We start from the raw sequence: 288358 nt of genomic DNA, 5'->3' as shown, positions 1-288358 counted from the left end.
TTACATAAATAGCCCTCATCACACCTCTGAAAATTATGCCGGTATTTGCTGTTTCTGTACATTATTAAATTCAGTGGTCTTCGTTTAGAGCTGTTTTGCAGTATTTGAATTGCATATCCCGTTTTATTTCCGAACAGGTGTACATCATCCTTGCCAAACCAGAGCGAAACGTGCGCAGTGCCTTTACCACTAGCACAGTGGTGCGCATGCACGTGGGCGACGGCAAATCGTCCTCAGCCGCCAGCCGGTCTTCTAGTCTGGTTAACCTGTGGAAACGCAGAGGTTCTACTGGAGAGACTCTGAGGTACGTGTGTGTGTGTGTGTGTGTGTGTGTGTGTGTGTGTGTGTGTGTGCGTGCGTGCGTGTGCAAGCTTGCGTACACTTGAGGCTCATTGGCCAGGTTAATGCCAGGTTAGTCCTCAGTTACAGTCCAAGGCACCATTTCTGTAATGGCCCCACTCTCGAGACTATTTATGGTGTGTGTGCTGGAGCTCTTGGAGAGATTGATTCTCTGAGCTCTCCTGAGTCTGCTTGACTGTTCCTTTGACCCTAACATGAACTGCAGACAATTGCCTAATGGAGACATGGCGAAAAAAAAGTGAGAGAAGTGAGCTGAGGAAGGGAGGTAAGGAGAAAAATGGAAAGAGAAATGTGAATACAGAGGGAAGATAGGGGGCGATGGACAGAGAGATTCAAAGCAGGAGTCATGGTGAGGAAACAAGGAAAATGCTCAAGGAATAGTACGGAAAGGTGAGACTTAATAGCTTTCGCGCCCGCCTTCAGGCCATCCACGAGCCATCTACTCTGACAGGAAACCGATCAAAGGACACAAAAGGAGTGACGCACAGCCACTTGCCCAGAATGAAAAGGGGGGAGAAAGACAAGAACACATTTTCATTTGTCAGCACGTTACTCCAGCTCACCCCGCTTGGCAAGCAAGATTTCAATCGCGCTCTTATGAGAAATGTCAGGAGTGCTTCCATCTTGGTTCCTTTTCTATTCCTCCCTTTCCCTCTCCATCTCTTTTGGTCCTATCTTCCCCTGTGGGTGGTGGTAATTGGCAGGGCTGTCTATCTCCTCAGTGCAGGGCTGGAAGCCGTTGCCTTCGAGATGCTGTCATAGTGCAGTCTGAAAAGACAGATAGATACATGAAACCACCAGACCGGGGGGAGGGGCGGGAGAGACGCAATATAAAAGAAAAACTGAAAAGAAGAAATATTGACTGATGTTCGTACCAAATGTTTGAAGAGTGCATGGTATACCGTCACCAGACATTACAGACCTGGATGTGACGTAAGATCAATCCAGCACTCCTTTAGTATGTGCAACATGTGTTTCTGCAAGTGGCAGGTCCGGCACACCTTGCTCCAAAGCTTTCTGTCAGAGACTCCTCCTATGGGATCAAATTATCTCAGCACCGTGTAGGTACATGGCAGCATGTGCAGCATATGCATGTGTGTGTGTGTGTGTCACAGTCTACATATGCATGTGTGTGGGTGGCTGTGTCACAGTCTACATATGCATGTGTGTGGGTGGCTGTGTCCCCGGGGAGATTTGGAGTTCTTTTCACCCCCCCTCAGCCACAGTGGTGTGAGCTTTAATCAGAAGTTCCACTATAGATTAATCACACTAATTAACCTGACAAAAGGATGAGAGGAAGAAAAGGGGGGAGGGGGGGGGGGGGGGGGGGGGGGGGGTTAGGGGGACAGTGCGGTGACTGATGTGAAGCAGAGAAAAGTGGAGAAAATTGTAAGATAGGGGGGAAACAGAGAGAGGAAGAGAGAAACTGACAAAGACAAATGAAGAACATACTGTGTGGGGAAAAAAATAGAACAGGAAATTAATTGTAATGGAATTACTCTGTGGTTGAGTCAAAGCTCCAGTTGTTTATATCTATTAAATTACACGACTCGTGGAGGATAATAAATAGGAACTAATATAGAGCAATGACAGTTTATGTTATGTATCATATGTTTTTTACCCTTATCTAATTGTACCACCAACTGTGTTTTGACTCCTAATGCTAATTGATTACTAACGGTCGCGTTTAGGTTTGCTATCAAGATCAACCTGAACTGATAAAGAATAACACAATAATTTAACATTTAGTCATCACTTTGCTGTAGTGAGAAATATCACATCTACATTTGGGGTGTCATAGGATGTGATACAAAAACAAGTCCTGAGTAGATTATTAAAGAGAAAACACTGTATATTTTATCTGAAAGGAAGGGTAAATAATGTTCAGTGAGTTTATCATACCCACATTCAGCTGCCAGTCATATGAATTGTAGGGAATATTTGGAATATAGACATGACGTCAAATTAAAGTCTGGACATTTTCTATTATCTAACAGAAAAGTAGTTTGTTTAAAAAACTGACAAAAACATGAACCGAAGGTGGTAAAACAACCTCTCCAAACTATAAACAACCCCCTCTTTCTTTTCTCTCTTTCCCTTCCACTCCCTTCATGCTCTCCAGCTCCAACGGTAAATCAGTGTCTTGGGCGCAGACGGAGCGCAGCGGCTCACGTGGCAACCACCTGTGGCAACGGCTGTCCTTCCACATCAAGAGGAAGGAGAACAATCAGACGGCCGTCATCAAGCCCTTCTCCAAAACGTCGGAGGAGCGCTACTGTGGAGGGGGGGACCTGCCCCCACATCTCCCTCTGCCCTCTCTCCCCTCCATGTCCTCCCTGTCCATTCACCCCGACTCTGGCACGGACAAGACCCTGTATGAGCTCTCGGAAGCGGAGGAGCGCTACTCCATCACGTACCGGCCGCAGACGCCGTCGCCAATCAGCACGGTCAGCCAGAGGCTGGGGGCAGGTGTAGGGGAGGAGCCCGCCATGGCTGGTATACCAAACTACCCCAGCAGCATTTGCAGTGGCGGCAGCGGTGCCAGCGGTGCCAGCGGGAGCAGCTGCGGCCCTGCCAGCAGCGGCTCTCTGGTGGTGGGGAGCGATGGGCGTTTGGTCATTGTGGATGATCACCCAGTGAAGGGCCAGAGTTCACTGATGGATCAGATCAGCTGCGTGGTTAACCGCTTCACTGCCAACATCACCGAGCTGAACAGCATGATGCTGTCCCCCTCCCCGACGCACACGAACAAACACACGCCTCCTTCTCCTCACCCCGCCGACCCGTACCTGTTACCCCGTGAAGTCCAGATGGTGCCGACCGTCACTACCTACGCCGACGTCCAGCCCCTCCCACCTGTCGAGTCCAGCATGGGGGCCCGGAGTGGGTGTCTTGCCCACCCTATTCCTCTTTCACCTTACCCGTTGCCGCCCCCTCATGCCCAGACCTCCCCCTCCCTCTCCCCCTCCATGCGAGGAGGCCTGATCACCTGCCTCACCAGCTCCCCTCTGAGGAGGGGAGAGTTGGAAGAGGAGCTTATTGCTTTGACTCCGCCGTCGCCTTTCCGCGACTCCCTGGCGTCTAGTAGTGGCTCACCCGTCTCGGAGACAGGTCTGTGTCTCCCCCCGGTCCCCTCCCATCCTCCCCCCTCCCCCCCTTCGCCAAGGTACAGCAGACTGACACTCAGAAACTACAGCCAGAGTTCATCCTCACTGTGAGGCAGAGATGACACTTAAAGAAAACGAAGAAGTGAAGAGAAGCGCTCAGAAACAACACGGTGGATGTGAGTGAAGGAGGATGGGAGGATGGAAATCCATTCCGAACCCTTCGTGGAGTAAAAACCTGAAGTGAAGGAGTCACGGAGGGCTGGTTGGTGACGACACCAAGCTGTGATAGTCTGCTGTGTTTGTGTTTACATGTTGCAGTGAGATGCAAGTATAAGAAGCTTGCCCACGCTGTATTTTCCTAGTGCAGTTTCTCTCAAGTGGGGCGTACAGAACTGCACAGAGGGCCACTATGACTTGGCAGTGGTTTGTCGCAAATCGTTCTCGAAGGTCTAGAGCTACGTATCACTGAGAGTTGGGTAGTGGCCTTAAGGTAACATGGCTGTCAACTAATTAGAGATTGTGTGTGCGTGTGTGTGTGTGTGTGCATGAGTATGTTTTTGCTGTATCTTAGTTAATGTGATGTAATGGCAACATAACATTGAAGAGTATTGTTGTTCTCTATGGACAACAGAGGCTATCAAGGGCACACACACACACACACATATATATACACACACGTAGGAGTGAGCACACACAAACAACAAATAAATAAATAAATACAATGTAAGGGAAGAACACTGTAAATATATGAGCGGTTATGGATTTTTCTTTGGTGATAAAATCCAACATGCTTCTGACTAAAGTGCATTGTGTTAACATACCGGACTGTATGTGACTCCGAAGAGCATCTTTTCTTTCCTTCCGCTCTCCAATCTGTCCCCTCTACATAGCTTTCTTTTCTCCCGTCCCACTACGTCTCGCTGCTTTCTTTCATCATGTCAGTATTTCAGTATTTTCTACTCTTCCAGTTTGTTTTTCTTCAGAAGTTTGAATGTATATTTTCTACATGATTCCTGAAGCAGTTGGGACCAAACCTTTTGTACCTCGCTGTCTGTGATGAGGGAGAGGGAGAAGGAGAGAGGGGGGGGGGGGGATGTCAAGACCAGGCCTTGTTTTACTACGAGCATCCTAGTCATTAAATCTTGTTCAGGGGTGTTTGACATTTGACCAAGCATAAACTAAGACTCAGCTGAATCCCAGGCATGGCATTTTCTCTGTGTTACTCTGTTCTTTGAATGGGAATCACCTCTTTATGTTAGTGGCCACTGATTGATACATTCAAGTTTCTACCAGGGTCATCTGTCGCACAGGCCTTTTTTTTATCTTCTCCACTCATTTCAGACAAAGAGGGGCAGAACAACAAAAGAAGTTCATATTGAACTGACACACAGGAGACTGGCAATATTGATCTTCTTGTCTCGCGCTCAGAAAGGGAGCAAATCAGTCAATTGCTGAAATGTCAATTTGTTGCCTTGTTGTTGAACTAAGGTCTGGCCTCGTGGGACTAATCCCAAATGTCATTCTTCCTGGATTGGAAAAAATGTTGTGGTTGAACGCAGTCAAAGCGGTAATCACATATTCTATCAAACATATTTAGCAATACTAGTTTAAACATCATTACCAATTGCAAATTTTGAATTCGGTCATTACTGTCTGTGTAGATGGGTAAACAAACCTGATAAAAAACTGAAAATTGGATTTGTAAGCTTAATGCCTTTAAATGTGTATTGTACTTGCCGACATTGAATTTGTGAGTATCCAGAGTAGTCCTGGGATATGAATTGTGCCGATGAATGGATTCTCTAAGATGCTTGTGAGAAATGGGGCCCTGGCTTTGTGACAGCTCCCTCCACAGAGGAAAAACCCTCAGCAAAGTCAAGACAGAAGGTTGTGATACACAACAAAAACCATTTGTAGACATTTTATACGAGGATTGTTATCGACAACAAAGAGGTGGATTCGTTTATCCGACTTAAGTCAAGATAATTGGACTGATGATCAAAAGAAAAATCAGTACTTCATTATGTTTCCTTTGTATTATTGTTCTTCATGATCTCTCTGTTTTCTGCTTACTGATGCAGATGCAGTCCATGGTCTGATTTCTCCTCGTGAGTATATAGTATCTCTGCTCTACAGTAGCCAGCAAGAACAAACTCAGACAAAAGGGATTCTGTAAATAATAAGGGCATGCACAGGCAGTTTGGTTTTGTTTCCAATGAAAGTACATTTATTTACATATCAACAAATGTGAACAAAAAAGAAAAAAAAAGAGATGTTTTTGAACTATGTTATAACATCATACAGTACCAATATGTGTTACGACTACAAAAACTGTGTTGCTACTTTGAATGTGAGTGACCATTCCTATTCAAATGTCTTGTAATTCTACAATATAATAATAATTAATATGAATATGATTATTGTGCCAAAGGGGTTAGGGAGGGTCTGGCTTACTAGTTGTGGGTAAATAAGTGGTTTCATAAAAAAAAAGAAGAAAAAAAGTAAATGTAAAACTGTTTCTATTGTTTTGAATATTTTCTATATAAATATTCCACATTTTCCAGTGTAAAAGCAATATTATCCATACGTTTACAAGGTGCACATCTGAAGGGTTTCTGAAATCATGAACATTGTTTTAGATTGTAGCTCTTTTTCACCCTGCTATAATCACTGATTGACAATTCAGCAAGGAAGATGGCACTTTTCTCCATGTAATGAGAGGAACACATTTGACTCATTTCTAGTAACAAAGAAGGTGCGATTCCCTATTTTTTGAGTGTTATCTTCTCACTTTGGGCCTGTAGTTCCATGGTTTTTCCCACTGTGTCCGCAGTGTGTTCAGTGTCTGATCTAAACTTTTGGTTAGTTGGAGTCCAGTCTGCTGATGACACAGCTGCTGTGTGAGATAGTTAAGAAGATGACTTGTGTGTGCCATAGTTGCAACTCTTTTGAAAGAGTTTTAAAGAAATGTGCCAGTTAATTAAGATGGTCTGGGCTCCTCAAAGGAGCTACAGTATGTTGCTACAACTCAAAACTATAAATGTCTTCTTGAATACCAAATGGAGAAAAAGACAAAGCAGAGTACGCAGAGTCAACATCTGAGAGGGTACCAAAACAGAAAATAGCATGAAACGAGAACCGCCGGTCATAATTGTTGACCTAATTGTTTCCTGTCTGCGCATCATTACCTCTGCATCTACTCGCCTAATTTTAATAACCGGGGGCCCCGACCTGTTGTCAGAAAACAACGCAGCGCTGTTGCGGCGATGGAATCGGAGGAGGAGTTGTTTTGTGTTGCTGCCGTCACTGAGCGCATTTAAAACATGCTGAGAGTGTAACAGGGAGCTTGGGCTGTGTGTTATCAGCCCCCATGGGTGAGGCTCCACAGTCGTGTGCTACCTCTGCGGGATCGGTGCCGTCTTATTCTCTTTAAGGGCTCAGTTCTCTGACGTCATCTTATATCACCATCGGGTTGTCATTAAAAAGAGATAAAGGTTTGGGGGCGGGTTGTATTGCAGGTATTGACATAAACTCACAGGGAGATAGAGATGAATCTGTCACATAGCATTTTGACAAAAATTCAATTTCAGGCCCTGTTGCATTCGAATCCAATCTCTTTAGCTTTCTGGGGGATTTTTTTTTTACACCCTGTGAACTTCCTGACATGTTTCATGACAAATGGGTCGTAATTGTCCCTGCATGGAAATGAAAGAAGGACTTTTTTGCTTTCTGTGCTAATACCATCGCATCGCATTTTACCTCAAGGGTAAAAAAAAAAGAGAAAAGCTACCACTCATATTAAGCTGGGGAGATCTCAGTTATAGTCATATTCTAGCCAAAACACGGTGGTGATGACGATGAGTACAATCTTATGCTCACCAGGAAGATGATCTCCTGATGATGTCCACCCGAATGCCATTATTTTGTAAATGCACTCTAAAGAATTGGATTGATAATCCCTGCGCTCAAAAATACTTTTAATCCAGACATGCTCATCTGCTGATCAGGGAGGGAAAAAAGACACAAGGTCATTTGTTATATACTTTGTGAATGAAAATCTAAAACCAGTCGTAGCTCAGAGCCAGATGTACGTTATCATGGGGCTGCTTCACTTGTTTCCGCCAGGTTTGAACTGCATTTTTTCTTTAGCAAGCCTTAGTTTCAGGGTGGAATATGTCATTTATCTTCGGGTTATGGAAATAAGTATGCGTCGGCAGATTGGTGATGTAGCGATGAGAGATGCTGTGGTGATGAAGCGGTCTCTCCCACTGCCCTGTGTGTCTACGTTTACTGTGTAAACGTCGGGGCAGGCTGGGTGAAGTTTGTTTCATCAGTCCACTGACACAAGCCCTCTTGTAATCGTTATACATGACGCGGCATGATGAACAAATCACTTCTTACCTTTTTAAGAGGTAGGGAGAAATGAGTGAGATGCTTATGTGAAAGAACAAATGTGCTGCTGTAAACGACACTCTGGGAGGGGCCGACTAGGGCCGGGGATTGAAGTTCATGCATACTTTGAAGCTGAGATCAACCAGCCTTCCCTTTATTTACCAAGCAGTAAGTCCCTTCACAATCATATTCATTCTTGCACACTAATCAAAAGAAATCGACGACTATAGCGATAAAATCCTAATAATCCACATCCCTTTGATTTAGAGCTTCATGCTATAAAGAAATGTTTTTTTTTCAGAGTGAGGAATATTTTGTGATGGCAAAAGAAAACCCCCAGTAAAGCCAGGAAACTTTGATTCAGAAAGCGATATGGATGATTGTGAAATGTTACACCGCCCTGCTGTTGAGATTGTCTTCTGGGGCTGACGGCTAGTTGTCTTAAAAATCACCAACAGTATTTTTGTATGTTTGTCCGAAGCTGTTGATTTGAATGTTGCTTTTTATAAATGATTAAAGGGACATGTGTGTTTTAATACGTGGTTGTTTCCTCAGCCAATAGAGTCAAATGATTTAAGGAAGTCGGTGTCGGTTATATAGTAGAGAGAAGGTTGTTTGATAAGACATTCGGTTTGTGTTTATATTGATTAGAAGTAAAGGAGGAGTTTGTGTATGTATTTATTTGGCTTCAGAATTTTTGAGAAATAACTTATAAAGCAGTGTGTGTGTGTGTGTGTGCGTCTCTAGGCCATTATAGTTTTGCATACAGAGCAGGCAGAATTTACAGTATTGTGTATTGGTGGTTTGTGAGATATATTTAATTATAGGCAGATGTTTCTATTTATAAGAGAATTAAACCAAACGGAGCTGTGATATTACACCATGTAACACAGAGGTATCCTTGCAGGGCGCGATGGGGGAAACACTGATGTGGGTGATTTATTTGAAAAGTCAAAGAAGCTGCGTACTTTTTGTATTCTTCATAGATCATCCTGTTCGGGTTACTGCTGTGGACACAAACAAAGATCCTCATTTCCACCCCCTGCTTTAAATTCTGAGGAGATTCTATTTTCAGTAGAGCGTCAGAGATATCAATAAGGAGATGAATGTTTCCTAGAAGTGATGTTTACATTCCCACTGCTTACTTGAGGTAAACAAGATGATAATGTTTCATTACCGACTTCAGTTCGTGTGACATTTTAGGAGCTTGTAATCAAACGTGCATGTTTTGTGTTTTCCAGGAACACCGAGGTGAACGATCTTAGCTGAGAACAAATTTCCCTTATTCTCTGCAGCTCATCTGCATATCAATTAGAGCGCTGTGTTGTGTTTCAATCTATTTGCAACGCAGGTTTATCGAAACCGTAATTCAAGCGAGCTCACTGGAGCCTCTAGTCCGGGCTTCATTCCGATAAAAAAGAAAACAGTGATGGGTTACCGTAAACACAATTAAAGGGAAATGCAATTAGCCGGATTCCCTATAATGAGTATGTAGAATGCAATACTTTTTTTGTCTACATTAATTTAAATGTATTCAAGCGCTCCAGGCAGAAAATCACTATTGCTTTAATGAAATTTCTGATTGATGTATACTCGTTATTTATTTAGAAATAACCACAAAGTCGTGTTTGAATTGCAGCGTATCCCCACTCCAGTGCTCTTTTTATCCTGGCATTGTTAACACAAGCTCCTCCACTCGATGCCAACTTCCTCTTGTCTTTTTTATTTCAAGTGCTTCTGCAGATTTAGCTCGGGGTGGATAAACACTACAGAATGTGATTAAACTGGAGTTGCGTCTACACGACCTTCTGCAGTGAAAAGTTCCAATTCAAGATGCTATATAAGCTGTTTAACATTTAGTAATTGTAATAAAGCTCAAATTCATTATCTGCTAAAGGAAGGCGTGTAGTGCATATCCACCCTCCGGGACATTTGATAGCAAATCACTTTGAATGAACATTACTTTTTTTAAGCTTTGTTTGTTTTTGTTGCTGTTTTCCCCTCTCTGATGTTCAGAACTGTAGAATGTAATTGGATGCTTTGTATTGGTGTTATAATGGAAAACGGTTTTATATTTGGCTATTTGATTGTCTATTTAATATTTTCACTCAGCTTTGTGAACTGTGAGAATATACTGTATGGTTTCTAGGTGTTTGGAAAATACAGTATGTTTCTAAGGGGGGTTGATGATGGGGTGACGCCCGCTTCTGGCAGAATTTACGTTCGATCGCGGCCTTTAACCATAAATTAGCTTTAGATTAGCCTCGGCCATTACAAAGGGACATGTTTTCACTCCGACGACGGTTTGATGCCGAAATTAATTGCTTCAGATCATGCTGGGATCCAAACTGGATACCACATTTGTTTTGACACCGGGCCTCATTTGCAGGCTTTTTAGAGGCTCCCAACAGACCTGGCAGCGAGAACAAGAGCGGCGCTGGCCAGAGTTCTTCTCATCTCCCAATTAATGAATCTTTATCTCCTCGCTCCAAATTGGCCCTCGGCGCCGCCTGTGAAGGCATCTCTCTGGGCTCGTCTGTGACCATTGGGAACCGTCGAGAGAATGCAGAGTGGGCAGTGTTAGCGAGACGCTTTTGTTTAGGACACCTGAAAATTTGTAGTAGGGAGCATTTTAGACTAAACATAGAATAAGCAATAAATAGCACATTTATCATTGTACGATTAAAGTATTCGCCAATGATTCCCCTTAACCTTCAACTCTGGAACAATTGTAGGTTCAGCATGTTAGCATTGCCAGGCTGGGAGTGCAGATGCATCATTGGGATCTGAGAAGAACCAAAAGCATCCACATACCAGGATGTAACTCTGTGATTCTGTAACCGTGTTGGCTAAGGGAAGACAAAGAAACGCCGCGCTACCACAGCACTTCGGCATTTTTCAACGTTTTCCATAGTTTGACTCATTGCAGCCGAACGCCCACGCGCTGAGCACCAAGAAAGAGCGAGAGTAGCCTTCTTTAAATGGAAAAAAGGTCACAGGGCATTCATTAACTCTGACTTTCTTGCTTTTTATGATATATGGTTCTCTTCATGTTTTTTCTCTTTTCTTTTTCTTACTGTCGGCGTGACCACCATGCAGCAGTGCTGTGGAGTCAGACAGGAGATGGGATTATGGTGGGGGGGGTATACAGACAAGGACAGGGTTTTTCTTTTTGATTATTTTTTTTTATTTTTGCCGTTGATAAATCATTGTGTAAGTGTACTTAAAAGTACCTTTGAATCATTATTGAAATCATTATTAAAAAAACTATAATTGACCTACTTGTGTTTTTCAGTCTTTTTAGTCAATCGTTATAAGAAAATAACAAAAAAATGTATAGCAACCTTGTGAAGATGCAGTATACAGAACCACCAGTCAAATCATCTTTGATCCTGGGACAAAACATCTGGCCAGGTAATCTATACACATCATAACTAAACCACACTGTATATAAATATATGTACCAAACAGGATTGTTGAATAGGAATTAATTAAAAGAGTCAATGCAACATGAATACTGCAATTCATACTGCATTCATCATATTTATTAGTTATTAGAGATGCACAGATTTTGACTGTCAAATTATTTATCAATAATTATTATCACATCATCATGTGTGTGTGTGTGTGTGTGTGTGTGTGTGTGTGTGTGTATATATATATATATATATTTATAGAGAGAGAGAGAGAGAGGTCATACATTCCCTGTGCCCCATTGGCTTTAATTTCATTCTGCACCTGTTTTATTGACCAGGATAAATGAACTCAGCAGACTGTGAGTCTCCGGCCTGCACGTCCAGTCAGTGGGAGCTGCGCTGCTCGACCGCACCATGACAGCTCCTGTGATAATCGCTTCCTCCTCCTCCCATCTTCTTCCGTATAGCAGTGACACAGCAGCCAGCATGACTATAAACGACCCCAAAAGCATTTCATTTAACTGAAGCCATGCAGGTCGAAGACAATGAAATTACCCTGCCCTTTTTCTTTTATTGTGTCTCCCCATCTCCTCGTTGTCCCCCTCTTTTATTTCCCTCTGTCACCAACCTTTTCTTTCTCTTTCTCTCACTCTCAGTTCGGAAAAATGGCTCTGTCCAAAATGAAATCTTCAAATTGTTGCAAATGACCCGCAATTCAAGTAAATGGAAAGGATGAGGCAACGAGTAAACGGCTGGAATACAAAAAAACAAAAGAGGAAAAAATCCAAGGCGAGAAGGTAGAATTTATTTATTTTTATTACAATTTAGGCAATGCATGTTCACACATATTCATCAGCCCCACTCAGTCATTGATGGGTTTATTCAAGTATTGCATCAATACTTAATTCGGTCATCTCCTGTGGGATGCTCACGTGTGTGTGTGTGTGTGTGTGTTATTCTCTCGAGGAATACGTATTGATTTAATGCTCAATGATAACCAGAGTCGCCTCTGTGTCTATAAATACCCAGTTTCAATGTTTTAATTGCGACAACCTCTAAACATTTCATAGGTAGCATCATTAATTACTAAAATAAAGTGCATCTAAAGTAAAAGCACTTTTACCCTTTCTGTACTGCTGTTCCCAGTTCACACTGACAAGTTAATTAGGTTGTGTATCGTTAAACTAACTTCTTGGGAACTAATCAATAATATTGACGCTGCACTTAAAACAAGAGAGGAAATCAGTGAAAGACTATAAACGATCCTGGTAGAAATAAAAAATCCGCTTTGCAATATTCCCTTGTCGTGGAAAGATGTTAAAACATTCCAATAACAGTAAAAGATCAATTTTGATTAACTTATTTCAGTATTGAACATTTTACTACAATCAATGATTTGCATAAATGAAATGCTTCAGCTGGCATGTTTTCAAAATGTGTTAAACTCTCATTGTGCCTGATTCTAAAATAAACATTAAGACCCAGAGGTTTAAATTCTGATGCATTAAAACACATCTGTCAGATATGATATTACACCAGAGCCCCTAAATCAATAAAATCAGAAAATCAGTGAGTCCTTCCTATTGCTACATTTGTAGCAGGATATTTTGCATGGCGTTAAAAAAAATAAATAAAAGAAAACAACCATGTAGTCGAGTGAGTAAACCTCATACAGCAGCATACATGCAGTCACTGTAATCATCAGTGTTATTTCTTCCTGTGTTCATGGCGTGTTGTGGGCTCAGCCTGGTCGGTGGGCCCTATATAAAGTGTGTGTGTGGGCAAGGTGTCGTGGCAGCATGTGGTTAACAGTGAGAGTCAGACGGTGCATGCATGTGCGTGCACTTATATATATATATTTGCTGTGCATATATATATAGCAATCATGTGTGGGCACGTACATCCTGTATGTACGAAGAAGGTGAAAGCGTTTCATTCCACAGCACCGGCGCTGTGCTGTGTAGGTGTTTGCGTATGGCTGAGGTAACTCACCGTGAAGTCACTCCAGAGGAGCTAATTTATATGTGAAGGATGTAACATTAACACCAAGGGCCCGAGTGACCAACCCCACTCTGTGATGAAGTGGCTCCACCCACACTTCCCGACTTCAATGTGGGCAACAGAGCACAATAAAAAGGGAACGGAAACATGATTGAACGGCTAAAAAAAAGACATGATTAGTTGTCATGCAACTTTATGCAAAAGTACTGAATATTCTGTAGTTTAAGCCTTTCAGCTGTTTTGCCGTCTTTTGTTACTGTCTCATCGATGTGTTTGTGACAATTTTTCGATGAGGAGGAATTGTTGGAGGCTGTGATATATATATATATATATTTTTTTATTTTTTTTTAATTTTTTTTACATTTTTATGACATTTTATCGACCAAATGGAAAATCAATGAATCAAGGAAAATAATTGAATAGGCGTGTAAACAGGACATGCTGTGACGACACAAGTCTGAATTGTGGAGAGGAGAGAAACCAAAAGGGCATGACAGAAGAAGAGAGCATGTGATGGAGAGAGAGAGAGAGAGAGAGAGAGAGAGAGAGAGAGAGAGAGAGAGAGAGAGAGAGAGAGAGAGAGAGAGAGACGTGCAGGCAGTGAAGAAATCTGCGGGTGCCAATAACGCAGAACTGAAAGTCACTTGAGTTTTAATTTCCTGCCAGTGGAAGCGAGAACAATATCAAGATTTAAACACGAGTTTCAATGAGTCACTCTTAGAGGGAGCTCAGTGGGCTCAGGCTGTTAACATTCATAACATCATCCCTCCGTCTCCCTGCTCCTCTATTTTGTGTTATCGCAGAGGCACACACAGTCACGTAAAGGCAACGGCATACACATAGTGCCCACACTAATGCACACACACACACACACACACACACACACACACACACACACACACACACACACACACACACACACACACACACACACACACACACACACACACAGTGTAATAGCACTAATGAAACTGCATGACTAATACCTCTTCAGTCCCTTCTTCAGATGAGTGCTTATTATGGTCTGTCAAGGAGATGAGTCAGTCTATGTCATGGTTACTATGGTGATCAAAGCCTCCGGCACTTTTCTTAAGTGCCCGCTGGCAAAAATACAGCTCTTTAACCCCTTTAACTACGACCTATCAGGATGCAGTGACATACACGCTCACACACACACACACACGCTCACACACACTCCCTGATGTCCCTCAGGAAACACGTTAAAAGCAAATTCCTGCACAGAGATCATTAGAATAACATTAGATTATAAAGTAGCAAAAAAAATGGAACAAAGAAAAGCGTACAAACAAGATGCCATTGTCCTATTGACACCAACTAATGGAGACAGTCACTTTCCAGGCTCAATCTGTTCATACACTCAGCCTCAGGTCACCTCTGTGTGAGCCGCTCCATGTGCAGGGCAATTTGCACCGCCGCCAGCAACCGACGCAATGTCATTAGTCTTTCTGGCTCATCACACAAAGCATCGCATGTGGATGTTTGGTCCATGGCTTTGTTACCAATACAGATGTTTTTAACCAAACTTTTAAAAACTAAACTGTGGAGTCAAACAACTTGATTTTCACAAACCCTGCCATGCCTGTGTGCCATCATAAAACAGCCGATTATGAAGTGGTGTGAATAGCTAAAATAACAAATAATATTGTCATTAGTGAAAGGTGTGTTGTCGCTGTAATTTAATTGACCAAACAGCAGTTATACAGTTACATTTGGGGGGAAAGGGCTCTGCTGTTTGAGGGAGCCCTCAAAGATTCTGAGGATTATGGTTTAGAGAGCTAATCCCACTTCGTAAACACATACATCTAAAGTAAAATCAACTATACCAAATATAGGCGACAGTAAGGAGGAGGTTGGGTGGTCGAGAATGCTGTGGCAGCGTTGGCATGAGCGTACGCATCAGGGGTCTCATTTATAAAACTTGCGTATTCACGAAACGGGGCTGGAAACGTGTGTACGCCACTTTTCACGCAAAGGTTGTGATCTATAAAAAACAAATTGATGGGAAAGTCTGCGTACCTGTAAGCAAACTGAGCCATGCGTACGCATAGACGGAGTGGGGAACTGAATCGGATTGTAGAAAGTAAATATGGGAAGAACTATTATAGTTTTGATGACGCTGTGTTTTTTGCTTTTTTTCTGGCCCGTCACCATGATTCACCGCACCGAGAAATATTGCATGCCGGCTCATGAATATACGGATCAGCATGCATGAGGTGCTTTGCGTTGGCCATTATGGTTAAAATGGGCGTGTACAGGGTGGGACAAGAGGTGGATTCAGGTTCGCACACTTGTAGGTGATCTGAGATTTATAAAAGGAACATTGCGTACAGAGGTGTGTGTTCGCACAATTTTATAAATCAGATTTTTTTTTTTTTTGGCTTTTGGGCGAACGTAGTAAGGATCCTACCACAGTTTTATAAATGATACCCCAGAGTAACAGTGATAAATCAAGATTATTAAAAAAAAAGGCTACATACTACTTATTTTTTTATGCTATGACAAATGCATGTTTTTGCTAATACCCTATTCTACCTAAATACAATCATAATTAGCTGAAAAAAGAAAGAAAAAACATGCTGAGATGTGCTGTGATTGAATTACACAAACGTTTTTCCCACTCATTTTCTTCCGTATCTACTGCGCATGCTCCAAACTGGCGGGTCATATGACAAGGAAAACGAAACCAAAAAGTGAAGGACAGACACAGGGCGAGAGCTATGCTTGTGTGTGTTTCCTTGTTTGACCGGAAGACTGTCGAAATCACGATAAGCGTCATTTAGCGAGCTGAGAGATACAGCACATTATTTGAATATACTATATTTGAATAATACACTTACTTAGGCTGAGTGTTGAAATTACTTTTAAGGAAGCAACGTAAAGTCTAGAACATTAGCTAGCCAGCTAGCGTTATACAGCTGGCTACCTGTGCGCATGCGCGTTGTGCTGTGTTGTTACTGTCGGGCTTTTCAGCTACTTATCTTGACCGTAGAAGTGTGTCTTTGTAAAAGTTTGCATAAAAAACAGCTAGTGGAATGTGTTAACGGAGACGTTACACGGGACAGGTGGTGCGGGAAGAGCAGCAGGGCCACACGTTTCCCTTAGACGCAGATTCGGCTGCGTAGTTTTGAGATTGTGCGTGTGGTCGTGTGTTTAAGCAGCGAAGCGAAGCCGTGCGTGAAGATGAGACTGGGCGGCGTGCTAGCGTGTGTGTTCCTGCTGTGGGTCGAAGGTTCCCGGGGCGACACACCGGCCAACTGCACCTACGAGGACCTGCAGGGGACATGGGTGTTCCAGGTGTCCAAAGGGGGACACGACAAAACCGTCAACTGCTCGGCCGAAGGTAAAGCCCCCCTCCTCGGCATTAAACTGCTCACACAAAGGGGACAAGTAGCGGTTTCGCAATATTGAAAATCAGGTGACAAGTTGGTGCATGTGGAACCTTCCCTTCCTCTTTGTGTAACGTTTACTTTGCTTCGTGTACAAACTTGTTTTTTTTTTAGCTAAGATTGTGATTGATAAATAAAAGTTATAAAAAAAAGATTGAGGTGATTGTGAATTAAACTAACACCTAGTATGTGGTATGTTGTTCCTCCTCAGCTACAGGCGAGAGCACGGTGACCGTGACCCTGGAGAGACTGTCTGTAGCCACAGATGAGCTGGGGAACACCGGCTTCTTCACCCTCATCTACAACCAGGGCTTCGAAGTGGTCATAAATGGCTACAAATGGTTTGCCTTCTTCAAGGTAAAAGCTGCAGCATCGGGTGGTCATTTAAGCGTTTAATCACCGTAATCCTGCAAAAACAGGACTCATTTCCTATGTGGTCATGTTTTCTCTGTGACTCTTAATATCCTTATTTTATTATTGCTTCCTTGACTGACCCCAGCTGATTGGAAACTTAATGTCCTCAAAGTTCAACACTCCCTGACATTTAAGGTTTAGTTTCACTGTCACTCAATTTCCTGTCCCCATATCTGGTTTGACGCTATCTGGAAAATATGCATATCTGCGGTATGCCTAACACGGGCTGAAGTCGGTTGGATGTACGCACCATTTCAAAGCCGCTTTATGACTTTAAGATCAATCTTTGAGTCATGTGATTATTCTCGTCACTCACATGACACTGAGTTGAGAGAAGAGTCATAGCCCATCTGACTTCAAACTGGTTCAGCTTCCCCATTTTCTAAATGAGACTCTCAAACGTATAACTCACTGTCTGTCTGAATACGGTCCTGGACATAGCTTGCCTTGTGTGAAACAAGTGTTCTGGTATTTATAACATGACTAAATTGTGTTTTGATGATTCTCACCACACTTGCAGTACACTGAAGAAGGCCAGGAGGTGACCAGCTACTGTGACCAGACCATGCCAGGGTGGGTCCACGATGTCCTGGGACACAACTGGGCCTGCTTTGTGGGGAAGAAGGTGAAATCGGTACCTGCCCAAATCAATTACAAACCAGTACTCAGCAGCAGGTGTGTGTGTTTTTTGTTTTTTTTATGGCTCAAACTGCAAAGTGGAGAAACCACAAGCTAATGAGCGTGACATCAGTGGCACATGGGGAGAGTCTGTCTGTCTTGGTGGTGTTAATGATCCTCCCCCTCAGTGCACTGTGCAGTTCTGACTTATCTGCTTTAATCTGCACTTTTATTTCCTCCTTCCTGGAGTGTCTCTCTCTCTCTCTCTCTCTCTCTCTCTCTCTCTCTCTCTCTCTCTCTCTCTCTCTCTCTCTCTCTCCCCTTCCAGTGTGAAATGTGAATGAATATATATTCATTTATGTATCAGTAACTTTATTAGCAGAGTTAAACTAACAGAAGTTGTAATGCAGAACTTATTGCAGCACTACAGTTTAGGTGAGGTGTGTGCAGTTTTGTAACAACACCCTCTTGTGTCCGTATTCACCCTCCAGGCTGCTCCAGAAGCCCTACAAACACAACATGGACTTCATCGATTCCATCAACGCTGTTCAGAAATTGTGGAAGGCCGCACCCTACCCGGCCCATGAGATGTACACTCTGAAAGAGCTGCACTTCCGCGCAGGGGGGCCCGCCTCCCGTATCCCCGTGTGAGTTTTAATTGCCTTCCCATACTATACCGCGGAGGAAGAGCATTTGTGAATTGAGGTATTTTCGGTTTTGCAATAAAATTGATTGTAATTTCTGAATTGGCTTTGTCGGAGCTTTAGAGGAGCACTTGAACGCAGCATGTGTTCACGGGTTTTTGTGCATCAGCGAATGCCACTCAAATTTGTTGTCTGACCCTAAAGCTAATTCTACTCCTATGTTGAAATTCCCTCATGATTCACATGTTCTTTATTTTGACTTTAGACGTGTTCCCCCTACGCCTATGACAGCCAGTGTAGCCAAGATGGCGGCAGCTCTACCCGAGCACTGGGACTGGAGGAACGTGGACGGCGTCAACTTCCTCAGCCCCGTACGAAACCAAGGTGACCTTCCATTCCTGTCCTGCAGAACCCTTGAAGCTTAGTATTTTGTATTGAATGCCGACTCATTCAAGAGATGACGCAGGTGTGTTATACCCACACACCATACACAGACGACGGCGTACATTACACAGCTGTCGGTAAGGGCACACACTGAACAGCAGGTCGCCAGCTACGTCGCTTCAACTCTTGGCCGGGTCTTCTTTCTGCTCTCCTCCTGTGTTTCTGCACAGCCTAGTGTGTGTGAGTGGAAAGATTACGTGTGCTGAGTAGTTTGAGTGTCTGAGAGGGCCTTTGTGGGGCTGGGTTTAATGATCTGGAGAGGGCTGGAGAGTTTCAATAGAAGCCCTCTAAGCCACTGTAAAGTGCTGCGCAGCTTATTTTCTGCCGAAATGTTTCCAAGTCAATTCCGTAGGTTGCATTTCGGTTGAAAATGATTTTGATTAAGCATAAATTGCTCTGCCCTCTCCTTCACATGAATAAGCTTTAATTTGACACAATGCCACCTGCATCTCGCCTCGAAAGTCCCCGCTGGGTGGGGAAGCTCTAAACGTTCGTGAGCTGTGGGTCAAACATGGCGAACCTTTCATCTCTCATCTCGGTAACTCCCCACGTCATGTAGTGTAAAATCCACATCCAGCACAGTGTTCCCTCTAGCGCAGGATCTGTAATTTAAATAGCTGTAACACCTTATTAGTCTGAAGAGACTTAAGTCTTGGACCCAAATGAAATCTGTTCTCACCGCCACCCTGACTTGAGTCATTATCACAATTAAACCTCCCTGTAAATCCCCGCGGCCTCCGTTCTCGACACTCATTTGTTTCTGCAGAGTGTTTCATTAAGAACCCGGTGTCTCACACTATTGATGGTAGCGAGCGGCTTTAATCAGCGTATCCGTCTCTGCGCCTCGCCCCGCTATGATGCAATGCAACTAATGCGGATCAGCTGATGGGGCAGGAGCACAGTTAGTGCTGACGGGTGCAATGCATTCTCCAACAAATGTAAATCTCTGCTGTTTGGTTTCAGAGTCGTGTGGAAGCTGCTACTCCTTCGCTACCATGGGGATGCTGGAAGCTCGCGTTCGAATCCTCACCAACAACACGGAGACTCCCATCTTCAGCCCGCAACAAGTGGTCTCCTGTTCTAAATACTCTCAAGGTAAAAGCAACTCTTAATCCTTAATCAGTTAGGAAATGTACACGTGTGTTGAGTTGGAATACTCGTATTGTGATACATGATGTTCATGGGAAAGTGTAGCACTGTCCTACCTTCTAAGTGCCCTGATTGGTGCACTAATTATTTTCTGAGACTTCTGCTGAAAGCCTAATAATATGTTTGTCTTGGACCATAAAAGAAAATGTCACCCAGTAAGAAAGTCAAGAAAACGTCTTGAGATATTTCCTCCCTTTTCTAGGTTGTGATGGTGGGTTCCCGTACCTGATTGGGAAGTACATACAGGATTTCGGGATCGTGGACGAGTCGTGCTTTCCGTATGTCGGAACGGACACCCCATGTGGCATTCCTCAAAACTGCGGCCGCGTTTACACGGCGGACTACAACTACGTCGGCGGGTTTTACGGCGGCTGCAGTGAGATGGCCATGATGTTGGAACTGGTGAAGAACGGCCCCGTGGGAGTGGCCTTCGAGGTACACTCCGTGTTTCCTGACAGCTATTCCAGCTATATCCATGCAGTATATGTTTGATAAAACAACACAATGTTCTCTGCAGGATTCCACTTTCACTCGAGGCCACTTCTTTCACACGTTCACATCGTGTTGTTAAAGCAACACCAAGGAAAATATTTTAATATTCATGCCTTCTATTGTGTGGATAATAAAACCGTTGGCTTCTACTTCACACTGGGTAACTTACAACTAACTTTTGGGCTAAAAATGTTTCTCCGATGTTGGTGGACTATAAAACACTGCTGTGCAGTTTATCTGTTCAAGATATCATTCGGCGGCTACTTTTTTGTAAAACTTTTAAGCTTTGCTTATTTGTCTTACTTGTCTTGGAAACGTAGTAGTTTCAGTAGTAGTCACTCAATTCCCCATTTCTAGTAGTATATTGTAGTAATATGCTAATACTCTGGTACAGGTTTAACTTCTCTTATGCCAAACTACAGATGAGCGACCAAAATACAAAGCGTTTTCCTGTTCATTTTGTGATTTAGTGGAAAAATCTGTCCGTAAATGTAACCTTCTTTTGCTTTTAACAACATGTTTTCTTCATTTCTACCTTTCTAAGTCTCTGCAGACCCTCCTGCTTCATAGGTATGGATGGTTTTATACAAAGTGGAAAAATAAATAATCCCTATCCTTCCACAGGTCTACCCTGACTTCATGCACTACAAGGAAGGCATCTACCACCACACAGGCCTCGGAGACCCCTTCAATCCCTTCGAGCTCACCAACCACGCCGTGCTGTTGGTGGGGTACGGCCGCTGCCACAAGACCGGACAGAAGTACTGGATCGTCAAGAACAGCTGGAGCGACAGTTGGGGCGAGGGCGGCTTCTTCCGAATCCGCCGCGGCAGCAACGAGTGTGCCATCGAGAGCATCGCGGTCGAGGCCACCCCCATCCCCAAACTGTAGACGCTGAAACCAAAGTATTGACAGTGTTTGTTGCTTTAATTTTTAAAAATGCCTCTTGATTTCAATGGTCACCGATTAGCTGCCAATGAACGCTTTCATATCGAGCTGTAACTGCCAATACAAACTACCGAAGTGTATCGGTGTATACTGTGACAAATCTATGATTTGTAGGGAACTGTGTGTGTTTGCTTGCCAGGTGCAGGGCCGTGATTCGTTCTCTCAGGGAAGCAACAGTGAGGACTTGTGATACATAACGTCCTTGCATCAAATTGAAACCTTGACTGCCATGCTCGTCTCTCCGTTTGAGCGAGTCCCCCTGCGGAGCATTTTAAAGGGATTTCATACTCTAAGAAAAGGGATGCGACCGACTTGAATGCCTTTTATTCTGATTTGCACTGTTTGTTACATTTTACATTTGACAGAATAAAAGCATATTGAAATGGCTTTGTTTTAGTGTGATTTAGTGGGTATAAAAAATAAACATAATTTGAAATCCTTCTTTCTGGGATGATTGTTTTAGTTGGAGCAAAAAGTCAGGACTCAAAACGATACAAACACAAATGCACAATGAGGTTACAACAAATTTAAGGAGGTCAAAATCATGACTTAACTGCTTCATTTTTACACTTGGGATAAATTTGCCTTCAAGGCTTCCTGCCAGAAATCTACTTTGGGTTTATGCAACAAACCTTTGTTTGGTTTGGGAACAAGATCATGGTTTGGATTAAGATAAACCCTTTCTGGCAAACTTCACCCAAGTGTGTCATTCAATCCACTTCATGTGGGACTAAGTACATTTATTAGGCACTTGTACAGTTTCCATTTAATTCTTATGCTTCCCTTAAGTGATGTAAAAATAAATAAAAAAACTTTCATTGTTAACTTGTAGTTTATAAAAGAGTGTATCCACTACATTGGTTGTTTCAAATCCACTCCCAGGCATCTCCCCTGCGTGCGTCACGAGGTCCAGACGTCTGTTCCATGTCCCTCTGTGGTCCAGGGCGTTCTCTCTCTCTCTCTCTCTCTCTCTCTCTCTCTCTCTCTCTCTCTCTCTCTCTCTCTCTCTCTCTCTCTCTCTCTCTCTGCCGCTCCACTCATTCCCAGCTCCTCAGCTCTCCGCGCGCCGTCCCGTGCGTCTCCCCCTTTCATCCCGCGGGCCTCTCCATTCCGGTGGATTCATGCTCAGCTCTCGCCCTCCTCGGTCGCCATGCAGAACAACCACAACAAGGAGCATCTCTACAAGATCCTCGTCATAGGGGACCTCGGGGTCGGCAAGACCAGCATCATCAAGCGGTATGTCCACCACAACTTCAGCCCCAACTACCGAGCCACCATCGGGGTGGACTTCGCGCTCAAAGTCCTCAACTGGGACCAGGAGACGGTGCGTCTGCAGCTGTGGGACATCGCAGGTACGGACCAACTTTTACGCACACATGAACAAAAAGTTATTATGGAAAATTATTTCTGTGACTTTATTTCCTTTTACTAAAAGTTTTTGTAAATGAGCCAAAGCCAAGGAAAATGGTTGATTTCATTATTTATGTATTTATTTTATGGGACACACTGGTCAATAATCGATGGATATTAGTATATAAGTTAATACACTTTAAAAAAGAAAAAAAAAGTAGTTGAAAATGGAATATGCTTGGGTAACAATTAAATTAGCTTCAGGCTACATTTGAAAATTCACAGTGGCAAGCTGTAGTCATGGGGGAATTATGTTCATAATTATTATGTGTGGCTGTTTTTCTTTCTTTCTTTGTCCAGTGTCACATGATTGAATGAATCTGTTTCACAATCAATGTGGCGGAAAATCACTTTTTCCATCCTTAATGTTTGTAAATTTTAAGTTAGAGAGCAAACTTTCCAAACAATATTGATAATTTATCAGAGGTCTGCTGCTCGAATGGGAAATATAGATTTAGGAAAGGCAACGAGTCGTTTCAAGTCAAGTATGGAGGCCGGAGAGAAAATGACAATTTTAGACAGTTTGAGGTTGGTGATAAAAAGAATGTGCATGAGACCATTTGGTCCCAGTGGTTATTGAATCATTTCGGTAGGAGGATGATCAGGTTATCTGGGGTTAATTTTCCTCATGTGCACCAGCTGACCAGTTGCCATTACTCACTTCAAATCACAACGCATTTCTGTAATTACATGTTACTCTTATTTACACTCACGAGCAACACACACAAACCCGGAGAAGTTAGACAACAGAATCTTTCCCTGAAACCGAGATCACGATTATTACATATATTTTATTGATATTAAACCAACAAAATATTTGTAACCTTCAATCTCTCATGAACAAATTAAAGCTGCTTCATTCTGTGATTTAGTGTCCTGGTGGCATCTAAGAAGTCTTACCATTCACTCAGTATGGAACAGTAAATCTGTCTTGCCACTGGTGGCAACTCTCGTCTGCACTCTGCTGAATTGTGTCATCAAGAATACTTAGTGTACGTTATTGTTTTTTACTCTATATTGTGTGTTTTTATTTGCATTCAGATATGACTCGCCCACGCAGACCTGGAGACTCCTGCACTCCTTTGGAGAATAAAATAGAGAGTATTTGCTGTGAAATATCTTTTTTTTCTCAGTCAGTATTTAAATGCTTTGATCGCCCTGGGCGACCACGGATGCATTAAAGCCATACAGACCTAAAGGCTACTGCAGTCTCATCTCACATGAGTGTCGGCTGAGGTTTCAGAAGAATCCTCTGACCTGCTGCTCTCTCCCCTCCTGTGCGCCCTCTCCAGTAAGCAGTCATGTGTCTCCGACTCATGTGAGGGAGATTTGAGGCCCAATCGCTTGTATACAGAAAGCTTTTATTGTGAACTATTAGAGAGGGTAGCAAACTGCTATAGGTCCATATACAGTATGCTCCTCACGCTCACTTTGAAGTCATGGGAGCCGTGAGGTGGGGGTCGATTGTCGGTTATATTTTTGGATCATCAGGGACACCATTGTGTAAAATAAACACACTGGTTTCAAAGCAAAATACAAAAGATCAAATGTCCTAAAATAAGTTTGCACATTTTACTTCACCCAGCAGTGCTGGGTGTGTTTGGGGATTTGATGATGGAATGAAGTTTTCTCATGCCACAGATGTAATAAATCACATGCTTTCCCCCCAAGACAAATAACAACTTCAACCGTTCTATTTTTGACTTCCATTCATTTTTCTGTGACCAGAGCTGACGGGGTTGACATGGCCGGTTGCACGGGCATATAGCATGAAGTCGTGAGGCTGATTTATGAGCTTTTTTTTAATGCTCGGCTCATTTGAAGGCCGTCATAAACTGTTGAAATAACGTAGATATGCATATTGAGCTGTGTAATGATATGATGCAAGGTTGTGATATAGTTGGGAGACACACCCTCCTCTGCAGGGGAGCAGGTGAATAGCAATGTTCCTACAGGGGCCTCGACACAGCAGCATAGAAATGAAGTGGTTTCTTAAGGATGAGCTGAGGTCTGTGGTTCAGCCCACAGTGGGAACTTTTCTGTTATTAGTGATCTATCCAGACGTTGGATGGGAAAAGTCACTGTGGATTCAGCATTCTTACAGAGCTTATCAAATTAATTTTACCCTCAGGAATTTCTTCACAGTCTACAGGAAGGTGCACACACACACACACACACACACACACACACACACACACACACACACACACACACACACACACACACACACACACACACATAAAAGAAGACTCCTCTCCCATCCTGCCTCTACGTCTACAACTTATCTCTCTTTCTGCAGATCTTTTAACAGGAGAAAAGCATGCATGTCACTTTGTGTGTGTGTGTGTGTTTTGTCAGGAATGCTTGCATGGTAGCACATATGAGACAGGAGTGTGATCAAATGAATCAATCGGATGATTCATGCCACTGTGTCTTTTTGCTACCGAGGTGACACGCCATCATTCACAGCTTTGTTTTTTCACGTAGCTGATCTCCATATAATCAAGAAAGTACGACATGTTTTTTTTACACTATCTGATAACCGTGCTGTGTGTGTGTGTGTGTGTGTGTGTGTGTGTGTGTGTGTGTCCTTGCCTGCGTGTGTCTTCTAGGCCAGGAGAGGTTTGGCAACATGACCCGCGTCTACTACCGCGAGGCCATGGGCGCCTTCATCGTGTTCGACGTCACGAGGCCCGCCTCCTTCGAGGCCATCACCAAATGGAAGGAGGACTTGGATTCCAAACTGACACTTGCCAACGGGAAACATGTAGCCACTGTGCTGTTGGCTAATAAATGTGACCAGGGCCGGGACGCGCTGACCAATAACGGAATAAAGATGGAGCAGTTCTGCCAGGAGAACGGCTTTGTGGGATGGTTCGAGACGTCCGCGAAGGTGAGAAAGACGGGACGCATAAATGCAAAAGTGTTGGTGTCCTTCCACAGCATTGTGTTGCTGTGGATACAAAGAGTACCCTTCAACAGCAGCTTGAAATCCTTTCAAAGTGCTGAGTTTCACACACTCTCAGTCCTCTCAGTATTCGCGTCAGCCGATGAGCGGTGCTGAGCCTCACAGAAACCAGTTATTTCAGGTCAGCTTCACTCGCACTTAGCTTTTCCCATCACGTAGACAGGAAGCCCAGAACAGTCGAGGGAATATATCAGTCCGCTGACAGAGACGTTAAAGGTCTAGTTCAGCATTTCTTTGGGAAATACACTTATTCTCTTCCTTGGCCAGTCAGATGAGAAGATTGATATCACCCTCATGTCTGTTTGTTGAAGCTGGAGCCAGGAGACGGTTAGCTTAGCGTAGCATTGAGAGTGAAACTTCATGCCTTCATCCAAAGGTTAAAAAATAATAATACCAGCACCGCATTACATGAAACCCATACACAGATGAACACAACAGATATAAACATTTGAAGCTTTTGACTAAACTAAAGGAGACTTATTAATGCAGACAGGAATGGAAGAATGTGGAGAGTGAGGATTCACCCTCCTACACACTCACTCACTAACACCAGCAGCTAAATTGGAGCAGGAATCTCAAGGCTGAGTGGCAGGAAACACGAGCAACAAGTCGTTATCTGTACACGTTACAACATTACAGTTGAATTTGACCAGAATGGAAACACTCTGATTTTACTCACGCTGATGGAGGTGCACAAACAGACGATGGAAAGTGCTCTGAGAGAGCCCTTTTATTTGATTAATTATTACTTTGTTTTAAAAAATTAAATTCAAATATGTTAAAAATCCTTTTGGACCACAAACTACCCACTTGTTCCTTGGGTGGTAAACACTTCACACCCTTGAGATGTCCTTCTAAATATCAAACACAGAGGAAATATCAATACCAATAACTACTGCTGTGAAAGAACAACACAGGGGGGGCGGAGATAAATTGAGCTTGATGGTCACACAGTGTGAGCTGGATTGTAAAAACAACTCTACTTAAGTTGCAGAAATGCAGCTCTTTAAATGTTTAAATGAAATTAAATGCAGTAGCCCATGAATATTGAGCGGCGTGCATCTTGACGCCTCAAGTGTCGAGCTGAAGGAGTTCATAGAGTCTGGGATATATATCAGGCTGATAGCTGACCACCTGCCAGAAGAATCGTTTCAAACATTTATCTTAAGCAACGCTGTTCTGCCTGCATCACATATTAATAAGACAGTGTGTATTCTCTGGTCTTCTCCTTGTGTGAACCCTGCTTTACCTCCCAGGGCCATTTATCTAGTTTACTCAGCCTTCAGTTGTGGTCCACGTGGCTCTAACCCTTTGGCGAGGTCTTATGGAGAATGGGTCGCTTTGTGTTTTATTTTGATGGGTATAGGTTTCTGATCACAGACAGGACAGGTTTCCCAGGATTTTCTCCGAGCTCTATAACGTTGGCTGCGATCATTTCATAAATGGGGATCCTGGGGGCCACGTTGTGTAAGAAGCATGATTGCAATTATTCCAGACCGTTGTTGCATGTCGTGTCCTTCTCTGAAGCCTGGTTCCTATCTGGGTCCAATTAAGACCGAATTCATTCATAATAAGTTTCCACCGGGGCAAAAAGCAACAAACTCATAAAGATGGTACGGCAAATTTACAACATGCAGCGAATAGAATAGACCGAGCAGCAGTTCAGGCATTTATTTCTGTCAGGCAAAAAAAAAAAAAGAGTTGTTGTTGTTTAAAAACATTACATCATTTTTATTTTGTTGACACAGCTTTCATTCTCTCTCAAATCAAAGATACTCAGCTCTCACAGAAAACACAGCCTTTAACATTATTCAGGCCCTTAAGTTGATTTTAATGAGGCACCGACCATTGATTAATGTATCATTATATTTAATGTGGGTTTGACTATGAACCTCTATTATATGTGTTATTGTCTGCAAGTGCATGTAAGGTGCTATATGTCATTTTGGATACCTTCTGTATTTCTTACACAATAATGGCCCATCCATCCCCTCAGTTTAGTGGCGGTCCATTTGGGTCTCACACGTCTTTTTCTTGTTTTATTCCATTCGTTAAGATGTTTGTACTCATCGATTTCTCTCTCTTCTTCCCCACCTTTTAAACTCCCATCTCACCTTCTATGTGGTCTGTCAACCTTCTCCCTCTCTTTTCAGGAAAACATCAACATCGATGAAGCGGCTAACTGCTTGGTGAAACACATCATTGCCAGTGAGAATGATTTGCTCCAATCAGAAGTCCCGGACACCATCACCCCCCAGTTAGAGAACGACAAAGGCGGGACATGCTCCTCCTGCTTCAGGTCCCAGTAACAGCCCCCCCCCCCCCCCCCCCCCCCGACTGGGTTAGACTGTGGGATGTCCTGTTTATGTTTTATGTTTTTAAGGGAGAAGTACCTGCTGGCTGTTTTTAGGAAGCATATATGGGTGCCAAGTCTTTTCCTGTCTGGTTTCTCAGGTGGGGATGGGGACGGTGTGTGTGTGTGTATATGTGTGTGTGTGTGTGTGTGTGTGTGTGGGGGGGGGGGGGGGGGGGGGGGTAGTGGATGACAGACAGGCAGCTGGCTCAAAAACATGGAGACAGAAAGAGAGAAATAGACATGGATGCAGCTGTGTGCGCTTGTCAAAGGCAAGGTCACGCTCTGGGCGACTTCAAGTCTTGACACTTTGGTTACCATGGAGACACATTTAATGAACCCATGCACAGAAAGATTGCAGCAAATCACAGTATTGTGTGTAAAGATCCGTGGAGGTGATCTCTTCAGCTTCTCTCTCTTTCTCCCTCCTTCCCTTTCCATCTCTGGCTTCGAGTTTGTCTCTTCTTTCTCCTCTTTTTCCATCATTATCCTCCCGATATCCAAAGTAATTCAGTCCCCCACTAACGCCACAACCACATTACTCACTGTGGTTCCTTTACATCTCATCTTCATGAGCTCATTTTTCACGGCACCGCCTTTCCTTGCTTTCCATCATCTGCCGGCGCCAATAATGTATAGCAGTTTATATTGATGTAATTAAAGTGCCTTTTCTAAACCATTTTATTTAATGTCTTCAATAGGTATATTCACTACAATAAAGTCTATTAAATTAAATAAAGTCTAATATTTGTAATATTTGTAATTATGGAATATGGAATATATATATATATATATATATATACACACAGTATAATGAGTATCCAGTTTTCAACTTGCTCTCATGAATAAACCATTGCTTTACTGACCTCTTTCTGGATGTGATTTACATTATAATTTGGACACCCAGGTGATTTCAATACCTCTGGCTGATTGGACCAGCAGTTGTAAAGGTGCTACTAGTCCCGCCCCTACAGGTGCAACACATTCTTAACAGGAGAGTGCAGGAGGTGTGAGTTAAACCCAGTTTGTACACGCTCACACGGCCCAGAGACGAGTTGTATGCAGGCAACGGAGAGGAAGACGAGCTTATTTTCTCAGTAAATGGAAATGTTTTGCAACCGGGAGCTCCACAGCCAATAAGATCAGATGAGATCTATTTACATCATTACTGCTGGACATGATATAAAACAATTATACAAGGCGGTTGACACGTCGTTTAAAATTCACATAAGAAATTCAAATTCGTCTTCTGGCACTGAACCCCATAATTTATTTCTCTTATTAGGACATCTAAAGCTTGTGGACAAACATGCATTCATTCCTCCTGGAAGAGGATTATGTTTTCTCACAGTATGTGTTACCGGTCACTCTCTGCAAAAATGCTGAAAATCCGATTTCACCGAGAAAAAGTTCAGATTCCAGTATAATGGTTTCTTTCTGTGACCTGCCTGTGACCTTTCCATGTGACGGCAGCCAGCCAGCACTAACGCTTCACTTTCATAATAGATACGGCTAAACATCCATTGTAGTGTATCTGGAAACGCATATCAAACCATGACATACGCTATCTACTTCCTTTATGTTGATGCCTACTCTGCCACGCTGTCACGGGTTTAAGTAAGGTGTCACTGGATGTATGCCGTACCAACACATCATTGTCTTGTCCCCAAAGCTTTTCCAGTCGTTTGCCTCCACCGCTCCTCTCCCTTCTGCCTCAGACAGACAGTCCGTCCAATTAACGCCCTCAGAAGATAACATGTTGGGCCTCGTTTAACGCGGCGGTTTCATCTCCTCCTAGCGAGAGGAGGCACAATCTATTGTTTAGCAGAGTGTGTATCGGATATCGGTTCAGAGGTGAGGGCATGCCCTGGAGAAAGACGGCGCCGCGCTCTGATTTGTAATAATTGGATCTGATTTTCAGCATTGATGTAATAATCTGTGGGAGAAAAAAACGCGGGGCAGAGGGAGCAAGGGAGAGCCGCGATGTAGGAATGTGATCCTCTGCTGCCGACCCCATTTCTCTCTGTACGCCCACACAGGCACCCTCCTCACACACAGACACACACATTCATGTACACAGATGATCAGAAGATATCACAGATTCATCTCTGGCTCGTTGCTGGTCTCTAAGGCAACGAGCTGCCGAGAGTGATGGTGTCGTTTCTCTTTGCTTACAGGCCTTGCAGTGCTTTTGGATTTCTAACAGGGAAATAAGGAAAAAAAGGGTGGAGAGAGACAGAAAGAGAGACAGATAGAGCAGCCATAACAAGGGACTATAATCACAAGACTTCTCAGTCATACAGGATAAGAGGGAAATAAGCTGCACGTGATTTTAGGATGACTGGAAAGCCTCCCTCTCTCTCTCTCTCTCTTTCTCAGACACACACTGACTCAATCACACCATTTTACACGTTACACACCAACGCATTATGCACACAGCTTCACCTACTATTGGTGAATTGTGTTAAATGTGTGCAGTTTGCCTTCAGCTGGAGTTTGCAAGGATTTCTTTGCCTGAACAAACTTTGCAAGAACAAATCCTTTGGATGTCAAAAAAAAAAAAAAAAAATTGCACCCGCTGTAAATTCACCTGCTTGTGTTCAAATGAAAAATGACCCATAACGGATATTCACTTAGCAGCATTGATACATAAATAAAAAAAAGAAGAAAATGTTACGAGGACAGCCATAAAACAGCCACAGTGAAAATACAGCAGCAGCTACTATGTAGTCGATAAACACGGAGAGTGGTGTTGGAAGTGGAGGCTGTGGCAGGCTGTGAATTAAACACCTGGTAAAATGGGATCGATGGCGGGAGCCGGGGGAGGCTCCAGATGAATGAGAAACAGCGGCTGCAACTCACAACTTTGGTCAATAAGTGCGAGGGTTTTGTCTGCCCGCCTGCGTCTCCGTGTGTTTGTGACCTCGCAACAGCAGTGAGCTTGAAATGGAGCGGCGTGTGGAATATCAAAGGCCTACTTTGGGATGACTCATCGCTCACAACCAGCTCGGACCGGGAGAGAGAGAGGGAATCCACTTCAGAACCAGACCGAGGCCTCACACACACACACACACACACACACACACACACACACACACACACACACACACACACACACAATGTACTATCGATTACACTCTGTTTACAACTTGCAGCAGTGCCAGCCTTTTGCATTTTTAGATTTGATGACGATTACATGCCTGTTGCATAAATGGAGTGTTTTGCTTGTTTTTCATAAGGTCATTAAAATGTTAAGGCAAATTCGTAGCCATTCCCTTAGAACATGTCACACAAACCTCCTCAACAAAAACAGAAACTATGCACATAATCACCACCGGCGTTACGTCAGGTCGTGGTCTCGGGTTTGGTTGAGTCTGTTTCCTGTCATATTTTGAAGTTCCCGGCCTCTTGTGCTCGTTTCCCTCCCTTTTCCCTGTGTGTCACCTGTGTTGTATTAGTCCCATCAGCCTGGATCTGCCCCCATGATTTCTAGTTAGCCGTTAGCCTCCTCTCATCCCTCCCCATGCCTCTGATTAGTTCTTATTCACTGGTCTTTTCAGTGTCGATTGCTGGTTCGTCTTTCATCCTTCCCTGTTTTTGGACAATGATATGTAAGTTTATTCTTCATTACATCATTCAACCATCTCTATTCCGTGTCTTTTCAAACGTCTGATGGAGTTAACATCCAGAAGCAAAGGCTGTTAAAGCCGTGATGTGCTGCCAGCGGTCCTAAAACACTCCGATCAGCGCCTGACTGAGTGGAAAGGTTGCTCAGACAGAAAAGGACTGCCCACCACAAACTGCCCGGAGCACTAAAGAGGGCAGAGGGATGTCTCTGTCTGTGGCGGACAGTGCTCCCACACTGGAACAGTACTAAACACCCAACGAGCCAAAGAACAGGAAGTCGATTCTTTGAGAAGCTACTGCACAAAGGTAGAGATGGAGAACAACACAGGCTCCATTTCTTATGGGCTTTATTTATACCAGGATTTATTCTTTATTCACAATATATTGCTGACGACAAGCGGCGTAGTCGTTGTTTCACCTGATTAATATTACTGTCAGACAAATCACTGGAGACACACAGTTTTTTGTGTGAGAAAAACTCAGCTCTTTGATCTTAATGCCGTTCCTCACAACAACAACAACGGCCTCCTTGTATTTTAACAGGACACGTGATGAAAGGAAAGGGAGATGAATACCATCACATACTGTTAAAATACAATCCTGAAAAGTCCCCAAACAGCTCAGCTGATTGTTGGTGTATATTTTTCCTTTCAAGTCATGTTAAAATTTGACTATTCTTTATTTTCAGTAAATGATTTTCAGCAAACTGGCTGCTATTATTCTATATAGGTTCACACGGTAAGAGACAACAAACAAACACCAGTTTAACAGACAGCAGGAGTAGGTAGTTGGATCACTGCCTGGTTTTGAAAACTTGGCATTGAACCACAAAGTCGCAAAATTCGTTTTTTTTTTCAACTTTTTTTTTTTTTTACTACAGACGGAGCCTGCTTTCTGTTTGAACTGTCTGTGTACGAGGTGACAATGTCAACTCATGGCAAAAAGAAAAACTCACACACAAATTGCATTGTGTTTCATGCAGATTGCCTTTTGTAGTTTCCTCCAAAGCCCCACAGACATCAAAGTCAGGTGGAAGACTGTAGTCGGCCTACAGGTATGTGTAGAAGTGACCTTGGCGGGGAGTTCCTCTAGTGCATGCTGGGAAAGGCTCCCGTCATGCAGAAAACAAGAAGAATGTGAGAGGAAACAAAGACGTCTGAGCATTAAAAGACACTCGTTTCTCATCCTAAAGTGAATCTAGCGGAGTGATAAAGCATGTGATGTATCTTGTGCCGCCGGGTGAACTATTTATGCATTTATATAAGTAATAGTCTGATTTATACTAAAATGAATTACAACTCAGATACTGACTGTGCACATAAAGAGGCGGTGTGGATGTGTCAAATGAACAGTTTCTTCGGTTCAACAGACTTTACTGCCCAGATTGCTGTCAGGATATTGGTAGCTCTGCTTCCCTGTGGCGTGTTCAGCACCTTGGACAGCGAGTGTGACCCGCTTTTGTGAAGAACGTAAAACAGCGGGGACTTGCGTGATAGACCTCATTGTCCTGTTAATTGCTGTTTTTCCACGTACTGACTCCATGTTTTAATTTGCATGAGGCAACAATGTCCTCGGCAGAAACAATCGGGTTATATTTGTGTCACATTACCATACAATTACACCCAATATGACCCTCTTTCTATTGTGGCAAGAGGAGGCAGGAAATGTGAGCACAATTTCTCCGTATGGATTTAATGGCTCCCACTTTATAACAAGTGTCCCTCCGCTCAGGAAGTTGATTGCTACTGCATCATGTTTGTCCCCGGGCTGCTTTTGGCCGCTCTGCGCGTGTGCTTGTGTGTAGCGGCAGCATGTTTGCTGGCGTTCTTTGCCTTGGCAGGGAAAAGGCTAGGTGGGATATTGGTCAGCAGTGTCGTTCCCCTCTGTGCCAACTGTCTCTCCTCTAGTGGATGTGTACAGAACAGCATGTGTGCAGTGTTTCCCCGTCAATGTGACCTTCTGCTCAGTGTGTGCTCTCTTTTAACATCGCATTGATTTGTGCTCTGGAGTCTCTGTGGTGCCTGGCGGGGCTATCTAGCAGCACATGTGGCGCGTACACATCCATGTTAAACTGATGAATTAAAAATACAATATTATGAACCAGAGTGCTAAGACTGTGACACCTACAACTTTTGTACATCTGCTTAAGTTTAGACACACAGCTTGTCTCTGATGACTCAAAAGAAAAATCCCCCAAAGGAAGGAAATGACTGTCTGGCTATATTTAATGGCGGCAGACAAAGAAGCATGGATGTTGATTGTGTTGGGAGGTAGACTGGATGGATGGATGGATGGATGGATGGATGGATGGAGAGTGGGAGGATGGAGGTGGGCGGATGAGAGGTAAGTTGCCAGGCAGCATGGGAGTTTGAGGGCATGTTTGAGAGTTGTGTGTGTGTGTGTGTGTGTGTGCGTGTGCGTGCCCGTGCCTGCTCTCTGTGGGCGAGCGAGCATGGAACCGAGTGATTGCTCACATGGAGGCAGTTGTCATGGCAACGGAGGATGTCGTTTCGTTCCGCAAGATCTCGGCTGTCCCAGAATCCAGACCTCCTCTCTCGTCTCATCTGTCTGTTTTCTTTGTACCAAAACACTTGCTCCTCTTTCTACCTCCCCCCTCCTCTCTTTTCAACCCCTCTCTCTCTCTCCCACTATCTCTCTCTACCTCTTGCCCCATTTCCCTGCATTCTCCAATCCCCAGTCCACCTCCTCCTCCTCCTCTCTCTCACGCCTCCTCTCCTCAGCGGCTTTAATAGTTATAAATAGAGGTAATAAATTGCAGCGAGGCTGCCAGGACGTATATTTATGTGCGAATGTGTGTTTGGATTTTCGCTCTAATGACCTGCATAGACTGGTGGGATATCCCTACAAAGGCAGCCGTGATTCACCATACCCCTCCCTCTGCTTTATAAGGAACATGCACGGCACATTATTTTGACACCAAGGAATTTTTAGGATCTCACCTATTCTAGAGTTTGTACCAAAGCTACATCAAACACAAGCAAACATTGGCAACTTTGTACAAAGCAATAAAGTGAGGAAACAATGTAGTAAATGATGATGATGAATTTATTTTAGAAGGTATCAGTCATATGTTTTTTAAAATCAGATTTTCATGAGTGAACGGTGTTATTGGTGGTGACGATCCCACAGAAAATCATCACACGACTCTGTCGTTTCTCTCTCTTTTAGTGTCTCACTTCACTGTTTTGGTTCAGTCATTTTCAGCGACTAAAGAGCCAGATAAATCCCTCTGGAGTTGGAGTTGTTGATTTTACAGCCAAGTCATTGAATGCTGTTTTAATTCCACGTATAAATAATGCTTATAGAAACCTCCTCGCCTGCGAGCCATGCAGCTAGTGTCTGTGGTTGGGTGATTGTGGGTGCATGTGATGTGTTGAATAAAAGCAGTGTGTAACCCTGAGCCTCTGCTCCTGGTCACAGCAACACCAGCAGCACGGAGAGCCGATTAGAGCATTATAATATCAATATTACACATCACATGCAAGGTCCAGGAATGTGACCTCTTTCTGCCTGGCGCCATGTTTACATTTACATCCAGTCAGCTGACTCTCTTATCCAGATCACACTGCGGTGAAAGTTATAGGACCCTCATAGGAGTGCAGCTATAATGTTTTATGGTATAATGCTGGTTGTTGTCACAGAATGAAACACTGAAGGAGCTCATCTCGCAAAAGCAGGTTGATAAACTGTATATTATTAATTATACCTGGTCATTGTCATGTAATGGTGACAGCATCTCAGGTTCATTATATATTAGCCTTATTTATAACAGAGGAACTAAACAGACTGGATGATTATTAATCAGTGTATGAATGAAGACTGATTCATGTTAGATGGTAAGTCAAAAAGCTGGACTATATTATGATCTATGGATCACGTTCTCAGCATTTCAAAATAGCAGATCTTGCTGGATTGTGGTAGAAAGTACTCTAAAGAAGTAAAGCTTGCAGTGCAGTCAAAATATTCAAATTGTCTCAACAATGAAGCTCAGACTAATTAAATACTCTCTGAATATCTAAATGTGTCACAAAGTCACCAATTACATCTGAAAATCTCATGAACGTAACATGTCTGTTTGTCTCACCTTTACCATTCCTCTGTGCCTCTCTCTCTCTCTCTCTCTCTCTCTCTCTCTCTCTCTCTCTCTCTCTCTCTCTCTCTCTCTCACACACACACACACACACACACACACCATGCAATGTGATTTATAGCTGTATTAGCAACACGCTCTCTCCCTGGGAGAGGGAATCAGGGAAAACCTGGACAAACACATGAGACCACCTGAGACCTGACACCTCACTCGTTTGTCCACATTTCCAAAAAGAGAAGGAAAGACAGACGAGATAAATGTAGAATATGTGAAAATGAAATAATGTATGAGGTCTACATGTTCTCCAAGATGACCAAAGGAAGCACTATGTTTCTTCATCACAAAATACAATAGTCGTGATGTTAACTGGCTCCGTACATAAACCACAAACATGAGAGTATGTTGCTTTTCCTTATCTAACTCTTGGCAAGAAACCAAATGAGCATATTTTCCAAAATGTCTAGAAACATCCCCAAATAAAGAAATTAGAATTTTCACATAAGATTTGACACATTGTGGATTTAAAAAAAAAAAATAGTTGGCCATGGAAATGCGTGTATATTCCCAGCATTCATCGTGTATCTCTATTGTTTTTTCATCAGGGATCATGAGTCAAATTTAGAGAAAAGATGGACACAAATTGCAAACATTAAGGCACAAACAATAATTCAATAATGGCCATAATGTAGGGAAAGTGAGCGAGTGGCGTCGGCGAGATCAGATGAGCAACTGGAGGAGGCGTGAAAGTGATGCGTGATGAGGAGATGAAGAAGAAGACGTGATGATGGTGGAGAAGAGAGAACATCATGAGAGAGAGAGGTTGGATGAGAGCTCTGAGAGTCGCAGTGCGGCCTCTCCACACATCTGTCTGCTCGTCCCACCGGGGGAGGGGGGGTGAGGGGGGGTCGCAATAGCAGATGCAACAGGGCTGCTCACCTCTCCCCTCCACACAGAAACATCTGTCTCCTCACACGAGCCATATGCCTTAACACAAGCCGTCTTCATCCCCCCGTCTCGCTTTCATGTCTTCTTCTCGTTCTGTCCCCCGTCTTGTTGTCTTTGATGGAGTGCCAGGGCTGGCAGACGCTCCCGCTGCATGGCATCATGGGTACACTGTCTGCTGCTGCAACGGTCCTTTCCCCCCCGAACCCCCCACTTCCACACACCGAGGAGAGGTCGGACACGCCGTTTATTATCCGCTATATCGTCTATATGTGCATGCACTACTACTGGTCATTGAGTTGTAGGCCAGCGTCTCTTTACCAGAAGCATGATGCTCATCAATCCTAAAGGGGCAAAAAAAAATCCATGTTATGACAATCGCTTCCAAAAACGATTTACTCTGCATCTCAGGGCCGGCTGCTCTTTTATTATTGGCTGTTGCTGTCATTCATGTGGATAAGTGCCTAAATGTAGATGACATCAAATCCATTTTTCTCAGCACAGTTAGAAAAAGGGTTTGACAGCGGAGCCCTTCTCATCAATCTAAAACATCAATGTGAAATTTAAAAGTCCCTTAGACTTCAGGATCTATTGCTTCCTTTTGGACTCATTATTTAAAACCACGTGGGAAGAAAGTAACACAACAGTTATACGCGGATACCCAGTTTAACATCATAAAGACAATCAGTGAATGAGGCGCTAATATTTGACATTTACACCATGTGGTTTGTTTATATTCTGTCTTTGCTCTGTCTGCTTCATTTATTCTGTGAGCCTTGAAAGACAAATGCACAGGCTGTCGACGAAAAAGCTCCTCAAGTATAAAGTTCCTAAATAGTGGCAGATGGAGGGAAGAGTAAACGGAATGGTTTTCTGAACAGAACAAAATACACACGGCATTGCACAACATCGCCCTGATTATGGATGACATCGTTAGTGGAACAGTATTACACCTTGGCAAAGGTGAAAAGGTTGCACCTTAACACTGATGTAACTCATACCTACAACGTCTGTGTTGCCAGATTTGGCTGTTGTCCACCCAATAGGAATAATGGCCTCGGGCCGGTATAGATGACATTTGGGCTGCTTTTGACAACATTTGGCAGTTTCATAAATATTGTGAAAACAATATCACCAAACAAGCTGTCATGTTATGGTAGAAAAACACTGCAGACAGACAATGAAGTAAACTCTGTGTCCACCCACCCATATTATTGGAGCCTATTCATCCAACATTTATCTTTAGTTATAGGATGCAGATATGAAGCTTTGCATGCTCATGCTGTGCATGTTTGGGTTTCTTGCAAGGTTATGATTTTAAATTGCTCGGGGCCAGAATCAGACCTGGCAACACTGTGCGCAGCAAAAAAAAGCAAAAAAAAAGCACAAAAAAAACGCACAACCAGGTGCATGCTGGGTGTGTTGACACTCTTTACGTGGTGGGCCCTCCAAGCGGGGAGCTTTCATATGTTTTTCAGTAATAGCTCTAAATGTTAAGCTAATTACTTAACGTGCGAAATCAAACGAAGCAGCGCATGAGCGCCGGTTAGATGACCCGGACGCGTGAGCGCCGGTTAGATGACCCGGATGCTGTGAGGATGAACGGGGGCGCGTGGTGGATGACGCTCAAACAGGTGAGTGCGGATGAACACACTCGAGACTCGCAAGCTTCACGTGTCTGTGGAGCCGCATCACTGTGTGTGTGTGTGTGTGTGTGTGTGTGTGTGTGTGGATTGTGTTGGAAATGCCAGCTGATTAGATTTACGCTGAACCCTCCGTGGTGTCGATGGTCTGATTTTATTCGCTTTTGGCCATTTTTGTGAAACTGCATGGTTTGATCCTCTTCTCTGTTTTGTATAGCTTTAGGCTTTTTCTGATGAACATAGTATCATAATTAGAAAATGAATGGAAGTTTCTGCCTGGATATAAGGGGCTGGTACAGTCATACGGTACGTTTGTAAAACATTCCTAGAATACCTTCTTCCATGGTTTTGAAGTAATTGCACCATAAACAGCCAAGACTCGGAGCAACAAATGGATGAATGTGTGCAGATGGACGTGGAGAATGAGGCACGGTTGTGCTTGAGCACACGCATGTCTGAGATATCTGCAGGAATCGATCTGAGCCGCGTACCTGTCCAGAAGGGCATCTAGACAGGGAGCCTGCAACCGATGGGACACATCCGCTCACACGCACTTAACCTGTCTGTTTCTTCCCCCGTTCCACATTCATGCATAATGCATGGGACTCTTTCGCGGTTATTGGCAAGACAGAGTGTGTGTGTGTGTGTGTGTGTGTGTGTGTGTGTGTGTGCCTTTTTGACAGAAACATGGAGCCTAACAAGAAGAGAGATTTAACTTTAAATGAGGGCCAGAGATATTTTCCTATATTCAGACGCGCTTCCATCTCTTGTCTTGTCTCTCTCTCTCACACACACACACACACACACACACAGGTCACAGCCACCTGTCTCCCGCTGTCGTTTCCCTGTGGACCCAATCAGCAATGAGCGCCTGCAAGACTGATTACGTCCTTAAGCGACACTCGATGGTAGTAGAGGGATGGAAAGGACGTCCGGGAGTGAGGCTAAGGTGGAAGGAGAGAAGATGAGCACATGCGGGGATTACAGATGTGGAGAGAGGTTGTGGGGAAACGGGAGGTGATGGGAGAGATGGGCCTATAGAGGAGGTGGGAAAACATTAAAGAGCAAACTGAGGCAGAGGAGGGAAGAGTAGAGGTAGAAGACGGAGAACGGTTTTATTATGCCAGTATTATGTCTGAAAATGTGAAATTTGACACCTGAGGGTGACCCTTTACCACCCAAATTAAAAGGCTTAGGAATTTGAACATTCTCTGCAAATCTGCCAATTAGACTCTAAATGATCTTTTGTCTTTTTAGACCTGAGGGTGAAACTACAGCAACGCTCAAAGAGCAATGTTGATCTTCCAAGTGTGCTACAAAACAATACATTGAGAAAATAGTCATCGGAATAATTAATGATGAAGATAATCTTTGTCTGCTTGAGGCATGTAAGAGAGAGACAGGAAGCGAAAAGAGCCCCATGCCTACGCAGAAACCATGACTCATGCTTTCACTGCATGTCAGCAACTTATTGAACATTTCTTCAGAGAATAACTTGTCTGCCATTCCAAAGTTTAACTTCTCCAGTTGCATCAGTTGCCATTTTGTATCACCCAGTTCAGGTGTGAATGGCGGTGCCATAGCCAGGATTGTCAAAATATTGAGGTCAAGGTTTTCCCCCATTTTTGATATTAATTGAAGTGTTTCCCCTTCATAACTGCCTATTCGCTCCCAACGGAGCCAGGAATGTTATTCTGGAAGACAAACGTCAAATTCCTTTGTCCATTTGTTTTTGTCCTAGAACAGCCAGATCTAACTATTTGTATCCCAGGATTAGACGTAACAAATGTATTGGCTTCACCAGCCCAAGTGACTCTATTCAACCCCTTCCAGCACATCGACTGTGGCTATGAGTAAAATAGAACTATGAAGAAGTCTTGGAGTGTATACATTTACATTTACATTTAGCAGACGCTTTTGTCCAAAGCGACTTACAATAAGTACATTTGTCAAAAGAAAAACCACAACTTATCATTGCCGATAAAGTAAGAGCTAAAAAATAGAAACAAGTGTTCGGTCCTCATCTGAGTAAAGTAGTATCTGTTCAGCAAGTATCCCTTAAGAACAACAGTGCTATGATCAAAGTGCTATAGGTAAGAACATAGAAGTGTTTTTTTGTTTTTTGTGTGTTAGTGGGTCATGCTATGTAGAGTCGAGGTGAAGTCTGAATAGGTGAGTCTTGAGCCTTTTTCAGAAGATGGCAAGTGACTCTGCTGTCCTGACATTAGTCGGGAGTTCGTTCCACCACTGAGGACCAGAACAGAGAAGAGTCTGGAGTTTGCTGAGCGACATTTGTTTGATTTCAGCGATGGTGGTACCAGCCGGCCAGCTGAAGTAGAGGAGCCAAGTGCTCGTTTCGCGGCATTAGGTTTGACCAGTGTTTGAAGGTAGGCAGGTGCCGTTCCATTGATGGCCCTGAAGGCCAGTGCCATCGTCTTGAATTGGATGCGTGCTGCAACAGGGAGCCAGTGGAGGTCACGGAGGAGGGGGGTCACATGGGAGAATTGGGGTAGATTGAAGATAAGGCCAGGAAAGAGTTGCAGTAGTCAAGGCGGGAGATGACCAGTGCTTGGACCAGGAGTTGCGTTGCATCCTTTGTGATGAAAGGTCAGAATCCTGCGGACATTGTAGAGGGCAAATCTGCAGGATCGGGCCACAGCAGTGATGTTGGGGGTGCAGGATAGATATGGTTGACTGTGTTGAATGCAGCAGATAGGTCGAGGAGAATGAGAACGGAGGAGTGGGATGAGGCTCTGGCGTCTCGCAGGGACACTGTGAGGAGGGCCATCTCAATGGAGTGAGCAGTCCTGAATCCTGATTGATTAGGGTCTAGGAGGTTGTTCTGCGAGAGATAGGATGACAGTTGGTTGTAGGCGGCACGTTCCAAGGTTTTAGAGAGGAATGAAAGAAGAGATACAGGTCTGTAGCTTTGGATGTCAGTAGGGTCTAGGGTGGGTTTTTTTGGAGAGGCTTCACTGTAGCTGTCTTAAAAGCCGCTGGAATGACACCTGAGGTGAGGGAGGAGTTGATCAGGGTGGTGAGGAATGGCAAGATGTCGTGTGAGATGTCTTGGAGAAGAGAGGAGGGAATCGGGTCAAGGGAGCAGGTGGTTGGCATGGTTAGATGTAACAAGTGCGTGAACGTCTTCAGAGGTGAGGGGGCTAAAGCTGGTAAGGCCATCAGAGTTCAGAGTTGGGGGAGATGTTTTCTGGGAGGGAATAGGCGTGAATGAGGAGCTGATGTCATTTACTTTCTTGGTAAAGTAAGTTGCAAAGTCATCGGCAGTAAGGAAGGAAGGAGGGGGAGGAGAACATGGAGAAGAGTTTCCTGGGGTTGGAGGCAGAAGAGTTGATCTTTGACAGGTAGAAGGCAGATTTAGCTGCCGAAACAGTTGAGGTGAAGTCAGAGAGGAGGTGGTGGTAGTGAGTAAGGTCCTTGTGCTGGCCCGATTTCTTCCATTTTCTCTCTGCCGCTCGCAACAATGATCTGTTGGTTCGTAGAGATTCGGACAGCCAGGTCGCACTGGTCGTGAGGTGAGGGGACAGAGAGTGTCCAATAAATAATGTGTGTACCCTTTATTTTTCTTTTGCCAAAGTAATGTTGACAGATTACAAATTCCACAGTTACTATTAGAACTGTTTGTTTTCGATAACAGTAGCAGTACGACTATATAAGAGCTTTATATTGTATGAGTTGTATGAGGAGGTTACAGTCCTGCCAAATATATAACGTTTTCCTTGTGAATGCGGTGAGAGATGGATTTGTTTTTCAGTATCGTACACTATGATGTCACGTTGCCTCGGCAGCTCTGTTTCGGCTGAAAAATGTCATGGTCTTGATGATCTTGGCTCCAGCATTATTCTCCGGTTCCCTCCCAGGGAGACTATGAGTTGTCGCAGCAGGGATTTCTTTCTAGGACAGACTATTCAATCGTTTTTGTGATAGTGGTATTGGAGCCTGAAACGCCCTCCTCCTCTGGCAGCTCCATGGTTGCATCAGTGAAGGATGACGGTGCACCGAAGCGCTCACCTGCACTGTGATGTTCCCCTGCAGTCACCGGGGGAGTCTGTTGTCAGAACCTGAACCTGTGGCTTTCTGGGCTCCAACACATGCTGCTGTGGAAGGAAGGAAGTGTTCCAACGTCCTGCACACCATTATTTATATCTGCCAAAGCATATTTTAATCGATATATAATATCCTGACAATGGTTATTAGAGCTGAAATAACTGGTCTTTCAATGAATGATGAGTTGTTTTTGATAATCAATGAGTCATTTTCAAGCAAAGTTGCCTCAAACTGACTTTTCCCAATAAAAGGTGAATATTTTCTGTTTTACTGATCTCTATGACAGAAAACTGAACCTGCTGGTCGAGCAAAACAAGATGTTGATTGATTAATTGGTTAATTAAGAAAATCATTGGCAGATACTAATTGGTAGTTGCAGCCCTAAAGGTTATAACAATAATACAGTAAATATTTGCTGGTTGTCAGTCTGTGAGGAGCATTCCTGCTGGAGGAATTCAGTTCACGTGCGATGCAGATGCCTGAGTTTCATATCTGCAGCAGCATCTGTCACTCTGTATGTGGCGTTTCCCCTCGCGGCCCGCTCCTCCACGTGTGGATTCGGCTCGTTGGTCGTTCTTCCACTCCTCGAACAGAACTGTTTAATTTGTGGTGGACAGGAAAACTGCAGGTATGCGTCCGTGTCGATGGTGCTGTGGTATTTAGTGTCTCCATTAGAGCCTGAGATGATGGATGATTGGTTTGTGCCGTTCCAACATTGAACGACTGCTGCTGCACATGCCTTCTAACGGTAACTTAATTTGGGTTCAGTTTGTGCACAACCCCCCTCCGCTGACCTCTTCATCTTTTACAGCTGTAGGTCTGCAACTCAATACAAACATGGCGGTCTCCTTCCTTCGTGTTTTTCGCTCAGTGCAAATCCATTATTCTTCCATTTGCTGCTGAATTGTGACCATACCGAAGCATTATCGCCGCTGACGGGAACAGAAAAGATTAGCCATCGCATGGCCACAGTGGCCCAGCTGGTATCTGGCTGAATGCACCATCTTTTTGGGCATTTCTCTAATAAGAATGTTGCCAGCTGTGATATTTGCAGAAAAGCTACCCTCTACAGCCGTTGTAGAAGAAATTTGATAAAACTTGCACTGTGAACATAGGGGGAGCGAGAAGCCCCGGTATTACTCAGACACATCTCATAATGAATGTTCTGAGAAAGGAAGGAATATATCCAAGGATTTACTGTCATCACGATTCACTGTTTCAGTGACAACACTATTATTATTATTATTATTATCATTATTATTATTATTATTATTATTATTATTATTATTATTATTATTATTATTATTATTATTATTATTATTATTATTATTATTATTATCATTATTATAGAAGCAGTGATACCCACGTTTGTGAAATCACTCATGAATAGTAGAAAATAACCGTTGGTCTTGATTCAGGCTTTGCAACTAAAATAGTGTTATCATCATCATCATCATCATCATCATCATCATCATCATCATCATCATCATCATCATCATCATCATCATCATCATCATCATCATCATCATCAATATCCTGTGAGCAAACAATTTTCTCATTATGTGTGATGTACTGTAAACACATTAAAGTGTAACTTTATGCTACCTCAGGCCAAAGCTGAATGGGTACTTGAGAAAAAACACACTATCCATTACCATTCTAATGGTGTGTGTGTGTGTGTGTGTGTGTGTGTGTGTGTGTGTGTGTGTGTGTGTGTGTGTGTGTGTGTGTGTGTGTGTGTGCTTCTGGAGGCAGATTTTGTGACATACTTCTGAAATATGGCCTCTTGGATGTGTGCCACAGGTTAAAAATAAGTCTCACACACGTCCCCAATCCTAAACCTATCATTTGGTGTTCACATGGGGTTAGTAATTATGCATGTGCATCGAGAGGATTTCATTTTTCAATTCTTCATCAATCCCTTTACTAATCTCCGCTTGAAAACATTTGTTTTTTAAATAGTCATTTGTCTCCTAACTAGTTGAATATAAATTGTCCACTTTAACCCATTAGGGATTATAATCACACTGCAAGTTCTCATATGGGTTGTATTAGTTTATCTCAGCACATTGCATTGTTGTGGCCTGTTTACAACAAATTAGATAAAGTTCCTTGATATAGTTGTATGTAGGTTATAGGAGGTCATAGGTTTATTAGTCATATTTGATTTTTCATATTGCTAGTTTAAGACTCTTTTTCCCACTTGTCAAAGTTGCATCTACGTTTCTCCCGACTGGTCCCCGGCATTTTAGCCTCTTCTGGGAAATTCACAAGCTGATGTCATCTGAGGCGGGATGAAGGCACGCGGCTCTCCTTTCGTTACACAAACAAACGGAGCAGAAAATCCAGTTGCATGTGATTGAGTTTCTGGATTAACTATTATAGAAAAGAAAGCTGGAGGATTAAAGACAGGATATGTATACATGCTATATGTGTCATATCATGAATAGAAATGCACGAGGCCTCATGGTTGGGTGGACGGCAGGAAGTTGGGCGCAGCGATGAGATCGACTGACTTCTTTCAGTTTTCAAACCACAAATCAGCAGAACATGGAGAAAAGATGACATCAGCAAACTGACCCACCAGCAGCAGGTCCTCCTGTGCTCTCTGAGCACAGATGCTCGGCACCGACTAATAGGAAACTAACCCAGACAGGCTCTTGGAGATAGATAATGTTAGCGTGAGTCATTTCCAGTCATTTGGCTTTCTGATTGAGGGAAAACAATGGAATCATTTGTGTTCCGCTTGTTAGACTTTCCCCCCTCCATCTTCATCTCTGACTTTTCTCCACACATCGCCACTCTCATTTTCCTTCTCATTTCTCTCCCCCTTGCCCTTCCCTTTCCTTTACCTCCCCCATTCCCTCAGCCTCCCCCTTCGTTTTTGAAATCCGTTTTTCGGTCTCTACATCCCAGAGAGAGATAAACTGCCTTTTTTGGGCCTGTTGACATTTCTTAAGTTGACAAATGTCCTGGTGAAATATCATGCAGTAAGTCAGCCTTCCTCCCACATGGCACTGCATTTATTTATTCTAACACGTTAGCTTCACCTCAAACAGTGCAGCCTATAAACTGCACCCAACATTTTACGAGACAGATGAAGACGTATTACTTTATATTTGGTATATAACAAATGTAAAGCCCCTGCACACCCATAGTCCACACACACACACACACACACACACACACACACACACACACACACACACACACACACACACACACACACACACACACACACACACACACACACACCTACCTGTGTTTTCACCTATGTTACCTTATTGGACCACTTCTCAGGTGTGTGTGGGCGTGCACAAACTGTGCACGGTTGACATTCTCTCAGTACATGGAGTTAGTGCCATTAATTACCAGCATAGCTCCATCTATCAGCACTTGACTATATGCTACACTCCAAATTCTAAATAAAGATTTTCTTTTATTTGAAATACATTCTCTCTTGTTGAGATGAGCTCAAAAACAGTATTGTGACGACGGTCATCAGCTATATATATATATATTTATCACAGATGTATTTATTTGTTTTTATAAAAAAGGCATCCTAGTTACGTGTTGGATGTATGTGAGTGAGGTCTGTGGTCAATTAATATTTCTCAGATTCATTCATCTTAGAGTACTCGGATGAACATGCAGGCGTGGTCTGGACAAAGAGTGACATCTAGTGTTGACAAAGGGATAATGCACTGTTATATTGTGGCGTAACCCTGATGGCAGATGCACAGTTCTCAATTAACGTCAATGTATCATGTGCAAAGAGCAGGTTTTATGAGTATTTTCCCCACTAAACAGACTACTATTAGGGCTTATGTTCTTTTCTATACACCACGAACAAACAAACAAACAGACAGACTTAACATGATGCGCTCCAGGCAGGAACATGTACAGATTTTTATTTGACATTACAATGATATGCACCATAAACATGCAGTACATCTGTCTGCCATAAAATAAATCCAGTCCTTCACACCCCCCGCCATGTGGAAAGAGCTCTCTGTTCCAGCCTGACAGTGAATTATCCTCCGATCTCGCTCTTGGCCGGACTTTTGGATTTCAGTCTCAACTCGTTAGCTTGTTTGGCCAGAAAACCACGATTTACAAATCCTTCTTGGACCAAATTGGCTGTCGGGGCCAAGGCGACTACGTCACCCAGAATCCCTAGTGGCGGCCATTACTCAGAACTATTCATGCAGCGTCGACGCTGAGCAGAATGGGAAAACGATTTGGGCATTGCTGAGAGGGAACAGCTGCAGCGTTCTGCTTTTTGGAGGATGACAGATTTCCAGACTCTTTCTCACTATCTATTCGGATCTCTTTCTCCCCTTTACACACCAACGCACACACACCTCTCTGCACACACAAGGGAGCCCAGCACTGGAAACGCATTCCCAGGAATATTAGTCCAAGGAATTTTAATAGCCTCCTTTCACATTTCTTTGTTCCATTCTGGTTATGAACAGCATGTTAGTATGATGATTATTTTTACAAAATGTGTGTGTGTGTCCAAGTATCCCCAAAAGAGTGGCTATCCAGCAGTTATATGTGAAATCTGTGATTTATGGGAAATAATTAAAGTGAGATTTGTTTTCTTTAGGGTTGGGAAATCAGCTTTTAGCTGTTGAAGATTTGTACGTGTCAGAAGTTTAAGAAAACAAATGGGTGCTAACAAATCTGCTGCCTAGAAGGAGAAGCATGGAGATAAAATGACCTGTCGCATTCAGTTGTTTGCTTTGATAAGCAGAAACCACCATTTAGGGTTTTTAGAGCAATGAACTCCCTTTAACTCCTCCTCCTGTGTGTGTGTGTGTGTGTGTGTGTGTGTGTGTGTGTGTGTGTGTGTTAGTAGATCCACATCTGGAAACAATAGAGCAGTCGATGCTGTCGCTTTCCCTTTAGCTCATGCTTTTGAGTGAGTTCTTAAACAAACACTCAATTCGCTCACAGTAAATTACAGGAAGGCAATCTGAGCTGCAGACTTGGATATTTGGACTCTCTCTCTCTCTCTCTCTCTCTCTCTCTGCCCAGAATGAATCCATTTCTCCAGATGCAATTTTACCCCTGCCTTGGTAAATTACAGCCTGGCTGCCTTAAGTGTAATTGTAAAAAAACAAATTTCAACACATTTTGTGTGAGATTGTGTGTTTCACATTTGAGTGTGATTGATGGCACAGTACGGTTTACACGGTATAATAATAATAATGTTTCCATTGCCGATTTAAAACAAACTTAGTGGTTATGGAACATTTCTCATCCCAACTCAGAGTAACTTTTTAAAAAATGGAACAAGAGATGAAGAAGGCCGCGTCGCTGCTGTGTAGATGTGTGGAGTTGCTGCCTGACGATTAATGTATCTCATCAGACAAGAGGTGGCAGCATTGTTCAACACATTGTGTGAACACAGCTGAGAGGGAAGGACCCAGTACAGAATTATACGACTAATGGTGTCTTTTTGATGGTCTACATGACACACGGTAGCAGTATTATGCATTAACCTCTTCTCTTTGATGCCTGCTCTCCATTCAGGATACTGGAGATTCATTCTATCTAGAGCTGAAGCAATGAGTTGATCTGTTTTTTTATCAGAATCTATTTTGATAATCTATCAATCGTTTTACGAGCAAAGATGCGAAGCAATCAACTAAATACCTTTTGGTTTTCAACTGTCTGATAAAACAAGACATTATGTCACCCTGGGCTGTAGGAAATTGGAACTGGCATTTTCTTTTTTATTGTCCCAAAAGATTAATCAGCAGATTAATTTATAATAAACAATCAATAGTTGAAATCCTATTTCTATTGCACATATTTGAACCACACAAACACACAAATGCGTCTTGCATATTGGAAACCAAAAAGTTTTTATTCATCATCTTCTGATACAAAAGCGTTTTTAAATAACAAACAAGTTTTTACATTTTTTTGTCACTTTTCTTTTACAATGATAAATTAGCAATTTCTCTATAATACATCGGTGACATCGTCACCTTTTCTGCACAGCGGAACAGTCTAGACCTTTAAAGGCGACCATCAGCGTCGGCGACCTGACCCCCGGGCCGTCGATGCATATCTGGGCTTCTCAATCTTCATTAGGGCCGTGACACACACACACACACACACACACACACACACACACACACACACACACACACACACACACACACACACACACACACACACACACACACACACACACACACACACACACACACACACACACACACACACACACACACCATTCGTTCAGTGATTGTTTTGGAAATGTCACCTGAAGCTCAGCGTGGCCAAACGTAGACTGCCAAAACATTAATGCCGTTTCAGAGCAAACTGCATTAACTGGGAAGCGAGGTGGTCAGAGGTTAATTTAATTCACTTTAACTCGATGTAATGTTCGCTTGACTTTGGAAATCCAATACGTGTGCCATGGATGCCAGGTTGAGGGTTCTTGGGTTTTTAGAAAAAGGCCACCAGAAGTATCTTTTCAATGCAAAAAAGGCATCCCACACTTAGAAGTGACTTTCTGTCCCATTCTGAACATTATGTTAAAGATACCTGTGACGGGCCGGTGTGAGGCACTATCTGGTTTCAAATGGCACACGGGGGGGGGGCAAAGCTCCAAATCATACAAGCCCTATTACATGAAACAGCCCAGAATCCAATTTTCTCGACTCTACTTAAATGTAGAAGGCGTAACGTGATACACGACCCACATAGTATACATTCAAAGACTCACTGAAACGCAAGAGCTTCGCTAGATAGATTGTCAGGCAAATATATGCGGTGCACGGGAGCGGCTGGAAGAACAGAACAGATCACTTATAGAGAGACTCCGGGATTGAAACGTTGGAAGACGCCCGTTATCAACCGATGCGCTGCTAGAGACGCTGAATAGAAAGATCTCCTCCATCGTCCATGAGATTCCAGGACTTGATTGTCTGGGAGAGGAGCCACGGCGTCCTAGAAGACGAGGTTAAAGAGGAACGGGAAGGCAGCGGGCCAGTGAGAGCATCAGACGGACAGACACAGACGCTTCTGTGCCTCGTTGAACTGATGGGAGTTAGAAAGGAACCCAACGGATGGAAAGGAAACCGACTAAATGTGGTCTCTCCCCGTTGTTGTTGCGATTCTGAAAGTGAACTTCGTGGGAACTAACTGCTATGTGTGCACGTGCATGTGTCCGCGACGGCTCTTTTTTTATTGCATAATGTGTCTTTTGGCTTGTGATTGTCTAACAACCTCTGATTCTTCAACGTGCCTCCAGGTACACTGTTTGGAAAAGGAGGGCAGAGGGAATTAATTTTAATTTCCCGGATTTCATGGTAACTCAAGAGCATGTGTAGTACGGGGTTTCCACAAAGACTGCACACATCATTGGAAGGTAGCTGAGTTTTCATAGACTGCTGAGGTAAAAAAAAAAAAAAGCACAGGCCTACATTTCCCAGACGCCTTACCGCCTCTACATTTTATGGGTCAATAAAAAGGCACAGCTGGGGTATTCCCAGGATTCATTGCGGTGTGACTTTATAGCTACCACAGACTTTACCTTAGTGAAGAAGTCGCATTAAAAAAAAATCTCTTTATGTTTCCCTGTCTGCTCTTGCTTTAACAAGACATTGTGAATTTAACCACATTAGGGTTTTTTTTCCTGCGATGTTCACAATGAAAACTGACCAAACTGTTAAAAGGCTCTCCTAACTGCCGTCCCTGGTAATGCACTTCACATCCTGTATGGAACTATAGTGCATCAATACAGCTTAGAGCTGGTTTCACCCCCTAAAAAATCTGAGCAATAAAATCACCTGCTCTTTTTATAGTGTACAAAATAAAAGTCCTATTTTACAAAAATTATTCAAATGTAAACATCATTAAAGGCCATATTTAATATGTTTTTATCAGATTTTTAAAAACGTTTGGTCTGGTGTTTCATTTAGATTTTTCCCATGTGGAAATAAAAAATGCCAGATGCTTTTGGGAAAACGTCAACCTACATCTGTACCGGGACCCTCCAGTGTAAAATATATATATTTTAAAAGACCCTAAAAAGACACAACGGTATGAGGGTTACTGTCTCCAGCAGGTTCAGTCTCTTCTGCTGAGGGCTTTGGAGAAAAGAGAGGCAGAGAGGTAGACATGGTGCTACACAGCTTATTGTATGTCTTGTCTGCATATTCATGCTTCTCTTCTGCCCTTTCCGTCTCTCTTTCGCCTTCGATTTCTCCATCAGGACAAAGGGAGTCTGACAGAGGTAGAGAGGCTACTGTTGCTACTGTGTGTTCAACCCAATCCTCCACTTCTCTCCGCCTTTACGCCTGTTGGAGGCAGCTAGGAGCGCGAGGCACGATTGCAGACATTCGGCAAGCTTTTCGGATGCCATTACATCCAGCGGCTTCCTCGAGAGTCCCCAAGATCACTTTCCTGTTCTCTCCACCTTTTTGTTGGGCTCTGTGAGAGACTGGTGAAGCGGGTAGAAGTCCATTCCCCCTCGCTCTTCCTCGTCACACCACCGTCTCGTTGCCTTTCCCCGGTTTGATCCAGCCCTCGCCCGGCGCCCTCTTGCCCGCCCGGCTCGCCCTGCTGTCCCGGAGCAGGCGGGCCGAGCAGCGCTGCCAGGTGTGCAGGGTCTTCGCCGACCAGATCCACATGCCCGACGTGATGCCGACGAGCAGCGACATGAAGATCCGCAGCATCTCCGACGCCACGTACGAGTCCCGGGTGCTGGCCCTGAACTCTCCCCAGTGGGAGAGCTGGTAGAGGTAACAGCCGATGACGGTGGACGCCGGGACGGTGTAGAGGACGGAGAACACGCCGATCTTCACCATTAAACGCTCCAGCTTGTCCGTTTTGGCACCGTCCTTCTGCAGATTGGAGCGGATCTTGAAGAGAGCCACCAGGCCGGCACAGATGAACAGAGTGCCTGAGGTTCAGAGAAGAAAACGGGAGTCATATAACAAAATAAGGTTTAAGGATTCACTCTATATCTTACTAGAAATGGGTATATTTGCATACAAATGGATGCCCTTATGTTGTCGTTACCTATTAGAAGGTATGTGGCCAGTGGTGCCACCACAAAGCCCGTGAGCGCCTCCTGCTGCTGGTTGCCAACGTAGCAGAGTCCCGTCAGATCGTCGGCATCCACCAGTCGCATTATGAGGATGACGATGGTTTTCACGGCCGGGATGGCCCACGCCGCTATGTGGAAGTAGGAGCTGTGCATTTCAATGGCCTCGTGGCCCCACTTCAGTCCAGCGGCCAAGAACCAAGTGAGGGTCAGGATCACCCACCTGAAAGAGAGCGAGGAGAGTAAGAGAAGAGGCAAAATGCTGCTCACGGGTGTGGCTACCAGAGCTGGTGTTCATTTTGGTGGTGGATAACCTTCGTGTTTCCTGGAAACGAGATGCTGAGGCAAACAGGAAAACAGGGGCAAAGTGCAAAGGAAGGGAAAGAGCTGCGACAGCAACTGTAGTGCAGCATGCACTCAAAAAGGCTGCTTTTGTAGGTAGAAATGAATCCATCTAGTACAGAGGTTATGTTGACAGGACAGATGGGATTAAAAAAAAGTGTGTTTTGTACTAACCAGAGTGAGGAAGCCATGCCAAAGAAGTAGAGCAGGAGGAAGACGATGGCACAGCCCGTGCTCTTTAACCCTTCTTGGACTAGAATGGGAACGGCGGTGGCATCGAGGTCACAAGAAACTCGCTCCCTCCCCAGAGTCAAGCGTACCTGCAGGAAATGACACAGTGGAAAGAACGTTTTAGGGGGATGTCCCAATTAATCCATCCAATTCTTCTGTCCTTTTTATTAATTTATTGGAAAAAATGCATTAAAAGTAGAATAAATATAAATATAATGCCGACTCACCAGGTAGGCCACGCTGTACAGATTACAGCACATAGACAGGAAGATGATGGGCCTTTCTGGGTAGGAGAAGCGCTGCGAATCCAACAGGAAGGTCAGCACGGTGAGAGTGGTGGACAGGAAGCACAGCACGGCCCACACCGCCATCCACGCGTCCGTGAAGACTTTGGGCCCTCGCCGGTAGAGCCCGCTGTCGTAGCCGCACTGCAGGGTGCAGCTCTCGGTCTGTTTCAACCAGGTGTACTGGTCCGGTAGCGATCCCAGTGCCTGACACTCCTCCTGCTGGGGGGGGTCGCGGGGGGGCTGGTAGGGCGAGTCCTCGTCCCCCGGACCCTCCATGCACATGTGGTTGTGGTCGTTTTGAGGCGGGAAGAGGCTGCAGTTGAGCACCTGGAGAAGACACGATGGGGAAAGTCTACTATAAGACGTCGGTTGCATACATCCCATTTCCCACGCGACAAAGTTGTATCTTTTTAGATGTTCGCTCGGTGTTCCTGTGATGCTGCGACTCACCTCAGGCCATATGAAGCCAAACTCGTGGAGCACCGGGAGGCATTTCCTCTTGACGGACAGACACATGCTCCCACACGGACCAATGGGGAAGGGGACCTTGTCTGTGCACATTGGCACATAGACCGAGCACAGGAAGAACTGGAGGAAAACAGACACACAAGGATTCAGTATAAACTGTGGAGCAAAAGTCATTAAATTATTATTATTAAACAAATGATGTCTGTGTGTGCATGTATTTTCAAATAAGGCCTATTCTATTTTTTTGTGGAGAGTAAAATCAAGACTAATTTCAACTGTGCAACAGCTGTCCAACATGATATTACGACGCACTGCTTTGCAGGCTTTGTGTCCCAGTGACTCCGAAAGGTAAAACGTGTCTGTGATGCAGCGATTGTTAAAGAAGTGGAAACAGTCCTGCGAGCACCCTGCGGGCAAATCTTTCTACATATTACAACAGGATTACAGCTGGTAGATGGCTACACCTCACACTCCCACACGTGGGTCCCCCATCTACTTGCATGTACCACCCGTTATCCTGCTGTGTTCTCTGCTTTCCCTTTCGACACATTGCATCACCTCTTCCAGAGGTGGGCCTCTATTTTCACTTCTAATAAGAAGCTCCGCGGCGGCCAACACAAACCTGCTCCAAGGTTACACACACACACACACACAACTCTACTCTTTTAAAAACAATCTGTGGACTTGACAACACTGAGGGCATGTGCCATATAACGCCCCGTAATCCCCCCTAATCCAAGGCTCGGTTTTCTCTGTCCCATGGCAATGGTTTTGAAATAGATATCTAAGTCAGGGTTATAAAGATAGGGAGCGGTCTGGAGTCACATTGGACTCTTTGAGGTGGTAGTGGTGTGATGATGGAGTAAGCGCTCTGGGGTTAGTAAAGGTTGCAATTTTGGGGCGATTTCCTGCCTTTTGCAATGATTTGAGTTTGAAGCCGGAGTGTAAAATTGAAGATATGAAAATACACAGAAGCAGAAAGTCCATCTCGCTTCTACCTTCCTGTAAAGTAAAGGAACGTTAGCTCCAGTACAGGCGACTCGGAGAGAAGGGTTTGCTACCACTCTTTAATTTGGGGAGTACCAAAATATTTAACGGGACATAATGGGAACAAACTGTTTTGTGCGTGCGGTCTTGACCCAGTGATAGAGTCCAGTCAGCGCTTGAACGGAGCCCAAATTAAACATGAATCCTACAAGTGTGTCAAGGTTGGGAAATAAACACACACAGAAACATTATACAGCTTCCCTTCGAGACTATGCTTTTGCTAAGCAAACATGAACAAATGTGCATCTGTTAACCTCAGCCCAAAAACAAATGATTTGGTTTGGATTATGAGTGTAAACCGCGATAAAATAACTCCTTTACTGCGTTACGGACTGCGGTGAAGTATGCAATGTCAAAATCAGTTATCTGAGTCAGAGGGACTTCCTCTAAACTCAATTCGTCACACTGCTCTCTGATCAGTATCTGGGTTGTAGCAGCGTTATCTCTGCAAATAGAGCAGGCTGGCTGCTCCGAAGATGGTATTAAGTTCCTTTCCCCAAACAGAACCACACGCTTCCTGCTGTCCTGTGTAATCGTTTGTTCATTAACCTTTTTTTTTTAAAGTTTTTTTTAATCAAAGTGTGAGTGTGAGTGGAGGTTTTTGCCTGTGTGATCGAGCGTGATTCAAATTCACTTTAAAAAGTTCTCATTGATATGAAATGAGATGTAATGCCACTGGCTGATATTTTCCCACAGTGAATTACACCAGCGACACTAATGTAACACATTGTGGGTGTTTCCCCCAACCGTTGGTAACCCGAGTGCCGTCACTTCACTGCTAAAAGCTGCTCCGGTTACTTGTCAGGAAGCCTCCCATTAGAGCAAATGTTAGGGGATACGGTTTCCCTTTCCCCTTTCCTCCCTCTTTAGTGTGTGTGTGTGTGTGTGTGTGTGTGTGTGGAGAAGGGAAGGGGGGGGGCATGACGGCTAATCTTACAGGACAATTTTCAGCTGGAGGACAGTTTGGCTTTATGTTACAGTCGCTCCTCGTTCTGTCTGGCTCTCTCTCTCCCAAGCGCTGTATATATTTTGCATTCTGAATGATGAATATTATTTTACCCCGATTTCCAAACACCTGTGTGCACAACGGGTCCACGAAAAGGCAATAAAGTACTAAAAGCATGAAGAGGAACTGCATCTCCAGACACACGACACAGCGGGCATTTCCTTGAGATAACGACACAATCATCTGGGGGAATGTTTGTTCTCGTGTTGGTGCATTTAGACGTCTAATGCATGATTGTGTGTGAGGCATCTCTAAATAAACATGCCATACAGAAGGGGGTTAAAACTCCATCCATCAATGATTTCATCTCTGACTGTGAGTCTAGACTTTCCGCTTCTAATCTAGAATTGATGAGGAGGAAGAGGGCCGATCGGGAACACATTTCAGACATGGTGCATGAGGCTAACAAGCAGCATTTGTCTTAAGACACTGAAGGCACCATTGTTGACAAGTACAGTATGGGCCTATAGCACTGGAGACTCAGCTGTTGCTGTGTGGGGCACGAACTGAGAATGTCAACAGACAGAGGGGGCATTTTCATTGAAATTAGCATGACAGCCTGGCACCCCAGGAGGGAGGGGAGGCAGGCAGGGACCCCTCTCCACTTAGTCCAACTCTCTGGGGGCCAACATGCTCCTCATTACCACTGGCACCATCAGTCTGAACAGTTTACTATTGCTGGTCCCTGTCATGTGCTCTGGGACCCCCTCCCTCTCCCCCCCCCTCTGTCTCCCCACACACACAAATATAGCCATGCCGTTTTTAAAGTGCAGGATCAGTGTCCCGAAATGTGCGCATCTATTCTAACCCCATCACTCCCGGTACCTTGAGTTGACTGGAGCAGCCGTACTGGATGAGCGGCGTGAACGTGGTCAGCTGCAGCTCCGCGTCGGACTGCAGCACGTTCCCGACCAGGTTGGGCATCTTGGTGACGTTGTAGCCGAGACCCTGGCACATGCTGATCCGGATCGGGTCGCAGGTCATTTCCTCCGCCTCGTCGCCGAACGAGTGCACCGCGCACAGCGGAGCGAGCAGGACGAGCAGCGCTGCCCCGCCGAACGACACCATCATCCCGCGGACACGGTCCCCTCCGCGCGCCCGGATATCCCTCCTCGGTCCGCGAGGAGAAGTTAGGTCGGGTCGCCCCTGGAAACCGCAGCGCGTGTTGTCGGGGCTGCAGGAGCGGAGCGCGTGTAGTCCGTGCTTTCTTTCTTCTTCTTTTCGTGGAGGCTATAGTATCCAACTCCCAGCCATTCGGGAGATTAAAATATCCAGAAAGCCGCGGTGAATCATTGCGGGATCCGTGCGGGATCAAATGCGTTCGGTTCAAATAAATCCGCGCAGTCCTTCCCCGGCGGGGTTCCCCGTTCCTGACTCCCGTGTGGAGACGCGCAGCGACGGTCTCTGGGTTTTTTTTTTGCGCCTACTGGCTGCGAGCGTCCAGCTCTAAACTTTTATTGTGTCTGCGAACAGAGAGTGTGCTGCCCGTCCGCAGGAGGGACGACCAATCCGGTGCGCGGGAGTTGGGTTTCCCTGACCAACCCCTGACCAGGAGGGCGGGATCCGGGAGGCAAAATAGAGGAGCGAGTCTCATTTCATCCCCTCTCTCTCCCCCCTCTTCTCTCCCTTTTTCCTTCAGCGTTGTATTCTCGTTTCATTCCTCTCTTTTCTCTCCTCCTGCAAAGAAAGTCAGCAAGCGTCCCCCAGACTAATTCTGACAACATCCACAACCTGTAGTTATACTGGCAGATGTGAGCTCACATGTGTTTTTATTGGCCCTGTTTTTTTTTTTTTAGAAAATAAGCATTTGAAAAAGTTTATTTTTTTCGTCTCAAGTGTGTTTTTATTTTATATTTAAAGTCCCTAATGGTCTTTTAAGCCCGTCTGGGGCTTCACCGCAGGTTCCACTCTCCCTCTCTAAAGGCCTGTCAGCTCTAAGTGCTCGTGACATTGTAATTGAAAGTAGGGCCTTAAGTGATGCTGAACCATTGGGAATCTGTTTTGCATTGCAATGAATGCACATACTGGACAGGTTTTGTTTGCTCGTGGCACCCACGTTAGAAGACCCCTCTCTCTCTCTTTACAGCATGAAACTAGCAGTGAAGAGTGTTGTTTTGGCTCTTCTGTGGCCTACGAGTGGACTCGGGTGAGAAAGTGTTTGGATTCGTTGCAAATATTTCTGGAGGAGGAAAAGCTCAAGGAATACTTGATTTCTGTTTTCATCCAAGATTTACAATTCTGCGGCTGCCAGGTGTAATCAAACTCAACTCCAAAGCTCCGCGGTCGTTTTTTTTTGTTTTTGAAATACCACAAATACCTGAAACCGTGTTCAAATGTCACTCTGCCCAGAGTTTTAAACGGAACAAGATTTAAAGAAGAAGTGCTTTATTTTATTTCGACCTGCGTGCGTCGCTGAGACGGAGATCTCTCTTCTGTCTGAAAGACACAAAGCAGAGAAACGCGATGAGCCAACACAGAAGGAATCGGAGGCGGACGAGAAAAAATGAGCAGGGGTCGCAGATTGATGAATGAATTCTTCCTACGCTGCTAATCCTTCCTTCGTGACAAGAAATAATCCAGAAGGAGAACCGTGGTTGAGAGCGAGATGTTTTCTCGTAGCACTTTAAAATACAAAGGCAATGCAAAGATGCAAATTGCTCATGTAGTGGTCTGTGATCACCCAGAGCTCTACGACAGACCCTTACGAAGGCTCTTGTTTCTACGCCTGGCATGTTTGGTGCCAGGTATTTCTAGGGAGTTGCTTCTGATAAGACTCACACATAAATGCTTAAAGCGTGAACACATCGGCAGCAGCTCTGGTCGGCCGGTCTCGCCCTCCTGGATTATACTGCGACGTTTGGGGCGAATGTGGTGTGATAATTGATTGGCAGCAGCAGTGACCTCTCCAACCAGCCAACCCCCAACACACACTTCTCCCTGCTCACACACACACACACATGCGCATACACACCATCCCCCCCTCTGCTTCTCTTTGGCTGAAACTAGGGTCAAGACCTAAAGTAATTAGCACCGAGCTGAAACAATACAGTGTCCCCTGGAGCTGATGGTTATCAGGGGCGTGGTGTGTGTGTGTGTGTGTGTGTGTGTGAGAGAGAAAGAAGTGAACATCAAGTACCCAAACTTTATCCACTTTTACACACCGAGTCAAGTGAATAAAGGCCAGTTTACCGGTGGACGTGGAGAAGGAGGGTCGAGGCCAGCGGAGAGATAAAGGGAGGGTGAGGTAATGAGATGCAGCAGCACATTATCAGCTGGAGCCACCAGCACACTCCGTCCCCTCTTGTTTACCCTCACAGTGGAGTGTGAATAGCAGACAACGTGTTGAAATTGACTAATGACCATCACACTGAGTGGATAATGACCACAGTTACCCTTTAAGCCATAAAACCACCGAGTTGATAATCAAACAGGCTTCCCCCATTAAAAAGGACATTTGGCTGGTAAACAGAAGAAGAGCGCTACGGGGTTTAGAAGCCGCTTGAAGGCACGTTTAAGGTTGTCTTGGAATATGGGAATAAAGCTGATACAGGCTGTTCACGATGGCTTATTTTAGTGCTTTGGTGGTGCTTGACATGAATCCACATGGAGAGTATTTTCTGGCCCACAACTGGCTTTCTGACCAAACCAGCAATCAGCTGCAGGAGGAAGCCAGGCTGCCAATATTGGGGTTATTGCGAGCATAACGTAAACATTTCTGCTGCCTGGTTCATTGCTGGTATGGAAAACGGTGTCTTCGGGCTGCGGAGGTGGGCCCTTGACACGGTAAATATCCAATCAAGATGTATTAGGACCATGATGTGGGTCAGGGGAGAGGGTGGGAGGGTGAGGAATTTCAGCTGTGCATGTCAGCGATGGGACCAAATACACTGACGTCGCTACGTGCAGGATTAAAAAACACACAATTTAATGCATCTATAGCTCAGTGGGTCGACTCTTAGACATTATGAAACCAGACAGGGAGATCTAACACAGCCCATTCACTGTGACGTCTGTGTGAGAGTTTTTCTTCTCAGTGGAGTAAGGCTGATTTCCATTGCTGTAGGCCAAGCTAAAAAAAATAGTCAGGGCTTTCTAATTATCTATGCCACACAGTTTCCTCCAACACAACATTCATGTGATGATTTTATCGTGGTGATGCCAACAGAACGGGCTCAATGGCGTGTTTTTTTCCTTCCTCAAATCACCCACCATTGCAAACATTTTGATGGTTTAATGCTTAAGTGCCCTGCCTTTGGAAGGCATTTGCCCTGGCTGGCTCGGGATCAACCCCCCCCCCCCCCCCCCACACAATCTTCACTTCTATCATCCATACTCTTCATCGCTACACGCAGCTTTAGTTTTTGGGGATGAGATGCTCGTTAAAGAGAAAGTAAGGTCTTCATAAATGCCGTCAGTCGGTCCTGAAATCCGACCGTGCTGGAATGTGGATGCATTGATTTCTGATTCCTAATGATGTAGTCTTACTTGAGTCGAACAGCTGTGATGCTCGGTGATGCTAAAATCAGCTACTGCACTGATATGGGCAGGGACTGCATCTGTCCTTAATGATTTCATACCAGCTGTTCAAAATGAATTTTACATTTCTTCCTCCTTTTTTTTGTGTGGCATTGCTATGAATGTTTAACATCACATATTAATTTTGTCAGAGTCGTTTCTTTCATGAAATCGAAACAAATGTAAGTGTTGCGTTAACATTCAGCACAGTGTTTTGAAGGGTGACGTATCTATGGAGTACAGTTTATATGAATACATGGACACGTCGGGTCGACCACAGCCCTGTTCAGGGCAACGTGGTCTGATTGTGGGAATGTAACCAGTCTAACCTTTCAGCTTGGCAGGCGGAGTGAAAGGCAGTACCCCGAGGACAGAAAGAGAGACACAAGTGTGTATCAGTCACCAGATAGCATCTTATGGCTCGATGCCCGATCCCTGGGTCCTTGAAGTGTGGTATTAATAGGCCTGCCAACTCCTTGGAATGGTGTCAGTGTGCATAACTGCAAATATTCTGCATCAGCTTGGAGCTGTGTGGCTTTACTTCCAAGAATATTTGGTACTTTTAAGCCTGTGTGCATGAGAATGAATGTGTTTTTGACGAGCTGGGGGGACAGCATGTGTGGGAGTGGGTGGTTATCCCATTATGGGGGTTGGTAGAAAAGAGTTGGGGGGGGGGGGGGGGTCTACAGGTGATCTGTCCCCTGTGGGACCAGAGGCTCACATTACCCTGCTGTGGGGTATCACACACAACCGCACACACACTCTTTCTTTAACATCACTCTCCCGCTCTTACTCCATCTCTCTCGTCTCTCACCGCCACTCCCCCTCACCTTTTCTCTTTCTTTCTAACTGTAGTCGTGCTGCTTAGAGTCGTGAGTTTTAAACATTTTGCTACGAGCCATTCTGGGGGCTTTATTTTCATTCATTCAGGCACAAACATGTTGACAAGACTATATTTTTTTTGCACTTGTTGCATCCATTTATTTTCCCCTTAATGTACAAACACAAATTAAAAATGAAAAGCAATTAAATAAGAATTGTTAAGGTCAAAAAGTGATGCCTTACTCTACAAAGCCTGTTCATTTATTCTCATACAGTGTTTTTTTACCATATCTTATGAATCTAATCTAATATCCAGCAACAGGCAACAGAACTACTTGGTTTAGAATAATACTTTTGATACATCACTCAGTCAAGTACGTGACAAACACAAAGGGAAATAAGTTGACTTCTGCATTTGTACGGCACACAAACTGTAGTTTCCTGGGTTCAAGTCCTGTGTTTGTTCTATGACTTTCTTGGAGGCAGCCGTGCTCATCCTGGCTCAAGATTACGTGGCTTATATAGACGTAGTGCGTTACTTCTCGTAGCTACGAACAGTGAAGGAGAACAGCCTGACTCAAGTATATCTTTTTATTGTGATCCATACCGGCATGAATGCAGATGTATGCATTTCTCCTACTTTAAACAGACAACTGGTAGTTCCACTACTTTACCCTCATTTCATGAACTTCTGCTATTAATACTCTTATTTCTGCTTTTTTTTTTATCTTAGTGACCATTTTATCAGCACAATGTATCATCAGTTTTTTTTTTTTAACCAGAAATAAGCTCCACTAACAACGATGGAATTTCATGTGAATTTTCATAGTCACTCTAGTGTCTCTGTGGGAGTTTCCTAAGAATATCTATTAGACTGTTCTCAGAATCTCAGTGCTCAAGAGTGCTAACCAGCTAAGACTGAATAATATAAGCTACTATAATTGTTGTCGTTTCCATGAAAAGACCCGTAACACTCTCACAGCATGAAGTACAGGAACCATGTTCATAGTGATGAAGTAATATGTCATATGATAACAATATGACACTCTAGTTTTAATTCCTAGAAACCTCACATTGAGGCCACATGCTCCAGGAATACCACAGAGAAACAGAAGGAAAGGCCTTCCTGTTTAGTTTAGGCCTGGCTGTGATTGTGCTTTTGCTCTTGTCTCTCACTCTCTCTCTCTTCTCCACCACAAACATTGGATAGTTCATCATGTGCACTACATACTGGATAAGTAGATAATAAAAATCATCTGGACTACTCGTTTTTATTTTATTTGCTCATTTGCTTGTGGTTTTACACCACTTACGCACAATAAAAGCATATTTATGATTGCTCTCATACGGAGGTTTTAAGGAATATCTTGATCTCAAAATGATCTGTGGGATAAAACATAAAAATGTCTTTGAATAACTTCTGCATGATGAGATGAGCAACACCACGGGATACCACCACGCACCAGGAAGTGTCTGGTCTATGAATTTTTTATTCTATGAGGCACTGTTTTTATATGTTTTGTGAGCGGTGACTTTGGCCCAAGGCCGCTCGGTCTGGCCTGTTTGGTGACAAGCAACAGAGTGCTGATAGATGGTTCCTGTCCGTGGCTGTAAATCGGCCTCTTGTTGGAGAGTTAACCCCTGTCACCCCGCTCTTCTGTAACGGCAGACTCCCCTCTCACAGCCTAGGGCAGCTGATGAGCTTTTCCCAGAAATCTAATGAGCAGGTGCTAGCGGTCCAGTTGGGAAGCGGACGGACTCGCTCGCCTCGAATCATTGCCCCCCCCTCAAATTGCTATATATGGCTGCGTGGGCGAGGGGGGTTTGGCCCACGGAAAAAAAATTAAGTCATCTCCCGTCCATCGAACATCTGCTCCGCCAGCTGAAGGCAGCTTCCTGTGATTATAGAAATCAGTCAGCATAGCAGAAAAACATATCGGAGCATAGCTTAGCAGCACAAAGGTCAACTAAGTAGACTGGGCAACATAAAAAGGTAGCTGTTGGAGCTGCTGAATGTGTTCTTTGTGCTTTTTGTAGTCCCAGAAGGGGAAATATACATCATGTAAAAGCTCAGTCGTGATAACGCTTGCATGCACATTCATACCCGCGGAGCATTAGGGAGTAGTTGTCCTCCTCCTCCTGGCCTTCTGCACACACACAGCTGTTTCTGCTCTCCTCCGACTGGTGACTGGGGCCAGTTTTTTTTATTCATGTGCTGAAACCTCATAATATGGATCTCTGCAGCCCTGCTGGCAGACTGATTTATCAACCCGCTCACAGTGTTTTGCGTGTGGGTGGATGTACTGTGCATCCATTCACGGTGTCTCCGAACTGCGTCTCCCATGTGAATACATGCCTTTTGTATGCACTAATGCAGTGTGGATGTGTTTCTCTAGTGAATTATTGTGCGGCCTTCAGTGTTTTGCCTGAGAGGAATTTGGGAAAATACCCCAACAAACATACGTTTGTTTGACGGAGGGAGGAACGGACAAGATTTCCAGACACCCGATCTGTGCTTCTGATGCTGTTTTTAGCGTGGGAGCGATGCGAACGTAGACATGCTATTTTTATTATTTGACCAACGAACGGCTTCATTAATGGCCGAGTGTGAACATTTAAATAACTGGGTTGTCACAATCCATATTTATCGCTGCACACCAATGTACTGAACCTGTTGGTGAAAGCCTGTATAACTAACTAGCGGGACGGAGAACTTGATGGAGAACCTCTGGGAACCACTTCTGCATGAGTGTTGGTTTTTTTGTACATGGACGACCACAGAGAAAGCATCAGATGAGACTTTATCACTTGCACATGCATGCACGTTACATGTTATTAGGTGTGTGTGTGTGTGCATATGTTGGAAATTACATACACTGTTTAACCATCTTGTTTTCTGACAATGAAGTGGGAATGTCCAACATGCAGCTGTGCTTCAATAGAGAGAAATATGTAGTGAGAAAAGAGGGAGTCAACTCTTTAGAGATGTAACGTTGGAAAGAGATTAAAAAAAAGGAGAAAGCAAAGACGATCTTCATCCAATTTGCTTGACTGATAGAGTAACTGTAACCTCCATGAAGTCCAAAGTGAATGGTTGCTTTCCTGGTTGAGCTTTCTACGCGCCATCATCCGCGTATCCTTCAGTTTGTTATTCATAGACCTCTGTGCTGACTTCCTTGGCACCTGTCTCTTCCCCGTCTTGTTCCTCCACTCCCTGAAATAGAACTCATGTCTCCAGAGGAAAAGTAAACAGTGGCCCTGCCATGGGATTACAGACCGACACTCACAACACACACACACACACACACACACACACACACACACACACACACACACACAAACACAAGGTTATCTCTATAGTAATATCCTCGCAGTTCATTTCTGACCACGCAGACAGCAAGTCTGTCAGCTCTCCGCGGCTCATGTTTTGAATATCATGCTTTTACGATGGTTGATATTGAGATATGCTGTGGAATTTTATGAGAACGGCTCTTTATAATTCCAGCTTGTAAAAAAAGATTAAAATCAACACAAAGCATGCTCATGCCCCCATGTGACAAATCTCGTGGTGCAGGAGGTTAAAGATGAAAATTCTTCGATGGAGCCTTCGTCTCAAGTTTTCATTTTAACGGCCGTGATACTGCAAAATGACGTTTGTGGAATTACTTGACCTACTGTGGCATTGTTGTTGAGATGTGTCACTCCTCAGAGCCAAAAGGAAGAAAGAAGTTTACTTGGAGGCCCAAAGCAGTCAATGCAGCTTAGAATGGAAGACGCACCGTCTCGGCTGCAATGACAGGACAAGGCCATCACTGAATACGGTTGAAACGGTTTAATTCATGTTGGTGTGTATGCTTAGGTGGGAAGACGCCGCCAACATCTGTCCCCACCAGAACAATGATTGCACCTCATTCACATGTCATACAGGCGATGGAGGGTCTCCTAGCTCAGGTAATGTTCTCTATTAGACGCAGCATGATGCATGACTCTATTTGTTTACAAAGTAGAATTACATGAATATTTGTGGGGAAGCACATGTGATTCTGAAAAACAAATACGAGCAGGGATTAAACAAAACACATTATTGTAATTTATGAAATATTAAAGGGGTTGGAGTTCACATTCAGTCCCTCAGGTCACACCAGGCAAGTGTAGTCCATCGAGGCCGGTAGCACGAGCTGTTCAGGGCTCCTGAGAACTGGCAGCCTGCATGGTGTCCTGTGACTTAATCATTGTGTGTGTGTGTGTGTGTGTGTGTGTGTGTGTGTTTGAGAGAGACATACTGTCGTGTAGAAACATAAAACCACAGGAGCGAGCAGTCCAAATATTTAAAGTGGGTGTTAAAATCAAGTTTTCCATCAGGGTGATTGTTTATATTCAGCAGATAACCTTTGTACTTATTTGAAGTGTGTGTGTGTGTGTGTGTGTGTGTGTGTGTGTGTGTGTGTGTGTGTGTGTGTATGTACAGTTTCATACAACTGTTAAAATAAGGTGTACACAAGGAGTGCAGGGAGTGGGTGTTTGGCTTTACACACATGACAGAAATCAAACTAAACACGCATACACAACTAGGGGTGTAGCGGTACACGGATGATTAAATATGATGCGGGTTTGAGACAGCGGGGCGGGCGCAGACAGTAGTGTGAGGTAGCATTTTGCAAGTTATTTGACTATTCGTATTCTAAAAACATTTCAACCGTTTCTGTGTAACGCTGTACATACACAGAACAAATACTTACCCATAAGGCAGTGAGTCTCTCTCTCTCTCTCTCACACACACACACACACACACACACACACACACACACACACACACACACACACACACACACACACACACACACACACACACACACACACAAACTCTCTTGATATGTGGTCTGTCTTGGTGGAATCAGCCCCCCCTAACCCAAACACTTTTCATTCAACAGTCAGATTCCTGTTTTCTTGCCGCTCATTCAGGGAGTCTGGACAATAATAACCTTGAAACAATGCACACGCATTACACACACAAACACACACAAACACACGCACACACACACACACACACACACACACACACACACACACACAGAAAAAATCCCTGGATTTATGATTAAATCTCTGAAGATTTAGTTGTACCTTCGAGCGTTATTTGAGTTTATTTCACATTTAGAGGATACACTTCTTCTTCTTCTTACAATATTTTATTTTATATATATTTTTACAATAGCTTTTCAGAGTTGTGTTTGTTTATGGTTTATAAGCCTGTCTGAGCATTTAATGTCAGTGTGTACAGTATCAGCTTGTATGCGTGTTTATGTATGTATTGGTTCCCAGTCATACGTCATCCAGCATATGGTGTGTCTTTGTGTGTGTGTGTGTGTGTCTGTCTCTGTGTGTGTGTGTGTGTGTGTGTGTGTGTGTGTCTGTGTGTGTGTGTCTGTGTGTGTGTGTGTGTGTGTGTGTGTGTGTGTCTGTCTGTCTCTGTGTGTGTGTCTGTCTCTGTGTGTGTCTCTGTGTGTGTGTGTGTGTGTGTGTGTGTGTGTCTGGCAGTCTGTCTGTCTCTGTGTGTGTGTGTGTCTGTCTGTCTGTGTGTGTGTGTGTGTGTGTGTGTGTGTGTGTGTGTGTGTGTGTGTCTGGCAGTCTGTCTGTGTGTGTGTGTGTGTCTGGCAGTCTGTCTGTGTGTGTGTGTGTGTGTGTGTGTGTGTGTGTTTGTGTTTGTGTGTGTGTGTCTGGCAGTCTGTCTGTGTCTGTGTGTGTCTGTGTGTGTGTGTGTGTGTGTGTGTGTGTGTGTGTGTGTGTCTGTGTGTGTGTCTGTCTGTGTGCGTGTGTGTGTGTTTGTGCGTGAGCGTGTGAAAATGCTTCATACAAATGGCTTATTCACGTTGGCTGCAGCAGTGGGCGCCCGCCGTAGCATTCTCACCATACCAGGTCCACTCGGCCCGCTGTGGGTTGACTTGTGCTCATGTGTCCATGTGTCCCATCTCTCTCTCTCACACACAGACACACACACACACACACACACACACACACACACACACACACACACACACACACACACACACACACAAAAGCACATGCCCAGACGAGAAGACAAATGGACCTCGCTGACACACAGGCGGAGATGTGGACAAGCTGCTTTTCCGTTTGAATGCTCAGCCAAACCGCAAGCCACAATTACACTTGTCCCTGTCTGTTTGACTGCAGCGCCGATGGAGCGCCCGGCTATTCACCGTGCTGCGGAGGCTGCAGGACGATGATGATGTGAGACCGCAGGGGTGTGACACCGTCGGGTTGTATTTGCACGCTATTCTTTAAAACCCGTTGGTAATATGGGGAAACGGTTAGCGGGAGGTTCGTGTTGTTGTAACTGTAACTAAGATCCTGCTTCCACGTGAAAGGTCTGTGTGCCTTCTCCAAGGTGGACATATTTTATTGATGCCATCACTTCTTTGGTACAAGATACAGTTCTATAGAGACCAAAGTTATATAATGAAACCTGGAATCTTATGAAATGAAATGCTCCCCCCATGCTCGACACAGTGAGGAGGCTCTGTGGAATGAGTTATGTGACATTTTCTTGTCACACATGGTTTATAGTGTTGTTTTCTCCCGCTGGTTGTTTCCTGCAGTTGATTGCAAACATCAGGTGTAAAGGAGTTTTGGATAGTTGGACCAAAATGTACAGAACAACACACCCAAACAGGGTGCAATAGTTCAAGCTGGATTTAGAAAGATACCAGCGTTTTCATCTGGGAAATGAGTTCATCCTCAAACCCATCGTCTTTAACATACCATTTTAGGAAGCAGCATCGCTTTTTCCAAAAATATGCACTCTCTGATCGTCCAAAGATGACAAGGACACTTGTTATTATGATGAAGATTTGTGTGTCTGTTGAGATGTGTGCCAGCGTGTTTCTATAATAAATAGCTTTGATTCCGACTTAACGATAACTAATATTCCCTCGAGTTTATTAAAACCCCCCTTTTTTTTTTACAGTTTACAGATTGCAAAAGATGTTATTTTGTCTGGAAAAGTCAGGAATTCTTCTTCTCCCATCAGCCCTCCCTTTATGTCTTTTTTTTCTCTTGCTATTTTTCTCAGGGCGTGCGACCTTTGACCCCAATGAGGTCACTTGTGGCAAGTCATCATCGTGTTTTCCTGGCTGCTGTCAACAGCCCCCCCTGAATTTATGTTTTTCCACATCACTCCTCTTCCTTCCAAGGGGGAAAAAAAGGTTTTCAACGATGTGAATTTCAGGATGTAAAGTTTTCAGTTTAAAAACTCTCAGTAGACATTCAAGGATGAATCTTTGTGTGTGTGTGTGTGTGTGTGTGTGTGTGTGTGTGTGTGTGTGTGTGTGTGTGTGTGTGTGTGTGTGTGTGTGTGTGTGTGTGTGAACGTCCAGAGGGGATTTTTGGCCACAGATGTAAAAGTAATTCCTGTGCCGTTTCACTGCTAATAATTGACTGCTTATTGCCATTTTCTTTAGCGTTTGTCCATCCTCTCCCCTTCTTATTCTTCCCATTTTACTCTCCCTTTGCTCCTTGTCTGCTTTTCTGTGCATATTTTACATTTTCACCGCTCACATTTCCATTACCAATTTGCTTATTTCTCACTTTCCCCTTATTATTTACAGTCTCCCGTTTTGTCTTTTCCCCCATTCTTTCCTTTTGTCTCCCTATGGCCCACTTTCTCCCTCCATCTCTTTTTTCTCTCTTTCTTCTCCATGCTTTGCTCTCCAAGGTCTAATATAAGTGTATGTACCTGGCAGAGTTTTTTATTGCGCTGTCAGGGGGGTGGGGGACGACTAATTTCACCCATAAAAGCAGCTCGGAACAAGAAAAAAGGGGCGGCAGATGGGGTTTGGGGGCACATTTATTGGAAAAGTTAGTTTTTTTTTAAACTGTGAACAGCTATTATTTTCCCTCTCGCCTTTCTCTTTTCTTTCCATCCTGGCAGCAGAATATAGTTTTGGCTCTGTTGCTTATGTCGGAACACACTCACACTTCTGCGTACACACAGAAACATTTACACACGCTTATGTGCATTAATCCTGTAGAAGTAGGAAGCTACGTGAATACATACGTGGATGCAAACGCTTGGTTAAGTATCCCACACCCTCTTTGAGGTGGTTGTGGGCTGGTGTGTTTGTTGGTCTGACGGAGTGCTACCACTACCACAGACCACAGTGTATTTAGGAAGGCTGTAGCCATTTTGTCAGACTGCAATTTGGCAGACGGCCTACAATTCTCAACTCGACATGAGGAGATGTATGCGTTGTGTGTGTGTGTGTGTGTGTGTGTGTGTGTGTGTGTAGCCTGGTTCCCATAACGTAGACCAGCCATAGGCTGAGCTTTTGAAGGAACTCCACACCCAAAAAACAAGCTGATTAAATGGAACAAGGTATTGTTAATTGTAAGAATGCATCCGATACGCCATGTTTTGATTCATATATGTGTCAGTTCAGCCTCATGAATCTGTCTCTATTCAAGGCTGCTACTGCTGCCAACTCCCTTCTTGTTTGCTTTCTTTCTGCCACACACTTGATTTAGTACTACAGCGTGTGAATAAACTGATGATTAAATAATAATTATAACTGAGTGAGATAGACATCCAATATACTAAAGGGCTAAAACTGAGCTGGAGGACACTCAACTATTAAGTGATCTATGTGGCCAGAAATCAAGGCAGATGTGCAACAGCATCTTGACACCCATCATTTCTACCATCATATGGATGCAGCTATTGCGAGCGAGATAAAAAAAAAAGAGTTGATGCTATCTCATCTGTTAATACCATCACTACTGCTAATGCTACTACTACAATAGGCTACTACTACCAGCACCAAATGCAGTTGGAACCCAAGGGCGTGGCTGCATGAGATTTCTGCCTAAAAGCCTATTAAGGCAGTCTTTTCTCGCCACTGTCACTGTAATGTTTGCTCCTGATGTTGGGACTTTGACATTTTATTGACTCTGAAAAATGTTGAGCGTATTCTAGTCCTGCTCAATGTGTTAAGTGTCCTGAGATGACTTCTGTTGTGATATGACACTATAAATAAAATTGAAATTAAACAATAAAATCTGATCTCAGGCTCCTATTGGCAGGACGACATACTTTGTGTCTTCTGGATCTGTTACGGCTCACATTTGCTGATGTCAATCAGTTATGACTTAAATGACTTGGCTATCTAACCGCCTGACCTCCTCCGTGTGCAATAACAACGCTCACTGTTTCTACTCAATGGACAAGAGTCAGAATGCCTACGTCACTCGACTGTAAGCATCAAATATGATTTTACAATCATTGTTTTTCTTGTGAGGAAAATCTCCGAGTTTTGGGCGGTGCAATCGCATGGCACAGAGGAGTCGAGGAGGATGCAAATCATTCAGGGAAAGAAAAAGAAAGGAAATCCTGCACTCACAAAAGCGTCGCCTCCTTCAGCGTGATGCTATCGCTGTTGGCAACCAGGAATACTTTTTGGGCCAAACCGGTTTACATCAAGCATTCTATAATATCATTCCAAGACAATTTTTTAAGAGAGTTAAAAAAAGCAAAAACAAACATGACTAACACATGCATGGGTTGTTGTTTTTGTATCCTAAAGAATGAGTTTATCCGAATGGTAAAAATGTGTTCCAGCATGCCTGCTGCATGAGTAATGAAAACAATGCCAGCCAACCATTATACTACTTTCTACGGCTGTTTCTCTTGACCCAAAGGCCTCATTTGCAGAAACGTGGCTCTGAGCACCACCTTCTATTTGTAACCATAAAAATCAAATTCTGCAGCCACCCAGAAGCAGCAGTGCTGCTCTCAATGAGTGTGCATGCAGGAATGAGTGTGTGTTTGGGTGGCCAAGCGGCTGGTTCAGGAGAAATACATTCTTTGATTTCTAGGCGTGTAAACAAGCACATTCACTCACTTTTAGTTTTTTGGCTTTTGTGTTGCTGATTATCTAACTTCATGATGGTTTATGGGAAAGCTCTCTGACTGCTATGTATCATGGACTGTGTGCAAATGAATGACTGTACTCAAGAGGTGTTTGTTTACCTTCATGTTTTTCATGTGTTTTTTTTCCTCAGCGTTCAGCTTCCAAATATTTATTCAGACTCATTTGGTTCCTTCTGGAGCGTCCAGCGGGGTTCCCTCGGTGCTAGTATTGTAGGAACAGTCCAGTCTGTTCTCTGATTACATTTTGAACCTTTCATTTTCACTTTTATTGTTCTCTCTCAAACTCTGGCCATAAAAGACTTTAAGAAACAAACACCACCTTTGTCTGCTTATGGAAACCCTCTCAGAGCACAATAACGCATTTTCTCTACTTATACACTAATTCTTTGAAGAATTGAAAGTAAAGCTTTACTTTATCCTACGGCAAATGACTTTGAAGCCTGCGAGGGCTAAGCCTACATTTTCTGAGTGTTGGGGGGGGGGGGGGGGGGTGAAAGGGGATATCTTTTTGCTGTGTAGAGGTTTCAGGAAATGCTGCTATAGGAGCTTGATGTAGCTGTAGGGTTTTACTGAGTGTGTACACACACACACACACACACACACACACACACACACACACACACACACACACACACACACACACACACACACTTTGACAGGCCAGTGTTTTATGGTCACCAGTTGGCTCAACTTCTTTTTCCTTTACATGCGCCACTTGCATGTGTGTGTGTGTGTGTGTGTGTGTGTGTGTGTGTGTGTGTGTGTGTGTGTGTGTGTGTGTGCGTTGGCACTATGAGGTCATTAGGAGCAATTAGCCGTGGCACTGCATAGCTAGTTAGGGGCCTGCTGATGGATTGGAAACATCCAGGCAAACACACTTCCTCAGATACGTCTTCCTCTCTGTAACAGTCACCTGCTGTACTCACGTACACGTTTGAGTGTGTGTGTCTGCGAGTTCGCCTCGTACCGTGCGTCTTTGTATGGCTGCTGGTGTGTGTGTGTGTGTGTGTGCGTGCTTTTGTGTGGTCATAAGTGGATTTGATTTCAAAGGTATGTCTTAGGCCCATTTGAATCATTAAGTGTGATTAGTGGAGGCCTCCTACCGTCTCTTTACCCACAGAGAGAAAATGTACTGTACCACCAGCTGTGCCTTGGCCAAAAAATGAAAACCTCTCTCTCTCTCTCTCTCTCTCTCTCTCTCTCTCTCTCATTTGGACTTTCTGTCTCTTGTTTCTGTCTTTGTCTCTTTCAGTATTTCATGGTGTCTCCGCTAACGCAGACATGTGAATTATATTTCTGTGGACTTCATGAGTATTTCATTTCAATCACATGAGTATTTCATGCAGAAACAAAGACATTATGACAACACCTCTGCAATGTATGATTGCCTGTATTCAAAGACAATTACACTAAAGAGGCAGGAGCAAAAGCACTTCATTGTGCTGCAAACGTTAATCAGGTCATCCATGTTTTTTTAAACCAGAGCAGTTACAAAAAGATTGAAAAGTTGTCAAAAATACAACTTTTGAGTGAACGCAAGGCCAATAAATAATGTTCGAAAAGTAATTAAGAACTATGTTTCCAATGTCAGGCCTGTAAGAGTGGGTACATAGGTCTATGTTGAGGTATGTTAACTCATTTTGTTAAGCTTATTAACACCTAAGACACGACGGTATCCATGGCAGCCATGTTGGAAAATCTGGTCAAGATGGAGACACGCATATATTTTTGTGAAGTTGCAACTGAAGTGACTTTTTTACACATCATATTAATTTCTGAAACCTATCTTAGTGTATTTGATACACAGTGCAGCAGAAGTAGCAACCCCTCGATTCTCCGTCCTTGCCTGAAGCTCCCCTCTAAAATCTATACTCTCTCTCTGCGGTTGACAAACCTCACTTGTTGCATATCCACCCAAGATGGATGGGATGGGGTTATTTTTTATTATCAAACTAGTAGTAATGGTGCATGTATTCACTCCCCACTCTCTCCTCTCAGCCTCACCTCAGTGGGCTACCATCAATCTGCAGGCTGGGAAGTTGTCCAGCTGGCTGGAACTTCGTCTCTAGATGGAATTATTTGTTTTATAATGAGACCTGCTTCTCTGTCTCTCTTTATCTTTGTCTCTTTGTCACTCGTTAAGACTCTCTCACTGATAACCACGTCCTCTCCTTTGTCTGCAGCTGCATTACACACACATAAACACACAAACGCCACTATAAGCACCGCCGGCTCTCTAACGGGAGATCAATTACATGCAACATTGTTTAAAGTGGAAAAGAATCACAATAAGAGGAATGTTAACATGACCACTAGCCCTGCTGCCATCCCACCATCTGCTCCTACAGATTCACCGTTTACACGTGTACTTGTGTCAGGTTCCTGTGGGTTTCTTGTTCTCACCTAAGGAGCCAAAGGGAGAATTTCAGGGCCCCTCAAAGCCGACAAGTCTTTGGCTGCGAGCCCCATCTCTCTAATTTATTCAAGACTCTTTAAGTTTAGTAGATTCCAGGTTGTCATAATCCTTGTTTGAGCTTTGTTGTCACTGTTCTTGCTTTTCAACTTGCATCCGTGCCCTTAAAATGTGCCTCCTAGGGGGTTAAAAAAACCTATCTTTCTGTCATCACATTTAAACTTAAACATACGTTGCAATACGTTGAGTCCAAGTCTGAACGTTATTGTGAAATCTGAGTTTTGCTTCTAAATTTGGATCAGCCTTCACAAAAGCGAGTGTGGTGAGTTGTGAGTTATGTGGTCCATTAAACAATAATGATAGGACAGGACTTCCTTTCCTCAGAAAGCGCTTTTTTCGAAGGACCTTAAAGACCAAACCGTCTATTTCTGTGTCACAAAAGACGGGGTTGGAATAAGAAGGAGCTTATAACCTAATGTGCTCCTTGTTATTTTTCCTCCTCTTCCCTCTTGCCTATTCCCTCCTGTGTGTTGTCTCACTGTCTGGTGTTTGTTTTGGTTAACAGTCATCGCTTCTCAGCACTTATCCCGCACCGCACACCCGAAGTAATGGTTGTTTTAAGATGTTATCTGGGTGCACTCAGGCCTGCATGGTTTTTTCTGTGTGCATATATGTTTTTTTTTCTGTTGTGGAAATGTGTGTTTATGTGTCAACAGCCGCAGCATCGCACTCCCAAAACTCGTCTGTGGTTTGTCACAGCTTTGGAAAATAGCTTTCTTAAACAGTTGAAAGATGTGGTGAAAAAGTGTGTGTGTGTGTGTGTGTGTGTGTGTGTGTGTTTGCCTGTTAGCCTTCTATGTTAACTTGATCCTAAGCCTGTGCAAAACTGTGAACGCTGAGAAATCAGGCAAGCAATGAGGTCATACTGTGCTTTGGGCCAAATTCTCCTATCAATTACACACACACACACACACACACACACACGCACACACACACACACACACACACACACACACACACACACACACACACACACACACACACACACACACACACACACACACACACACTCAGTCTTTCTCTCTTTCCCTGCTCTCATCTCTCTCTATGTTCTGTTCGTTTCATCTTGTTTTATCTTCAAGGTTTTTTTTAATCTTTTTTGTAAAAGAACAATTTGTTTATTGTTTATTTTTAATATATTTTAACTAGTTTTGTCCCATGCATTCACACTCTCTTTGTTTGTGCACGCTGCATGAAGGCAGTGTTGGGGAGAAACAAAAATGAGCATGCTAAATATGCACCAGTCCCTCAAATAAATAAAGAAAGAAGAATAAAGAAATTATGTTCTTCTTCTCTTACTGATAGATTGAACAGATTTCCACATGTTTTTTAATATTCAAGGTAGAAGATATTAGTACTTATTATATATATGTAAAACAAGGCTCTCAAGTCTCACGCATTGGGAAAATCGCCGCGACGTGAAGGCATTGCACGGCTTCTTATAGACAATGAATGGGAAGCGTGAAAATAACGCTGCCTGTGGACACGTACCTTCAGCCAAAATGTCACTCTCATCCAGGACTACATCTATATGCTACTCCTGTCATCCTGTGAATAAGTGTGACATTGATTGAGAATCTGTCAATAGGAGTTGTTTACTCGTAAAGAGGGGAAAAAGGAGGGGAGGGTTGAGTGGAAAAAACAAAGAGTTTTATTGCATGTTAACCAGGCCCGAACAGATTTCTGCACTTTTACAGGCCTGTAATGAAGGAGCAGTGCTGCTGCTCCTGCTGTGTGACTTGTTTCTGTGTGTGCATGAGAGAAAAACAGGGATTGGAGAGCAATGGTGCTGTTACAGATCTAGATGAAACAGGGGATTAAGGAGTGTGTGTGTGTGTGTGTGTGTGTGTGTGTGTGTGTGTGTGTGTGTGTGTGTGTGTGTGTGTGTGTGTGTGTGTGTGTGTGTGTGTGCGTGTGCGAACATGTGTTTCAGCAGTATCTCATGGCTCGTTCATCTGGTCTTGATTTGGCTACAAATGTTTGGCTGCTTCTGTATTTGACTGTCTGTGTATGTGAGTGAGTGTTTGTATAAGACAAAGAAAGAAAATAATATGAGTGCAATTTTTGCTCAAGGGAATATTTCTTACGAAACACAGTGAGGGACGTTGCAGCTGGCTAACCTCTACCTTCTCTAAACAGGGCGTGAGTGAGTGGCTGTATAGATGTATCGTCTCCTTCCTCTATGTTTTGTCAATTTATTCGGGACCATCAAGGCCTTGCAACGTTTAGTTGGGGAAGCCTCGTGTGTTTGTATCCCCTTATTCTTGCCAGGTAGGCTGCTCTTCTCACTCTGTCCGGCCAAACGTCAGCAAGGAAGTTCTCCCTCCACGCCACCTTCGGTAACGGCAGAGTTGTCTCCTGAGTCTTGTGTGGAATGCCGTTTGGTCCTGGAGATGATTTTTCATCCAACCTTCTTGAGAGAGTAGTTTTTTGTTTTTTTCATCAGCTTAGTTCATCTGCTCCGAAGAAGATAGTTAGTTCAGCTGGTTTGAGTTTCTCCATCTCCTCCAGCCTGTCCTCCCTTCTGGGATCACTTTGGACTTGATGGAGGTGCTCCTCCACCTCCTCCTTTGCTGCGCCCAACTCCCCTGAATCTCCCAGTTTCAACAGATATTCCAATAGGCTCTTTATGAAGGCCAGTTCACTGCCTGTCTCCAAGCATCTCCTGTGTCTGCATGTGTCCTTTCCTGCCCCTCCTGGTTCGTCACATGGCTGGAGGTTCTGGGGATTGTGGTTTGACACCGCCAGTGGTCTGTCCTGCTGGTTTGTCATTCTCCCCCATTCTTCCGGATATACCTTTCATAATATATCTTTCCATTGCAATTAATTATGGGTTCAAACAACAACTATGAACTTGTGTTAAGGCCAGCGTTTGAATCCTAGAGGTGGACCTGGACTTGGATGTTAAAAAAAAGCATCACTGTGAGCCAGGATATGAATGTAGATTTAGATCTGGTAGCCTTGGGCATGCTCACAAACTGTCTGTTATGATGGACAGGCTTGCCAAAAAAACAAAGAGCTGGACAGCTGGCAAACTTTAGTTCCATCTCCGCTTCGACAGGTTGCCCGGCTATGTGGCGGAGGCTGTGTTCCCGTACCCATCCGGACTGAAGAATGCACATTTGAATTCCATTTGCTGGAATGCAATTGGTAGATTTCAATACGAGTGAATGATTTTGAAATGTGTGTGAATATTTCATGGTGTGTGCCAGAAGTTTGAGCGTGCTCATTCCTATTTCACCTTTACACAGATGCCCCCCCCCCCCCCCCCCCCCACACACACACACACAGTCACACACACACTTGCTGAACAGAGGACTGGTTCTCAGGCTCTGTAGTAATTTGGGGTCAGAGTTTGGGTCCGTCGTCAATCAGCAGGTCATTAGAGCTCTTTAATGACCCCCCTCCTTCTCCTCTCCTCCTTCATTCTTCTCCTCCCCCACCTCTTCCCATCTCTCCTTCCTTCGCTGCATGATATCCTCCCAACCTTCTCGTCTTCCACCCGTCATATTCTTTGTCTCAAATGGTCCATTTGATTAATCTCATATCTTAATCTCCATCTTCTCTCTAAGACTTTCTCCACATATATTTTCTCCCACATTACCCTCGGCTCTCCTTTCCTCTCTACTTATTTTTCCTCCTCCCCCTGTTCCCATATGTCCTCCAGGGGAAGTGATCTGGCTCGGGGTGTAGGTCTGCACTATTTCACATGTCCAGCCATTCGATTCTCTGCATTCCCTCGCATAACAAAAAAACCCCCAAGAGTCTTTTTATCCCTCTTAGCTGTTATTCTTCCATCCTTCTGACTTCCCCTCTCTTCTTCTTCCCCTCTCTCTTTCACAACCTCTCCCTCGTTCTCTTCCTCTATGCCTCACTCAGCCATTTCTCTTTGACACTGAATGATGTGTCAGCCGGTCAGATCCATCCATTATGTGTGTGTGTGTGTGTGTGTGTGTGTGTGTGTCAAACTAAGAGGTCTTTATCATTTGTCAAATGACATCACAGACACCAAGTGACCTCCAACCCCCCACAAATGTTCAGTTTGACACCAATTTGTAATGTGCACACTCAACAATCAGATTTTGTTCTGTTTCATTTTCTTGATCTGTTTTAATTATCGTAAACATATACATGACACAACCTTAAGAACATTCTGGTGCATGGAAAACATTTTGCCTGAACTTGATTTCTTCAAATTACCTACTTTCTTAAGTGCATTTGTGCATTTTTTGTCCAGCTTTTCATGCTGCTGCTGGTGATCTAAAACTCTTCTATCTCTCGGTCAAACTTTAGACTTCATTCAGACTCTTTTTATTGTTCCTGCTGACCAGCTCAGTATCCCGGGGATTTAAGTTGCTATTGAAAATTTTTGAACCTCAGAAATGATGTCCAGTGTCAGTGCAGCTGTCGGAGAGGGAGTAGAGTGGGTCGTCCTTTAATCACAGGGTTTGCGGTTGAATCCCGGCTCCTCCTCTCCACATGTCGAAGAGTCCTTGAGGAGGACACTGAACCCAAGTCGCAGCAGCCCAATGCTCCTAATTAGAATGGGTTTAATTCAGAGGTCAAATATAATTTATTACGTATTTGACAATAACAATAAAGTTTTTTTTTAAATGCTTAGTGCCAGTGCAGGATGTAGCGTTCCCTTTTTATGTAGCAAGACAGAAAATAAGGTTTGAAGATCAGTGTGGATGGACATGCATCGCCTCCAACTTTCATTAGAGAGAGATCAGAGAATCAGGTCTATATTTATTAGTCAGAGCACTCAAGTAAGAATGTCACACCATCAGAGTACCAGATATCGCTATTGTTGACTGTCTGTGGATTGCTACAGTTTTGGAACTAGGACTGATCATTCTATTTACACCAAAATACTCTACTTCCATGATTCTGAAACTACAGCTAAGCGGAATAAAAGGGTCTATTTGTGCCCTGGTCTTTTCCTTCCAGGCGGTATTTGTAGGATTAGAGCTGTAGCTGAAGAAGACAGGATCGACTTGGAAGCCAAGAGAAATGCCTGTTGGGGAATTGCATTTCAGGGTAAATTTAGCACATAATGTACTTCGGTTAACAGCAATAGTTTGAGCAATTGAGTGCCAAGTTTCTCAACGGGAATCGCAAGTAAGCTCATCTGAACATCGCATGACCTTTTTATGATGTCTGCTGAATTCTTAATTCACAGAACATTTTCAGATACCAACTGTGTATCCGTTCTTTAAAACATTAATCGTGTTATAAACACCGAAGGGTGTACATGCTGGTTTATATATCAACGTTATAAAAAGATAAAAAAAAAATACAAATAAAGACCAGCAGTGGGCATCTATATGTGTGCTGAATAAGCACTGCTTGTATTCTGAAGGCCCCCCTCCCGTCGCCGCGGCATGTGGAAGTAATATCAGCCCAAATGTGTTCCTCATTAAAGCGGCAGCAGCAGCACGTATGAACATGGTCAGGATACACAGACAAATTAGCCCATTTCCTCCCAACACACACGTGCACACTTTCATGCGTGCGTATACACATTCATGCATGAACACCAAAACACATGTTGGCACGTTCATGTTTTTATGATGCCCCCTAATACACACACGCTGCAAACGGGGGGAAAAAAGAAGGAAAAAAGCGAAATGATCACCACTTTAGCGCTGCTTTGCTTAGTATCCGTGTGGCAAATGAACGACGTTGTTCTGCAGAAATGTGTGTGACTGGATGTGTAGGACGGCTCTGCATATGATGTTGTTTGTGTATGCATGTTGTGTTGGTGTGATTTATGTGGATGAATGGGGGTCGTGCAGAGCCAGGCGCTGAGGATTTGGTGTAGGAAAGATCAGGAGAATCACACTGCTTCAGCTCTACTTATTTCCCCTGCAGTGTGTGTGTGCATGAGTGTGTGTGTGTGTGTGTGTGTGTGTGTGTGTGTGTGCGTGCGTGTTGAAACGGAAGGGTTTGGCTTCCGGCGTCCTGATTGGACAAAGTCTCAGGAAAAAAAACCCTCTAGTCTCATTCACTGTTGTCACACTTTTTTTTATAAAACTGCTAATACAAATAACATGACTTGTGTGTTATATATGTGTGTGTGTTTGTGTGTGTGTGTGTGTGTGAGAGAGAGATGTCTATGGCAAGATTTATAACCTTTGTTAACTGTTTATAAAGGCTGGAATCTGCATGACATTTGTTAAACAGTCAGTGGCACGGTGATGTTTTATGGTTTTCTCATAAAATGTAGATATTTCAGGCAGATTCGCCAAGACAGTCGTGCACATACCCATATATGTGCTTTCATACCATTAAACCTGGCACCAGGTCAAACACGCAGACATACTCACTGTTGGTCCTGTCACATTCACTGTTGATTCTGGGTCTGAAAGTCTCAGTGTGGGGGATGCTTGTTTGACATTTGGTGAATAATAGTGATCGACCTAAGCTTGGGTGGACTGTGTGTGTGTGTGTGTGTGTGTGTGTGTGTGTGTGTGTGTGTGTGTGTGTGTGTGTGTGTGTGTGTGTGTGTGTGTGTGTGTGTGTGAGTACATTTGTGATGGTTGAGATGCAATCTTGGCCAGAGCTGCTAAAACAGAAAGACATAAAACATCAATGTCTCACTAAATGTCCATTTAAGGTATTGTGTCTTTGGAGGGGGTGAGACGGCGAGAACTGTGAAAATGAAGAATAATGGCATCACGAGGAACGCATACTTTTTGATATCGGCTCACATTTTCAGAGTCTCTCCTGGAAGTCATTCATAGTGAGTCGGTGGTTCACATGAAAAATGACAGATACTTCACCTCCACACAGATGGCCAATCACAGCTGGATTGTCGGTTTCGGAAAATTGATAGAAATGATTGGACACTGCCCCCCCCCCCCCCCCCAATGTGAAATCTGAACGGGTGTTGGGAGAAGAGCTTTCCCGAAGCTTTTCAATCATTTGACAAGCAGTTCTGAAGGAGTATTCTTCTCCTTTCATGGGACTCGACAAACTACACAACAAAATGACCAATTGGTAGATATAAACATCTGCACACGAAATGACATCAAACTTGGCATTCTTATTACATATAAACGGGGACACAACAACAACATCATCAATGAAAGAAAATAACTGTGTGAAGATCAACTCTTGGATCTGGCCCAGAGCAGGGCAACAGCTGTGATTAGAACTGATACACAAGTGCTGATTGGCACGTCGTTGTTGTTCAGTGAAGCTTACATAGTTACAGAGAATGAGATGTGTGTGGAAGAACCAGAGATAATTAGAGAACCACTGAGACCAAAAGAGAGAAAACTGCAAGAAAGATGAACCTGGATGACCAATGACTAACATGGAAAAGTCTACTGTCAGAAAGTATTTTACTAACAAAGAGGAAGCTGTAACATTAGACAAATACAAGGGGTTCAGAGTGTGTTGCAATCTTTTACACGGCATGGAGTAACAAGAGAGAGCAGTTGCATTATGGGAAATGAAGGAGAGTTCCTTGATTCCTCAACTGAGCGTCTTCCCTTTGCATTATCGTCCTCCACAGCCGTGTTCCACAGACCTAAAACGTCTACAGAGTTGAGTGGAAAAACTGCGGACTCATTTCCACTGAGTTGACTTCAGTGTGCGAACGTAGAATCAATGCATGGAAGATGATCAGGAAAGCATATGTGAGTATTGATCTAAATTGGATTTGGTTCTAGAGATGGGATATGTATTGCAGACACAGTAAAGGGGTTTGGGGAACGAGAGCACTATATTGCTCCTCTGAGAGTGCTCTGCCCCGTATAGACAAACCTACACAGAGAGAGAGAGTTAGTAGGGGGTTAATGGTGAGAGCAGGAGCTCTGGGGTCTACATCCAGTCTGCCCGGTTTCCTACATTTAATCACATTTGGGAAACAGGCCCAAATCCCTCTTTCCTTCCTCTATATCTCAGTCTCTCTGTATCCTGCCCTCCTTCCTACATACCTTCCCTCTGATTTCGCTGATACTGTATTCATTACCTGTAAAAGCTGGTTAAAATCTCGATTTTCGCTCTTCTCTCGGCCTTAACGCGCCCCTTTTCCTTTCCACCTTTGCACCAATGTCCTTCCTCGCCTTTATTCTTCTTCTTTCCGTTTGTGTTCGTCTGTGTGTAATGTACAACCATCTAAAGGAGCACATCTCCTCCCTGTTGGACAGTCTGTTATATTAAACACAATGCTAAACTCATGGCAGTGATACCCTACCCTGCCTTCTCCTATATCCTTCCTGTGTCTGTATAGAGGCAGGGGCGTGGATGGTGTGTGTGGTTTCTTTTTTTTTTCTCCGTGTGTGAACAGAAACCAGGAGCTGATATGAATTGTAAACCTTATTGTCACCGTTGGAGAAGACCGACTAGATAGACGAGTTCAAGGGACTGGCGGACACGGCGGGGCTCAATAATTGTGAATGAGTACACAAAAAGGAGAGGAGGGGTGACAGGTTTTATAGCCACGTCTGGCTAACGGAGTTAATGATCAAACGGACTCCCTCACTCTCAGTCGCCCCTGTCTATCTAACGAGACAGGGGCACTCAGCCCAGACTAATGCCGCCTTTCTCCTTCCCCTTTTGTCTTCCCCTTCTTATTTTACGAGCCTGTTAGCTGTTTAATTAGTGGCTAAAGAGAGGGAGCGTTTGAGGGAGGGAGGACAAGGGGAAAAAGGGTAACGGAGCGAGAGATCACTGTGATCATTAACCGACAGACCAGAGCTATTAAACTTGTCGCTGCGCCACCCTTTCCTTTCCTGCCCCCCTTCTCTCCGCCATCTTTTTTTCTTGCATGTTCTTCCTGTGCTTCCCTGTTGCATTTGTTGTGTTTGTATCCACACAAGCGACCGGGTCTCTGGACAAACCCACTCTGACATGCAGCTGCTCCGCAATATCCCACCGTGTCCCGTTACATGTTTTAAGCGAAACCGGCACAAGTTATAAACACGCCACTGCAGGCCGGTTCGCTGTGGCGTCGGCTTCGTTTTGGTCATGTTGTGTTTATAGTCGCACAGCTGCTACAAATAATGATCCGATCAAATGCGTTCCCCCGTCTGAAGACTTTGTCACGCACGTGCTCTCTCGTATAAACCTATTTGGACCGCCGAATAATACGTACAGAGGCAACGCATCAGGTTTCTACAGCCAATAATGTAGCCGTGTCGCCTGAAAGAGCTTTCAGAAGTAGCCAATAATCTATTCACTGAAGTGCACAGTTTGTCCCTTCTTGAGCGTCAAACATGAAGAAATCATGTTATGATGCAAGACTTGTAGATGCATAAAACCCTAAATTACTCCCATTCATGTAACTTAATAATGAATAGCTGAAGTCATTAAAGAATGCTCGACTGTATTTTGGCACCGGAGGATGAAATGTAAGCCATGCTTTGGCTCATGTGTGCCTTCCAGATCCAGGGTAGGGATCGGGAAAGTGGAATTGGAGAAATGCGGGTTGAGAATTGTTTCAGGTTAGCAACATTAATTTTGTATTTTTTTTTATTTTTTTTGCGTTGGGTGCGGTCTTGGCATTTCAAATCTGATCAGTGTACGGGGTGGGGACTCGGGCGTGTCATTCATCACAAGCTAGCTCGTGAGTAGGAAACTGTGGCACTGAAACAAAAGTGCGTTTTTCCACATATGTTGTGTTCTTGCAGGCTACAGGTCTGCATCGGTGCTGACTACTGGATGTACTTAATGAGCCAAACGGAGACGTTTGAGAACCTGGACGACAGGCCCGTGCATAAAAGTGAATTAAGAGTAAATTATTATGGGAGGACTGTGCTCTAATGATCCAGTCTGTTCCATTCACTCCTTCTCCATCCTTCATCCTCTCATCTCTTTCTCCCCCTACTTTTCCGCTCTGCAGGGCACCAATTGGCCAGACCACCTGTTGCTGTTGGCGACGGGGCCCTGACAGGAGAATGTGATTGGACGGCAGGGTCGTTAACCTCCTCATACAGAACGTGGTGAACCCTGGCAGGAGGGACGTGAGGACACACACACCGTCTTAATGGACACACACACACACGCAGTCGCAAATACCCCCACCGTCCGAAATTATCCACACCCCACGGACGCACAGACAAACACCGATTTAAAGGCACTCTCCCCTTCTCCCTCCCCCTCCCGTCCCCCTCCCCTCCTCCTCTGAAGGAACGTTTAGTAAAACAGCGATCAGCTCTATTGAGGACCAGTCCCTTTTCTCCTCTTCTCTTTGTCCGCAGCTGATTGGCAATTTGTCTGGAGATGAATTAGTTTGCTGGTTTCACAGGGGGGGCTGAATGGAATAAAGGCCTAAAAGCCAAAGAATTACAGAGCTAGTTAAGAGCGGCGGGGGGAGGGCCGAACGAAGAGGGGGAATTACAGAAATGGGTGAGGCACAGAGTGAACGAGGGGAACGGTGAAAAGAGAGTGTGCTGATTGAAATGGTGGATATGGCGGTCTGATGTTCAGAGCATGAAGGAGTGCTTCAGGCAATTAAAGCGGCTCACTGCTCCTCTGCTCCTATTGTCATGGGTGGAGGGCTTCTCGCCTTCCTCGAAGCTCTAACGATTTTTTTTCTCTGACTCCATCGGGCTCACTTTCATGGTAGCTTTCCATCTAAAAGCGCCGCAGCAAATTCTGTCTCATGTCAGAGCCAAGATACATATCGGCCGGCCTTAAACTATGTTCATAACTTCAGCTGCAACAGCTGAGAAAATAATAAAACCGTGTAATATTTAGTGGAATGAAACCTTGTGTCTTAACAAAGTCAACACTGTAGCACTCTAACTTTCTTATTTCTCTGGCTGTGTACTCCCCCGTTATATTTTGATTTCATGATTGTCCATCATTTAATACGGTAAAGGGTTATTGCAGGACGATAAAAGCCACGTTGCTATGCATTCATTCTTTATTGCCGGTGAACAAGACATTTCAGTGGGTCACTAATGGGACAATAACTTCACGCAGTAGTAAAATATGTATTTATAACTTAAGCTCCCGTCTTTTAACCATCTACAAATCACTCTGTGACGGGGACGTTGAATTATAAGTCTATGGCGCAACGCAGCTAATAAGCTGGGATTGCTTCCTCCAAATCCAAACACAACAGAAAATGCACAGATTTACCGCACTGCGACACCATCAACCATCCAATGTGCTACGTTTGCAATCTTTATTCACATTCATGTTGCTAATTATACAAGCATGTGATTCTACTGTCACACTAAGCTGCCTACGCACAAGCACGCGCACACACACACACACACACACACACACACACACACACACACACACACACACACACACACACACACACACACACACACTTCCGTTGGGATGTCCCGTTCTGTTATTTTGGCACAGCTGACAATATAAACCTCCCTGACAGACAATGGCTCTTCTTGAAAGGCTGTATATGATATCCTCTGTCTCTGTTTCACTCCCATACACTCTCATACACACACACACACACACACACACACACACACACACACACACACACACACACTTCCGCTGGATGCAGTCTTTTCCTTTTGTTTTGTGTCAGTTGACACTACAAACCTTCCTCAAATCGCTTAAAGGCTGGACTTCATGTCATGACACACAAACACACACACAGTTCCACACACAGGCAGATAATGTGACAACGTACAGTCCATCAGCGTACAAGCAGCGCTCTTTTGTGAGATTTTGTTCACCTTTACCAACCACGTACATGCAACTAAAAACACATGCAGTCAGATTCGGGGGGGGATCAGTCAATCGTCATACCACCCAAGTGTATGTGTAACTCTTACTTGTGGAAGCATGTGTGTGTGTGTGTGAAGCGCAGGTATATGTTACACTGTCTGTGCCGGGGCTGACTTTTAGAGCTCCTAAGTGTTAAGTGTTGAAACTTTAAATACATGTTTCTCCGTCATGGAATTTGAATTTCTTTTCTCTCTCTCTCTCCGTTGCCGCGTTGTGTTTCTGTGTCTACATAGGAGTAATTGCACAGGTACATTTTTGAGATGTCTGCCAATGGACCACCTCGTTGGGGCTGTCAACACATACACGTGAAAGGCCTGAAAATGTACAGCGAGACAGAGAAAGAGAGGACGGGGATAAGCAAGAGGAGAGGGAAATTAGATGGGTACAGGGCGAGGGGAGGTAGTATGGAGGGAACCGGGACGGGGAAAGATGGAGAGGTGTGATTGATGGCTGAGTAAGCTGGTAAAGGGAGAAGGCAAGAAAGAAGAGAGACAAAGAGGGCAGGGTAGTTTAATGGAAAAGCATTTCTGTCATCAAGGCTAAAGCTCAAGAATTATCATACACATCCCTTATTGTCTGTGGATTAAGCACACACACACACGGCCCACACACATGCACATGCTTTAACACACACACACGTGTCTACGCCCGCAATTACGCACAAAATAGCTCAGCAACCCAAACAGTCAAGTGTACACTGTAGCAGAGATAGAAACGTTCTCATGGTCAAATTACGATGGTATGTCCCTATTTTAGCCAACCTCTGCCCCCTCTCCCCCTCTGTGGCATGTTTCCCCAAAAGTTCCCAGGTCAACTCAGCCCACGGAGTTATAGCACACGAGAAAATCTGAAATTGTATAATCTTAACCAATCAGTATTTGTGACTCATCTGATGCAGTGAGATGCATTAGATTTTGCGGCCCAATACACTGAACTGAAGTGTTTAACAGTCAGTCAAAACACAGTCAGGCAGAACCGTTGGGCAAGCACCCAGAATCCCACAGAAACAGACCGACCAGGACCCTGATCTCAAGGTGATCTATCAGTGCGGGGGGACTCAGAAGACATCCTTAAACCTCTGAAGACATCCTTTAGTAACTACACTGTAAACCAAGTGAGAGACAGCATTTCGCCAATGTATTCAAATCCAAAAAACCCCACACACAGGGCAGGAGGGAGAAGAGGTGGTCGAGCCGAACAAACACAAGACTTGAACCAAGAGAACCCGTGTGTCGTTGAGTTATGATGTAATCTTTATCTGCAACTGTGCAGAAATACTGCATTTTAGAGGTGCAGGTAGATGGGGTTTCTTACCTTTTTGGCTAGTTGTTTCCACTCTTTATGCTAAGCTAAGCTAGCTGACTGGAGTTCCCCACAGACGTGAGAGTGGTAACAATCTTCTCGTCTAACTAAGGAAACGTGGAAGCACATTGCTGTGCAGTGGGATCAGCAGGCTAGCCTGCCAAACACCTACTTAGCTTCTTTTTTTTTTTTTTGCATGATTGTGGCACCATTGAACATCACAGATAATATCTTTTTCAATAATACTGTGTTTAACGTCCCCTGGATCTTACAGTTGGTTTGACAAAATGTGATTTGGTTTATATCCCAAAACAAGCTCCAAAAGTCGGTCCCAAATGTGAGGAATGTGGTTTGTGTCATGAAAATAAGGCTGATGCATCCTGGTGCTCATGCAACATGCTGACTAGAAATTGGCTTCTCACCTCCTCTTGGCTGTAATTGAGCAACAGTTAAAGTAAGGCAAAGTGTTGCTGGACAAAGGGGAAGCAAAGGCCAGAGAGCCTGCAAGTGTTTTCCTGTTTGGCCTGTGTGTGCGTGTTTTTGTGTGTGTGTTTTTGTGTGTGTGTTTTTGTGTGTGTGTCCACTGCGTCTTTGCTGCGCGGAGAGCGGTCAGATCAGATAATCTCTTTCACTGGCTCCTCTCCTGTTTCTCACATTATCATCCATTATCCCTCCATCTCTCCTCTCCTCCTTTCAGTCCCTTTGTCATCTCTGGCCGACTAACCGCCCCCCCCCCCCCCCCCCCCCCCCCCCCAGTCTGCCCGTCTGACAGGGTCTAAGAAAAACTCTTGCATTCTGCTGCACAATAATATCTCCCATGTGCACTCCTTATTTCTCCTTTATATGCCCACCTATTTACTACCTCGCTTTGTTTCTGTATCTCTCTCACACACACACACACACACACACACACACACACACACACACACACACACACACACACACACACACACACACACACGGACTCCTCTCTCCGTCTTGCTTCTCTGTAGGAAACAATGCACAGGAATGGGTGTGCAGGGCGTGGAGGGAGGTAAAGTTGCTTTTCAGAGATGTCGGGGACATCCTGTTACACACACACACACACACACACACACACACACACACACACACACACACACACACAGATACACACAAAGAGGATGTTGGCTGGACAATGGATAGGTCTCAGGAGTGTTAGTGTGGAAAGGGGCCCTTCCATACCTAGCTTTCCACTCGCTACACATTATTCTTTGCCCAGTATTTGAAAGTATTTCTTTGCTGCTATATGGTACTTCAAGTATTACAGCACATGTAGTATTTAGATCACACCTACTCCACTATATCGTATATTTACAAGACTGTAAAAAAAATGCCTTAAGGTCCGTCTGACCTCAATTGAAGTAATATGTGCGGGTGTGTGTCTGAAAACAGGGCAGGTGTATGAGTGTGTGAATGAGTCTTTGTGTGCTCCTGCATGGGGAAGCAGAGACAAGAGTCCAACCACGGGGTGAAGAGTTCAGAGAGAGAGAGAGGGAGAGAGACAGCCAGGTGGGAAAGAAAGGGAAAAAATATGGAGAAATAAAATAAATGCTTTAGAATATTTCGAGTAAACTAGTTTGTACAATGCATTTTCCTGCGATGTCGGACACTTGGGACGTGACTTTTAGGAACTGGAAAGTCCAAAGTGCAGGCAGAAGGTGGTCACTGGAGAAAGGGATGCCATTATTAAATGGGAAAGCGTTGCTATCAAGGGAACAGTGAGCTCTTATCTGAAGAGCCCAATGAGGCAGTCAAAAGTAAATTCATCGAATTCATCATGGAATACATGTATTAAGACAAAAAGCCAAACGTTTACAGCTTCTCATTTTGGGGTCAAATGAGATGTGCATTTTTTGACATTTCATAGACCAAACAATTAATTGATTAATTATGTTAATCAACAGCAGATTATTTCAAATAATTGTTAGCCCCTAATTTGCATAGCTGAACCTCAAACAACAAAGGTGGTGGAAACAGCTGAGTAAACGCAACAGTCAACAATATGGAATTAGCATACCTCAATTCGCTTTTTAACACCTGGCTTGTGCGTGTAGACTTAAGTGTTTGTGAGTTTTGGAAATAAATGTTTTGCTCCCTCGCCACACTGCCACCACAATGCTCCACATGCACTGTTTTTCCCCCCATGGTTCACAGTCCAAAACACATGATTATGAGGTTTTGTTGGCTTTATTTTAAAAAAAAAACTTCCGCCCGGTGCAAGGGCGCACGCATGGGGGTAACCGGGGGGGACGGAGAGCATAAGATGAGGAGAAAAGGAGGGGGAGGGGCGATGGAGAGGGAGAGAAGGAGCAGTGCCAGGTGCTATTGTCCTGTCTGTCAGTCGCTGGAGGGGAGGCACAAAGAAAACTGGTGGGCTGTGGCGTATCACATGTCTGTCTCACTCTCTCTGACTCTGCTCTGTTATTCACTCACACACTCGGTGCATTCACTCTTGGAAGATGTGTGACTCCTTTTGCATTTCTTCTTCTTTCATTCTCGAACTTTTACCCCAGTAATCGCCCCCTCTCCTCTCTTGTTTACCCCCCATCAGATCCAGATCCAAACGGCCTCCTGAGAAGCAGGTGGAAGGCCGGGCCTATAGGTGCAGGAAGAAAAGAATGGCAGGAAGAGGGAGGGAGACCCCCGACTACCCCCCAGGTAAGGAGGTCACTGCAAGGCCAGAGCACCACACACCTGTCCCTTTGCGCCAGGGAGGGGTGTATAGAGAGGAACGGGGGGGAGCGACACACCTGTCCCCTGGAGAACTCAACGTTGGAGGGATGAGGGACGAGCTGAAAAGAGGAGGGGGTGGACGCTGGAGAAACACACTTTTCCCCTGACCTTTAAGGAGATGGGGATGGGGATGTCTCTTTTTTGTAATTGTGGAGACAAAGAAAAGAAGAGCGTAGCAAATGTGGTAGACCACCAAAATTGATGCGCCGTGGGAAATTGCTTGCAAGATGTCGCTGCGAGCAATTTTTCATGTGAAAATATTCTGACGACTCCTGAGGGGGAACATCATCTTTATGCCTGTGTTGTTCCACTGGCCATCCTTCTGCCACTCCACCCTCCAATAGCTACTTGATATAATGAAGATGAAATGTTGAACCACCACTGTGGTAACGAAGCAGCGCTCCAAGAGTCATAACTGGACTTCTGCTCATTTCCAAGCTGTCACTATAAAAAACGCCCTATGCTGAGGCCTTATTTCAACAAAAGTGGGTTTGGCACCGCAAATGGCTACTCATACAAAGGTCAGAGGTCGTCCCTTCTCCTTCTCGGTTTCTCCTCTTCTCTTTTTATTCCGCGCTTCAGTCTGTAAAAAATCTTTGTGGGAGAATTTTCCCCTGTAAATTTAAGGGAACATTTGTTGCTTCCAGAAGCGGTCCAATAAAAACAGACCTCTGTCTCGCTCTCGGTCCTCTCTTGCTTTCACTCTCTCGCTTACTTTCTCTCCGGTTCTCTCCCTCTCTCTCTCTCTCTTGATTTCTGCCCCTCTATTGCTCCTTTCAGCTTGTCATCACTTTTAACAAGGCTGACCGTTCTGCCTCTTATTCCACAATGCAGAGATCCAATGTCGGCGCAAAAATGTAGACTCTGTTACAAAGATGATAAAATGAACCAAATCCAGCCAGCATCACGTAAGTGCATGTTGCGTACAGCATGACCTCTGAGAGTGTGGAGGCTGTGAGCAATATTTTTTGGATGTGTTTATGTAATCAAATATCATTTGGGGGATTTCAAAGTTTTGTCAATTCATAGTGTGCAGTTTTAGATTCCTGTGTGTGTGTGTGTAGTATTTTAAGCTCCATGGGTAAGTAAGTGACACAATCACAAACTCAATCATAATGACAGAGCGGCAAAAAACAGCAGTGAATAATGATTTACACATAATTATGCTCTGAATGTATTTCTTGCCATGCATACATGAATTATTTAATCCTTTGTTTTGCTGCTTCATGTTTCACCTGCATCACATGTTCTGCATGGACATATTTGATGGATATCTGGCCCTGGAAAGAGTTTAACATTAGCCACTTAGATAACACTGCCACAACTTCAGTAATATCCCTGTGAAAGCTATAAAACAACAACAACAACAAATAAAATGGCTGGACATTTTTAGTACCTAGAAAACGATGTCATCTTCAATATGAGAGATAAAAAGTGCCCTCATTTGAACCCAAAGTTGCAGGCACATGGATAACACAAATGTAACATCTCTGTGGTCGCCTGGTTTAATGTGAGCTGTTTGAGGATTACTACTTTCCTATCTGGTCTTTCTTTGAGGATCAGAGGACGTCTTTGTCATGTTAATCCAGTGATTCCTGGCACTCTATTAGTGGGCCTGGATCAGACCGATTACACAGGGACACCTACCTCCGAGTTGATTCGTCGGGCCTCTTGTTCAGCTGGCATTACATGTGTTTGATGAGGAAAGCTTTGTAGCATTGGAGAAGGGCATAGTGTGTGTGTGTGTGTGTGTGTGTGTGTGTGTGTGTGTCTACTATCTGTGACAGACACAGAGCCCTCTTGTGGTCTATCTTTGTCATTCTCTCCTTTCTCCAGCCTCCACTTCTTTCTGTCGTGTCACCCCCCCCCCCCCGATGACACCGCATAAACAAATGTCATAAAACCTACAAGTCGCACACACACTGTTACGTAATCTACTCGTTGTTTTTCACCGGTGAGATGAATGGAAGGCGGATCTCATTACAGACGTAATCAAAGCCTTTAAAACGACACAGTACACCGTGTGCGACGGATATAAAGACATTTCTGTTTTTGTCCCTTTTTTAAGTGCATAGTCTAAACAAAACCTGTGAACAACATGGAATACTTAAACAAAAAACAAACTTTTTATAATCCTATCATATTGCTTTAAAGTGCAGGGTTTTTTATTGTATAAGAGACGGAGAGCTCTACATAGAAGACAATACAATACAATACAACGGAATGGTTATTCTAAACGGGCTGCAAACCTGTTTGATGGGCAGATAACATCCACCTCCGCTATTTGTTGACAGGATGCACTTTGGTTTTAACCTTTGACCTCGCCACTAGCCATTTAAAACCTTTTGACCTCATGCTTTGTTTTTTCTTTTGTTTGTTTTTTTGCTTCCCTTCCGTTCTCGCTCCCTGTTTTGCTACAGAGCGGACAGTGTGTGAGACATTTCCCAGATGGCAAATCAAGAATATACTGTGCGTATTTTCTTCCTCGGCTACATACCATATGTCCATGTTGGCAAAGAAAGTCTTTTTCCCTCTTGTTGCTCTGTTTCTGTTTTCTGTTTCGAGCTCTTCATCAAATCCTGGTGTAATTGTGGAAGCCTGGGCCTCACTCAGTGGTCGTTCTGTCCAAGAAGATGACAGCTGCTTGACACTGATGTCTTGTAATGGTGTCAACTACCGTAAAACATTCAGAAGTTTCCTCACACCATGTTTGACCACCATATGGTTGTGCTTTATGATCCTGTATGAGTGTTTCTCATACTTATCCAAGTTCGCTTAGCTTCTCGCCTCAGGTTAAAGCCTCTCATTTACCCACAATCACATCGCCTCTCCTGAAAATAACATGATTTGTGGGCCAAGATTATGTGTACGCGTGTTTTATATAAGACTCAGACTCCTTCTCTGTTACCTTTTATTAAGTACATGCATGAGCACATGTGTGTTTGTATATGTAATTCAGCTCATTGGACACCTTAGAGCTGAACTTTGGCCTTATGACGGATTATTCTGCCAGTTTTTGGGTGGTGCCCCCACCAGTGCAGACGAGCTCCTTTTCACGAAAAAACACACTGTGCTTACTATGTTGTTTTAAGTCTACACAGGGTGCGTTCAGGCACAGCATTGAGTGTAGGTCGGCTGCGATTTGGCAGTGTTTGGAGCCAAAATACACAGTAAGTGTAGTTATGAATCTATATTTGAAGACAATTGGGAAGAAAAAAACGCGGTGTAGAAGCACCATTAAATTAGAACAAATGATTTGCTTCAGCCCTGACCACGACATCAGTTGACATTTTAAAAAAAAGAAATTGAATTTCTTGAAAAAGGTTGAAAAGTTCACTTGAGATTGTCAAAGAAATATGATGGAAAAATATACATGTTCTCACCTCCCCTCCCCTCCCCTCCAACTGATAAATTCTCCCAAGTGTACAGGGTCAATCTGTCTTGAGCCAATTTATACTATGTGTGAGTAAGTATTACTATGTGAGTCTGCGGAGGTCGTGTCAAGAATTTGCTGCATGAATGTGGGAGTATATGTTCTAATGAAAAACATTAAATTACAGAGAGGGAGAGAGGGAGAGAGAGAGAGAGAGAGAGAGAAAGAGAGAGAGAGAGAGAGAGAGAGAGAGAGAGAGAGAGAGAGAGAGAGAGAGAGAGAGAGAGAGAGAGTCTGTATTAGTGTTCCAATTATTTCTGCTGGGAATGATTAGGCTTCTAGTGGGACTACAGGAATCCAGGGATCATAGGTTACCCCTCCATACTCCCTGTCCTACACATACACACACACACACACACGCACACGCACGCACACACACACACACACACACACACACACACACACACACACACACACACACACACACACACACACACACACACACACACACACACACACTTGTGCAAGCATTCCTGTTCCCCAATAACTCAAAGTTTTCATCTCGCGAACTACAAAGTTAAATAGTCGCTGCTACTCTCAAGATCTAAGAAAAACAAAAGCAGAAGGACAAGAGTGGCTACTATTTCCATAGCAACTAATCCTCTGGCCTCACCATGGCAACATACAAGAGGGGGGGGTGATGATCAGCAGAGGGGTCAGGGGGCAGGTCAGCAGGTCCTGGTCCTGTTTAGGGTGAGGGTTTGGGAGAAAATGATTGAAAGGTTGACATGGAGGAAATTAAAGCAGAAGGGGAAAGACGGGAGTTTCAATTTAATGTGTCTCACTGTACAAAATACTTTCTTTGGGTTTACCGTCACCCTGAGCTGATTAATTATTGACCTCCATCTTTATGTCTTTCCATCTACAATGTTTCCAAATTGTTTTCTGTCATGTTTTGTGCTTTGTGTTTATTTGTCTTTATCCAGGCCAGGAGCTTGGTTGGCAAAGTTGATCCGCTCTAATGCAGGTAGCACTGATCAATGCCAGCTATTAAGGGGTCATGGTGAGATGAAGTCAGTGGATGAGATACAGAAAGAAGGGTTTGTATGAGTACTGGTGTCTTTCATTTTGAACTACACATACAAGCCTAGTGTAAGTACCCCCCCCCCCCAAAAAACACAAAAAAAACAGGGGAAGTCATGGTTGTCATGACTGATGTCACGGTTGCTCTGGGAGCGGTGTTGAGTTTGCCTGCTGATGTTGGAAAGCGCTTTTAAAAGAGTTTTGTCCTCTAATCTCAGGGCTATCAGGAACAATTCACGACCACAAAGAAATGACCTCGGCTCCTATGGAGACGAGTAAAAAAATAAAATAAATAACAATAAATTCTAAGCAGCGGCGGCATCATTCTTACGCCATGTTCAACATCTTTCCCACTTTAAAGAGAATGATCGCATAACTCACGTCTGTCAAAATGCTCAGTCGGCCTGTTAACCTCAAGGTTTACATCAGGAACAGTGTATGAAGATGAAACTGGCATTCATGTTTGGTTATTTTAAGGAGAAAATCTGACTCGAAAGTTGTGCAGATGCATCCGTTTAGGCCGTGTTCCTTTATCTCAATATTTAATTGGAGATGTTACTCCTTTGGTCGTATGATCCAGTTTGAGTGTCTCGACAGTCAAAATACGACAGGGCGCGTCATATCAGGATCACGACTGTGTCTTTTGCTTTAAATCAACTTTTTTCGGCGTCCGGTTTTGAAGTGAAAGCTTGGATCTGAGACCCGCGTTGCCATTCCAAATATTTAGCGTGTTGCATCTCCCTGTAACTTTTGGACGAGATTCCAGGGTTAAGTCATGATGATGTGATGGTGGAGGGAGAGAAGTGTGAACATGTCCAGTCACACACACACACACACACACACACACACACACACACACACACACACACACACACACACACACACACACAGAGAGCTCAGATTAAAAGACATCGGGTTATAAAATAACAACTCGGGGTTTGTTTAGCACGCGAAACAGCCGTTGCTATGATGAACATGCACACACACAGACGGAGCAGTGAGACACAGAGTTGAGTGACATTGTAAACTGTCATAAACACTCTTAAGATATTAATAACTGTGGTAAGTATTTGTGTATGTGGTTGCGTGAAAGGAGAAATGTGTGTGCCGGCTGGAAAAAAAAGAAAGGACAAATTGACAAACATGTTTTTAGTATCGAATACTCACCGAATCTATTTGAAAAAACCCCCCCCACTATGCAGTTAGATATCAGTCACTTCAGCTAACAGCAGCATTTATGCATGATGTTCATTGCAAAATGCAGAGAAATGGATGATACCACATGAGTCATTTGAGAAGTCTCGGTGAAGGATGAAGCCAGCGGTTATTTCACAGCCAGATTATTACTTTAGTTTCAGAGGTACTTTTTGCTCAAGGGCACTTTTTTTCTTTTTTTACTCATGTTCCTCTTTCCTTTTCTTTCTTTCTTCCCCTCCCTGTCCTGCTACTTTGTGTCTCTTTTATTTGGTCTCTGCCTCTGCTTTGTCTCTAAATGGTTTTGTCTCTCTAGAGAAACAAAACACCAAACCATGTATGATAGTCCAGAGACGCCTAGAAAATTTTTTAATGTGCTTATTTTTGAATTAACTATTTGGAATGAATGAATTCCGTATCGAGTCAGAAAGAAAACAGGAATTACCTGATAATTAATGAGTATTTCCTCTGATTCGATGACTAGATAATGATTGAATGAATGAAGGATTGGCGGAGTCTGTTGGGATTCCACCTGGTGATTGGTTGAGGCCGGAGGCTCACCTGGCCGAGGTGTCTGGGAGGTGAAAGATGAGAGGCTTACGTCAGTCATTATCAACAGAGATAAAACAGAATGCTATATAAACAGATTTAGAGCCTCCAACACTACTACCCTGCAGTATCCCCGCCCCCACCCACCCACTCTGCCTTGTGGCTGTGATCAGTTGTCCCACTGCCCATCTTATTAGAAAGGAAGACAAAGTGGATGAGTAATATAATACATGAAAGTTAATACAGGGGTAGGTCAGGGTAGTTTATCATGTGTCTGTCATCCTGAAGGGCTGCTGAAGACAAAAAATGCTGCAAAAGTCCAATTTTGATGTTTTTGAAACCCTTCCAGTATGAGTGTATAATTGAGCCTCCTTTATTGAATATAATAATGTAGAATTGTGAAATTGCGTTTTTAAGCTGGGGCCATTTTTCAATAAATATAATACTGTGCTCAAAAGTAATGAGGCAAAACAGAACAAATGTAATAAATAAGTGAAGAGAAGACTGATAGTAGACAGACATGCTGAAACTGAGCAGAATATTCATATTGATATAGTTATTGAACATGAATGAATGAGTCAATGAAGGAATGTGTGAACAGTTTTTGGTACATGGAGTCTCCTGGGTGAAGGGCGTGAACAATTTTACTGTCGGCTTTGACGTGTTTGGCTAATCAGGTGGACGGTTTAAAACCTGTATGATCTAGATCCGTCCGACTTTACAGATCCGGTGACGGTGGGTGATTCTCCAAACGGATCGCATTATGTACCAGGAGTCGTCTCACGGGTCAGATGTATTGCTACTCTTGCCGCGCGGTGACCCAATACCGCCTGTGTTAAATATGACATCTGGACTCGATGTTGAAGGAAAGGTTACAAAGGTTCGAAACCAAGAGAGACAAAAAGAAACAGACGGAGGGACTTCAATAGTCGGCTACTTGTTTGATCATCTGAGTGAACGGTGATTCGAAAGTGAGGCGGGTGTGTTTGGGATAAAAGCAGAGAGGGGGGGAAGTGAAGGAGGGAAAAAGAAAGGAAAACTGATGGAGGTAGGGAAAGGTGAGAGGAGTGGAGAGTCATCAGTGGTTCCCATGGTCCAGAGAATGAGCCGCTTGTGCTCACGTGTGTATACGTGCACAGTAATGTGAGTGTGTGTGTGTGTGTGTGTGTGTGTCATTAGAGTCCCCCAGAGCGCTGAGACCAAAGGGGTCTCACTGTGACACCTATTATCCCCCCGAAACATGACACACCACCAGGGAGAGGGACAGAAAGAGAGAAGGGGGGGTAGCCCACATTTCACTTGTTTCTCTCTCCATTATAGCGACTGTTTGCCTCTGTGTGTGCATATATGTGTGTGAATGTATGTTTGTGTGTGTGTGTGCATATATGTGTTTGTGTGTGTGAATGTTTCTAAGTTTAACAGCATCTGCTGTGTGTGTGTGTGTATGTGTGTGTATGTGTGTGTGCGTGTGTGTGTGTGTGTGTGTGTGAGAAACTGAGACTGCACTGTAGTGTGAGTTAATGTCCGTGCGTATGAACTCCCGGTGTGCATATTTCTGTGGTAGAAGGTGAAATGTAGCAGATCGCTGCGCTGTGCCAGGTGTTTGCCTTGGCTTCACTTCTGAGGCCCTGACACACATTTTACAGAGTCCACGGGGAAATAGTGTAAGAGTTTTTGGGGGGTTGACTGTTTTGTATGAGGAGTGAGAACAGTTTAAAACGAAAGGAATGGGTTATTAACTTTTTTTCCCCTTTACTTTTCAGTCTCACATGATTGTCTTAAAGTCATGAAACTATGTGCTAAGGATTTGTGCACCCCTTTTGCATTATGATTTAATTAATCCAGGAGCTGGATTTGATCCTTAGCAATGAAAAACAGTCCCATTGGAATCGTTCAATAATGCCCATGTGTCTCCAGAAATAGTGTCATTGTTTTCCTTTCATTGGAACTACATTTTTACTGAATTAATAGTTGCTATGACGATTTGTTGACAGTGTGCAGCATAACCGTCCGCTATGACATCCGTGTAATGAATGCTTCTTCTTATCACACACAAATTGATGAATTGTTCCGCTGCTTCTTCTGCTTTCCATCCGATTGACACCGTGCCCTTCTGTGACACACGCAATCCCAACACCAGTAACCAGATCACACTGTGGGCACGACACGCACCAATCAAAACATCGACACGTCACCCGGCTGGCTTAATCAAGTTATTCCTACTGTCATTACTACCATAACACAAGTAGAGGGAATCTGGTTAAGGTGTTTACATGACATGAATTGGTTACAATAAGCAGAGTATTGCCTGTATGTAACTTTAATCCACTTTGGATAAGAGTTTCAACTAAATACCCAAATGTAGATGTTACATAAAAGAGAGGGAGAGCAGACTGTGAGGTGGGTGGGAGAGGATGTTGAGAATGGAAATGTTACTTTAATAGCATTCCGGGATGCATATGCAGAGTATGTGGGCTGGAGTCCCGGAGGTGGGTTGGAAAACACCCCGTGCAATTGCGTCAGGAAGTGGAGGTGGAGGGTGCTCAGGGTGTCATAACGCTGATTGGGGGGGGATGTTTGGGTGGGGTGGGTGTACGCTTGATATAAGTGGGGGCTGTTCGGAGGGGTCCACTTGAAACATTTTAAACCCTGGCTCCTCCCTTTCTAGAGGCCTTATCAGGTTCCCTAAAGGCTGCCAGCAACAAAGCAACACAGAGCCAAAAAGTCGGAGGGGCGTAGAGTGGTTGCAGGGGCAAGCGTTAAGGGGGGTAAAGTGGGTCTTGAGGGAGAGGAAGGGGGAATGAAAGAAAAAGGCACAGGGGGGTAAGAGGGGGTGAGAGCGGGATGGTGCAGGGGAAATAATTGAGGAGGGAGGAACTCTAAATAGAAGGAGGAAAAAGTGGATGAACAGGAGATAAATGGAGGAAGTACGGTGACGAAGGCGAGGATGAAGAACAGAAGAAGAAAGACGGAGATATATAAAAAAGAAAAAATTGGGGCCCATGTCTGGAAGTCAAAGTAGCCGCCGTCTCTGTCTCTTTGTCTCTCTCTTTCTTTCTCTGGGAGCCGTCAAAATAATGGATTGTCACGCTAAATGGCCGGATACAAGAGGGCAAAGGGGGTTGCCTGGGCGGGGGAGCCGGGAAGGAGGGGGGTAATTGTTGGAGGCGGGGGGAGGAGGGCAGTTTGGATAGACAAGGGGGCGGACAGACTAAGGAGTTGGGTATGCTCCCAAGTCAATTTATTCCTTATTATTAAGGAGCAGCGCCAAAAACAACATGAAAAAGTGTTTGTCATTCTGAGATCGGGCTTTTATCAGCTTCGCTCTGCTCTGAGCTCCTTTTGGTTTGGAGAAAAATGACTTAGGAAAACAGCAGAAACCCACATAAACCCATGCATTCACTTTTAAGGGTTTTGGGGAAAACCGGTCAGTTTCGATCGACGATGAATATTTTTGCTGTTTGATTATACATTTTCAGTGGTTTGGCTGAGCCTCCAGGTCCTGTAACGTCCTCATTATCCCAGTGTTACAGTTTAAAAATGGCATAAATGTAGGCACAAGGTTTTTTTGGAAAAGACCAAGACGGCCTTTGGTTTCTATCAAAATCCTGGAAGGGCACTTTTTTTCTCATGACTGTAATTTGGCAGGCTTCTTTAATATTTTTAACATGTAAAAATGTGTCTTGGCTGTTGCAGTATTTTGAGCAGATTTTTTCCAGGCCCAGCGTACTGCTTGGTTGGTCATTCTGTGGATTTATAAAGCTTCTGGGTAAGATCGAGTTTGAGTGTATAATTGGGACTACACAACAGTGTTCTCCCCATCACTAGCAAATTCATGTCTGTGTTTAATATCAAATCATATTCTGTCCATTCTGTGCACATTTTAAGGATTTGCTTTACATTGTCCCTATCTGTTGGCATTGACTTTGCCAGTTAGTTCACATTCTGGCTCTTTGGGCACTTGTCTTTGCCAAACAGAGCATCCCTGCCAACAAGAGCATTTTTTTTAACAAAGCACTCCTCCAGGAATGCTAGCCAGATCACTAAGACAACATATCACAACAATAGCACCACGGCAAAGACCTAGGATTTTGCATGAAAATATTTCTCAGGTAATTTATACATTTCTTTGTGAATAAAGTTTTCATTTATCACTGACACTCTGGCTGTTTTGCTGGACGCTGTGTATGGATCATGCTACAAAAAAAACTCACTTGTTTATTTCTTTTTTTCTCTCTCAATCTTTCCTTGCAAGTCTTGGAATCAATGAGGCCCTTTGATGTATATTTGATGTATCTCTGCATCCAAATGTCAAGAAGTCTCTATTGTTATTCCTTCTGACGATACAGGATCAATAACTGACAACAAATTGATGGCCTCAAGGAGAGGTGTTTCTAGTGTGTGTGTGTGTGTGTGTGTGTGTGTGTGTGTGTGTGTGTGTGTGTGGGGAAATTCACAAACAAAAGACATTCATACGATATAGTAGATGACAGCTAAAATCTAGACTACATCAAAGAATGAAAACAAAGGGGGCATGTTGAGGAAAGGAGGGAAATTATAGTAACATTATACAGATAACGTAGTAAAAGGGTACATATTTTAAAAAATCTAACAGGCAATATGAGTTTGAACAGAATATATTGGATACATTCACTGCAGTGGGCCCTTACACTGGGCTACGAAGAGCAGAGCAAAGCTTTTGATGCCATAACCTCCAGACACGACGACTGACCTTAAAAATGTGAAGTTTGTGTTCGTAAGACAATGACGGCCACTGTTTGTCCATTACATATTTGTAATATGAATCCATGAATTGAAAAGCCAGCAGTCCGTTTTCTTCTCAATGTCCCACGCAGCCCATATTACTAGTCTAACTAGTCTAACAACTGCACTTCTTGGTAAATCCCATCCAAATACATTAACTGAAATCTAAAGAAGTCACGTTGGAAATGCAGTTTCTCTCTTTCTTTCTGTTTCCACAGATGTGGATGGAAAAGATCTCACAGGATCAAACCACAAAAAAAATCCGATTTTAGAAGAGAAGACACAAATTGTAGATATTCCCCACTCTCTCGTTATAAATTCTCTGTATCGCAATCTTCCTCCCCGTCCTCAGGGCTTCTGATTTCCCCTGGTCTGTTTGCATACAACATGCTTTTTGATTTACACCCAGTCCCTTGTGAGCGCGATTGTGTGTCTGCCTGTTCAGTGTTGTTTTTTTCCCCTGCAGCCTCAGAGTGAATGTCTACATGTTCGGGGTGCGTTTGTCTCTGCGAATGTACGTCTTTTTCGCAGCTATTTTTCGGGGTTGTGAAACAGGAAGGTGAGGCCGAGCCGCGTCCCACGGTGATGCACTTTAACGATGTCTATTCTGCTTCCAGAGATTCGTCTCACTGGAACTGTTGGGAGGGTCGGGCCAAGCCCCCTTGATGCTCTGTTCTGCTTTGAGAAAGATGAGATGCTGCAATACCTTTAGCATGGATTGATGGCGCCTGTGGGCCCCTCTCAGCGTTTTTGAAATGCAACCAAACATGGTCTCAGTGCAAAGTTTCAAACAGATACTCCTTTTTTTTCTGGGCATTTATTCAAGCATGAACTTTTTTATCTGTGCAACTGCTCCAAAGAAGACTGAAGTCCTCATGAGGCCAAGGTTAGCTCTGACAAAGACCATGTTTGGTTGAAACCAGAACAACACACAGAGGAAGCATCAATCTAAATCTTATTATTCTCTTTCCCATTGCCTTGGACCTCATATCTGGTCTAACACCTGGTGAGTTGTTGCCGTGCACAATTTACTGCTGCTTCGCACAGATTAATAACCAGCCCAACGGCGTCATTGTGAGCAGGGATTGCCAGCACTAGAAAAGATTCCCTTAAAAGCGCTTTGAGCACATGTCTGTATACGCATGGAGGGCTGCACGAAGGCTTTGTCTTTCTGTTTGAACCAACATTTTTATATACTTTTCTCAGGAAATCATTTTGAATATTTTCCATGACAGCTGCAATGGTGTTAGATGACTGGAAGGCGAGTCGTGTTCGGGAAGGGGAGATAAAAAGACAGCATGGGGGCAGCTATAGGGTAATTAGGGTGTAACAGGATGGGTGGGGTAAGGAAGTTGCCCTCATCCACAATGCCTTGTCAGCCCTTCTCTGTCTCCCTTTCTCTCAAATCACACTATATCAGCAAGACTAGCCGCACTAGCAGCTAGTGAGACTGTAATGCTCATGTCTGAGTCTGATGCTACAGGGCAGATTGAGCGTCTACCTCAGCAGCCAATGAAGTCACTTTTTTGATGCAGATATGAAGCTCTGTATGATTGTGAAGTTTTATTGCACATGTAATGGTTTTATGCAGGTTTATGGCGAGGTTATGATTTGAGCTGTTTAGTTTTTTATTGAATTGGGCAGGTTTTAAGATGCGATTGGGCTGGAAACTGGCAATCTGATCTGGCAACACTGCAGCAATCACCTTGTTGAGAGCCGCGTGGAGGCAATCAATATTCCTGATTTGAAAATATAGCGGAAACAAAATGAAAAGGAAGTGTTTTTTTAGGACAACTTACACTCAGCGTTTTGTTATAATACTTACCTTTTTAGTATTTTCAATTGTGAATAAACCATCATAATAGAATTTTTTCAATTGTTATTGGTCACGCCAATGTTTCCACTCAACTTAATTCTCTTGTGGGTGCTAGCTGCTTTTCTGAAAGGGAGAGACTAATCACTTTTGGCCTGCTGGGTGGTTTTCATTCCCCGTGGTTGGTGCCCTGCCGGGCGAGTCATTTCCCATACATGTGCTCTGCTTTATGGGCAAATGAAATACTAAAAGGCCTTCTTCGAACCCTGCATTGGATATATCCTTGCCTTACAAGGTTTGCTGAAGTCATAATTCAATAAACCAAACCCAGAGCAGGGCATCTCTTTCCACGGCATCAACTCCTGCTCCTTGTAAACTTGTTCTCCTCGCAAACTTGTTAAAATACCACTGCCCACACGAACCAAAAGCCATGGTTAGTGTGATGGAAATTGATGAACGGATTTATGTTATGTCCTGCTCCTTTTGAGGTAACTACAACAGTTATTACTTCAGATATAATTAAGCCATACTTGCCAAAAGTCAGATTACATGCTCCTGGTGCTGCATTACTTATAGATGCTGTGCCATGCTCCGAAGTAATGATGTGTAAGGAATGCGAGCAAACTAAGAATTATTGGTATTATTCTGATTATTCTGAACTCATTTCACATCTGGGGCATCCAGGAAGGTAATCATACACTCACGAAAGCCTTTTCCTTGATCTCTGTCTCCCTGAACCCATACACATTGTATCACTTTGGGGCTCCAACCTGCTGTTTGGTTGCTTAGTGTGTGTGTGTTCGCCAATGTGCATGTACACTGTGAGTAATAATGTCTGGAGTAGGTCAGCTCTCAAATTGATTGTTTTGACAACTTAAAACTGCATTTCAAGAGTAGCTAGCTTCCGTACCTTGACATATATGTGAGTGAAACGACAGGCAGGACATAACGTTGGAAGGGTTTGATCATAGAAAAGGTGAGCTGACCGCCTTCTCTAGCTCTGTGCAGCGCCGAGGATAGATAAATATTATGATATTATTGGTTGAAATGGGTTGGTACTATCTGACATGCATTATATTTTGGATCTAAAAATGTGAAGGAATTTATCTTTTGTATTTTTTTTTCAGCATATATTGTTCAATAGGTGCACAATATGCCCTGAGATGTGATCTCATTCCAGCTTGACTTTAAGAATTCAAACCACATTCACACCTCTAAACATTCACGAGTGCACACAACACACACACACACACACACACACACACACACGCACACACACACACACACACACACACACACACACACACACACACACACACACACACACACACACACATTTGCATGCACGTGTATGGCCACATTCACCCTGCAAATGCAAGCAGCACCACACAAAGGTATGAGTGCAAATGCATTAGTGCAGTCATGCAAACAGGCTTGTGCACTGCAAACAAGTGCATATTCTCTGTCAGGCTGGTGGGCCAGCACTCTCCCTTGGAAACACACACATACACACACACACACACACACACACACACACACACACACACACACACACACACACACACACATAAAGAGGAGCGTTTGTACCCGTTCTGTCTTCGCTGGTCTATTTCTGAGGCGACGAGAAAATGATCAAAGCTATGTGATCAGGCTCCAGGAACGACCTTCTGACTGTCTCAGGTGTCTCTTATTACACACGCAAATACACACATGCATATGCACGCACCTTAATTTTTCTCTTCCATATGCTCTGATAAAATCTGTGGGAAAACTCACTCAAAACATTCTTTATTTGTCTCTGTATTTCAGGCACATTAGCGTCTGTGCACCCTGTCCCTCTTCCAGTCCCTAACCATGTCTGGGGGTGGAGATATATTTAAGGTTGCCGTAGAGAACTATTGGTGTCGAGTATCTCCAGCTTGCACAGCATGTTTTGACATTTTTCTTCATGTCTTTTCCCAGTTTCACTTGTGGCCCATTCAACTACAACTTTGAGCACCCACCATAACTTTAAATTTTCACATTTTCCCATCTCCACACTTCTTTCTTCTCACAACAACTGATAAGCAAAAGATATTAGTAAATACTTTGATAAATGTCACACTGCTGTTGCAACAGCCATTGGCAGACTTCAAATTAATTGACGAACATGGATGCACACACTTAGCAAACAACTTAATCATCTTTCAGTGTCACAACTTACATATTCTTAGTATTTTCTGGCTAGGATGCATATCTGATAACAAACAGTATTAGTAACATTGAAACATTATTATGTCTTGGCTCTGATTTACTGGAGGAAGGAACCACCCAGACATTAGCCATGTTTTAGTCATGGCCCCCGCTGGATTATTCATATCTTTCATTATCATTGCCCTGTCACCAACCAACTAAACCACACTGCCTCTTTAATCTACATTGTGCGTGAAGAAAAAAGGCAACCAAGCCAAGACTTTCTGGCTGTTCAGTGGCTTGCAGTGTGACAGAAAATGTCACAGCAACCAAATAAGTTCACCATAGTGGAATCCTTCATAGTGGAATCCTGGAAGTAGCAGGCTGTGAAATGGAAATGTCCACCCCGGCTTATCGCGTAGTAGAAAAGAACTGTGGAACAACAAGTAGCTAGGCATATAATGTTGTAGTAAGGACGACATGATGTCACTAGTCTTTCACAACACGCTTCTGACGGTCTTTGATGTTCAGTCTCTGCAGAAACATGAGGCTGCCATCCTTCTGCAGCCAACTGGGCATCTAAGTCAATCTCTCATGGTGGTCCGGTCTTCTCATTGGCTCCCCTCATATGATCCTCTCACGGGACAGTGGGCTTCAGCGTGATCACCTGTCTGAGAACAATGTCTACTGTACAGTTACACACACGCACAGTCACAGTATGGAAAGTGAAGGTGTTCTCTGAGTGTTTGTGCGTGTGTGTGTGCGTGTGTGTGTGTGTGTGTGTGTGAGAGAGGGCGTGTGTGTGTGTGTGTGTGTGTGTGTGTGTGTGTGTGTGTGTGAGAGGGTGTGCAAAAGTAAAGGTCACATCTTAAGCAGTTCTATAAATATTCAAAGGAGATGTGACTCCAGTCAATGCACACACACTAACACACACACACACACACACACACACACACACACACACACACACACACACACACACACACACACACACACTAACACACACACACACACACACACACACACTAACACACACACACACACACACACACACACACACACACACACACACACACACACACACACACACACACACACACACACACACACACACTTTAGGTATTGGGTCATGGCCTAGTTGAAAAAGCCTTGGCCAAAAACGCCTTCGGTGTATCACCATTACAGAGAGGTGTTAATAGTTCTATTGGGCGCTGAGCCAGCAAACATCTCTCTCTCTCTCTCTCTCTCTCTCTCTCTCTCTCTCTCTCTCTCTCTCTCTCTCTATCTCTATCTATCTTTCTCTCTTTCAAGTCTCTGCTGATGGTTTTTGGCTCAACCGAAAGCAGGACCACACATATACAGCGGCGTTGTCTCATCTTCTGACCAAGAGAAATATTGCCATTGATGCACATTCACAAAGTCCACAGTGGTTTCCAACAGTTTCATAAACCCGCCATTATGACTGTAAAGTAAAGAAAGCAATTCTTCTACCAGAAATATGCAAATTCCTCTCTATCTAATCTAAAGTTATAATAATACTATGTTTCTTTCTTTATCTCCTCTTCTTCTCTCCGGTGTGTTCGTGTTCTCTCCCCTATCTCAGGCCTCAGGTCATGGGTCAGAAAGCACAGAGGTGATAAATGCTTCCAGGTCACCACGTCTCTGAAGGTCAGGGAGAGGGTTTCTGCAGTGACAGCAACAACATGATCACTCAGCTGAAGCACCAGAGCTGAACCTCCTGACCCGCTCGGTCCCTCGCTGTCTCCGTTCCGTCTGCCTCATTCTGATTTCTTCCGACTTCCCCGCGTGTACAAAAGGTATCAGCGAGAGAGTTTACACAAGAAGGGGCGCCGCTAAACGTCAAATCACGAGGCGAAACATTCAAGAAGGTCTTGTAAAATGTGGACAAATAGATTAAAGTTATTAGTGTCTTCTCATACTTTCAAAATGAAATATATTTTGCACACATACATCCACTTTTCAGGTTCAGAGACGGTGAAATGCCCGGTGTTATTTTGAGAACTTCAGCCAATCTCCCTCATGGTGATCAGCTCCGCTCTCCTGCTTTGAATCAATGCCTTGGGCTCCAGCCCCCACACACACACACACACTAATCTAGTTGACTTTCATAACTAGTATAATCTGATTATAAATCCCCTGGTATGGACGCCACACAGCACAGTGTTGCAGAGGTCACATGCCGCTCGCTGAGAAATGCCACAGAACAATCTACGCACGCTCGCCCGGTTTACAGTGATGCAGCGATTACACACTCCGCTGCATCACTGTAAACCGGGCGAGCGTGCGTAGATTGTTCCTAATTATTAGATCTACTTTCTCCGCCTTGACCCATAATGTGTTAAATACTTTCATTCTAGCGTGCTTAATTCCATCAAATACCGGTGTTTCTGTCTCTAAAACGTGCATTTTCCATTACACAAGGTTAGTTCACAGTTTTATCAACAAAATTCACATACAAATTGAAATCCAAGGTATTTTTCACAGTAAGTTGTATTAAATGCCTTTGTTTCAAATAAAAGTTAAGGTTATTAACTTGTTTCTTGAACAAATAAATGGAAACAGAGCTTTTTAAATTGTTTTTCTATGCCGTCCATTGGTATTAGTCTTTCTTTTTGTTACAGTTGTCCCATTCCAAAACATAGATTTTTGTATAATGTACACAAACAATTCTCTGCTCTGATTTAGTGTATATTCAGTGGTAAGTTTTAGCGTTAAGATTTCCAAATAGTAGCTCTATCGCATGTTGAACCTAAGCGCCTCGTATCCTTTTCCAGTACCTCAAATTGACTAATGTTTATGTTTAAACCGAGTCTGACATGTGGTGTGTTTCTCCCACAGCCACCGCAGAGGAAAGTCCTCCCCGGTTTGTTTGGGTTAGACAGCGGAGGAATGAGGGAGGGAGGACAGAGAGATGGGGAGGGGAGTGGGGAGGTGAGGGGATGATGACAGGCGAATGGGGGGTGTGAGTGAGTTTGGACAATGCTCTCTGCATTTGAAAGAGGGGATAGGGGAAGAAAAGCCAGGGAGAAGGGGAGCGAAGGAGAGAAAGCGTGGGTGAGAGGAGAGGAGAGAGAGGTGGCAGAAGGAGAGGAGGGGAGCTCATGGGGGGTAATTAGAGGGAGGAGAGGAGTAGAAGGGAAATGATGGACGAAGGAACGTGAGGAGAAGGGGAAGGAGTGAATTTGTGTAACGAGGGAATGAAATGATGAAGGGAAAGAAAAATATGGGGAGGATAGATGTGGGGGGGGGGGGGGGGGTGCAGAGACCTTGGGGGTTACATTCCTGAAGTGCAACCAGCCTGGTGCTGCTCTGCTGCCCAATGTAAACACGGGGCAGAGAGGAGGACTGACAGCCTGTCACTGTGACTCATGAGACAGAGAGAACGCGAGCGATGAAGAGGAATGCTGTGATAAAAAGTGCAAAGAAGGTGAAGGAGACTGGGTGCAAGAGACAGAGATGTATATACAGAAGGACAGTTTATTGCAATGTGTACATCTATAATGTTAGACAGGACATCCCCTTGTCTCCTCTCTCGTAGACTCAATTCATTCATATGAGCACCTCTTCTCCTCCCTTCTTTGATGTTGTCTACAATCCTCTCCCCTTTCCTGCTCTTGTTTCTCATCCTTCTCCTTGCACATATTGAGGTCAGAAAGTCCTAATTTATCCCTGATAAAAAAAAGAGGGATTGTGCTTAATTGCTGTAAATTCCCCTTAGTATCGTTTCATTCTCCAAGTCAGATAATGCGGTACATTAATATTAGAGACTTCAGATGTTTAACACACAACACCAGCCATGACAGCAGCAGGAGATCCGTCTTGACTCTGTGGTGCTTGTGTGACATCTAGTGGCCAGTTTTAAAACGGTTTAATCTGTTGCAGCAGTTCAAACACAATATTCTGAACATATAATGAAAGTGTGAAAGTAATTCTCCTACAGTACAATAAAAAAAAAAAAAAATACACAAGTGTAATATATGTTATATTTAAGTAAGTAAAACGTTTCACAGACACAAGTCACAAAGTGCTTAACAAGGCAAATTTGAACATATTATATTTGAGTTCAAAATAATGAAAATTAGATTTATTTATAAATTATGTGAAACACAAACAACATAACATGGCCTGATAAGTGCTTTTTTACAGATAAAAAAAAACAAACAAAAAACAAAGCAGCCCTTTGAGATTATTTGATAATTCTGACTCAGAATAATTAATTTGGGGTATTATACATCCTTTCTCAGCGAGGAAGGATGAATAATACATACAATTGTGTAAACAGGTTAAATTATATTGAGAAAGAAAAAATAAAGAAAAAATAAATAATAGTTCATATGAGAACAGTCACCTGAGGGAAAAAATGTCAGAATTGCAAAGTTTAAAAAAATCTAAATCCTACGGGTAATATCAATTCCACACACAGTATGTAATTTATTTGTTTGCCTTTTCATATTCAATATTGCACCTTACCTAGAATACTGGAATCTATTGCTTGCAGAACACTTCCTGTACTGTAGTGAACAAATTTACTAAAACAGTATTGTAAACCTAATTAGAGCGTAACACTAAAGTAAAAAAACCAACTAAAACCAGTAAAAATCTGGATAAATTTAGGGATCAACAGTACCTTTCAATTATTTCAAAAATAATAAGTGGACACTAATAATGTTGACTGTTCTACAATGGCCATTAAATTAATACAATTTTAAAGTGCAACAACAAAATGACAGTCCAAAAGTGAAACTTGCAACATGTGTCACAGATCCCACTTCTGCATAGAGTCACTGTAACAATAATATAAACAAATAAAACAAGTAAAATAAAAGTTTTTTTTTTGTTGGGGGGGAGGGGGGGGCTTTTGCTTTCACCGCTCACAGAGCAGGAAAGTGTTTCCCCGAGAGACTGATTTCCCGGCGACAGCAACAATCTCACCACAAATGATTGGGAAAGTCCTTTTTGTTTTTGATCATTCCCCGTAAAAGTTCACTGATAAGGAGTACTTCCTTAAACACTTAAGTCAAGTGTTTTGGTGAAACGGTGACAGCGTGTGGTCGCCAGACTGCTGTAGTCTTTGGTCGTTCCTGGCTCGTACGCAGTCGGTCAGTACAGTCAAATGTAACATACATTTCAGTGATACTGTTTTAGTTCTAGATATGGCTCAATTAAAAAACAAGCACGCCTTCCTCTTCACCGACTTAACAGTCAGGGCGCCTCTTTCCCTTCTTTGTTTTCATTGAGGATCACTAGCTCCCTGGAAAAAAAACAAAAGAATCTGTGGTTACAAGATTTCGATTTTTGATGTGATGAAGTTACAAAGATTTTTTTGGGCAACTAGGAATTCATGAATTAATTTCTTGATGGCAGTTCATGGAATTCCTTATCGGTGCCATTTTGACATTACTGACAAATGTAAAAAGTATCCCAAGGATAAATTGTAAACATCCACTTACTCATGATCATGCTGTCCTCCAGTTACTTGACTTGTAGTTACTGCCACTGCTCCTGTAAGCCAACATAGAAATGGCTATGAGTTTTTTGTCTATTATACTGAGTCATTCACACTTGCATCGTTGTATTTTTGCAAACAGACATGCAGATGTGTGTAGAACACCTGTATTGTGACGATCCTAATATCTGTTCTTACCTCTCTGTGGTTTCCTGCACTTCCACCATAGAAGTGCCCCCACAATACTCAAGACCAACAGTGCTGCTATGAGAGCGATGGCTACTGCTGTCATATAAGGATTTTGAGGATCTGGTTGCTCTATGGGTGTACCTTCAGATGAGAACAACGTTTATCAGTATCAAAAACAAATAAGTATTTTCCTCATTTTCAACACATCTCATTAAAAAAAGAAAATGACAATGCGTTAGTGCTCTCAATGTTTTCTCCACCCTGGTGTGGGTGTCAGCCTCAAACCCATTTGTTCCTGCCGAAGATATAAAGCAGCACATCACAATCGTTTAGTTTCGCTTTTAGAAGTGTTAACAATTAACTAAAAGAGCTAGGCACTGCAGTTTCCAGCAATTATTACCCTGCCATGAGTAAATTGTATCGTGAGTATTGAGAGCATATATATAAGTGTACAGAGCAACTGAATAGTTCTTGGGCAATAACTCAATTTGAACCGGACTGATTGACAGAACGTGCATGGTCCCCAGAGGATGTACTTTTGTGTCTTTTCCTCCTCTAGTGCCATCATCTGGTCAAAATCTAAGTCGGTCAAATACCTGCTTCACTAATGATATCCCCACCAGCCTCAGCTGTACTTTGTTTGTTGTAAGCAAATGCTAACATGCTAAACTAAGTCATTTTACCTGCTAAACGCCATGTTACCAACGTGTAGCAGGTATGATGTTACCATGTTACAGATGTTGGAATTTAAAGTCAAAGCACAGCTGTGTCTACTACCATCCTCACACTTCCAAAAACCTTCCCAGGGTTTAAAAGCACAAAATAGATTTTGGCGGAGAAACCATTGGGACTGGTCTTTTTGAGTTTAGTGAGCTACTCACAGACTGAGAACTTGTCTGAGGTGACGTTGCCCACAGAGCACCAGATGGACGTCAGCTCTCCACCAGAGCAGTTGCATTCTGCGGTGCTTGATCGGTTGACCATCATGGTGACCCGATCGATGGCTTTGCTGTTGTTCAAGACCGTGCAACTCTCCGGTATTTGCCACTTCACCTCCACGTCCGGGTAGCCGCCATGTGAGGTGCACGTGACGAGGCAACTGGAATTGTGCTTTTCACTGCTGCGTTGCACCACCAGTGCAGGTTTGCTGTAGTTGGCTGGAAGGAAGAAAGGGTGATCAGTGAGTTGGTGTCCAGTTAAAGTGCCATTCAACTTTTAAATGAGGATGCAAAGGGTTTTCATGGAGCCTCCCTAAGGCCAAGGTCACAGGTTGGACAAATAACCTTTGAATGAGTGAGAATGAATGAGAGTCCTGTTTATTCAGCTGGCCAGAACAAATACTCATACTTCTGTGTTCAAATTAGATCAAATACAAGGACTTGACTTGTCCTGTGTTATTCCAATTGTTAATATAGGGAATATTATATCCCCACCAGATATAAGTGGTGATGCAGATAATGATAGTCTAAGCAATCAATATATTTTTCACCTACGACGAGGGCCTATCTCTGAATTCTCTATGTATATACATTGGTATTCCCTCATTGTAAAGGGTTGAAAATCAAACAATCAAATGTATTTTTAAATGTTAACACATACCTGTGACAGTGAGGTTAATTCCTATTACAGTTACAACATTGTCATTGTCGCGGTACCGGATAGCGCACTTGTAGGCACCATTGTGTGAGACGTTCAAACTGTCCATGTGTATAGTCCAGTCCTCATCCAGTATGGTGTTCTGCCATTTTCCTGTTAGGTTCTGTGATTCGTGGTAGCCATTTATAAAGACGTCCTCCCCCGTCTGAAAGTACAAAAACGCCAATGACCTTTGTTTGTCAACGGGGCAGTGAAAGGCCACTTTTCCACCGACCTCCCCTCTCAGCTGAATCGGAGCATGACTTTCTGGAAAAGAGAAGTCAAAGAGTTAAGGATTATAGCATGCTGGGAAACCTTCCATGGAACAGAAGTTATCTTGGAGAAATGTTTTAAAGATAAAATCAAGAAGAGGACAAATGTCTTATTGATAGTATTACTGAATCAAGCCAAAACCATTAACAACCATTTATGATTCGACCTGAAATAAACCTATATGATGAGTAAAGAGTTATTTCAACACTCTTCATTTATTTGCTGCCCATTCATGACGTATTAGACTAAGCTCAGTTCCTCTTTCAGCCTGTGTGTCCCTTCATGATTTGCATGATAAAGGTCAAAGTATCGAAAGTGACGTAACAATGAGCAATAAAAGGTCACATTGTGTGTAGGTGTTTTTGGCCACTCCAACATGTCTGTCTTTGACTTCTTATAGCTTTATTCACCAGCCAGTTTGTCTGTCTGTCTGGGGTGTCTGGACAGGTATCTCATGTTTAATCTCATATCTCATTTTCTATCTCATATTTCATTCATGGGCCTTAAAGTGAAACAAGCGTCTTTATCTTCTGTACAGTGATGTATTTCCCAGTCAAATGGAATATTTCAGTGGTGTAAAGTAAAAAGAGGAATTTAAATCGCCAGTAAAAATGTTGACGTAGTTATTTGAATGTTAAGAAGCTTCAAAGCGGCTGTTTTGTATTACATAATATGTTTGGTGTTTACTCCGTGTGCAACGAAGCATGGCATTGTGATATGACTCGTGCCCATTTAAATGATTTAGATCAACAACGGCTTCCCCTGTAAGACGAGTATAACAGTGTGTTGTTGAGGCGATGATACGACGAAACTGCTCACCTGTGACGGAAGAGTGCCACGTCAAAACCAATGCCAGTAACCAGAGGGAAAGCCTTGGGTTTCTTGGAAGACAGGAGGAAAGTTCATTTTTATTTCACGTGGTTACTCCGGTTATGCTGTGGCATAGATACTTAATAATAGGTAATAATGTGGTAACTCCCCTAGCCCTGGGCCCACAGATACAGTGATTTAGTGGTTCAGTGTGTCACTATGAACCAGATTTTCTCTTCTTGACTGAACTTGCCCTCCTCTGTCCATTTGAGATGACTGTGCCACCTCTAATAAACAAGTACACACTCAAAGGTTTGATTAATGTGAAGCCTGACACACAGTTCTGAGGTAGTAATATGTTACTTTATGCATAAAGAGATACTTCATATCAATACCCCCCCCCCCCCCCCCCCCCCTCAGAGAGTGAGGAGGGTTATTGATGGAAACATTGTTGGCCATGTATGACCATGTCATACATTTTTGTGTTGTTGCTTCTGTACTTTTCTCTACATTCTCTACACGTTTTCAGGCATCATCATTTTTAATGTATTCCTTGTTCCAGCCCTAGTTCTCTAGCGCCACATAGTGGGCACAGGGCACACCACGCACTCCACGTGAAATGATGTCTGTGTTTAAGCGCATAGCACCGCTTTCAGCTTTAATATTATTGTTAGGTTTACAGCTCTACGTTGGAATGATGTTGTCAACAGCTGGATTACTTCAGTAGAAGTGTAATTTAAGACTTTATTACCAGACTAGGAAAAGAGTCTATTAATTCATGGAAGAATGAACTATCTGTGCCAGAGAGAAGGCATTGGATTAAGATGCAGTGTCACAAACGTGGACTATAGACTTTGAGTGAGTCACAGCATTGGAATGTCTACTACTGACTTTTCAGAAGCATGAGGTAACAGACAACGGCAGTACTTACAGAGAATGTGATCTGCAACGTGAAGCCTGTTGAAAAGACAAAAACAAAACGTGAATCACTGTGATAGGATTGATTATCACTTTCAATTCGTTCATAGTAGCAGTAATCAGGCTGGAATCTTTGGCCTGTGGGTCATTTTCAGGTTTAAGTCTAGAATCTAAGTCTCTGTAATGTCTCTAAGTCCTCTCAGACTTTGTGCAACCTACGTTCATACAGTAAACCCAAACAAAACGCAATCTCATCTGAAATATCTGATTGGCCCGTCAGTCGTGCGATGGAAAATTATTTTTGTTACCCAAAGGAAAGCCCATCCAAACAGTGTTTTCAACAGACACCAAAATAGAGGAAAGACCCAGTGAGTCAGAGAAAGCCTGTTTCTTCGATGTGTAAGGTGTATTATCTTCCCTGTCCTTGTATTTCCCTGTTACACTGCAGCCTTCAACTAACACAATTCAAATACTGCCTGAGATTTACGGTCTAGTGGGCTACAAGCTTATAAAACATTTATGTCTTTAAGGATATTGTTACACACTCGCGAAAAAAATAACATACACAGACTGCTTTTACCAGAAAAGCTCCTTGTATTGCATTTAAAGCACAAATACACAGAATCGACTGGTAGGGGAAACACCACAAGAGCAGAACAGCTCAACAGAAACCACATCAGAGGGAATTCCCAATGGCCATATAATGGTGTTTAGTTTCAGCGAAAGAGATATGAAAGTCATATTATATATAGCAGTTATCTGATTTAATACAAAAACTTTGCATAAAGTGCTGCCTTCATGAGAGCTTTTCTTCTGCTGAGACTGTCAGAGAGGTGCTGAGTATATGTGATCATGACACCAACGTTTACAGGAGCAATCAAACAGTTGCACACTCAGGCTTTATGGGAATTCCCTCATGACGCCACATGATTTACACAGCAGAAGCCAGCCGTATTGTTTCGATTCAAACGCCTGCCCGCCCTTTTTTTTCCAAATAGTAAAGCAGTGAAACCACGTGCCAGCACACATTCGTTTTATCTTATCTCACCTCGAGTCCGTTTTTGTTGAGTGAAACCGATTAAATCGAGGTGAGTTTTGTGGCAGGAGTGGTTGGTTTGTCTCGATTGCTACACAGCTGAAAGTGTTTTTCTCAAGAAGAGAAGAGACAATGCACCAACTTTCTATTTCCTTTCTCTTTTTTAGAGTCTGCTCTACGCTGGATAATGGCTTCATTATCAATTCCCATCCCCGTAATGTCCTCAACACTATTGTCACTTAAACCAGTCCCGTATGAAATCAGTATTTACACTAACATGGGATATCTTTCCCTCGCTCTCACAAATATACACAGCAAGCCGTGGAAATGATTATTATTTTTTTATATGAACTCTGCATAGGCTACTTGCAGATATTATTCCTATTGGAATATAGTCAAATGTTGCAGTACTAGAGTACTAGAGTTTTGTATTTAACTACTTCTGCTGCATTCTACGATCTAGTTCTGGAAAACGAGTTCTTCCTGTGAAGATTTTGAGAACACAAGTTCACATGTTTACTTATCCATACACTACATTCATGGGCTCCTTTTCCACATTTCAAGTACTTCTTCCCTACAGACAACTATGTAAATGCATGAGACAGTCTTCCTTTATGACATCATCGTGACAGAAAACAATAGCCTTATTCACAACGACAAAATGAATTGTTTTCTAAAGAGACGAGATAAAGAGGAGAGGACAAAAGTGAGCTCTTACCATCTTGCTGTGCGGCCGCTGAAGGTCTGGCAGACTGAGAGAACGGACTTCCTGTTCACACTCACACAAGGAGGGTGGAGTTGAATGAGTCATTAGTTTTCTAAGAACCTTTTCTTTTTTTTTTAAATCACAGTCAGCAAATGAAAAAGCCTTCCTGACTTGTCATATAAAAGACAGGTGCTATTACATTTAATAACACTCAAGTTTCCCAGTCAGCCACGGCAGCGACAGTGAGCCATAAGTCATGATGTCTTTCTTATAAAAGGCCTGTGGTAAAAAAAAAAAAAAAAAAAAAAAATTAAATATGGTAAGTTGTTTTGCTGAGATTCAACTGTTAAGCAGCATAGAGTTCCACAGAATTGTGTGGCTATGTGTGTGTGTAGGCAGATGTTACGGAGACGTCAGAGGAAATTAGGAACTTCATGCACTTCCCTGTCTGATCACCAGCTCAGCATCACCTGACCATGACCTATGAATTCTTTGTAAGACCATTTAACGTGGCAGTAATCAGCAGTGGTGCATAACATTATCTTGCTGTGTCTTTAAATCATGTGTTTCGGAATACGTTACAACTGAATGACAATGAATGTTCAGTGAGGAAGAAGAGGAACTTAAGATCTTCACCGTAGTTTCATGACAGGCAGCCATTATTATTGACTTTAACTTTGGGCAGGAGGGGGAGAAGTGGAAGCAATTACTTTCTTTATGTAGACAAACCTTTTATCAGTTTGGATTAGTGTTTTCTGACTGGAATGTAGTAAAAATAATCCTATATTGTGAAAGCAGAGAAAGCAATCGCACACATGTCATCTAATCCGATTTAGAGTAATAATTCAATACATAATATGTATGTATTTCTCCTTTTTGAGCTGCAAATGTAGCCATTTGGCCCTGTAAGAATAATTAGGCACAGCCAATATCTCTATCCTGCCATCTCCCACTTTGATTGGTCTCATGGAGAGTGCTACAATTTGTGCACAAATTACCGCATGTCACAATATCTCAGATGCAGCTCATCAGATTCTCACAAAATGTTTCTTAGATACAGGCGGTGTGTTTTTTCGCCCCCTGCATAACATCCAGTATACTCCCACAGGTTGTTTGCCCGTTACACCTCTGCAGCTACGTGTTTCACATTCACTTTTTGTCCTTTGTTCTGCTGTCACGTCTTTTCACTTCTGTTTTCAGATCGCTTTGCTATAGCACTTTGTTTAATGCACAATATTCAAATAAGTATACTGTCATACATACCCATAATCATTACCCACTTATCTCCTATTAATCACCATTCAAAAAGTGGGGGTAAATATTTATGAAGTGGTTCTTACCTCACCCACTGTTACCACTGTGCGACAACCACCATGTTCTTTTTTTTTTTTGTCTTTTCATAGCTCCTTGTTAATTCTCCTTTGCTGCTTTGATTGATCTTGTGATATTTTTTCCAATGAAGTCATGGGAAATTGATGAGAATAAAAACCTGTAGGTTTCATTATTAAACACCCATAGCATGAATGAGACCACACACACACCCATGAACAAGTCTGTTGGTCATGATATGCCCTTGAACTGTAGTGTGTATCCCTGAACATTTTAACAAAATTACCCAGAAAGAACAGACTCCTCCTCATTTGCCCGTGACTCACCGTTATTATTTCTATTTAGGCCGTCACAACACAGATTTTGAGTGTGTGTATGAATTATTGTCAAAATGCACATTATCACTCATGCTATCACATTTGCATGTCTTTATTTACATATTAACCAATAACTTGCATTTGTATTAAAAGAACGATGAAAAGGCATTGTAGAAAATCTTCATATGACCTCTAGAAGAACACCCACAGGGTGCCTTACAGGAATTTGTTGGGCAGTGTGTGTGGGAGGAAAGGCTCTATCCTAACCAAAATGTCCAAACGAGTTAAACAGATCAGTTCTCATTATTCTGGGGGATTTTTAAACTCAAAAACAATCTCACATTTACTACAACCAGCATCTTTTTACAGTGACTTCCTGTCTGAAAACTGCTCCCTGAAACATGATATCAAGACAATAAAAAGCACTGCAGTACTGTCTATCAGCTACCTGCTTGTCTATCTGCACTATACATTTGTTTGTGTTCCACTAAGTGTTGCACCTCTTTTTAGCGACTGTTATGAAGCAAAGGTTTGTCAGTGAATCTCTCTGGCCTAGTACAGATAGGAGAACTGATGATTCAAGAGGCAATAGCAAGGAATTGTTTAGAGACTGTTTTGAGAAATTGAATGTAGGTGCAAATATGGTATATCAGTGATTATTAAACAATAAATATATCACCCATCATACTGATTTCCCAAAGCTTTAATTTAGTGCAGTCGGGTAAATGAGCAGTTGGATGTGAGGACGCCAACAGCATCCTTTCTATCTACTGTATGTAAGTCAGTGACAGAAATGAAAACTAGTTACATTTCAAGGGATACTCTCTCTCTCTCTCTCTCTCTCTCTCTCTCTCTCTCTCTCTCTCTCTCTCTCTCTCTCTCTCTCTCTCTCTCTCTCTCTCTCTCTGTGTGTGTGTGTGTTTCTTAAATCAGGTCCTTCTTTATTATCTAATATTGAAGCCCTGTCTTGAAGTGGGCATATGTCAAATTCTAGTTTTAAGACCATTATTTTATTATTTGTTCAAATCAAATCAAATCAATTTATTTGTAAAGCACATTTAAAAACAAACAAAGTTGACCAAAGTGCTGTACAGTTCAGTGAACACAAAATTACAAACAAAAATGACACACACATTGAGACCACACTTGAGACCATCAGGGACATTTAAAGGCCTGGGCAAACAAAAAGGTTTTTAGATTTGCCTTAAAGGCAGCTGCAGAGGAGGAGCACCTAATTGAAGTGGGTAGGCTGTTCCATAGTCTTGGGGCTGCAATGGCAAAGGCACGATCGCCCTTTCCTCGTAGCCTAGACCAGGGAACGGTCAGGAGCTGTTGATTCGAGGATCTAAGAATCCTTGGGTTGGAAAGGGGGGAGAGTAGGTCACAAATGTATTGGGGGGCCAGGCCATGTAGTGCTTGAAAAACAAATAAAAGAACTTTAAACTCTGTCCTGTACTTGATGGGGAGCCAATGAAGGGATGCTAGTATGGGTGTTATGTGTTCTTGCCTCAATCTGGCAGCAGAATTCTGAACCAACTGTAAGCGCCGCGGGATAGTGATGACTGGCTAATACCTAAATAAAGTGAGTTGCAATAGTCCAGCCTAGAGGTAATCAAGGCGTTGGTAACTGTATTAAGGTCAGAGAGGGAGAGAATTGATTTAAGTTTTGAAATGTTTCGTAGTTGGAAAAAACAACTTTTCACCACAGAGTTTATTTGTTTGTCAAATAAAGGAAAAGGAAACAGGTGTGTATCTCTTTCTCAGTCGACTTCCGTGGGTGCTGAAGATGAGCACATTTCACAACCCACAACGACACTAATAATAACAATATGAATACCACGAGCTTCTCAAAAGGACCTAATGTGCTTGGCTGCGGTGCAGATGTTCTACGTAAATTACGTAAGTGTATTGCGTAGTCCCGTTGTGTCATGTGGTACAAAAGAACGTAGTTGCTGCCTGGTAACCACGCAAGCATAATCTTGGAGACACGAGTATTATATTGCCAAAGCTTACCGTCATGAATTGACCCACCAAAAGCTCCCTAAGTCGAACTTCTGGTGTAACAACGGTATGAAACCAAGGTTTCTATTAGTTTGCTGTCAAGCCAGCTAGCTAACATGCTTAACTGTAATTCTGGGGGTTTGCGAGCTAACGTTAGCTAAGTAGCCGGTGTTCTTATTTACCATTGCTTACTTGTAGATAATTCTGCACCATTACTTTGAATGTTATCATTTAAGCCCTTCCCATGTAACGTTAAAGAGACGAAAGGGCTTTAAATAAAGAGAATTGGCTGGACGCTGATGTTAACGTCTTTCAGCGCTAGCACATTTAAAGCTAGTATTGTGAGCTAACTGTTGAGCAGAGATGTTATAGCGCTTGTAACGTTAGCACTCCGATACACTAATTTACATGTTATCGTACTCAACAATCTTTCGGTTAAAGTAACGAGTTAGTTGCATAGCTAGTGAACCTGAAATATTGAACGGCCATGTAGTTTGACGGAGCCTAATGTTACTTCTTTATTCTTGTATAGAATACAAAGTTAGTTGCGTAACCGACGCTCGTTTTAGCTGAAGTGAAAGCTTTGTATGCATGTATGTATGTTTATTTATTGATGCAGCAGTATATCCTGGATATAAGATTTCAACACGTATCAAAATGAGGAAGTTATGAAAACAGAAAATCTCCAAAAAAACTGAAAAAGGACTTGTACTATACCAAACTGTGGTCACACTGGTTTCTGTTCATCTGTCTCAGCATTAGTCACTGCAGCTGAAAGATGCCCAACTGTTCAGATGATGCTCGCAAAAACTTTATCCTGACCACAGCTGGAAACTTCTATGAGATAAAGCCTTCGTGGTCTCTGGCTGACAGCCCAGAGCTCAATAACTTCTTGGACGACGGAAATGAATTTGTCCTGTCCATCAGCAAACATGACAATGACCTTCGCTTGTCAAACAAGGTAACACAAATGTTAAAAGCATGTGACAATGTTAAAGAAAATCCTTGTCCACGAGTGAAAGAATTTGACTCAGGCCTCCTAAGGTAAACATCCAAACCTTAAACCAGTTGACTTGTTTTGTAAACAGATTGACGCATTGGGGAACAGTAGAGAGAAGGTGTTGGTGTTCTTCAAGCTGCATCCTACGGTGATCACAGAAGACAATATTCACCAGAGCCTCCTTGTGTCATCCATGCTGGAGTCTCCCATCAACACCCTCTACCAGGCTGTAAGACAAGTCTTTGCACCTGTACTGCTGAAGGTGAGTCTGTCTCTGCGTATTAAATCATTTCATAGATGCTTTTGAAAGTTGTAAGCGTAGGTAGGTACATCAAGCAGGGTTAACGCTTCTGCTAGACTACACCATCAACAAAAAAATCACAGCAAATATCAGTATGTAACAGGTCTGAAACTGCCATGTGGGACATATTTCAAGTTGGAATTAGGCAAAACATTTCCTGTATATGTAGTCTTTGACTATTAAAATAAACTTGACATAATAATAAAAAAATATACTGTACATAATTAGTGGGTTTTCTGCTGTAACTTTTTATGAAGGGATTTATAACACCGCAGCTGAGAGTGTGACTATGTAGTCTAAAACTAGAAAAAGTGTCTCTCTCTTTCACTTCTCTCGAGGATGAGCACTGGCGTTCAGCATTTGACCCTAAGCTGGCAGGCCTGCTGAGTGAGCTGGAGCTTGGCCTGGGCTCAGTGGTCCGCCAGTCTGGAGCACAACCCTCTGCCAAGAGGGGCCGCACAGACGAAGATGTCCTCGGTATGCATACTTATATAAAAGGAAAATTGATGCACAGCGCTGGGAACTTTTAATATATGTGCATAATGGCAGTACACCTTTCACAAAGAGTTATTAATTACATGTCTAAACAGGATTCCCATTTGTTTGATGCTCCATGCAGGCATCTTGACTCCCAGTGATGAGTTCCAGTACTGGGATGATCTCTCTGAGTCTGCGGAGAAGAACAGTGTGAGAGAAAGGGCTACCTACTTCATTGAGCAATTTAAACTCATACAAAAGGTATGCAAGAAAAACCCTTATGTGTCAAGACTACATAAAAAAATAAGTTATTGCATTTACTAGATGTTGTTTTTACATGTATACTGGGTGGTTGCTAAGTGAATTACAATTACTGAGATGAAGATGCAATCTGTAACTGTACCAAGTAATGATTCTGCAGATGGGTTGGTTAAACAAAGTCATTATATCTCAGTACATTTTGTTATTTTCAAGTAATTGTGAGTCTTGGCATTTACATTATTTTACACACAGTTTTTAATTTTGAAGCTGATACTTGACATGGCAGGGATCTAAGTGGGAACTAACTGTGTGTCTCTTTGTGTTTCCAACAGGAGTATGGTGGTCTTGATGGCTTGTCTATGCCTGATGTCGTTGATCTGGTGGAACAGAGCAGAGACACTCTGGATGATGTTTGGAGGCAGACCGATTTTGAGCCTTACCCAGAAACACGCATGGCCCGACTCATGGATGTAATTGGTATGACGCTCTCACACAGAAGCAAACCACAACCAGGAAATGAAAACAAATATTTGCGTCAAGTGTACTGTTTTGCAAATATAATTTAACTACTACGTCTGTAAAGATTCTTAGTCATCCAGGTCATAGTAATCTTTGAGAGCAAGCCCAGATGCCTACGCTTTCAAAGTATAGCTACTGATGTGGTTTATGAACTGCACATCCCTCAACATTGTTTTCCGAGGAACTCTCCTGTAAACAGGAACTACTGTATTCAGAACATGGCTTGTTACTAACAGAGATCCTACATAACAAACATTGCATTGCCTTTAACTAAAGTAGTTTGGCAATTGTGGAGTAACTCTGTGCAGATGGGTACTTTCCCTGTGTTTGTATGTTGTTGTATGACGGTGTCTGGGTGCTTTTTTTCTTCTTATCTTTTCTTTTTGTGTGTGTTTGTGTACAAGGTGGAGCACTGGGAAGATATGTTCAGAGGAAGCTGAGCGGTCTTAAAATCTTTGAGGTTCCATTTGTATCTGTGAGGGGGAACCTGAGAATGGGCGTTGCCGTCTGTGAACAGTGGGTTGTCATGTGTGAGCACCTGACTGGACAGGTATGGAAAATTGAAAAATGGGGAAATAGTATGCATAAAAAAAATAAAAAAAAATCAGCTGGAAAGAATGGATTTAAACGTAGATGGTGATTTGAAAATCTATCTTATGAAATAATAAAGAAGAAGACCATCAGTTCGATTGTGGTAAACACTGAAAAACATTTAATTGCCTCGTCTTTCTCAGGTGTGGAAGAGACATGCTCCACATCCTTGGAAGGGAAACAAGCACTGCCCGCAAACCCTTCATTGCCTTGCAAAACGTTTGGATGAGGTAGGACTCAAATGAACAAATCTAGGTTTAAAAGAAACACTTTCTGTAGAGCCCCACTAACAATCCCCCCCCCCCCCCCCCCCCCACCAAAAAAAACAAACACTTCTATGTTCTTCCCTATAGCAGGGTATCGTAGTTTTCTCAGACGACGACCTAACACTTGTCTCTATTTTTTAGCTCTTACTTTATCGGCAATGATAAGTTGTGGTTTCTTTGTTTCTTTCTTTCGACAAATGTACTTATTGTAAGTTGCTTTGGACAAAAGCGTCTGCTAAATGCCCTAAATGTAAATGTAGAGGAGTAAACATTGTTCAATAGTGTCTATTTCTCCTTTTCACATGACATTGTGGTGCACTGCTTGCATCACATTCAGTGCTTAAAATCCAGTATATCAGCAAGTATACATTTAGTTGTCCCCTCCTTGTTTCTGCTTGTCTGTGAGTTAATGTCACATTTTTTTTTGTCACAATTTTCTCTGTTTATTTTGAAACCAGAACAAGGAAGGAGAAATGACCCATACATGGATTGATACAGACACTCCTTAAGCAACGTATTGACATGAAGGAGACAGGCCCTGAATTGGGACATGATGTTTGATACACTACCTGCCTCTAGTGGCTGTGTGTGTACATACCGTTTGTACATACATACATACATATGCCTCATTCTTTTTACAGTTAATTGTATAATTTCCCTTGCGAATGGAATGAAAAATATGGGGACTATCTGCCTTGTTTTTTTTTTTTTGTGACAATGGCATTTGTCAGTTTAGTACACTCACGCCCTTTTTGTTTTGGGTATGTCTCCCATACTCCTAGACACATAATCTTTGAATTAGTTGTGAATTGTTTTCATTTTCATGTTTTTGACTCCCTTCAGTCTGATAACCAAAGACATAAATAAAACGCTTGACATAGATAACTCTCTCCCTGTTTATGTCTACCAGGTGGTGACTCTGCGCACGGTTCATGAGAAACTGCTGCGTCTGCTGCCAGGAGGAAAGCAGCAGGCTCTGACTTCAGATCATGTGTTTGAACCCTTCTCTGGACTCAACCCGCTGCATTACAACCCCTACACTGAGGTCAGTTGTTGGAAACGGTGAATGCGCATGTGTATGTGAGGCTTCTCCATGACCTTGTTTTTACCTCATGTCTGTACTTTTGTTAATCTCAGTGCCACCCTGCACGCACGATATGGTAGTATGTTTTTTTATGTTTTTTTTTGTAGCCACTGTGGAGAGCAGCAGTGGCTCAGTTTGAGCGCCTAATGGCTCCCTCAGAGCAGGAGGTTGCTGGCAGACTGAAGAGCTACATTGCTGATGTACAGGACAGCCCACAGCAGGTAGGGAAACACTTCGGCTCTGGTTGTAAAATACTTTTTATGGGTGTGTGTTGATGTGGGAACTTGCTGTGTGCAACTGTGAAATGTGTGTTTGTTGTCTAGCTGTTGCAGGTGTTTCAAAAGCACAAGGAGTTGATCAGACGTCCCACCATCAGCAAAGAGCTGCAGTCCGAGAGAGAGACCCTCCTGGCCAGACTACTGGACTACAACAAAGGTACACAGTTCTGCCTCAAAGCACATGTCTGTTTCTGTGTCAGAGATGGTTGCAACATGTATAAAATGAAAATGACCCAGCTCATGCTCTGTGTCCATGGACTTCTCTCAACTCCCCCACTGCAGCTGCTAGCCTCTCTCTCCGGCTGCCAAATCCAAACTGTAAAAGATTGTTGTCCATAACATCCTTTGCATTCATATCTTGGGATGCCCTTTTCACTGTTGGAAACAAGGATGCTCTTGCCCCCCACGGCTACCAAAGCTGAGAGGAGCACTCAGTAGTTCTCTCTGTAGCATCCCAGATGAGGAAGAACAACAGATGTAGTAGCTGGGCCCCAGAGACACAGAGAACATCAGTAACCACCACAGGCATTTTTCACACTATATTCCTAACTCGGATAGATGGATACAAGGTCTGCAATCAGCGACTTTTCCTTTTAAGTTTAATGGAGTTGTAAGATGTCCTAGTGGTAAACAGAGTGTGTGTCTGTGTCCACAGAGTAAAGTCCTGTTACAGAAAGGCTCCGCCCCTAAAAAAGCAATATATATATTTAGCTGAATCACTACCTGCTCACTCACGGCAAGTGAATTCAAGCTGAAAGTGAAATGTAAAAATGATGTTGTGACGTGTTGTTATTCCTCATCTTTGACCTAAATTATTGATTTTCATAGGCCTGAAGACTGACTTTGAGAGTCGATGCCATGGAGGCCCTGGAGACAAGTCTGGGCCACTCTGTGGCAGGAACCTCCCAGAGGTGGTCAATAAAATTGTCTGGGTCAGACAGCTCATACACAAGGTAACTGAATGTGAATGACTGTGCATGTTTCACATATCCTGAATGTGACTGACCACCGAATAGTTTTACACATGGAGAATGAGTAAGAGAATGAGTTTGAATCACTCTCTCTTATCATTGTTCTCCGTGTGTAAGATAATGAGTTTGAATCTGATGATTAAACAGATGGTGATCATCCAGCCACAGCTTTTTTACAACTGCAAATAATGACTGCATTTTTACTTTCATATTCCTGCCCTTGCATTCTTCCATTAGGTTGAGGACTCTGTTCGCATAGCCGAGGCCCTGCTCTCAGACCTGTCTGGGTTCAAGGGGTTCCTGCATTACTGTGATGACCTGCTGGAAGTTCTGAGGGCGTATGAACAGGAACAATTTGAGGATTGGTCAAGAGATATACTGTCCGGACTGGCTGACCCAAAGTCAGGAATCAGGTTGGGAAAACTGCAGTTCAAACAAGACTGCATTTCATTTTAATTGCCACTAGAAAGCATTCAGGTCAGGTTGCTTGAGTGGATCTAATTAGAATTCTCTCCCTCTGTATAGTCTCCAGGCCAGTAACCGTGTGATGGAGCTGGACCACGTGGACGGCAGGCTAAAGATCCAGTATTCAGACAGACTGGTCAGTCTGCTCAGGGAGGTCAGGCAGCTCTCAGCCCTGGGCTTTCCCATTCCAGCCAAGATACAACAGGCTTCTAATACTGCAGACAAGTTCTACAGACAAGCCATTGTCCTAAAACAGGTCGGAGTGGAATTCAAGACAAATATAAATCTATACATTCTGTTTTAACTTGTCACAAGCTCACATTGAAACAACGTGTGACTGCGTTGTAGGTGGCCCATTTCTACAACACCATTGACCAGCAGATGATTCCCTCTCAGAGACCCATGATGCTTGGTCTTGCCCTGGCCTTTGAACAGGTCATCAAGGTACTGCGCAGAGCTGGAAATGATTGTTTTTGCCTTCTATGTCTTAGATGTTAAATGTTGTAAAAATCTAGCGATAGTTACTTTGAGTTTTGTAAAAGTAATGTTAAGAAAACGGAATTTGAAGAAGATAACTTGCCAGTGCAAAATTTTTATTTTGGGCATGAAATTAATAGGAACTTTGGAAATTCCTTTAACACAACAAGGTATTTTAAACAAGAAGCTCACTTGTCACGTATGAAATGTGACTGGTTTTATATTTTGGACTTTGTTTCTCAGAATCCTCGTTCTCAGTCAAAGGAAGCAGGTGGTAAACTGCAGATCACCTGGGACAACCCCAAAGAACTGGAAGTTTACATTGCCAAGCTGAAGTCTGCTGCTGAGAAACTCTCCACAGAGAACAGGAAGTTACACAAATGGCACACCGACTTCATTGACAAGGTTGTAGCATGCTGTTATATTTTGACTTTGGTTATTTGACTAAATAATACACATAGGCAGGTAACACTTGAATCGTTTTTTGCAAGCACATTCCTTTGGAATCATAACCGGAGATTGGTGACTCTACGTTTCTTAGGTGGTGACACTGATGAATGTGGACCTACTGAGACACCAGCAGCGGTGGAAGGATGCCCTTCAGGACCTCCGTACTGGCTTTGCCACTCTGGAGGCTCAGGTATGGATTACAGTAAGAAGTGATAAGTGTCTTTGCTCGTCACAGCACAGGACATTTTTGTCATGTTTAGCATGAATATCCGACGTAACAATATATATGTCAGAAACTAAGGGAAAGCATAATAGAGCTGCTTTAAGCTTTTCCTGGGACATACGCAACCTGTGCAACAAATGTTATTCTCTCCTTGGAAAATAAATGCATGTATGTGTGTGCGTTTAGGGGTTCCGGTCTGATGACATGCGGGCATGGCGTCAGCACTGGAACCATCAGTTGTACAAGGCTCTTGAACACCAGTACCAGACCGGTCTGGAAGCTCTGAACAAGAACCTGCCTGAAATACACATAGACCTCACTTTCAAGTCAGTATTCTCTACCTCCAATTCCAATCTTTTATAATTAAACTGCACATTTATGAATAAACATTATAATTTACTCTCATTCTTGTGACTAGGCAGGGCCGCTTGCAGTTCCGTCCTCCATTTGAGGAAGTGCGAGCTCGCTATTTCAGGGAGATGAAACGGTTCATCTCAATCCCAAACCAGTTCAAAGGGGTCAGTGCCCAGGGGGAGGAGCTTATCTTCAGCATCATGATTGATCGAAATGCTTCTGGGTTCCTCACCATTTTCAGCAAGGCCGAGGACCTCTTCTGCCGCCTGCAGGCTATACAACACAAGTTTGAGGTGCCTGAACAACAGATTCTTTAGACATTGATACTGATTATGACTATTTTTTTATTAGACAACTTCAAAAGTATCTCTAACATTTAAGAGAAGTGTAACAGGGATTTTATTTATCGGGTAATTATCACTATACAAAATATAACTATTTATCAATGAATGCATTGCATTCTGTGGCAAGCGTTTGTCACTAAATAGATTTTAGCCTGGCTTCAGTGGTCTAAGTATTTTACATGAATGTTAATCTTTTTTCCACCTTTTGCTCAGTGGAGTTATATCTTTGAAATAATGCAACTTGAATTAGTCATACTTCTCTATTTATATACTGAAGCTCTGTTTTCATTCTCAGCCACTTCCCCTATAAGACTACCCTAAAAGCACAAGCAAATTACATTGTTTTCCCTTCTATCTGCAGCCATGCATAGTTAAATTCTAGGGGAAAGCCCTTCAACACCAGACGTTTCTTTTATCTCCCCTTTTTATTAGTTCACTTTTTGTATAGTCATCTATGTCTTGGGGAGTCATCTATGTTGTGTATGTTTTGGTTGACACAGAAACGTTTAAAATGTAAAAATATGCACTGCAGCCAGTGTGATTCTGTCTGCATTTGTGTTGTAGGAGTGGGTGGTGCTGGGCCAGGTTGATATAGACAAGTTAGTGGAGAAGCACCTGAACTCCATGCAAGACTGGGAGAGAAACTTAAAGGCTCTGAAAGCCAGAGGGAAGGAGTCAGAACGTCTGCCCAGGTACTATATATTAATATATATATATATATTTATCACATAATTAACACATGTAAATATAATCAAGTTATCAAGTTAGTTAGCAGTTTGTAGCTGTAGCCGGTATTGTTCCCCCTACCAGGATTAAATTTACTGCAGTCACAGTGCCTGACCTTCGTCCTTCCTTCCCACCAGTCAGCAGAAGGTAGACTGTATTACCGTAAACTGTGAGCCAGTAAAAGCTGTCATTGATGACCTCATCCAGAAGCTGTTTGACAATCTGCTCTCATCACTCAAGAAGTCTATAAATGGTAAAAACAGACTCACATTGTCTTTTACTTTCTTTTTCCACCCACTTTGTTTTCATTCCTTTACAGCGTCAGAATTTCAATATTTAATGTAATCTTATCATTGCAATTTATACCAATCTCAAGCCAAATCTAATTATTTTATGTCTATGGTCTTTTTTATTTCAATTCTGTTTCTTTTTGTGCCTTAAATGTTGTTTTTTTGCTTTCAGGGCACATCCAGGCTATAGACGGTTTTATTTCAGAGTCAATGGAGGCCTTGTCTGCTAGACCAGAGAGCATGGAGGAGATTGGTGTGGCCAGTGGCAAATATAGCCAGATATTAGCCAGCAAACCAAAAGTAAGACAAACACACTTCTGACTGGGAACATTCGTGAAAATGACACATTTTTGAGGTTTGTGCAAATAGTTTCATAGTCTCATACTCCTTGCTGACTTCCTGCTGAATTTTCACATCAGTTTGCCAGTCATTATGGCCGCTAATGTCAATGTCAATAACATGAAACGCATGGATCCTTTAATGTATGGGCACTTATGCTGTATGTCATTTTATATATTTTGTCTATTAAAGTGGCAGTCCGTAAGATTCGTTTTTCCTCATTCACGGTCACTTTGCTTCTTGATTACTTGCCCTTCTTCACTTCCATTAGTTTTTTGGTTCTTTTTGGAAGTTGAGATCCTATTTCTGGGCCAAGCAGCAAGTACATGCGCGTGGATCATATGCTCAATCGCCATTGTTTTAACTCACTCTTTAATAGACGCAGTAGTAACTTAAAAGACAATTATAAAAATGAAAATGTTACGGACTGCCACTTCAAATTCCATGTGAGATGGGCCAAATGTTTGACATGCCATTGAAATAAGTGAGCTTACACACCATATCCTGCATGTATGTCTATAGATTCAACCTCAGTTCCAGTGTGCAGAGGAGAAGAACCGCTTGCTGCGAGCGGTGGCCGGAGGCGGCCTCGACTCCCTGTCCTCACTGAGGGCAAAGTGGGACAAACTGGAGCTTGTCATGGAGAGCCACCAGCTCATGATTAAAGATCAGGTGTGACAGAAACTCATAAATGCACACATGTTGGATCATGGCTTCAAATCTGTTCTGTAACAGCAGCTTTTTGCGACTGCTTATTTATATAAAGTCTCTTCTTTCTCGGTTTATCTTTCTTTCCCTGTCCTTTCTATTTATCTTAGGTGGAGGTGATGCGCAGTAATGCTGCTGGTCGTATCGACGCCTACAGGGCCGATCTAGAGAGGTTTAAGGCCCGCTGGAACCAGCTGAAGCCTAAAGATGAGATGCTTGAGACTGGCGATCATGCTGCCCTTCTCGCATGCCTCCAGGTCATCAGGGACAAGCAGGAAGAGTTCCAGGAGCTGGAGCTTGTGCGCAATAAACTGCTGTAAGTTTATTGCGCACACGTTTTTTTTGCCTTCCTCTTTTTAGAAGATGCTGTTGTTGGACAAAACGTGGATTATACTGTAGCCAGAAAATAACTTAATAATAATAATGATAAAAATAATGTTACTCTTTTTTTTATATTGGTGGAATTTTTACAAACTAAATCTAATAATAATTCAGATTCACTATAAAAGTTTGTGACTCAAGAGGAAAGGTTGTGTTATCTGTATGTTTTTCTATTTGAAGCAGCTCAATATTATCACTGATACACACCTAACCAGAAAGTATGAGAAATACTATATTATTCATGGCAGCGTCCCAATGACACTACAGCCCAGGGCACCGAGCAGAGTAGCTGCTCCCCAGACCTGAACTTCATCTACTAGTGAAGTCTCATTTTTTACCTACAAGATACGTTTTGTGCTTTTCAGAGGGTCGCGTCTCGATACAATCATAGAAATAATAAAAATGTGTGCTCTCTTAGTTCGATAATAACACAACTCAATGATAAGTGCCTCTTGGATCTGATGCATCTGTTGGACAAAGTGGCAATTAGATTCCTCTCCTCTCCTGTCCTCAGGGAAGACTGTACCTATTTTGACCTGGGTTCTCCAGATTTCTCTCTGGCAGAAGAGACAAAAAGAGACATGGAGGAGTACAGCCAGATGTGGGGTCTGTATGAGGAGTGGCAGCAAGGCTTCACAGAAAAGGCCCAGGAGGATTGGATCACATTCAGGTGGGGGGTTAAGTTTAGACTTGTGGTACATGCATCTAAATCTGCTTAATTTGGATTCTTAATCTGAACTGCTCATGTTTTTATTTGTCACTACTCACTATATACGTTTCTGTTTTACAGGAGTAAGACGTATCTGTTTGAGGAATTTCTGTTCACGTGGCAGGACAGGCTTAGAAAGCTGGAGCAGCCTACTGCCATGTCTATTAAACTGCAAGGAGAAGTGGACAAATACAAGGTAGACAGTAGGGTACAGCTGGTGGAATAACATATCTTCATCTTCTTTTCAGTCCGAGTGTAGTTATTATACAGTAACAAGACTAAAAATATCAAGCAAGACCCTCACACAGACCTCAGAGGCTACATTGATTATTTCACTCAACAATGCGTTTTGGACAATATACTGACATGGAACCACTAATTATTACACATCTTTGTATTTTTTTGGGGACTTTGATTTTGACACTTTTCAATCTTCATATCTAGAACGTGGTGCCAGTGCTGAAGTATGTGCGTGGGGAGCACCTCTCCCAAGACCATTGGTTGGACATGTTCCGCATGCTTGACCTCCCAAGAGGGACGACTTTAGAGAGGCTCACCTTTAATGACCTCCTCGGTGTGGCAAAGGTCATCATAGAAAAGGCCTTGGAGCTCAAGGTACGTGCGCACACACTCATTCATACCAGGTTGAAGCCTACACTTCTATAGGGACACACACTTAGTGAAATTACTCTTATTTTGTTTGGTCTTTTTAATTATGGAACTACAATTGATAAAAACGGTTATACAAATCAACATTACTGCAATACGAGACTAAGGCCATTAGGGGGCAGCAGCGAGTCATACATTGCACATATGTATTAGTGTTAAAAAGAAGCTAATTGTGTGTTTTAACAAGTGTGTGTGCGTGTGTGTGTGTGTGTGTGTGTGTGTGTGTGTGTGTGTGTGTGTGTGTGTGTGTGTGTGTGTGTGTGTGTGTGTGTGTGTGTGTGTGTGTGTGTGTGTGTGTGTGTGTGTGTGTGTGCATTCAGGACCTGAACAGTCGTGCTCAGGCAGAGGTGACGATCAGAGAAGCACTGAGGGAGCTTGACTTGTGGGGAGCTGCAGCTACCTTCAACCTTACGGAGTACACAGACAGCAGCAGACGCACTCTCACCCTCATCAAGGACTGGAAGGATATAGTCAACCAGGTAGACACATACGCAACCAAAACTCACTTGGTGCATAATGTCCCAATGAGTCAGGCTTAGTCATAGGCACTGAAGCTCAATACGCACAGTGAATTACAGCCCTTGGTAGCTGGTTCTAGTTTTATCAGCCACACACTTTGACCGCAGCCCACTTGTACAAAGCAGATGGCAACCACCCAAATGAGAAAGGTGTTTTTATTAATTCTCCACCCCCACTAACTGCTCTAAGCCTGCATGACAATGCCTGTTGCCAAGGGATTCCTCTGCCACTGCCTCCTGTTATAAGTAATTGCCAACGATCCTTTAGCTTTTTTCACCATCGCTACTTTATAAACTCCTGTCATCTGAAGTAACTGTTGCCATGATTACCTTTCTGCACACTGCCCTCTGCAGTAATAAATCAGCCTGATTCTGATTTGGTCTACCGTCGTTAATTATTTGAATTATATTCTCTCTCATAATTTTATTGTTTTAAATAAAACGGACTCTTTCTTGTTTACCGGATCGGGCTGGCCCAGAGATATATATTGGAGGTATCCTGGGACATTGTGACCCAGGATGTGACTCTGCTTTAGACTTAGAATGCAGGCTGGAGAGACTCATTCAAATGTTAACAATGCTTCACTAAAATATTTACTAAGCTGTTTAACAAGCTGTTTGATGTACAACTCACAACACACCACCTCTGCTCTCTTGACATTCTACCAGCCACAGAATTTGAGGAAGTTGCACAAACAGTTTCTGTTCTGGCTAAATTTAAACATGTTGTTTTTGATTCCCCATCTTGAAGAATCCCTTGATCCAAAAGTACAGATTTTTTTTACACACACACACACACACTCACACACTCACACACACACACACACACACACACACACACACACACACACACACACACACACACACACACACACACACACACGCGCACTGGTCAATTAAAGTGGCCAATTGGTAGATAGACTTGAAAGGCACGAAAATGCCTTCAAGAAAATGCAGGCATATCTCCCGGCACCATTAAATGAAATGTTAAGGATTAGCAAACATTGGCTTTATCACCACTCTGTGCCCATCCAGGTGGGAGATAACCGCTGTCTGCTGCAGTCTCTGAAAGACTCTCCCTACTACCGCAGCTTCCAAGACAAGGTCAGGTCAAAGAATCTATGAATACACAGTCATGAACTTCGTTTTTAGTATTGGGAAAAATAAATCCCCCCAAACTTTCTGTATATTAAAGATACAAGAAATGAATTGTTGTCGTGTATCGTTGCATGTTTCTTGTTATTTGTTGTTCATCCTTGTATCAAGGTTTACAGATCCTTAATGAAGCAGCACTAACTGAGGTTACATGTTTCTTTATGTCCAGGTCAGTCTGTGGGAGGTTCGTCTATCAGACTTAGACGAGTACCTGCTGAGTCTGAATGCCATCCAGAGGCGTTGGGTTTATCTGGAGCCCATCTTTGGACGAGGAGCCTTGCCTCGGGAGGAGGCCCGCTTCAAACGTGTTGATGAAGACTTCAGGTACTGTGTGTGTGTGTGTGTGTGTGCGTGTGTGTGTGTGTGTGTGTGTGTGTGTGTGTGTGTGTGTGTGTGTGTGTGTGTGTGTGTGTGTGTGTGTGTGTGCTTGTGTTTGTGCTTGTGTTTGTGCATATGTGTGTAACTTTATCGAAAGCTATATTGTAAATTGGTTGTCAGCTATAAAGATATATAAGTCAGTTAAATTTGAGCCAGGCTATCACCCGCTCCCAGAAATGTCCAGTCTGAAGTAAGGCACTATCGATCGTATGTGGATGTAAACACCCTCACATTCAGGCTTCTTTGTTTAATTGCACATCCACAGCCGTTCCTATATTGTTACGCATAACGTTTTTTTGGCAGAGTAGGATGGTGTTCCTTTTTCTCTGGGATACATGGACAAATATAATTTGTATTACAGGTGGAATGTGTTTTATGCACATTCAGTAACACAATACTTTTAATAACGTCATTCTTTCTTGTAACAGGTCTATAATGTCAGACATCCAGAGAGACAACAGAGTTGTTTCTCTGAGCTCAAGGGCCGGCATCAGAAACTCCCTGGTCACCATATTGGATCAGCTGCAGCGCTGCCAGAAGTCACTCAATGAGTTCCTGGAGGTACACACACACACACACACACACACACACACACACACACACACACACACACACACACACACACACATGCTTTTATGTATGAAAAGTCTATTTACAGTCCAGTACAGTACAGTATAACATTGAGTTGTAAACATCACGTTTTGTTTTTATTTGTGTGTGTGTTTTGCAGGAGAAACGGTCTGCCTTCCCACGCTTCTATTTCATTGGAGATGATGACCTGTTAGAGATTCTCGGTCAGGCAACCAACCCCACTGTCATCCAGTCACATCTCAAGAAACTCTTTGCAGGTCGGAAAACTTTTGTTCTCTTCTGTTTTCTTATACTCTGCTCCTTTCATGTCTTTCTCTTTTGCGCTGCTCTCCCCTCATTCTTGTATCGCTTTGTGTCATAGCATATTAAGTCGGACAGTGAAGGTAATCTGTGTGTGCATACTATCCGTGCAGGCATCCACAGTGTTGTGTTTGATGAGCAGTGCCAGCACATTGTCGCCATGTGTTCTTTGGAAGGAGAAATTGTGGCACTCAGAAACCTCATCCGCATCTCCAGCCTTGTGGAGGTACAGGGTTTTGTATGCATGTTAATACTGTATGTTCTGCATTAGAGTATTATTGGCTGGACACTGTACATTGCATGTAGCCTTCAGTATCTGTTACAGTGTGATTCAATTGAGCATGTTTCTAGGTGTGGCTCAGTGAGCTGTCCCTGGAAATGAAGGAGACCCTGAAGCACCTGCTCTATGAATGTTTGTCAGCAGGGACCAAAGGGGAGGTTGACCCCTCACGTTACCCATCACAGGTACACAAACACACACACGTATAAATACCTGCGTTTGTCACTAATTTGTGAACCAGGTTGTGTGAAAAAAAACATCTTACTCTGATGTAACTGAACTTTCTTCATTTTGGTTTAGATTCTGTGTCTGGCTGAGCAAATACAGTTTACTGAAGATGTGGAAAGAGCTTTGAAAGAGCAAACTTTGCAGCAGCTGGAGCTGGAGCTCAATGCCAAATTAGAGCACTACACTACGGTGGACACCAGCTCTGACGATCACGCTAACGCAGGTAGTTCTGTCTTTTTGTGTCCATGTTAGCAGCCTTTTATTTCAAAACAATTGCTTAAGCAAAATAAATAACGTTCAAACACGGCAACTCAACCAAAAACCTACCAGCAGAAGAATGATGGGCGAGCCAAAATAAACAAAAAGAAGGGAGACACCCACCCCAACCCAGAATCAGTCGTAGGATCTGGGCTCTTCCCTCTAACCTAAACCAATGGAAAACTAAACCAAACAGACATATAGCCACAAAAACATCACTACCAGACCCATAAAAAAAAACAAACAAGGATCTCAAAGAAACAAAAATCTGAACCATGCCAAAGCACAATACTGCTGCTCCTGCTGCTCCTACAGCTTGTTTTTAAGTCATTCTGACCTCTCATGGCCAAAGTCATTAATGTATTTTTAAACATTGGCCCTGGACACATTTCATGCGTGTTTAATACAAAAAAAGCTAAATGTTTTACAGGGATGGTATAAAGGAAATGTTGTAAGCCCGGATTCTGATTGCTATTAGCTCTGTTTTATGTCAAGAGGTCATTAAATGTTTAGACATATTGACAGCATGCCCAGATGCTCAGGATGTCCTGCTCTTTAACCTAATTTCTTTCACTTTTTCGTGGTTGCTGATCACATTCCTGATGTAATTAACCTTCCCAAATATCCTCCGCTATGAACACATTTTGTCCCACTATCTGACTTAGGCCTGAGAGATTAATGCTGAATGATGTGCTCTTGTGTGAATCTCTTGATAGCCAGTCGGACACAAGAGCCTACAGAAGGGCAGTACCCTTTCAAGCTGCAGATGCACTCACTGGCAGGCTAATTTAATGTCTGGGGGCTGAATATATAGCTACATAAAACATGACAGCTGAGGTCTTTTCACAGAACTTGAATTTGTAAAAAGGACTTTAAAATTTAAATCAACGTTTCTTATTCATGCGTGAGATGAAAAGCTCTTCCATAACCCTGGTTGTGGCATCATTTCACGGTACATTGCTGCCAAATTCCAAATTTCTGTGTCATGAAAATGTATCTATGAAAACAGTGCGCCTTTCACTCGCACCAAGTGCTACTGGAGCCAATTTTCCTCACCATTTGCTTAGATTTTTATTTTAAACACATTTTTGACGTAATTGTAAGACAGAGGTTTATTTGCAGATAATATGGTTCATTTCGGGACTGTCTTGGATTCCAAATTCTGCCATCAACACATGCTTGAAATGGAACCCATTTCCATGATAAGATCTCATTAAATTCCTGGCTCCCTTAAAACAACCAGGTAGATTGAAGAGGCTTCGGAGTGGGGGTACTGATTAAAGGAGCTAAAGTAATGGCAAGAAAGATAATCTAATTAGCCAGTTTACATTACTGGGCCATAAACCCAGGTGAGGAGTGGGAGTGATCTCCCCCTTGGCACAGAGACACGACAAGATGGTGTTCGCTTGGCATTGTTTGTTTCTTCTATTATTATTCTGCCAAATAATAAGCTTAATGTATTATTCACAGGTAATTAATTAAGGTTTTCAAAGTAAATGTTATTAAGAATCGTACAGATTTAATGTAATTCATCACAGAAATGGAGGTAGAGAAAATTAAATTACAGAGTTTAAAGTTTGAACCAACAGGGATAGATGTATGCATCACAGTGTATAATATTTGGTGTATCTCATTTATCTCGTCTCTTATCATTTTATTTAACTACTAAATAAGTTTGAAAAATGTACAAGAATGACACAAATCTATAATCAAGTTAGTTCTTTGCATTATCTTTTTAACCAATATTCATGCGTCCCCTACAGAATCCAGTGTTCTGCAGCTGAAGCTGAAGGCCTTGATCCTGGATATTATTCACAACATCAGTGTGGTGAAGGAACTTAACAAGACAGGAGTGATCAGCCCTGATGCCTGGGCCTGGAAGAAGCAGCTTCGCTTCTACATGGGAACCGACAAATGCTGCCTCATACGTATGGTTGATGCACAATTCAGCTATACATATGAATACCAGGTGTGTTGGCATTTAGAAGTTGAGTATTAGGAGAAACTCGTGTCAATCATTCATGGTCTCACAAAACATATTCCAGCAATATGTTCCAGAAGTAGTTATTTTTTACCTTTAGGGGGCACTGTTAATGCAGAAATGAGATACCTTGCTTTATTTCCTGCAGTTCCCCTAAAATAACACAAGCTAGACTCAGGCTCATTTACATTTTCCTACCCGTTCTTAATTTTTATTTTTTGTATTTCTTCCTCTCTTAATCCACCATCTCTTTGCCTTTATCTCCACCCCGTTTTGCCCTCACCTGCCATGTCTTGTGTCTGGCTATCTCACTGTGTTTCTGTCACATTCTGTCCCTCTTTATCGCTCACTTTCTTTTCCACCCTACCTTTCCCGTCTCCTAGGGGAATGCAGCTAAGCTGGTGCACACTCCACTGACTGATAAGTGTTACCTGACTCTGACCCAGGCCATGCAGATGGGACTTGGGGGGAACCCTTATGGGCCTGCTGGCACAGGCAAGACTGAGTCGGTCAAAGCCCTAGGGGGGCTTTTCGGACGGCAAGTGCTGGTGTTCAACTGTGATGAGGTATAAAGATGCTCATAGCAACACAAAATCGCAAAACCAAAAGCACAGACCACAACCAAAACTGGTTTGCATCCTTTCGTTTTTCAGGGTATCGATGTGAAGTCGATGGGGCGTATCTTTGTGGGCTTGGTAAAGTGTGGAGCATGGGGCTGCTTTGACGAGTTTAACCGCTTGGAGGAAGCAGTGCTGTCTGCAGTTTCCATGCAGATTCAGGCCATTCAAGACTCCCTTAAACATCACAAGAACTCATGTGAACTGCTGGGGAAGGAGGTCAGAAAATAAGCAAAAAAATGCAGACAAATACATTCATGTTGCCAAGTACTGATGCACACCTACTTAAACACACAAAGTGCTATTTTCCCTTGCATTTCTGTCAAATTAGTCTGTCAAAATCTATTTTATTATGTTATTAATTTATCTATGGTGGAAGAGTTAGTCGAGACATTAAGCATAAAGCAATCAAGGAAACAGTATTAATGCTACTGTAATATAAAACATATTATTAATGAGAATATCTTTTCCTTCTTCTTTTCTATTCTGTATCTTCAGGTGAACTTGGACCCTAACTCCGGAGTGTTCATCACATTAAACCCGGCAGGAAAAGGCTATGGAGGCAGGCAGAAGCTTCCAGACAACCTAAAGCAGCTGTTCAGGCCTGTGGCCATGAGCCGGCCAGACAATGAGCTCATTGCTGAGGTCATCCTCTACTCCGAGGGCTTCAAAAACGGAGAAATGCTGGGACGCAAACTGGTTGCAATCTTCAACCTGGCCAGGTACGCTTTGTTTGGTTAAGTCTTTTTCTTTTTGGTTTGGGATGATGATGGGTGGATAGGAATATTGTCCATAAGCATACTAATTATACAATCTGTATGTGACCTGTGTCAGCGATCTGGTCTTTATGGCTGTGTGAGCTTCTAAATTGTGTTTTTTGTGTTCCCAACCACATCATGCTGTGGGCGCATTCAAAATGCCTTACTCTGCCATGACAGTCTATGCACTATATTGATTTTGTGGATAAATTATCCTCTGCCTCCCTTCCCTTAGCACTACAAACACTACTCCAGTCAATTCAGAGTGTGTGAAAATGTGTCTTTATGTGTGTGTGCAGGGAGCTGTTGACTCCCCAGCAGCACTATGACTGGGGTTTGCGGGCTCTGAAGACGGTGCTGAAGGCCTGTGGCAGTCTCCTGCAGCAACAGAGGAGGAGTCACGACAAGGACAAGAGTAAGACCCCCTATGGCTGTTTTGTTTAAGTTAGGTGAAAGAGGTACACATCTTAAATTGATTTTTATTTAGATTATATGTAATGGACCCACATAAAAAAAATGAACGTTGGTGAAGTGAAACATAATTAATTAAATTAAGTTTGCCTGTGTAAAGTAAGTGTCATATGATCTAACAGAGCGCCATTGAATCTTTTATTAAAAAGTGGACACAATATTGCATCATAACAAACCTGCCAAAAGAGGACAAATAGGAGGACATTAATTAGTGACCCAGTATACCCCTGAAGGAGCTGGAGAGCTTCACAGTGGAGATTAAAGTATCCGTCCATAGAACCACTTTAAGCCATACACTCCAGAGAGCTGGGCTTTATGGAAGAATGGCCAGAAAAACACTGTTGCTCAAAGAAAAAAGAAAAGAAAACACTTTTGGAGTTCACTAAAAGGCATGTGAGAGGCTCCAAATGTGTTTTCTTATTTTTTTTCTTTTGTGTAGGTCCATTACATAAATTTCAAATAAAAATCAATTTTAATTTCTGTAAATCAACAGGATGGGGAAAATGCCAAGGGGCGTAAATACTTTTGCAAGGCACTGGACAAAGAATATTTAGATTCTCACTGTTATTTGAAATAGAGATATAGAACTTTGCTGTGATATGGTTTCAACTGTTGGAAAAAATAATATAGTTATAAAGTCACAAAGAACAGCCATTGTTCATGCAGCGATGGTTCAAATCAAACGATCTCTGAGTCTAAGCTTGGGAAGGCTAATGCATATGATATTGTCATTTTGTCTTATCTCACTGTAATACTTGTGCCATAATTTATGGTAAACATCAGATATCGGTCACCGTGATGTGCTAACCCCCCAGTGATGACTAAAGCCAATCAAATAATAGAATCAGTCATGGCATTGAACTAATGTGATTGTCAGACACCTGATTCTTCTTTCTTGTAATCGACTGCTCAACTGATCAGAATTAAATGGCAGAATAATCATTACTATACTGTCAAGTAACATAGCACGCTGCAGACAGCCAAAACCTAATTGAACTATTTCAACATAACTGCATTTATCTTAGATTAACATTTTCAGTCAAACTGACTGTGCTACAGTACATTTACATAGCGTATAGTATCCCTGAAGTGTATTGGTTTAAGTAATATGCTCCATGAAATTATTATTTTTATTCATAGAATGTCACTAATCTAAAAGAATACTTTTTGGTCATTTGGTTAAGTGTCTATATGTCTATAATGTGAGAAGTACTATTGCACTGATAGTAAGCTAGAAAGCTGTTGGCCGTCTAAATGGATTCGAGGATAAGGTGATAGTAAATATTTGGCTGGTTTGGAGATGCTTATCACAACGGGGTCACACTGGGAAATATTTTGATAATCTGCTGTCTCTACTTGTGGATATGCAGTTTGAGAAGCACTATGCACGACGGTACTTGAAAATGAAAAACGCCTCTATTGGCCGGCACGTTCTCTGCCCGCCTGCTGTTGTCCTCGCCCTCTAAATTCAGTGCAGAAAACGCCATCAACTGACATTTAGTCCAAATGCACCCTTCAAACTTTTCCTCCCTTGGGCTTTTCGCTTGTCTTTGTTTTTGTCCCCGTTCCTCTCATTGTTTGCCTTCACTACTTCTTTCCTCGCCTCCTTAGACCTCCTTCTGACCTCTTGTTAGCACTCTCTCTCTGATACCTGGTTGTCAATACTGTTCACCTCCCACTCGTTCTCACTCGCTGCCCTCTGTTTCTCACCCCCATCTCCACTTCACGTGTCTGCTTTTCAATACGTCCCCCCATCTCCCACTTCATTTTCCTCTGCCTTTTCATGAACCCATTCTCTCTCTTTTGAATACTTTTGTTACACCTACACACCTTCAGTCGTACACACACACACACACACACACACACACACACACACACACACACACACACACACACATATGCACCTCCTATCTGTCGATGAGTCCCCAAGGTTCTCTTGTGTTTGTCTCTGTGTAGTCTGGCCATGTGTTCCTGTCTGCTGTAAAAAAACAAAACACATCAACACTCAAATTGTGCCTGCAGGGAAGGCCAGCATCTTTGGAGAAGAGAACACAAGTATTGACGAACTCTCAAATCCTCATAGGGTTTGGTAATTAGCACTCTCATAACAAGGGGCATGTGAAACAGCAAAATAATAATGACCGGGCACGTTATTAGTCATAACCTTGTGTTTTTCCTCCCTCAAGCCTGTATTATTTCTCTCCTTCCTTTTTGCATGTAGTCTTCAAAAACCTACCGTGTTTCGGATACGAATGAAACATAAATGAATCTTTTTCATCTACGTGCAGTTCAGGAGAGCAGTCTGGTAGTACAGGCACTGAGACTGAACACTATGTCCAAGCTGACGTTTGCTGATAGCTCCCGGTTCGATGCCCTGGTCAGAGATGTCTTCTCTGGGGTTAATTTCACTGACGTGGAGGACCAGATTCTAATGCAAGCACTGGAGCAAGTCTACAAGGAGGCACGACTTGAACTAATACCCAGCCAGGTGCGTGTGTATGAAGATATCTATGTATTAGCCAAATATACACATATTATCGTCATGATAAATGATGTGAACTGGTATTCAGCCTGCATTTGGGATCACTCTTTTCTGCAAAAAAAAAAGCATTAACATAACACTGAGACACAGAAATGTTTCGGAGGATAATTGGAAAATCATAGATTCATTGCTGATTTTTTTTTTCCCATCTCTGCGTAGCTGAAGAAGGCGTTGGAGCTGAATGAACAGCTGAGACAACGCATGGGCGTAGTCGTCGTAGGGCCAAGCGGAGCAGGAAAGTCTACACTCTGGAGGATGCTCCGGGCTGCACTCAGCAAGACAGGAAAAGTGGTGAGTCAGAGACAAACCGCCCACCCAGATATTCATCCGCTGACACATACTGTACATAACACCTGATTTAATATGAAATTAGTAAAACAAATATATGTATATATATGTAAAATGTTGTACATTTACATTTTGTAAGGCTTTAGATTCAATATAATTGAGCATGAAAATAACTTATTCCAGAGTTTATAGTTGTGTGCCATCTTTAACTAATGTTGTGTTTTTGTAGGTGAAGCAGTACACGATGAATCCTAAGGCCATGCCAAGACAACAGTTGCTGGGACATATAGACATGGACACCAGAGAATGGGCTGATGGTGTCCTCACACACAGTGCCAGGAATGTGGTCAGAGAACCACAGGGTAAGAAGGAGACGCCACTCAAATGGTCTTTGACAACTGGAATGAAGTCTACATTAAGTAGTTAAAGTCAACCAGTTAACTTTACAAGGACTGGATACAGTTAGCCTAAAATGGTCTACATTTGTTCAGCTGCACTGTATGTTGAGTTTTTTTGTATATGTGCTTTTGCATTTTCTAGGGGTTAGCTCATGGATTGTGTGTGACGGTGACATCGATCCAGAGTGGATTGAGAGTTTGAACTCTGTGCTTGATGACAACCGGCTGTTAACCATGCCGAGTGGAGAACGCATCCAGTTCGGACCCCTTGTTAACTTCCTCTTCGAGACTCACGACCTTAGCTGTGCCTCACCAGCCACCATATCCCGCATGGGAATGATCTTCCTCAGGTCAGTCGGCCTTTGCAGACGGGGGTTGAAGTGAACCAGATTCCATCTTTCAACTATCTTGTCTCACTGTTTTTAACTCTCAACTTTTCCACTCAATACTGTAGCGATGAGGACATTGATGTGGGTGCCCTGGTGAAGTCGTGGTTGAAGGCTCAGCCAGAGGGTTGTCGCACTAACCTAGAAAACTGGCTGGGAGACTACTTCCAACGAGCCCTGGATTGGGTTCTCAAACAGGTAACCATTGCCTGATCCAACGTCAACACACAGGCTCCAAAACAGTCAAACTGTGTCTTTATACTGAATTTCAAACACACTTTTTGAACTCCAGATCTTTGCCTGGATGCTGAAACAGTGCGGACATTATTTTGCATGCAGAAAAGGCATTTTTAAATAAATGACTTCCACTTATTTTGACCAGTGTTCGTTATCATTAATTAAATTGCTGATTAAGTGTAATGAATTCACAAAAAACAAGTCTATTTTTTAATAATGAATTCAAATGTATATATACTTTCTCTTCTTTCTTCCTTCCATCAGAATGACTTTGTCGTGGAGACTAGTCTGGTGGGTACAGTGTTCAATGGTCTGTCACACCTCAATGCTGTGACAGAGAGAGGTCAGTTCATTGTTGCACTTCTGAGAGGTTTGGGAGGCAACCTCAACCTCAAAACAAGACAGGAGTTTGCCAAAGAGGTGAGGCTGTGCTTTTTGCATGGGCAGCAGGTTACAATAAGAAGAGTTTAGTTTTAGTATTGAAATGTTATACATGTCTCAATCTGAAAGACTTTCTCATAGTAACTTTTCTCAGCTGTAACTGATGAAAAAATAGAGGGATGAGTAATGATTTAAGTGCTAATACAGGGTATGCACCAGGTGGGGAACTTCAGTAATGCCACTACTGAGAAAATGTCAGTCCTGGTCTGAATCAGAATCGGCTTTGATTGTGTGTTTCCTTATTTCTTTCTACTTCTGCAGTTGCTGAGCTGGGCCAGGGAAAGCCCACCAGACAACAAAAAACCACTAGACACCTACTATGACTCTGAAAGCGGCCATCTAGCAGCCTACACATTCCATCGTCCCGAGGGTCTCTTACTGGAACAGCTCTCTCATACGCACGCACTACCTGTTATTGAGACTCCAGACATGCAGAGGGGTCTGCAGTGCTTCTCCCCGTGGCTCACGGCTCAGCACAGGCAGCCGTTCATGGTGGTAGGGCCAGAGGGCTGTGGAAAGGGGTAATTACACACATGCAGAGATGCATGCACACAGAGCACAAACATTTGCACACAGTCATCATACAGAGGAAGGATATGCTCAATATGTGGGACAGAGCAAATACAATATATATTTATATATAAAAATGACAAAATTGAACACAAACTCGATCAAAACATAAAAATACAGCCTTTTTGAAAACATGAATTAAAAAAGTATTCAACCCGTCACACCGTCGTGTTTGCTGAGTAACTGTTACATTATCTCATGATTGTTTCATGTTATGTGTGAAATGGCACTCTGTGTAACAAGTTCAAACAGACACTTTTCCAGGCAAACCACATGTTGGTCTGGTCGTAGAAAAAGGGTTAGTGTGGTCACGGTCAGGAAAAGTTTGCAATATGGATTTACGAGGAAGAGGCACTCAAATGTGGACACTCAAAACGTTCCAAGCGCAAAGTCAACTCAACACTGCTATCAAACGTTCTTTTATTCACAACTTGACCTTTCGCGTGAGGGCACTGACGAGTCAGAATAAGAACCAGATCCACGAGTGTGTGCTGTATGTGCTGGTGCTGGTGCATGTGTACACAGTGAGTGGTTGCCTCAAAAGAAATTGCTTCTCTCCCTAGGGGGTTTGAAGAACAAGGGTCACTCAGTTTGTCTTTTACACTCCAGTTGAGTCTCAGTCAATGTCTCCTTGTCTCGTTCTCTTGTCTTGCCACACTTGGTCTAGTCTAAAAGGTCACTCAGTTTTTCAGCTTACTCTTCTGATAAAACAGCATCTAATTAATTTACACACATAAACTTGACAGAGCATGCATATGCATGCACATCATTTATTTTCCAATTATTTTCTCTCTCTGTATGTGCCCTAAAAAAATGTCTCTCTTTGCCTTTGGGTCTATTCTGACAAACATTGTTCTGCAGTTTACAAATGGCCCTTTTTGTTAAATACAGCATAGTGTTTCTTCTTCACGTTTTTCCTGTGGTCCTGGCAACATCCTAAATGTCACACCTTATAAATAAAATAAGTACCTGTGTGTTTCGTGACCTTTTTAAACTTTTCATTGTTTTTTGTCTAGCATGCTCCTGCGCTACGCCTTCTCTCGGCTCCGGTCCACCCAAGTCGCCGTGGTTCACTGCAGTGCCCAGACCTCATCTCGCCATGTCCTACAGAAGCTCAGTCAGACCTGCCTGTTGCTCAGCTCCAACACTGGTCGAGTCTTCAGACCTAAAGATTGTGAGAACCTGGTGCTCTATCTAAAAGACATCAACCTGCCCAGACCTGACAAATGGGGGACCAGCAACCTCACTGCCTTCCTGCAACAGGTAGAGAGGACACATGAACAACGTACAGATAAGTGAAACACCTAGTGACTCTACTATCTTTATCTCTCTCATCTCTTTCTCTCTCCATCTTTCCTCCAGATTTTGACATATAAGGGATTCTACGATGAAAATCTGGAGTGGGTGAGTCTTGAGAACATCCAGGTGGTGGCCTCCATGTCAACAGGGGGTGCTGTAGGCAGCCATTCACTCACCTCCCGCTTCTCATCTATAGTTCGCATCTGCACTATAGAGTAAGTATGATGGAAATGTTTCTTTACAAAATGCCAAACAGCCTTACAATAACACATGTATTTGCATGTATTTGTTGGTCTCCCTCTAACCCTGAACCTGATCCCCCCCATCCTTTTTTACTTTCCTACATCCATCTGTTTGTCTGCCTCTTTGCCTCTGCCTTTAGCTATCCAGACAGGGAGCAGCTGCAGACCATCTACTCTGCATACCTGCAGCCAGTTCTCCAGCATAGCCTGGGCAGCCAGGCGTCGTGGGCCAGCACAGGGAAAACACACCAGCTGGCTGGCTCTCTTGTGCAGCTCTATGAACAGGTATTGACTCTGACGGGTATTCATTCACGTACAACTTTTTACTTTTCTTGCCTGAAATATTGAAAGCATATTGCAATGCTCCGATATTTAACTTCATGCTATTACTGTGCCTCACACTGAGTACATGTCACAAATGTCATGCAATGAACAATGTGACATTTAAATAATTTAAATAGTTTTGTCTCTCAGGAGTATCTTGCAATTAAAAAATGAAAACTCATTCTCAAAGACTTTTAATATACCCATGTGATTGTCGTATAGCTACATATGTATGTATGTATCATCATTCTCCTCATGTATCTTTATTTTCAGGTCAAAGCCAAGTTCACAGTGGATGACCACAGCCACTACCTATTTACCCCCTGTATCCTCACAGAATGGGTCCTTAGCCTGCTGCGATATGACCTCACTGCAGGTAAACAAACACATCTGCAAGAATGCGCACATACATGTACTTATGTGTGTGTGTTTGAGCATTTTTGATGTTTGAGCCCTGGAATAAGATTGATATAATAACTAGGGACACTCAAACCTTCTCTAAGTTAGGGAACCAATAAGGACCTCCTTTGGGACTCAAACTCTCTATTTTTTTTCACTTGTCTAATAAGATCCATGACCAGATGGGCTTTCACTCACATTTCCACAGCCTCTGCTGTTTTCAAACAAAATTAGAAAGTTAGAATGTACAAATTCCTTATGTAGAATACTTTTGCTGCCACTGAGTAACTTAAAAGATTCATAACTGTCAGTTTTGATGCCAGAATCAGAAGGATGGCACCAGATGGCTTAATTTCTTGTCAGTATTCTTTTAGCTCAGAACTACTGCCTTCAACTCTCACCTTTTTCTTCATTCCATCTCTCCTCTCCCCTCTTTCTCCTTGCTTCCTCTGTCGCTCGTTTCTTTCCCGTTCTTTTATCACCCTCTTCCTTTGCTGTCCTTTCATCTCTCCCTCTGTCACTCTTTCTCTCCCTCTGCAATGTGTTCCTGCTGTGATAGTGAGCGCAATCATTTATTTTAATTAAACACGGCAGCGGACAAACTTCTCTTTTCCTATGCTCATCATTTTTTTAACTTACTACTTGCTTCTTCTTGTTTTCCCCCTCCTGCTGCTTACCTTCATTATGGTATGTAAAAATGCCCTCTCTTTATCTTTATTCTGTGACTGTTGTATGTGGCGTTTGAGTGTGCATGTGATCACAATAGATATATTACCAACACTTCTGGCCACAGCAGGCAGCCTTATACAGCAAAAAACACTCCGGCCTCGTCGAATTGTGGAAGACTGAGGGGAGGGGCTTGGTTGGGGGGGCGGGATGCTTTTTTCAAATTTGTCTCAGAGGCTCCACTGCTTTTCAGAATGTAGACCATAGCTTTAACAGCTGAAGAGTCCCGTTTAAAATCATTTAAAGTTGATGGAGATTTCACTAAATGTAAATTTGTGCAGAGAAAGACCAAGCATGTTGTGCTGCTCTTGGTTGGTCATTATTCTTTAATAACCAAATTGAAGGATGTAGCGGTGACCCTCAATGGTCTATTATTAATTAATCAGAGGACTGATTATTATTATTAAACAGTACTTGCGTAAGAATGGACCAGTATCACAGAATTTAATTTATGAATGATTCTCTAAAATCAGCTGGGGGATACAAACAGCTGTCTGTGTCACTAGAACAGCTGTTTCTCTCTCTCTCTCTCTCTCTCTCTCTCTCTCTCTCTCTCTCTCTCTCTCTCTCTCTCTCTCTCTCTCTCTCTCTCGACTGTCCCTTTGCTTCCCTGTCATTTCCCCTCTGCCCACGGATTGCCACAATAGGGGGAAATGAAAGTAGGACTCAAAATTCTATTTACAACCACAAAAAGCAAGCAGGCTGAACCTGTGTCCCTCTGTCTATTGATCTCCGGCTATTTTAACAGTGTTAACTTGCATATCTCATCTTGGGAAATAATCCAAATAAATATGTGTGTGTTTGTTTGTGTGTCATCTATTCCTTTTTAGCTCAATCCAATGTGACAGACAGCGTGTTGGAGGTGGTAGCATATGAGGCCAGGAGGCTCTTCAGAGATCGGCTAGTTTCCTCCAAAGACCTTCACACATTTGATAACATCCTCTCCTCCATCATACGGGGAGACTGGGGCTCTGACGCTTTAGACAACATGACTGGTATGCGACAGCTCTATTCTCTCTGACATACAACCTTCATTCAGATCACACCTACACATGCAAAACAACTGTTTGCAAGCTCCAACGAATTCAACGGCCAACATCGAGGCAAAGCAGGGAAAAATCCATTACAGATTGAGTACTTCGTGCCAACATTTTCAGGCTGCCACTCATGTCTGAATGAAAGCTTTGATAGGCTCTGTTCTTTGAATGCGCCACATTTATGACAGTTTCTAAGCAAATGATCCGTTTGCTTAATTTAAACCAGCATGACTTGAATAAAATGTTTATCTTGTTTTCAATTGGTTTGACTGCTCCAAACCACTTTATATTATCTATCTATCCATCTATCCATCCATCCATCCATCCATCCATCCATCCACCCACACACACACACACACACACACACACACACACACACACACACACACACACACACACACACACACACACATATCGGCACAAGAAATATGCAGCAAATGCTGGCAAGAGCAAGCCATAGCCCGTTTCCTTCATGCAAACTAACACTGAAAGCAAGTCAAAATAAAACATGCAAAGAAAGCTGGGTCAACTCACAGAGGTCCTGGCAGCTGAATAAATACAATGATAAATCTTTAACCAGTGCCCTTGAAACTGCCTAATGAAAGCTTACAGGGCTGGCAGTTAAGACTAAAGACTGCAAGTTGCAGTGTCATCCCAAGAACCCACTCACTAAAAGTTCAAACTCAATATAATTGGAGGAGTATACTTATAACCGCAGTGCTCAGTGGGGAAGAGACACAAAGCAGGAATATCCCAGAATGTGGCACCTGGCACTGGTTCCTTTTTTTCTTCCTTGAACGTCCCTGTCACCCCTCTAGGCATTGCCTAGACTGATGAATATAAACACACGCAGTCTGCATTTATATCTAACCTGTGAGAGATCATCAGCTAAAGGCTAGTACTTTGTAATAATGAGCGAGAAATGCCTCTTCCAAATTATGGCCAAAAGTGCCAAACAAACACCTGCCTGTCTCTCTACAACAGCTGGTATGTAAGCTGTGGGACTTGAAAACAAATCAAAATGCCAATGAACATTTGGACATATTTGATCTCATTTTCACATGCAGCTGAATGCTATTCATTATTTCCTTTACAGTGCTCATTATCCTTTTGCCTGTGTGTTATTAACCGCCTCAGTATTGCCTGTGTGCAGATGGCTTCTATGTAACATGGGGAGCCTCTGAAGGGGCTGTAATCGCTCCAGGCCAGTCTTTACCTCCTCATGGTAAACAACTGGGACGTCTGGATTCTGCTGACCTAAAACAAGTTATACAGAAGGTACACAGTGAGGAACTGTTTTCTGGTGTGTTGTGTATGTGGTTAGGCCTTTTTATTAGGTATGTAAGAGAATGGATGAAGAGCAGGAAAGCCGTTCAGTGAGATTAGACGCCGCCACACACTTCTCGTGGGTCATAACTATTGACCGGGATTATTTTTGTTTCAGTCTATGTATTGTTTGTCAGGAAATTGTTGCATGTTATGCCATCAATGCATCATTAATATTATACAATATTTAGTAATAGAACGACTCTGAAAGATGCTATTCTGCATAATGAGAACTTTCATTTTTAATGAAGTAGGTCAATGTGGTATTGCAAGCTACTTTAGTAATTTAAGGATCTGAACACTTTTTTCCTCTGTCATGTGGTTGTTTCTTTGTTTTTTTTGGAGTTTGTCACAGTGCTGCTCCTCACCTGTGTGTGTGTGTGTGTGTGTGTGTGTGTGTGTGTGTGTGTGTGTGTGTGTGTGTGTGCGTGTGTGTGTGTGTGTGCGTGTGTGTGTGTGTGTGTGTGTGTGTGTGTGTGTGTGTGTGTGTGTGTTTCTCCCTTTGCTTCCTCTAGGGAGTAGTGCTGTACAGCCGAGATAACAGGGAGCTGGATCTTCTCCTGTTCTGGGAAGTGTGTGACTTTGTGTCCAGGGTGGATCGGGTCCTGGGCCGACCTGGCGGTTCTCTTCTTCTGGCAGGCCGAAGTGGAGTGGGTCGACACACAGCCACGTGCCTGGTGTCACACATGCATGGATACACGTTGTTCACGCCCAAAATCTCCCGTGGTTACTCTCTTAAGCATTTCAGCAATGATCTCAAGATGGTGAGAGAGGATTGATTTGTATTTTTCATTTTTATTGGCTCAACTGATTTGCCAAGCAATTTTTTCAGATTGTGCTCAGACATAATTTGGTCGCACTGGCCCTCACAAGTGTGTTTTTTCTGATTTAAATGACAAATTGATTGTCTAATGGTAGCTGTATGTAGCAGTTAAAACATGAATGCTTAGATAATTGGCTGAAGGAACTGTGGTCAATATACCAGTGGTGTGTCGTGTTTACAATTCTATCAAATCTTTAATGCATGTGTATGCATTCGGTATGTGTAGGTGATGCAGCTTGCAGGTCTGGAAGGCCAACAGGTGGTTCTACTGTTGGAAGACTATCAATTTGTCCACCCATCTTTCTTAGAGATGGTCAACAGCCTACTGTCATCAGGTGCGTATTGTATTTGTGTGTTTGTTTCCCCTTAAATCCATTTCTATGAGAACATGTTTAACTTTTTCAACCTTGAGGGGTTACGACTCCTTTTAAGGGTTAAGGGTAGGTTTTAGATTAGGTTAATGTGAGAAAAAAAGGAAATGTTCATCATTTTGGGAAATGCACTCACTTACTTTCCTGTTTTGATGCTGTGTGTGCGCAGCGAATAATTAAAGTGTCAGACACGTTCCTATTGCAGCCCTTGTGGAGAGTGCATGGTCTGCATTTGAATATGACCAATGCCTAACCCATGGGCATTATAGCAAACACGATGCCGCACCAATTCCTAATTCCTGGCCCCACAATCTTGTTTAGTGTCTTCTTTCATTTCTGTGTGTCTTTCTGTGTGTTATGTCTCAGGTGAAGTTCCGGGTCTGCACACCCCAGAAGAACTGGAGCCTCTTCTCTCCTCCCTCAAAGATAACGCCTCCCAGGATGGATACACCGGACCGCTCTACAACTACTTTTCTCACCGTTAGTCCTGTATATTCTTTGCCAGCCCAGTCCCTCGGTCTCTCTGTTTTTCATTGTTTTGTTCTGTTCCCATCTATGTGGTATATGTTTGTACCCTGGTCCTCTTCTCACTGTAAAAGTCTACAATGCGTGTTCTCTTTTTCCACTGATTGTTTTATCTTTTCTCTTCTGTGATTGTATGGGACTATTCCTCTGCTTCCCTGCTGTGTAGTAATGTGTTTACTGTAGAACTGGTGCATTGTCTCTGAGGTTGAGGTTACTGCAAGAGAATACAATCAGTAGCTTTATTATTGTCAAAAGACCATCTCTGGCAGGGAGGTACAAGCTAGAAAGGACAATATCAGCAACACTAAAACTAGTACCCATCTTCACATTTCCCCTTACTGTTGCCATTTTCTGCTCATTTGCTGTGTATGTGCTGTGATGACATTCTGTAATCTCCTCCTCCTCTAAGGAATCCAGCAGAACCTCCACATTGTTCTGCTCATGGACTGCTCCAACTCTAACTTCACCATCAACTGTGAGAGCAACCCAGCTTTCTACCGCAAGTGTTCTGTCCAGTGGATGGAAGGATGGTCTGAAAGCAGCATGAAGAAGGTCAGTGGAGGAGGAGGGTGAACAAGTACAGTCACCCGATCAAAAGTAGTATTACTGTTCTTCAGCAATTACTAATATTGTTCAGACCAGTAATTGAAATCATAAATCTGGCTAAAAGTGTTCAGTGTGGAAACTTTGATTAACTCTCTGTCGAGCTAACGGTGACTCTGCCGTAGCAGAGCAACACATACTCGTGTGCTTTACAATCATCCGGTGGCTTCATGTTCATTTTTGGCTCCATCACCACAGGGCTCAAGAAGTACATTTATATCTAAGGTAAAAAGTAACTTGACACATTATTTTTAAAATGCAGGTGAGATAAGTTGTAATGAACGGATCAATTATTTTCTATCTAAGTTTTGCATCTTGTTTGTAATCCTTTTCCTTTTCAGATTCCTGAGCTGCTGCTGGCAAAGACTGAAGGAGGAAGGGAGGAGAATGAAAGGGAAAAGGCCACAAATGGGAAAAGCTCAGGTAGAAGCACATTTACAAAGATTTGTAATGATTAAGAAAATAACCCATTTTGATGAATTGACCACTTTGAATTGTATGGCAGTGTTTATTTATAATGGATGATGATGTGTTATTTTGTTCATCCCTGTCGTCCCTATGGATGTAGTTTGTAGACACTTAATTCAGTCTTCCATTCATAATAATTACAATCGTAGTTCAGTAATTATTGTGAGATGGATTTTTTTTTTTTTTTTTTACAAAGAATCAGTGTATAAAGCAGTCTTTTTCTGATGAAGCATTAAAATATATCTATGAAGTGTTTCGGGGCGTAGGGATAGCTCAGTCGGTAGAGTTGACGCCCCATGTACCGGGGCTAAGTCCTCACTGCATCGGCCCCGGGTTTGAATCCGACCGGCAGTCCTTTCGGTGTGTCGTCCTCTCTCTCCCCCCTTTCTTATCTGAATACAGGCAAAATGCCTGTACATTAACTTAAAAAATAAATGACCTCCAAAATTCAAACAGGTTTGTGCTCCCATGCTTCTTCATCCTCTGCTCCCAGCAGGATCTTCTCAAGGAGACCTGTGCCGTTCATTCCTGATGGTCCATGAATCATGCAGAGAACATGGTGCAACACCCAGCCAATACATGGCCTTTTTGCACGTTTACACTGCATTATTCAGCCGGAAGCAGAGTCAGCTCACAACGAGAAAACAACATCTGCAGGTACAATTTCAGCTATAGTACAAGTTCCATATGCACAAAGAACCAAGAGACATGGAAAAGTACTCACGCTAAGTATTTGTTAGATTGTTTCCCAGAAGTTTCTTTAGTCAGCAGTGAAAGACAAAACAAGTTGTTGTTGTGTTCTGGGCACTTGCCCTTAAAATCAGGAGCACATCAAACTTGATATAAAAAAAATGTCTTTCTTTTTTTTTAACTCATACATGGATATTAATGGCTCTCACACATTTTTGCCTTGTGTCTGCAGGCAGGTGTGTCTAAGCTGAACGAAGCTAAAGCATTGGTGGATGAGTTGAAAAGGCGCGCTGCAGAGCAAAGTGCACTGTTGAAGACTAAACAACAGGAGGCAGATTCTGCCCTGCAAGAAATTACCACCTCTATGCAGGTGTGTGTGTGTGTGTTTTGTGACTGTGTATGTGAGTGTATAACTTTAAAGTCTTCTTACTTAAAGTTTCATGTGTCCTCCAGGTTATAACCATCCTCTCACTGTGGCCCTCTCCTCTCATCCCCTCTCCTCTCCTCTCCTCTCCTACCCTCCCCTCCCCTCTCCTCTCATCCCCTCTCCTCTCCTCTCCTCTCCTCTCATCTCCTCTCCTCTCCTCTCCTCTCCTCTCCTCTCATCCCCTCTCCTCTCCTCTCCTCTCCTCTCCTCTCCTCTCTTATCTTTGCCTCCCCCCCTCACTCTCACTCACCCTCTCCTCATCTGCATTGTATTATACAAGCACATTTTTCCTGGATTTCCCATGTGTCTCCCCCTGCTGTGAAGCCTATTTATTTAGTTTGCGTCTCTATGCGCATTTGTTTGTTTTGTGACTTCTCATCCAATGATTTCTGTCTGAGATCCACATTTCCACTTTCTCCTGCTGGCTCTGTCTGGAGGATGGATGGATATCTGGACAGATGTATGGGTGGGGGGAGCTGAAGCCTGTTCATTAGTTATGATATCCTATCTCTCTCTCCGTGGGGAATTGGCTTTTTGAGTGAGATGGAATGAAGAAGGGAGAGAGAAGATGCAAGAAACAAGAGAAGGATAAACTGTCAGCAGAGTGATAATTAACGACTAGATTCGTCCCTTTGGGCTGCAGCAGCTATGCCTCCTGTAGTGATGGAGACAGCAGGGAGGGGAAAAGGGAGGAAGACCAGGACAAATGGATGAAGAATAGAAACAATTTGATGGAAGAGCGGTAGAGGCTTGGGGAAGTTGGGCACATTCAGAGCATGAAGCAGTGAAGGAGGAAGGAAAGTGAGATTTGGAGAGGGATTAGGGGAAACGTGGTAGAAATGAAGGGGTGAAGCCTTGACAGGGAAAATTGTAGAGACAGGAAGACAGTCGATGAAGATATAAGCTTGGGATAAGGGTGAGACTTCATGAGATGGATTGATTCTATGGATAAAGAGGTGAGAGAGGTGAAAACATTCATCCTCAATGGTGTGTCTTAGACTCGGAAGAAGACTGGGGCTTTATGTCTGATGCATCTCATTATAGAAGTACTGAAAAAGTGACTATATTATTTAAATAGATAGGTGTACGTTGTTAAATCTCTAGGTGCTAGGCGTTCTTGGTGAGTAACACGTTGAAGAGATAGTTAAAGGCTGTATTCAGATGATGTTTTTGGTTGTCCAGAATGCCAGTGACCAGAAGACAGAAATGGAAAAGATAAAAGGGAAGATGGCTCAAGAAGTGTCCAAGATTGAAGAGAGAAAAGCCAAAATAGATCATGAGCTAAAAGAAGTGCAGGTAAGTTTGACTTGTGCAGCCAGTATGGCATTGTATGTCCGATGCTAGAAATACACATGAATACAACTGCCACTGTACTTATCCTTTCTTTACCTCTGTGTCCCTCCCTCTTCTTACCATTCCTGCCATCTAGCCTTTGGTAGAGGAAACAAAGCAGGCAGTTGGAAACATCAAGCCTGAAGCTCTGTCTGAGATCCGCTCCCTCCGCATGCCCCCCGATGTCATCAGAGACATCCTGGAAGGGGTACTGAGACTGATGGGCATCTTTGACACCTCCTGGGTCAGCATGAAGAGGTGAGAAGGTGAAGGGATGGCAGTCATTTGTAAGAGAAGGGGGGGATGGATGGATACAGTTGATAGATGAAGAGAAAGTTACGCCGTTGGGAGTAATCAAACTGATGAGGATCTTCAACACCTTTCGGGTTACCAAAAAGAAGTGTGAGGAGATGATGGGCTGGCAAGGGATGGATGGGGATAGAGGAAGAAAAGGCTGAAGGAAAATCATTATACTGGGGTCAATATGAAGAAATATGATAACTTAGTATCTGTAAAAGTTATTGATATTTCATGTAAAAATAGATATTTCCCACCACTTTTACATGGTTGAAAAAAAAGGCTCTTGTTAAAATACATATTTCTGTCTATATCTCATGTAACCATGTATGAATGCAACATGACTGTGTGTTTCAATGCTGATTTAAATGTAGGTTTTGGTACTAGTAACTCATCTGACCCTGGGCACCTTTAGAGGGGATCGTCTGCCCTTCTAATGACTCATGTTAATTGGTTGAGCAGAATCCACTCTGAGCACTGCAAGTAACAAGGCGAGTGAGTGTGGTTTGTGTGTGTGTGTGAGTGTGGTTTGTGTGTGTGAGAGAGAGAGGGCGGTGATGACGACTCTTCATTAGCAACAAAGAGAATAAATTGCAGCTGTTTGCGGTTAATTAGAGCTGAAAAAAACCTTGAGTTTCATAATTTTAGGCTTGAATTAACATAAGAAGTCACTTTATTCCGTCTCCCTCTCTAATGATCTGTCTCTCTATGATCACTTCTTGACTTTGCTTTATTGCCATGACATGTAACATCAAACTCTTACACACACCATTTATTTGCGCTATTTATCACCTGCTCATATCACGTCCTCTATTTCTCTTCCTTTTTTCCTGTAGCTTTCTGGCTAAGCGTGGTGTGAGGGAGGATATAGTTACATTTGAGGCGCGGAACATCACCCCTGAGATTCGCAAGAGTGTTGAGGAGCTGCTCAACAGGAACAAGGCCTCCTTCGATCCTAAGGTAAGCTAGCCACAATAGCATAATAATGATCAGATAAATGGTTGATGGATGTTATTTTCCCCCTTTTTTGTTGGCTGTTTATAACTGAGTTGTTTCTATTGTTATGGTCAGAATGCAAAGCGTGCAAGTGCAGCAGCTGCTCCCCTGGCTGCCTGGGTCAAAGCCAACATCCAATACTCCCATGTCCTCGAGAGGATTGAGCCACTGGAGAGAGAGCAGGCTGGACTACTGGAGTAGGGACACACACATACTTACACAAAAATACCACTACAGAATAGAGCTGGAATGATGATTCGGATAATCGATTCGTCCTCGGCAAAAAAAGAATCACTAGCTATTTTGATAATCATAATATGTCAAAGTAACTTTTGTGCTATGTTTTTCTGTCTGTGTGTCCAGAAACCTGAGGAAAACGGAGAGTAGGAAGAATAAGCTGGAGCACCAGCTCAACTCTGTTGGAGCCAAAGTGAATGAGTTGAAAGAGAAGTATGCCCGCTTTCCACCTTTTACATCTACCCTTACCGTCCTTGATCCCTCTTATCTCCACTGTATTTCACCTGTGACCAAAGCTTGTGGTGTTTACCGTGTAAAAAGCTTTTAATATTTTCATAATAAGTCATTTAAATTCAATCATGTTAATGCAATTGAATGCAATGAGGGACAAGACAATAACTTATGGCGTGGCCAGGCCAGAACTGGCAAAGTGAAGCAGGTATGACTAGAAATAATGCAGCAATACACTTCTGGAGCTAACTGGACTAGGATCCCACAAGAAAATAAATTATACATTTTGTTTGGTCGTTGCTCTCCCTTTCATTGCCAACCATGCAGCATCCACACTTCTCTGCTGCCTGTATTCTTCCACCATGTAGTTATATAAACAAGGAGAGAAAAAATGAATAATGCTGACGGGCAGGTTGGCTGCACATTGGCCAGTCACACTACTTGTCAGGTCATAGTTCAACAAAGGTGAACGAGTGTGACTGAGCCCTTATGCTCTCCCCGTTCCCTTCAACACCTTCTATCTTTGCTTTCTCCAACTGTCTGCTCGGCCATTTGTCTTCGTATCCATTCCTGTTCGTAAAATCATTTTCCTAACCGTGTGATTTAAAACTGAAAGATTTATTATACTCTATGTACTCGTTTCCCTCCATAGTCTCCTTTGACGCCTCACCTCACCTTATTTCACCTCATCTCATTTCACCTCGCTTCACCTCATTCTGCATGGGACGAGCTACAAATGGTTTAAATATCAGAATGTCAGTTTTGGAAATCCCCAATGATGCCACATAAAATCTTCCCCTCTCTTCCTCCTCTGTCCTCAGGTTTCAGTGTCATACTACGGAGGCGGCGAAGCTGGAGGCTGAGGTGACCAAAGCTCAGGACACGATCACTGCTGCCCAGCAGCTCATATCACAGCTGGACGGAGAGCACACGCGGTGGAACGCACAGGTAGTCTGATGTATGAGTGTACTGATGTGTGTATTGGTGTGGGAGGTTCGACACATTTACCAAGAATGGGGCTCATTTACTATGTAAGAGCAACAGGAGATGTATGTGTGTGTGTGTGTGTGTGTGTGTGTGTGTGTGACGGGGGATGTATCCTGCTGTCTTGGGTCCCTTCTGGCTGTTTTTAGTCCTCTCTGCAGCATCTGTCTGCACCTTAATTAAAACACTCAATCTCTTCCTGACACGCACACCCTCACACTCACTGCCTCCCTCAAGGCCCGCACCAAAGAGCCAGTTTACTCTCTGCTCACGTATTTCCATATACTCACACACTTCATCCCTAACGCCTTTGCACACGATGCAGTAGCTGTGGTTCGCTATATGTTAATGCCTCCAAGTTGTTTGAGTCTTTCACGGGAAGGGGGAGCCCCATAGAGAGAGGGGTATACAGCTCCAGAGTCAGTAGAAGAGTTTGAGTTGAATGTGGCCGGATACTTGACAGTTTTTATACAGTAGAGTTTACATGGTCCTGAAATCACACAGCCACATGAGCCATTCAGGAGTCTTAAGGCTTGATAATTAACCCTTATGCGTAGTTATTTGCATATATTCTCATGTGCATTTGTGATCCCCTAACAGGTTACTACACTCAAAGGAATCCCGATCACCATCGAAATGAAAGCAGCAATGTCACATGACCATATATATGTGCAAGTGTGTTCCTGCACTTGTAGGTTACATTTTTCTTGTGTTCTTGTCAGAATCAGTGTTCATGTTATGTTAATGCTATGCCCACGTGGGTCAATAAAGTTGCCTTTCTCTGTTTCTTGAGTATGTTTCTGTACATTCTTCCCTCCGATTCCTGTCAATCCTTAAGGTGCCCTTCCCTCTCTATTTTTTTTACCCTTATTACCTGCCTGTCTCTCTTTCAATCAGATGTCTGAGATAAAGAACGAGTTGGATACGCTCCCTATGAGGGCCATGCTTGCTGCAGCCTTCATCACCTATCTGTCTGCAGCTCCTGAAGACCGTAGGAGACACTGTCAAGAAACATGGATGGCTCAATCTGGACTACAGAGTAAATCTACTGCTGCTAGTACTTGAGGCAAACACACCAGCACCAGCATGTGCCAACTCTTGTGCTGAACAGCCTACACAAACACATTCGTACCCACACACATGGCACAATACATTGAATTGATACATAGAATATATACAACACTTGCAAGCTCCTGGGTCTGCAGAATATGTTTGCTGATTAAATCATTCTGAAAATAGCAAGTATTAAAATTGATTGATCACCATTTAACATATTATCACTGCAAGTCTAGAATTTAAAGTAACTTCCCAATCATGTTGATCATTATTTTCAGTCATGAGAGTAACCTAACTACTTAAAAAAACGACTCACACATTAAGTATTACAGTATTTAATCATCCTGTTGCCTTAATGGAGCTGGTCCTTATTCAGATATTCATATTACTACCATATAAATGAACCTGTAAAATCTGTGCAAAGTCTCTTTCAGCACCTCATTATTGTCTTATTAATAGCTCTGACCAGAACATTCTGCTTGGCAACTTCTTTCTCGGAGGGCTTCAGCATGTAAATCCCATCAGCTGAGTCATCTAGTTCACCCACTATCGTTTCTAAATCCACATGTCCATCAAATGGCTTCTCCACAAATTGCTGGTCAAGATGACTTTTTCTTTCTTACCCCACACAATGTCTAATATAATTTGTTCAGGTACTACTGGGGAATTAGTACTTGTGGTCGGTAACTGCAATATGAGAGGTTTGATTAAAATGACTGACAGTGTTATGTAATAATAATCATCTAAAAGCAACAAATAAACATGTGCGTTTGTGCTTTGTTTTCATCAGAGTTTGACTTGCGGTCATTCCTGTGCTCGGAGAGTGAGCAGTTGATCTGGAAGAGTCAAGGGCTGCCATCTGATGACCTCTCCATGGAGAACGCACTTGTCATACTACAGGTCAGATGTCCATTTATTGAAGACTCTCTACTTTTATTTTATTTACTTAGATTACAATTCTGTCACAGTAGGCTCTATAGTATTAAAGCAATTTAATCCCACTTTTCTATATCTTTCTCCACCCACTTCTTTTATTTTTTGTGTGCTTCATTCTCGTTTACAATAAGTCTTATTCATCGAATGCACTTTTTAAGAATAAAAGACATAAAAATACATTAGAACTACAGCATTGACTTGTAACAGCCAGTTCATGTTCATAGTCATATGAAGAATATTGCCCTTGTTGCCATTCATGTGTCCTCCATTTGTCTGTATTGTGTTTTGGTTTTTACCATTGCTTCCTTCAGATCAACGCACTCAAGTTAAGGGTAAGAACATGTTCCATCATTCATCCTTGTAGTTCCCTCTTTGTTTAGTGTAGCTTCTCTTTCACTGTCTGTGTGTGTGATTCTCCCTGACATATTGTCATATACACTTAAATGGCAGCTTTCACATTCAGGCACACATACACACATATACATACATACAGTGTTTCCCACAGGGTTTCAGGAGACTATGGTGGGGGGCTCGCCATCCTCTAGGGGGGTCCAGGGTCATGCCGCCCAGGAGAAAATTTTGGATAGATTTCATTTTAATGCATCAATTTTGTGAATTTTGAGAACCAAAATATGAATTACTGACCAATTTCTTACAAACTGCTAGTACTGATATAAATGTTGACATACTAAATGGGGTTGAGGAGTTTAAACGTTCAAGAAAAGATGAAAACAAAATTCCCCCCCCCCACACACACACACACACACACACACACACACACACACACACACACACACACACATAAACCCCTCCCCTCTGAGCTTGTATCGTTCTCCCCTCGGAGCACACATTATCAGGATAATTTAAAAAAAGTTCTCTTATTTTACGAAAATTGTTCACCGAAATGTGTTTCTGAAAACATTTTATGCGAGAAATAAGCTATGCTGTCTTTATTTTAGATCGACAATGGTCAGTTTAAAAGATTATCGAGTTTTCTCTCGAAACTCGCTGCGACGCGACGGCATTGCACAGCTTCTTACATAGACAATTAATGGGAACATCCACCTCCGGGTAAAGGTAAACTCAGGCAGGACGCGTTTAGTTTGCCGGTGTTTCCGGGACTTCAACAACATGTACAAAGCAGTAATAGAGTTTATCACGGCCACGAATGATGAAACATTATCGGTGTAAATGCAGCGGGTGCCGGTCAGATTTCTCTCTCACCCGACTGCAGAACGTCCCCGATCCCAAACTGCTCCCAAATGTGGACCGCATGGCTACTATTGGATACATTTTGGCTCAATTAACAAATCTTTCAAATCGTAGACCAGAGCTTTAATACTGTGAAATATAATATAATAAATATTTTCCAAACAGCGCTTCGGTACAAGTGGGTGACTATTCCTCAGCCTTCCTTGGTGTTTTGGTTTTGACATACACGCACACACTGTCAAACTCGCCAGCTGATGGGGGGGTCGCGGGGGACGCCTTGCCATGGCGACAGGGGAAAACAGAGCATTGATGAGCCAAACCAGCCGCAAGGATTTCACCTTATAATAAGCGCTGCTGCCCTCCTGTTTAGGCCCATCATTAGAGCCGCTAGTTAAGTCCATTTGCCTTGATAAAATAATTTTGGGTGAACATCGAGAGTATGGCGGCCTAAATTAGACTACGGCGGTGCGCCAGGCTGTGAGGGTGGTGGACTTCATACTCCACAGGAGGGACGCTTGTTGATAATCATGATAGCAGTGAGACGGGACTGAACTACATGCACACATACCCATTATTTCTTAGTAACTGAGCCTCTTTCTAAGTAAAACTATCCAGAATCAACTTACCCTGAAACACAGTTCTTTATGGTTCTATTCTCAGAGTGTTGCTTGTCCGTTTCTGATCGACCCATCATCCCGAGCGACGGAGTGGCTACGCACGCATCTCCAACATCACAGACTTGAGGTTATCAACCAACAGGTAAAGAGATTACACACGCATGTGTTAATAACACACAATAGACGTCACTAACTAGCCTGGTTCAATGTGTCCAAATGTCAGTCTCATTGTCACACACATGTACCCTCCATTAAGTTGTCAGTATGATAAATCCAGTCGTTGATTTCAGTCATTGATCAATGTTTTTTATTATTACTGTTATTATGAATAGTATTAGATATTGCTCTGATATGTGACAGTATACTGTGTCACCAACCGATACCAGAATTCAGTGATTTCTTAAATTGTGTGCTTGTTCTTTATAGGATAGTAACTTCATGACATCCCTGGAGCTGGCAGTCAGATTTGGAAAAACCCTTATCATTCAAGAGATGGATGGAGTTGAACCTGTGCTCTACCCGCTGCTGAGGAGGGACCTCATAGCACAGGGTATGCACAAACTCACAATCACCTTTTTCATGCAAAGCAGGTGTGATGGGGGGAAAAATGATTGATTCTGCATCACCAACCACTGGTTGCTACTTTTCTACACTGAAGTGAAATCCCCTTTTGAGGGATATCACCTGAATGTGCTGTTACAGTTTTTTTATTCGATTGCTAAACGACAGCGGGCACAACTGCATGTGCAAAACTCTAACCACAGTCTGCATCATCAACAGTCTCCTGAGCTATTTAAAGAAAAGAGTGAAATACTTTCATGTGAACATTATTATTCATATAACATAGAAGCTTTTTAGGTAAAGGAATTAAAATCAGCAGTTTACTTCAATATATATATATATATATATATATATATATATATAAAAATATTTGTTTTATTTTGTCTGGAGTCACTTTCAGTTTCCTGCTCATTTGAATATATCTTTCCTCTTCCTCTTTTTGGGGGCAGCCTTCGGGTCCAATTGTAAAAATATGTATGATACAGTATACTATATTGTCAACAGAGACTCTTTTTCTTCATCCAGGTCCTAGATATGTGGTTCAGATAGGAGACAAGGTCATTGATTATAATGAAGACTTCCGTCTCTTCCTGGCAACACGGAATCCTGCCCCCTTCATCCCCCCCGATGCTGTTTCCGTGGTTACAGAGGTCAACTTCACGACCACCAGGGCAGGTTTGCGAGGACAGGTAACCCACGTAACCCTCAATCAAGCGCTTTTATAGTGTAATAACACAGTGTTTCTACAGAACATGTGCTGTCTGTTGCAGTCTGTATGTCCACTTGCCCATTTGTTTGTGTGCGTGTCTTTGTGATAGCTGCTGGCCTTGACCATCCAGCAGGAGAAGCCAGAATTAGAGACGGAAAAAACGAGACTGCTACAACAAGAGGAAGACAAGAAGATACAGCTGGCCCAGTTGGAAGAATCCTTATTAGAGGTACAGTACACAATGCAGACATAAAGCATGCACACTGTAGAGAAGAATCCTACATGCTGGAGTACTTGTAGAGCTCGTTACTGGTGCAGCAGCCTTTACAGTATTATGTGTATTACAGTACGCCTGCCATTTGTACCTCCAAAAGTGCAATTAGGTACCCCAGCGATGGAAAAAAATGTAGGAATGTTAGTAGGGAATAAAATCACAACGTTTCTTGCATAGTATTCATTTTTTCTATGCACTTCAAAGTGTACAGAGAAATGTGTAGGCACTGCACAATCAAACGTATACTGAGACAGTTAAAGGACATTGTAGACATAGAGACTAAACCTAATGATAATGCTTTGTGCACACAGTCTCAAGTAAACTCACACACACACACCCATAGATAGTGCCAAGAGCAGGATGTCAGTGCTTCAGAGGTACTAGACATGTAATTATTCCAGAATTGTAGGAGCATATTCGACTTGACATTTCCATGCTTCGCTGCTCTCTCATATATTTTATTTGAATTTATTTGAATAAATTCTATCTTCTGTTCATTTCAGAGAATAGATTCCACAGGATGAAGTGGGCGAGTCGAGCCTAAAAAAATAATTGACAAATAAACTTTCATCAGATCACGGATATCAGCCAATACAGATACATGACAACATACTCTCGCTTGTTGTGCACTCCCCACCCCCACCCCAACCCCTTTTTTCTCTTTCCTTATGTTTTACTTCACATACTCCCTTTCTGACCCTGTCTAATCCTTGCCACCTTGCGTTTGTTCCCTTCTGTCAATCTGTCTGTCTTCTGCCTGTGTCAGACCCTCGCTACATCTCAGGGTAATATTCTGGAGAACAGGGAGCTGATAGACAGTCTGAACCAGACCAAGGCAAGCAGTGCATTGATCCAGAAGTCACTGTTGGAATCCCACCAGCTGCAGGCATCCCTGGACCAGGTAATGTACCTCAGGCACACACACACACATGAACACAAAAGTATTTACCCCCAAAAATACCTGGGTAGCATATAGAATATTTATGTTTTCAAGCGTGATATAGGCCTACTGTGTGTATATTTTGCTAATTAAACATATTAGCATTAATGAACAGACTGTCAGCAGGGTTCTCTGATGTACTGACCTCAGACCAGCCTTCACAACCACAGCCCGCTGCATTACGCGCTGTTATTCATCTAAAAATATTAGCCTGTTGCACGGTTTAAAAGCCTTAAAGATGACCTCAGGGCCGTTCACATAGTGTGCCTAAAAATATAAGTTTCACCTTCACTTAAGTTTTCTCTGTAAAAAAATCTAAATAAAGTGAACACTGACATGTTCATGGTGTTCCCATCCACAGCAGTTACGTTTCTACTGTGTTAATACTTCTGTCTGCTTCTCCAAACTGGTGATACACTGAACTATCCCTTTAATTGTTTTGGTTCAGTTTTAAACTGTACTATCCATCCATCCATCCATCCATTGTCTACCGCTTATCCTGTATTCAGGGGCGCGGGGGGGCTGGAGCCGATCCCAGCTGTCATTGGGCGAAGGCAGGGTTCACCCTGGACAGGAAAAGCTGTACTAGTCATGAAAAAAGACTACACATTAACCAGTGGATCACTAGTTTAATAACCACTTTCTTCACAACGACTGCTATCATAAGAGAGACAGAATGTGTTGAATGTATAATGACATTTAATCCTGGTTAGCAAAGGGTCTCTCTCACAACAAACAGGCATCAGATTACGTAGATGAACAAGCAAGGATGTATTATAGATGTATTACTCAATCATCCTCTTGGGTGCAGTGTTACGCCAGAACTGTTTTAGTAATTTCCTTGCTATTATTTATTTATCTCACATGAACCTCCCTGTTTTGTGTTTTTTCTCTCACATTTCCTGTTTTATCACACATCATGTTGTCTATCCTCCTTTATCTCTCCCTCTTCTTCCATCTGGAATGAAATAAACATTTTCTCTTCTTCATATGCATCCCCATATAAAACCCTTCACTGCCACCCATCCATCTGTGGTATCTTCTTTAACTCTTTAAAACATCTGTGGTTCATTTTCTGCTGCTCGTCGGTTTTTTCCCCTTTCTCTCTGTCCTTTCTTTTTCACTACCTACTCTTTTTTTATATTTTAGGAGAGGGATGCCTACCTTCCTCTTGCAGAAAGTGCCAGCAAGATGTATTTTGTCATCACAGACCTGTCGAAGATCAACAACATGTACCGCTTCAGCCTTGCTTCTTTCCTGCGCCTCTTCCAAAGAGCTCTTCAGGCCAAGAAGGTGACTGGATGACACAATTCTTATAGTACTTTATATTTTCATCCATCCCAGCGGTGTGTTAACATGTTTAGTTTTGCAAAATTGTTCCAACTGGCTTCCCAGTTTTGGATTAAATAAAGTATACCCAGCCATCTAAATAATATGCCCTTGATCCAAAATCAACATCAATATAACACCTTCATGCATAGATTCAAAAATCACTCAAGAGATAAACTTAGATTACACATTAAAAAGTAGTTTTTCCCCATGAGCACATTACAATTTGGCAGTCATGGCTGAAAAAGGCAACACAACTTGACGTCCACACAGGTTCCACAGTAGAACAAGACGTCCATTGCTTTTGAAAGTCAATTCTTCTCCTTCACATTTAGAGGAAACTATTTCTAAAATAACTTCTCTCTTAAAGTCTGCTTCAAGTGTAAACTTCACTTCGTTTAGTATATTAGATGAAATACAATGTCACAGCTAATGAGTTTGTTGATCTCACTCATGGGGCCATGTCTGCCGTCATTGTTTTGTTATCTGTCCAAGGGGAAATGGGCAGTAATATTATCAATGAGACAATTTGTAGGGGGAAAAAATGTAAGCAAAAAAGTAAAATGGCACATTGACAAAAAGGAAAGTAATGACCAGAATGCCTAAAAAATAGCTCCAATGATGCAATGAGACATATGAGAATTATCTGACATTGACTGACTTTTTCTTTCATATTGACGACACTTATATCCATCTGTTAAATATAAATGTACAGCTTGTTAGCTTAGCATAGTTTAGCATAAGACTAAAAGGAGACAGGGAGCCTGGATTTACTCAAAAGTTAAAAATAGCTTACAGCACCTCTAAAGCTCAATTATTAATACATAAGTTATTTCATTTTCTTTGTAAATCATTTGTTTATTTGTACAACATTGCATAATAATAATAATAATACATTTGATCTATCGAGGTCTTTTCATCGTGCTCAAAGTCTCTTTACAGTTACATTACAGTTAAAATTGAAACAAACAGATACGCAATAAACAAAAAGACAGCATGGGTCACTCATTAAAAGCAGATCTAAATAGGTGAATTTAAAGGAGTGTTTTTAATGTGGACAGATTGGTGCAGTCTCTGATGTGTTATGGGAGAGAGATCCAGAGGGAGGCTGTGGAGGAGGCTCTGTCACACCAGGTGCTCGGTCCTGATGGGAGGGGAGAGGAGGTTAGAGAGATGAGATATACGCACATCGCTAAGGTGCAAGGATATCCGTACAGCATCATTCAGAAAAAAGGGGGAATAATGCCTGCATAGCCACAATTTATTGAAGGACAACATTTTAATCCTACTTGGAGCTCAGCGTAAACTGGTTGCGTATTTCAGAGAGGCAAATCACCCAGTGGTCTCCCTCAGTTGGCATTGAGCACATTAAATACCCTTTTATTCCAAAGATAAAGTTATTATATTTTTTTTTCTGAATCAAGAGTGTGAGATCAAACTAATTATTTTTGTCAAACAGAATACAAAATATAGATTTTTCATTGTAGTTGATGTAATCTATGATTTTTTTTTGTGATATGTTTTGATCTTTTTGGCTTTGGATGATGTGCTGGCATTATTCCCTGCTTTTTCAGGGGAGAGGAGGTTGGCATCAGAGGAACGGAGGTTATGGGAAGCAGTGTGGTGGTGGAGCACGTTGGTGAAATAAGAAGGGGTCTTTGTGAGTGAAGGAGGAGTTAGATGTGGATGCATTGTGGGACACGTAGCCAGTGAAGGTTCTGGAGGTCAGGGGTTAATGAACTGGAGTTTATTGAGGAGTTTGGTTGACGGTGCTGTATAGAAAATGCTGTTGTGGAAGTCCAGTCGAGGGGTGATCAAGGCATGAATCAGTGTTTATGCGGCAGGGAAAGAGAGTGATGGCAAAAACAGACAATGTTCTTCAAGTGGAAAAAGGCCGATTTGGAGATTTGATTTTATGGTGTTCAAAAAATGAAGTGTAAAAAACAATTTAAAACAGGGTTTTGTGCTGGACTGTTTATAGAAGTAGTGCTTTAGTAAAAAAATAAATAATGCATGACGGAGCATTAACATTGGTACATGGTAATAGAAATACTACTATTAGTTTTTTCATGAATATTTAGTTCATTGCAGATCATTTTTAATAAACGGAGCTTAACTCAATTTACCTGATTTTGATAGATGATTTTATTTCAGTTCAGGTCAGCTTGATTCATTTCTGTTTTCAGCAAGTTTATCTTGGTCTGACCTGTGCAGCTGGAGAGCATCATGGACTGTCTATCACACTGCTGTTCTCCATCTGAGTCCTAAACACTGTCTGATAACCAGAACACACATATACAGTACATTTACACACACACATACACACACACACACACACACACACACACACACACACACACACACACACACACACAGGCACACACACACATACACACACACACACACACACACACACACACACACACACACACACACACACACACACACACACACACACACACACACAGGCACACAGACATTGGGTTGATAGATTGAGCACTAATTCCTCAAATCCTGTGTGGGTTGTTAGAGCCAGTGCTGTCATCCAAGGATGTCACCAGGCAGCAGCTGGTCACCACTGTTACGTGTGCGTGTGTTCGTGTGTGGGTGTGTGTGTGTGTGAGCGTGTGTGTGTGAGTGTGAGTGCTTGTGGACACGTTCAGTGAGTGTGGTCAGAATACTCTGCCTACCTTTGTGTCCTTCGGTTGTTTGTTGCATTGAGAAGGTTTAATTTGCCGTGAGCTGCAGATGTTCCCTGAGATCTGGAAGAGAATTTGAACCTCTCGTGTCTGACATAACCCACTGAACACTCCTCTTTTACAGACACACATAATGCTTTTGCTCAGGTATTGTACACACAAAGTGCTAATGTGCACTCACTAAAAAACATGTGTGTGATTCTCATGCTTCTTCTGGCCCTGACCTTAAAAAGCATGTAAGGGATATTTCTGTTATTGCTTTTCCATATTATATGTAGACTTGTTGGTCAGAGAAGAAAATGAATCAATGCATGCGAAAGAAAAGAAAATGTATGTCAAATATGTTTTATGTGTATCTGTGGCTTTTTAACGATCCTGAGACATTCAGGTTAACCTGATGCGACAGAATAAAAATGTTACTGTTACTTTTTTTAACTTCATTTACACACCATTTAGCTAGAATCAAAAGCACATAACACACACTGTTTTATTAATGAAATATAAGGGGAAAAACTGTATTAATCTCTTTAATGACAGCATATCCCCCATACATTCCCCAATCTGCCCCATCTCTTTTGTCTTTTTCCCTTTCTGACTGTGTGATGTGTGTGTATGTGTGTGCAGGGAGCAGAGAATACTGAAGCCAGGATTGCTGCTTTGGAGGCCAGCTTGAAGAATATAGTGTATGAATACGTCTGCCGGTCACTTTTCAAGGTAATTCAAACACTCTAACACAGAAATAGAACAAATGTGGTTTTGAGCATCTCTAAAAAAAAATAATAATAATTTATGTAGTGAGAAGTGGGTAGTGACAATACAGTGAAGCATTTTGCTTGATGTAAACCATCACATTTTTATTTCTGCTGCTGTTCCTTGTTAAAATGATTGATTATTGGGGATTTTACTCTGAAAACAACAACTGAAGAAATGTCTCCAATATCTACTCATAGCTTACAGAGAAATTCCCTTGCTACCGACTGTTGCTATGAACAAGTCAGTTGTTGTGTTTAATTGAGGCGGCAGACACTCACTGGTGAAACAAGGTCCCTCAAAGCAATATTAAAATGTGTCGGGAAAAAAAAGCTTTAATTGAATAGTATTATTGCATGTTGATTTCTTCACCTGCAAACTAACTCAAAGCATTCTCTCTCACTGCTATCACTGTGTGTTGTGTCTGGCCTTTCAGCCAATCAGAATGCAAGGTTTACGCTGCTTTACTCGTAGCAGGGCTGGTTATTCTTTCATTCTGCAGATGCACTGTTATCTTTGTGATTCTGTAATACAATGGAGAAGCACAGCAGTATTCTTATTGAGTGTTTAGACCCAATGCACAACAGATAAACACACACATCTACACACTATACAATCAAACCTCTGCAACTAACACGGTAATGAAGTGTCAATTATTGACCAACAGAGCAGAATCGATCAGGCAGTAAATGGTAAATGCATTTTCTTTGGTTTGTGTGTTGCCTGAATGGTAATGGCAGTTTCAGGCAGAGTCGGGGTGGCTGTTAACTGCCGATCACCTCTAGAGGCTATAAAACCCAACACTTGCACACAAGCACACGCGTGTGTACACATCAGCATGTAGACGGCAGCAGTCTAGTCATTAGCAGAGAGGAAAACATTGGACTACATTATCAGTGCTCCTGTCAACACCCCTTATCTGTGCTCCAGAAGACATACCTTGAAGGGGGAGAAGAGAGAGGTGGGAGAAGGGGTCGGGTGAAAAGATAAAGGTGGATAATGAGAGAGAGAGGACAAAGAATAAGGAAAGCATAGTGGGAGAAAGAGGAGAATTTGAGAGGAGACAGTATTAGAAAACCTCATAACACAGTATATCCCTCTTTTGAGAAAAAGCAACCCATCCTATATTTTTGGAATATCTTTTTTGTTTATGGCCATGATAGGCACTATCTAATTATGTATTTTATGTGTTCAATTCCACCAGAAACACAAGGTGATTCAGCTTAATAAGGCATTGATTGCGCGTGGCTAGATTAATCAAAGTTTGAATAAGAATGAGGCTTACTCTACCAAATATAGATCGTTGAGCCTCTCATGAGCAACGATTGTTCTTTTATGGTGTTAACGTGTTAAGCTCATGGTGTTGGACTTATAATGAGACGTTTTGTATTTTATCTTATAATAAGTGTCCTTCCAAGAATATTTTCAGCACTTAACTTCACTGCCTGGATTTGCCCACGTAATGTTGATTGTAGATACATCTCTCTTCAGCTACATGCAGTTGTAGCTGAAGTGTGACCCAGTCCTGGCAGGCCATAAACCGGCTCAGGGAATGTGACAATGATGATGCCCACGCAAATGTATTCACTAGAAACACTCTGTAAAAATAACGGTAAACCCTTAACCAACAATAGAGTGGATAGACGGGCAGTGAAAGCAGTGCATCATCACGATGAAGGGGGTTGGGGGATGATGAATCTCCTACTATTGAATTGTGGAAATCTCTGATATCTGATGTTGTCACTTCAGAGCGGCTGAGATACCGTTTTGGTGGGAGTGCTTGTGTAACCTAGATGGAGTAACCTTTAGATAATTGACTGAGCTGAGGGATTGTTTTATGCAGTTACAGTTCCACTTTGTGCTCTGGTGACTAGAAGAATGCCGTGTGTGGTTTCATTGACCAATTAAGTGCTCAATATATCATACTGAGTTGTCGTCATTACGTGTTCCATGTGTGCTGTGGAGGTGTCGAAGGTGCATCTGAAAAAAAGGATGATGGATGGCGGGTACCGGCTGTAGGAAGAGAGAGGCAGCGTGATTTTCATCATTCTAATGTGTCTCCTCACTTCGCATCTCTTCTTCACGTCAAAGCTCCTCCCAGCGAGGATGTGAGGGAGAGATGCATGGAAGAGATGCAACAACCAGAAATCCTTTTTTCCTTGGCGTCTGTCTTATGCAATATCAGTCGCGTCAAACTGTGTGTCACATGTGTAGGCGCAGCAGCTATGCTATGCCACTTGCGTAGGTTACACCTGTGTTTCCTCACTCTCCTCCTGAAGCCTCCTCGTTCCTTGGAAGATCCCACATGATGGCAGAGGGGGAATGAGAGGAGAGGGGACGAAATGTTGGCACGTCAGCATGATGAAAAGCACCCTGAGTGAGGACTTGCCCCAGCATTTATAGCTCGAGGCTATAACTACCTGCTGGAGTTGGACAGGACAGCCTCCAAGACTCTGGGAGGGGTGTCACACCTGTTGACTTCCTCCTCCTGTCCTGTCAGAGTGTCAGTGTGACGGCAGTTCACACAAACACTCGCAGACTTTTATCCTCATTGCACTCTGTATGCTACGTTTCTCTCTGGCACGTATATGCAAACACAGATCCACGGGATCCAAGGAAACGGGACACGGTGCCACTCTTTGTTTGATCAGTCGTGTCGCTCGGCTCTCCTGGTTCAACTGCACTCGCTGTCACTTCAGTTGAGTTGAACTTGGCAGCTCGGTGTAAGTCATCCAGACGAATCGTGGAGAGGGTTCGGAAAGAGGGCATGTTAGCGAAGAGCTCTTGTCCAAATGTAGCGCTGCTCAAGCTGCTTCTACAGCTGTTGGAAGTGTCACCAATGTAATATTAGGAAACAGCCATGTGCCCGGAATGTTTTTGAAGATGTGGTAGAGTGATTTCATTTTTAAAACTCTTCTTCTTGCGTGCGTGCAGATGCTGACCGCAGCTAGCTGCACATAGTTTAAGATGCACTTTAAGGTGGATGTAAAAGACCACTGGGAGTCCGATTCCTCCCACTTGATCATTTAGTGCGGTTGCCCTTTGCGTGCTGACTCTGAGGCTAACAGGGTTTTAATCTCATCCAGTAATGCTGTAATTCAGTAAGCACGTCTGAATAAGGATAGCCACCGTGGTTACAGAAGAGGTTTTCTCAGATAGACGACCATCCTATTCACCTTATTTTTCAGCAACAATTACCACATCTGGCAGCAGCGATAGCAGCTACTGTAAATAGACTGATTAGATTAACACAATCATGTGAATTATTGCCACTTTACAAACCGCAACATTAAGAGGTATTACTGAGTAGCATACTATTTAATTTGGTAGTGCTCGCCAGCGACTTGCCAAATGCTTTAAATGAGATTTATATAATCATACTACATGACCAGCACAGTGCGTCTGTATTTCAATCTGAATGTTATTAAGTGTTATGCATTATGGCATTGCTATTTGGAGCAGAATCTCAGATAATCGGTAATAATGTGTACTGTAACAGGAGAGAGAAATATAATGCTTTTAGAGGGCATTCATGCCACATAAGTTCAGGTATAAAACGAAAAGTAAATTGCCTGTCTGTGTGCATTGTTGTAATAGGGTGATATAGTCCTGGAGCATTACAGACAAACAAACATGCTTGTGGCAGGACATCGAAGATCCAGTTCAGCTGTGCTGCAGTACCCTGGTTACTGTAAAACCTTAGATGCAGGTTGTTTGTCCCTCCTTTATGTGTCTGTCTTTCTGGCCATCTATATTTCTATCTGTCTTGAAAATGAACAGTATATAATTGTTGACAAGTTGTTTTTGTGATTTGATTTTGTTAAGATGGGGGCGAAAAAACGATTTGAACATTTGCAATCTGCATTCTTTCTATTTCTGTATTTCTATATTTACTGTAACCATTGGAGATCCTTGGTGACCGTCTTTCTGTCGCTCTCTGTGGGTGGAAGTGGGATGAGTATCTTGATTATTTGATGTTTCTGTTATCTCTGTCGAACTTCCACCAGTGGGTTAGAAGGACGGAGAGAGATGGGGTGTGTAGGGACGATAAAACATCCAACGTGGTTGCCGAAGTCCCCGGGGCTGTTTTGTCAGTGTGCAGCAACTCTTTACAAGCCCTTTAATTAGCCAGACAGAGCTGCATATCATTCGACTGGAGTACGAGTGTGTTTGCCGTTGTTCTGGAAGAGATGCATGTTTGTCATGTTTGTCGCATGTTCTCATATGAGACATATTTCGGCTATTTATCAGTCTCTCTGTCTCCGTCTCAGGCTGACCAGCTGATGTTTGCCATGCACTTTGTGAAAGGCATGTACCCTGAGCTCTTTCAGGAGAGTGTGAGTATCTTTGTAGATTTAGTATCTGCATATTTAGGATTTCAGAAATACTGATTCCAGTGACACATAGATATGCTAACACTGCTCTTTTATGTAGGAATGGGATGTCTTCACTGGATCCATTGTGGGGGAAATGTTTAAGAAAGAGGTAAGAGTGCAGCTCTTTTTTTTTTATGAGAAATCACCATTTCTGTATTTTACTTGACGATACATGTGCTCTCTCGGCAGGACTTCCCTTCTTGGATTGATCAGGAGAGACAAGGGGCAGTGGCCATTTTTAAAGTAAACACAATGATATACACACTGACGTACTCGAACATACACACTCAACTCAAAATGTGTACATTACACCATCAGATGCATATGCTATTATTTTGGCATTTGGTTATTTCCTCCAACCAGGAGACATAAAAAATGTCAGTGGAACACCAGTAAAACAATCCTTCTGCGTTTAAGATTGGATATTTATCGGACAATTATTTCTTGACCTGTCTTTCAACCTTTTAACATTTGCCATACCTTTTTTTGCAGACCACGTTCCCAGCCCTCTACCAGTCCCTGTGTTTGAGTGACTCAGACCTTTGGCTGTCCTTCTCGCAGAGCTCACAGTGTGAACAGGAAATCCCATCCTCCATTGCCAAAAAGATTACTCCCTTCCAGCAGGTCAGCTTTCAATCAAAAAAGACTCCTTCACCAGCCAAATGGAACAAGTTGTCATAATTTACAAGTCTACACACGCTTAGGAATTGTTTGTATTTGCTACCTCTGCCAAAAATGTGTTGTTTTTGTTTTGATAGGGCTTCTTTAAATCCGTTCACATTCATTCTTGTTATTTCTTTCCACTGTGAAGGAGAAGGTGTTGTGCTAGGATTAGAAATAATACAGTTTGATTATGTCTTTGAATACACCACTTCACATGTGGTTTGAGATTGAATAAAGATTCTGCTAATGTCATTATAAAGTCAAGTCAAGTATGCATACTTCACCAATTGACTTTGTCATTTACTTTGGGTTTCAAACATCTATTTTCAAAAAGCCTCAGCGAATTTGATAATGGTTATGTATCCAAATTCTGCTGTTATTCATGCAGCATTTTTGTTTGATATGAGTGGGATTGACCTTCTGTCTAAAAGGTTTTAATGGATATCTGTTTCTTTCTTCCTCTTTCTCTTTGCTCTCACCAGCTGTTATTGGTTCAGGCAGTCAGACCAGACCGACTGCAGAGTGCCATGGCAGCATTTTCCACCCAGGCCCTGGGTAAGTGTTTCATTAAGGACTCTTCATTTCTTTTTTTTCTTTTTTCAAACAATTTTGTGTAAGTGAGCTGGAGTTCAGCTCAGCACCGTTCTACTTCTACATGGACCAGGATACCTATGAAAAACATTTAGTATTCACAAATTCAATTCAAACAAAAAAAAAAGGAGTCACTAGGAACGTGCACCCAGTAGAGTGCAGATCTCTGTAAAGTTTGTCTGCAGTCACCACTGCTGTATTATGTGATTGAATCAATACAACCCACAATTGGCCAACGCCTCATCTAGACACCAATAACCTGTAAGGCGCTGCACAACACATTTAATTTCAACTCAAGAACAAGCCACGGAGAATGCAGGCAATCAGTTGGACGCCGTCGTATATGAGAAATTTGATACAAACTCACGAGCTGTCTGCCAGCTTAGCAGGGTGTGTGTGAGTGTGTGAGTCACTGCAACCACGAGAGGTCATTGAGCAATGTCGCCGTAATTGGTCACCCAAAATATTATGCAGTTTCCTGCAGCAGAATGCGTGATTAGCCACGGACTGACACAGAAATGCAAGCTAGATTGTGGACGCATGCACAAATGCTGAAACACACACACACACACACACACACACACTTGGCCAATTGCATGATACTTCTGGCGGAAATAATAAGAATAATCATGCTGCCCACCGGCCACCTAGTTGCTTTGGAAATGCATCTTTATTGATATTTTACACGGTTTCTGTTCTTTCCTTCCTTTCCTTTTTTGCTCTCTGACCTAGACCCAAGCTATGAGTATAACATGAATGAATTATACACACTTTATTATTTATGCAGACCTTTAAGTGTATTGCAGATGTTCAGGGAAACAAACCAACACATGAAACGAAATTGTGCTCTTTGCAAATCAAGAGAAGTTTGATGAGCTGCGGGCTCAAAAATGTGTTTGTTCTAATAAAGGTTCAGTAAATATTTCCCCCTCTAAATGTGAATGTGATTACTCTGATTAATGACCTGCATAAATCACAAATGACTAGATCCTCCTTTAACGCTTCAAGTCCTTTCTGCTCTATAGAAAGTTTAGCTTTGTTTTTCACAAGCACCCTCTGCCTTCACACTCAAGCTAAACTATACTTAAACCAGGCTTTTATCCTGGATCTCTGAGCCACACTTGTCCGCTTCTTCACAGCGGTGTGATTCTTTTTTCCTCTATAGTCCTCTCCATCCTTTCTCCTTATGCGTCTTTCATCACTGTGAGAACGCCACTGTCAAACACACACACACACACACACACACACACACACACACACACACACACACACACACACACACACACACACCCACACACACACACACACACACACACACACACTTATCTCAGTCTGTTCTCTCCCTCCCACAATGACACACACACACACACACACAGTTATGATGTTGCTTGTGAGTCGTTAGTTTATGATGCTTAATGAGCCCGTTCATGGAGTCCAGATCATCCTAATGGCATGTTGGCTTCTGACTGCACTTTCTGGCATGCTGCTAATTGATGTCAGGTGAAACTAATATGCAGTTGTTAATGTGTGTGTATGAAAACTCATTTTCAGCTGCATGTGACAAAACACACTATTTGACTCCTAGACGTTGGTTTAAGGTGTATAGATACTGGTTTCTTTAGCTATGTAGGATTGTGTTGTTCATCTGAACAAGAGCATCAACATTCATCAGTCCATCAATATGTCAGCTTTTGTGTTTGTGTGTGTTTGGCAGTTTTTGAGCTGCTCACCATCCAGTTAATCACTAATGCCAAAAGTAATTTTCCAGGCAATTTAACATGCAAGTAAAAATACCCCCCCGAAGTTCTTAAAAGTCGCGTCTCTAATTCGATTCAGAGAATTTCCTAAATAAAACCGTATAACATTTACAACACAAGACCCTAGCTGACTGATAATGAAGCTTTTTCTTGCAATGTAAATTCTGGGTTGTACACTCTTAGAAATAAAAGTGCTAAGTAGAACCATATAAGGTTCTTCGGCTTGTCCTCATAGGAGAACCCTTTTTGGCTCCACTAAGAACCCTTTCATTTTTCAAGGGTTTTATCTAGAACCCACAAAGGGAGTTCCCCTAAGAACCCTTTCATTTTTCAAGGGTTATGTCTAGAACCTACACAGGGAGTTCCACTAAGAACCCTTTCGTTTTTCAAGGGTTTTATCCAGAACCCACACAGGGAGTTCCACTAAGAACCCTTTCATATTTCAAGGGTTTCATCTAGAACCCACACAAGGAGTTCCACTATGAACCCTTTCATATTTCAAGGGTTTCATCTAGAACCCACACAGGGAATTCCACTAAGAACCCTTTTGTTTTTCAAGGGTTTCATCTAGAACCTACAAAAGGAGTTCCACCAAGAACCCTTTCATGTTTCAAGGGTTTCATCTAGAACCCACACAAGGAGTTCCACTAAGAACCCTTTCATATTTCAAGGGTTTCATCTAGAACCCACACAGGGAGTTCCACCAAGAACCCTTTCATGTTTCAAGGGTTTCATCTAGACCTCACACAGGGGGTTCTAAAAACATCCCTTTTCAAAGGTTTTCACAAATAACTTGTCCTCTGAGGGTTCTATAAAAAACCATATTGTATTCTACAGATCAGTTTAGTTCATATTATATTGTCGTCATTTATCATGTTGACATTGAACAAACATTCAAAACATTTTAATGAGAAAAACATTTATTTAAAGATAGTCCAACAGAACAGGCTGTGTCGGTCCCAGGGGAGAACAGGTCAAAAGTCAGCATAGGTCCAGTGGAATCAGCAACATGACAGGCCAGACACATCATGCTGTCCTCAGTCGTGGATTTGTGTAATCTCCAGCAACGGTGACATGGCAGAAAGGGGAGACAAAAAAGAGTTTTAGTTCCATCAATCCAAGGTGCATTTACTGTGCCTTATTGTAAGCTATCTACAAACAATAAAATAATGCATGGTCCAACGAAAGGAATCAGAGTACATACTGTATGTAGTTATCGTGACAGTGGAACAGAATAATGAGAAAGTGAGGGAACCCCACAAAGTTTTCACATTGATTTAAATAATATTAAAATACTTTTCAGTGTTATGTAACAAGTACTCAAAATGTTACATATTGTAACAATAATGGAAATCTCAGCAAAACCCTCTTTTTCAAGCCAATGGCACACTTCGGCTTTCGTCCAAGCTGTGTAAGTCATTTCTACAAGAAAACAAACAAACGAACAAAACATAACAAGAAACAAATGCTTAGTCCACCTTTCACCATAAAAGTCCTCAGCTAGGGTCAAGCATGCTGAAATAAGATATTATATTTAGCTCACCTTGATTCTCTGAAGTTTCTTCTGTTCTTCTTTGTTCTGTTCTGTTCACAGTAATCACTATTGGTATGTCACACCTGGTTTGTAGAGGGTGAAGACCAGACCATATGGTGCAATCCATGGGGCAACCAGCTCTTAACTCACACATGACAGCAGCCATTGGGCCAGCTCACAGGCCCAACACACCAACCCTCTCCCTTTCCCCTGGGAGATCAAGGTTCAATTCCCGGCATCAACAAACCCTGATGTAGTAGCCCCAAAGTCAGTGTTACAATATGATTTTTCATCAGTTAAGGCTTGGCCTCTGACATCAAAGACCTTCCTTTATCACTGAACTTATGTGCAGCTTCACAACTTGACTAAGCCAGTCAGCAGGGTACAGCAGCCATGGGATGAGGCCGATCATGGAAAAGTATGAGGAGGAGACAAATACATGAGTAAAATTGTCTGTAAAATAAGTGTTTAATATTTTTCAAATTGTCTGTCACTAATCCACACATCACCTCAGTAAGCATTAACATGGTCACTCTGCATCAACCAGGCCTTGAACTCACAACCTCAAACTGTATCTCTAGATCACGTGACTTGTAACAAACTTTCAAAAGCCTTTGTCCAGTGAGTAGTATAGCTCACTTAAATGCCCCAGAAAGAGGGGTTATACCCTTGCTGTAGGGACCCAGGGTTCAATTCCCCTCGCTGCTTCTTTGCTGTGTGTCAATTTCCTCCTGAAGAAGGGAGTAGTGTAACTAAACTGTAAACACAATTATAGCTGCTGCGCAGCGATGGGTCGGGTCCGGACTATTTTTGGCAACTTTAGGCAATTCTGAGCAACAAACGGGAGAACAGGAAGGCAAGACAGTTGACATAATAATGTTCATTTTGCACCAGTTGAGGCTGAAATCCACAATTTCTGGAACCAAAGACCATTGTCTATCGCACTGAGCTAATTGGCAAATGGCAACTCAACTGTGGCTTCACAAATTGAGTAAGCCATTCGCTGTCGCGCAGGCAGATTTGAAACCACTGTAAAAAAAAAAAATCAGTTTTTGGGATAAAAATTCTGATATGTTTTTGTCAAACATCGACTCTAAAATTTTGTACATTTGTTTCACAAAGACTAGAAGGTATTTTGATGTATTAAAATGATCACCCTTGCTGGGGCTTGAACCCACATCGGCTGGCACCAAGAACCAGCTCCTAGCCAAATGAGCTAATTGTCTGGAAGTGCAATCAGCAAGGTATGATATCTGTCGGGAATTGAACCTGTGACCTAAAAGCAGAAATCACACATTATACAGACAGAGCTAAACAGACACATGATCAGCTCTCTCTGTCTGACCACTGACATGAAGGAGCTGTCAACCTGGCTGTGTGAGTGAGTGTGGCGAGTCAGAGGAGTCCCTGATCTACACATCCTGCTGAATAGCTCAGTGGGTAATGGTACAGACTTTAGATTTGGAGGGTGGGGGTTAAAATCCCCGTCACAGCTAATCTTTGACGTCTTGCTTTCTTATAATTAATGGTTGTGAAAATAAATTGGTAACAGAACATTTCAGGTTCAGGACTGCCATTATTTGTATGTCTGATCAGAAGGTGTAAGGTAATAGACTAGTATGGTGGACCTGATGACTCAATGCAGCTAGCAGGTTAGCTCAGTCACTACTGCCAGTGACTTTAGACTGGGTGGCAGGTCTTCAAATCCCAAGACGGGCAATTATGTTACAGTTTGATCAACAGGATCTGGAGAAGAAGAAAAGAACAAATAAACAAAAAAATGGATATGAAAAGTATTTGTATCAGTAGTCACAAGGAATTGTATTTTGCACCATTATTGGTAAGTGTTATCAGGAAGTATTCCCTGGTGACACAGGATCTTATACCCATGCTTTCAAATATCCCTGAAGACCTCTTTCTTCCAAAAACGGTTCTCTGGATAAAAATAGTTCTTACGGAACCCTTAGCGTTACCAAGAACCCTTTTAAAACCTTTTATTCAGGAAAGGGGTTTTAAAGGGTTCTCTCGATCAAAATGGTTCTTACTGGAACCATTAGTGTTACCAAGAACCCTTGAAAAACCCTTTCTTCGGGAAAGGGTTTTTCAGAAGCAAATGGTTCCAGGTAGAACCTCAGCCCTTGTAAAAGAACCCTTTTGGAACCCTTATTTCTAAGAGTGTACAAATATGTCTGCATTTCTGATCATCTCATTAGAAATATCAGTTGCACTTCCTGATTTATATATTAAAATATATATATAATGGTTAATACTGACCTTTGTCAAAGCTTACATAACACAACATTTTTAATATAACCAAATGTTTCAGTTAAAGTTAATTCAGTTTCATAGTTTGAATATAAGAACACATTATTTCCTTTATTCTCTGGTTTATCACATGGTTTTCCCAGTCATACAGTATCCCAAATACACACTTGCATTTTTCAAAGCCTTACTGGGCATGTTAACCTTGGGGGAAATTATGTGCTTTTTGGATACCAGCATCTTTGTCATATGAATATTCATGAACAAAAAAAGTAATAACTCTAGGCCAAACATTCCTAATTTTAATGAGAGAACCCACCCCAAAATAAAAATTACATTTTGCTGTTCCAAAGTGTTTGACAGTAGACTGAGACAGGTAACAGTGGCCCAGTGATATTGAGCTGGTTTTGTAGACTCAATTTATGTTTGCGACTACAACCAAATTGTTTGAATATTGAGTTTAAAGCTCCTACCTGGAAGGTGTAGCCATGTCTCATTAAAATCACCATTGATGGTGTTACCATTTTTGAGATGTCTTTAGTTGACTTTTCCCCACTATATTACTCTACTGATCTAGCACTGACCATTGTGTTTTGATTTCATATCTAAAACATCTGCCCCGTGTGAGGCTCGAACTCACGACCTTCAGATTATGAGACTGACGCGCTGCCTACTGCGCCAACGAGGCCTGCTGAAGTGTGTTATGTCATTCACAGCACTCGTCGCAAATGAAATTGAGGCGCAGTTTTTTTTGGGCTTCTTCTGCTTGATGTGGAAAAAGTTCATGAGAGTTCTAATCACATATTTAAGTGAGCTGAGCAATGTAGACTATTTTCTATGCTACTTCTGTTATTCTCATGCAGATTCACCATCACTATGCTTTCAACAGTATGTATTCATGTACTGCATTGATTTTTAAAAAACCTACCCTGTCTGAGGCTCGAACTCACAACCTTCAGATTATGGGACTGAAGCACTGCCTACTGCACCAATGAGGCTTATACAAAAGCTGCACTCTACAAGAGTTGTCACGATTGAAATGCAGCACACCATACATATATTTTTGTTTTGCCTTTTTGCTTGCTGTGTAAAATGTTTTTGAGAGTTCTTCTCACATTTGTCAAAATCCTATTTGCTAGGGATCAGTACTACATGGAGATTTCACCTGATTTAGAAATTACCCCCTGACCTTTGGGGAAAAAAGGACCCCAAATTACTGAGATTATCAGATGACAACAATGTGTTTGCCAAACTATGGTAGGTAATTTGGGCTGGAATTGTTCCTTTACGAATTACAGTCATGGCCGATTCGCACAGGATTAACATCACAGAAAATATTACAAATAACTGGACTTATATAGTAGTCCTGTGTGAATAGGAATAAAGCATGTATTAACAGTTGAACTGTATTCATGTTTGTATTCTCATGTAGATTTACTGGCTCTATACTATACTGAACATTATGTATTCATAAACATTGATTTTAAAAACCTGCCCCGTGTGAGGCTCGAACTCACGACCTTCAGATTATGAGACTGACGCGCTGCCTACTGCGCCAACGAGGCTTGTGCAGGATTGTTTTGTGATTCATAAAATCCGAAACAGCAATGAGTGTGCTTGATAATTATTCAGCTTTAAAGTTCATTCTTTACCTCAGAAACAACACTGGCTTTACTATTTTGAAACAGTTGTATGTTTTTTTTATTCTCACACAGATCTACTGGCATCACTCTTTAACATAACATACTCACGCAAAGGCTATAATCAGTCCAAGACTCACTGTGTCAGGACCTAGCCTAAAGCCATGACAAAAGATGGAGAACGCAGGTTAAAAGAAAACACAAGACAAAGAGTATAATTACAACAAAAGTACTAACAACAACGTGCATTTGGTGGCGAGTTCAGTCAGTGGTGAAAGTGTGTGCATGGATGGGTGTGAGGTAGGGAGCCAGAGGCTTAGGCTGGACAGAGCAAAGCAAACAAAGGCAAGCGGGAGCGATGCTGGACTGAGAAGAGCTCTCGGCCCACAGTCGCACAACCAATAACCAAACACTACTGCCCGAATGCTGGTGTAGGGGTAATGTATCCAGATACATGTTTAGCCAAAGATGGACTCATTTTTCACTCTTAAATCACATAATCGATGACAGTATGGAGCTTATGTGTCCAATGATCTATATTGTTGTGAAGTGCTACATTTTCACAAGAAAACTGCCCCATGTGAGACCTCTGTAAGATTATTTGATATTTTTTATTACATCAACAATATGTTTGTTATTCTTATCCAAATCTACTAAGAATCACTGTCTACTGGGCCATTGAGGCTGCTAGGTTGATAAGTATGACAACAATGCGGTTTAACACATGACATCAATATTGACACTGCATTGTGTATCACCTCTTCAGTGTGTTTCGTGACATAAAACGCTGCTACAACCCTAAAACTTCAGATTATGCGACCGGGGCAGTGAGCAGAAATGTCACAGTTGCAATCATGGCTTGATTTTTTCTTCCTTAAAACAAAATCCAAAATGTTTTTGAAAATGATTGGCTGTGATTTTAGTGTGGTATTTTCCTCATTTCTTGAATTGACATTCAAAAGAGCCCCAGCCGAGAAGAATTTGCCACAAAAAAAGGATGGAAGGGAGAAGATGTAGACGGAGAGGTTCAGAGCACTTTGGTATGCCAGAGTACTCTGACTGCCTTGCTTCCTACTGATAGCAAAAGCTCTATTGACTGAAATTCAGTGTCAGCTGTTGTGCAGCTGCTCCAGAGTGCTAATAATAATACTGGCTCATTGAGGGGGCACACTGCAGCCTCTTTGTGCTCCTATCTGTCTATCTGTGTTTGTGGGTGTCCATCCGATATTTGAAGGCACATTACGCTTGCACTGCATTGACTGTGTGGTAACTTTCTCCGGTCATTCTTTCTCATTACCATGTCATTGATTTTCTTAAAGCGCCTTCCACTTGTAATGCTCAAACTCACAGTCTGCTGATTATGAGAATGACACGCTGCCTAGTGTGGCAACAAGGCCATGAGAGCTTTTGTCAAAATATGGGAAAAGTGAAACATTAAGTGAGTGACACTCCAGCACTGGAGTCTGTGTTTGACAATGTGTTTCTCTAGATGTCTGTCATATGTGGCTTTATGCTCCTAGTGACAGCCCATCTAACTCTCATGTTCTTTAAAAGTCAGTGCCTGTGTTTACATTTGAGCTCATTACCCCGCAAGCACAAGCATCACTTTTTTTTTGTCTTTCTTCTTGTTTGTCTGTGATCAGTTCTAATAAAACACACACACTATTCTGATAAAGAGATAGTCCTCACACTCCATGCGAACCCATCGACGAAGGTGCAGTGTGAGCGAGCACCTGACGTGGGCGAGAGGGCGTCTGAGTGAGAGGAACGTGAGGGAGACGGACGGATAAAAAAAAAGAAAAAAAAGAAGAACAGGAGAGAAGATTTTGTGTGTATGTGTATGTGTTTTTGGCAGTAAATCAGTATGCTAATGAGGCATGGTCTGTAATCCTCTTACAACTAATCTCACTCAATCCCCCCCAGTCCAGGCCTGGGCACTGCTCAGGCACACAGGCATGCCTGGGTGAACACAACCACACACACACACACACACACACACACACACACACACACACACACACACACACACACACACACACACACACACACACACACACTTGTGCTCGTTCACTCACTGGCTTGCTCTCTCTACTTTTAAAAAAACAACAAAAATAAAAAAACACAAACTCCTTCACATACACAAAAAAAGCATCTCTCTCTGTCTTTCAGTAACTTTTCTTATTAATCATCCAGCCAAGAATACGACAACATTTTTTTTCAATCTGCAACATGCAAATGTTTCCTGTCAATTTGTGTAGTGTCAAGAGTTGTGTGCGACCCAAGTGTCTGCTGATTAATTCTTCACCATTCGGCGTCTCATCCACTAATCAGTGTTCAACCATAGGGAGACTGTAGCGGTGTCTTTATGTAGGATCCTCGCTGCCCTGATTGCGGGTCATAAAAGCCAAGGTGAACTTTGCTACGCTACAGACAGAGAATGCTGGTCTGCAGCAGGAATACTGATTACCTGCCCATGTCCAAGGTAGTTGTGTATGTATTTGTGCACGCGCACGTTCTGTAAGTGCTCCCTTTTTTATTTTTTGCAGTCAGACATCACAAGCCATGTGGTCAGATGACTGTTTTTCTTCGTGTTGCCATGGCGATGCAGCAAAAGGTCGCCCCGCGATGTTCTCTACCAAGACCTTGTGTGTGTGTGTGTGTGTGCGTGCATGTGTACTTCGAGTGCAGCAGATTTCATTTTTGGTGAGCAGTCGGCAAAAGAATATTCAGGCCGGGAACGTCATCGCAGAAAAGCTCTCTCTGTGTGTGTGTGTGTGTGTGTGTGTGTGTGTGTGTGTGTGTCTGTGTGTCTGTGTGTCTGTGTGTGTGTGTGTGTGTGTGTATGTGTCTGTGTGTGTGTCTGTGTGTGTCTGACTGAAAAGGAGATCTACTGATACATGTGTGAGTAACATCACAGTGGATTTTCTAACACAGCCACTCGCACTGTGAGCCCGTATCACTGCCTGTGTGTCACTATTAACCCATGTCTGATATACCATTCATAATATTACAGCAGGATTAGAGCCTAATGCTCAGTAAGGAAACGCACACATGCAGACGCCCACACGTACTTAGGCGCATACACAAAGAGCCAGTCTTCTCGGTGCCAGGGGGCTGACAAGGTATTCTTCTGCTGTGTGTGGTGAATACTGCTGCATACCTCGCACTCAGTATGCACGGCACATCATGCTCCTAATCTCCCTCGCTCTGTCTTCTTCTTCTTCTTCTTGTGCCCTCTCCTCCTTTTCTCCATCAACACCTCACCCCCCCCATCCTCCCATCAGCATCACCACCATTTGGACACTGTCTACCCCTCCCTGTTCATGCCCTTCCTTTGTCTCCCTGTCATCTTTTCCCAGGTTCATTTGTCCACCCCGCCTATGTCTCCTTCTTTGCCACCTACCCTCTCCAAAGGGCCCTACCATTACTCACTAGCGTTATTGCCACTTCTTGTTTCCTGCTCTGTTTTGCCTTTTATCCGTCCCCTTCCCCTCTCTGCAGTAGGTCCAGTCACATTGACTTTGAGTAGCTGTATCAACTTTAAATTCAATATTGAAACACTCTCCACAGATCTATCTTTCACACCCTTTGTTATATTCCCACCTCCCTCTGCTCTCCTCTGCAGGTATGAAAGAGCTCTCTCCCCCTCCTCTGAACCTGCGTCGCCTCTACACTGAGACGTTGGAATTGGAACCGGTGTTGATCATCAGCTCTCCAGGGGCAGACCCATCCCAGGAGCTTGCCGAACTAGCAGCGGAAACCGTGGGCAGGGACAACTATCATGAGGTGAAGACTAACGGGGTTAAATGGGAGAAGTCATGGCAGAATCGCAAATGCAATGGAACATTTTCAACAGAATATGTGTGTGTTGCATCTAAATTGGGAAAGTGACAGTTTATTAGATGTACTGGATGGAAGACATGTTCCGTTTTACCAATTTTACGTTGTATTTTAAATCACTGTGACAATAACTCTTTGAAAAAGTATGCAAACATTTGCACAAATAGCTCATAGCTTTAAGGCTAAGATGCATTTGCCCATATCACTAATATGTATTTTATTCAAGAATATTAAGATGATTAACAGAAAATACATATTTTTACCATTTCCAGTGGAACTACAACCAACTCTCTATACAAGCAAACTTGTGTACTAAAGGTATACACGCTGCGCTCCACTTGTATGGGTGCTGCATATAACATCAATCTAAGTTAAATCAGTTACATATGAATACAAATCAGATTGGCAAAGAGTTACTAAGCTCTATGTGGGGATTCTATTGGTAAAAATCACATTGGGAATCCCACTTTGCAAGTATTTCCTCCTGTCTCCCACTGAGGAGAGAGATGGATTCAAATATTGAATCGGATTATACGTCCCCTTACTTCGGAGAAATTACAATATGAAATCAAATTTTCCATCCCACTGCTTCTCCCCATCTACCTCCCCCACTCTGTCTGCCTAGATCTCCATGGGTCAGGGACAGGCTGATGTGGCCCTAGCTTCGCTCCGAGAATGTTCCCGTAACGGAGACTGGCTTTGCCTGAAAAATCTTCACCTTGTAACTACATGGCTACCGCTCCTGGAAAAAGTAGGTATTCTGTGTCTGTACAGTCTTTATGTGTGCTGAAGCCTTAGGTACAGACGTTGACATCATCAGTGTGTGTCTGGTTGCTGTATTGAAGACGACTGAGACCATAAACTCGTATTTACAATGTTTACTGAGGTGATAAATCAAGTGATAAGTAGGGTAATTTTCTCATAGACTACAATCATACTTCTTCTGGCAACCAGAACAGCTGCCCTCTGCTGGCTGTTAGGAAGATTGCAAGTTTAAGGTAATTCCACTTGGCTTCACTTTTCAGACCAGGGGCCCGTTTCACCGTTTAACCCTGAACTCTGAGTTGACCAACTCTGAGATGGGCAACTCTGAGTTTTCGGTTTCAGAACAGCGGTTTTGAATTAGTTCAGTCAACTCTGAGTATGTAAACTCTGAGTTACGCACGTGCCTGCTGACTCTACAAAGCCATCATCAATGGAGCTCCGATACTACGATTCACCATGGCAACGGGGAGAGTGTTATTAGATATTACCGAGTGTTTATGTAGAAAACGAGCTCATCCTGAGAAAGCGGAGCAACGTAACTGCAGCAAAGTAGCGATAGTTGGCGTGGCAGACATTTACTGCCCGATCTAATATGTATAACTGAATGAAACAGTCTATTGATCTAAAGGTAATAAGTCTTTATTTTCAGACTTGCACAGCGACACTGTGGTGTAATGGTTAGCAATGCCGCCCACGGTACAGGCGACAGGGGTTTAACTCCCGTAGTTCACAAAGTAGTGCAATGAACACATTATCATTTTCATTGGGTGTAATCCCCCCAGGCACAGAAAGAAAGTGGCTTCAGTTGAAAATTAAGCATAAGAATATTGCGCAAATACGTTGACTAAGGCATATGATTTTAATCATATTTCACATATTAAACAGTAAATATAAGCAGGTATTTCAACACAGAAATGTACCTAAACATTTCATAAATCTCCCGTTTGCAAAAACGCTAGCTCTGCAAAGAATCTGGTTGCGGATTATGTCCGTGATAGGAAATGTTGAAAATGTCGGAGAATATTGTTTAGATAATATCTAATGTGATTGGAAGGAAAGGTAATCAAAATCCTCTCCCGACGCAAAGCTGCTAGAATCACTCTTATTTCCATATCGATTAGGTTGACGATGAAAGGACGGCACATTTTTTCAGAGTTGGTTCAGATTCCAGAAAAAGGCGGAGACATGTAGGGAGAAACTCAGGGTTTGTTGAAGCAAACCTGCTAGCGAGCAGGTTAGGTTCACGGAGCATGTTACCCGGGTAACTGACTCAGATTTATTCTGAACTGGCTTTGTGAAACCGAAAAACCAGAGTTTCCCTCATCTCAGGGTTAACTAACTCAAGGTTTTCACTAAACCTGCTTTGTGAAACGGACCCCAGGAGCTTGCCACCTGGTGCAAAGCCATGTGTACATCAGGGTTTGGCAGGGAAAGGCAAATCACAAAAGATTATGATTACCATGTAGTTTAAATGCATGATGCAATGATCCAGCTAGGGGAATATAATAAGTCCATATCACTAATTTGTTAAATCCATCTTATAAAGAAAGAAATAGGATCAAATAAACAGCCCATTGGGGAATGGCCAGTGTAATTACTCCTGAAGATAATTCAAAGGAACGTGTCCAGTGAAATGAGTCCGCTGAAACGAGCCCTTTTCACAGGTCAGGGTCAAGTTAGGTTAGGTTGGGGAGCCTGGAGGGTATTGTGTATTCAGAGAGTGCATGTTATTCCTTGTTTCACCCTGCTTGTCAGTGTTTATCTATAATATTACAACACTGCTACACGCACACACACAAGCGCACATTCTGATGACTGCCCAAATTTCCATATCTAAAATTACCTTCTGTCCTTTGCCTGCACACGCACAATTTGGTTTCTACCTGTCGGCCCATATTAGCCTCTGCGCTGGTGTTTGTGTGGCTGTGTTGTTACCTTTTGTGTTTGTTTATTTGTCTGTCTGCAGGGATGCATGCATGAACTTACATCTGTGTTTGTATCATGCGTGCTGTGCAGTGCACATCTGTGTGTGTAATTGATAGTGCTCATGTTGCTAGTCCTGTGTATGTATATATTTGTATCATCGTGTGTATGTGCTTGTGTGTCACATCGTAGTAAGTGGGTTGCTTTTCTTTGTGTTCATTTGTGTGCTTTTCGTTGGGTTTTGTTCAGTGCTGTGTCACTGTAGTAGGTCATATCTCACTTGGAGGCACAGCTGTGGCTGGCCTGTGTGAGCCCCTAACATGTGTGTGTTTTGTGTGTGCGTTAGTGCATGTGTGTGCCCCAGAGTTAGCATGAGATCCCTTCTGTCCGGAGTTATTGGTGCTCCCAGTTTGACTTAAACCAGACCTACTCAGCTGGTGGCCCATCAAGTTTCACCAGCCCGTTAATCAGTTCTGTTTACAAATAAATACAATTTTAAATCCCACACATAACAGACATTTTGCCACAATAAATCCTTCATTTTCTCGCGCAGTGACAACAAACGCACAACTGATAACGCCGCTGCCTGAAAAGAGGCTTTTCTCTATCTATGATCCGGGGGCTGTCCCACTGACAGCGCACAGATACATCATAGATACAGAACAGTACGTCACGGACAGTTGAGGCGGAGCAGCAGTAAGTTATTTACACCATCAGGGTGAAAGGGAGAAATTTACACAAATCTATTCTATTGTCATTCATTTCTATGCAAGCTGATCAGTCGTCTCAGTGAGCACACTCTCTGTCTCTGGCGCTCAGAAACTTTCTGGAAAATTGTTTTTGATTACAATATTTTTTTGATATCCAATATTTGGTACCCCTTTTTGAAACATAACCAGGTGCCCAGGGTAAGGAGTATAAATCCATATTATAATATAGTTGGAAGATAAATATGTGTAAGATCACATGATTAGCAAAAAGACAAAAAGATGTTAAGGGGTCTAGTGGGTTAGGGAAAAACGTCCGGCCCCCTTAGCTTTCTGTTACTGTTTTCTCCATTCGTTTCCAACTGCACATCCCGTTTATCTTCTCACCAATTTCCTTAACACTCTTTTCCTCTCTCATATTGTATAACTAAACTCTCGTTCTGTCTGTCCTTCTCTCATTGTTTCATTGTCTCGCTTTAAGCCCAGTAACCGATGAGTTTGCGGTCTCAGCAGTCGAGCTTGAAATGAAAAACTGACACAACAAGGGGAATGAGGGAGACAGGGAGCATGGGAAAGAAAGAATGAAGACGGCGGATGTAAAATGAGGGAAGTGGGGAAGCATGAACTGAGCCTCGGCAGGCAGGTGGAGATTCTACTATGACAGGACTTTGTTTTGGTATCTGCCTCTGTTTCTGTGTCCATCTGCTCAGTCTGACTGTATCTCTCAATGTTGTTTCTACGTTTTCCGACTTCTTTTTTGCCACCTGTCTCTCCAATCCTTCCCTCCGTCACTAACCCAGTTGGTCAGTTAGAGAAAGGAGAAGGAGGGAGGGGAGACGGCAACGAAGAGCGGTCATTGTTCATAATTGAAGTTGGCAGTGCAGATGTCCTCTCATCCCTGTCTACTCATATTCTTCCACATGCACTGTTTTCTGTCTCTCATTTTTCACATCAATCCCCCCCCCCCCCCCCCCCCCCCCCTCCATCCAGCTATCTTTCAATCTATCGGCCTATTTGTCACTCTAAATGTCTGTCTGCTAATCACACTATGTCAATGTCTTATATCATCTCGCAATACACACACACACACACACACACACACACACACACACACACACACACACACACACACACACACACACACACACTCACTCAATGAGAGACGGGGGGTTTTCTTCGAGGGATGTCAGTTCCTGTGTTCTTTGATTTTCTGGGATCATGTGCGCTTCCACAAGAATGAATTAGCTTCCAAATGATGCAGAAACACATTGATTACAATTCAATGTGTTTGTGTGCTTGTGCGTGAGTACCCAATCAGATGACACAGGACCCCGGGGTGCCAGCATGCTATTTATAACCGCAAGACTTTGAGAAAGATAGAAAGAGAGGGGGAAGGACTGTAAGGAGAGAAGTGAGAGAAAGAAAGGAAATGAAGATGGAGAGAGAGAGAGCGAGAGAATAAAGAGAGAGGAATAAAGACATAGAGGTGCGGTGAATGGTTTGTTGTTCTAATGCAGACAGAATTACATTAAAATGGAACAAATACAATAATGGTTATCCTCCTTATAGTATTTAGTATTAACTACATTTTCCTACATACACAGGGTACCCATGCAAAGGAGAGTTAACAGCTCTCATTGGACCACACTGTATAAATACAGGCTGACTGAATATATCCATGTCTCTAAATAACGATGAAGGAAAGGTTTTATAGGGAAAAGCTATTGTTGTGATTGTGGGTTTTATTTGCACTCAGATGCACTACATTTTAAGTAACATGATTATATATTTGGTTTAAAGGAATCTATGCAAGTCAGTGCATTATTCCAAAGTCCTGGAGTGCTGTATAAATCTTGTGTGAACTTTATGGTTAGCACTTTTACCCCACTCCAAGAAGGTCCTGGCTTGCCTCTGCCTTTGTTGATACACTAAACCTGAATAAGAAAAGCAAGTGTAGAAAACTGATACAGTGACTGGACAATGTTTGCAGTCAAAGGCTTAATATGTGTCTAATGTGTGTAATTTGTACTGTCCTTCCTCCACAGGAGTTAAATGTGCTGCGTCCCAAAGCAGGATTCCGTCTGTGGCTGACGGCTGAAGTTCACCCCAGATTTCCTCCCATACTGCTGCAGTCCAGCCTCAAGATCACTTGTGAGGTACTCAGACATTCACCACCACACACAGCCGTGGAAACAATACCACCATGATATTCCTGCAGTTGCTTGCGATGAAGTTTAGGGGTAGTGTTGACCTAACTCAAAAACACGCACCTACGCATTTTTGTTTTGCTGGTCTCTGTGGATCTCTTCAGAATGCAGTCGTGTTTCTCTGAGCCCCGGCGGGCCAAGTTAGTAGGTTATGGCATATTCACAAGAGTGTAGGATTTGTGGGGGCTATGTTTGTTTGAGATGTCATGTGAATTCATGGCAATAGGCATGTCTTTTACCCTCTGAGAAATGGCTACAGACGCACCGCAGCCACATATACTGTACATTTGTAAGGAGACAAAGAAGCCTGCAGCTTGTGTGTTAGTGAGGCGAGTTTTTAGTGCTCAGTGTGTTTCTGATGGAAGACGTGCTCAAGGGGTTAGTTGCTTCGGCAGCCAAGCATGCCGCACAAACTGCCCGCTCTCTCTCTTTCTCTCTGCTTCTCTTTCTCCGACTCTCTCAAACACAATCACACTGTTTCGTTGGCTTATTAACTCCTTGACATACTTATTATGTAATCACACACATTCTGAAAACATCCCCAGAGATGTAACTGTAAGATATTATTCCTGGACTGCAGGACTAGTGTCAAATCAAAGATAAACAGACACATAAACTGATGCACATAGATTATGTTTTTGCCACTGTGGTTTTATTTGGAAGTGTACAGCGCTAATCTGCAAGATTTGTCAAGGAATCTGTAGTAGTAGTGGTAGTATTAATAGCATTACGGCCGATGTGCAGTGCCAGTATATGAAATTGGATGCATGATCCTCTTATCTACAACCCACTAAAATACAAGCCATCAGTGCAGCAAAAACTGTTGTGTCGTAGCTCCTCCACTCAACCCCAAATACCTTACCTCGCACTCGTCTCCCCTGCAGTTTATTGTTGAAACTTCTGAAAGTAAATGTGTAATAGTACCATGCATTAGACTCACAGTGTAAACCAACACCTCAGACCTCACATAGAGTCAGTATTCATGCAATTGTACTTCCAGTAAAGCAAAATATGACTTTGTGAGGGTGAATAAAGTTGTAAGATTTACCTTCAGTGATGCATATGGGCAAAGCTCTGCTGCAGCTGAAATGAGTAAAATTCAGACTGACTGGATGTACAATGTAAAGAAAAGTGTCTTGTAACTACGCCTAATCTACTCAGGTTGGTAACATATGTCGTGGTTTTGAATTTTAGAAAAATGCTGTACATATAAATGTATGTGTATGAAAACCTCCAAATGGAGCTATGTAATGTTCAGCAAAGCTGATAATGTGTGAAAAGACGTCAATGCATGCTACTTGTTTTGATTCTCAACAAAGCTTAGTGTTGCCAGAGGAATGAAATTGAAGGCCAACACTGACCAAACTATGTTTTTTTTATTTGTAGACTTGAATTCCAAGAAACACTCATGGGTGTTACAAATACTTACACAACAGGTTTTCTTTTGCATACAGTCTTGCAAAGTCTTCCTTATCTCTTTTTCTTGCTTGCTTGTTCAGTTTATCTTTGTTGTCTGACCAGTCCATTGTTTTCTACAGTTTCTACAAACTGCTTTTTTAGATTTGCAAAATGTCAGTGTTTGCCTCATAGTCTCACAATAATACAATGTCACATATTACTAGAATTTCCTTTTTTGTTCAAAATCCTACCAACACATTACAACTTTAGAATCTAGATCTTAAATAGCTTCTGTGCCAGGGTAGTATTCCCTCCTGCCTTTGTTTGTACAAACATTCTGATAGTTTGTCTTGAATGCTCAATAGGACATACAGTATACATACAGTATGTGCCCTGCCAAATGGCCTTTAGACTCCCAGGTCCTGGATATTTATAGGGTGCTGTGGCTTAGATGGTTAAAGCGCCTGTCTAGTAAACAGGAGATCCTGGGTTCGAATCCCAGCAGTGCCTTTTTTTTTTTGGTATACCCAATATGTCCTATATCATCTCACCATGCAGCACATATGTCTTTAACACATGATCAACATCACCCTATGCCTTCCAATGTTTATGTGCTTATATAACAACACTGTGTTTGGACCTTGTAATCTGAACTTTTGAATTATGCAATCAAAATAAACCCTCTTTCTTTCTTCCCCTCCCCCTTTATCCTCACCTTGTCCCTTCCCTCTCTATCTATCCGTCCTCCCTTTCTTTTGCCATCTCCAGGCTCCTCCTGGGTTGAAGAAAAATCTGCTGAGAACATACGAGTCGTGGACTCCAGAGCAGATCAGTAAAGGTTGGCTCTTCTCTTCTCTTCTCTTCTCTCCCCCAACCTTGTGAATCATGCCATTACATGTATTTGTGTATTTGTCTCTACTTTGTGTACTATGGAATAGACATATTACAGTATGTGCTGCATAACAGCCTGAAGCAGCTTGCCCTGACCTTCAAGAATGTGTGCTTCGTTTTAATTTACAGTAATGGTAAAATTAACTTTTTAACTTAAAATGGAATGTGTTATGGAAATCACCTGGGTGCATGATAATAAGCACATAACAGCAGTACATGGGGCTTCCACAGCTGAATACAGCATTTTTGATTCTCCTCTCAGTCCTCTCTGTTGTATGGTGTGTGGTGACTACACTCACAGACACTGATAAGGAGTGCTTATTGTAGTTCTTTTGGTTATGACGGGCTGTTGATTGTTTGTGTGCAGGAGGCATCCTGGCCAGAGCCCAGTCTCTGTTCTGTCTGGCTTGGTTCCATGCCGTCTGCCAAGAGAGGCGCAACTACATACCACAGGTAAAATATGCAAACACAGGACCCGAGTGGTCATAGTTCTACTATTTCATTGCAGGAAAATAAAGTCAAACAACGATGCCGTATAAGAGAGTATGACACAATAGTCCTGAATGCAGAAGAAAATGGCATAAATGGACAAACTAACTAGCTTTTCTTTTTTTATGTTGCATGTTGATTCTCAACATTGATACGTACAGGATAACAATGTGCTTAAGTTCCCCTTTGAAATCACAAGCTATTTGGTAAACCCAAAGATGTGTTTTTGCACACCACCCACACAGCATATGGCCTTATTTCCACACAGGTAATCACATGTGTATCTAATTACTGAAAGGGCAGTTCATATTCACAACACACATCCAAATACAACACAGCTATACAAATGCATGAATTATTTATTTCCAAATTAGTTAATGAGTAGGGTCAAAGAAACGTACAGGTTAATAGCCACAGGGAGGAAGTCACACTGACCTAACAAGTAATCATCTGGACGTCTAGACCTCCAGAAAAGGGTAAACTTACCACAGAGATCCCTTTTTTTAGACCTGGCTCTGCCGTGCCTCTTTGTCTTTGTTTGTGTATGTTATGTATGAGTGGCTGTGTATGTCTGTGTGCAACTGTGAATAGTCTTTGTAGTAAACTTGCCTGCTGGTCAAGAGTCAAGACACACACAGCACACTGCATTTAGACCAACGGGTTTGTATGTCAAGTCAGGACGGTGGACGTGTAGGAAGTAGAAGTCCTATACTATCTCACAAGGGAGTTTTTCTTTAAAATACTCAAATTTCATTTACAAAATGAAATGTATAATTTTTGTATAAACGTATCATTTAAAAACATTTGAATTGCTGTTGTAAGGTAATAAGGATATTAGTCAAAGCTGTGTGTAGTTGACAAAGTCAGTTCTGAGCTTTCATGCTTTCAGCTCTCTTTTTTATTTTTGCACATTTATTTCTGTCACTTTTCATGTGTTTCATCAGAGTGCAGCAGTATGACGTCCATTCAGGAAAGACAGTGTGTGTGTGTGTGTGTGTGTGTGTGTGTGTGTGTGTGTGTGCGCGTGTGTGTGTGTGTGCGCGTGTGTGTGTGTGTGCGCGTGTGTGTGTGTGTGTGCGTGTGTGTGTGTGTGTGCGTGTGTGTGTGTGTGTGTGTGTGTGTTGCGGCTGCTGCAATAACGTATAACTTATGGAGGGTAAAGGCTGGATTATGCTTCCGCGTGGACACAACGCAAGGGGGCTTGCGGACCCCTTACGTCCTTGCGGACCCCCCTTACGTCATCGCAAGGGCCTGACGTGTGCCTCCCAAAAGTCCTCGACGCGCGTCGAGGCGACGCAACGCCAACGCAACACCAACGCAGCGGCTTTGGCTGTGATTGGTCCGCTAACTACATCCGCTGGAGACCGCTATCCGGTTTCCACTCATAAACACCGCCATTTAAACTTTTAAAAGGCTACTTTTATTGTTTTCACCTCGTTTTATTGTTTGCACCTTGTCGCTTTTGCACAAAGAAATAAAACACCAAGTTCTGAAAAATTGTGGACGTTTAAAGCCGGAAAGTAAACAAATACGCTATAACGAGGCTACGACGATATACGTCAAGAGTCTCGGTCGGTCGGTCAGTCTTTACAAAAAACATAGCGCCCTTTACCGGTGTGGCTTTGAATTGCATTTCGACACGTAAACCCAACACAGAACCATCACGGTCTCCAAGCAACTGCGTGGCCGTTGCGTTGCCGTTGCGTGATCACTACGCGGAAGCATAATCAGGGCTTTAGGAAGCAACACAATAAAGTGAAATAAAGTCCACTTTTCATTATAAGTAGGTTTGCTTGTGATGGAGGAGCTCGAATCCCAGCTTATGAAATATGCATAAACATTTTTACATAGGCAAAATAAGATGCGGTTGCACCTATAATTACTCGATACTTGCTGCATTTTTGCTGTGTCATCTTTCCACGCGTCATCTTACAAGGTTGCTTTTGCAGTTGGGTTTGAGTCTCAGGATGCACCAGGGTCCATTTGTCTCTGTGTGTATTGCAGCGATGCCTCAGAGTGAGCTGTCTGATCTTATGACACGACATGTCAGCAGTTACAACGGGAGGGTATCTCTTTGTGTCTGCTAACCAACACACAATCCAAAACGATCCCCGCTCAACTCAAACACTAGGGGGAAGTGTGGCAGACAACATGTTCTCGTAATTAAACTGCCACCACAAGGTTTGCTTGCTCTCTCTCTCTCTCTCTCTCTATATATATATATATATACCGGTATATATATATATCAGTATCATGCAGTGTGCCATGTACGATTCTAGGTGATCTCTCTCTACCTTCCTCTTTCTCTAAATGATCTCACTTTACTTTTCCCCCCTAATTTTATTTGTACTGGCCTCCCCTCCCGCCGACTGTCGCCCTGTCTTTCTATTTTTCTCTCTCAAATCCCTGAATCTCCGGTAAGTGTTTTCATTCGAGACGGTAATGTTGTGTTCCTCGTCCAAGGACATGATTGCCTAATTATTTAAAAAGCCCCAGCTTTTCGTTCCACCATCGCTTACACCCTTCTCACTTCCTCTGCTGTCCCCTCTCCCTTGCTCATTTATTTACGTATTCTCCTTCCATTTTCGTCCTTTTGACGTGCCTGTGCAGAAACCACTTGGTTTAAAAGGACAGAGGAGGAAAGAGAAAACGGATGAGAGCAACAGAAAGAAAGCAACAGCTAATAATGGCTAATTATGTCTGGTGAACTTACAACTAGGTGGTGCGCTATCTCAAGTGCCTACAAAGTAATTGCAACATACTCAGCTTTATAAAACCATACAACAAATCATTCCCTGAATAAGCAGCCAGTGCTAGTTACGTAAAACAAGTGTATATGTGCACGAGCACAATCTTAAATCTTACTCGCACATATAAAAGCACATTTATTAAACGTGGCAGAAACAGGTCCCACTGTGTGTGAAAACACACTCGAGTGCAGAATTACTGAACAAACAATGCACACTCAATCATTCAATGAATTACTGAACAAAGCTACACAGTTTCCCTCCACGATTCACCTCATCCACCCACAGCGTCGGCGGGTAGATTACAGCGGCTGATGGAACAGCAGCGAAGTGCAACAAACATACACTCACAAACCGGCTGCCCTCACAATCCATTGTGTACTAACACTGTTTGGGTTGTTTTTCTGGAATGGTCAATGTGTTTTTGTGTGTGTGTTTTATTTTTTGCTATAGAAGGTTATTAAGGCAGTTTATACCGGGGCTGTATTTTTATTTTATTTTTTTAGACCTTGGATGGGTTTTTCTGAATGAGTCAGTCCAGAAAGTAGACAAAATGTTAGCCAATCATCACAGAGGTCAAGTAGAAGTATGTGGATGTGTTAAACTGTTTTTTTTACAGCCTCAAGTCACCTATATACACGGTGGATATTTATCCTGAAATGAGAGCCACAGGAGAACTTACATTAGATTGAAAGATGTATCGACATACAACACACTCTTCACTGATTATCAATCAGCCGTCTTTACATTCTCGAGCTAGTGTGTTCAACCTCGAGAGGTAGAAAAATCTAGCTCTCATGTAATTAAGACTGCACACAGTTGTGACAACGATTAAGAAGAAAAGGGAATACGCATGAGGGATGATAATTCAGGCCTCAAACAACAATATGCAATGAGAGATTTGAATGGATATGTTGTTTGGTTGACACATTTTGAATATTAGTAATTGATGTGTTATGACTCTTGTAGATAAAGATGTACTTATTCCTCCTCCTCTGTGCTTTATCCAGGGTTGGACTAAGTTCTATGAGTTTTCTATGTCGGACCTCCGTGCTGGCTTCGAGATCATCGACAGGCTTTTTGAAGGTAGGAGGGTTGGGAGCAAACATTACGATGCAGTGGAGAGCTCTGCTCTGTTGATTTGCTCTGCAGCGTATATGGTAATGAGAGGGCGAATCTGTGGGCTCTCTGATCAATTACCTCTTTGAATCACACTACCTCTGATAGAGCGTGGTCTGGACAACAAGGCATTTGCATGTTATGTATTATGTAATGTTAGCCCCCTTTTGTTCTGTGTGCACTGAATACACGTTTACTGCTTTCTTTGGGTCGTGGTATCTCCAAGGTGGCAAAGCATTCCAGTGGGAGTTTGTCCACGGCCTGTTGGAGAGTGCCATATATGGTGGACGGATTGACAACCCCTCTGACCTGCGCATCTTGCGCTCCTACCTGGAGCAGTTCTTCTCTTCACGTCTCCTCTCTGGTGGTCAGAGAAAGAGCAGAGGAGGAACGCGCTTCTTTCCACCTCAGATCAGCCTCCCAAACTCTTGCTCAGTATTGGTAAGTTGTAGATTTGGTCACAGTTTCTTGAGTCTATATTGTGAGACTACAACAAATCAAAAATTCTATCATTAGAGAACGTGAGTCAGACCATATAAACATGTTTAATATAGCATGAATTATCCTATACTCTCACATAGCGATCTAAAAAGGCATGCTGCGAGTTTTTACTTTTTTCAATTTAGTAGCATGCGTTGCTTGGAAATGCTTAAAAAGGCGTCTTGTTCCGTACAACTGTGATGACACTATACAGCATGCTCACATTCACCCTCTCTTTCTATGGGCATTTGAGTGCATTTCTGTGTGTGTGACCTGTAGAGCATGTGTGTGTGTGTCTTCCCAGGACTACCGCAGCGTGATAGAGAATCTCCCAGAGGATGATAGACCTGCATTCTTTGGTCTGCCTGCCAACATAGAGAGGTCCTCGCAGAGAATCATCAGCTCCCAGGTGCACACACACACACACACACAGTCACTTGCTTATTATCACAAACACACACACACATCACCAGCACAACCTCCATTTTTGCCACACGCTCGCACAAACTAACAGGCAAATATACAGTATTCTGTAGCAGGAACTCACGGCAGCACATTCATCGGTGCATGAAGGGTGCACAAGCAAACGCACACGCACCGTTCATGCCCACAGAAGCACATGCACTTACATACATGCCAGTTCACACATGGACAAACACTCTTTCGTTGTCTCGAAACCGTTCCAGACATGCGGGTGCATTCACATTATATGCAGAGTTTAAAACGAATGCTATTTTCCAATATACATGCAGCAGGCAGTGTTGCGTGCCAGCAAACTGCACAGCGTGAAAAAAATAGCAACCAGCCATTTTAATTATGATACCCACATTGAAAGTGTCAGATGTGGTCAGTACAGATACCGGTGTTTTCCAGTTCCTGGAGCTTAAAACAAAGCTCCACTCTGTGAGTCGGATCAAATTAGTTCATGCCAGAAGGAAGCCTCACTTTTTTTCACTTCTACACTCTTTGTGGAGTGAAGCAATTTGACTTCTAATTTTCTGTTGAAAATGACATCGGTGATTACTCAACCTGCCAGATTGGTGTTTGATTGCGTGAGTTAATACATATGTCTGGGTTTACCCTTCAAATAAACCCATAACCCCAGTCATATAGCGGGGAACCACCTCCATTATAAAAACATAAAAGCAGTTGATTTTGGGGTCAACTCAAGGTTAAAGCATTTTACCAGGCAGCCATCATTTTCCATTTATTTCATGTGAAAAAAGAAATCATTTAGCAGAGACATAAAACTATGTTTAGACGGGTAATCCATCACAATGGGTATCACATCGGCTCATATTGTTGTCAAGGTTATATTTTCATTGTGTGGTAATTGCGTTTGCGATACCGTAGCAATAATGGAACATTAACAAATAGTGTCGGCAGTCTTCAAAAAGGGAGAACATGATTAATTTGGAGGATGTTACTTACCCAAACCTTGGATTCAATTGACTCGCAGACAGGGTCACCAGAATGTCTACGGTAGATATATTTGCATATGCTTGATATAGAAAATAAATAAAAAAATAGAAAAGTGGGTTCAAACTCATTGAACTCACTGAATAAGGATTATTTCTGACTGTGTGTTCACATGTGAGTGTGTGAGTGTGTGATTGTGTAGTGGTCGATGGTTACTGCGGATCCTGATGTAACTAGACGCAATCTCACACATGAAGCGAATGTGTTCTTTCACTGTTCCTGGGAAGATAGCACAAATGAAAGGCAGCGCTGGGATGGACAGAATGAGATAGTTTTGATGTTTTTTTGTGTTTGTTTGTTTTGTGTCTTTCTGTGTGTAATAATCCTCAAACACACTGACCCATCACAGCATGTGTTTATGGTCCCTAATATGGGCGTTCATTCATTTAAGTCCATTCATACTGTCAGTATGGTCTGCTGATCACAGGAACCACCAACTTAGTTACATTCACACAACTCCCACAAGGCCACTTGTGTGTGTTGCTGTGTCTCTCTCGCCACCTATCTCACACTGTCACATACTCACTCTCTCTCTCTCTCTCTCTCTCTCTCTCTCTCTCTCTCTCTCTCTCTCTCTCTCTCTCTCTCTCTCTAAATACCCTTGTCACAATCTGTGGTATGGACATGCCATTTACAGTAAATACGCTCAACATGAATGACTTATCATGTGTCAGAAGAAGATTCCAAACACAATGTATGATGTTTGCATAATGTTTTCATGTGCAATGCAAAATTATGAAGGAGTATTCTCAGTATAAGTATTGTCAAACAATAAATCATATTCTATCATGTCAGTATCAAGCAAGTATCTTGTGTGAATGAATACGCTCTCTCTGCATGGGCTTTTGTTCTGTGATAGTCCTATTATACATCTAGGTATAATAGAATCTCTGACGTGTTTTTCCCCCCTGCTCATTATAGCGCTTTATTGAACCGCACCTTGTCTAAGACTATGAGAAATAGTCCCCAGATTAAAGACCCTGAACCCCAATCCTGGGTTACATTGAAAGTGAAATCCTTAACTGAATTGACTGTACCCAGTGCGATTAAAACTGAACTCGCACATAGACAGTGTCTAGCAGCTTTCTCCTCCCAGTAGGTTATGACAGTTAATGCAGTTGCTGCCTGGTAGTAATTGGTCGAGATAAGAATACATTTTAATATATTTAAATCCTTAAATATTTTAACCCCAATATATTTCAAATTCCCATCCTCTGCTGCCCTCATTTTTTACTGCTGCCAGGGTGAAGTTCTAGATGAGCTATCTAGCTCTGCCACCCCCCCTGCCCCTCCCTTTCATGCAAACACACACACACACACACACACACACACACACACACGCACACACACACGCATGCATGCCCATACTCACACACATATACGCACACTTTCCCTCCTGAGCAAAGGCGATAAAGCGGCTGTTAGTAAAGAGTTCTCCTGGACCAGATGAGAGCTATTTATCAGAGACTTTGCCTTCCTTCCAACACACACATGTATAGAAAGTCACACATCTCTTCTGCACAAACACACACGCACACACTGAGTCGTGATAAAAGCACTATCCAAGACTCTAAGCCTGAAGCTAAGCATGCTTGATTAGGTGTGTAAGGAGCTGTTGGAGGATATGTTTGGTATTAGGCCCTTTTTTTCACTTGCCATATTCCAGGATCTGAAACAGTGTTGACTGTCATGGAGAGTGTCGCCACCAGAGGTGTCAATGACATCTTATTACAATAAATGTATTACTTTGTGTGTTGTACCATTTATAAAACAAACAGTGACTTTAAGGTTCAATTAGAAAAAAGTACATGCTTCACATTTCTTCCACAAAATACCGGTGTATAGTTGTAAATACCACACAGAGCTTTTTGTCTACATTGTTACTTATCAACAATAACACCTTGTGTTGCAAGAAACATGGGCCACTTGTTTTTGTACGACCTTTTACAACATGATCTGTCTCATAAATAAATGCAACACTGAACACTAATTCAGGAAACGGGTACTTCCATGGCACTTCTACAAGACCGTTGCTTATTTTTTTTCTCTTTTTGTGTGTTTAGGTCATTTCCCAACTGCGTGTGCTGAGCCGCTCAGTAGCAACGGGTTCAAAGTTCGACAGGGAGCTCTGGTCAAATGGACTTTCACCCGTCCTTTACTTGTGGAAGAAACTCAACCAGGTCAGTTCTTTTTCCCGGATCATCTTTTTTACATTTCTTATTATTTTTTTTTTTCAAAATTGAAAACTCACACTACTCAGTCTTCAGAAAAAATTAAACCCTTTGTTGTCTTTATTCTGCAAACCAACACTGCAAAGCTGGCCCTATAAGTTTCAAAGTTTTAAAGATTCCTGTGTCATGCCCTAAATTAGTCCTAATTGGACTGGAAATAATAGAAATACTGTGTTAAGACCAGTGGTGGGAAGTAACTTTTTTTTTTACCCCATTACACTTATTTGACAACATTAAAGCTGAGCTTAAATGAGAAATGCACTTTTATCCCTTTAAGATTACATTTTTTTCATGCATTTTTACATTTTGTCTTTTTTTCCTTAAACAAAATATGACATGTGCTTATGTAAGCTTGTACCAACAGATTTCAACCAATAATATAATATAATGACACCGATAAGGTTGTGGATGGAATATTCCATTTCACTGTGAAATAGGTCAGTGCAGAAGCAAAAGGCACTCTAACTTCCATTTCACTGGGACTTTAAGGACAAGTTACAATGCAGATTTGTATGTTTTAATGCAAAATAGAAATCGACTAATGAATTACTATGTTCTCATATGGATTACTTTAACTACTTGAAATGTAGCTTAAATTACCCTCATATTTACTAGCTGCAACATTACATAGATGTACACATTAATGAATCACTAATTGACTAGATTAGCAATTTCAGCAGAAATTACGGCGTAAATGCTGAATGATGAAATGTTGACTGAGAATAGTTTAAATGCACAAGTGAAGTAAGTGAAAGCGAAGTGGAAGAAATAATTGAAAAAGATGGAATGGGATTCATTTGTCTGATTGAAACAAGCCTCATTCTGAGCTTCCTGTTAAGATAAAGTTACGCTATGGAGGCTTTTATTTTGAAGAGGTGGGGTAGAGGAGGAGAGAGAGAGAGACACATACACACAATCAGTGTCTGATGTCAATAGGAATGTTATGCATTATCGGCTATGCATAGGATGTGTGTGTGTGTCATCAAACTCTAGTACCTGCTAAGGATTACAAATACTGGTAAACATTTTTTGTAGTTCTTTTAAGCTTTGACAGTTCTATGCTAGCCTTTAGTTGTATGTAAAATCATGTTGTTACATTGCCCATGCAGTAGCATCCAGTCCAAATTAAAAACTGTGAGAGCTAATTGGAAATAAGTAGGGTGTAATTGACCACCCACCATGTGTTGTAGCCATTGACTGATCTAGTCAGGTCAGTGCACTAATGCACTACTGTGTGTGGTTGCTTGGACACCAGCAGCTTTTCTTTTCAAATCCAAAGGACATCTACCTCCACGTTAAATAATTTCACCACCATATTCCCACCCCCTCACTCTGCCTCCCTTTCATTCACACTCATGCTGTAAATCACACATGCTCCTCTCTCCTTCTCCCTCATTTGCGCCTCCCTCCTCACACACACTCTCTCTCTCTCTCTCTCTCTCTCTCTCTCTCTCTCTCTCTCTCTCTCTCTCTCTCTCTCTCTGTCTCTCTCTCTCTCTGTCTCTCTCTGTCTCTCTCTCTCTCTCAGTCAACAGAGTTGTTTTTAACCCACTGAGAAGAGAGTGATTGACTGTGTTAAGTGTTGCCATTGTGTGACCAGCTAGCCTCCCATAGATCACAATCTACCGCCGACTGTTTTCAATTAGCGGGCCCTTTGTCGTTGGCTAACCCTCTGCGTTTGACCATCAGTGCATGTGTATCACCCAAGTGTAGCTTGGAGACGGTTACGACATGCCCGGTGCATTCCTATCTGTGTGCATGAGTTTGTGTGTATGGAGATCAGTATTTTTATGTGTCTTTTGGCAACTCTTTCTGCAGTCTGGATCGAGGGAAGGAGCAGGAGACGGCAGACACAGTTTATTTGGCTGTTAAGTTACAGTTTTGTATAGCAGAGCTGTAGTCAAGCTGAAACCCTACTAGGTTGTTTCCCATTGTCTCTCCATGTCTCCATTTCTTCATCTAACGGTCCTACCATCCATCTCTCTCCCTCTCCCTGCAACAGAGTACAAGAAAACATCAGTGTTTGTGCACATTTTTTCAAATTGATTTGTGTTTGTGCACAATTTTGCAGAGAGAGAGGCACAATGCCCCATTTGGTAATGTTGCGTTATTGTGGAATGTAAGAATTAAGTTTATGCATGCTGAGCTAAGGACAGCCACAGGGAACGCTGTAAAGATATACAGTCATGAATCATTTAAAAGCAAAATGATAGCATGCTGACACACAGCAGCAGTTACAAAAATGCATTATAAATCTGAATGATGTCTGCGCTCCTGTGTAGTGGGCAATTTGTCTAGACTGATTAGTTGATGTAACGCTAACAATGTTCCAGGGATAAGAGGGATATACAGCAATGCTAGGACAAATGCACTGTTATACAGTTATCATTGAAGCATTAAAAGTAGGTAAAATATCTGTAGCTCTGAATCAGTTACAATGACATCATCATATGAATCTAACCTATCTATGTATTCTGTCAATATGCTGATATGTCTTTCTGTCTGCCTATCAGGGTTCTACTCTGATCCACCAAAAGGTAGCCCCACCTACAGAAGGTCAGGGGTCACCGGTCCTATCGTTCATCACTTTGGAGCAGTTCAACGCCATCCGCTTGGTCCAGGTGCGTCAGATCATGAGCACTCGTAATATGATTGATATGTTAATATGTTAAGAGATATGGAAAACGGCCTTTGCTTCATGAAGATGCATGAGATGAGTGTGAATCCTAAACATTTCATCTCAAGGAATGGGCCTTTTTTTTATGTATCTGTTTATTCAGGGTAATACCACAGGTGCACGTGTACTCAATATGCTCTTCAATACAAGACATTTGATTTATTTTCCCAAGAGCAAAGTAATCAGATGAAAAGAGTCAATCACACCCCGGGTACCAAGGTTCTAAAAGGTTGGCACAGTGTGTTCACTAAACTGTGATTACAGAGCATTCACCAGTCCTTGGCCGCACTGAGCAAAGTTGTCAGAGGGACCCAACTGCTCACCCCGGACGTCCAAAAACTGGCCACCGCCCTGCTCAATCAGGAGGTAAGGAGAAACAAATGGGAATCCAAGGGTCACAGCTAAACCTCTTCAAATCAGCTTGAAATGTTGACCCTTCATGAATTGCCAATAAAACAAAACACTCTAGTCTTTTAGCTCCCCTACCAATGGAAAGGCCATTAACATTAAGGACTTGATTACCTGTAAAACAAACATGTTGTCGATATGATACAGTGCCCATGTGGTAAAACATGTATAGGTGATGCATCCCATCCCTTTAACAGCGTGTCACTAAACATAGGAGCTCCATTGATGTAACCACTTCTCTTCATTTCAATGAGAAGCAACACCACCTTTCCTCTTTATGTTTTTATAGGCATAGACGTGATAAAGTCCAGCCAAACAGGTGGTAATGTCAATGTTTTTTCTTCTGGAAAACGTGAGAAGCATTTTGGATTTTTTAATTTCAAAGTTTATTTCCAAAGGGGAGATGAGAGAGCACTTCTCAATGAATTAGTTTGTAAAGTGGTTCTTTAATGTGGTTTTAGTGGTGGTTCAGTTATCATCCTCTATGATGTATTTCTCATAATGTATATTTTTTTATGATGCATCTTGTTGTTCCTCCTACTTTTTCAGTATATCGTACTTCATTAGGAAGTTTTAAATTCATGTTTTTAAAATGTGGCACATAAAATAGATACATTTTGGTTTTGAGGCCTCTTCTGCACAAAGGTAGTACTGAAGCAACACGACCACCTTTGAAGGTGTAAAAGTTTCCCATACTGTGATGAGGTTGAGGCCACATGAGTGGGCATACCCATACACTGTACAGAACTTGTACTGTCGACATTTAGCAAACACTGCTTCCTCGTGTGCATCCTCAGGCTGGGATGAGGACAAAGTGGATATTAATAGGTAGAGAGGGAGGGATACACAATCAACTTTTTACTTCTTGTAATCTCCTGAGTGCAGCCGTGGGCACTATTTTACTTCTCTCTCTTTTTGTATTAATAAGCAAGTCTTTAGTCTCATCCCCGTATTTCTCCCAACCAACTTTCTCCACTTTTGTCTCCCATGGGGTTTCTTTCTCCTCTCTTTCCTGGTCTCTCTCACAACAAACCTAGCATATTCATGTTAGCCAAAAAATAGTCTAAAAAATGTATGACTTCCATGTTTCTTTTAAGTATCCATCTGGTATGAGTTTCCACAAATGAGGACACCTCATCGTACATTACGGCTGACCTACTCCTCTAACTACTCGGCATAAAAAGCAGATGAGCCCTCATTCCTGTTTTACAACTCCATAATTTGAATTGAACTGTTAAAACACTTCCACTGACCCAGTAGTCGTCAACAGGGCTTTTTTTCCCTTTTCTTGACGATCATTTTTAGGACCTATTTTATGACGCTCTCTCTGTTTGTGCTGTGCATCATCAAAAAGCAGACCCAGAACACACTGAATTGAAAAGAAATTGCCCGAAATATCCTTGAAAAAGCAACAGCAGCTGTCACCTTTTGTTCCCGCAATCCACAAAATCCTTGATACATATTAGATGTACTAGCGGCTGAATTTTAAATGCGATGACTTGTCTCACACTTGGTGACTTTGGTGACCCCAACTGGCAATGTTCTAAATCACCATTGTAACCATAACAAGAGGACATGTAGCAACAGAGTGAAATATAAATTGAGTTAGAGCTGCATTCTTAAATTGAGAATAATTTTGTAGATACTGACAGTGAATCCTGGCTCCAAACCATCCTTTAATCATTGAAAGACGTTATTGCATATAATATTTCTGTTCTATCAGTCACATCAGGTGGCTGTTGCTCCTGCTGCATGTAAATGAGATTTGGCGTCTTCACAGCCAGAAATATTAGATACAACCCTGCAGATTCCAATCTTCAACCACATGGCATTAAGAGTTAAGGCTTCTGTTTTAACCGACCGTCATTCATTATCCTAACTAGAGAAGAGGGGCAGAAAGAACAGGTGACTTGATTCATGACCATTTGCTGTAATATTGTAAAAGTATGGCAGGCACAACCCCTGGAGAAATCAGCTCCATTGCCCTCTCCTCAGCTATGCAGGAAAAAAAGAATTATATACTTGGAAACTACCCAATGTAGCTTTATCACTTGTAGATTTGTAGCTTGCGGATGCAATAATTCATAATTAAGTAATATCAAAATATGAAATGGTCATTAATAACTCAATTATGAATCATAAACCCATTAATTTGTGTAAAAAGTTGAAGGAGAGTTATGGCACTTGGGTTCAGTCTTAAGACGCCATTAGTTCAAGCGACATCATTTCATTAGCTCAATCTTAGGACACCACCCAATTTTTAAAAAATCTTCAAAATGTGATATTAATCAATTAAGTCTCAATGTCAGGGCTGCTACTGAGTTCTTCTCATGGTGTACAGTGACCGATGGTCTCATATACACACACAAGTGATCAAGTTCTTTATAAATGAAATATTTATTGATCTAATAACCTCACACTAAACTACCAAACAAACAAATACATGAGGGATAAAATGAATGGAGTAAATAAAGGTTGTGTCTCTGCTCTGGTAGTCTACCCAGGCAAATGGTGAATTAAGAGTCCAACCACTCATTGGCCTCGGGGTTATGGGAACAAAAAAACAACAACATTAAAAAAAAACAATAGGCATGATCAGCATTATTATTATGACCACTGACTTTAATCAATGGGAAAATCATTAACATCAAGACATGAGGACTGGCAAGGGTAAACAATCTGTAGTGTCATCCAGGTTCATTGCCAGTTGTAATAAGTATGTTATGCTAATACCGACTGTTGTTAATTTATTTGATCATCTCGCTTACTTTCGTACTTGCCAGCAAGCCCCACCGGCTACATGAAAAATTCAGCAAGTTACCTTAGAGACTGAATTTGCAGGAACAAAGTGATCTGGCAACGAGCTACAATGCAAAGTCACATGTGCATTCTTTGGAGGGGTAATACGTGAGATTATGTGCATTATGTATAAATCAAATAAATCAAAAGACTCTTTTGGAGGAGGTATACATTCTTTGTAAAATAGAAGAGTGTAAGACTCTTGCTCAGTTTATGAGCTTGTATATAAACCACTGTGTGGTCTGAAAATGTACTAGGCCTTTAGCTGTTAGTTTCACTAAATGCAGCTGAAAAAAAAAATAAAACATACATCTCAATGTATACTTTCATAGGTGCCAATAGCTGTTTTCTGGCATCATTCAACAAATATTTGCAAACTTCAGGGATATATGCCCATACACTTACTCACACACTGCCTTTGAGCATTTAGAAACTGAGTGCAAGCTCTTTGGTTAAGTTATGGTTAAGTGCAGGCAGCTAAAACGACTCACTAAGCATGTGGAAATACCTTTGCTATTGTTAAGGGAAACTTTTCTGCACTCTAAAAACGCCACACTACTTCCCTCTTTGCAATCCCCCTAAAAATAATAATAATGCCGCCCACAGAAAAACTGAAGTGTTTTTTTCTTTTTGCCAAATCACTGTGGCAGTGCAGCCACCAGAGTGAACTGTGCTTTTGCTACAGCATTTTAGTTTATTGTAATCAGCAAAATCCACCACATGGGATGGGGTTTACCACTAGACGAGCAGGAAGCCCCACAATTTAGTGCATTTTAAGCTTTATTCAAGAAATAGCCCAGAAAGAAATCTAGCAACTTTTTTTTAAACTTTTGGCAGATTAGCTAGAAAAATGTCTTCAACACAGCTCAGTAGATGTGCGGTCCACTTGCATGCTGTGGCTCTCTGGGTTGACAGCTGTGCCCAGTAAGCCAAAGAGAGGCAGAGCGAGTCTGACCGAAGCTGGTAGCTTACTGATTGCACAACTACAAATGTGATTTTTTTCATTGTGGCTCTAACTAACTTCCTCTCTTTGCCTGTTTCCCTCTCCCTCAGTGTCCTTTAACATGGCAGAGTAAATGGGAGGGACCAGAAGAGCCAATGGTGTACCTCAAAGCCGTAGTAACACGGGCTCTCGCCTTACAGGTAACACATGTTTACACAGAGACATACTGTACTCCCCTTTTCCTCTCAGCAGGCACACAAAGATCTACTATCAGAGGATTGGTGGACACATTTCTGTGGGATAACTGGTAGTCAAGGTGGTTATTAAAACACCCAGTGGGAGCTCTCTACTCTCACAGGAATGAGACTTAAGAGGCCTAAGAGTTTTCTAATCAGCATTAGTATACTGATTGAGGGATCAATTTAAAGCCTTCATGCATTTGTATCCTGCTGGGAGCCGTGTCCTCCAGATGATTATTACAGGAGGGCTCTTATGGATCTCTGTACTTTCAAACGATTTAAAAAAAATGACATGGCACCACAGTGGCCTCAGATGCGTTTTCCATGGTGTTTCCCCTCATGACAAGAGTCCTTTATCTGAGCCCGAGTCCACGGACCAGTCTAAGTACTTTTGGACTCATGACTAAAATGATTTATGACTGATTGAGGCAATGTGTTGACTAAAACCATGCCAAAAAAAATTCCAGTGCTGTTTTTCAAAAGCGCCTCATAAATAAAAGCGGATTACTCTATAAAAGCATGGGGTTCTGGGAAGTGTGTGCCCAAGGTTGGTGCCAGGAAATAAAGGTTTGGCTGAAACTCCTCTCAACTGTGTCTGACTGTACGCCCACTGCAATATGTTCTGGCACACCAGAATACACACATGCTCAGGAATTATTTATTTGTTTCGTGAATTCGATGCATTCCGTAATTCACGTGGGTGAGCCTCGCCGCTCGCCTCGGCCTGTCCGCCGGTCGGCCTGCCTGCCTACCCATCTGTTTGTGTGCACGTCTCCCTGTCTGCCCGCCTGCCATCTCTCGTTTTCTTCCTGTCTACCTGCACTCCATCTGTCTCCGTGTGGGTCTGTCTCGAGGCTACGCTGTCCTTAACTGTCTATTTCTGCCAGTCGCTACTGAGTGATATCTCTGTTAGCAGAGTGTCTGTGTGCTGTTAGCTAATCAGCCTAATAAAGGCGGAGACGGCCAAAGCTGCTGATGTGCGGAGCTGGCGAAGAATAAAGAGCTAACAGCACAGCAGTGCACCCCAGACGAGCAGGACGACCTTGAAAACACTCGAATACTCACACACACACGCACATATGCACCCAAATACTATGCATACCAGCACCCGCTGGCTCACTGTATTATTAATACCCCCAAATCCTGGTGCACATGTCTGCCTGTGTGTGTGTGTGAGAATGTTGGTACAGGCTTGCATTTGTGCAGATGTGTTCTTTTTCCTCAGTATAATGCTCATGCTAATTTATCTGGAAAGCCAGCGGAGACTTATGCTGTGCTAAAAAGGAATCCATTCATAATAGAGATCAGATCAGATGTTCGCTCATTCTGCCTTTATTTGTCAGCAATTTTCTTTAGCTGACCTCCAAAATCCGCTAGTTTTGATGGTGATTTAAAGGGAAAGTGCCTACATTTTAAAACAGAAATGCAAAAAAAAGGGCCCAGAACCGATCAAAACTTCAATCTTAGACTAGCTCTCAAGGCCTAAATCTGGCCACCGCAGGCATACAGGCTTATGTTTACCACGATAAGCTTGGCTGTAAATTTAAAGACGGACAGTGGAACGAGTTGTTGTGCCACTCGTCACAACATTTCCCCCCCAAAAAATGAAAGTAGGATGTGCAAACGGAGAACCAAGATTCTGCTGGGAGATAGCATATCAGGTCCTGAGCTGTAAAAATAACTAGTTTGTGCACAGCAGGAGGCTGCTTACATGATCAAAGCAGATGTTGCTGAATAAGGAAGTCTGGAGCAACACACTGAAGACGGCTTAGAGGAGTCTATCTGCAGTCACGCAGATCTGCACTTTGTGTTTGATGTCTGTTAGTGTCTTTGCATACGCACACCTCTGTGCATGCATGTGCCTGTGCACAGTATGTATATGTGAGTATACTGTTTATATACACATGCTCAAATGGAAGTGTGTGTGTGTGTGTGTGTGTGTGTGTGTGTGTGTGTGTGTGTGTGTGTGTGTGTGTGTGTGTGTGTGTGTGCGTGCACTGTATTCCCATTAGGAGATAATTGGGGTTCCAATGTTATCAGCTTGTTGATGTGGTGATAAAAGGACGAGAGGACATTAAATACTCTTTTGGCCACACATTTTTATTGACTTTGTGTTTTGCTCCGTCCCTTTGAAACCCCCCCTTTTTATCTCTCATTAACAAATACACACTGACTCGGGTAGAAATTACAGTCATTCTGCTCCCAGATCGATGTTCTCTATGAACATTTTAAAGAGCGGAATACAATACAAACATCGACTGCGTGCTTTGTAACCAAACTATTCATTATGACAGGGCGAGATATCTCAAGTGTTCGGAGCCGGCTCTATTTGTGTCAAATGGTACCACTTACACCCAAGAAAATATACAATATTATCATTACCTTTCATCGATCAACGAAATGTCTTTTCCTGACAGATGTGTGAAACTTGTTACATTTGATGCCTGAATTATGTGTTATCTTTAAGTCTTTATTCATTATTTGCCAGGTTTTCGCTTCATTAACTTTGCCTGTGCGTGTGTGTTTGTATTGTATATCCAGAGTTGGGTGGAGCGTGCAGGCAGACAAGCTCTTCTAACAGACATGCTGGATCTCTCTGAGCTCTTCCACCCCGACACCTTCCTCAACGCGTTGAGACAGGAAACTGCCAGGTAACACCGGATGCTCCTGGGATCATGTGAAACAGAACAAATGTGCACGCTATGTTAATAATAATATGTTTTCCTTTTCGTTTTAGGTCCATGGGCTGTTCTATGGATAGTTTGGCGTTTGTCTCATCCTGGAGGAATCCCATTTCACAGGCCAAGCTACAAGTTAAGGTAGAACTATGAAGCATTATCCTAAAGGTCATGCAGACATCGGACACACACTGCTCCCATCCAGCTGTAGGGGCTATAGCTATGTAATATAACGGGGATAATTGGAAAATAGTTGAGCAAAGGACAGCAAGACTAGAAGATGCAGATATGATAGCAGGACCTGAAAGAGAGAAGAAAGTTAGACTTAAAGCAACAACTTTAGTTCATATCCATTATAAAGTATTCTGCTGACTTTGACAGCACTCATCTCTGGTCTCCTGGGCTTCCTTCAATCATTTGACGGGCACAAATTGTAACATTTAAAGATCGAGAGTGCAAATACTGCACGGTAACACTTTCCGTCTTAATTTATTTCCCTTTCACACTCTGATTTAAGGCCCATATCATCACATTGTCTCCAATTTAGATACTTTTGGCGTTTGCTTCGTTTTCATTCATGCCAATAAAAGTTGGCGTGGCTCGATCTGCACTCGGAGAAAATATACAAAGATTGAGGGGAAGGGTGTGGGAGCTTAAAACGAGGCCGCTGCTGAGGGGAGGGGAGGGGAATAGTCAGATATCTGACGGAGAAAACGAAAGGGGATAATTGTTGTGAAGAAATTAGGCCTCACACAAGCACACACACACACACACGCACACGCACACACACACACACACACACACAAGACAATGAAGCTTTTTCCGGGTTTGTCTCTCGCTCCCTCTCTTGCATTTTCTTCCTGGATTATGGTGATTTAGCAGTTGTCTGTGTGTGTCTGACTTGACGCCAGAGTTCCCTATTGTCTGCTCTGCTGCTGGAAAATCCCTGAGTCACTGGACTGAATTCACTCTCTCGTGTACAACGTGCACAACATGCTGGCGACAGCAATGCGCGTCCTCCTCTCTTGCACCGCATTTCTCTTTGTTTACATACTCGTTCTTCTTTTGCTTCCTGTTTTATTTCTCTCTACTCATCTCTTTATATCTCACCAGACTTTTCGACTTCATCATCCCGCCCCTCGGTTTAATCTTCTGTTTATAATCTCTCACCTCCATCCATCGTTTTTTCCCCCTCCCCAGTTATTTTGTCTTTGCTTCTCACGCCTTCTCTGGCTTCATTTCCAGGTGGGAGGTCTGCAGTTGGAGGGTTGTAGTTTTGATGGCGCTCATCTCTGTGAGAATCAACATGACTCTCCCAGTGTGTCGGCTGTCCCGTCCTGCTACATGGCCTGGGTTCCACAGGTATGGGTTTGATATTAAAACACCGTATATATATATTCGGATTGTTTATATTAGATTAGAACGGTTAGATTGATGTATTCATGTCCAGAGTAGTTGTCTATGTTTCTTCTCATATGCGGATCTTTGAGGATTTATTCATGTTGTGATTTAGCTGAGAAAAATAATAATACATGTAAAGTTAAATATACACAAATTGTGCACACATTTATACATTTCTATGTTTTGCATTTGATGGCAGAGCTCTGCTGCTGACGCCGCTGCATCCGAGGAGTGCATCTGGCTGCCTCTGTATATGAGCTCAGAGAGGGTGAAGGTGGTCACGCACATCTGTCTTCCCTGTGGTGCAAACCCCAACCAGTGGATACAGACCGGAGCCGCTCTCTTTCTTAAACAGCAGTGACAGGACGCGGGATGGAGCACATTGAGGCTGAACCAGCAGGGGGCTTGTGTGAGCGCTGGGAGCTTCAGGTGAACATAACGTTTGACTGGGACATCAAGTAACAGGACAAATTACAATCGCTCCAAAATGTTTTTTTAATGAAGGAGACCAAAAACTGAAACATGCAGTTACCATATGGCACATTTATTAGCAGAATTATTTTGCTTTCAATGTGTAGCACCGGAGGAGAAGAAAACAGAATAACTGACTTTGCTGTGGTGAAACGAAAATGGAGCAGCCGTCAGATATGAACATAATATTATTCTATTAGTCTCCGGCTGTAACAATCTTGCATAACTCTGAGTTTTGTTGGTCTTGACGCTCTACTCATCTTATACATCAACAGTATACACATTTACAAGTTATACCCTTGTTTCACAGCTTGTCGTATCGCTGTAGAAGTTGAGACTGATGTTTCCAAAGCACCAACAAAGCACCAATGTGTGTTTGTGGGCGTGCATGTGCACATGAGTCCCAGCTGGTCTGACCCTCCACCACACACTACTGTATCTGTAGTCACAGCTGCTCAGCAGCAAACAATACAGATCGCAGTTCACTCCGCTCAATCTGCTTCTCACTCTATTCTGCTGAAACAGGCTTTATAAGCGTGAAACACCTCAGTGTCTGTCCCCGAAGCAAATGGAGGTTTTCTCTCACACACACACACACATGCACACGCATTCACCAGCACTCAGTCGGTCCCTAACCCCTGTGTGATTAGTTCTGAGCCGGGGTTGAGAGGAGTCAGTGAAGCTGTGATGGATGGCCACAGAACCACAAGGATGAGATGTACGATGTGTATCTCAGTGCATGAATCCAGCCGAGAGAATCACATTTCATCGATGGCTTAATGAAGCCGTTTTTTTCTTCTGCGTCTCCTTTTTCCCCTTCGTATTTAGGCACTTTGCAAATGTTTGTGAGCGTGTCTGCATGTGTGTGTGTGTGTGCACTCTTCTGTGTGTGTGTGTGTGTGTATGTGTGTGATTGTGGAGGCAGAGAAAAAGGTTGAAATGAGGGAGGAGCGGGGGTATTGTGTGTGCACTGCAGTGTGACAAAATGGGAGTGAAATGGAACAGCGGGTTTAAAAAGAGAGAGGATTGGATTCCAGCGAAACACAGCCCTCTGGGTCAGAGAGTGAAAGAGAGACAGAGGGATGGAGGCAGAGAGAGAGATGATGCAGGCGGCGAGAAAAAGAGGCTATAAAACCCGAATTAGAGAATCGCAGAGAAACAGGAAAATAAGGTCGACACGGGTTTGGGAGGAGAACGGGGGGCTAACGAGAAAGAGTGGGATGGAGAAGGTTAAGACAAGTGGAGCGTGAGTTACGGGGAATGAAGAGGAGGCCAGATATTTATTTGGGTGATACAGTTGCTTTTTGCTTTTTCTACAATCTTAAATAATATGAAAAAAAGAAACACATTTTTAAGCATGCATATTTGGCATATTGGTTAAACGTTGCTGCAATAAGTTAGATCAATGGACTCTAAATCCTGAATAATGTTCCTGAGTTTAGCAATCTACCAAAAGCTACTCAAAATTCAACCTTCAGAACAACAAGTGTTGTAGCAAAACTCTCTCAAGTTTGGATTTGACTAATGTCCTGGAGGCAAGAGGTGGAAAATTACCATCCGCACTGCAGCGTACAAAAAAAAAAAATGCTGTTTCCAAGGTAATGTGTTTACAGTTTGTCTTTCGCAACGAATTTGACAAACGAATGTGATGAAATTCAGCCTCTGACAGCATTCAGGAGCTGCTTCACTGAGATGTTGCATTTCAGATCACCGATTTAAGTACAACGCTAAAACAAGCACAGAACCCACGTAGACTTACAGCCTCATTCATAAACTAGAAGTGCACTAGAGAAGCACAGACCATAAGAACATTTAATGAGTTCTTATCCCGTGGTATACACTTTGGGACAGTTTCATGATAATTAGGCATGTATCCAGCTGAAAATCAAACAGACCAAGGTAATACGGGATGTAATTTAGTGCTTGGCCTCCGTTCCTCCTTTTCTGTCTTCTCCATTCAAATCATTCTCTTCTCTCCATTTCTGACCCTCCTTCAATTATTCCTCGACTTCCTGTGGTAATTATGTCGCCCACTGTTCGCGGCTTTATGTTGTTTACCCGACGATATGCTTACGTAAAGCCCGCCTATGTGAGGCATAAACATTCCATTTCTTATCTGATATGATTTATAACACACACATTTGTAACATGTAGTCCAAATAAATAGTAAAGACCACAGGAATGTCAACAGAGGAGACCCAGACGTCCATTTGTTTTCCTATCCTAGATATGTAATCGCTCCATCTCTGAATAAAGTTCACTTAGCAACAGCGAGGGTGTCCTCACACGGCTCGGCCGACGCATCCGATCTTTGGCACCCAGCACGCCGGCTGTGGTGGGTCCCCACAAAGCCAGAGTGGTGAAATGTTTTGGGTTCCCGCTGTGGTGAGGTTTCTTGTTTCAGCATTTCAAATGATTTTAAAAATCTGATTTTAGCCACGTTTCAGTGAGAAACCACCACAGAAACCTCGGATGCAGCACAGCCGGCTCTTAACATCAGACCGACTAAATGCTTAACTATGAAGTATATTTATAATTAAATTATTTTCTTTTTTGCTGGTGTCTGACTGTCGTGCTCTAAATCTTTAGTATGCACAATGTTATTCTGCTTTTTGTTCACCATCCATCAAGTGTGTTGTGACGGGATTTTGACGGGGCTTTCTGGGCTGGGGGTCCCCGGGGCCGCTGGCGATGACACCTCTGGTGACTCCCAGCACTTCCATCAGCTTCACCGTGGACCGATTGTGTGATTCCTACACTTCACTGTGCTGTTTTAACCCAATAAACACCCACCTGGAGGAGAAAAGATGTCACAGTGTGTCCCGCCTCAGCAGAGGGACAAGCAAAAAACACCTACAGGTCCTCGGGGAGGACTACGATGGTCCACAGCCAAGGAGGAAGTGTGGGGAAGGTGGTTTGTCACAGAGGCCGCTAATATAAGTGTAAATGTGTGTACGTGAGGAGTTTATAATAATATATATAATACTGGGACAGCTGTTTAACATGAATATACGGCCACATTCTATTATATAAGTGTATCCATCTACATATTAAAGGTGGTGATATTCTTTATTTTTCTTGCTGTTAATAAATCAAATGGAGCCAAACCCCCCCAAAAATGATTTGTCCTTAAAAAAAAAAAAAAAAAAAACCTCGGACGGTAGACTGTTTTCTGATTCACTAAGCTGTGTTTAATGTTGTATCCACTGTTACCAATCTCACCAGCATTGACAAATAAAACGCTGTTGCATCCATCAAATACAGTTAATGATCAGATTTATGTTTCAGATAAACCTCATCTAAATCCGCGTGCCAAGTTAATTTCGTTAAGTTAATGAGTTGATTTGAAGTTATAAATTGCAAACATGTTTGTTAATTTTTTTTATCTGATATACTGTTAATGTCTGCTTATTAACTGGCCCCTGACTTCCTGTCATTTTGCAAAAGTGGCCTCCGGGCAAAGCAAGTAGTATCCCAGTAGTACACCCTGTAGCTCTTTCTTATCCCTCATCTTTCCGTGGTTAATTAATAACTAACAAATATTTATTTGCACAATCAGTGTCATTCGTGACAGATGACATCTGTGATAGCTTCATCCTGTCACCCAGGATGTGAATACAGGATTTCACTGAGGCACTACAAGCTGCTACAGCCTAGAAACCTGTGTCTGCTAATAATATCTGATCCACAGTGAACATTCAAATAAGTACACAGCGTTTTTATGTATTTTACATTGTAATCATAGCAGGAAAAATCATATCTTTCCAGTATTGTAGCCGTTTCCTATGATATCATACTATGCATTGAACACATTGTCAGCCATTTCCGTTTTCCTCATTAAAATTTAAAAGTTAGTTCCAATGAAAACTGCTTTTGTCATCATTTGCCAATACCTTTGTTCTAACCCTTCCTGCTGCAGCTTTGTTTTTGTTGTTGTTTGTTTTGAAGGGGGCTCAAGAGTCTTCAACACTAAACCTACTGTTGGATGGCATATATGGAATACTGTGAGTTAAAGCCAGACACGAGGCAGAATATGAGAAAGTCGAAAATGGAAAAGAGTGCCAGCGCCAGCCAACCTGAGCAGTCGAAGCCTTTATGATGTAATGTGGCACCTTCCTCTTCGCTCCCTTCAGGAGTGAAAACAGCTTTTGTGTCGGGCGTTGTGTGTGTGTGTGTGTGTGTGTGCGTGCCCCCCCCCCCCCTGGAGAGATATCCTGCCTCCAGCAGAGTCAGAGGGGCTGACAGATGACCACAAGGTCACTTGTCTCTCTGATCTTTGATCCTCTCAGGAGACAAACACACTTCCAGCTCTTTCCCTCTCTTTCCTCCATCTTGCTTCTCTTCTCTCCTTCTTCACTCTGTTTTTTTTTATATATATATCTTTATCTTTAACTCTTGTGTTCTGCTCTCTTTTCTCCCCCCTATGTCTCTCTAATCCATGAGCTCTCTACAGATGAAGGGATTGTTATATTATTGGTAGAAGTTGGATAGAATTCCTTCAGATCTTCTTGCCAGGGCCGGCTCTACCTAATTTTGTGCCCTAGGCGAGATTGCTCTCCGGTGCCCCCCCCCCCCCCACACACACACACACACGAATTACACCAGCCAAATGAACAATCACACATGTTTAATTTGAACAACAACAGCAAACAGCAAAAAAACATTTTTTTTTTTTTTTTTTGCTGGAGGGGCGCCTCGCGGCGCCCCTCCAGCAGATGGCGCTCTAGGCGACCGCCTATATCGCCTATGCCAAGAGCCGGCCCTGCTTCTTGCCATCTCTTGCATTGCACCACAGACAATGTAAACAGTCTGGGCTAGTGTAAAAAAAAAAAGATTATAAAATGATATTTTTAAATATAGATATAAGAAATTGATGGGTTGTGTGTGTGTGTGTGTGTGTGTGTGTGTGTGTACTGTGAACTGTTGACTGGAAGCAAATGTGGCTGTTTTTTTTAACAAGCGCCTGTTGCTAGTGCCAACACAATCTGTGCAGGATTAGAAGCAACAAATAACATTTACTCTCATCACTGTATGAAATTGTTTGTAATGTTGCTAATGTGTATTTGTACTAAAAAAAACCCAAAAGATAAAAATACAAAGGTTAGCAATATTCTGCCTGGTATAGTATAAGTAAAAAAAAGAAACAGCTGCATCCACAGTATCTTAAATAACGGTTTAATGTACCACCTGGCCCTGCAGGCTGGGTGACACAAATCAAACACGCCCACAATGTCATGTGATCAAGAGGTGCATGCTGGCTCTGGCTACCATGCTACATGCTAACATGGGGCTTTTACCTCCAGTGGGGTGTGTGAGGCCTTTCTGCTGTTTGAGCCTCATTCAGCTCCAAGTGAATGAAAACCTGGAGGAGCACAGTGGGACAGAGAGACAGGCAGAGAGAGACAGTGGAGCAGAGAGACAGGCAGACAGAGACAGTGGAGCAGAGAGACAGGCAGACAGAGACAGTGGGGCAGAGAGACAGACAGACAGGCAGAGACAGACAGACAGACAGAGACAGACAGGCAGAGACAGACAGAGAGGCAGAGACAGTGGGGCAGAGAGACAGACAGACAGACAGGCAGAGACAGACAGACAGACAGACAGAGACAGACACAGTGGGACAGAGATACAGGCAGACAGAGACAGTGGAGCAGAGAGACAGACAGTGTGGGGCAGAGAGACAGTGTGGATGTCATGCATTGAGAATGAAGGAGCAGAGAGGCTGAACCTGGAGCAGACTGAGGAGACTCGTCCAGACGGTGAGTGCAACACTGAACTCATTGCACAGAGTTAATTGAATTAGTTCCATTGTGTTTGTGAGTGTTTGTGTCGGCAGCTGCCATGCTGTTTAATATGTTCATACATGTGGGGTTCGTCTGCTTTGCTGGTGTGATATTCTGCTCTTGGGAAGCGATCAGATATTTAATTTGTGTAGCAACCCGCCGTGGTGTCCCCAGTGCTTTTCTATTGTCGGCCATTTTTATTTAACTGCCTTGAGTTTGGTCTCTTTCCCAGTTCACTGACCTGGTAGCTGGTTATATTCACAGATGGTATTATTGGTTTGGATATAAGGACTTTGTGGTGTGGTGTTTTTACATTGACATGTTGGTGATTTCAGACTTTTCTTTAATATATATATATATATATATATATATATATATATAATGTTGACATTGCAACGGCCGCCTTGTGTTTTTGTGAACAAATGTGATGAAACTGTATTTTGCTTGAATACAGCTTGAGACGGGTCTTGTCATGATGCAGCTTGTGAGCCTGGCTGCAGTCTGAATATTCAGTAACGCTCATACATCTGAAGAGGTCTCCCTGATAAAACGGGGGAGGGCAGAAATAGATTTCTATATGTTGTAAAATACATTAGGATGTTTCATCTGCAGCGCTGGAGGCCTTCGACTAGTTTCTCTTCCTCTAAGCACTTCAGAGGCTTTTGATTGGCTTGTGAGTTTGGAAAGTAGCCAGTGTTCCCCGTTCGAGATATTTTCCTTTATCACAGAGTTTTGTAAAGGATGTAAACCAGCTTCTCCTCCTGAATTTCCCAAACGGCATCCAGAGCACAAGAGTTTAGCATCCAGACGACAGACTAAAATTTTGTTAGTGCCTCAAATACAGATCTGAGACCAGTAATCAATAAGATATGTTCCTCACAGTGTGGAAGTATGACTGGGATTATGGAAAACAAAACATAACAAATATATACGTAGGTGAAACTGCACTGAAATGAGTCATGGGTCGATGTCTGATATCGGATATCATCTCTTAAAACGTTGGCTGTTGCAAAGATCATGTGGCAAACCCGCTCATCTCAATAAAACAAATGCCGGTGGATGTTGGAATCCCATCTTGACCTGAATTCAATTCATCATTTGAAGGAAGGACACGGTGATGAAATGAACCTCTAGCATTGATTTGTATTTTAAATGATCTTCAAGGAAAGACACATACAATTCCAGCCGCTCTGTCAGAGTATGAAGTGTCTCTATTCACTGAGCTTTGCTTCTTGAGAGCCACGCTCAGCTGCTCTTTCTTCCTCGCTCCTTCTATAATCTTGTGCTGTTTATAAATCCACTCCAAGGCGACGGAGACTTTTTTGTTTGAGCCGGGATATTGAAGTTTCAGCGAGCTATTTGCAGGGTTTTCCCCCCCGTGCTGGATCAATGTCGCCATCGCTGACCACATGTGGCATCTAAAAGCTGTTTTCTGGATTGATTTTTACATGAGGCCTTCAGTTTGAATCAATCAGACTCCAACTCGTCAAAACCGGCCGTCCGTCCTCGGGCACGGGATGTGTTACATCGTTACTGAGGGCAGAATTTGAGCAATTTTGTTTTCCGATTTACTTAAGAAAGTTGTGTGTGCCTTTTCTGTTCTCCGACATGCTTTCTTATTGACTTATCAGTAGCTCACTGTCCGGCTTGGCTATAACACAAGTTGAGTTATATTCTCTCCTTTCAACAAGAATGCAGCAGCTATAAAAGAGATGCCCTATAGCTACTGTAGGACTCTACTGGAACCAAAGGACAATCTAGCAGGAGGTTCGGCCTTCCTTCCTTCCTCCTATAAAAGAAAAAGGAGAGAAAGTAAGAGAAAATAAAAATGATGAAGAGAGATTAGAAGAGTGAGAAGGAACATAAAAATACAATTAAAGTGGAAAGAATACTACACCCTTCCAATAGCCCCTCTCTTTACTTCATGTTCATACACACAGCATTCCTCTATACCTGCACGTTTTATATTTAGCACAAATCCTGTATGCACCCCCCCCCCCCCCCCCCCCAACCTTTTAAAAAGGATACAAGTAAACCATTATGTACGTTTACTACTATTTTCTGATGTCCCTTATGTTGGTTTTGTTCCCTATTCCTTTCCCTGTAGTTATTATTATTATTATTATTATTATTATTATTATTATTATTATTATTATTATTATTATATAATTATTTTAGATATTTATTTGAAATATTTCCACAACCCAAATATAACTTGTTTTTTCTGTCCCTCTGTTTTTGTTCAAACAAGGCACCCCTGCTTTGCCACATTAATGATCTGAAAACCATAAAAGACAAGTAATGCATTTCCTTTAACATAAAATATGTGTGATTCTTCTGTTATGCTATCATTTCAAATGAAAAAACAAACTGGTTCATGCTAGTTTATGGTTGCTGTCATGCTGATAGGGAGGCCAGGAGTCATTGGGATTATTGAAAAAGACAAAAGCCACTTTTCAGTTTAAGTAATTCCCTCTAAACCCCATAAATTAATAATCGGGAGACAAATAAAAACCGGTGAGAAACTCAAAGGGATGGGGACATGAAAAAAAAAAAACGTAGTGTTTTAGTGAATCCAGTTTGGCCCCAGTGATCCTCCACGTACTCCATCTAATATTGAAGAATGTTCCAGATTAGAAAGATGACAGCAGTTAACTGACCAGCTGCACTAACCCCTCCCCTCTGCCGTCACAGCCAATGGAGCAGCGTAGATTAATGACCCCTCAGACCCCGAGCCAATCACCGAACTCGGCTCTCATCTCCAGCAAGGGATGCCCTTGGGCAAACTCTCACACACACACACACACACACACACACACACACACACACACACACACACACACACACACAGCAACACACTCACCACTTAATTCAGCCTCCTCTGAGGGCAGCGGGCCGCTCAGTCCTGATGTTTATGGTTTCTCTGAACTTGCAAATCACCGTGGTTACGGGCCGGGGAGATTTATGAGCACGGTCCTGTCCACCGGCCCTTAGACAAACCATGGATCACCCACACACACTCACACACTCCCACACATAAGGATATTAAGGATGATACACATGCTGGTACAGTACCTGTGTGTGTGTGTGTGTGTGTTTGTGTCACCTTGCTATCATGGTTTAGCGTCCCGTCTAACCTCTGCTCGCAAAAGGCCGTGTAAATCTTTCAACATAAGATGAAGCTCATAATTATGCAGCGTTTTTTTTTGTCAAACACACGTCGCATCTCTGAGCGTTTTGTTATAAGTGTCACCTGAAGGACCGGAGTCTTTAAGGGGTCAAATACAGAGACGAAGGTGAAGATCCTTCCTAGTTTATGAAGTCGTTCATGCAGCCGAAAAGGGGCCATTTTCAGTGTGGCTTTATAAATAAAAGAAATAGCAATTCAATTTTGAAGTAAAATGTAAGGCTCTGTAAGGAATTAGGGGATTAAAGAGGATCCGTGCTTGCTGCACCGTGGTGGGGGATTTGAAACTGCATTTTCATCATTTTTTTTCCCTTTCTCACCTGTATCCACTTTGTTTTCTGATGACTCATCGTGACCTTGGCTGCACTAATGTGGGAGGAGAGACGCAGTCGGGGAAGTGTTGGTAACAATCATGCAGGGAATGCCTACTGGTTCAGACCAGTGTGCTGGCTGACGCTGGCCAATTTGACTAAAATAAATGCTTTGGGGGGAAAAAATAGAAAAGATAATCCACTATGAACTTCTTAAGTGTGCCTTCCTGTTTCCACACGTAGAAGCATCATGAGACACAGGAGCTGTTCTTCTTTCTTAAAATCAGGCGGTGTTTGGAGGATGCCACCCTCCTTATGTGCTGCTGCTGCTTTCTAATGTTGTTGAACCATTCCTTATGCCAGGCAGCCAATCTCAAAGGACCAGAACGCCACCAAACGGCTTCGCTATTTCTTTGAAAACCTGCTGAACTTGCTCTCCCAAGTTTATTTACTGATCTCTTGTGTTACTGTGGGACGTCGGTTTCCTCCCAGGTCGAGTTGATTGGTGAGAATGTCTCGGAAACATTACTTCCAAAAGGAAGCAGAATAAGTCGTTTGACTGGCTATAATTAAAGAGCGCGCCTCTAGATGACACCAGCACAAAGACGATAAAGAAAAGAAATAGTCCTGGAGTGTGTGGAAAACTGGGCGTCCTTTATATTTGAACAGCAGTGAAACTTGAGTTGTCTGCACCGGGAGGACCATGCGATCTGTCGCCTCTGTGCGTGCGTGCTTGTGTGCACCTCTGTGTCTGTCCACGATTTACAGCCCGTTAGTGTCTAGATGGCGAGTCGGCCAATCGTGTACGGTGTTCATTCAATCACGCAATACAGCAGTGGTCGTTGCAGACGCACCAGGCATAGAGTTTTTAATATGTTAATGTTGGTGTTCACAGGAAGAGGTTTTTTCAATAACTGCAGTCACATCTGAAAACAATCTCTTTGCTTGCTTGACTTTTTATTCCTTTTTTGCATTGCCGGTGCTCGACCAGCTCCCCACTGTATTGCACTGCTTTGCGGAGGGCTTTAAACAAACCAAACTGGTCCCAGCACAGGCGACCACATGTGTTTCTAGAAAGCAATTGCGTTAGTATTTGTGCGTGTGGCCCCTGTCTGATTTACTGTGCGTATGCTCCAATGTGTTTGTGTATCGGAGAGACTGTTATCTTTGACTTTCGTCTCTATCGTCAGCGTTGCATCAGCAGAGTGGCGGAGTGTTATTGAAAGTCGGCAGTACGGCTCTTCTCCGTCCTCCGTCTTGAAGAACACAATACTGTTGATACGGCCCCTGCGTGCCTTGAAAATGTTTGCATGGTGAGAATAAACTTTAATTAATTCAAATGTTTCGTCCAAGGGGGGATCAGTCATTAACCACTAAATTTGCCAATTTGGCGAATTAGGATGAGCTCTCCGGTGACTCCAGGTGTCCGTGCAACATGGTGTGTGTGTGTGTGTGTGTGTGTGTGTGTGTGTGTGTGTGTGTGTGTGTGTGTGTGTGTGTGTGTGTGTGTGTGTGTGTGTGTGTGTGTGTGTGTGTGTGTGTGTGTGTGTGTGTGGCCTTCCTGTCACCATCATGCTTCATTAGTAAAGATGAAGTCAACCAAGCAGCCAGACAGAGACAGTCTGACAAAACAGCTGGACAACAGTGTGCAGGGAGATGTGAGTGGAGGCAGGTGGTGAATGTAAGGTAGGTTAAGGTCATGGCATCTTCTGTACCTAATAACACCATTTTAATATTTTTTTATAAGAATTTTCATACTCATATTTCCTGAATGTGCTCAGTCCACTTAAACGTTAATTCAGAAGCACAGCTGGGGGTTTGGGCCTTCAAGAGAAGACACCGAAAGGGAAAAGTAGGGAAAAGTGAAATAAGAAGGCTGAGGAAGAGGCTTAGGTTGAGATGGAGGAAAAGTAGAGAGGAAAATATGGGACACCAAGAGAGTGAACAGAGCGGAAGATAAGAAGTTTTCTCCTGGCTGAACAGCACCTGTACTGTAAAGAAGAGGAAAGGAGTTAGGAGAATCAATGATATCAAAAAAGTGAGAGATCAGAGGTGAAGAAAAGAAATAAAATATAAAACAAAATGAATATGCAAGGACGTATATGCTGCAAGAAGAGGTGGAGATTTCATTCTTTACTGCATGTGCAAGCTCACGGATGCAGATAAAAGGATAAAGACACAACAAGTGGAAGGTAGGGATCAAACGGAAAGTGTTTTAAAAGGCAGGCAAAGAGGAGAGTGAGCCTGGTGAAATATAATGTCATAAAATATAATGGGAGACGATAAATAAATGCAGAGTACTCCTCTAATGGATGGGGTGAAATACACACCGGGATAAAAAATAGCTTGAGAGAGCTGAAGAGGAGGAGAGGGAGGGATCCACCTCAAGAGGGAAAAATGACAGCTTCTTCAAGGGAGGAGGTTGACTCATGTTCCTCCGACGCCATCTCACTCGTTCTGTAAGAGACGGGTACACAATCGAAGCAAACAGACACGGTGTCAGACTGCGTTACTTCTAAAAGGCTGTGAAGGGGAGAGGAATGGTGTTAATGGCTTGAAGATGCTTTTAACGCTCCTCCTACCCACACAAGTCAGGCTGCTGCCTTCTCCGTCTCGCTTTCACTCCGAGGCCAAGTTTGAAACTTCAGACGGTGTCGCCGGCGTCATCAAACGGCGAATGAGGAGAAAACAAAACGCCATGTGACAGATGTGTGAATCAAGTCAAGTCGCATTTAAAGGCACTTCACCATTAAACACGGCTCTAATTTCCATTAAAATGCAGACCATTTGGTAAACTCCTGTCTCACCAGCAGTGTGTAATCCATACAACCTCTCATCCCTCCATTGTCTGGTGGTGTGGTACCCCCTTGAACACGTATGCACCCCACGGCCTCAGAGGTCGGGCTGCTTCACCCCGTTTGATGCAGTATTTGAATGCTAGAATTATTATTTATTGAAAAGTAACAGGGAAAAGGAAGATAGCATTGAGCTTTCTGCACGTAGGCGTGGGCGGTTCGTGGCTTTTAAGCGCCTCGTATAGAGCAAGGCCACTCGGTGCTTCGCAGACAAGGAAAGAAGAATCTTGAAGTCAAATGGAGTTGGGATTGAAAGCCAGTGGAGTCACTTGCTGACAGCTGTAATGAACGTATTGATCTGTGTTAAAAGAAAACCATCCTAACCTTGGCAGTGTGACTCACCAAATGTGCTCTGTGGGCGTCAAAGCGCCATTGGCCACATATTTCAGGCAGCCTTCCGCTGTCGGCACTGGATTCCACCGATCCAGCCCGGATACCAATACCTGGGGTTGGCGTTCAGCCAAACTATAACTTTGGTAAATGTTTAATAAATGGATTTATCTATGCACATCCATCAATATTCTGACCATGTCATTAATTGAAAGTGGATTTTATCTACCGTGTAAAGTGACTCCACAAGCTTCATTTTGACACGTTTAACACACTTGGACATAATTTACAATTTTCATAAAATATGGAGGGACGATGCATGTGGTCATTACTGCCCAAGGGCACATACATTATACGTCAAGAATGCTATATTTACTGTTGGAATGTCTTAAAGGGCTGGCGTGTAGCATTTAGGGGGGTTCTATTGGCAGGAATGGAAGATAATATTCGTAGTGTGTTTTCTTTAGTGTATGAAACACCTGAAAATAACAAATAATAAATGTGTTGTATTACGTCAGAATGGGCCGTTCATCCTGTGGACTCCACTATGTTACACCGCTGTGTTTCGGTCCAACAGGACCAACAAAACGCTGGTTGCCGGCGGCCACCGTTGTTGTCGGACAGGCTCGGCACAGAGAAGTTTCACTTGGTCGCAATCTGCAAACTCACCACTAGATGCTGCAAAATCCTACAAGCTGGACCTTTTAAAGCACCATAAAATGTAATTTTGTTGGGGGTAGTAGCAGGAGCAGATTTGGTTATCAACAGGTAATTATTAATGTCAATATGATTATCGATATTAATAATTATATTTAATATATTATCATGATATAATCATGAATAAGCGGGGCACCACCCTGGGATCAGGGAAAAGATAACCTAAAACTGTATTCAGTCTCAATATAAAGGTTTTATACTCACATGCCAAGGATCGTGATCATTGGCATAGAATTACAAAACCAATCGAACAATTAAAAAGGCGTGAAATTCGAGCACTAGCCTTCACAACCTGCTGTTATCCAGTGACATATACACAACAAGCACAAGAGACCGCTAGTTATAATATAATAAGATTTATTAAAATCAGTAATAATGATCACAATCAATAACACTGCAATAAACAAAGCCTTATTACCTAACTACCTAACACACAAAGCTAAGCTAAACAGAGGGAGAGACACACGTGGAGTGTGTGTGTGTGTGTGTGCCTGTGTGTGTGCGTGTGCGCGTGTGTGTAGAGAGAGAGAGCGAAAGAGAGAGAGATGGCCGGGTGCAGCCACCAGATGGAGCTATCCCTCACAGCGTTCAGGGGCGGAGCCGCTGACGTCCGATAGGATCGCGAGAGAGAGAGAGCGAGCGAGAGATAGAGCTATGTCCTTAGCGTCCGCCGGAAACAGCTGGCGTAGGACACGTGTGGGGCGGCGTATGTGTGCGTGTGTGTGTGTGTTAGCGGGACACAAACAAAGAGAGGGGGAGAATGCGCGTGCAATATTCTGAGGCTCAGGAGGCGTGTTACGATTACACGGGGCTCGTGAATGAACTGGCGTCCATTCAGCGGGACCGGTCTCTTAACTGGTAGTAGACGCTTACCGGGCTCTCGAATATGGCTGAGGTTTAGTCAAAAACACTGTGACAGAAATCAACCCAGCGGCGTTGGTACACGATCAGCATTCAAATACAACACGGAAAGCAACGGACTCGGCAGTCCGCGATCAAAACTTAAAACACGTTAACAAGAATTACAAGCATATCCTACACTATCAAACTTATGTCTCTGCCCAGACTGATAGCCTCTTACAGTGTTGTTGCGAGTCCGTCCTGGCGATGACGGCGTTCCGTAACGGCAGTAGTTTGTGGGCCCCGGCGTCAGCGGGGGACGTGATGAGTCGGCTTAGTCCAGACGAGAGCGGAGCGTGTTTCCTCTCGTTGATCAAACTCGAATAAAGAAAACAATTTGTGTTTCTTTCTTCCGCGGGCGGCAATATAATCGCGGCTTGGCGATTTAGTCAGCTTACTTCAGACAGGAGCTGGTAGCTGGAATGCAGGAACCGGCTTGGTTCCTCTTGTTGCAGCGGTGCGCTGCGGGAGGGGTCGCCTCCCGTTGCAACGTGGTGTTGCGATGGAAGCACGTTGGAAGCAGGAAGAGAAGAGAGTGTTCTTAAGGTGGCGCTGGTTTATATAGTTCACGGCTGCTGCCGGGGACCCCCTGGGGTACCTTTGGTTGTCAGCCAATAGGGCACCAGTTGTGTGACGTTGCACTTCGCACCGATGAGAAGTGAAACTAAAATGGCGATGTAGTTTTTAATCCCCTTTGTCCCTTTGTTCTGACCGCATGTGAGGGCTTTTGTAGGCCGCATTGTGTAGTCCTACTGGTGAGGTCCCAACAATTTATATATATATATATTAGAAATAAATTAAATGTTATGGTGCTTTTGTAACGGACTGACAAACAGAGCTGGTGTTGGTTTTTGTTGTCGTATGAGCATTGATGTCTTTAAACTCCCAACACAATTGTTATGTTGAGTGAGCCTTACGTAGCAGAATGTGGCTGTTATTATCTTGGAAAAATAAAATTATTGGCAACCCCCACCACCCCCCACCCCCCAGTACATTGTATTGCACAAATATAAAATGTGTATCCCTGAGTCAGGATTTTGCACAGACATGAATAATGGTCTGGAACTTTCCGCCAACATCATCAAAAACAGGTCAGACGCTCACAGACACCAACTGTAAATTATGTAGCTGAGGGGCACCGAGGCAGCCAGTCTGGACTTTATTTAGTAAGAGTGTGTGTGTGTGTGTGTGTGTGTGTGTGTGTGTGTCTGTGTGCGATTCCAATTCTGTGTTCACTTAGGTGAGTCCGTCTGTGGTTGCACATGTGTGTAGGTATCCATCTCACAGATTCCCTTTTTATACTGCGGAGAACATGCCTGTGGTTGTCTGTGCACACACACACACACACACACACACACACACACACACACGTGATTACTGACATGTTTTCCACATCACCAGTGCAGGAAACTGTCCTCCAGGAATGAGTTAATTGATTCTTTTTAGACTCTATGTTAGATTTAGTTGAATGGAAACTGAATGCAGAGGAAATGAATAACGTTCACCATGTATTTATTTTTTTTAACACTAAAAACAGCGATGACGTAACAGAGCATTCATTCACAACATGCATCCGGTGATTTCCCTGTCCTCTCCTGTTTTTCTGTCCTGGCTAGAATGAAGTGATTGCATTTTTTGGAGAACCTGTCCAATCGTCTTGTATAGATGGTGAATCATCTACACATCATCATACTCTGTGTGAGCAGTTTGTGCTGCGGGAGGGGGAGTGTCGCTCAGAGGTGAGCATTGTATACCGGCTATTTACTGGAAAGGTGAAATCATGTCTGATTTATTTTGCCTTGAGGAGGCTTCTGAGGCGTGGTTTGTTTGGGCAAAGCCGTCGTGACGACTTTACCTGCTATATAAACTATTTTAGTTGTTTTTGTCGGGATTGGATAGGAAACTAAAACGTTAAATAACACTCATTTAATGAAGCTAATTATGCTTTGGATAAGGTGTGATGGTGTGAGTGTGCCTGTGTGCAAAGACAGCAGACATCCGTCCCCAGCTGTGGGAGTTTTTATTTATTGTTTATTTAGTTCCTTAGAGGTTTCATCCTCCACAATCCTGGGTCTTACAGCTGGTACAGTACTTGGAGAGAGCACACATGGTAAACGGAGCATAAAGGCCTACCTTATTCAAGGTTACAGCTCAAACTTTTGCAGTTCTTCTCAGGTTCTTTAGCAACGCCTGGTACAGATATGCATGGTGCCCAGAGGATGAACCCTAATTACTTTAGTCACATCCTGAATTTTCTTCTCGTGCCAACAGCTGTTCAAAGTTCTCACATATCCATTGAGATATCTCAAAACTCACTTTATGACATTCATGATCCCATGAATTCCACTGATTTCGGTGATCACGTCCTCAGATATTTATTAGAAAAGACATTCTGAAATTCTGACTTGTCGTCTCCCATGATGTCATGTGGTTTGCAGACTGTGGAATCTTGTTTTGTTCTTCAGAACTGATCAGAACTATAGATATCAATATTGTTACTGTGCTGGGAACACATTCATACATTTGCATTGTTATTGAACTGATGAGGTGTACTTTCTCATTTTTAGCTCGTCTGAGCTTTGATCAGATCGGTGATGCTTTAGCTCCTGCAAACGTTTCCATCATTGTGAACTTATAGTAAATATTTTTAGCATCTGTCTTCCAATAATGTGACGATGACCCCACAGAAACATCCCCAGAAAGCCTCTTTCACAGTGTCTGTGTGCCCTGAAGTGAGCTCTGTAGCCGTCCTGCCATGTGTTTCCTGTTTTTTCCACCTTTTTTTTTTGGTCCGACCAACCCTTGATCTCCCAGACGGGTTTCTCTCACATGCACACGGACACGGGACTCAAAATAATTTATACTTCACACAGACAAACCACCGGCGGCACTCTTTCCTGCTCGGAGCGGTCACTAGTTGAAGGCACTTTGTGATGTCCTTTTCCAGAAGCAGCCGTTTCCTTCTGCCACGCTGTTTTTGGATTCACTGTTTTCCCTTCATCTATCAAGAGAGGTGGTTGAGTGTGTGTGTTTTTTAGGGTGGCAGCTTTATTTGTCATGCTTTCTTATACTCTTTTCTCTGGAAAGACATGGGGAACGGCTGACACAATGTGTTTTTTATTATTATTATTAGCCCGAGGGATTTGGTTAAGTTCACACTTCATACTGGTTGTTTACTCAGTGGGAGCCATGTCTCACTTGTTATTTGCTGGAGAGGATCTGCAGACTTTCTATATAAACTTTTTATTTTTTTATTTTTATGCGATTTAATATAAAAATGAAATACTAAGCATTTTAGTTAATAACAGCAACAATGGTTATTATTATTCCTGGATTCTTTTGTTGCATTTCTTTCTTTCTTTCTTTCTTTCTTTCTTTCTTTCTTTCTTTCTTTCTTTCTTTCTTTCTTTCTTTCTTTCAACGCTAGCTATCTGCACACCGACCTCTGATTGGCCATGCAGGTTTCGGGGAATACAAGTAAGAATATCCTAGTGGAGCCTTTAACTGTCATGTTGGTATATGTGGAATCAATGAAAACACAAGTAAAGCTCTGCAAACTGGTGCTCCTCATCAGCACAAGAACAAGTGACGTTTCATGTCTGAAGAACATTCTGGAAACGTCTCTTTGTCCTCTTCAATTACACTTGAGGGAGTTACAGTGTGCAGACCTTGTATTCAAGTTTTCACTATGGTTTTGGTCCAGCACCTTCTTACCTTCAACTGTTTATATGTTGAATCTAGCCACATGGAATATTCTGTGTGTGTGTGTGTGTGTGTGTGTGTGTGTGTGTGTGTGTGTGTGTGTGTGTGTGTGTGTGTGTGTGTGTGTGTGTGTGTGTGTGTGTGTGTGAGTGTGTGTGTGTGTGTGTGAGAGAGAGAGAGTGAATGTAAGCTCTTTAAGCTTGTGCATCAGGTAATTCAGGTAATTGAATAGTCTGTAAGAATAAAGTGCGCCATGAGGTTCCTGTGCCAGAACCAACTCTTTCATTCAGCTAACACACACACACACACACACACACACACACACACACACACACACACACACACACACAGCAGTGAATCACTTTCATCAAATTAAAGTGACTCCGGTGCCTCAGGGCTTTTGTTATTTGTTTTTCCTGTACCCCTCTCCCTCTTCCTCTCTCTCTCTGATCCCTCTGCCCTGTTCTCTTCCAATTCGACACCGCTCTAATGTAATTTCCCCAAACCTGACTTTCCAGGAACTATGCAAAGAAAAACAAATGTTTGTGCTTGTGTCCATGCTTTTCAAAGTCTAAACCTTTTTAAAAAACATTTTAGAAGGTGTTTCATGCATCAGAAGGCCAAAAAGCACAATAAAAACATCCTGTTCAAGAAAAAAAATCAAATGTCCTTTATTCACCTAAAACATTTGTAATATATTGTCAGCAGGAATAAACAGTCGCCCGTCTCCCATCATCATTTCGGAGGACCACGCAGCTTCCCAACACACAGGAAGACGCACACCTCACTTCTTGACATGCACTTAAAGTGAATCATTTATTTAATGGAACAGTTTGGATCTGAGAATGTCATTTTTTATTGGACTATTTTAAATGGGCAAGTGCAGACCTACAAGTACGACTGTCCTTTTTCTCCTTATGTCGGCAGATTCCTCGCATACTGTCTTTCTCCATTATTCAAAAGAAATATCTAATATTCATACCTAAATGAAAGCTGTTCTATAATGTAGTGTGAAAGGAGGGGGAGGCTGGGAGCAAGGGGGTGAGGAGGAGGAGGGATGGGACTGGAGGTCGGGAAGTGTTGTGGATGCTCGTCTCCCTGTGTGTGTTCTGGTGACTTTTGCAAATGAGAGAGAGAAAAACCAACCAGGATAAGAATCAGCCAAAGGGAAGAAAAAGTGACGGTAACAAGGTTGAAGTGGTGAAGTCAAATCTTCACCCACACGTTTCTCAACAACTGGCATGGAGACGAGGAGATCTGTGCCGTTTCGAGCAGCGTTGCCAGAAAAAATAAATAAAGAACGATAAAATGACGATGCGGATGGTGAAATTGGATGCAGTCATGGTGGAGCGTGTTTTTTTCTTCTTCTTCTTGTGTTCGACATTGGCCAGATTGACAGCGCGCCTCCCCATTCATTACATGTCAGCTGTGTGTGTGTGTGTGTGTGTGTGTGTGTGTGTGGTAATGCAGTGCTGTCTCGCTACATCGTGTCTCAGCGATGTCATATTCTCACCATTCTTTCCTCCACGCCTCGATGACTTCATCAGCTCTCCTCCACCTCCACATCATCTGTCTGTGTCTCTTTTTTTCCCCACGTCTGTCTGTCTCTCCGAAACCCTCTTTTTTGTCTTTTTCCTGTTTGTGTCGGCTTCTCTCCATCGGTTCCCTTTTCGTTTCATCTCCCCCCAACTCTTCCCATCCAGTCCCCTATGACCTCCTCCTCTGTTTGCCGTTTTGAGTCCGTTCATCCAACCCTTTCAGTCCCAGACATTGTCCAGGCTGATTAACTGTGATGAGCCTCCACCCTGAATTAGATCATGCTTTGCACTTAACTTTTTCTTTAGCCGTTTTCTGTGCTACGAAAATAACCCAGCTTTCGTTTCTTTGATGGACAGCAACACGCTGAGCGTGGTCAAATTGAACCACAGCTCACATTGGCACAAAATGTGAATAATTTGATCATATTGCATACAATCACACAATGGTTTGAAAAGCAGGAGAATGAAAATAGATTTCTCTCAAGGGTTCCTTTTTCTCAGCTGTATCTAAATTGAACTATTGGTCAGCTAAGCTGTGCTTAAGGGTCAGGTCACCCAAACTACAAAAAAAAAAAAACATTCTCACTTTTAATTCAATTTGGAAACCGTCTCCTTGAAAGATGTAGACACAGCAATAATGTCGTGGCACGAAAACCCAAATAATACCTGAAGAGTCTGATGATGATGATGATTTGGGTTCATCACGAGTTAGACTTTCCTCATTACATCTAATCATTTGATCCATTTTTGATGTAAAACCTAGACTGGCGACCTGTCCAGGGTGTACCCTGCCTTCGCCCAATGATAGCTGGGATCGGCTCCAGCCCCCCCGTGACCCTAAATTCAGGATAAGCGGTAGAAAATGGATGGATGGATGTAAAACCGGATTCACTCGTTCGATTGATTGGCGAAGCAGTAAACTGTGAGGAAGGTCATCAGCCTAACAAAGTATTTAAGACAAACCTAGCTGGAGTTCCTCTAATGTGCAGCTGGTCTCCCCAGAATAAATTGTCAAGCCCCGCCCTCAACCGAATACCAACCAGATAAAGGGAAACACAGAGATACTGTGACAGAGGTTTGAATAAAGGTCCTCAGATGTTTCCCTCCGTGTTTTATGGTTTCATTTCCTGGTTTCCTGGGTTACAGCTGGGTGTTGATTTGTCTTGATAAGGAAGACAAGGAAAGCACCATGGGACGAGAGAGAGGGAAACAATAATGGAAATGTGTGTGTAACATAAAGATCAAAAGAAAACCTTGAGCATGAGGAAGCACAGTAGAGACGGTTGAACAAACAACGCAGGTAAAGAACGGGACATTTACATGACTGCATGTTTAAGAAAAATATTGTAACACGGCATGAGACCTGCTTAATTTGTAAAACAAAGCTACTTTACATTGTGTGTGTGTGTGTGTGTGCGTGTGTGTGTGTGTGTGTGTGTGTGTGTGTTTGCCCGCAAGAAGAAGATAAGAAGCTGCTGACAGACACAAAAACAGCCCTGTAGGAATGATGGCTTCAAACAGCAACAGCATGCCTCCTCTCTCTACGACCTTCTCTCCCTCTCTCTCCGATTATGTCTCTCTCTCCCTCTCTTCACATTTACCTCACTTTTTTAACCACCATCTTTATTCTGCTGGCTGTTATTTACCTCGCCGTGTGTTTCTCAGTCGGTCCTTCTCGTCTCCATGGGGACCGGGAGAAGGCCACTTTGTTAGGCTACTTCTTGCTTTCCGACGAACTCAGAAAGGAGTCTGTGATGGAGTGATGAATGAAAGGGTTGATGGATGGACGGAGAAATGGATGGATGGACAAGGGAGACTGCTGTGTAATGATAAACGGCACAGGAAGGGTTGCCACGGCAACTGCTGGGACAGGAAACGGCCTAAAGAGATATAGAAAAGGAGTTGAATGAAACGGCATGGGCGGTAATACATTTGGCATCCTCCAAATGTCCATATATGGGCGAGGAAATAAAGAAAGATGTACAGGAGAGAGACATCCTAAGTGGATGATGGAAGCAGTGTATTATTATCTTACGATCTTTGAGCAGAATAACCATCATCAATAAACAAACTCACATTGTTCTGAATACCTTGATGTATTGGCGATTTAAATGTACAGATATGTCTCATAAATAATGACATTCCGATCATCCTCAGCATTATTTAGTGCTACTTACAGTGTATTAAACTAGATCCTGAACTTGTAAAACATTATACCACTTTACATCAGCATGTTTACGGTCATTGTGAGCGTGTTACTGTAGCATGCTGATTTAGTATAGTATAGCTTCCAGAGTCGTTGGCGTGACTAAAGAGTAGGCTCACGCAACACAATCACACCGAGCCGATGCCAATCACATGTCCAATCTCTGCTATCCATCTAATTGTCCTTTTAAAACATTTCTCTGGTTTCCATGGTGACTCGTGTGCTCCGTGTTTTGTGTGCAAGGACGTTTCTGAAAGCAGCGAAGCAAAAAAACCTTATGGTTCTGCATAAAAGCTCATTCTTTTTCTTGTGTTACACAGCTACTCCTGTCCCAGTTTCTCCCTACATTTCTCCTTCCAGTAAGAGGTATCCACCAAACGCATCACATTTCCCATCGCCCTCTACAGATGATCAAACAAGCAATTGTCCCATAATAAATAAATCACTGCCTTCAGATATCTGATCAAAGCAAAAATGCAAAAATGAAAGCAGCGGAGGCCGTGATGCTAGAAAACACTTTATTTATGAAGGGCAACTAGCTGATACTTTTAATAAAACAATAGAGAAATACACAATAAATTATTTAAGTAAAGCATACAGAATATTTTTTTTCTGAAAACGGCAAAGCAGAACTATTAACTTTTTTTCTGAGTTTAAAAACATGAGCGTACAATCGTCAGAAGGGAAGCTGAAACTCTTTGACACTCTGAGTTGATGTAAATAAATCCAAAACAATGACACAAGCTGAACTTGAAACAGGCTACATGTGGCTGTATTGTCCTGGAGGAGAAAAACAAAGCAGTTATGAGGGGAAAAGAAACAGGAATGTCACTTTGGAGCAAGCAACAATGGAATGTGCTGATCGCGCCAGCAAACTGGCAGACACAGGATGCACAAGATCACGCACCCCTCACCTACATCTGCATGGTTTGGAGCCGGTTTCATGAGAGCCGGAGTAGCATTTTGCTTCAAAGAGTCTCAGAAAATGATACGTTACCTAATCGCAATCTGGCTCCTGAGTTACTAAAATTTGGGTTATTTACCGGCCAACCATCCCCTGAAATTTGAACAAATCGGGCCCTCTGTATAAGCGCTGTGTTTATCTTAAAATGCAAAGCACTGGAGGGCAAAAACGATGAAGTGAGGCTGCTTTGCACCTCTCAAACCTCGCAATGTGGCTACCGCACAACCTTTTGGGATATTAGTGTTTTTTTTGTATCTCCCACCTGCTGGGTAACACCCGTGACTTACAGTACACACATGCACATGAAAGCGCCCGCCGGCACGCAGCTGATCGGGTTTCACTGTGACGGAGGAATCGTCTCGTTTTCTGTTCTTTGAGAACAAAAGCCGTTTGTAAAATCCCATTTTTCTCTCTCTCTCTCTCTCTCTCTCGGTGTAAATCCGGCCCCCGAGTGGGCTCGAGTGTGTCACACACGGGAGACGATGATGGAGAGATGACTGATTTTTATTATTTCTCACAGCTGGGGTCATGTGTTTTGGAAATGATAAGCAGTTACTTTGAATTCTTGCTCTGTCGCATTGATACTCTAGCTACCCACACACACACACACACACATGAGCTCGCACGCACAGTCACATGTCGACCATTCCCGTGCTTGTATCGGCTGCCAGCTCTCGCAGACTGTTGGTAACCCTCCACCCCTTGAACAAAAGGACCTCTTCCTGAGCTGTTACAGGCAGACAGGCTCTCCCTCACACACACACACACACACACACACACACACACACACACACACACACACACACACACACACACACACACTTAAGAATCAGTTTTATTTTCAGTAGAAACCAAGGATATTGCTCTAATTCTCACAGATCCCTGTTTTCCCACCGTGGTGCTACTGCAGACTTGCAGAGTGTGAGACGTGAGCATCTTTGTGAGGGGACAAAAAAGCAGCGTAATGAAAAAAAAAAACGAATAAAATAAATCAGCTCAATATATGAACAGGTTGATTGAAACCGCCGAAGTAGCTGCAATCTTTTTTATGTCGTATCTTGAAAGTGGCTCCACTCATAATAAGTGCCGCTAATGTATGAATAGGTGGCTTGATTGACCCTTTTCAGGCCCAACCCCCCCCCCCAAAAAACCCTTTATAGTCCATGTTCAGGGTCTGAGGCTCCGGTTTTATCCATGTAAGCAGAATTCCAGCTAGCATTTGGAATGCCAGGAACGCTCAGAAAGCGGGGCTGAGCGCGGCAGCCTCGTCTGACGTCCCCTTTGATGTGTTAAGAGAGTGAATGATGAAGGGGGAGAAAGTGTTAGTCGGTGTCAGTGTGTGTGTGTGTGTTAGAAAGAGAGAGTCAGTGAGAAGGAAGGGAAAGGAGCAGGAAGTGCATGGATGGAAGGACACACAAAGGGACCAGTGGATATATATGCAGACAGGAATGTGTTAAAATCAAAGGCTACACTGGAAAATAGAGCAGTGAAGAATTTCATATAAATAACTACACTATTTGTGTTTAGAAAGGAGCAGGGGCCTAGAGCGTGTGTGTGTGTGTGTGTGTTCATTAAGAGTGCAGTTCAGATCTGGAGGGTGGCAGTTAATTTCACATCGAGATAAAGTGTTGTTTTGGTTTACACTTGGTCCAGCCCCTCTCCCGCCCTCCTTCTGTCTCACGCTCACTCATCTCCGCATGCTTCTGGCACAAGAAAGTGCCTTAAGTTTCTACAAACACTTTTTTTTCATAACACAAAGAAATGCAAATACATACACATGAAATGGGAACATAAAAAAAATACTGTTTGCACACTGATTGGACACATTTGGCACCCATTAAACGCCTTAAATCAAAATGTAAGTCTGACACAGTATTTAGTGTTATTCTTCAAGGTACGTTGTTGAAAGAGAATCTTCTGTATTTGGCTTTCTGGATGGGTTTGAAACGGAAAATTGCAGGAAAATTAAATAACAAAGAAACGAGATGTGGCTGGGAAACATGTATGGATGTACAAGCTTGGGCCTGCGTACAGAGGAAGGTGTTTTAGGTGCAAGGACAAATGTCGCCGTGTATGATGCGAGCTGCGGTTTGTCAGTCAAAACTGTCGCCTTCTTCTTTGGCTGCATGTGTCTGCGCTGCTGGAATTGATTTGAAGTCCGTTGCAAAAATAGATAAAAGTAGAACTCGTCCAACAGTTCCAGGTGTGTGCCCGTCAGGGTGATATCAGCGAGGCGGCTGGGAGGGACACGCACACTCACACTTTTCATGGTGCGCGAGGAAGATCTCGTCTATGACCCAGCGCACCCGCGGCCTCCGATGGCGCTGCAGGGTGACGTCCGGGGCGTACTTCAGCACCTAAGGGAGTCAGAGGAGAAGGGATGAAGAGAACATTCGCGTGGATTGCTGGCAGAAAAATACTTAATCGTAGCGGTTGACGACTGCCAATAAATCCAATTTGACAGACGTGAGAAATGTCAAGAAAATTATGAGGAACAGGGAAAAAAACGTGAAGGACGTCAAAATATAGATTAGATTGTGAGCAAGGTTTCTCAGAATGCAGCGCCGTACTTTGGGCCGCGAGACAACAATAACACGTCCACTCTTTATCTCGTTCATCACAACCAGACCGCGCTGGAATTCTGTATTGGAAATCTGTATTATTTTAACATTCGTTCATTCTTATTTGCTTTCACGGTAACTTGGACTGGAGCCCTTCCCAGAAGGGGAAACATCCAGGGCACGCTGCCAAAGGGACTGAAGCGAAATAAAACAAGCAAACAGTATACAGCATCTTAGAAAATATACTGAACCAAACAACAATACACACAGATTACAGATAAACCTAGACTGAATATGCTTGTCTAGAAAGTATGCAATGTTGTGGTTTTAAACAACATTTAGAACGTTAATTACAATATAAAGTCCCAAAGAAGAGGCTACAGGCTCCGTTTAGGTGTTCTCTAAAAGTAGAGGGAATCAAATTGTTCACAGGTGTCACTACTAATGTTAAAACGGACTCGAAGTACAAATTGTTCCGCAACCGATGCAGTCAATTTGTTCTCAGGAGCTCAGTGAAAGCGAGGCCGGCCGTGATTTATGTCACGACTTCCTGGCACTGAAACAATAGTGTGAGTAATAATGTGTTTCTTTAGAAGTTAAAGTCAGCGAGGGAGGCAGTTGCAGGTCTAAGACTTGCCGGAGGGGAGAGGAGGGTAGGGGAGAGGAGGGAAGATGAGGAGAGGAGAGAGGAGGGAAGAAGAGGAGAGGAGGGGAGAGAGGAGGGTAGGGGAGAGGAGGGAAGATGAGGAGAGGAGAGAGGAGGGAAGAAGAGGAGAGGAGGGGAGAGAGGAGGGTAGGGGAGAGGAGGGAAGATGAGGAGAGGAGAGAGGAGGGAAGAAGAGGAGAGGAGGGGAGAGAGGAGGGTAGAGGAGGGGAGATGAGGGTAGGGGAGAGTAGAGGAGGAGAGAGAATGAAGCTATAGAAGAACAAAGGCACAAAGAGATGGAGGGAAGAGAGGCTTAAAGAACAAGAATGGTGCAAAGGGATACATTGAAAAGCGATAGAGTGATAGAAGGCCAACAATGCACTGAGAGAGATATGGACAGATTGGAGAGGAAGGGACGGAGGCCCACGTAGAAAGGCTGCTTTTCCATCACTGCTTCGTTGGTCGATGAGGTGCCTGCCTCTGCACGCCCAATATCTCTCACCTTCACGCACTCTCACTTACTTGCACACCTTTTTACATCTAAAATGAAAGTTTGAAGCGATGGTGCTGTTTGAGTAAACCCCAGTCTGAACTGAAGTTAACCTCGATGCGCCAGGAAATAAAATGGGTAAAATAGAACATACAGAGAGTCTTTACATGTCGGAACAGTTTAGAGAAGATCCATTTTTCTCCCCTCGTGGTGCAGAAAATAAAGAAAACTGAATAATCATCAGGCGTGCTAAACCTCCATGCCGATGCTTACGCAATGAATATCTAACAAATGCTTTACATACGGCATGTCAGCAAATAGGAATCAGCCAGGGTCAAAACCTTAAAGGATAATAGGCTTTTTTTTGGAGGTCTACTATTATGCTCAAGGTTTTTTTAATTAAGAGGTTTTTTTAAATCCCTAATAACTGACAGGGCATTCTTCCGTCCTTCACGCCATCGCTTCCATCGTTTGAGCGATGCTTCGACAGGACCGCCGGCGAGCCTCGAGGCCACAGACCTACCTCGTGTAGCTTGTTCGTCGTCTTGGAGGCCTGACAGGTGCAGCCGTTGTTCCAGTTCTCCGTTCCGCAGCCGCAGTTGCCGCCACAGCGCTTGACGAGCAGACAGCGGGGGAAGAAGACGGCGTTGGTGGCCCTCAGCTCCTCGCGCAGGTTCACGGAGTAGTTGCGAGGCGTACAGCTGTAGCGCTTGACGTCGTCGTAGAGACGGTTCAGATCGACTGGGGAGGAGATGACTCATGGGTTAAGCTGTCTTTATGTTTCCCGTGTTGGACTTCGTATCATTATTAATAGAAATATGTGACATGTCGAAGACAATTACACGTACAAACAAATATGCTCAATATTGATTGAATGGAAATGGTTGACAGTCTATTAAATATATGTACAACTTGAACAACAAGTGTATGTAGAGGAACAGGTGAGCAGAAAAGGAGAACACGGGCTAGAAGAGGAAGAGGGGGCGACTCATTGGCTGAAGTTTGAATGTATTGACTTTCTTCAAGTCATCTCTTTAGAGAGGATCACCTCGTTGGTGCAGATAGGATAGGATTCTCAATTGGCAATTCTACAATGGTTCAAAAATGTTGTTCACACGGACACTGTCTGGCGCTTCGCTACCCACAGAAACCACTTTTCCAAGAGGGCGACTGGACAACCTCTCAGCAAAAAGCAACACGACAAGGAGAAACTGCTGATGCGTTCACCTGTATGGTAGAATATGACTGTCCTGACCCAAGAGGAGTTTTGGATAGAGCACGGTCTTTAGGCAGTGATAGTGAGTCTGTGCAGGCTGGATGTTATTCAGGCCCCACACAATGAGGGGCTGCCCCTTATTGCCACCTCCTTTCTGCACCGCGTCCCCACCAAATCAGGGTTAAAGTGGGAGCATCGGAGCCAGCGTATCATGGCTCCGTGCAGCGATCAGAATTAATTCAGGACTCGGCCCTGACCCGACCCAAGGCCTGCACACCGTCTGCAGCTCGTTCTGCCCTTCAGACGAAGACGGAGACGACACAGCCAGCGGTGTGGAGACCTACCATTATGAGACCCAAAGAAAGAAGCGTGGGTTTGCATGTATAGAGTGCCATTTCTACAGTCAGTACAAGGTGAAGTTTGCTGTTTGACTCTTTTTTTTCCAACTATACAGCACATGGAGCCAAACAGAGGGTGAAATGGGACAATCCCTTTCTTTGAAACAAATGCAATATTCTTTAAACAAGTTAATTTGCAGTGAAGATTAATTAAATGCTCTGAGGTCATTACTAGATTTTTCACTTCATTGAAGTGCAATGAGGCCTTTGCGACCCGATACAAGAACAAAGGACTTTTCAAGATCCACAATTGCAATGAAGTACGACTACAGTGCCACGTGGTGAGATCGGCTCGTGTTTTAGCTTCGCTGCAACAATGAAGATTGTTCATTGTTATACTAACATCCTCCATGTTAGTATAACAATGACAAATGACTGTCAAACAGTGTGTGTGTGTGTGTGTGTGTGTGTGTGTGTGTGTGTGTGTGTGTGTGTGTGTGTGTGTGTGTGTGTGTGTGTGTGTGTGTGTGTGTGTGTGTGTGTGTGTGTGTGTGTGTGTGTGTGTGTGTGAGTGTGTGTGAGCAAAGCACAAGGGTCAAGGGAAGCCTAATGGCATTGATAATCAATAAGCAATTGTTGGGGTTTCTATTCATGACACAAAGCATGGCAGCCCAATGAACAACAATGAAGAGGGAAGTGCAGGCTGTATAATAATTTGCTTTAATAATATATAGAGAGATGAAGGCAGGCGGTGCACTATTTACGTTGAGCACATTGATCGTGGTGAAACTGCCCGTGTTAGCAGCACGTGTTTCATCTTAGGCCTGTTCAGATGTGTGGCAAGATCAGGTATGACGGTCATATAGAAAAGTATTGTAGCAAAGGGACGCTACTGGAGGTGTTGTTTTTGTGTTTGGGATTTGGATTATGGATTATTGGATTATGTCTATGTGTGTAAGTATTAAGGTGTGTGTGTGTGTGTGGGGGGGGGGGGGGGGACATAACATTTTGGTTTTCACCAATTTGCTCATTAAATAAAATAAAATAAATAAATAAATACAATTTTTTTCTTTCTATTTTTTTGCATCTAAACATCCAATGAGCTGTCAATTAAAGAAACCGTAATTTAAAAAACGACTCATGCATGTCACCTCTTTATACAAGGCTGTATGGAATATGAATTAAAACATTTTTCTTTAAGATATAATAAATTAGCCTCATCTTAAAAAGTTTGTGACTGGTTTCTTATTTTCATGATGATTCTTTTTTTTTTTTTTCACATAAGGACTACATGCTCCGTCTGCGACAATAAATATAACGATGCTCAGAGCATGCAAATCATAGAAATCTTTTCTTCACCCACATCTCCCTTTGTTAAGAAAAGGACAGGAGGACCCGTCATTTCTGTTGTTTTGCTTTTACTGATGATATTTAACTTCCAAGTGACCATTAATAGATGATGACATCATTGATGGACATCAAAAGTCACAGCGGGTGTCCACCATTTGTAATGTTTTTTTATACGCCTTGCAAGGTGATGGTTCCGGCTCCTTCATCGCTGCCGAGGGACAACGCAGGGGACAACCGTGCACCTTCATACCGTATGAGTGAGGACGAATGCAAAAGCCATGTGCGAGTGTGTAGGTGTGTGTGTACGGCTTGGGCCGGGCCGAGCTTGTGTCTCTTTAAGGGGAATAAGTGTAATCTCAGGAAGGCAGTGGCCTGGAACCCTGTCAGGGATTGTAGAGGAGAGAAAGACCGAGAGCAAGACCGCGAGAATGGCTGTCACTCACAAAGCCGCCGACACGACAAAAAAGTGTGGGAAAAGTTCTAGATTATTATTATTTGTTGTAAAATTATTCATGTGTTTGTTACTTAAAAGTGCCCCAGTTGTTCACGTGATTTGACTTACTGTCCTTGTGAACAAAGGAGAGCGCTTCCGTGTGTGTGTGTGTGTGTGTGTGTGTGTGTGTGTGTCTTAATGAAAACAAAGCTAAGCTGCTGACTGTGGCAGATTTCTGCTCCGCTGCACCGCCTGAATTTCCAATTAGAGAGAGCTGCGCCTGTACAGTGTATCAAAGACCTGCAGCACATATCCACCTTTCCGTAGTAAAGCAACACACACACACACACACACACACACACACACACACACACACACAAAGTCCTCACATACGGCGGCCTTTTAATGCCAGCCGAGCACACGCATGCACTGATAAATGGAGATGGATTTGCTGTCAGGCGCAATTGTTTAGTAAGGAGCCGCCGGGCAAAAAGACGGAGAGAGATATGGAGGGACAGGTGAGAGAGACAAAAGTACTTGAGTCTGTTTCAAGCTTGAATGCTTCTATACAGTAGACACACACACATTGTCACATGATTGTGTGTATATGTGTGTGTAATAAGCGTAGTCAAGCCAAGATATCTGCTACCTCTATGCATTTTTAGGACAAAATCTATTGCCTCACTGACTCCGGGTCGTTGGCACTGACTAAACAGCAGATAACTGCCTTGAACCGCTGGTCCTGCGTCACCTTAAATCCCTCACTGACTCACTTTTAGACTCGCTAGAGGGCAAGTGGCTTATTTGATGATGCAACAGCTTAGTCATGCCACACTATGTTGAGCTGGTTCTTTTTTTCCCCCCACAAATCATATTTTATGTAACTAGAAGACATTTTCATTTCTTTATACATCTCTTCCAAGTACAGACAGTACTTTCACACCCAAATTCATCAGAATGCTTAAAAAAAAAGAAAAAGAAATCCTGTTTCTTTTCCTTTTTTCCTACTGTAAGTTTCTCCTACTAAATGAAGTGTTAAAAGTATGGAAGAAATAAACTCCAGCGCTGAATATGCGACACTTCATTCCATGTTTTCTGTCACCTGTGCTATATTTCATCACACGGCAGCGATGTGTCTCCATCCCAGTCACCACAGCCCAGACTAGTCCTTTTCTCCAAATTACTGAGCCGTAGAGTTTCCCTCTGCAATGCCGTGCCACTGAGTTTATGGTGCAACGGGCCTCCAGCTGTGTGGGTCTTTCTTGGTCAGCACCATGCAGCATGCTCGCCCCACCCCTCTATTACACCCGCTATCATTATATATATTATTATTTATACATATATCACACCAGTCTGCAGCGAAATACTGTGAACGCAGCTGAGTCGTTGAGGATGTCACACTGGCCTCTTCTTCTATTTACTGCAGAATACTGATATATACTATTTATATATATATTTTTTTCTTTTTATACAAATATCTCTTTATACATGTCAACTTCATACAACACGTACAAAAACTGAGAGCTCGATCCACACTTACGCCAAGTGACATATTAAAAACAGATTTTATTCATGGCTGCAAATTTCCCCCTGTAATTAAGCTTAATATAAAATGAAGAATTGTGGGATCCTCACGAGAATTGTTAAGCCCCATTAAGCATTATATTCCACATTCATGACCTCCAAAAAAAACCCCATTCATAAAAGGGTTGCAAGTACTACCTACAGCTTGCTCGAGGCCATGGCATCGGAGTTTAGAATATTAATTTCTTGCTAGTCGGACACCAAATTGTAGGGCAGCTTTGCACTTTACTACTGCAATGCTGCAAAACTGGTGTTTTCTTACATTTTAACTTTTTATTTGTTTATAGTTTGATAGCAAATCCGGTCTCTTCTTTCTCATATCTACTCATACTTCTGTATTGGAAAAGTGTCTTTTCGTGTATCGGCTCATCCCACTTGCAGCAATGATATTACGGCCAAATGAAGATGATTAGCCGCTTACTAAGAGCACAAGCAGGGACATGAACTGTTAGGGTTTAGTATTCTGCAAGACTTAATCTGTCACGTTTTCTTTTTGTTGTTGTGTGGAAAGTTTTCTGAATAGCTTATAAAAGGTATAAGATTTGAATCCATCATACCTTTATTGTGTCTGCTTGCCAGATGATAGGCCCTGGATCTGTAATGTATGTGTGTCTGAGTGTAGATGCTGTCCAGGTCCTGTCTCCAGGTCTCTGGGCTCAGAGACCTCAGAAGCTGCTCCACAGTGTCAAAGGCGGCTATGGTCCGGTCTAAATCCTCCAATGAGAAAGGGACCTCAGTCACTGCCGCTTGCATCTGCCCTCCAGCACTGTCCTGCTAAGAGCAAAGAGGTATAGACAAGGAATTAGGAGTCTATGATTCATTTGAGCCTTTTCTAACTTTAGCATTGCTTCATTTGTAACATCATTACCTACAGCACATTCAGCAGATCACAGGGACCAAACCTTCCTGGAAATAATGTGGGTCACTTTATCATTTCTTCCACCAATTATTTCCACCAGTTATGCAGCACAGAGTTATGATACAACTCCATTTAAAGGGCAATAAGTCACAGTGATGTTTTGCAGTCTCTGGTAGGGAATCAGGTGGCTATGCTGAAGGTTGTTTTTTTATGGAATTTGGAATTAACAGGTACACAGAGATAGGATTCTGCAGCTAATGAAGCGTTGGCTTTTCTGTGCAAGCACTGAAAAGGAATCCAAGGATTCATGGGAAGATTTGCAGATAACCTGCCAAAGTCGCTTTTGATCACACAGACTCGTCTAACACGTGTGGTCATTAAGGGGATCCCCACTAAACATTTCAGACAGAGCTTTTAGTGAAATGGGAAACAGATTTTCCTAGGAGACATCTTGACCTGACGTCCAGGTCCATCAGTGTCTTCCTCCACGATGTAGCTTCTCTAAATGTGTGATGCATTTCTATTACAGTAATATACCGTTAAATCTGATGCAGATTTTTACTTTTTATTGGTTTGATTTTAGGATGTAAGCTTGCTACTTGGGAAACAGCCGGGTCGTACAAGTCGACTCTCGACTCCAAGTCCAGTCTTGTATCTCAAGTTCCTAATCAGACTGTTAACAAGGAGCATAATGGAAAAGGGAGACTTGGCCCGGATGCTGCTGGCTACACTAGAACCACAGTAATATAGCCCTTTGCCCCCTGAGGCTTCTCCATTGTGAGACCGATGTCTGTGAGATTGAGCTTAGATCGAACTCGAAAATGCTAGAAATCATTGCAGGCTTGAAAAAACTTCACTTTGCCTCAAAATTAAGATTTCTTTTCCAAACCGCCCGGCTACCATTGTTGTGCAAATTCAAGCAAAAAATAATCTCACCATTATAATAAAAGAAAAAAATGTGTTTGCTCAGTAATGTGCGAACAATTGCCGACATGAACTTAATGTAAAACAGCCGCACGCCACTGTGAAAACCAACGACGCAGATTATGTTTCAGAGCGCTGTTTGAATATAAAGTTGAAGAGGCCAACAAGCCTTGCATGTACTTCCCATCTGTGTGACACATCCATACATACACACGAAAAAAAAAACCCATACACCCACACACATGTAACCATTATCACTCCATGCAGAAAAACTGCCACGCAGCCCAACGCACACTAATTATTATGGTCACATATGTCAGCAAACCCCACCGCTGGTTCACACAAATTATACCGATGTACTTATAAAAACATTAATCTCTGGAACCATGTCATTTTACATCGCAGGCCTCATGCATAATGAATGCAGTACATACATGCATGAATGTGTTCTGTGTGTGGGTGTGTTAGCCTATGCAAATGAGCCATATGTCATATTTATCAGTGTAGCCATTGTTCCCATGTTGTGTTTAGGACGACACGCATGTGGGATGACGGATGAGTTGGAAGGCAGGCAGGCTGCATGTGTTGGATCTATGAACAGAATCTGCTCATAACACCGTTTTCAGACTAAACAATTAAATATACATTTATTTCTTCGACTGAATGGCTGTTTCCGCCCCTCCAAAATATATTTGATTAAAAGTGAGCTCAAGCATGTCTGTTCAAAACATTTTGAACAATACATAAAGTGCGTATGGGTGTGCATGACTCACCGCCATGGGCATTGTGACAGCCTCCCAGTTGGTGTTGGATGCAGGCAGAGGAGAGTCGTACTAAAGGAATGGACAGAAGAAATGACCAAATATCAGCTGATGAATCGAGCAGACAAGCGAGAAATCACACCGACGAGAAGAAATGGAAAGATGATTATCGAATGAATGAAAATAATTTGTTTTATGAAGCTGGTTGAGTGCTTTAAAAAAGGCCAACGGGCTTCTTTTAAAAAAAAAAAAGTTTCAAATAGTTTAACTTTGAACACAGCTTGTTGAACATGAGGGGTGGAGTTTCCCATGTTAAGTTAGCCAAGACATTCAGGTGTCTGCCTGTCTCACTGATGGACTGTCAGCATGTCGGTTAAATCTGAAGAGAATTTGCAGCAAAGCTGGTCCCAGCATGCCTCTCTGTGCGTCTGCGGAGGCAGTCAGACTCTGGTCAAAGCACGTTAAGATGGTGAACACTCATCAGACTTACATATTTGGCACGCACGCACACATTTTTTGTCTTCTTCTTTCTCTCTCCCACATGCTCACACACTTTCTCTGGCAACACACACACACACACACACACAATCTCACAGGCAATCAAATCCCTCTCCTTGAAGAGTCTTAAATACCATCCCCGGTCAATATGGAACAGTAAATCTGTCTCAACCACACTTCAAAGACACCGTGCCCTCACTTTGTGTGTGTGTGTGTGTGTGTGTGTGTGTGTGTGTGTGTGTGTATTTGAGTGTGTATATGCACGCTAATGTAATAGAGTTGACATCAAAGCCTGTCAGTGTGCAGGCATTTTTTTTGTTTAACAGATTCTCGCATGCTGCCTGGATAAACGTCCTCGTACACGTAAACGCACGCCGACGCCAGCTGTGATTGAGTTCAGGAGGTTTCCTGTAAGAGCGCGCGTGTGCACGAGCGGGTACATGCATGTTTAAAGATTCCTGGTCTCATCTCCTTTTAAGGTTAAATGCTCCATCGAGCACATCTGGGCCACTTAATAGTGGTTGGGAAAAAAAAGTTTAAGAGACAAGGATATCGAGGGAGGACTGAAAGCCTCGGAGCGTGCGAGCTGCGGTCACCTGACAACCGCGTGATCGGACCCTCTCACATGTTTGTGTGTTGCAAACGTACATGTTTGCCGGAACTCAGTAGCATAATCGTGTACGTGCAGATCCCTTCCTTGTCAGTGGATGGATGTTATGTTATGCTCCAAAGGCCTGTGGCCTTAAATTCAGAAGCAATACTTGTAATGGAAGCTAAAAGTACTATTTCAGGCGATGCGGTTATATTCACCCGCGGTGAGGGAACACATTCTTATTTACAGTTGCAGTCAAGTGGAGGGGACACCAGGGAGCTACCCTTTTCAACCTTGATTTTGTACAGTCGGACGATGGAGCGTCCGAGGATTTAGTGTGCGGTGGACGGGGAGGAAGGCAAAAGCGTTTCCCTGTCGACTTTTTCCCCTCCGCATGACCCGTTATCTGGCTCACAGCTAGAGGACGTTCCAGTAAGGAGATAAATCACACCAGCCGCGTCTGTGCCGTCTCGTCTGTGTCCGAGGCGGAGCTCATTTCCAGGAGAACGTTTCTTTTCATGATGTTTACTGTGATAACTAGTGTCTTCAATAGGTGCTGTTTATCATTAAGTGTTATCGCACACACTTGAAGGTGTTGTTGGTTCTATTTTCTGTCATATTTAGTGGAATATCAGTCCATATGGGAAGCAAACATGACTCATATTTGGATCATATTTCCCGATCAATAGTCTTTTTCCCACTGCACCTCAGCAGCAAGAATACCCATCCGTATTACATTAGTGTTACTTGTATCATCTGAAGCAGTGAAATCAATATTGGAAGGAATATCTCCCGTTCACAATACTTTAATGATTTGTGCGCTCGCAGTGTTTCTTTGAACCTCTCTAACCAAAATGAAGTGGCTCTTAAAATGTTTGTCTTGTGCAATCAGAAGCACTCATTACTTCATGTAAGCTTACACTGCAGATGATGAATCACACTCGCTGGAAAAAAAATCATATTTGAAAAGGATCAAAGAATAATGATTTGGGGGGAAAACAGCGACGTGAATAATGAGTAAGACCTCTGTTTGAGTGTTGCAGATGTTGGGCTTTTGTTTCGTTGGAGAGGGGGAGGAGTCGTATTCTTACATCACACATAAAGATCTGTGGAGACCGACCCAACATTTTATATACACACCGTATGTGTCTCCGTAAGCCAGATCACATATCTGATTGCAATCCGTCTTGGTTTTCCCGGAGCTACATGTAAATCTGCGTAAGCCTCCCTCTCAGCACAGCGGGTGGTGTGGATGCTCCTGAAGCTGTTGGGTATCGGCGTCAAGTGTAGAAAAATGAAAATAAAAGAGTAAATTGCCACTTCAGCCGTTGAGTTACGGCGTCGGCGCTCAGCGGCGTCCTGCTGTGCGCGGAACAGGAGCGTGGAGAACTCGCATACGGGCGACGAGCGAGACCGATGTTTGTCTCCGCGGCCCTCGCTGACGCCGCCTCCCTCGCCCGTACGGATCGGTGCTCTCTCGCCCACAGACCGGCGAGTGGCTGATCTGATCAGGAGTCAGACAGGTGATACTTAAACCTTCTGTGTTGTGTGTTGCTTTCTCCCTAGTTTAGTGAGACGGTGAGATCAAATCCAAGACGAGTAAAGTGGCATTTTCCGTACTTGTCACAGTGTCACACGTTCTCTGGCGATCATTGTGACACACATGATGAGAGGTGAGGCTGCTCGGGTATTAGATGAACAAGGCCGACACAGATCTGGAACACAGAATGGGTTTCGTCTTTTGGTCGTCATCCAGTCTCTTTTCCCCGTATGCTTTCAGATGATTCGCTCTCGCTCATGATTTCTCCTCCATCTAGTCAACCCTAGTCTGGCTACCCCACAGACGCTTCTCTGCCTCTCTCAGTTCATGTTGTTTTAGCCATTAGCAGACATGCTGATACCATCTCTGACACCTGTTCTCTCCCTTTCCAGTTCTGCCTCTCCTCATCCTCCCTCTGCCTCTCTCGTCCTCCTTTCCTCTCCCCCTCCCTTCCTTCTTATCTGTTCGACAGGTCTTGAGAGAACAAATTAGACCTGCTAAATTAAGCCACACACACAGCTCTGGTCTAGCTGGAGGCAAGCTGTGAGCGTGCGAGGAAGATGGAGAGTTACAAACCCGCACTCAAACGCGGGGTATCTTTGAAAAAAAAGGTAAAATGGATGAAATAGATAAACCTCAGGAGTCGGATTCTGTTTTGAATGATTATTTGACCAGGGGAGGAATAACAAAGGGTGAGACGGGAGGGGAGACGGGGAGAGAAGCAGTGAGAGTCTCAAACAGACGCTTATTTTTTGGTGTACTTTTACTTTGTTGTCCTCATGCTGGTTGAACGTGATGAATTTAAATCTCTTGTGTTTTTAGTTGAGGTCGTTAAGGGCTTATCTCATTCAAACATACAGTTAATTACTATTTTAATGGGTGTCTATTAAAATAGTCATAAATATATATATATATATATTAGGGCTGTCAAAGTTAACGCGTTAATAACGCGTTAACGCAACATCCTCTTAACGCCGTTAATTTTTTTAACGCGCGATTAACGCTCGGTATTAAAAAAAAAAAAAACGTGCATTGTATGATTTATGGCCGTCGGTGGCACCTGTAGTCTTGATCCAGAGGGAAGGTGCGTGTCCACAGGCAGCGGTGTTTCCCCGCGTCCCATTCATTGTCTATAGGTACGTGTCCACAGGGGTGATTTTAAACGCGTGTGGACGCGCCGCTTCCCAGTATTGCACGCTTGGTGGTCTGCGACTAGAGGATGATTGACAGGCGCTCTCCTTCAAACAACAGATTTTTGCGAGCGTTCGCGAGCGTTCCCGAGGCAGCGAGTCGAGCCCGGCGCCTCTGATTAGCATAAAGTAGATTCGACTTCAAGGCAAATGAGGAGCGGCCAACTCGCGCGCCGTCTCTCGACATTCGCCGCTGCCTGTGGACACGCACCTTATGTGAAAAGCTGTTCACCTTCAAAAGACTGCCGGATGGTTCAGTCAATAAGACCAAAGTCATCTGCGCGTACTGTGGGTATGAAATGAGCTACCATAGAAATACGTCCAGTCTGAGATATCACTTGCAAGCCAATGCACTTATATCCTAACTGTACTTATGTCCTGTTACACTATCTCCTGTGACATGTTCACTTTAATTGTTTGTGATATATTCTTATAACCCAGTTTTGATCCCATGTTTTGGTAAGGGGATATTTGAAGTGTTAAATAAAACTTTTTCATAAATCAAGTATATTTGCCTTATGTTGTTAAAAGTATTAAGAATATGAAAAAAATACATTAAGGTACATTTAGAAGAAAAAAAAAATGTGCTAAAAAATGCGATTAATTTGCGATTAATCGCGAGTTAACTATGGACAAAATGCGATTAATCGCGATTAAAAAAATCAATCTTTTGACAGCCCTAATATATATATATATAAATAAATATATAATATATATATATATATATAAATATATATATATATATATATATATATATATATATATGGTCCACAGTCTTACTACAATATTATGGTCTTGGTCTCTTAGGATTTGTTGACAATAGGACGGATTTATCCTTCAAGTAAAAAAGCTGTTAGTGCTTCTTCGATTTTTGGGTGATAAAAGGATTACTTTCTCGGGACGTGTAGAGCTTTCAAGTACAAAAGTGACTGTGTGAAAGTGAAAGATGGTCCGTAAATACAGGATCTTGCCCTTTACGTCATCTGTGCTCATACAAGTCTTTTGTTTTTCCTTTCCTTTGATAATAAGTGATGCCACCACTTCAGCCCTGCTGTGATGCTGCGTCTCTTCACCTCTCTTTCCTCTGCACTTCTAAAAGGAGGAAGCCAGGGAACGTTACAACAGCTTTCTCTTCCTCTTTTCCCTCTGATTAGAGGGAGGGGGAACATCTTCAAATCAGACTCTCCCCTCTCCTTCTTCTTTCCTCTCCCTGACAGAATGACAAAGCTAATCTCCTTATCCGTTCGTTTGACAGCCTTTAAGAGAACACTTTCTCATCCTCGCCCTCCCTCCTGTCGTCTTTCCCCTATGCCTCCACCTCTCTTCTGCTGTCGGGAGGACGTGTGAGAAGAGAACAATTGGCTAATACGTTTTGGCATTTTTACCGACTGTGTTGCTGGATCCTCCCCTCTCTCTCTTCCTCCCCCCATCTGCATCTCCCCCGATCATCCCATCTCTCATTTTTTTATCGCAGAGGTAAAAGAGTGAAAGAAGCATTCTACCTGGAGCATTGCAGGGGTAAAAAAAACCCCTAAAACTTTAAGCTCTGTCTCAAACAACCGCTCATGATTTATTGTCAGGTGTGTGTGTGTGTGTGTGTGTGTGTGTTTGAGTTGTATCTCACCAGCAGCGAGTAGTAGAGTTTGAATCCCGGCTTTGCGACAAAGTAATCGTCAGACTTGAAGGTGACTCTTAGCATGTTGGTTTTGGAGTTGAGGCTAGGCGGGGCCTTCTGCCCACACCATCGACCCCAAATTATAGTGCTGGTCTCCGATTGGTCCTCCACTTCAACAAAGTCATACCTGGAGTGAGAGGGATGGAGATGGAGAGGTAGATGGATGTGTGGGAGGGGAAAAAGGGAAAGATGGACGATGGTAATTGATATAGGTCAAGAAAACAACTGGAAAACAAACAAACCAAAACAGTAATGGATGGATGTGTCTGCACAAATGGAAGAAAGACGTTAAGGAAAAGCAGTAAAATAATATACTTGGAAATTCGGTGACATAGCTATAAAGTGAGAAAACCAAAGCAAATGGTAAAATGGTCACAGTTACACATCTACTTTCCATACAACAACGTTTTTTTAAATTAATGTGCTTTATTTCGATGTTATGTCAAAATCAAGGCAGTTCTTTGACATTTTGGGAAATACACTAATACAGTTTCTTACTGAGACCTAAATGAGAAGATCCACACTCATGTCCGTACGCTAAATATGAAGCTGAAGGCAGTAGCAGGTTAGTTCAGCGTAAACAACTAGCTATGGCAACGGCTAACCTTCACTACAGGTTTGTTTTGCTAGGCTACTGATTAGACAAACAAGATGGAACGTGGAGGATTTTGTCATCTTTGGTTGGAGCCAGACTAGCTAGGTTTCCATTTTAATGCTAAGCTAAGCTAACCAGCTACTGGTTCCAGCTTCATGTTGTACAGATATGAGGGTGGCATCGTCCTCCTTGTCTAACTCGGCAGGAAAGCTAATAAGCTATTCCAGATATCTGCAACTACTTTGGAGAGTACATTATCAAAAACGATGAAAAAGTATGGCCGGCACTACAAAACTAAGAGCCAAATTGTTTTAAACAAATTTTCCTACAAGTTATTGTCTACAATTTGCATCCTGAGGCTTCTAAGCACAGTTGGCATTCGGGGTCTTGGATAGCAGAAGATACTTCAACTCCATGAAATTTACATTGCATTCTTAAATTACGCTGCCAAACTAGACAGCAAGTATTTTACAGGAAAGGTTTTTTTTGTTAATTTTCCGGCAATGAGTGCCCAAGTCAATTAGTGAGCCCATTTATTAGCACACGTGCGGATGCACACATACAGCCAACTTGGCAAGCAAGATTCGAGGAACCAGGCAAAACTGCTTTCTCCCTCTTCCTACCTTTCCAAATCTCTCCTCCCCCTGCCGCTCCTCATTGTCTTTCGTGCAAAGTGCTTACAAAGACGGCTGACTTGCATATGGGGATTAAAAAGTTTATTTTCTCCTCTCAACCCAAGGACAAACTTCTTAGACTTCTTGCCAAAAAAGCAAACTTCAGCTATCCATCTCTGTCTAAGTGATTCCACCCCCCTATACCTTCGTATACACTTTTCTACCTTCAATTGCAGCTTTTTGATAAGTGAGCTCTCGTGCATGTATGAACACATCACGTTCACAGACGTCACCGTTAACTCTTGTATGTCCTTTAACTTCAGACATCTCCATTAACTTTTAATCTCCTCTCTGTCACTTCAACTAATCCTCTCCATCATTTCCGTACCTCTAACCATCATCCCTTAATCAGGCGTCATCACTTTCCTTTTTGTCTGTTTTTCATCTAATCCCCCCGTTCGCCCTCCGTCTTTCTGATTTTTCACGTTTTACCTGCACACTCCGTTGTCGGCCTCCTCCAGGCAGAAGTGTGCGTCAAACTCCAGGTGTATGCGGCTCCCTGGTGGCGAACGCAGTTTCCATGACAACAGGAGATTCCGGGGGTAAGCGTTGGGGAAGCGTGGGCTGTGGATGGCTCCGCCCACTGCCGTTACTGTGACGTTTTCCTCTTTGCGGTACAAGTCTGTGGTGAGGCGATTGCTGTCTGTTAGTGGTTACAACTTATCAGTTAGTTGGTCCAGTTAAAAAAAATAAAGACAAATAGGACTTTTTTGGAAGAGAGCCCCAAAACATACACAGATGAACAGTACGAATACAAATGTGAGATTTCAGTCTGATGAATTGACCTCAGCAAATGTACTTTAATTCCAGCACATAAAGCTTTTAGCTTAATGTATAAAGATGTAATTTAAATGAATAGTCTTTGAAACAAGCTGATTCACTTTCTTGCCAAGTATTGAATTAGAAGATGATAAAACTCTCAGATCTGTCCCTTCAATATGAACTTACAGCCAGCAGCCGGGTAGCTTAGCTTTAAAGCTGGAAATGGCTAACCAAGCCCCGTCTGAAAGGTAAAATAAAATATATAATGTCTTCATTAGACAGCTTTATGCTAGTAGGTAGAACATTTTCAACCATTTCCCCATGTTTTCAGTCTTTATGCTAAACTGAGCTGCATTCTGGCGGTAGCTTCATATTTACAGATATGAAGAGTGGTATCAAACGACTCATCGGACTCTTGGCAAGAAACGGGATTAACTTATGTCCCAAAGTGATGGGCTGCTCCTTCAACCGTGTCTTCTCTGGCGTGGTTGTTAGAGTTGGTAGTGTGGAGACGAAATAAAATGAAAAAAATGATTATACGGCTCGCCTCTTTCGTGATTCTACAGAAGAAGGCTTCATGCACTGAACATTTTGTTTATGAGGATGTTTATGGATATGTTTGTGTATCTGTCCTGGTTTCAAAGTATAACAGAATTTTTCACAGCCATTAGATTTTAATATCGTTTGTGTGCAAGAGGAACATTTGGTCTGATGGTGGTTCTGGAGAAAAGGTCAAGGCATCTGCAACGATATTCAGATGAATCTTCTGACGATTATGAATATGAACGGCAAATTTGAGACGGAAAACTGGCCATGGGCCAACACGCTGGTCAAAAGGGAAAATAGATTCCCCGTTATATATAATAATTCACTGGTGAACAAGAATCACATCCTGTTTGATAGCAGATCTGGAGAACAATAGATGGACAAACATCAGATGACATCACTGATCTTGGTCTGTTCATTGCACTGCTATGTCAAATCATGTCTCGACTGTTTCTGGGCTCTGCCTACTTTCCTAGCTCACCACACACACACACACACACACACACACACACGAGTTACAATATAATAATAATTAAGACCTGTCATGGGCTCTGTTTAATAGCCTAAGTGCTTTACTGACAACTTCTATAAACTATAATGGTTTTTAAAGTCTTGTTATAAGTATAATAATTACTCATCGGTACTGAGGAACATCATAGTCACACCCACTGAATGTCTCATCCTAATTAATCAACGCGATCATAGATCACATTTTGATTATTGCGTAACAAAAGTTATTAATTTCCCTCATCTTTTTATTGCTGACTTTCTAAAAAATTAGAAACACACACACAGAGACACGCACAGAGTCTAAGGTCAGGCTGTGTGCTGAAGTAGGCTGACAGGGCTGTATTTTCAGAGATGAGAGAGAGGGAGAGGGAGAGAGAGAGAGAGAGAGAGAGATTTGAACGTATTTATTAATGGCCTGTATGCCTCATTGATCTGAGCTTTTATATCTGAATGAATGAGTTCTAAAAAAAGAAATGAAATGAGATGAAACAAAGTTTACTGTTTAGCACAGACTACTCCGGGGCAAAGTTACTGAGGAAATAATCTATCATGTATATACAGTCACATAAAATAACACCTGTTCACAATATTCCAAGAATAACGTCTTAAAATGATTTAATTCAACATTTTTCTCCATTACTAATATAGATTTGTGGGGGGGAATGAAAAGTTTCCCATTAATGCTATACAGACCCAGAACATGAAATCTGTCCATGAATGGTCACAAATGTTAACACAGTCTGAAACAAGCAATAATGCACTGGAGAACTCCCTCTATTAGTGGCGGGAATCGTCAGTCACCTCAGTCAATTCGATTATTAAACGATTCGAGGATGCCAGTGCAAGATGAGTAGGACCACTTTAAGATGGAAGAAAAATAACAACAACAATGAAGAAACTCACCATTTGCATTTACATTTGGCTTCAACTGTCAATTTGGGGGAAGTGTCAAATCCATTTATTCAGCTTTGTTCCCTTGAACTCTGTTGCCCTTCTCCACAATATTGCAGCCTGTCTCTCAACTGGCTGGTGACTTGTGTGTGTATATTGTATTTATATGCTTTTGGTTTCAGTCTTTCCTGTCTCTGCTCTTGTGTGATTAACCTCTGCAACAAAACGTGTAACTTCAGCGAAGGAACATCAGACAGATTTCTGTTTGCTTTCCTTGTTCGTCCATTTGTTGCTTGTATTGTGTGTCTCTGATGCCTGGTGTGACAAGGAAAACGCACAAAACACTTTTAGTTCTCACAACCTCAAGTCGAAGTTTTTCAACGCTGGGAACCATTTAGCATTTGTTTGGATACAAACGTTTTTCAAATTGTTACAGGGGTTGGATGTTGTAAAACGGTCAATCTCTTGGTATATTCATGGCTGTCTTTTAAAACCTTTACAACATAACGTCTCAGCACATTAGTCCGTTTCCCATCACATCCATCAAATCATGCATTTTAAAGCACTTCTCTCCAAAACCAGCCGTACAACACGCATCACTTCTGTACTTTTACAGAAAGTTCTGCAATCTCAGGAATCAAGACGATGTCAGGTGAGCCGATGATATCACCGACAGTCTGACTCACGCCTCGAGATTTAAACACACGCGCTGTCTGACACTGGCAATTAAGCTTTCAGACTCCCGATGCGACACACACACGGTGACGGTGTGACGTGTGAGGTCGTGAGAAAAAAAAAAACATGCTTGATCCTACGTGTGTTTGCACAGATGCGTATGTGGGCAAATTCTCACAAAGTAAACTTGGTTTCTCCCACCTTCAGTGCCGGGGTGTGATGTTCTCCGGCTCTGAGATCTATTTCCGATCCAAGTGTCAATCACACTCTTATCACCCAGCAACCAGTGTGCATCAGAGGCTACGGGAAAAGAAACGATGACAGAGATCAAACTTCCTATTTTTCACCTAATTTAAAGTGCCACATGTGCAAACACTGATCCGTGTCTCTATTCTGTGCATGTTTTCTTGAGTGACAGTTTGCGTCTGATTCGCCTTCGGAGACTCACTCCCACAGGACGTTACCTACAACAAGGAAGCAAGGCATTCCCTACATCTGCCATCCCGTCCAACATATCCTGTCTGACTTTCATCTACTCAAAATGCATTCTCATAAGCCCCGACGCTCGCTAACAGGACACACATTATGCAGCCTCTCAGCTGTGGAGAACTCCCCCGGGACACGCAATGTTGCTGTTCTCACTCTTGGTGGCATTCCCATTTTCTGCCTCCAAAAAAAAAAAATCATAAGTGTTTTAAACTTGGTATTTCACCATACTTCTGAATATTTTTAAAGGAAGTTATTGCATCAGTTTTTATAAAATCCAAACATTCATACCTTTCACTGAACTGAAAAACACTGATTTGCATTCCAGCGGAGAGTGAAATGATATACGACTCTCATGTCTGTCTATTGAAGGCCAACAGCTGATTAGAAATGGCTAGTCTGGCTCTGTCCAAAGATAACAAAAGCAACCAATCCACCAACCGCTTATTTACATGTCAGATCTCTCATTTGTTTGTGTCTGTACAAAAGAAAAAAATAAAGTCAAAATTAAAATTTTTGTGTGTTTTTTACAAGGGGCTATGTGCCAAATAATTTCTTGGCTGGGAGCAGTGCCTGCCTGGAGTCTCATCGGGTTGCCTGGCAACTAAAAGCAAATAAGTGTATTTTTCCAAAACTATTGCTTTAATTATAAAGGGAACCAAATCAATTGTAAGTAAACATAGCGTTGGTTGACATTTCAGTGACAGGAGAAGAAAACCAATCAGTGTGTTTGAATGATGAAGACAAGCCCATGAAAAAGTCTGACATGTCAAGGGAAACGACTATTTAATGAAGTTAATATGATGCACATTAGTTTGTATGAAGCACTGGATAACTTTAACTTCATACCTTTTTGTAAGACGGTTACTGGCTCAGTTAAGTGAGGATAACACTTATAGAATAATTAGAATATATAGAATAATTTTCTTTTTAAAAAACAGATGCTAAAATAATGATCTTTATTATTGTTATTATTATTATTATTACAACAGATACATTTTTCTTGTTATATGCTGAATTGTTTATTCATATCTGTGTGTGTGTGTGTGTGTGTGTGTGTGTGTGTGTGTGTGTGTGTGTGTGTACATCACTATGCTGCTTAACAAAGTCTCTTGCCTCAACTGTTTTGCCACTCTCTTAAGACAAATCAGTCTTTAATATACACTCTCACACACACACACACACACACACACACACACACACACACACACACACACACACACACACACACACACACACACACACACACACACAGGAGGTGAACACTGCATGCCGAGGGGTGTCAGCTTTGGTCAGCATCGTCTCTCGCCCTGCATTTCTCCTCTCTCTCCTTCACTTCCTCTGTTCCCTCCATCCTGCACCATCCTCTCTACACCTCCCCCCTCCCCTCCCCCTCTCTGACCACGACAGAAACACAGAGGCTCTAATCTTTCCTTCCTTTTACACCAAACGGACACCTGATTTACACCGTCTTCTTCTTTTTCCTCTTTCAGATGCTTCACACCTCGGGGACCAAAGTCAATGCTCGTCCCTGAGGCGTGACTACAGTTTGACTTGGCACCTACATGGTTAACTATTAATACATTGAAAATGGTCAAAAAACCATGTCTCCTCTTCTACCTCTGTCTGATATTTTACTTGTTTCCTCCGAAGTGTCATTTAGTGCAGCCCCAACTTTGCTGCTAACAGCAATTAACTTTCATCACTTTCTTTTATGCAAAGAGACAGCATGTTTTTTTTCACAGTCAGTGTAAAAGTGTGGGGAATTGGGATTCTTAAGTGGTGCGATGGCAGAGAGAGGAAGGCAGAATATAGAAGGGATGGACTGCGGGGACCTTTCAGTGACTCTCCAGTCTAACTAAGTGACACGGTGATCAAAAAGGAGAATACATGTATGAAGAAAGGGTGTGTGGGAGTGTCCAGTGCATTAGGCAGGCCACATAGGCATTCATGTGTGTTCTATACATGCAGAGGCAGCTGGAGTGTACATATCCATGAATTATAGAGAACAGCAAGCCTATGTATATAATTATAGACAAGACCACAGCGCATGCATTATGTGCCTTCAGTTGGGCACACAAGAGCTGCTGCGTTAGCTTGATGACAGACTTCTGGTCAGCAAAGTGTAACGTGGACTTCAGTCTTAATGATTTTTGGAAATGTGTTCCAAAAGCATACAACATAAGAAATGCACAGATGGAAACAGCTGCACTGTGGAGTCGGTATGAGTGTTTTTAATGCCATGCTAGCTAGAACCATTGACTTGCGCTAGCCATAGCACAAGCAAACTCGGCAACTAGAAGAACTGAATGAAATTTCTTGAAAACGTCTCCAGACGTCTCGAACACACCGGCTCACTTGGAAAATAGGTCTTATGTCCAAAATTCAGAACTATCCCTTTAAGCCATTGCCTGGCAACGATATAATATAGAACTTTCTGTTTTTAAAGCTTTTGGAAAATATTCTGTGTGCAAACAACTTGCAAGATACTAAAACCAAGTGCATGGTATTTACTTTCTCTAGTAACCCTCTCTATGGTGTTCTCTCTCTCTCTCTTGCAGTAAACGTACAGTACATCAAAGACGAAGTTGTTTTTAGTTCCACATCTCTCATAAAGTTCTTATTGTTATTCAAAATGAAAAAAAAAAAACTCTTTATCCTGGAAAAACCACATTGAATCTGTCTGCAAAATGGAAAAACATTTTCTCTGCCACCTGAGGACGTTTGGGATGAGGAGACACATTCTTCTGTTGTTTCCTGTGATCACATGTTCTACAGTCATGTCATACCACTGAACTTTGGCATTGTGTCAAATGTACCTTTTCTTGTTGATGCTGCAAATGGAGCTGCTGTGATGCAAAAATCTAAGAATCAGTCTTGATCTGACAATGAAGTATGATGATCGTGATGGTTGGTGCACATTAGACAGCCACCCATTTCGCCCCTTCCCTCTCTCTTCTTCCGCTATTGGATCTCTTACCTTCACGCCTCGTTTTCCGTGTGAGTGCGTGGGCGTGTGACGGCGTGCAGGAGAACGTGCATGCTATGTGGGTATCTGGGTGAGTGTATACACCTCTTGGTACGGATTTAGAAGATTTTTGTGAGAGTGCATTTGCGTGTGAAAGTGTGTGTGTTTCTTTGAAGCCGACACAAAGGCATGTCCTGTGACACGGACAGAAGAGGTTAGACAAACAGCCACGGACAAATCAGAGTGAACACATAAGAGGGAGGGGGGGGGAGAAAGACAGAGACAAAACATGCAGAGATGGCCAAAATTAAGGTGAAGAAAGGTTAGTTACATTTATGCCAATAAAGCATATTGAATCAATGTGACAAAGCACAGATGAAAGGCAGCAGGGTGGAAAGAGAAACGAGGACAGCGATTGAACAAGGTGGATGCGGGAGAGACGAACGGCGTGGAAGGGAAATGGAGAGAAAATAAATGTGAGCAGATGAAGAAAAAGGGAGTAGTGGCAGAAAGGAAAACACTGCCGCAGCTACAAAAAAAAAAAACAGGAAAGTCCACAAAGTCCCAAGATACAACACATCAAACACTCCATAGGACACACCAAAGAGCATGTCTGAGTCCCACTCATAAATAAGCAAAGATAATAACTGCTTTGTGATGCAGTTACGTGCATGTTTGTGACCGTGTGCCACTTGCTTTGTTGTGATGGGTGCCGATTTGTGCAAAGTCGTCATTATTTTTGCTTCTGTTGTCTCTTTCAAAGAAGGAAAAACAAATAAGGGAGACATCACTGGGAGGCTGTGACTCACAGTACACTTAACATTATCTTTTGGCACCGGAGCCTTTTAGCTGGTCCTTGCATCTTCACTCAATGGTCCTTTTGGGCCTTTGATTAGCATTAGCATCCACTTAGCATTTGGGAGTGCCTTTCAGGCATCTGTGACCTGTTGAGTCAAATTAGCCTAGTGGGTACAGCTGCACTCCGCCAACTAGAAAATCTGCATTTGAAAAAGTTGAAAAGATAGCGTCCATTTTGGAAGTCATTCTTAAACGCTTTCAGCACACTGATATGTAACTGCGAGTATTTACTCAAGCATATCTGAAGGGCCTTCTTAACAACTTGAGAATCGATACATTGCTTTAATTTGATTATTATTATTATACTAATGCTATGTTGCTGGACCTAAGAGATGCCCTTTTCTCCCTGCACACGGTTATGAATGAAAAGGACCATATCAAGGGATTTGCATGTTAAAAAGCCACAAATTAATTCAACTTCACATTGCCGCCATGTTCCAAAGCATCACTTTCATATTCCCTGATGTACCTGAATCATCTTTAATTAATGTCTTTTCAACCTTTAAAAATCGCAAGTGGTCATAATAACATCCAATGCTCAAAAATCAGCAGATTTAATACCAATACTAACATCTAATCCGTCTGAAAACACCACAGCCTCAAAACAGAGTTGGAATTCGTGTGAATGAATGACGGGGGCTTTCGTCTTGTTTCTACAAGCAAATCTCTGTATCACACTGAGCTAACATCTCTACATTCTCCCCGTATTGTGCCAGTCCACTTAGCATGCTCCCGTCCTCTGCTGTGATGTGCTCCTGTTTAGCACCTTGGCTAAGCTCGCTGAATAATGCAGAGGGGACCAACAGCTGAGTCAGCACTGAGGACAGGTCAGCGGAGACGCTGCGACGCACAAATATGAAGGCGGTGCACACACAAGCAGACGCATGGGTGCTTGGCGGCCCAGAATGTACATATTCATGAGCCGTGTGCATGGAGGCGCTTAAAGTGAGGAGCGCCAACACATGCATGTAGAGAGACACAGAGAGGAAGGGAGGGGGGAGCCCGTGGCACATGAAGGCAACGAGAAGCCGATCTGTGCATTGAGGAAAGAGGTGAAAATGAAATGCATCATCAATGCAGATCAAAGCATGTTGACATATTTGCATTTATAACATACATCAATTATGTATAATAGACCCTAATTTGTATCAGCCCCCAGGTCTGTCCAGTTCATTGTGCCAGTTAGCATCATAGCTAGTCTTAGCAGAAGACCAAGTCCACCTTGCAGTCGTTTATTTAAAGCATATACATTCGTAGGCTGCAGTATAGAGTTGGTAAATGTACGTGTTCTGACAAGCTTTTCTTTCTATTTAAAAAAAAAACTAAAGCAAGGATCATTCCCGCATGATTTCTCAGAAAGCCCAAATCTCCCATTTTTCCACCAGCACTTAAACACAGCACATATTTGTGTTTCCGTGTGGAGCTGAGGACCGTAAACATGTCGGTCCAAATGTAACCTGAACCGTGTGTATCAGACGATCCCTGCACAAACATTTAACAATCTTAATAAATAGACAAGAATGTCACAAATATGTTGATACATTTGCATCCACAGACAGATCTGTGAAGTTGAGGCTTATGTACGTGAAATCAAATTTACACAGAAATTGTAAATCTGGTAAATCTTATTTTTCTAGATACATTTTGAGACTAGTTTAATTTTATCCGTCATGCACGTACACACGGTGTTGCAAACGGAACGGTGAAGGAGGCATTGAAGAGCACGTCTGACAGAGAGCTCCATCTCGCTAAATGAGCAGAATAGGGGGAAGAAAACAAAGAAGGGAGGGGAAAAAAGGAGTGTGGGAGGACGGAGGAAGAGAGAAGAAGAAGAGGGAAAAGAAGTGAATCGATAGGACAGAAATCCATGACTGCAAGAAGGGGAGAGAGTGAGTGAGGAGAAAGCAGATGGGTGTGGGAAAGTGGCCGAAGTTGTAACGACAGATTGTGAGGAGGGTTTGAGGGAGGGACGGCAGAGAGAGAGGCAGCAGATGAGGGATGAGAGGGGCCTGTCCCTGGGTAACCTCCTATACTGTGATGGAGTGTATTTACCCACACTTCATCAGTGATATCCTCCCTGTGTGTGTGTGTGTGTGTGTGTGTGTGTGTGTGTGTGTGTGTGTGTGTGTGTGTGTGTGTGTGTGTGTGTGTGTGTGTGTGTGTACAGAATGTGTGGCTTGATGCAGAGGGTTGCGTTGCGTTGTGCATCATCTTCCATGCCGCCTCTTTGTCCGATACTGGATCTGCACTAATAACAATGTGAATCATCGAAACGGCACGTTTCTAGATCTGATCACCGCTGCTGTTAAAATCAAACCGAGGGAGCATTTGTGTTCTCCGTAACTCCGGCTTGAGGTCGGATTAAGGGTTGGGCCTTTGTTCCGTTAGGCAGGTATCAAGAAAGTCCTGGTTTCTCTGGGGAATTCTAACGTATGTCATTCAAACTGCTCAATGACATCATCTTAGACACATCACGTGTGCTTTATCTTAATGATGCTGCCTCAGTGTTTGCATTTAAGTGAGTCTGTGCGTCTGTTTCTGCATTAAAGGGCTAATGTGATATGTGGTTGTGTGTGTCTGTGAGAGAGAATGAAATTCTGTGTGTGCGTGCCTGCACGCATGTGTGTGTGTGTATGTGTGTATGTGTGTGTGTTTGTAAGGCTTGTTAGAGTAGCAGTTGGCTCCCGCTGACAGCTACTGCAGTCTGAACAGCAGGGCTGACGAGGACAATCAATTAGCGCCGCATACACACACAAAAACACACACACACGCACGCATGTACGCACGCACGCACACACACACACACACACACACATTGATATTCATGTATTATGTTCACAGAATTAAGAACACATGGTAGGCCATATTAAAAAAGCAGTTGAGATGTAACAACTGTGTTTCCTTTTATGCTTTCTGACTTTATATTTCAACACAACTTCATGTAAAACTGGGTTATATTGGCTGTTGCTGGGCCGTGTGTGTGTGTGTGTGCGTGTGTGTGTGTGTGTGTGTGTGTGTGTCTGTGTGTGTCTGTGTGTGTCTGTGTGTGAGCTCAGGCCCCAGCTGGGGTAGCACAAGTTTATCAAATATCAGCCTCTGAGGGCTGCTTGGACGCCGTTTGCAAGAAGTATGTTTGTGTGTGTGTGTGTGTGTGTGTGTGTGTGTGTGTGTGTGTTTGCTCTGAGCAGATGCTGATGTTTTGACAGCCATCCTGCTCTCAGTCTGTCTGCCTCACATCAGCTGTGTGCTTATGTGTGTTTGTGTGTGTCTATGAGTGTGCATTTCTGTATATATGTGTGTCAGGAAGCATGCGTGTGTGTGTGTGTGTGTGTGTGTGTGTGTGTGTGTGTATGTGTGCGTGTGCGTGTGTGGTCACAGCGCAGGGTTAAGCAGTGGTCTGACTGTCAGTGTGTATCTGACCTTCTATCTACCACTGGGATCACTTATCCTGCTGCAGGCTCCACAGTAGCACATAGCACCATCCTCCTGCCATTTCCTTCTCCTTCTCCTTTTTAGAATCCTCCTCTCTCCGGCTTCTCTTTTCTGCCTGTTAACTTTTCTTTTCAGCCTCTCTGGCTTTATCCCCTCTGATATCCCTCCAACAATGGCTTCACCCCTTTCTTCTGTGCTCCTATCCATGCCCCCCCCCCCCCCCCCCCCCCCCTCCTCTATGCAGTATTTGTAGTCTCCGCTTCTCCCCTTCCACTCCCTCGCTCTCTCTCCCTCTCTGCTGCTGCTCGGATACAAAATTCCGAGAGTAAAAATGATGAAATGAGAACGGGAGAGGGAAAGCTAATGAAGACAAGAAGAGACAGAAGGAGAGGGAGAGAGACGGCGGGAGAAATGCTGAGATACACAAATGGAGAATCAGAGAGGGTGAGGGAAATGTGGGGAGAAACGCTGACAGTTGGAGAGGGGAAGATAAAAGTGTTTGACAGAGGAGGGAGGCAAAAAAAAAAAGAATATTTTTCATTTGTGTCAGAGCACCATTGTCAGAGTAACAAAGACATAGCTCTCACATTGCACTAGAGGATTTCTCTCTCTCTTAGACGCGCACACACACATATATAACGCGCGACATAAATACACAGTGTTTATCTCTTTCCTTCAGCAGGGGCGCATCTCCTGGGGTGAGAGCGCCTCCAGCTCTCATCTTTCTGCAGTGTCACTTCTGACATTTGTCATGTTCTCTCGCCCTCACTTAGCCCTGGTGGCAGAAACCCACTGGCATCACACAGTTTTTTTTTTTTTTTTTCTTGTCAGGATCTATATCTTGTACCTTTAAAAAAAAAAAAGTTTCAGCAGGTACTGACAACGTTTGAAGCACTTGATTCCTCGATGTCTTTTTTTCTTGAGAAAACATCCTAAACTACAATATACCTCACAGTCTCTGCACTGGCTTCTGTCAAGTGGTCCTTTTGTATTGTCTGACCTGTTGTTTCTCATTCCTTTTCTTTGGCAGACTGGTATGTGAATGAGAGATTGATATAAGGCTCCATCCATCCATTCAGGGTCGCGGGGGAACAGCTGACAGCTGACATTGTGCGAAGGCAGGGTACACTCTGGACCGGCCGCCGGTCTAATTGATATAAGGGTCCTATTACAAAGTCTGACATGACGATGATGACGGTGGTTCCGTTAGTCATACACTTATTATGTGCATACAGACTATGTAGAGAATTGATTTTTTGGCCTCGAGACTCTGACCTCATCGCGCCCACTCATGGATACACCCAGCTCAGCACTGCAGAGTGGGGAGTCACCATAAAAACATGAATAATATTCCCACCCAGGGTAACGTGGCAGATACAACAGGATGATGCACGATTTAAGGAAGGGCTTCTGAACAGCGGCTGCATGGTCAACCTAACACAGTTTACACAAACGTGGATAGTAAATGCCTGAGGATGTTTTCAAATCAAGAAATTAACAGCCCACCTTGTTGATGAAGCATACATCAATCCTTTATCCTTTATATACAACCTACCTGCAGCTTACTTTCTGTTATCATCCAACTTAAATCCAAATAAAAGCCAAATCGCTGCTCTTTTAATTCCCCTCGTGTCCGTTTCCATGCGACACCTTGCCTGAAGGGATATCAATGTAATTAACACAACAGCTGCAACGACAGTGGCACTGAAACACACCAGAGTTGCTTGGGTAGATATGACGTGTTTTACTAGAAGCTGGCAGCTCCTGGTGATCCAACACTTTACTGCTATGTTTTTAGACTTCATATGTTACGTCCATTTTCCAAAATATCTATCTCTGCTCAATATACTGTTTAAACCCGTTTAAGTGACGTTCCAGATGGAGAGTATGTGTTTTAACACAGGCCGCTTTCTACACCACCAGTCCTCCCCAAACTAGGGTTGCCATGGTGAGGACATTCCCCCCCAGCTTAATAAACTTGTGACAACACCGGCGTTTCAATTCCACCAGACGTTTTACAAGGAATGATATTTGTCAATGACACTTGGCTTACTTTGATGTTTAAGATGACATATTGAGTTTTTCCTCTTACGTTTGAAGCGGAGGGTTATTAGTTGCACCAATACTTATGAAGGTTATAAACTAATAACATGGAAAAAAATGCCACATAGCCCAAACTTTGGCAAAGTGACGCTGGTGGTTGTAGGCAAGTGATGTAACACAGACTATTCGTGTCCAGCACACACAAATACACCGTCCTTCTCCATCCGTCTAACATACTTACACAAATGGATCAGAAGTTTTCTCATGCATTCACCGTTGAGAGCAAACGCTAAGGGAGAAGCTCACTGTCCATCTCATCTACATCCTCTTAAAAACTGCACACTCTAATTTCCCTCCCCTTGTCATCCCTCCTTCTTATTCATCAGTGCGTTTCACTTGTAGCGGTGGCCTCCCTGTGTGTTCACAAACTTTCTCACTCTCTACAAACTTTCTCTCCATCTACACTCGTTTTTCCCCTCGTTTTTTGTTCACTTTCACTGCTTGTTCAGCACAATCCCTCCCACTCATGTATCTCCTTTGTGGGTGCCATGCACTCTCCGTCACACTTCTCACACCTCTGCACTGTCTCTTTCAATATCCGTCACTCTCACTCACTTTGCCTCATTTGATCCATCTTTCCTCCCCCCCCCCCCCCCCCGGCTCTTCACCTGCTTGTCAGCTGTTTTCTTTTTTTAGTGAAACTCACATATTGGCAGACTACGCCATCTCTCTCCTCCCTGCCTTCAGTTCTTTCTTTTTGCATTACCCTGCTCAACCTCTCATCTCCCCTTCAATTATAACTTTCCACTTGTTATTCTCCCACTTTTTCCAGTTCTGTTCATTATCTCCCCCTACTCTTCCTAACTCTCTGCTGTCCTCTCCCCCAAAAACTCTCATTTGCCATCTTCATTCTCTTCATGTTCTACATTTCATCTTTTTTTTTTTCAGCCACTGGTCTAATTAACTTTCTTTCTCTATTGGTCCCTGCAACTCGCTTATCCCGTGTCTCCTCCCATGCACCCTCTACCTCCTTCTTAACCTCTGTCTGGTTTTCCTGCTCCTCTGTTATCTGCATCAACTCTGCCAGGCTCAGCAACAACGGGCGACTAAACATCTGTCTCCCTCTCCCTTTCTGTTTCTTCTAGGCCCGCTCTCTAATTCCCCTCCACCGTGTCCCCAACTCGGTTCAATTTCACAAGAGCTTTATTGGCTTGTAAATTGAGTTAGAGTGGCCAAAAGAAGAAGGCGCACATCAGAGGAGGGTGAATTATTCCCCATAGAAGTATGCATTAACAAATAACTGAAGGAGTTGTCGGTCAAAGAGAACCAAACAGCCGACTACTTTCTGTCGCTGCAATCCGATCTGACAAAAACAGCCATTGTGAAATCACGACAACCACTTTAGATCGCATTACGTTGTAATATGTTAAATCATGCACTGCCACCGCGGAAACAATTAAGGTTTAGGCAACAAAACTACTTTGTGAGGCTTAGAAAAGAAAAAATCATGGTTTGGTAGTTCGAGATGAAAGAAAACCCGAATAAAAACAACATTTTATTGGCATTTGACTGCCTCATTACATTTAATTAGGGGAATCAACAGGCAGTCAGCATAGTTATTATTATTATTAAGACTATTTCAACTCAATTAAAATGGTGAAGTATGAAACAAGTATTTGGACAGTAGGCGTTTACAAAAAACTAGGGTACTTGACATGCAGTCCTACTGCAGCTTCCCCTTCTTGCAGGAACTACTCGATCTGATAGCAAATCCACACACAATTTGCACAAAAATCAATATGACATTGAGGTGGCCACATTCCAGACAATCACAAGGCACATGTCCGAATCAATTGTCTTACTGATAAAAAAAAAAAAAAAGTCAGCACAAGCAGTGCAGATGTACACATTTGAATACAGATCTCTGGACACTGGAGTTCCATTTGATTTAAATGATTTCTTAAAGGCTTTATTATTACATGACAACATTAGAAATGTTTAAATAAGGTTTTCATAATTTATCAGTCTTTTGAGACACTTGGCCAGCTTGATCTTTTGTCTCCTTTTAGGAGAGCTAACCCTCCCTGGCTCCCCCATAATTCAAATAGATACTACTCGGGTTTGGCGGTGTCTATTATTCATACCTTCCTGACGTTTCACCAGGATGTACTCTTCATGACCATCTTTGAGTAAAAAAGAAAGAAAAGCTAAGTAAATCTCTTGAGTCATAAAAGTGAGAAAAGTCAGTCTACCTTAGATGTTAGTCCACCTTAAAGGTAAGTCCACCTTAAAAGAGCATGAGCTGAAGCTGTTGCTAACAACCTTCACTTTAATGAGCGGGTAGCTGGCATCAAACAGGATCTTAGTTTGGGTCTTGTGGAGTTGTAGCATTCACTCACCGACAAATAAACTGTACAAACACTGCACTGCTATGCTAACAGCTACGTCATACTCGCCATCACACACGCTCGATGAAAGATGTTGCATTGAGTTAGTTTTGCTTTGAAATTCTTACATGCAGCTGGAGCACAAAACTTTTAAGTGTTATGTTTTTTGTTCTTTTTCCACAGTCCAAGGTCTTCACCTCATTATAATTGTAATAGTAGAAAAGAAGTCATGATGTCTGTTGACCTGAACTCAAATCATCAGTGCAAAATAATTCAATGTTTTTCTTCTGTATAACGATATTTGGCGTATTTGGGCAATCTCGAGGAATTCATTGTTTTTGAACAATCACATTTGGGGCATGAGATGAAGAAGCTTAATTATGCTTCCACTTCAGTGAACGGACATAGACTGACTCCCGATCTGGGAAGCCAGTGTGTAGCCTTCATCAGTGTAGTAGTACGGAGCCCTGGAGAGGCCATCCAGAGAAAAATAAATAAATATTCAGGCCACGTTTTAATACATTGAGAGCATGAGATACAACTTGTTCCCACGTTTTTATTCATTTGTGGGAGATGAGTTAGGGCGCACTCTGGGCACAATAGAGACCAACACAGAGAACATGACTGTAACTTTACTGACAGTCTGCACATATTTCTATGTAATATATATGTCAACACTCAGCCTGCATCGGAGCATATGAACGCGAGCGGACTTTGGACAGAGTGCAGAGCGGCATTTTCATTCTAAAAGTACCGGTCCAGGGCGCGCAGGTGGCCGAGTGGTTAGAGCGCATGCCATGTAAGCACGTACGCATACGCAGCTGACCCCGGTTCGAATCCCGACTGGAGGTCCTTTGCTGCATGTCACCCCCCCTCTCTCTCCTGTATTTCCTATCTGTCCACTGCTAATAAAAGGCGTCTATGCCACAAAAAAATTATATATAAAAAAAAAAAAGTCCCGGTCCGGTTCCGCTCCAGTACCGCTCACACCACCAGTCTGAGGCCCAAACCCGGCCCAGAATCCTACTGTGTCCTACAGTCATCAACAGTATGTTCAGTCATAAATCGGCTCGATAGTGGGGGGGGCTTGGAACAGTGTGAGTGCAAGCTGGCAGTGGAGAGGGGAGGGGGGGCGTTCGTGCACCCTAACTTATCTCGGGGCCACAAATTAAGTAAAACGTGGGAACGAATTAACTACAACGTGGGAACGAGTTGTACTTTGTGCACTCAATGTAGTTAAACGTGGCCTCAATCTATATTTTTTTTTCTGGACGACGCTCTGAGCTGGTCGTGCATTTTTTTTTCCCTTTATGATTTAACTTTCGATCAGATACATTGATCAGATAATCCGCTGATGTTTGGCACTGTACTCTGGCCGCTCTCCCTCTCCAGAAATACCTTATCTCCCCCCTCCGTCCCCCTTCCACTCCTCTATCAGTCCTGCTTTCTTCCATTTCCTCTTTTATACTCCGTCCATTTGGCTTGCCGTCGGTCTGGCTATCTTTCTCTCGAAGCTGACGGGGCAGAAAAGTGGAGGGACAGGTCTTTCAACTTGGCATATCTCTCTCAACACACCTTTTCCCTCTCCTCCTCCTCTGTGCCCTCCAGCTCGTCTAAGCTCCCTTCTAAACTTTCACGTCTCTCTCGCTGCCCTCTCCTCCTGGAATTTGAGCACAACCACATATATACGAGCTGTCATGGCAAATTAAAATCAGTCGCCGTCCGGAGCGTCAGGCATCAGTTTTCTCACAGACCTTTAATCTGTGCATGCATGGTGTCCCTCCTGACATGTGAGCATGCTACCAGGAGTTATATAAAGATTTACACAGTTGAAGTACAAAGAAAACCATACAAATACCTCCGTGCCATGAAACACATCACCGTGCCAGGTGCCCCCGTATAAGCAGAAAATATGGAAGGCATAAGGAAATAAAGCTTTAACAACACAATGTCCATGACGGAGCATAGCACTCACTTTCCATCATCATCTCACTCTTTGCTTCTCCGGAGTGGTCACCACCCTATTTCCTCCCCTCCTCACTGCAGGGGAGGAAAAGACTGCCTGCCAAATGTTTTGGGGTGGGGTAACTTTAGCTCATGTAATTTCTGTGTGTGTGTGTGTGTGTGTGTGTATGTGTGTGTGTGTGTGTGTGTGTGTGTGTGTGTGTGTGTGTGTGTGAGATGACAAGTGTTTATTGGGGGATTCCCTTGAAAGGGAGATCCTGTAATTGTGTTTGTGTCGGCCTGGGTGGGTGGGGAGTACTTCCATGCCGGGTGTCCTGAGAGTGACTCATGAATTCCAATAACCTCAGCGACACTCCTCCCTGCTGTCGCCCTCGCGTTGAACATGGTGACACAAAATAACCATGAGGAATCCATTCGCATCTCGTCTTAAATCATTCAAGATGTTGCGGGCCGTGGCGATGGCCCTCCACTACACACCTCAAAGAGTGAGAATGCAGATTTTTAACATTTTACAAATGAGCTTAGATTTGTGTGTGTGTGTGTGTGTGTGTGTGTAGGATCAGAGACAAGGCCTCCTCAAGTTCTGAGAAACAGTCAAGGGCCATGACATCACACTGATATCACCAACGCCTAGCTCAGCTCAGGACCGGAACACACATGCTTTTGTGAGCCCAGTCACTCATGTTTCCCTGTGTGTTTTACTGTATGGTGTTCCTTTTATTTATCCATGTGTGACTGTACTCCCTTTTTTTTAATAGTGTGACCTTTTAAGTATATCCACAATGTCCTTTGGGTCTACAAAGGTTGACTAACTGTATTACACATGCGCAGGTAGCTTTGTGTTGTTGTCTGGGACACTGTTTGCCGCATTATAGTTGCACATAGAGCCAACAGGGCGAAATAGCTTTTGATTAAAAAGAGCTGAAACAGATGGGAGAAGATGGGAAGATAAAAAGAGAAATGAGAGAGGGTGAGATTGAAAGAGGAGAGTCTGGAGAGATGGAGTGATACGTAGCCAGGCATGGACTGATAAGACGGCATTGAGAGAGGAAGGTAACAGATAAGAGAAGAACTATTGGGGGGAAAGAAGAGGAGGGATCAGAAGGATGCCGGGAGCCTTTATAAAATATATTGTGGCTCGTCCCTAAATGGAGGTTATATTCTCTGTTTAGCTCAGTGGCGATGATGACTGCATGACCCACTGTATGTTTGCAGGGTCTGTTTCTTCAAAATGAGGTGTGTGCATGTGAGTGCTTGTACGTTCAATCAAGTAAAGTGTGTGCAGTCATTTAGTAGTGATTTTAATTACAATAAACGGATTACAAGGATGCCGATATAACTACATAATGCCATTATGTTCCTGTAACTTATTTATAAGTTATAGTAATATAAGTAATATTGATATTGTTATACACATTGTGTGTGTGTGTGTGTGTGGGTGTGTGTCAAAAGTGAAACTATGATGGGGCGACTTCAATTTGGTCTATTAATCTTATAATAATATACCATCATCAATCCCCGAGATAATCGTTTATTGGTAACACACACACACACACACACACACACACACACACACACACACACACACAAGTATGTATAATGGTTTTATTCTATCTGGTCTCTTCAACAGAGATAAGTCCAGGGCAGAAAGGCCAAATAATGTTTACTCCACACTGTGTGTTTACATGTGTATTTGTGAGTTTCCTTTTCTATAAGCACACCCTGTGACCCCCCCCCCCCCCCCCCCCCCCCCCAACCCCTTGAATGCTCACACAGTCACACTTCACGAAAAGAAAGAGAAAACGCTGCACAAACACAGGAGAAAGAACCTTGGGGGGAAATTCCTCGAAGTGAGCCAAGACATTCTGTCACAGCACTCACACACACGCACACACACACACGTTTAAATACACAAAGCTTCACACACAGACACATTGACTCCCAGCGCTGTCTGTAAGATCCTCAGAGAGACTGACAGTGTTCAGAATAAAAAAAGTTAGGCCATCTCATCTTTCAAACTCCTGTGATAGAATAATTAAACACTCATTGTTTTACTTCCAGAGAACAACTCTTCTCTGAAATATTAACGGCCATCCTTTCCTTCAGTGAGGGATCATTTTCTGACAACATCAGCACAGGGAGTACCCTAAGTGTCGACCACACAGGGAAATGTGCATCGGTGAAAGAGTGTTTTCTTTCAATTTAAATTTTGCCAAATGAATGTGTTTATACATAAAAAAGAGAATGTATTAATGCCCTTGGTGAACCTTTTCTTCTTCAATGTGATACATTCAGAGCATTCATATCAAATCAAGCAACTGTGCTTTGTTTCTGTCACCTCTCTAGCTGCACATGTACGTTAATGCATGTGACTCCCATTGAGTGTGCCCCACTGGCTAGCTCAAATGTCATGCTCACTGTTAGTTGTCGGCACGGTTGCCATTATTTGCACTGTTAGCTGCAAGCTGCCGGCACAGATGTCGACATGTTGGGAGCTGTGCAGAGGCATTAGATAGACTCCCAATGTGGAATTTTGAGAAATCATTCTTTCAAAAAAAGAAGATGAAGTGTGTCATTTTGAACAGAATGTGATAATATGTAGAACATTTAATTTGTATTTTACATTTTTCAAATGTCTAGAGTGGTAATTGTCGAATTTTGAAGTTGTTACCTGTCAGAGCTAAAACGATAAGAACATAGTGTACATTTTCATGTCGTCTTAGACTCTTAGCAACAAGAAGGCATTTTCTGGTGAACAGAGATGCAGATCTGAATAAATCAGGTTGGAACAAGTGATGAAAACTGGACCTTTATAACCGCTTTCTCCAAACTTTTTCAGTGAGAGGACGGAGACTTGTTTTTTTAATCCTGCTGGTATTTTGAACCTTGCCCAAATAGAGTTAGTGCAGCTGTCATCTCCTAACAGTATCAACTTTTATTTGGTAACAAGCCATTTCTTTGTCTTCGCCGCTGCTTTTCTCTCACTTTCTGTGTGCTCCGTCTTACAGCACAGCTGTCACTCTGTGTGGGTGGCATCTGGGACGTCATCTATACACTGACCTGGCAACTGTTTTCTGACAGGTTGCAATCCATCAGTCAAACATCTGTGGAAACCGACTGTTTAGACTTGAAGCTAGATACACGGCAGGCTTGGTTCAAATAACAGTAACGAGTCTAATCTGAAGTTCAGTTTCAGAGGTATTTGATGGGGAGCTCCTTCGTGTGTAGACAGTCAGACTTGAAGTCTTGACCTACCCCTCTATGTTATTCTTTTGTTATTAACACACAGTGTGAGAGGTGAGCCCGGCCTCAGGAGCAGTCGCCCAGGTTAGAACCTAATACAGCGGTATTTTTGAAGTTTCCGAGCCAAAAGCAGCCCTGCAGCTGTGTGCGTGTGTGTGTGTGTGTGTGTGTGTGTGTGTAATCAAAGGTACTGCAGCGCCATGATTTTAGCCTCAGGGCCAAATGAAAAGTAAGCATGGCGCACCTGCAGGAAGTTAGATAGGCAAGAGGCTAAGGGAGTCTGAAAACTTCAGCTCCAATCACGGAGAGATGCACCGTAGCACCGGTGGAAGTCCCACGCTTTAACCGAGGCACCGCCGTCTGCTCCTAATTCAGGTCTGAAAATGTGCAGCAGCCCGTCATCCTCCAGACTTTGCTTTTGTCTCCTCTCCTACACGCCCACAACACCATTTCACTTTTCTACTTCTTACCTCCACTCTGCTCTCTCTCACCCAACAGTGTCAACAGGTCATCCACTACAACGATTACTTTCAAACAACTCATTTCTATTTTAAACAACACAGTAGTCCACTAAAAGAAGAGTAAGAAACGTGTTTACCCCCTATTTGTCATTTAAACATCTGAATGTATTCTTGATATTTTCAAATCAACATTAAAAAGGTTAAAAAATAGACCCAACAATGTATCTATGAAAAAAGTAGCCATATCTAAAGATGGGCAAATGATGACAGAGAGTCACAAACATGGGCTAATCAAGTAGTTTTTCCTAGACAGTGACTATCACTGAGTGAAATGATAAAGACTCACCGTCTCTCCTGACGTTGCCCCGCAGCACTTTGGCGGAGGAGACGTCAGCCGTCGCGACGCCGCTTATCGCCCCCAACAACAGAAGCGTCCACATCTGGCGCACCATCGGTAAACTCATGGTGATGTCAAAACTTACGCACGAGCTCTAGAACGCGTCCTCTTCGGCTTCCAGCGGCTGGAACCAAAAACGTGAATTACTCCGCGACCGAGGAAAACCGAACTAACTCTCCATTCGGCGACTTAAGCGCGCTTTTATGATCTCTCCCCTCCACCCGGCAGCACCAGACACACTTGTTGAGCCTGACGCGGTCCCGTCCTGTTGCCAAAGTGCCCCCAAAATTCCAAGTATGCGTCCTCGTCTGGAAGTTACGCGCCCACAGACACCGAGAGGGAAACTCTGAAACAATTAAGCGCAGGTGGAGGGTGATACGGCTCCTGTTCACGGTCAGACGCGAGCTGACAGGCGCCGGACTTCTTATCGCCGCGGAGCGCACAAATTCTCTTCGGTCACTGGCAAATATCCCGCATAGTTTCCCTGGTGTCTATCAGACGCGTTTGTGTCGTGAACGTCGGCGCGTCAAACTTTGGACAACTGAGTGGTGCGCGCTCGCGGGGCGCGTGCGTGTGTGTAGCCCAATGTCGGTGTGTGGCAGAGATGCTGGGGCGGGAGATGAGAGGAAGGGAGATTCTTTTGAAACAGACACTTTATTTAGAAAAAATGTCTGCCCACTTTCTGTTCGTGTTTGCATACTTTCGTCTTCAAAGTGCGCGGAGGAAATGCGTCACATTTGATCGGGAAGCTCTCAGAGAGCAGAGGGAGGGGGAGGGGGTCAGCACAGAAAGTGGAAGTCTAGAGTTCCCTGGAAGGCATCTCACGAGAAAGCGAAGGAAACAGCTGACAACTGATGACAGAAGGGAGCCCATTTAGTTGTGTTGGTAAAGCCTGTGTAATGGGGGCATACATTAAAGTATTTTAGGAATTATGTCCATATATATTCATATAGTCATTTTCTTTTCATTGAAAAAAAGGCTTTAATAATTTAATAATTTACTTGTAGTATTAAATGACAGCATTTGTCTTTATATCCCCTCGGTGGTATCTTCTTCACATCCCTTACGGTTCAAAACACCCCCAACTTGTGAGACACAACGCACACATGATTGCACTCGTTGATGATTCTGATGAGACAAATTGTGATGATGGATCGCCAGGAATCGTTCAGCATTGCCTTCGACAAACCCGCTGAGCTCATAACTGGGTCTCCTGTCCCATCAACCCCCCCTAGGTTGGGTTTATTCATCACTATCTTTCACTTTCCGTTTTGACCACTTTCACACTCACACTCAACAATCTCCCCCTTCACCGTCACGTCCCATGTTAAGACTTATTTCCACTTTATGGGAGGAACTTGCCAACTTGGGTTTTTTTGCTGACTCAGCGCAATGCCTTCCCCCATTAGCCAGCAATTGGCTAATGTGTAATGCAGCACCTTTTAAAACTTGGAACCACTTAGGGAATGATATAGGTTATTAATAGAGAGGGAAAATTAATTAAAATTAAAAGCTATTAGACCACCCTGCTGAGCTTCAAAGGCATAATGCACCCGGGGAGTGAATTTCTAAGTACACATAAAGATCGCTGGTGGGCACAGATGTATCGTACGCCAAGCATGCTCATGGCGCACGCATGCACACACACACGCACACACACACACACACACACACACACACACACACACACACACACACACACACACACACACACACACACACTCCTACACATTTGAATCTTCTTCCCATTAGCCAAGGCTGTTATAATACAGAAACATGGCCAATATCTGGATATCAATATAGACACTCATTTCACAAATTAAGGCAATAAATTGCATTAAAAAACAAAAACAAGACAGACAGAGCAATGAGAGTCCTATAAATGAAGCTTTTAACTATGAAGTTAGAGCACTGCAGTATCATTCATTGGATTACATTTAGGGCATTACAGCTCAGTGTGAGTAGCAGATGTAATCATTTATCTCACTGCATTTCCACCCCTTCTGTCTTTCCATGAGTGTGTCCGCAGCATGCATCTGCTTGAATGATTTGGTATTAGATTCTTCTTGCCGTCACAGACCTCATAATGAATAGAAGTGGAGTAACCTTCATGTTTAATGTATGAAACTTTAAGCACTAACTAAAAAGGTGCTGGTTTAATCCCCAGCACTGATAGACTCATTGTAATTGCTGAAGTTCCCATGATTGTGTGTCTCAGGAATTCTGAAATTCTGACTGTGTGGAAAAATACATTTTCTTTAGCTATAATAATAACAAACATCATTTTAGAGAGCTTGGCCTAGAACCAGCTGTATTATTATGCGCAGTGTTTATGTTTGTGCTCTGACTCTTGTACTTTACTTCCTGTCAGGTGTTACAAATATTTTGGACAAACAAAGCTCATGTCAGAGAAATAGATGCTATCCACTTACACACATGGTATTATAATAGACTTTCTGTTTTTTTTTCTTTCAACTGGGCTTGCTTCCCAGATTTGGTGTGGTCCCGATAACCGAGTGTGTGTGAGAATAACAGACCTCCTCAGGTGGTGTTTTTGAGGCCAGCGTCTGATCCATCAGTGATATGAAGACTTTGGCAAAAGGAGTGAGCAAAGATGAAAAAGAGGGTAAAAACAAGAGGAGTGTGAGATGAAAAGTCAGAAAAATAATTGAAAGAAAGGGAAGGAGGAAAAGGAGGAGAAAGATACATTTGGGAATGAAATACAGAAAGAGGGCAAACTGTTCTTTTGGGGGGAAAGAGAGGAGGCTTGATTTAGAAAGATGTTGTTGTCAGACATTTATACTGCCTGTAAGTTTGCACAAATCTGACATATCTCAAAATGGTTACAGATGTGCACAAAGTGTGTACAACCATCTCTGCCTCGTTTTAGTCGTCACATAAAAACAAGCAGTCTGGACGCATGTCAAAGTTTTACAAATGCACAACCTGAATAAGTATGAATATTGAAGGTCTGGACAAAAATCAGATTTACAGATTTGATCATGCCAATGTGACATTTCTATGTATGTATTTACACACATTTGTGTGTGGGGACACACAGATTTAAGTGCTTGTGGACATCTGGGCGTTTTGGGAAATGTTGTCGTGGAAAAGACAGACAGAATAGCTCATCAACCTCCATAAGAACACACACACACACACACACACACACACACACACACACACACACACACACACACACACACACACATACATTTTCTGGACTTGACAATGACGATGAGGTCACTGAGACCCTAATAGCCATGGCAGCCTGTTGTACTCATAGTATATCCCCTGGAAGGCAAAACACAAGAATGGACTGATTTGGAGCCACCTCAACATCATTCAGGTCGATAGATTCATTTGGACGCCCATGAATGGGAGGAGGGAATCCTTTACATCCATTCTGTTAATGTGCAGCTTCGTCGCCAGGCTTGTCTACGCCCTCTCTGCCGCCAGACCCTCAGCGAACAGAAGGCTGGCCCATCGGGGACCCACATGGCCGAGCGATGAGGTCCACGAATGGATCACCGGCTCCTCCAGCAGACAAGGGATCACTGTGTTTACCTCTTGTCTCCCATGTGGAGATCAACAAGTGAGGAAGAGACATGTGTCTCCCCTTCCCAGGGTTAAGCTGGATCACGTCTCGCTTTTAAAATGTTGAAACATCTTCCCAAAATGCCACATCTCTGCACTCAACAGCAGATGTGCTGCACCACTAATAGCCCAGGCATCACACGGCAAAGATGAATAGGGCAATGAGCCTCTCTTTTCCTCTCTTTTCAAAAAAATCTCTGTCTATTTCTTCTTTTGTCCTCTCCACCTCATCCCCTCCCCCGGCCCTCGTCATACTTCCATCCTTTGGTTTAATGTCAGATGAAGGGGGATTATCTCTGGTAGAGGCGGACGTGACCAGTGTTTTAGTGTGGCTGTGTGTGTTTTGGCTTAAACGTGTGTATTTCCAGTTTGGTAGAAGTATTCCGCCGTTTTAACAGATCTAAGTTTAGCTTGGTAATATGGAGTCGTGTATGCATGTGTCCATATCCATGTAGAGAAGAAGCCGATTATGTTGCACACGTGTTTTGAGACATTTCTATGGTTGTTTCCACACTTATTTTGCAGAGAGTACTTGTTACTTTTGCAGATACACACATTCTAGCTGACCACAGCAGTTTTCTCCTTGAAGAGAGAAACCAACCAACTTTTAACAGCCACTTTAAAGCCTGCAGGAAGTTACTCTTTTGAATCTCTTAAAATCAAACCATTCGGGGCCCTACACTACCTAAAGCTTCCTAATGCCATTGCAGATGGACTTTAATTCACCTTTACTCTAAATCCTTTTTGATTTTGTGTGCGTTGACCTACGTAGATGCCACCCAGTAATACTAATAGATGAGATTTAGTTAGAGCTGGAAAGCAAACAATTTACATAGACAATAGACTGTGGCATTATCTCGAAATTATCTAAGTTAACCCTTCAAGTTGCCAAAATAAAGCAACGTATAACCCTCGTCTATTGTTGAATTTCCTGCAAGTCTTCAAAAGTGTTTGTTCAGGTCAGAGTGGCAGATTCTTCCAGGTTCCCACAGTGGCCTGCCTTTCTTGGCTACCCTCTGGGAATCTCTTAATGAGCTCAACATCTGTGTGTATGAACACGCAACTTAAGTGTGTGTGTGTATGTGTTTGTGTGTGTGTGTGTGTCCCTACCATGTATGTGTGTCACCGTATGAGCAATGGAGCATGCACTTCTTGTAGGGCTGGTGTGTGTGTGTGTGTGTGTGTGTGTGTGTGTGTGTGTGTGTGTGTGTGTGTGTGTGTGTGTGTGTGTGTGTGTGTGTGTGTGTGTGTGTGTGTGTGTGTGTGTGTGTGTGTGTGTGTGTGTGTGTGTTCTGACATGCTCCGTTCAACTGTGTTTCACTCCCAGTTTTCAGTAATTAGAGATTCTGTTACTCCAGACTGAGTGATGGCATCCTGTAGTCCAGAGGGATGTGACCTAGTGACCATCTGTGTGTGACGCATGTTCACACACACACACACACACACACGATAGACAAGCATTTGCACGCACATACAATCAATTTCGTTTTGGCAACAAAAAAAGTATGATGCAATATTGACTGATGACCCTTTTCCACCATTACAATTAAGATTCTGTATTTCCGAAGTAAATTTGAACCATATGACGAATATCATTTGTTTTTCTACTTAATGACGCATATGGACTACTAAAACGTTCAGACAATTAGATTTGTGTAGTTATCTATTTAAGGTTACAACAATAGTACATTTCCTCGTCAGCTGTTAGAACAGCTAAAGCAAGTGTGTGAGTGTGTGTGAGTGTGTGTGTGACTGTTTTCTGATGTGTTTGTGGCAGATTATCAGTAGATGTTTCAAGATGGCAAGACGAAGGGAGGATTATTATGACAAGCTTATCTGTCCACTGATTCTTTACGCTCCACTGACACAGTTCACTTGTCTATAATCTATTGACACACACGTTCATGTGCTGTGTATGAATTCAACAAGTAGGCATTAAATGCAATCCTACTATGGTGGTGTATTAGTGATTTTGTAGTGTAGCCGTTGTCTGAATTTCGATGAAATTTATCAAATACATATCCGCATTTTCTGTCATCTACTTTCTGTATTATTTTATGGACAGAAATAAATACAATTATTGATTCATTAATTGATTGCGCACATGGCAGCTCGCATAAGCGCGGTGTTTCACGTTGGTGGTTTTGGTGGCTTGTGGTTTTCCGAGTTTCTTTCTTGTAAAATTTGTGACTTGACTTATGACTGTTTTTAATTGTTTTTTATACCTTCAATGACAGTAAAACACTGTCATAGACATACACACAGGCACACTTATATATGAACAGACATATTAATTATTTCTGAATCACAGACACTAGCATCATGAATAAAAACGCGTAGCACAAAAGCAGCCCTTGTAAACATTAATGAGTGCACTCATGTCAATGCATGATTACACACACAAACACACACACACACACACACATACACAAAGTTGTGTACAAAACATGGTTTTATCCACCTCTTCCGTGGACAAATAAAATACTAAGCATACACAACGCTCCCCGACAGAGTTGATAAGACTAAATTGCCATAGTTCCCTATTATCAAGCACACAGCAGAGTCATAAAATGCTAAATAAAACCCTTTACGGTCATTACAAGAAAATAAAACACTTTATTTAGCGCCGTAGCTTTGAGTGCCACAATAAAACATGTACAAAGGTTGCTCACCAGGACGTAGATACAGTTTATGTTGCATTGAGTTATTATTTTCTTAAACTTGTGTATAGTCATGGTGAGATCGTTTTTCACCCTCACTTTCTCCGCATGTGGTCTTAACACACTGTGGACCTTGCAAAGAAACTGGGAGTCATGATACTGAAAATGAACGAACGTCAATCAAAACAAACAGCAATTATTCCTTCGTTTAAAAGCAAACCAGAAGCTCCAATAACACTAAATGCGTCGCTACAAATATCAACCACCAAATCACAGAGCAACTGCTCAGCGGGGAGTTTTGAGGCGCGAGGTGTTTCTTTGTCTATGGATAACAGCATGTGGTGTTTGGTCAGTATTGTGATGCATATGTTGTATCATCATAACAATATCTGAAAAGTACTACTTTTATAAGAGAGATGGTGAAAAACACAAAAGATGTTTCAATAGCAGCATAGTTTACTATTTTTTTAAACTGGGAACAAATAAGCCTTTTCTTTCGTTACTGACTGTTATTGCATGTCTCCCTATTATGAAGTTGTAGTTAATTTACACAGATTCAACTTTTACTAAAAAAGTGGGCTCCTCCTGTATAGAGTGTTGATGAAGTGGCTCCTCTTCCTCCGTGAGATGGATGCTGTGATGTTCGTCGCACCTCGGGAGGCAATATTGTCTCAATTATGCATATTGCGCTCCGTGTTGAATTCTAGTTATATTAAAGCGATGGCAAAGATGAATGGCCAACCATTTTACATGACGGGCAGAAGTAAAATGAAGGAGGTCTGTGTATGCGTGATTCTTTAGGTTTTGTTTCATTACAGGTTTAACTTATCTTGATTTAGCTCGTATGCCAGTGCCTCATCATGATTTATAAAGTGCACACAGTGTGCATAATTAAGCCGAGTAGAAGGTGTCTGACTGATATTGACTGATTATAAAGGATAGACTAACCCACTTCTACAGTATATTAATCAATAGTATTGTGTGTGTGTGTGTGTGTGTGTGTGTGTGTGTGATGAACTGTTCAGTCTTCCCCCTTTTTATTCAGGCTGCCTTTTTAGAGTACTATGTGTGTATGTGACCAGAGGTATGGTATGTAACATATTATAGCAAGCATTGTTATGGGATATGAAAGTCTGGTTGTATAGAGAAAGGGGGAGAGCACAAGGCGCCGCAATGTCCGTGAAGATACACAAGTCAGCAGAAAGTGTCCAGATAAGCCCCCCCCTCCCCCGCCATTCAGAAACACAAAGTGAAGCAATGGAGCTGTGTACATTGTCACAAAGTACTTGCCAATTGAGCTATTCAAGTTAGCAGGAAGAAACCAGAGCTCTCCCAACTACAGTTTGTATGCTTGTGTGTGTGTGTGTGTGTGTGTGTGTGTGTATGGCGTCAGAATCGTTTCATATTACTTGCGCAACTATCAACTGAACGCGTCACACCCACGTGCTTTGACGCCTGTGCAGCACACAGCGCCTGACGTGTAATGTAGTTTCCTCATTGACTTATAATGGTCACGCGTTCACGCGCACGTTCACGCGCACGTTCACGCGCACGTTCACGCGTGATGGCTGCTGCACGCCTGTGATCACATTACGCGGAGTAACTACGCGTAACATTCATGCGTTTTTTAGCGAACGCACGCATTAACGCTCGCATGAAGATAATTGAACATTTTTGTCAGGCGCTCACATGTACGCGGAAACGACGTGCGCAGACTCTGTCACGCGTAACAAGAAGCTGCGTACATATGAAGCAGCGTGCGCACGTCTGTCTGTCACTGTTTGACAAATGTTGTTACGCGTTCACACGCACGTGCGGTCGCAGATTCTGATGCTGCACGGCCGGAATTGATCTGCTGTGCGCACCTACTCCGCGTAACTTGAACGCGTAATGTAGTTGCCTCCCCTGGTTGACTGAAATGAACAGGCCAACTGTGACAGTGACAGACAGACGTGCGCACGCTGCTTCATATGTACGCAGCTTCTTGTTACGCGTGACATACAACCTGCGCACGACAACGCACGCACGCACGCACGCACGCACGCATAACAAATAACCATGCGTTCACACACACGCTGCTGCGCATCTTTCTAAGTGTTTTGACATCGATTTACCTTCATAGTGTGTGTGTGTGTTTGTGTGTGTTTGTGGGTGTGTGGGTGTGTGTGGGTGGCTGGTTGGTCAATTCCTGCAGAAGAAGAAATAGGCATCAGAAATGTCAAGTAGCCTCCAATGGCCCATTAATCCCTGTGCTTCACTGGTGGTCTTCAGAGACATTAAGCATGTTACGTGACAGGATAACCTGTCACACACACACACACACACACACACACACACACACACACACACTGTGCTGAGGCAGCTCAGACGAGGGAATGCTTTGAGACAAGGTCTCCACTTCTCTGTTTTATCTGTCTCTCTTCTTCTTCTATGAAGCTGTGTACAGTTCTGGTACATCTGAGGATTCAGGGTGTGTTATATGGAGTCCTCATATAACACATCCTGAAGGGCATCCATTCAATTTAATGTAACAATTTAACCTTTGATGGAAATGTGCCACTGCCTGTCAAAACGTTTTTTTTTTTTTTCACTCTCAAACTCTCGATTGCCATCAATCACATTTACGGAGTGAATGTCAGTAAGAAGTTTATCACCTGTAACTTACACCAATGCTGTTTTCTCTCCACCTTTTAAAATCAGTTCTGTATGGCACACAGTCTGGGTCGAGTACAATGTTTGCGACATGAAATTCATCGTTTATGTGGCCACAGACTCCTTTTGTGAGCTTGATTAATTAACCAAGTAAACACAACATATGTTGTGTAACTTTGTGTAATTACAGGTACACACTATTCTCATCTGGCTGTAGTCGGCAAGTCTGGCAGATCGAGTTGACTCAGTCAAATTTCGAATGTTTACAACACTCAGGCCCCTCCCCCTCTACCACCGAGCTCCTCCCATCGAGTGCTCGTCAGTGTGCGTGCACCAGATTCTGTGAACGTGTCTTCTCTCATCGATAAACGGCATGGAGTACACGCTACACACAGGTAGGCTGGCTAACTTACTCATAGATAGCAACTGCTAACGTTATTTAGCGTATGCCTAGCTTGAGGCGTGTGCCTGTGATATTGTAACATGCGTGAGGGGGGATCTGTGGCGTGTGCAAGAACTGTGAACTGTGCTGAGTGGACGGGCTCAACAACAAACAACAGTCTCTACATGAGCGTAGAGGCGCGTTATTTTTCTAAAACCGGATGATTTATGTTGTTCTATCGGAGCATAGTGTCGGTTCCAGTGAATATGATCAAACAAATGTTGCCGACTGCGACTTTAAAATCAAAAGTATGCATATGAAATGTGAATACACTGCACCATCTCTTGATGCTCGCTAATTATTCTGGAAAAATAATTCTGAAATCCTTTATTCCTTTTTTGGGGGCTAAGTGGAAACAGGTCAGTGACCTTATTTTGCATTTAATTTAACATTTCTTTAAACTTTATTTATTCTGGGAAAGTCTTTTCCAACCGTGCTCTACTTCACATTCATGGACTTACTTTTTTTTTTTTTTTTTTTTTTATCTTCGCAGCAGGGAGCTACTGTTGACCGCTGAACTGCTCCATTGAAGCAGTTGGGGGGTTTAAAGGCCTTGTTTTTGTCTGTGCTAGTTAGTTTTTTTTTGCCAATTTGAGGGCTCAAACCCGATGAGCCTCTTCTCAAAGCCCTTTCTCTCTTAGGTCACTGCTAGCCAAATGTATGTTAAAAAAAGAAAAAAGCTCAGATGATCTTGCACAGTAAAGGAGTGCTTCATGTTATGCATATAACATGCATGCATATTAACAAGCTTAAAACTGCAGGTGTAATGCTGCGTGTCAAAGGAACACGACTCGGCTGAGTAGTTCAGGACAGCAGGGTGTCTGATGTTGAACACTCTTTGGGAAACACAAAGGACAAATGAGTCTCTTTTTATTTTATTTTTTTTATTATATTTTTTATGTCTCATGGATGTCTAAAACTATTTTTATTTTTACAGACTTAATTGTTTCTTAAATTTCTGCAGAGGAAAGTAAGACATAGGTACTGTCATATTTCAATTTAGAAAAGCAGCTAGTAATTTGGACAAGTTGATGTCCTTAATTTGATCTAATTTTATGGCAATTTAATTTGGTTTTATTACAATTTTATGCAAGTTAAATTCTCTGAGGGGTATTTCAACAAGCAAAAATGAATTAATAGATATCCTTTAGAAAGAATAATGTAATTTATACTATAATATAAATGACTTCTTTTCATTGGCCCAAGCCCAAACTGTTGCTGATGAATAGTAGAGATTGATATTATTTAGTTTTGCCCCCCCCCTCATATTCCAATCATGTATCCGCTACGTATTCATTCCCCTCAAGCTTGTAGAGCAATGTGATTGACACAAGTAAGCGTGCATTATGAGGAAAGATGGTGAAATCCTTCCTCCACAGAGTCACACTTAGCTAAAAAAAAGATGTATTGTTTAGCCCGTCCACATGCTGGTGTCATTTTGCTCACTGCACCTTCAGGCACTCTGAATGAAAGAACCTACTTACATTCACTTAGTGTGTATTACATTTTACAGTACATTTTCTTCTTATTCTTATAGTCAAGGCCGCGGGGTAAATCATTTTTGGCAAATTTTCCCTCACTGAGGGGGAATAAGTAATCGTATCTGGGTGGTTCTCTTTGTGTGGAGGCAAAATGAAGAAGATGGGGAGAGAGAGAGAGAGAGAGAGACACAGAATGAGGAGTGGAAAAAGACAAGTTACGTCTGAGTGAAAGAGAGGAGGAGGGTGATGCATACAAATGAATAGCAAACTCAAGTGTGTGAGCATCAAGTATATCTACATTCAGCCACTGCGGATTCAAGATCAAACACTCTAGTCAGGCATGCACACTTCCTCAGTCTTTATCTCTTTTGTCTTTTCATCTATTTCTCTTTCCAATATCTCTTTATTTCCCTCTCCCCTTTTATTATCCCCTCTATCCCCGTTTTTAATGCGTGCAAAGCTTCGTACAGACAATAAGACGGCAACCTTCAGAATTCAGATGTGTGTGCTGCTGCCCGGAGGGACGGATGTCCGACTCTTTATGTTCCTATCCCCTGACCGGTGGGCTGTAGTAACCAAGTTTAGCATCAACATTTGGCTGTAGTGCTAATTAGCTCATGTTAGCAACATAGCCAGATTGTTAAACAGGTATCATATGCTGATGTTTGACCATACACGCTTAGTCTTTATATAGTCTCGTCCACCTTTTCTTGGAACTAACTCTTCCTTCTCTCTCATTCATCACATGGATCTTTTTCATTTATTCTATTTCCTAACTCTTCCAACACCATCTTCACCCTCCCTTCAATTCCTTCTTCCCTCCTCTACCCACCTCTGTTTCCTCCTCTATGCCCTTTGTCCCTTCATCCCTCTCTCTGTCTCTCTCTGTCTCTCTCTCTCTCTCTCTCTCTCTCTCTTGCCATCTCTGTCTTTCTCACAAGCCCTTTCCTCCTTCTCCCTCCCCTCCCATTATGCCTTTCATCCTTCGTCCCTCCATCCCTCTGTGCTCTGCCACCTCCCTCTTTCCTCTGTCCTCTAATCATCTCTCGTTTTTTTAATTTCCCCAGCAGACAGCTCCAGTGCTGGTCCATTTAGTCACAGGCTTTTAATTAGGAAAAAGCAGATTAGGAAGGCCACTCTCTGCCCTGCTAATGGTGTACAGTAGACGCACATACGCACGCACACACACACACACACACACACACACACACACACACACACACACACACACACACACACACACACACACACAGGCACATAAGGGCAATTTTATTTACTCTGAAATGCCATCTCCTTGTTTTGAGTGAACACATGTCTGAGCATATGCTGGCACCCGACACAGGTGAATTATTTCATTTGAAATGTGAATGTATTGTTCTGAAATATTAATTAAACACACACTTATGAGAATCACTGAGCAATGGTGATACTTGGTGTTTGATTTAGGCGTAGTGTTTCTATTTCCCCGATACATGTGATGCCAGCTGACTCGTTTCTACAGATGGTCCCATCATAGTGAAGCATGGATTTTGATCCATAGTCATAGCCATTTCAATAACAGCTGGTTGGACCCATCAGGACTCCCCTGGCGCAGTTGTTGAGTCATTTCGGGGGCTTAAGAGGATTTAGAACAAAGTCTAACTGATCTAGTTTAAGCAGTGAGATGACTTATTGAGCAGCAATATGGCAGATTGACAGGAAGAATAACAATAACAGTTATTCCGATAACAGTATCATCTTCAAGTCGAGGCTTAAAGTAATCCTACTTGATCAGGTAAAAAGACAGGGTGAAACGAAGGAATTACCACTCATGGCCCACTTTTATTGGTGTGTGTGTGTGTGTGTGTGTGTGGGTGTGTAACGTGGCCAATCACAGCCATCATTACCTCCACATTTCAAAGAAACTGCTATCTAATGTATAGCTTACGTGTGAACAGGATCTGTCACATGCTTTAAAAGTGTAGCTCACGGTAATCTTTCTCCCATGGTTTGAAAAAAAACGCTTCAATCAAGCCTACATGGCTGATCAAATTCACATTCCCACTGTGTAGTTGGCAAAACTCAAAAATGCATTTATTTCCAACTTGTACCAAAAGAAGATTATCACAGCTGACAAGAAAGTTCACTTTCTATCCAATCTAATTCTGCATTCCTGCTGCAGCGACTGCAGATTAGGGATACAACCTTATTTAGATTAGATGAAATATGTGCCGCTTCCTCCCAGCACCTGACTGAGTATAAACATAGTTCTTCGGGGAGGAGATGTTGTGTGTGCATGTGTGTGTGTGTGTGTGTGTGTGTGTGTGTGTGTGTGTGTGTGTGTGTGTGTGTGTGTGTGTGTGTGTGTGTGTGTGTGTGTGTGTGTGTGTGTGTGTGTGAACAAGCTTTCTAACATCCCGAGGTGGTCATCAAACCCTTGTTATCTTCCAGTTTTCCAGCAGAGTGCATGTGTCTTAATGTTTGCATGGGCCAAGTTCGAATGCCTCAAGCATTTTAAGTGCTTTCTGCGCGTATATGTATTCACTGCACACATACACACATTAGATTAAAGCACATCATTTGTGTGTGTGTACATGTGTGTGTTTTCCTCCTAATGGTGGTGTGAATAAACATGAATTCATCCTTTCCTGCCTAGCAGGCAGCCACTGTGGTACGCAACGTCAACAGCTGTTTCTTTCTGCTATATAGGACAACAAAGCCAGACTTGATCATGACACAGACTTTGAGGGGGATGTTTTCTGTTCGAGTATTTGCACGTTGTGACTTTCCAGTGTGCAAAACAATCGCAAAACTTTGTTTTTTTTTTGTAGAAAAATGTCACGCGAGGCTGTGTGAATGCTCTCAGTTTGACTTCATCACACTTCCCTCCTTATCTTGTACAACCAGTGGTTCCTAAGGCTTACTTTTGCTTAAGTTTACTCGAGTTGCGCTTTTCTAATTTAAATCAGTTTCTCGTCTCGTAACCTTTCCTTCTGTTCCCTGAAAACACCCACGCACACCTCCAAATGCTGAAACAGTGCTCCTGTTTATCATTACAGAGGCTGTGATTCATGCCGTTTGTGTGAGCGGCTGGCATTTTAAACAATACAGAAGAAACACCAGTTTTCCATTTTGCTCATTAAAAGATAGTGATGCCACTATTAACACACATTTTGTCTCATATTTTAGCTCTGACCACGATTCATTTTCACCCCCCTTGATTTATGCTTGGTAATGATTCTCCAACTTCACTTAGTGGGAAAACCAAAGAAGAAAACATCATCGGTTGGTTTATTCATTAGAATAAGACAAAATGGAGAAAACGGTGTGATTCACTTGATGTCAAGTTTTTTAATGATTGTAGTTTTTTGAAGATGTTGAATTCAAAATTCGGAACATTAATTTAACAGCAAATGTGTGGCTCTTTGCTGCTGAATAAGAAATAGTGGACTCTTCCTGAGCAGAAAATAAAATCGCTTTCCCTCCGTGTGTGTTGTGATCCGATTCCTCTGCACTCTGTTTGGATAGCCGGTCCGGCCCCATTGACTAGCTAATCACTGGTACTGGTTAGCTCTGTCAGCAGTGTTGATGCCGTTGCACCTGTCCTGCTGTTAACACCGTTAGCTGCTCGCCACCAGCTCAGCCGTCGCCATGTTAGGAGTGCAGTCCCACACAGTAAGTTATGATACGTTAATCTGTGCTTGTTAGAGCTCTCTGAGTGTGCGTATATTTCTGTCTGTGCATGTATGCACATATGCGTGGTGTTTGTGTATGAATGTTATGCTCGTGTGTGCATGACAAGCCAATAAAAGAGCAGCTATTACTAGAGCAGGGGTAGATCAACTCTGTTTACATACACACGCGGAGACCCAGATATTAATTCCAGCTGTACCGGCTCCGTTCAAACTAGACTAATTCTCTTCAGGGCTGTTCTTTTCTTGCATCTTTCTTCCAGCCTTGAGGCGAGG

The 288358-nt window shown here is 42.8% G+C and overlaps 7 protein-coding genes across 16 annotated transcripts in view; 4 read left to right on the top strand and 3 right to left on the bottom strand.

Annotated features, from left to right (window-relative positions):
• grm5b (glutamate receptor, metabotropic 5b) overlaps positions 1-3578 on the top strand; it is a gene marked incomplete at its 3' end in the record, with an annotated part of 44355 nt that extends 40777 nt beyond the window's left edge. Inside the window, exons 16-17 of the mRNA XM_084019210.1 lie at positions 138-304; positions 2483-3578. Of these exons, the coding sequence (XP_083875336.1) occupies positions 138-304; positions 2483-3578 (1263 nt within the window). The remainder of the gene's footprint in view (positions 1-137; positions 305-2482) is intronic.
• Positions 3579-16301: 12723 nt separating this feature from the next.
• On the top strand, positions 16302-21779 carry ctsc (cathepsin C). Its single transcript, XM_084019458.1, has 8 exons — positions 16302-16637; positions 16895-17040; positions 17618-17772; positions 18207-18362; positions 18625-18743; positions 19767-19898; positions 20155-20387; positions 21069-21779. The coding sequence occupies exons 1-8, from the start codon at positions 16478-16480 to the stop codon at positions 21333-21335; spliced, it is 1368 nt and encodes a 455-aa protein (XP_083875584.1). The 5' UTR covers positions 16302-16477; the 3' UTR covers positions 21336-21779.
• Positions 21780-22456: 677 nt separating this feature from the next.
• Positions 22457-28230, top strand: rab38a (RAB38a, member RAS oncogene family). The gene is made up of 3 exons (XM_084019211.1): positions 22457-22744; positions 25415-25695; positions 27924-28230. Exons 1-3 carry the CDS (start codon positions 22543-22545, stop codon positions 28077-28079), a joined length of 639 nt encoding a protein of 212 aa, XP_083875337.1. The 5' UTR covers positions 22457-22542; the 3' UTR covers positions 28080-28230.
• A 20141-nt stretch (positions 28231-48371) lies between these two features.
• On the bottom strand, positions 48372-56378 carry fzd4 (frizzled class receptor 4). Its single transcript, XM_084020291.1, has 6 exons — positions 55791-56378; positions 52895-53032; positions 52385-52771; positions 52101-52246; positions 51560-51807; positions 48372-51440 (listed from the first exon to the last, which is right to left on the bottom strand). The coding sequence occupies exons 1-6, from the start codon at positions 56034-56036 to the stop codon at positions 51022-51024; spliced, it is 1584 nt and encodes a 527-aa protein (XP_083876417.1). The 5' UTR covers positions 56037-56378; the 3' UTR covers positions 48372-51021.
• A 50554-nt stretch (positions 56379-106932) lies between these two features.
• Positions 106933-114846, bottom strand: cd80/86 (cluster of Differentiation 80/86). Its single transcript, XM_084019256.1, has 8 exons — positions 114487-114846; positions 112746-112771; positions 111824-111885; positions 110696-110998; positions 109978-110253; positions 109106-109237; positions 108912-108963; positions 106933-108712 (listed from the first exon to the last, which is right to left on the bottom strand). Exons 1-8 carry the CDS (start codon positions 114577-114579, stop codon positions 108664-108666), a joined length of 993 nt encoding a protein of 330 aa, XP_083875382.1. The 5' UTR covers positions 114580-114846; the 3' UTR covers positions 106933-108663.
• Positions 114847-118081: 3235 nt separating this feature from the next.
• Positions 118082-215362, top strand: dync2h1 (dynein cytoplasmic 2 heavy chain 1). Of its 5 annotated transcripts, none has more exons than XM_084019148.1 (97): positions 118082-118188; positions 118878-119082; positions 119210-119383; positions 119761-119899; positions 120042-120160; positions 120493-120637; positions 121084-121229; positions 121414-121500; positions 122447-122581; positions 122728-122841; positions 122944-123055; positions 123727-123851; positions 124107-124282; positions 124395-124590; positions 124683-124778; positions 125055-125216; positions 125353-125451; positions 125671-125810; positions 125903-126131; positions 126747-126874; positions 127046-127161; positions 127371-127498; positions 128060-128209; positions 128356-128561; positions 129141-129296; positions 129417-129531; positions 129780-129950; positions 130325-130483; positions 131558-131631; positions 131852-132001; positions 132484-132616; positions 132786-132903; positions 133060-133172; positions 133298-133411; positions 133527-133677; positions 135476-135681; positions 136077-136259; positions 136347-136529; positions 136809-137032; positions 137368-137483; positions 139828-140027; positions 140241-140372; positions 140599-140731; positions 140910-141117; positions 141222-141351; positions 141655-141810; positions 142093-142352; positions 143418-143664; positions 143764-143915; positions 144083-144227; positions 144540-144642; positions 146222-146386; positions 147582-147706; positions 148270-148518; positions 148804-148912; positions 149315-149428; positions 149883-150025; positions 150418-150499; positions 151041-151201; positions 151467-151604; positions 152844-152957; positions 153091-153251; positions 154127-154250; positions 154362-154483; positions 154650-154736; positions 155576-155702; positions 156636-156777; positions 157585-157694; positions 158042-158062; positions 159603-159701; positions 159986-160109; positions 160646-160809; positions 160939-161058; positions 161870-162004; positions 163193-163336; positions 166696-166785; positions 171093-171158; positions 171256-171306; positions 171387-171440; positions 171690-171821; positions 172343-172415; positions 183270-183430; positions 184110-184235; positions 188925-189035; positions 191253-191322; positions 191743-191828; positions 195622-195697; positions 195957-196171; positions 196515-196619; positions 199753-199869; positions 202434-202541; positions 202862-202963; positions 206858-206947; positions 209528-209637; positions 209724-209805; positions 210910-211026; positions 211265-215362. In XM_084019148.1, the coding sequence occupies exons 2-97, from the start codon at positions 118900-118902 to the stop codon at positions 211424-211426; spliced, it is 12921 nt and encodes a 4306-aa protein (XP_083875274.1). In that variant the 5' UTR covers positions 118082-118188; positions 118878-118899; the 3' UTR covers positions 211427-215362. The 5 variants fall into 5 exon arrangements, with proteins under 5 accessions (XP_083875274.1, XP_083875272.1, XP_083875276.1 ...); XM_084019146.1 differs by having other exon boundaries at positions 151038-151201; XM_084019147.1 differs by having other exon boundaries at positions 118174-118188; positions 118884-119082; positions 151038-151201.
• Positions 215363-234530: 19168 nt separating this feature from the next.
• pdgfd (platelet derived growth factor d) lies at positions 234531-274132 on the bottom strand. 6 transcript variants are annotated; one of them, XM_084019564.1, is made up of 8 exons: positions 273529-274132; positions 255541-255639; positions 252388-252577; positions 250636-250813; positions 245204-245263; positions 243205-243421; positions 238250-238467; positions 234531-236386 (listed from the first exon to the last, which is right to left on the bottom strand). In XM_084019564.1, exons 1-8 carry the CDS (start codon positions 273644-273646, stop codon positions 236255-236257), a joined length of 1212 nt encoding a protein of 403 aa, XP_083875690.1. In that variant the 5' UTR covers positions 273647-274132; the 3' UTR covers positions 234531-236254. The 6 variants fall into 6 exon arrangements, with proteins under 6 accessions (XP_083875690.1, XP_083875691.1, XP_083875692.1 ...); XM_084019565.1 differs by having other exon boundaries at positions 243205-243418; XM_084019566.1 differs by lacking the exon at positions 255541-255639 and having other exon boundaries at positions 252388-252598; positions 273529-274130.
• Between the last annotated feature and the right edge of the window lie 14226 nt (positions 274133-288358).

Source organism: Eutrigla gurnardus (genome assembly GCF_963514095.1).
Source record: "Eutrigla gurnardus genome assembly, chromosome: 10".
In the NCBI taxonomy this organism is placed as follows: Eukaryota; Metazoa; Chordata; class Actinopteri; order Perciformes; family Triglidae; genus Eutrigla; species Eutrigla gurnardus.
Note: the sequence above shows the minus strand (reverse complement) of the source record. Positions and strands in the feature narration are given on the sequence as shown.

What these genes read in the sequence shown, in the direction of transcription:
- cd80/86 (XM_084019256.1), bottom strand. Translation starts at nt 114,579, where the DNA reads ATGACTCATTCAACTCCACCCTCCTTGTGTGAGTGTGAACAGGAAGTC. An exon ending in AGCGGCCGCACAGCAAGATG is followed by an intron (nt 112,772 to 114,486) that starts GTAAGAGCTCAC and finishes TCTTTTCAACAG; the next exon opens with GCTTCACGTTGCAGATCACA. An exon ending in GGAGGACAGCATGATCATGA is followed by an intron (nt 108,713 to 108,911) that starts GTAAGTGGATGT and finishes TTTTTTTTCCAG; the next exon opens with GGAGCTAGTGATCCTCAATG.
- rab38a (XM_084019211.1), top strand. Translation starts at nt 22,543, where the DNA reads ATGCAGAACAACCACAACAAGGAGCATCTCTACAAGATCCTCGTCATA. An exon ending in GCAGCTGTGGGACATCGCAG is followed by an intron (nt 22,745 to 25,414) that starts GTACGGACCAAC and finishes TGTGTCTTCTAG; the next exon opens with GCCAGGAGAGGTTTGGCAAC. An exon ending in GGTTCGAGACGTCCGCGAAG is followed by an intron (nt 25,696 to 27,923) that starts GTGAGAAAGACG and finishes CTCTCTTTTCAG; the next exon opens with GAAAACATCAACATCGATGA.
- pdgfd (XM_084019564.1), bottom strand. Translation starts at nt 273,646, where the DNA reads ATGAGTTTACCGATGGTGCGCCAGATGTGGACGCTTCTGTTGTTGGGG. An exon ending in GCCGACAACGGAGTGTGCAG is followed by an intron (nt 250,814 to 252,387) that starts GTAAAACGTGAA and finishes CTCTCACTCCAG; the next exon opens with GTATGACTTTGTTGAAGTGG. An exon ending in CGACGAACAAGCTACACGAG is followed by an intron (nt 236,387 to 238,249) that starts GTAGGTCTGTGG and finishes TGACTCCCTTAG; the next exon opens with GTGCTGAAGTACGCCCCGGA.
- dync2h1 (XM_084019146.1), top strand. Translation starts at nt 118,900, where the DNA reads ATGCCCAACTGTTCAGATGATGCTCGCAAAAACTTTATCCTGACCACA. An exon ending in ATTACAACCCCTACACTGAG is followed by an intron (nt 122,582 to 122,727) that starts GTCAGTTGTTGG and finishes TTTTTTTTGTAG; the next exon opens with CCACTGTGGAGAGCAGCAGT. An exon ending in AAAAGGCCTTGGAGCTCAAG is followed by an intron (nt 129,951 to 130,324) that starts GTACGTGCGCAC and finishes GTGTGCATTCAG; the next exon opens with GACCTGAACAGTCGTGCTCA.
- fzd4 (XM_084020291.1), bottom strand. Translation starts at nt 56,036, where the DNA reads ATGATGGTGTCGTTCGGCGGGGCAGCGCTGCTCGTCCTGCTCGCTCCG. An exon ending in TTGGCTTCATATGGCCTGAG is followed by an intron (nt 52,772 to 52,894) that starts GTGAGTCGCAGC and finishes TGTCTTCTCCAG; the next exon opens with GTGCTCAACTGCAGCCTCTT. An exon ending in TGTACAGCGTGGCCTACCTG is followed by an intron (nt 52,247 to 52,384) that starts GTGAGTCGGCAT and finishes CATTTCCTGCAG; the next exon opens with GTACGCTTGACTCTGGGGAG.
- ctsc (XM_084019458.1), top strand. Translation starts at nt 16,478, where the DNA reads ATGAGACTGGGCGGCGTGCTAGCGTGTGTGTTCCTGCTGTGGGTCGAA. An exon ending in AAACCAGTACTCAGCAGCAG is followed by an intron (nt 17,773 to 18,206) that starts GTGTGTGTGTTT and finishes TTCACCCTCCAG; the next exon opens with GCTGCTCCAGAAGCCCTACA. An exon ending in CCGTGGGAGTGGCCTTCGAG is followed by an intron (nt 20,388 to 21,068) that starts GTACACTCCGTG and finishes ATCCTTCCACAG; the next exon opens with GTCTACCCTGACTTCATGCA.